The sequence below is a fragment of the Lates calcarifer genome, linkage group LG19 (genome assembly GCF_001640805.2).
Source record: "Lates calcarifer isolate ASB-BC8 linkage group LG19, TLL_Latcal_v3, whole genome shotgun sequence".
NCBI classification, from domain to species: domain Eukaryota; kingdom Metazoa; phylum Chordata; class Actinopteri; family Centropomidae; genus Lates; species Lates calcarifer.
In genome coordinates, this window is record NC_066851.1 from 10287240 (window position 1) to 10571833 (window position 284594).

The following is a 284594-nucleotide window of genomic DNA, read 5'->3' on the forward strand; positions in this document are numbered from 1 at the left end:
GTCACACAATACAACTGACCGAGCCTTTCATCCGTGTGGTCAGATGCTGGCTCAACACTAATGTGGTAAGGTCTGCTGAGGTGTGGCGTCATTTACGGAGGAAAATGAAGGGAAACATTTGTGCAAGTGGAGGGGCCAGGCTTTTATTTTGTACACTGAAGCTAGAATTTAATGGTCTAGTTTGTGTGACAGACCATAGGAGGACTGCAGTAGTGACTCTGCTACTGTCAAGGTTTGCGTTGAAAGCAGAGAGATTTTGTTTGCTTTTGATGACAGGCCGTGATTTGGATGTGGTGGTTTACTTTCCTTGTTCATGGTAGTGACAAGTGTCCGTTGGTCACTTTGTGTCACCCGCTCCGCTAACAGCCGTTACCCTCCGCCCTCCACCTCCCGCCCTCTCACCCTCACCCCATCCTCGGCCTTACCCCAAGCCTGGGAGCGGAATTCTGGGAACATTTTTCCATGTGAAATGCCGAGGTCCAGTCGAGGGGTGTGACGCCAGTGCATTGTTCCAGCGGCAAAAAAAGGAACCGCTTGTGATGAGGCCAATTCCTGTTGGTCCCAAAAAAACAGGCACTTTCTCACACCGACTTCCTTCCTCGTTGGACAGCACAAAACAATCCCAGACCAACCAGCAAAGTGAAAAAGAAAGAAAGAGAAGGAAAAAGAGCAGTAGGGAGAGGTGAGCTGGGGTCTGTGCAGGTTGTGCGTCTGTAGCTGGAAACTCACAGATTGTCTCTGCAATCTCCAGCATTCACCTGACTGTCCCTTTGAAAGGTGAAGGTCCTTTATCTGCAGGCACAGACCCCCTGCAAAAATGCTTACCATTATGCACTGTATGTTTTCCTAGTGACAAACAGCAAGCTGCCAGTCTTATCTTTACTGTCCTGTATGATCGTCATCACTTCAGTGAATCTCAGTGCACTCTGCTTTTTACTGTCCCTGAATGTTTGCTTTCAGCATGAGGAAAACATGAGCAGTTATTGTGGGTCGCCATCGTGCTATGAATTATACTTTTAGGAAAGCTCTTTGTGACAGACTGAGAAAACAGAAAAAGAATGAGGAAAGCAAAGTGAGGAGGGCAGCGAGGCTCAACTGATTGAGAGAGCAGGACTCAGGAAGCACCTGCCTGTGTGGAGGGCCGAGCATTTATCTGACCCCGCTCACATCAGGTGGTTTCCTTGTTTACGTTATCTCCCTGCAGCTCCCTGTGGCCCAGCCCCCTATTGGCTGCCCTGGGCCACTCCTTTTTCCACAGCATTCATTGATCTTAAGAGGGCTTGCCACTTCCCTGTTTCTCCTTTCCCACCATAGTGACTGTATAAGGCAGAAACTTACCCATCACCACCCTGGAAGCTCACTGGCAAACGGAGGGAATCAGTTTAATAAGCTTAAAAAAACTCAAAGCTCCATCTGACCTCTCACCTCTGTCCTCACAACACAAACATGGCAGCCTTGACGACCACCTTCCTTTTCCTCCTCGTGCCTATACTTGGGCTCAGTGAAAACAAGTAGGCTCATCAATTAGCCTGACTGATAACCTTGATCCTGCGGTCCCGCATGTCACCTGTATTGCTCAACCCTAACCCAGCTGGCAAGATTTAAACGCTGATTTGCCCTTGGGGGGCTGTCAGGGTCTTAAAATGTTTTCATGCACTGGTTTCTGGTAGTTCATTATTCCAGGAATCCTATTGAGACGGCGCTTTTCCTCTCACAGCGAAAACGCAGCAGCATTTTTAATAGTAAAGTTATTGAGTTGTACTGCTGCTGAATGTTTCCTTTTCCCCTGTTGATATAATTATAGTTAAATTGCTGCTTGGCATTCGTGGTAATGACTGCAGGTGGGCCAGGCACAGGTGCTGTCTGTAATTATAGTGCACATGAGATCCAGAAATGATTATCTTAGCTAAATACATATAATCAACCTCTGCAGATGCACATCTAAACTGTTTTATCAAATGTTTATTCTCTCCAGGAGGCAGAGCTGAGCACTGCTGTGTGTGCGCACACTGGAGACAGAGCCGGTGAAAATGGTGTGTTGCGTGAGCGTGGATACGAACACCAATATGGCAGTGGCTCCAGTCGTAGTTGCAGGGGTTGTACCATCGCTGCCCCATCATGTTGGTAGAGATCTATTTGTCCTGGCGACGCTTTATCTGGTCTAATGCTCAGCCAAGTGAATCATAGATGCTAGAACAATATCCATAATTTCATCTCAGTCAACTGACTTATGACTCAGAAAAACACTGTCTCCTAGAGCAGACTACAGTCTATAACATCCTCTTTGCAGAGCATTTTAATGAAGAAAGAACGATACGTACAGTTCAGATAGAAGTTGTGTGCAATAGTTGCACGTATTGCTCAGCCTTAAAGTGGTCACCCTAAAGCGACCCCCGCACCCCACCTCCTCCTCCTCCTCCTCCTCCTCCTCCTCCTTGTCTCTGCCTCAGCGGCCCTCTGCATGGCCTTTCAGCGGCTCTGCTTTTCCTTACTATCTTGTTATCTCAGCAAGTGTTTCCTGCGAGCACCTCGCTCTTCTCTGGGACATGTGGTAGAGCTTGCGCTGTGTTACGTCCATGGGGTATTGTTCTCCCACAGTTTGACCGTCGTAAATTAGCTGGAAACGATTTGTCAGACATGAGAAGTGGGGGGGTAGGGGTGGGGTGGGGGGGGCGCCAGGAAAGGGAAAAAAACAACAACAAAATCAGGGCTCTGATGTGGCCCCAGCACTGAACCATACACTGAACAGATAAGTTAAAGGTCTCTCTAATTGCTGCAATTCAAGCTATTAAGAAAAATATTATCCAGAGCGCTCAACTAACGGGTAACTGGAAGAAATTTTCTAATTTTACGCTTTACTCTAAATGCTTGAGGCTGTTTCAGTTCCATGGTATTTCCATATTTATCACTTTTTGTTAGAAGCTGATGCACAGTGAGAGGTTGTTATACAGTATGTATGGATCAACTATATGGGTTAAAGTGATACATTTACTTCACGCCAGGGGAGAAAATGGTATTTTCCCCTATAATACAAATGGAACCCCATACGTGTTTTGCTGTAATCCCCAGGAAATGGCACAATTAAGAAATGCACATATTTGTGAGCGCCATTTCCACGCTGAGTAAATGAAAAGTGTGTTTATTTGAAATTGTTGGACGAACCGCCCCTGTTTATTCCGCAGGCTGATTCCCAGTGAACATCAACATGACCCTCTTTAATGAGGGAATTCCTGAACATCAGAGGATGTCTCACGCACATCCTGGCCCTTAGTCAGCCCTCATGCTCTCACCTATATAGTCGAGGTCCCACAGTAGCGACCTATCGTAGGGAGAGGTGACACATCCTTCTACTCCTGAGGTCTCCCGGAAGGAGCACGTGGTCCTTCCATACGGGGAGCAACGGGCTGGTGGAGTGTCGACTCCTTATGAAATACCACCCCACCCACGTGTTACCACAATCAGCCTCATTTGGCTGCAGAAGAGAATTTTTGAACTCTGAAACTATGCCTTTCTATCAAATTCTTCCCTGTACCATCCCCTTGGGGAGTCCTACTGTCACAACCAATGTTCCCATGGATGGAAATGACCCCCGGGGATGCGGAGATTGACAGTGGGCAGAGAGGGACCAGGAATTAAAGGTCTCTGAAGAGTCAAGAGGCTTGTCAGAGGAGCAAAAATAAAAACATGCTGTAAAGAAGGCCCATAACATCAGTGTGGCCTTAGCTGTGACATGGGAACCCCCCCCCACCCCAAACTATGCCTGTAGTCATTCCCCCCTGGACAGTAGGGGCAGGTCACACATGAGGCCCCCGTTTGCAGCTGGGTAACTCCCAGCTACCTCATGCCAGGCAGAGCTATGCTGGGAACCAACTAAGTTAAGCACACAACCTTGAGATTAGCCACGCAGAACCTCACACGGCTTTTTGATTCAGAGCCAAGTAAGTAACCGTTTTGCAAAATTGCTTTGATAAGGAAATGTTGCAAAGGCGAGGGAAAAAGGGACCCTGGCAGTCATCGGGAGCATGAAAAATGACTGGGATTCAGTACGAAAACAACTTCCCCCTCTGTAAAATAACAGTATTCCTGCAAGTGTAGGGGAAATCAGAAGGAAGTTCCTCCTTTATAGGAGAGAGGATTGTTCTCCAGCTTTGATTGTTTATGCAAAGCTAAGCATGTTTGCTTTAAATTATGTCACAATGTATCACAGGAGTGCTTCCAGTTTTGCACAGGAACAAATACTGCATACCTCATTTGGAATGAGTGTGCATTTGTTTATCTCTGCATCTCTTGATTTCCTTATCAGCAAAGATTAACCCTTGGGGATTTGAAAAACACTACAAATTGAATCTCATCATCAGAACAATTGACATACTGTATTTTGGATCCAGTATATTTTGGCTCTTTTCTAATCTACTGTAGCTTTCACTGTTGGTTTTCTTGGCAGTGTGTTTTATTTGTAAAAACTTGAGTGAAGGTTGTCCTCGTTTGGCAACACATACTATTAAAACTTCATGTCCTCTGTTAAAGTCTCTCCCATGATCCCTGTCACTCTCTTCTGTCGAGCAAAAAATGCCATAAAAAATAACCTAAAAATTGTGATCTTGATCTGCAAGGCCCCATATTTATTCTCTGTGGTTTATCAAGATAGTTCAGACAAACGCAGCTCTTACTAGCTGCTATCAATTGCTTTAAAAAGCTGTAACCATGGCACCCAATACTCATGGCAAGATGACAGCATAAAAGCAGGTGAAAGCTTGGTGTGATGCAGGATAACACTGGAAGCCCAGCAAGCATCTGTCTGCTCCCTTTTCCCCTTTCGCTGCAGGTGTGTCAGTTGTAGAGACAAATGGATTCAAATGCAAAAGGACTGGTGGTTTGGCTCGGAGCTTTGGACGTCCAAAGTGTGTGAGGTGCAGGTTTTGTAAGCCTCAGATTTGGCCAGATGTCATAATAAGCACTGCAGATGCAAAATTTAGATAGGGGTAGATGAGGTAAGGTGGGTAATCAATATGAAAAAGTAAAACCAACAAAAGATTTTAAATGAACTTTTGTTCTGTTTGTAGTCACCCTGCCAATTAGACATTTTTTGTACATTTCATCTATTGTTTGTTCACAGATTAAAAGAATATTAAGACATTTTTTCGACAAATTTGCAAATGACATCAGTATAACTCATATAAGTATGGTGAATATGAAGCTAACGTCCATGTTAGCTTAACTTAGCACAAAGACTGATGCTGGCCTGATTGTCCAAAGGTTAACAAAAAATATACCTAACAGCACCTCTGAAGCTCACTAACTTAAATAACATGTTTATCTAGTTTGTCTAATTCATAAAAAATGACAGAGTACAGAGTCAACAGGCTACCACTTCCCAGTCTTTGTGCTAAACTAAGCTAACTGTCTCCTGGCAGTAGCTTTATACCATACAGGCATGATATCAGTAAGTCTTCTGATCTAACTCTCAGCAGGAATTGAAAAAATATATTTCTCTAAAGATCAGACTGATCTTTTTAATATTTCTTGCTATAGAGAGTCTGAATTCCAGTCTGCCTTGAAAGTAGCATTAGTGGTATTTCATTTCCAAAGCACAGACAGTAGTCATGGGAGAAAGAGATAAACATCAGAGCCACATTCAGGTTGGTTCCTGTTTGTCCTATGGGAGAGAGTGTCTCCTTATTCTATGCTGCTGCTGGTAAACCTATCAGGGCACAAAGGAGAATGGGACCCTCTGTAGACAATATGGCTCCTCTGCAGACAATAAGACTCTCCTCTGGACAGGGGACTGTGGGAATCCTAGTGGAAGACCCACCTTGCCTGCTGAGTGTGCTAAATTGAAGTTTATTCAAAGAGTGTTAAATGCAAACCTTTTTGAAGTGTTTCATTCATTTGATAAGAACATTATCTAAACCACGGGGCATTTCTCCTTATTGTTTAACATGAAAACACCAAAAAGTAAAAGACACTAAAGAGGAAAACAGCACTTTGAGACAATAAATGTTATGATGTCATGTTGCTGTGAAATCTTGCTGACAAGAAACTTACTGAAACTCTGGACTCCTGCTGTGGTTTTGTCTGTGACACAATTAAATTTGGAAATTGTGTCATTTCCCTTCCTAATCTACACCCATTTCCCTCCCATATGGGTGTCATCCCCCGGTGTAACTCATAGAATTGCAGGGGTTTGTCGCTGTCAGACATCACAATGCTCATTGTTCTAATGGCTGCCTCTGGTTGACAGCCTGAGAATAATGTATGAAAGACTGATATACAACTGATAATAGCAGTGAAATATGTACAGTATGTACTTTGTCCAAAATACAGTAAATGTGTGTGTCTAGGTCCCCATTCAGTTTATGCCTGTGTGTGTACGTTTGCTGTGTGTGTCGGACGGAGCAGGGGAAGAGCTTTTTCGGTATCATGTCATGTCACTGTGACCCGTCACTGCCGTGCTCCGGTTCCTTTTGGTTTCCCACAGCCCAGTCTCTCTACATTTGACACATCTACCTGTGACCAAGCCCCCACCTCCTCTTGCCCCTGACTCTGCAGATTAGAGTAAAAACCTGGAAACCATTTTGCTTCTCTTTTTCCTCTGGAGCCCTCATAATGACGGGAAAGTGCTCTGGCCCTGCTGCCACGGAGAGCAAAGGCACGGTGGTTGATGGGAAACTGTAAAGCCTCTGCAAAAATGTCTCCTTTTAGGGCTCTGTGAGCTCTGTTACACCCACACTCTGCAACCATAAATTTCAAAAGATGAAATAGCATGTGGCTCTTATCTTTATTTACACAATATAAAGTATTTTTCTACGTAAGGGAGAAAGAAAAAAAAAAAGACCTCTGGAGCCTAGAAAGCCTTTACTTCTCATGGGGAAGGTCAACTTTAATTTCATTGAAAAAAAGCAAAGTTTCACTGTCTTGTATGCCCATTGGTGAAGTGCCAGTTTTTGCAGGTTCATCTTATGCAGACATGCTAAAAGTCATTACAGTCAATCGGCGTTTAGAATATACAGGATAAAATTTTGCTTTGTCACTGTGTCTCTCATGACTCCATACTTAAAACAATCTCCAACAGTTTGAATTAGATGGCCTCTTTTGTCCATAAATGAGCTGTTTATTTGTTGTTGTACCCACTTGGCAAGGGCAATCACCATCCACTTTGACTGCGTGGGCACTAGTATAGCAATCACTGCAAGCTTATTGCTGATGAGGAGAGCGTGTGCTGCTTATCCAAGGATATAACCCTCTCTGTAATCAACCAATAGTCAATCATGTCCTGGAGGCAAAATCCAGCTCATTATCAGAGTGATTAGCGTGGAATGAGGTAATACATCACAGACTGAAAACAAAAGTTTTTTTTTCTGTACAACACATTTCAAGCTAGTATGTAGTAGGTTGTTTGTTGCATTTACTAATGATTTTTGATGTCCCTTAAAGACAGCTTACAGTTAGGGATCCAGCTGTGAATGAGTGAAGCTCACTGGTTAGAACAGAAGAGGAACACCCACGCACCGTTTCCTCTATAAATCACCAGGACACCCACTAGGACAAACATGGCTGCCAGGGAGATCCTCACGACTAAGAATCAACGCCTTCACAACCTGTGGGGTTTACAGCTGGTGTTACTGGTATTGTGTCAGCCTAACAGGTTCTCAGGGTCAAAGAGGGACCAGACAGCAGATAAGAGCTACAGCACACCTGCCTGAACAAATACACTATAATACACCCAATCACCTTATGGTTTTACTATCCTGTGATGGATGCTCACTGTAGTGATAAGATGCTCATTTCTGTTTCACTTCAACAAGCCCATCTGTCCTCACAGTATTTCCTACATGTGGTTCAAATACATTTGCACTGATTCAGTGTTATGTTTTTAACATTATTTGAAGGCATAGTTTTGGTAAATTCTAAAATAGTGAACAATGTGATATGGTGGGAGTAAAATATAGGCTCATCTGTCTCTGATACCTTCAGATGGTTGCAATAATTAGTTTCCCCTCTTCATCCTCATTATACTAGCAGCACCAAAACACTTTGCTGTCATTAGGGCTGAGCCATTGTCCGTCAGCAGTTAGCAACCATTTTGCCTTCCCCATTATAACACAAAGAGAGGGGAGGTAAAAACAGTTTACCCACAAATCTCCCTCTGTGTGCCCACTGGTTCACTCCACTTATTCAGGCAGGAAAGTAAAGACCATCTGCTCATTTTATAGAACTCCAGTGTCAAAAAAAAAAAAAAAACACTCACTAATGCATATTCACTTGTTCTGTTGCCACTGGCCAGCAGATTATTTGACCAAACACCCACTGAAACTCCCTCCAAAACACATCTCAAAGAGAGTCGAGGTCAGTGGAGCCACAGCTGTGGACAGAGGCCATTGCTTTCAGTGTGAGCGTGTGAGTCTCATCTCCTACTGGCTGAAGATGAATGAAATCAAACCAAAGGAAAAGCTGGACTGAGCACGAGCTGAGGCATTACAGCCGCAGTAGTAGCCACTGGTTAGGAAAAAGAAAAAAAAAAGGTGGGCAGCTGCTCTCTGGTCCTTCCACTGTCAGAAATAAAATGGCCAAAATATAAACACAGGTAAAGAGTCAGCATGTCACAACAGCTAAAATCAGTTTCTGAATTGTACATAATGGTAAATAACTCATTGTTTTGTCACTGTATGGTTATGATCAGCCTCTTAGACAGAGGTTAGATTCACGCTGCATTAAACATAGCTCTTTTACACCCACAACTTCTTTGGGCAGTTTCACACTTTGGCCTGTTTGATCGGCACACCATGTGGGGCCAAACAAACACACATTAATCTGCACTTTGTATGAATATTCAGATACAGCTGTCTGCGACACAGAGATAGCAGCTGGTGTGCTTGGGCCCCACAGATACACCAGTGCCATGCCTGGACAGAAGCCGCTGCATCTGGGCCAAGACGGGCCCAGACGGCCCTGGCAGGGCCCATCCAGACCCAGAATCTCCCCAAATCCCAGTAGCGACACCCTCTACTGCTCAGGGGTGGCCAAAGACCCAATAAGCATTTTTAGCAGCCTGCAGAAGACACTTGGTGACACTTTCAGTATGTCACTATTATGGTGATGAAATTGTTGGATACGTGGCGCTAGAAATGACAGGCTGACGTGTGTATTAATTTAAACACCTGCATTTTCACGGGCACGCTGTGTTAGATTCAAGGCAAATACAGATTTACTCCCTTATAACATAGAATTTCAGTGTTTGACAAAATACATATGGTTGCCATGGTGGTTTTCATATGACTGCAGTCAAAAGCAGGTGTTGAAACAGATGGCATTGCTTTGTATATCACATTTAATTTAGTGCTTTCGCTGAGCACTCCTGACAAAGCATTTTAAATTTAATTGAATTTCTCTTAAGGGAATCATACAGACATTCACTTTAGTTACTCAGCAGATGCACAGGACAGTGAATGTGACACCTGACTGTTCTGGAACCAGTCGCTGGTCAGCAAACATAATGGTCACATTTTTCATTAAGGCTAAATGTCATAACTGTCTTAGAGTGGCATTTACGTTTTCCCTGATGACATGAGTTTAATTTGCCCTTTTTAATTACCCAACTTAATCTCATACTAATCCAATGATATTGCCTTAACAAGTAACGCGAGTATGGCTGGTTGGAAGACAAAGCCTGCGATGGTGAAAGAGTTTGTGTGTTTGGTGGGCCCGGCGTTGCCACCTCCCTGACAGTCTGTTGGTTGGCCCTGACAACACAACGCTGCAGTGCCAGGCTGTCAGTGTGCCAGGCTCAGAGAGCAGCTGCCAGGCCAAACCAGCGGGCACTAATTCAGCCAGCCACAGGGAGCCCCCCATGCCCCCTTCTTCTTCCAGGCCCTCCCTGTGGCTACAACTACCCATCATCCATGCACACGCGCGCGCACACACACACACACACACACACACATCATCCATGCACACGCGCGCCACACACACACACACACACACACACACACACACACACACACACCTTACACAATGCAGGCTTTAATTATGACAAACTTGCCAAAACCTAATCTTCCATCTTTTTAATCAAAGACATTTGTAGCTGAGGGCGTTGCCAGTATTCAAATGACGAATTACCAGAAATTCTGGTAAATAAACACTTTTTTCCTTTGACCAACAGTGGCCTTTCTCAATCAAGCAAAGCCTGAAAATCTTTCAAAAGCCAGCGATGCAAGAAAATCTGGAGGCTGGTTTTTCTTTTTGATTCATTTCCGATTCTCTTGCAGAGCAGATTCTCATAAATGTGGCCAGAGGTATCATGTCGACAATGATTTTTAATCCCTGTGTATTTTACCAAAATTGAAAAGCAGAATTGTTGCTGAACATTACAAGCTCGATGGGGATCTTGGATCATTAATTTGCATGCTTGTCATTGACACATGTCCATGTTCACTGCACAAATCATTAACATCCCGCCCGTTTTTGTCATTATTTCCAGTCACTGAGCCCGGGGGACTGTGCGGCCGGGCCAGTCTCTCCGTGGTCGGTTAAGTGATGGCCAAAATGCTCAGAAGCGTTCAGCTGCTCTTCTGACGTGATGGAGAGTTTCTGTGGGTGATTCCTGCTGCGTCCTCAGCCTCCCCCCCCCCCCGAGCTGAGCCTGTGGTTGGGAGAACAAACTTCTCACTCCTTCCCAGACTAATGTAGCACAGCTGAACACTGACATTCCTAACACCATTTAAACACACTCTCATCTGCTCCCTCCCCTGTCACTCATCCTCTGTCTGAGTTGCTCTGTCCCAGCTGAAGGTTACAATATGGCTGATTCCTTTGGAGAGGCCCTTAAGGTCCCGATGCTCCACGCTGCCTGAGTAAACACGGCACAGCAGTTCATAAAGATGCATATTGTGTGCCTGCATCTGTGTATGCGTGTGCTCGAATGAATGTGGTTGCATATTGAGGGGTCTTCCTGCGCTGGGTTTCCTGACTGCAGGGATACATACATACCAATGGTAAGAGTGGCTGAAATATTGATGCTGTGTTTTGTTCTCATTTTCGCCGTACTTGAGAGGCCATCTGGATAGGTCAGCCTTTCTCACGTTAAGTATTCATCCTCCCGTTTGAATGTGACCACGGGAGAGGCAAAAGAGGGTCATTTTGTAATGTGAGAGAAAGAAAGAAGGGGGAGAAGTGGTGGTAGTGGTTTGGGTGGGCGGGTGGGGTGGGGGGGGTTGAGCAGGATTCAACAATAGCTTTTTCCCAACAGATGGAAGATTGGCTGCAGGGATATAGTTCAGTGTCATAGTAGAACCTGATATCTGATTATATTCCTCCCTCCCTAAGAATACAAAGGGATTACATGTGGTTACATGAATAATGAAAATGAGATTATTTTGTTGACATGCGTCTAATTTGTTGTGCCGCAGTCGTGAACTGCTGAATGCGGCCTATCAATCTGCCTCTTTGTGCCGCACTGCTCAGGTAAGTAAGACCAACAGATCATGTTTTTTCAACAAGCCAATCAAAGAAGTCGCTTCAGGCCAACTCTGCCACCTAAGGCTCGATTCAACTCCCATGTGAAATGACTGGTTGAAGAGTGTCTTGCGTGGTAGTGCTCAATCATGAGTATGAATTTAAAAAGCTCACAAACAATCCCATTACTGACGGTCCAGTGGTCCGAACTCTTCTGATCACCTTTTCCCTGCCTTCAGCGTTGTTAAAGAAATGCACCGTGATCTCAATGTGCACTTGGTCAGCAAATAATGAATCTTAATGATGTGCTTAGAAGTGCAAACCAGCTATGACAATTTGAACAAGGTGCCATTTAAAGGGAGTGCGTTTTTTCTTGGTAAATTATCCCTCCGTTCTTAATTATTAACGAAAGCCTATTAATTATGAACAAATCTGTAGCCTAACACTCATCTAGACGAGGAGGGGTTGCCTAGGAGCATCGGCCTGTTCTGAATACCTTGTTGCTTTGGTGTTGGTGGTAACTGGAGCTCCTGCAGTATGATAGTAATATGGTGGAAAGTAAATAAGGCGGTTGGGTAGACGGGAGGACACAATGCCTTTGTTTTGGGTGCTGTCACAGGGGCACCACAAGCTTAGGTAATCAATAATGAAGTCGAGCATATACCCATGTTGCTTTGTTGCTGACTGATACTATGTGGTGGAGCAAGAATACAGAAAAAACTTTTTGGTTTTGAGTAAAATATCTGCAGTTTTGTGTGTAGACAAAAACTGTCAATAGGAAAGCATGCGAAACATTTTAAAGTGCTAATCATTGTTTATGTGCAACCTATTTCCATTACACCTTGAGCAAACAGCAGGCCTCTTGGTTCCCACTGCTCAGTCAAAACAATGATCGGTCTTACGCGGCTGAACCTCCATTTTCGGATGCTAAATCAACACAGCTGGACATCCTAAAAGTTTGTGTTTATGTCTGTGCGCTACCTTTCCGACTTGGGTCTAAAAATAGGTTGGCAGCATCCTGCTGTGATGCTGAAGGTGCAGTCATCTTTCCCCTCTGAAGGACACAACACTGTCTGAAGTTTGGGATCAGGGGGTGGGGGGGTGGAAGGGGGGAGGTGGGAGGGAGGGGAGGGAAGGGGGGGAGGAAGTGGTGACTACCGTGTGACAAGCGCCCTGTTCCTTCCTCCCAGGCCTGAGAAACAGGAAGTGCTGCACATAAGGCATTATTGTGACGGAGAGGAAATGCAAGGTCCTCTAAAATAAGAGCCCCAACCTGGTTGTCAATGACAGGAGCCTGTCCTCCACAGCCCAACAGAGACCTGAACCCCCTGACATGTAACACCCCACTCCTCACACACACACAACCACAGCTTCACTGTTGAGTGATCCAGATATACAAAACAAGTCTCCACTCTGTGTCCTCACAGGACTATTACATGTAATGAACACCAAAGCAAAACAGGTCTAAAGTTTGCACTCTCTTACTGACACCAACTTTTGAGTTTGAGTGCAGCAAGATAACATGTAGTGAAATCAGCTTAAAGATGATATGTTAAACCTTTTGTTCCCTTCTGAAACCACCCACGTACAGATTGAGCAACAACAGCGTTTCAAAGGTTTAAAGGAAGCATATGGGTAGGATCCACCCTGCTTGTGTTTAGCAGAAGCTGAGGTGGAGCTGGTTGCTAAGAGAGATGCAAGGCTTTGTGCTGGGCTCCCTCCCAGTTAATTAAAATCCTACTTTATCTGTTTCATGCTTTCAATTAGAAAGCTCTGGAAAGGGCCCAAGCCTCTGCATGTAGATAACCATAGCAATAAGATGTGATTAATATAGGGAGGGGGCCCCCATTTGCGCTGCAGGTTGCAGCAATGCCCTGCTGTTGTGTTCATGCCTTGTTTTGATCCCAGGCACCAACCTCTGATGATACCAGGCAAAAAAAAAAAAGACTGAGCAGTGCCTCTCTGCAAAGTCTGCATGGCACCTCATGCAGCAAATTACATGGATAAGATCTGCTTTTGTGGGGACTTGACAGGTGCTGGCCACCTGTGATCCTATACATCTGAACTGCAGCAGAGAGTCAGTATCACTGTTCAGCTGGTGCCAGGTCTTAATGTTTTTTTTTGTTGTTAGCAGTAATCAAAAGAAGTGTCAGCTAGCAATGTTTTTGCTCAATTAACAGCAGATCCATCAATGCACGCTTCAGCTTTTCACAATCAATTAACTGCAACACAGAAGCCAAGCTGTATGGGTAATCAATCACGCTAAGCTTAGCACATTATGTTTTAATGGGCATGTGGTGCTGTTTTTGGTTGTAGTTTGTGTTCTACCAGCCAAAGCTATTATTTCTTGGCAGTTGGAAGCACTGTGACGTACTATCAGAACACATTCAGTATAATAAAAATCAATTATACACACTTCAAGTTTTGTTTCCTTATCTAAGAATATTGTATCAGTCATCTAGATTTTACTGTTAAAAGCACAGTCAATTACCACTTGATCAAAAACAAAAAAATATTAAGGTGAGAAAGATTTACAGGCAAAATGTTTATATAATACAAGTAAAGAGACAGACAGCAGTGTCTTTGTCACAAACAAAAATATATTTTGGGTTAACTGTCATGTAATATCTGAACAACAAAACCTTTTTCTCTTCTTTTTTCAAACAAATAATTTTCACAAACACCTTTTATCAAACAAACCTTTGCACAACACAGAATATTTACTGCCATCTACTGGTCACTCTAGGAAATCACAAAGTGATGACTGAAAACTGCCTCAGTGAAGATGACTGGGACTGGGGAGTCGGTGTAGAAAGGTCTGCTCTCAAGCCAGAAGTGTCCGAGGGCGGGTTAGCTGCACTGCTGACAGGTTGGGGTGTTGCTCTCTGGGACGGTGTGAGACTGGGGCACAAAGGAGTTTTCTCCATCCTGCCTGGGCTTTTCATGTCCCCAGCACTCTCTCTGGGGATCTGTCCCAGTGGTATCTGGAGAAGAACGCCTCTTCCTATGGCAGGTAAGGCAGACAGGGTTGACTGCTTGAGAAGCCTTCCTCTACCTATTGTGTCCATCAGTACCTGTGTGTGTCCTCTGCCTACACCTGCAGAAAGGGGGCCAACAGGAGGCATTGGTTTCCCAAAGTCTGGCACTGGTGGCTGTGACTGGAGCCTGAGATGGCAGGGTCGGGGGAGGCATGGACATCCACAGGAGAAACTCCGGCGACCTTTGGAGGGCTTGTAGGTAGTTGGTAAAAGGGAGTGTCCTGTTGTGCTGATGAAGGTGACTTCACAGTTGCAGGTCCAAAGGAGTCTGTCTGTGTCTGACTATCCTCTTCTCCTGCAGGTGAGGTCTGTGATGGAGACTTAGTTTTGGGGTTGAAGCGAGCCAGCAGACCCTGCTCTGTGACAGGGTAGTGGTTAGTAGCCCACTCCTGACGCTCCTGATGCATTTCTGGCAGCTGTCTCAGCTCTCTGGGTAACTCCAATACACTCTCCTGTGGATGTAAACAAGTAGACAGCAGGTTCACCTACTAACCTGGATGCTTCTGTATTACTGTATGATAAAAAATACAGATGAGTCTGGTCGTCAAGACACCATATAACAGTTGTTTTCAATAATGACTCACCAAAAATTTGTGTGCTTAAATGAGCTTTACCAAGGTTTTTTTTTTTTTTTTAAATCAAAAAACTTTTTGGTGGCCAACGTATTTTGCTGTTTTAATATGATGTCCTACCAGCTTTTAATGCTATTGTGCATGCAAGCACTCAAGTTCTGTGTGTACTGTAAACACATGGATCTTTATCTTCACTATTTTTTGCCATATGGTAATAATTCCAACCCAGGAAGAGAGAAAAATATCTATTTTCTATTTTTTTCTCTTTGCATAGACCAGTTTAATAGTCAACCAATCAGAAGCTGTTAGAGACAGAGATATTGTTTTTCTTTTACTTGATTGGTTATAGAGTGTGCATGGTGGCTAGCAAATGCAAAGATTCAAAATGGAACAAAGTATATAAATAAACTGCCCATTTGCCAATTACTCACCATGCTGACATGCTCCAACTCATCAGGTTGATAGTGGCTGCTGTTGAGGTATGAATCCACCAGGGCCATGTAGTCTGTCAACAGGGTATCCAGCAGCACCAGTCTGAGAGGCTGCAGGTGGATGACTGACAGAGCCATCACCTTCAGCAGGGTTACAGGACACGGACGCTTGTACCACACCTCCTCTTCCTCCTGTAAAAACACACACCTTGTGACCACAGCACAGACAGATACAACTATACTGAAAAAAAACCTTTACTGCTGTGCCATGGGGATGTCTACATAGGTGTAGGTGTGTGTGTGTGTGTGTGTGTGTGTACTGTGCCTTGGTGAGCTGTGACTTCATCTGAAGGGACAAGAGCTGGGAGGAAGGCACCTTCAGATGGAGACTCACCACCTCCTGGAGAGTGCTGACTCTGTTGGGAAGAAACCCACCTGTCTCTGAGTAGAAGCACATGACATCTGCCACCTTAAAGCATGCAGAAAAAACACAACAAAAAGTGAGACACAAGTGACAAGTCATGTTGGTTTCTGCAACTTGTAGGCTACTGTATATACACTATGTATTTACCTGTGTGTCAAAGACGTTGGTTAGCTTTACTCCAAACTGAGCAATCAGACATCCAGCTATGGCCCTGCAGTCATGTATCACCTGCAGCAAATGTAAAATCAACATAATGTTATAATAATAATCATCACTGTGACTGAACATGATTTGAACATTAACTGCTTACCTTTAATATGTGCTTATTCTCCAGGATCATGGAGAGACCATTCTTAAAGGCCCGGGATCCAAGTAACAGAATATCAAACAGGTATACCTTGTTTTTAGTGGCAATCTGGAAGGAAAGAGGGAAGACAAGAAGGTCAACAGGTTCAACAAAGCAGATGCAGTGCTTCTTCTGATGTAGGTGCGTGTTTCACACTTCTCACTTGCAGCCAGCAGAGCCTCCCATGCTTAAATACCTCAACTCCATCAGCTCCCACACCAATCACAGGCTGCTTCTTAATGTGCATCACCTAAAGCATGGCAACTCAGAATATTACAGAGTTTTTAAAAAGAACAGGTCTCAATACACTCATACCTTTTGCATTATTACTATATAATAAATTAGCAGCATTTAAAATATATGTCAAAAGCATTTAAGTTAAGTGTTATGCTAAAGGAAAAGAAACTTAAAATCAACTTACAGCAGGGCCAAACTTCTCATGAAACTCATCAATGACTACAAAGTCGATGTACTCCTCTTCATCTTCATCTTCATCTGCAAAAAGTTAGATCCTAGATGTACAAAAGGCTTTGGTAGAATCTGTTGGTCTTAATGTTAATGGAGCTTGAGGGAAATCCATGAATCAGAGGACAGAAAATGTCCTCTGATTCATTTTTTTTTTTTTTTAAATTAAACTCACCCATTGTGATTGTCTTCCTGTATGGCTGAAACTTTTCCACATTCAACTGATCTTCAAGTTTGTGGTCATTAACATTTCTGTGGAACATATTGCATGTTACAGTTTATGGCCGGTGTGTGATCACCAATAGTGACAAACTGTCTGTTGCTTACTTACCCACTGTCACAATTTGCTTCATTGGTAAATTCCACTGTTGATTTAATTACACAATAAATGCCTTGTCAGATATCAAAACTTTAATACTCTACTTAGTGTATCCCAGCCTATTACTTGTTCTGAGTGTACTCACCATTGAGAATCTCGTGCCCAAAGAACATTTTCGAGCCAGGAAATTTACAGCCATTACTGCCACTAACCACTGACACAACACAAAAATTAACGTTAGGGTTATATTCGCCAAGTCCAGTGAAATATTTGTGGTCTACAGGCAGCAAATGCCTTTTGAGAGAAGCAATTATCAACTCATCGACAGTGTTGTGCAAAAAGACTAACTAAACAAAAAGTACAAGGTGAACATTTCGCTAACCGTCCGCCAAAATCAACGTTTTGTTGGGATTTATACGCTGGACGACGCCGAGGTAAGATGAAGTCTTAAGGGTCAGTTTGATGCGTTTTCCCTTGAGGATATTCAGGAACTGCACGTCGTCCACAACCATTTTAATGTCGTTTCAACCTTATCAAGTCTGTTAACGCTTTTCTGTCAAGACTCAGTAACGACTAGCTGAGTTAGCAACTGAGCAGCTAGCTAGCTAGCTTAGCCACTTAGAGAGCAAGTTGCACTGTGAAGTTACGGATGATGCGTTCAAATATCCCTGTTATTTCTACTTTAAACTTCTCAGTTCCTGGTTAACACAACGAAAATAAGCCCAAATAAATTGCAATATCTAGTGCTATAATATACATTTATAGATGTTATGATATACTTTAAGCTATACAAACTATATATCAGCATGTAGTGATGATTTTTGAAAAGCTTTGAAAATGTAAGAAAAATTTCGATGCCCTCCGAAGAGACTGGCAGGTATGCGACTTGTCAGGCTTTAAAAAAGACGTTAGAAGGTAATTCTGCAACTGTCGTCAGATTTGTACTTTTAATGGGCTGTTATGAGGGCTGTGTGTTTCAAACTTTCTCCAGTAGGGGTGTGTTATTAAAAGCCAGGTCAGTTCAACAAATACACTAGCTTATGAAAATCAGGTCGTCAAGCTAAAAGTCAAGATATTGTCAAATTACTTGACAAATTTAAAAAAGGGGGTTAACAGACTGATTCAAACTTCTTTTTTTCTAAACAGAAGCTTACTCTCAGATTTGCTCCTGCTTTTCTCATTGTGGAGAGGTGGTGGTGGAACAACAACAGTAGCAGACAGAGCTTGTACAGTAAGTGCTGACTGACACATTAATTCAACATTTTAACACTGAAGCTACAATATATTTGTATAATATATAGCCACTATATTTCCAACGTGGTCAGTTGATGACTGAAAATATCCACCAGGGGGTGACCACAGCTCAAGTACTGAGCTGACTGCTGGTCCTTTAATTTTAATCCACATTTCAATGTGTGTTCATGCGACCATTTTTCAAAATGCCTGTGCATGTGAATGTCATGATGCCAGTGCACTGTGCTGGTCTGTGACAAGAAATCCTTCACTGCCATCTCTATGTAGACCCTGAGGGCATAAATCACCATGCTGCAGACTGCAGCAGTGACTGGCTGACTACTAATTGGCCATGCTGACATCTGATCACAGGGCTGATGTCTGAGCTGCTACCTGATCATCTTTAATTATCTGTATCCAGGTATGCAGAGGAAACACTGTTGATATTTTACCTTTGTAATGGAAATGTTTGTATACGAAGCAAATTCAAAATAATAATTTGAATACATAGTTTTCTTAAAATAACTGTAAAAAAATAATGAGAAGAACAGCAGTGATATATGTTATCCAAACATCTTAACTGTCTTCCAATATAATAAAAGCCCACACAGAGAGAAGGCTGACTCACAAAACAAATTAGACCCATAACTATTTTATCTTTTACACGTAAAGGTTTTAACCTCCAGAGAAAACATTTACATTTCTAACTTTGCATTGGATCATTCAGAAAACATGATCATCAAATGATGTAGAAATATAATCCAAATATTATTCAAATATATAATATCAGAAGCGCTTTTAGTAAAAACACATGTCCTTTGTCTGAGAGTTCACTTTTCAGTTTTCCTTATCAGGTTTTTATTTGTTGTTGGTTAAAGGTTGGGTGGAGACTCACAAAGAGGCAATAGTCCCAAGTACTGCAACACAAACCATAACAGTAATGTATCCTGTTTTACTCATTCTTTGAAAATACATGTAAAATGTGACCACTTTAATACATTTTTATTTAAGCAGTGTTACTGGCTTTAGTGAGGCGACAAAATAAAACATGAAATCAGATTTAAGTGCAGGTTTAGCCACATGGGGGCAGGCTTAAGGCATAGCTGGCTGGTCTGATAACAGCAGAGAAGGGTTCAGACAAGTTATCTTATCAGAAGTAGCCAGCTGCTAATACACAGGTTCTCATGTTTTTACTCTGCCTGTGGAAACACGCAAATTCAAACTAGGTGGGTGGGGGGCACAGGAAGGCACCTAATCAAAGGGAGGGTGCCCTGGGGTGCAGGAGGCCCAGAACTGTCTCAGATGTTATCGCAGACTGTACACACCTTTAAAAGCTTTTTTTTCTTTCCCTGGGGTGTGTATTTCTCTTCCTGAGCTTATGCTCAGGGGTTTCACATTTTCTATTTATGTTTGCAGGTGAGAATTTCTGGTAAAATCAGAAGGTGATCTTTGTAGGAGGGGAAAATATTCAACTGAAGAAGACAGGCACTCAATGTGAAAAAACATCCAAATGATTTTATTCAGCTGAGAGTACTATTTCAAAGCTGACTCTAGTGTGTGAGTGTCATTCATCACATTTAGTTCTGAAGTCCTGGTCATTGTGACTAATCCAATCACTGTGCTTTAAAGTCAGTGTTTTTCACGTCCAAATTCCCACTGTATTGTTTTTCACTGGCATGTGGTCCCCATTATACCAGACTACCTCATCACAGAGCTCAGACCTCCACCCGGATGAGTGTGATAAGACTCGGCAGACTTCTTACTGAGGTCAGGAAACATCTTCTCTGGACCACCTACAGCATGGTACAATAATGTTATCCCTTGTACAATATAAGCCATGTAATGGAACATAAAACCACTGTTATCTGTAGAGGAAGGTCCACCCTTTCCTGTTCTGCAGTCTGAACAAACAAAAAGTTTTTTTAGCAAACTACAAGAGGGATCACATCTCATAGATTTTCCAAATGTTATTTATATTAAGGATCCCTCAGAGACCTGGACCCTGGTTTTATGTGAATCTAATGAGATTTTTTTCTCTGAATATGATTTGATGTAGGTGTGGAGACTGAAATTACACTGAAACTGATCAAATTAGTAATCTCTATTACAGTTTCAAATGAATGAGATGATTGTAAAGTGTATTAACTGCTTCTCATTTTCTCGGATCCTCCCCCTCCAGAGAGACTTCGCCGACCAAACCGGTTCTTTGATTAAAGTTGTAAAGTATAAACCTGTAAGAACACGACTTTCGACGACTGGTGAAGCATAGAGCCCACTCTCTCCGAGTGTGTGAGTGTGTGTGTGAGTGGCAAGCCCGGCAGCAGCACGGCCGCCCACTCACAGACAAGCTGGGTGAATCTTAATTGTGTAATGTTCATTGACGAGTCAGCACAATGCTGCTGAGACCGCGGAGGCGCACCGAACCGAGCAGAGCGATGAAATGCTCCCGTCGAGGAGAACACAGATGGACAGCTTAGTACAACCGCTCGTAGCCCAGTACCTCGCCATGGGATGTCAATCAAAAGAAAACAGCCAAAACGAAAGTGTATCGTCGGAAGAGAAAGGAAAGGACGATGCGTAAGTCATAAAATCTTTTTTCATGTTTTTACCGAAAGAGTTTCAGGTGTGGTTTTTGGCGAGAATGTGCGTAGCCTACTTATTCTACGCTAATCTGATCATTTCAGTCGTCAGATTTTTTTTTTTTTTTAAATGACCGTATCTGGCTTTAAACGAACAGGTGTTTGCGCTTATCCAAGAATTTTACGCACAAAAGCGCAATAGGTTAACAGGCTGTTTAACCTCAGTTGCTGTTACTTTCTCACCTGCTGCACTTGAACTGCGTAATGCGTAAAGCAAATTCCTTCTTGTTTACTGGTCATTCAACAGTTTAAAGTGGATGTCCGCAATCAACTGGTATTTCCCTGAGTCAAAGGAAGGAAATGAGAACAATAAGTAGCAAATTCCCACGGGGAGGGTTTCTGAGATTCAAACAATAGCTGTAATTTTTTATGTTACTATTACACATATCATTTTATATGTGTATTAATCTGTGGGCTCTCAGCATTATGGTTTGACACACAAACCCACACACACTATACATCCTCAAGCGGAGAAACACACTTTCCTCACAGTGAGCCCCCCACCCCCCACCCCCCGTCCTGTCCCCTCCTCCTACCCCTCCTCACTCTGTCTTGTGTTACTGTTCCTCAAGTAGAGCGACTCCAAGATGTGGCTCCAGGGCTAGGCTTTCTCCTCCGGGCCGTCCTCACAGGTTCCACAAACAGGGCCCGGCCCATACTTACCACACTGGTAAATCGATGATGTCCCTGGGACACCTCACCAAGGGGGCGAGCTGGGAGGAGCTCATCCAGGCCTGCCTGCAGTCCTTCGGTAAGTCCACGCTGACCTTGCTTGGTGCCAGTGGTTGAGCTTGACAAGGTGGAGTACTGCTGTGAGGCGTACAGCAGGAACAGGGATGTTTGTACTCATGCAGTGTATTGCAGTCTTGCAACTCAGTGGATGTCTTGAGTCCTGTCCTTGAGTCTACCATTGAGAGAGAATAAGACTATAGGCCCAAACATTAAAAACAATGCTGTATGTGTGAAGTTATTCTGTTGTAGTTTCCCAACACTTTTCCTGGTATTTTGCTGCAAATCTCTAACAGGTTTGGGCAAGCCTCTAAACAAGAGAGGGTGTTGTTTTGCATTTGAAAGTAAAATGGATTCTATTAATATAGCTGCATGCGTTCTTGTTAAATGTAGATGTAGTTTTAGAATTTGAGGATGAAATCCCTCCTTATTGACTCTTGCCAGTGTCTGATATTGTGATTTTGCTTTGTGAAATTCTCAGGGGAAAAAGTCCTTGAGAAATTGTTTAAATGACTGCAATTGCAAGCTGCACTGTATTTGTCAATTACTGTATTAATATTAATACTTAACTGGATGCAAGATTAATAGAGGGTTTTTTAAATGGAGGGAAAAAGCACAGCAGTGATTGAGTAGGCTGTGGTTGGATCAATCAAGCAAAGATCATTGGCTTCATCAAGTTGTCTGGAGTGCTCTCAGAGTTATGGTGATTGCGTCTCTGAAGAGACAAGCTTTCAAATTGCCGTTGCCTGGTTACACAAATGGAGCAAGAGCAATGGAGAGGTGTTACAATGGGCTGCACATAAAATGACATCCCATAACTACATTTATCCGTAGAGAGGTAGAATAGAGCCAGTAATGACAGGCTGCCGCTCCTTTCAGATTCATGAAGGAAACAGGATTAGTCAGAAGAGTTGAGGAACTCCATGATACAGTATCATACAGTGCTGTGATCGCTGCCTTTAAAAGATTTCAGTGTCCCCACACAAAATATGAGATTCATACGCACATGCTTAAGATATTTTCTGACCAGCACAGTGTGTTGTTGTGGCTGGGGTTTTCCTTGAGCGGCTTCTCCTGATAAAATGGAGCTCAATCCTGCTCCTCCTGGCCCACATCACAGGCGAACCCCCTAAAGGTCTCCTGAGTCCTGCCACCTTTTTCAAATGTGAGAGTGCACGTAAGAGCTATTTGAAGGATTACCTGATGGCAGCTTCAAGCCCGGCTGAGCCGAAAGGTCAGCTCCCCGAACAGTGGTCCTCAGATGCTGACCAGCCTTTGAAATGCATAGCACTGTGAGGTGTGGATCAATAGCTGTTGACATCATCACTCTCTCTAGACAAAACTGTACCGGGGCTGCACTGCACGCTCTGATCGTATCAGTGTTGACCCTAATTCACGTATAGTTTGTATAGTTACATTTAATTTCTGTTGCCTTCACTGACACTTCCTGTCATGTTCCTTTTTTTTATTTTATATTGGGTATTATTTAATTATTAATGTTACAAAATTGGGTATTATAGTGGATGTTACTACTACTATAGCTTGGAGAGGTGGAAAGACATTTCAACTATTTAATCATTACTTTGATCTAACTCTTTGAACCATTTGATCTAACTCTTTGAACCATTTATCCATAGCATTAGCATTAGTTTAACTGTTTTCCATTGCTTGAAGCCATTTTGTTTGGTTTTCGCTGTTTATTCTTCACTTTTAGCTGTCTATTTCTCAAATAAGTTATCCATCTATTTTTTACCATTTATTATTTATCTATTACTTTAGCTGACTGTTTCAACTTCTTTGCTTGCTTCCTAATTCTTGCACCCCTCTTGGTAATGTTTGGTTCAGGTGTTATATATTTTTTTAATTAAATGACAATTTCTGTCTAATCAAATTAGTCCAGCGACTCCACAGTCCTGTGATGTATCCCAGAGAAGTGGGAAAGTACCTCTGACTGGGGAATGGTCGCTCTAAGTATGAAAACAAACAGTGCCATCCCTTAAGTTCCTGATTATTACAGAGAAATTTGCACAGCATATAGAGAGATAACCATCCATGCTGCATCTAACATGGATTCCTCTCACACAAAGGGACCATCCAGCCTGATATCCTCTGTCAAAACAAGGAAACATTCACGAGCTGCACCAAAACCTGCGTGCAGCTGATGAATGTCTAAGATAACCTTAAAACTAGGCCAGGCGCTGCATGCCCTCGGCGGTGTTTATCGCCAGACAGTATCGTGCAGTGCCAGTGTAGCAGGCTGCAGCTTCCCTAATTTTCCAGTCACTAACAGACAGTCCGGAGGGGATTTCCTCCTGCAATTAACCCTGTGTGGGGAGGATTGGTGGTTGGAAAGTTGTGAAAATAAAAGGATGGAGCAATTGTTTACCTGATGGGGAGTCGTGACTTCCTGTTGTGCATTTTGTGCGTTCTGACTTTGGCTGATTCACACCTGATTGTTAGGAGATTGTGAACTAAAACATGAGTGGAAATTGATCATTCAAGCACAGGCAGGCGTGTATTGCTTTATATAAATATGTCTAAGCTTTGCTGCTTTACCAGCCATGTCATTTTTAACACTAGATACTGTTTCACTTGTCTGTTTTACTGTCTTACTGACTGGACCGGTGAGGTCACTGGATTTAGCTGGTAGTGGCTGTATCTTACAAACAGAAACACACCCCATGCAGGATATGAGGGCTGGATTAGTCAGCAGCGGCTGGAGTGGTGAGTTGCTTACAGATAACAAAGATTAGAAAACATGTTGCCATGGTGTCTGAGGTATTTCCAAGGTGATATGGTTTGAAAGTGGGCCCTCAGACGCCTGATGTCCTTGATGGTGTCAAGATGCTGGTAAAGCTTAAAAGGATATTAGCCTGACAGTTCACAAAATTACATTTCCAGCACAATGATTTAATTCTCTACAGATTGTGGGAGGAAGATGCAAACAGCCTAAAATGTCTTTCCGTGGTATACAAGTAATATTTTCAAAGCTAGAATTAAACGGTCTTCCTCTTTTTGTCAACCACTAATTCACTGCATGTCAGTGGTTTAAAGTTTCACAGACGATAAGTGGCTTCACTTAAGTGGGCTGGAAAATGCATGTTCTGCAATTATAGGTCAGATCTGGATATGTGATGTTATGAAATGTTTTTTGCCTTTTTTTTTTAAAAGTGGTTGAAAAATAAAGTTTCGCCCTCTCTGTGGTTCTCAAGATGTCAGTTGTAGCATAAACAAGACAGACAAGAAAGATGAGGAAAGGTGGTCTGGTCACAATGAGAGGAAGTGAGATGTATGCAAGGGGGAAAGGAAGCGAGAAAGGTAGTGAGACAGCCAAGCCACAGAGGTTCACACAGTCAGAGGATACAGCACATATTCAGATACAGGGTCTGTGGATAGTATCATGTCATCGGTCGGTGTTTGGTTAACGTAAGTCTGTGTTCTCCATTGATGGAAAGATCTGTGTTACAAATTCCCCAGTTAACAATTGAGGTTTATATGTTTATGTCTTTCTTTACTCATCCTTATCTCAATGCAACATTTAATAAAATCAAATTAAATTTGTCATCAATGTTAAAATGACTCTCCTATCTGGAGCCAGTGAAACACTATATCCAGGGATACAGATTTATTTACAAAATGCAGTCTGTCCATCATAGATATTTAGCCCCAAAAAAATCAGCAAGTCAGTGTCTTGCACCTTTCTGGTGCCCAACCCATATGGACTTACAAGGCACTGAAGAATCACCATGATGGCTACATGACAAATAAATAAAAATAAAAATAAATCCATAAATTCAAACTGGGTACTAGTCTTTGTCTCAGCTGCCAAGCATCTTATGTGAATGTTTCTAAAGCAAAGGTTCCACCTTAAAATTTGATTTCACAACTAATTTTTCAATTAATCATCTATAAAATGTCCAGCAATTGTAATCACTATTTCCACACACAGTATATGTGTGTGTGTGTGTGTGTGTGTGTGTGTCTATGTCTATATATGAATCTGTCTCCCTATCTAGACCGATAAATAAATATAGACACAGTGCCTATCTATATATAAACACACATCAGCCATAACATTAAAACCTGTAACTGGTTTTAACGCTGTGACTGATTGGTGTGTATTTAAGTGTCTTGATGGTCACTATACTAACGATATTAACAGTAATAAAGACAAAATGTTTACTGATAAAGTGGAAAGTGGTGACTTTTGTGCATTTTTGTTTAAGAACGTGATTCTGAATTGTTGATGTATAATTTTTAGTTGATCAGTTGATCTGTTTATCAGCTAGGTGTTGCAGCTCTATAGTTCATGTACAGTAGCTCTGTCTTGTATGTGAAATTGTGCTCTTTTCATTCTTATCATTTAAATATGTCAAAATATTTAAATAACAGGAACTAAGCCAAACATATGTTGACACATGGACACGTTTTGCTGGAACTGTATGTTCCCAGAACAAGATGTCATGTCACATGTCAGATGCAAGATGTGACTTATTCTGCTTTGGTAAAACGTAGCCAGGGGAAACCCAGTGTCGCTGATGTAACTTTTATTTTAAGGGACTGACATGTTGTCTTGCACTCAATTGTGTACATTTTGTCTTACAGACTCGGACGGTTGTTTATGTGGGAGTGGCCACTTGCTGAACATCACCCTGACCATGCACCGTCTCCTCGTCTCCTCCAGTGATCTGCTGGACAAACTGGTCACTCTATATCCTTCAGCAGTCCATCATCATTGCAGCACAGCCACAGATGATTCAAACGGTGCACTGGCCAATTTTGAGCACCAAATGTATCATGGGATCAGATCACTGGCTCTCTGTGAGTGCTGCTTTCTTTTGGTTGTCAACAGCAACAGGCAATCAGGCTTGTACTTGGCTTACAATGCAGCCTGTAGCTGTCAGCGCAGAATCTGATAGGCAAGTAGCAGTTCGTGTTTACTCCTGCTGTCACTTTCTGTAGACCTTTTACATCTCTGTCATTTAACCATTTTTAGCTGCACTGTGTAAATTTCCTTCACTCCAGGACACTGTTTCCCATGCATTTAATAACAGTGTGTCTATTACCATTGTGTATTTGGTCTCTTTCAAAATGTTTGATTCAGTCTCTTTCATTTTCTCTTTTGAAAAAAAAGCATGTTTTTTTGTAGCATCTTGCGACTTGAGTGAAGGGCCTGAAATCTACGCTTTCATTCAGGAAACAGCAGTGGCGTCAGAAAGCCTCTCAGAGGGGCTTACTGGCCTCTGGTGAGCAGCCTTGGGGTTTCAGGTGTTAATTACTTCTGCCTCTTTCGCATACGAGTCCTCTTCAACTATATATAAACACAGACCCTCCATTGCTTAAAGAGGCCCCTCGCTCGCACAAACCCACGTCAGAGCCCACGACGCCCGAATAGCCCCTCTGCTATTTTTAACCCTCTTCGCTCTGAGCCGAAGACCCAAAAGGATACACATCAAATAAATTCAGTGTGTGGGTTAGGATCAGGGAAGAGACACAGGGGCCATTAACAGCCTTCATCACAGTCTGGCCTTGGGATTGCGTGGGCTGTTCTTCTGCTCCCATGACGCAATTAGCCTTTTTGTGTGCATCACTTCAAGCTGATTTCTGCCAATTGAGAGCCATAGTGTTAGTCTATTTATTACGGCAACTTCGTATAATAAGGAAATACTTTTGTGCGCACCGTATATATATTCACAGGCCGGTGTTTTTGTGGTCAGCATGTGCAAAACAGAAGACAGAGCAATCACAGCAATAAATTATGATCTTATGGGCAGATGACATTGATTAAAACACCTCTTGAGTCCTGTCACTAAACAATGCACATTAATCAACAGTTGCTCTACAGAATATGAGGCATTGATTGTGTGTTTTCTTTTTACATTTTGTTATTCACTTACACTTACTTACTTCTGTTTGCCAGAATGATTCATTCCGTGATGCTCATCAGAGTTTTGCTTCATGCAGTCGCCTCCTCCCACATTTCCAAATGTCACTTATGTTTGCCTTTTAGTTGAGTTGCTGTAGTTTTTTTATTAATGAGTTGTTGGTGGGAAAGACACTCTGCAGTCTAATCAGCCATATGCTCATTGTTTACTCATAACATACCTGTCATGAGCTGTGTCAAAGAGCAGCAGATTTACTGGTGAGATAGTTTCACCAAAAACAGTGTGGCCAAACCTGAAACACTACCATCTCTCGATGTGAATTCCATCTCTCAGACAACACAACCACACATTACTCGGGTTTATAATCATGATCTGGCAACATCATGTTCCTTAACCAGTGGCCTTACATTCAAAACAGCGCTGGACAATGAGCAGCCAACAGAGTGCCAGAGGATATGTTACCTCATCAGGTCAGTCTAAAACACTGACACATTGTCAGAGACTTAACATTAATTGTGCGTTTTGTATCAGTCACACTGTATCGTCTCTGACCTCCAGGCACTGGATCCAGGAATTCTGGATGATGTTCCGGTTGGACCGCAGCTTGTCAGACAGCCTGGACCAGTTCCGGGAGCTGATCAGAGAGCAGGGACAGGAGCGTCTTTGCTCATTCCTAGAGACCAAATGGATGTAAGTGTTAATCTCTGACCAGCTGGCAACTGAGACATTAGGGCCTGCACGACTCTCAGTTGTTTGTTCAGTCATGGAAAGTACTGAAGTCAGTCACGATCAAGAATACGGACTTTGAACTGTGAACAGCAAAACTTTGAGGCTGGTAAAATGGCTTCAAAGTAGATCAAGATCAAGATCGATTTTTTTTTTCCTTTGTCACATTGTTTGACATCACATATACGAGTGTCTCTTTGTTCAAGTGTTGCTTTTTGTCGCACTTGTATTCAGGGAAATATTCAGACTGGGGCTGCCGCTAACTATTATTTGTAGATTAATCTGCTCATTATTTTCTCGCTTAAGCGGCTGATCATTTGATCCACAAAATGTCAGAAAACTGAAAAGTGTATGTCACAACTTCAAAGGTGACATTTTAAATGTCTTGTTTTGTCTGACCAACAGCCCAAAAGATATTGAGTTTATATCACTGAAGGACTATAAAAAACAGCAAATATTCACATTTGAGGTGCTGAAAAAAGTCAAAACTGAAATGTTGACATTTTACTTAGTTTAGGTGAACTTTACTGACCTAATTAGCTGGAAACAATTTTCAAAATTTATACTAATAATTTTCTGTCCATCGATTAAGTGGCTAATTCAGTAATTGTACCATTTAAGGCTGCATCATTACATCAGATGGAAAATGTCATGTGTCTCATGCCTTATTTTCAGCTATATTTACATGCACAAGCATATTGATATCTTTGCATGCGTTTTTATTGACTAAAATTAAATATACTGTCTTGTGGTTTTTAGCAATGTCAGTCTGAGTATGTGCTGATATACAGAACAATGTCTAAAACTATCTATTATAGAAGTCATGCAGCCTTTGCTGAATGTAAATGGGGTTATGTTACACCGCCATGTTTTGTTCTAGAAATGAACGGGACTGGTCGTGGAAGGCCAGCCAGAAGATCAAAGCTAACAGCAGCAAAAAGAGGAAGGTCTCTCTTCTTTTTGATCACCTGGAGCCCATCGAGTTGGCCGAGCATCTCACCTACCTGGAGTTTAAATCTTTTTGCAGGATATCAGTGAGTATACACACTCATGTCAACTCATAAAAAGCATTCAGATACATGTCATTTATCTTTTGCACATTGATGATTTGTTTATTTGACATCTTTCTTTGTGAGGAAAAAAAAATTGGTATTTCCTCCCCACGGGAAATGCCTCGCAGTTTCCGTGCAGTGGCTCATGCTCCTCTCTCTGCTCTCTCTGCTCCAGTTTGTAGACTATCAGAATTACATTCGCAACTGCTGCATGAAGGACATCCCCGTGATGGAGCGTTCCATTGCCCTGTGTAATGGTATCTCCCAGTGGGTTCAGCTGATGGTGCTGAGCCGGCCGACTGCTCAGCTGAGAGCGGAGGTTTTCACCAAGTTTATCCACGTGGCACAGGTAGTAGTTAAATCAGCCCCTCATTATGACTATTACAATTTCTGTTCCTTGTTGAAAAAAAAAGAAGAAAAAAAAAAACAAGGAACCACATTCAACACATTTCCTCTTTGCTTGCATCTACGTGCGATTGTTCACACACCTTATCTAACTAATGACGGTCTATTGTCACACTCTACAGATGCTACATAATTGGCAGTTGCATAATGCATATTCACAGAGAGCTGGTAATGATTCTCAAGAGCTCTGCTGCAGGCTTTTAGCGTATCCAAAGATTTTACCAATAGAAAAATATTAACTAAATGCAAGCTAATGGAGTCATCAAGTGGAACACACTTACACACCGAGGAGTTTGTGGAAGTGGAAAAGAGAGAAATGACTCGCGAGTGTAGTCGCTGATCAGACCTTGCTTGTTAAAACCACTTCAATGTGAAGCTGCATTGCAGCCTGCAGAGAAGTGATGTGCTGGCCTCAGGGAGCCGTTAGGCAGGCTTGTACTCTGGAGGACCTTTTGCACTGTAACACTAATGCACCAGTCTGCTGCTGCTCACTGCTGTGAACCTCAAAACCCAGGGGTGTGGAAACGAATTTCACACCATAATGCTCCAGTGACAGCACAAATTAGAGAACTGAAAAGGGAGGGAAAAGCACTTCCAAAAAAGAGTGAGGTATCAGAGCGCAGTAAGAAAAGGCAACAATACAAGTGGCTTATGTAACGGCAGTGTTGTGAATTATATAACCAGGGCTACCTGGAACAAGTTTAATTGTGCGTGTTTATGAGTATGTGCGCGAATGGACTGATACATGTGCTTTTATGTGTGTGTCTGCCAGAGTCTACATCTTATGCACAACTACAACACACTAATGGCAGTGGTAGGAGGCCTTTGTCACAGCTCCATCTCCAGACTGAAAGACACCACCTCACATGTGCCTAGTGAGGTCACCAAGGTAAAGGACAACTGGACACATAAGATCCAGAATCCAGGATCAAAACATTCATAGATCATTCATTATAAAAAATTCTATCCACTCCCCAGGTACTGAACGAGATGACAGACCTGCTGTCCTCATGCAGAAACTACGACAACTATAGACAAGCTTACAACAGGTGTACAGGTTTTAAAATCCCTATCCTGGGCGTCCACCTCAAAGACCTGATTTCAGTCAATGAGGCCATGTCGGACTATGTGGAGGACAACAAGGTCAACGTCCAGAAGCTGCAGGCACTCTACACCCACATTAACGAGCTGATCCAGCTCCAGCAGATCCCACCCAGGCTGGACGCCAACAAGGACCTGGTTCATCTGTTGACGGTAGTGCACCCCTCAGTCAGAATTGTTATGTAGCTTCATGTGATTCACCGCATTGTATCGAACGCAAGCACAGATGCAAATGAGTGTGTTACAGCATGTGGATTGTCCGCGCTTGTGTGGGTGTGATGAGAGTCTATGATCTATGAGTGTGTGGGTGACGAACTGAGTGTGAATGAGAGTGAGTTGAGATTGCTGTATTGTTGTGTTATCTGTGTGCAGCGCTATAATCGCACTTGAACGACAGAATGCCCATGAAGAGATAATAGTTAGCCTGTGACCTAAATTTGCCCTCATCAAAACATGTTTCAAGGAGAAATCTAGAGATACAGAGAGCACTTTCTCTTTCTGTTTGCAAGCCATGTGATGACACGTGTTCTCTCTTTCCACACAGCTGTCCTTGGACCTTTACTACACTGAGGATGAGATCTATGAACTGTCTTATGCCAGGGAACCCAAGAACTGTAAAGCACCTGTGAGTGATAGAAGCAGAGACACTTTGAGTTAACAACTGTTTGTAACAGCTGGCTTTAAAGCAACAGTTTCATAGTTGGGGAAATATGTGTATTTGCTTTGTTGTTGTCAGTGAGATGAAAAGATTAACTCTTATGTCAGTATGGTAAATATGAAGCAAGAGTCAGCAGCCAGTTAATATTAGCTTAGCTTTAAGACTGTAACTAGCTAGCAGTCAAAATGATTTTTAAAAAGCCAAACAAGTGATAAAGGAGCAGTTTGACGTTTTGAAAAATACACTTATTCACTTTCTTGTTGAGAGTTAGATGAGGATGGATTTATACCACTCTCATCTCTGTAGCTACAGACAGCAACCAGTTAGCTTAGCTTAACGAGTGGATACAGGGGGGAAAGCTAACCTTTTAATACTCTAAAATTCTTTTTAAAAGAGTAAGCTACAACCAGCTGGTTAGCTTAGCTTAGCATAAAGACAGGAAAACAATGGAAACAGCAAGCCAAATAACAAACAACATTCACCTACCAGCACCTGCTCAGTGTGCCCAGCTCACTGTCTGTTGTTGTTACAATTGGAGAGAGCCAGGCTTGCTGTTTCCCTTTGTTTTCAAGTCTACAGACTAAGCTAAGCTACACTAACCAGCTGCTGGCTCCAGCTACATACTTACCATACAGACATGAGAGTAGTATCAATATTCTCATGTAACTCTCAGCAATAAAGCAAATAAGCATATTTCCCAAATAGTAAAAATGTATAAATGTCCTTCTAAGCATTGCTCAGCTTTTTAAAGCTAATTTTATTTGACTCCTAGATAGTTGACAGTGTTGCTTCTGGAGAGAACTGTGCATAGATTTAGTGTGATATAATTGCTCAGACAGTATTTTACATGTTAATGTTCCTGCTCAGGGTTGTTTTTTAACTGCTAATTAATTTTCTATCAGCCAGCCACCCCCTCTAGACCTCCAGTGGTTGTGGACTGGGCATCAGGAGTGGCACCCAAACCTGACCCCCGAACCATCAGTAAACATGTGCAGAGAATGGTGGATGTAAGTGCTTCCGCTTTAAAGTGTTGCCTCCACATGACTACTCAGGAAACCTGTTACATAACAATAATCATTTTAACTATTCTTCTGCATGCTGCCATTTTGACAGCCTGCTTTTGCAGCTGTTGTTCACTAACAGTTGAGCAACAATGGTTTTTGCCGCTTGTCTTTCACAGTCCGTGTTTAAGAACTACGATCACGACGAGAACGGCTTCATTTCTCAAGAGGACTTTGAGAAAATTGCTGCTAGCTTTCCTTTTTCCTTCTGTGTCATGGACAAAGAGAAGTGAGTGTTTGACAGGTCACGCACTCTCTCTGAGCTCATTTGTGACTTCAGAGGAGAGGAAGCAAAAGTGGTATTTGTAGTGATGAGTGTAGCAACAGGAAACATAAAATAGCTGCAGAGCTAACCATAACCCCCCCCACCAAATATCCTTGCTTTTTATTTCTCACGCATGCCCTGTGGTACATTACATTATGCTCAAAACAAAGAGACGAGCATGTGATTCCACAGTTAGACCTAAACATGAAAACCACCACAGTTAGAGTACCATGTTTTTACATTACACAATGGTAAAGGCACATATTTAGCAGATGAGTGGGTGCAGTCATAAATAAATCAGACCTGACATCACCAAACATTAAAATATGATCTGAGAGTGTCATGAAAATGTTTATTTCCTATAAATACTTTATCGTGTCCTCTATTACATTATACTGTATATGTGTTTGGGTTTCTCAGGGAAGGCCTTGTCAGCAGAGAGGAGATCACAGCCTATTTCATGCGGGCCAGTGTCATCTGTTCCAAACTGGGGCTCGGGTTTGTCCACAACTTCCAGGAGACCACTTACATGAAACCCACCTTCTGTGACAACTGCTCAGGATTTGTAAGTTAACACACATGAAGAAATACAGAAACCGGTTCACTGCCATATCACAGTCTGCAAATGCTCAAACAACATTTAATTTGAATTTTAGCCTTGCTATTGCTTGTGGATATACAATTATGTACACAGTGTTTTTTCTCTATATTCTTCTTCACAGTTGTGGGGCGTCATCAAGCAAGGCTACAGATGCAAAGGTAATTACTGCACTTCATGTTGTGCAACTTTGGCATACTATCTTTGGCCTACACTGAGGAGAGGTATACACAATGTCTTGTGGGGAGCAGGTGAAGTGAAGCTATCTTAGGAAGGTGTAGTGTGGTTTTCTGTGCTGCATATTGTGAGCTGAACCTTGCAACACATGAAAAAAAGAAAGACTCTGCAGTCAGAACCACAGGGTTTTTTTTTCTCCCCCTCCCCCGTCCTTCAAAAGATCTGAGAGTTATTTGTTTGCCTGACAGTAAGCATGCAAAGGTCTGAGAGTTGCATTTGCAGAACAGATAGTGTTCAAACAGAAGTCAGTAGAAGTCAACTTGTCAAAGTTAGACCAACGCCTGTTCCTGTTCTGACATGTTGTGCATTCTTCTGGCCCGCTCAGACTGTGGGATGAACTGCCACAAGCTGTGCAAGGACCAGGTGGCGTTTGAATGCAAGAAGAACACCAAAGTGGCCACTGATAGTCCGACACCAAGCTCCACACCTGTCACCATGGGCACCTCAGAGGGTGGGTTGAGGTGATGGGATTCACCCACTGCACAAACAGTCCCACTGATCCACACGCACTCAGTATTTTTGATCACAGTCACAAAAAATACTAAGTACACAGACCATAACGTGCATCTAATGTGGAAGAAATCACTAAAACTGCCATCTGGTGGTTGAGAATTGTCACACAAATGTGGATTAACTAAGAAATCTCGTTTCCTGTAATCACTGCCTGGCACACTGTACAGAAAAAAACAGCTAAAGTCAGAATTTACGTAGTTTCACGTTAGTTTGCAGCGGCTACAAGAAAACAACTCTAGAGTGCAGGGTCTACTGTCTGGGTGATTTCCCTCCAGCTGTTATTAGGAACTGTTTCACTTACAGTAATACTGAAGTACCCACCTGCTACAAGAAAGTTTCTATTTTCAGATCAGAGGCTCTTTCGATTTTACTTAAAAAGAATTGACACATCAAGGCACATTTTTCACTTTGGGGTTGCATTAACACAGCCATACTTCAGATGACTTTTTGTCATATGGTTTATTTGGCTTGTGTTTTAAAACAAAAGTGAGTCATTTTGTTTTGTGGTCATTGATTAGTTATAGTGAATTTTTCGAAGTCTAAGGTCGAATACATTATGATTAACAATCTGTGTTTTCCTTTGTCTCATTTGAGATAATTACTTATGATATCCCACTCTCCAGGTTTGGAAGAATGTCCTTTCCCCTACCCGCCAGATGACAGCAAAGACTGGAGCCCAGACTCCCCAGTCACCTCCCGTCTGAGGCCCCAGCGGGTCCATAGTGGCACCCAGACAGAGGGACCCCACTTATCCTCTGCAGCCCTGGAGGCTGGTCGCCTTCAGCCCTCTCTGTTAGTCCCAACGACACCCACCCTCACCTCGTGTCCCAGCCCGGTGCCCCAGAGAAAACAACGGCACTGCGCCAAGTGGGAAAACAGAGCTTCTGTTGTGCAAAAGCCTAAAGAACCCGAGGAGGAGAGCAAACCCTCCTATGAATCCCTGGAATCAGTGAGTGTTAGAACCAAGTTTCTATTTTTCCCTCTTAACTACTACGCAGCACTTGAATGCACCGCAGTTACGTCATACAAATCTTCTGTGTCTTTCCTAGGACAACCAGAGGCTGCAGAGAGCCAATGAGACACTACGTAGGAAGCTGAGGGAGACAGAGCGGGAGGTGGAAATACTAAAGACGCTGCTGAAGAGGCACGCTCTCCACCCCGTGGAGGAGGACTCCTCGTCCTAGACTTGTACATACAGTATACTGAGCCCTCTCCAGGGAGACTGCTGCTGCCCCCGTACGGCAGCATGCTTTAATCTGGATCCAATATTTAAATTATTGGTCATGAACAGTGCAAGTAATTTATCAGTATGATGAAACCCAGGCAACTTGGCATCACATGGTATAAAGTGGGATACAATGCACACAGCCAGTTGAGGTGTTTTGATGCTGTAATGGTACACAGCCAAACACATACCAGTATGACACCAATATGAGGTTAACGAAAGAAGCTACTGTACCCAGCGCAGTGAATACAGCTTATCAAATTGATATTAACATAAAAAACATCAACATTACTTCTCAGTATGAAGATGCTGAATAGGCTGTAGTGTTATATTTAAAGAAGTGAGCAGATGGAGCCTCTTTACTGTATTGTGCAGTTTAACAGAAGGATGAAAAACATTGCAATTAGCATTACTCACTTATTTTGGTGAACCCTTAGGAGCAGTTGCAGCTGGAATGAAGTCTGCTGTTTTAAAAAAACCACTGAATGAAGGAGTGCAGTATTTTAGAGAACAATCTAGTAGAACGTGTTTGATCAATTCTTGATCAATTAATGGCCTTAGATATTTATGTTAAACATAAAATGGAAGTCCAGGTGCTGCAGCAAAGTGTATGCAGCTTAATATTTTTCAGATACAGGAAGTTTGTGGCGTATGTTATCATTATTATTATTATTAGTAGTAATAAGAAAAGCCCACTGATTATAGCAGCAGAATGAAAGGTCAGATGTACTGAACTGTTGTCGCTCTGTATCATTGTCCCTCTTCATATCAATGCACAAGATGTCCTCAGTGCGTCTGTTACTATTTATTGTCTGAAACACTACACAGCTGATATAAAGAGTGAGATAAATGAACATTTTGTACAGATTGCTGGTACTTTCAGTGAATTATTTATGCTTGTGCGTGTCGGCATCATATTGATACTTGTTATTTTTTATCGTGCAGCCATGCCTTTTAATTATTGTGCAGTCCACTGTATCGGTGTTGTACTGTGACGTGGATGGTGTGATGTACTGTAAATACAAAGGTATACACAGTGCCATCGTAGTTATATCAAGGTTCACCCTCTCTCTCAGTATTGTTCTCTAATTGTTGTAATAAACTGTGTGCATTCTATATAAAATCACTGCCTGTGTTTACCCTACGTGACCACTGGAGGTCACTAAAGCCTCGTAATATTTCATCAGCCTCTTACTAATGATTATCGACTTTGAGTCTTCAGATTCCCAGGGGCTTGCTCTTTGAATGCTGTACTCTAATTAGCTATCTGTGTGTTTAACTGTAAGACTGTTTCTGTCAAATTAGAGGCACCAAAAACACCACAGTCAGATAACTTTCTCTATTACGTTGTGGTTATCTTTAATGAGATAACTTTTTAATGTTAAGTTTAAAAACTGTTTTTAAATTAAAAGATGAGAAGTTTCATAGGGGGAAAAACAAATATGAACCTGCAGCTAAGAGATAAATTTAAGCATCTGCTGCACATTTTGTTTTGTCAGTTTCTACAAAATGGATGGATGGATTTTTGAGACATAAACCTTTCAAGACAGGCTGTGTGTCACCCTGTTGTCTGGAGACTGTGCCAATCTGCCCTGTCCCTCGGGCTTTGCTGCTGGTAATGAGTCCAGTTCCACAGTTAATGTTGGCCTGTCGATAATGAGAGGGCAACTGTCTGCTGTCGGAGAAGCACGAATTCAAACCGACTATCCAGATTCCTTAGATTTCTTTGTGCAATCACCAGGTGATTTCACACTGCTATATTCTTGCTGCTGCGATTCAGTAGTACATTTCTACAGCGCTAACTCACCCTCGTATAAAGAGAGTTGTTTGACTCAAATATTATATATTGTGCCTCTTCATCTCTTCGCAGCCATAATCACTTGTTGCCTCGCTTCAGCTGGACAGTGAGCAGAGACCCTGCCAAAAAAGGGGGGATAGTCTCTGAGGCATAGCAGCAGCTCCCAAGCCCAGCCTTGGTGACAGCTAATTTACTTCTATTTGAATGTGACACCCAGCTGCAGGGGAGTAACACCCCAAGTCTACCAGGCTCTGTGCACACTAATGCTGAATAATTTCCAATATCATGGCTGGCTGAGAGAAAGTGACACAGGGAACATGTGTGTTAAACTCAAGAGATGATGCCCTTGCACAGATTGCCTTTTTCCCCAATCAAGACTGTAACACAAGCTTGAGTGGAGGGATGAATTTCCCTCGATGTGTTAAAGCAGTCATCATAAAGATAAATATATGAGACTAAAATCCATTTACAAACCCAATAGAGAATGTAAACATAATTAATTGTGGTGCATTTCACCCTGAAGGCGATTGCAAGACATATGTAGGTTAACTGATACAGGGCAGCCCTCCTTACATTGAAAGCAAAATATGACTCTTCAAAAGTCAGTCTAATTACAGCAGGCAGACAGAGATGATTTATCACCCCGACATCAGTGTACTTGGGGGAATTGGGCCATTGTGAGATACCCATAAGTTAACTAAATCTGCTAAAGTCTAATGAACACACTCCTAAAACTAATTAGGGAAAGATGTGGAACATCCCATTATGTCCACCCCATGAAAGCAGAGTGTGGAACACAGAGAACACAACGAGAACACAATACATTTAACACACACACCGGCCACACTCATTTCAGCAGAGGAGAGCCAGCACCAACCACGATGCCTGTAGGATACAGCGACGCCACAGCCGAACTCGGCTCCACTAATTCCCCTGATTATTAAACCGAGTTCATTAAGTTCTAATGATGGCCAAAGGACCCTTGTGGAGGAGCAGAGAGGGAGGGAGAGAGAAAAACTGTGGTGGAGGAGAGGAAGGAAAAGAGAGACACAGGGTTTTTTTGTGGGAAATTTTCTGGAGGTGGCTTGAAAATTGTGTGAAGCTGTGGTGAAATTTTTTAATTAACCTTGATGATAGCGGAGGAGGGTAACAAGAGAAGGGCTGCGCAGGAGTTTCGCCAAGAGAAACATCATCGTTCAGCTCTGTCCCTTTTTGGCCTTTAACAATCACGTAGTGATGTTTTTTTAGCTTCATAATACAGACTAAATCCACTTATCAGTTCCTGGTAAATGCAGAATAGAGAAAGAGGAGGCAAAGCCTGGAGCTCATGCAAGGGTAATGAATTAGTGGGCAACATTGTTGACTGTGCGAGTACCCACAAAGAAACATCAGTTTACATTTCGGGGTCTGAATTCCTCAGAATAAAGAATAAAGCTGTGTACGCACATAAAGCAATCTATGGGTGCAGAAATCCATATCCTGGAAGTATCCAATGATGTGGCTTCTCTTACTGGCATAACAGACAATGCAACCTCTCTTCCTGTGGTAATGGCTCCCAAATGGGTTCGGCACAAGCAGAATTTTTTGGCCGTAGATAAAGAAGCACGCACATGCATTTAAAAGCCAAAAACACATTCTTTATGTTGATTGTTTTATGCATGCTGTGTGTTTCTGTGGCTTGTAAGTCACAGTATCATCATGTCAGAGAGAAACAGCATATAGCATGCAGTTGCAGTTGCTGTTTTGTTAATGTGAGATTTATGTTAATACACAAATGACCGATGCAGCTGCCAAGAATGATTTATGATTGATTTCCATTCCCCGTTATTGCTCCATCAAGGTGAACTTTGTTGGAACGTGATGATGGAACAGAAAACCAGTTCTAAATGTTGCAGCTTCGCTGGAATACAAGTATGTGCTGCATGTTAGATCACATCTGAACTGAGCTGAAGAGCAGATTCTTAGAAGTCTTGTTTCATGTTTCATGTGGTGTTTTTAGTAGCCAAGAAGTTGTACATCATGAAGCTGCCAAATTACAGCATGACGTTTGATGTGAAGTGCTCACCCATGCCAAGAACTGAAGGCTATATTGTATCTAAAAGAACAAATACTGCAAGACTGACTGTGGACGAGGAAGATTTGTTGATGAAAAAAGGAATCAGGGTGGTGGAGGAAAAAAAAAAGAAAAAAATGAAGGGACGAGAGCTGAGAGAAGAGCGGATGGAGCAGTGCTGGAGCGCCTTCGACACTCACCAGAACCCTCTGAAACAACACATTGCCAAGATCAAGGAAAGTGAAGCAAAGCTTTGCTGCAGCAAGGGACAGATATTCAGAGAGAGGAGGAGGAAGTCGTAGGAGGAGAGTGAGTTTCCCCTCACTGAGAATTCCTTATGAAGGTGAGTAACACAGAGCAAATCAAGCGCTCGTCTGAGCTGGTCTGTATCTGAACCCTGTAAGCTCAGCATCTCCTCCTGTTTCCACTGAGCACTGGGACACAGTTAGACTCCCCCACCCGCCTAATGGGAACTACAGTCTGCAGCAACACAAAAATAGAATGTGCAGTAGAGATCACAGAAATCAGAAACTGACATGATATGACGTTGGGTTTTTTAACGTGTGCACTTGTTTTACTGGATCCATGATGAAGACTCAATATACTATAAAACACTCATTTTTTAAATATCACTTGAAATGTTTTTTAAATATGAAGTCAGTGGTGCTCAAAAGGCTAAGATCCATTGACTTGTAAGACATCGGTATTGAGCCGCAGCACCAGCCAGGCTAACCACACACATGAAGGCGTGTCTATGATGGCTGTGCATTATAATGACATTATGTACAAGCCTGTAAATGTTCTATTTCACTTACTGCCACATCATACAAAGCACGATAAAGCAGAGAACATTAACTTTAAATTAATTTCTTTTCTCATATCCTTCTTGTACTAGCAGAACTTTATTGTTTTCCTTGAGGCTAGACCTCTACAGCTGCTCCACCTCATTTGCAAACACCAGCCTGTAGACAGTATATTTGCACAGTGTATCTCCAAACAATCATAGTTTGCTCCAATATGTGCGCTCCAGCAGGAACAGATTCATTGCAGATTTCACAGAAGTAGACTGAAAATAAATACAGTGAGGGCAAATTTAATAACCGGAGCAATGTTTTTCACATTAATACACTGTGCAGTGTGATGGCACATTAAATGGATCATCTGCAATAACTGCTGCATGTCCAGTGAATGCTATAAAATGTGAAAATACACATTTGAACACTGTACTATTAGGGAAAGGATATTCACTGGCAGCAAGTTGCATATCATATTCAGTTATGTCTCCCTGATGGATTCATTCTCTAATTAGGCCTTAGTTTGGGGTGGGCCAATATTTCCAGGCTTTTGATTTTAACATTTCGACCCAGCGAGCCTCACTGCTTGTGATATTCACTTTGTGGTGTGTTAATGCTACAATCAAACTGAATAATGCTCAAATTTCAGAGAACACAGCTTTTGAAACACTATCACTGTGCTAGAGTTGAGATCATTTGTTAAATGGAGCTTCAGTTCTCCTCAGCAGTGCATCTGTGTATAATGATAAGTTGCTCACTGCAGCAAAAGCAGTGTGAGACTGTCCATTTCCTCACACCAGCAGGCCCACACCTCTCTACCATGGCTGGCTGAAATAGCCACAGGACTTTAATGAAGGCCAGCAGGCTGTTTAAGAGTCTGCTAGCTGCTGTTGGTTGACCACCCTTTGCTGCTTCTTCCAGTGACCCTTGATGTGAGGACATGTTCAGACATACAGCACTGTCTACCTAAAATGCCTGGAGGATACAGGGACATATGTACCTCGCACATCATAACGGCTTGAAACCATTGATATCACTTACTGCTCAGAGGCGATACATCACTTAAAGGTCAGAAGTAGAGACGGTTCCATCATTCCTTCCCCATGTCTACTCCATATTCTCTTTGAAGGTCACATCCCTGGGAGAAAAAGTGGAAAAGGAGAAGCTGAAACTATACAGTCACTGCATGTTGAAGGAAACAGACTGTAATCCAGCAGCATTTCTATCCTAAAACCAAGCTGGTTTTATTTTACTGCATGGACTTGGTACAGCAGATACAGCAAACAGAGTGACACTTGTTTACAGAAATTTCAAAGACCTAGTCAGTGATGTATTTAGTGGGTGCTAATTTGAACTGACAGTGTATCAGACAGTCTCCCAGTTAGGTACATGAGTGAAACATTCTGCTGTAAAACTCAGCATGTGGAACTACATTTAGGTAAAATCACTGATACCACTCTTATATCTTTCCCTTAAATATGAAGCTAAAGCTAGGCAGCTAGTTTAGCTTAGCATAAACACTAGAAACAGGAGAAACAGTTAGCCTGGCTCTGTTTAAGCTCTGTTCAGCACCTTGAAGGATCATTAATTAACATATCTTGTATGTTAATCCATACAAAATCTGGAGCTTAATTTTCTGAAATTTTGTGCCAAGTCACTGCTCCCGCTAATAGATAGTCATGCACATATTTTCCTGTTAAAGGATCTATTTGTAATTTTTTTTCTGCCACCAAGCATGGCTTCTTTCTGGGAGCTGGTGATAATGTTGGTCACTTGCCAAGAGCTACGGCCACCGTTGAAGAAAAACACTGTCATTGCTTTCCACTGTTAAATGGATGGTAAATGGACTGCACTTGACACTTTTCTAGTCATGTCAAGCACTCAAAGCACTTTACACTACTGGTCACATTCATCCATTCACACAGCATTTATTCTATGCGCAGAGCCACTTCATCTCTCGAGCAACAGCCACCCATGTTACTTTTGACCAGTAAAGGAATGAAGATTTATGCTAAACTTGTAATATTTCCTCTATGAAGAGTAAAAAGCCATTCATGCTAACATTGGCCATGAAGTGATAGCAAAACTTGCCAATAGCTCCTTTGACCCACAACATGTTATTTTACATTTCAGTAACCTATCTTCTAGACTTAGACTCTATGCCAGGCTGGCCGTATAAAAACCTTTACCTTTGGATAGAGCCAGGCTAGTTTTCAGTCTTAATGCTAAGCTAAGCTAACTGTCTCCTGGCTTTAGCTTTATATTCAATGTCCAGGAATTAGCGTGTTATCATTCCTCTCACCTTACAGAGCATGACAAGACAGTAAGTGTCCAAAAATGTTAAACTAATGCTTTAAGATTGATGCATTGTTTGATTATTTGCCAGGTTTAGCAAAAATAATAATTCCAAAAGACACAGGACATTTATCATTACTGCTCTGAGTCAGCAATACCACACTGCATGATTCCTATTTTATTTGTAGATTTACAATTATTATTTTTCATCCTAATCATCAAGGATCACCTTGCTGATCCCCTGAGTCAGCAGTGCGATGGGCGTAAGTTAATTTGGGTCAACTTGAGAGAAGTTAAACACATCACACACAACTCTCCACCATCTGTGAGCAGCCAACCCACGGGGAGCGGCCAACTGTTCAGATTAATGTGATCTGATGCCTTCGTCCCTGCAGGCATCCCTAGAGAATGACCATTAGCACTGTAGCCAGTTTCTTCACAACAGGATAATTGGAACTGAAAGATGGTCCTCTTTTGTTTTTTGATGTTTATTACAGGAGCAGATTTGATCAACAGACAAAACAGACGCAAACCTGCGCCACTAATCTGTCATTTATGTGAAGTTGCTACAGCGATTCGCTCACAAGGTCTAATCTTTTAGTCGACCCACAAGGCCCAGAAACAGGGCTGATTCCTGACCTTCCCTGTGCCTTGCTGACTGCACGAGAGGAAGAAGCCCGCAGATAATGCGAGTTGACAGCTCAGACCTGTGCAGCCAGCGCTCTTCATTTATACATCACATGGCCTGGGAACCTGTCTCCTGGCATGTCAGAAAACCTCAAACTCTGACGTCCCGGTGGAGTCAGTGAATGGTGCAATACACTGCACAAACTGGGGGACATACGCATGTTGACTCCAAAGTTGTGGGCATTTTGATGATATGCAGGTTCCCACAGCTGAGAACACACTTCTCCCCCACTTGTACATTCTCATCTACAGTACTATTTTTTTTGTTGTTGCCTGGTGAAATTTCACCAGAACAACACACTACAACAAGAACAACAACTACACAAGACTATATTTAGGATGTGTTACTTTGGACTTGAGCAGTGTTGCAATTACTTGCAAGAACTCCTTGCATATGAAATTATGAAATTGGAGTGGGAAGTGGACAGGGAGAGAGGAAACAACAGATATAATGAGCAATCTATACATCAATTGATGCTCACTTCAAATTAAATGCAGTGCATCATTAATCTTTGTCAATTTAGAACTTTATTTTCATACTGTTTCCAACCAATTATGACAATAAGTTATGTACCACCATTTGTTTTTGTGTTGCATTCGTTTGTACAATTACTTTTTGAGAGGGTTTATTATTTCTAAACATTATATCAGTCATATCTACTAAATGTGTTTGTTAAATTTGAACAGCAATCTAATACTTGATCCTGTCTTACTAAAGCAAATGACAAAATTGTCAGAAAAATCACACACTTCCGATGTAAATATGCCTCTTCCCTTCGTGACTGTCTTTATGATTTCCTGTTTCTTTCTTGCCAACACAACTTGGCAAGCAAGCCTGCAGATACAGGAACCTTTACATGGAAGTGTGCAATTTAGTAGCTTTAATTTTAATATTAGCACTTGCTTTCGTTCCGGTTTTATTGCCTCAAATCTGGACACAGTATGCACACACCATCTGTGCTGCATACTGTGTCTCTAGATATATGAAAATGTTAAGGTATTACTCTGGAACCATCCCTAGTGAATTAGCTGTACTAACCCAGATAACCTATACAGGTTCACCCTCTTTGCTGCCCCTCTTCCTCTATCTCATACCTGGTAGCCATGGTTACCTTAGGTGTCACTTTGTCAACCTATTTTAAGACACTATCATCCCTTATATAGGAAACCACACACACACTTTGTAGGAGGGAGAAGCTACTCTATTTATCCTCCTCATACTTTCAGTTGCGTAATGTTTAACTCGTGCTAATCTCTTTATAGTACATGCAGTGTAAATACAGGACATGTCATGTTGACAGAACAAGTCATTCAAAAAGACAGTTTGTGCAGAAAAATGAAGTGGAGGTTTAATCCCTGAGAACTAATTTTATCTCCTTATTTATATACTGTATTTTTAGCTGTAAATTTATGGATGCAATATCAGTCTGTTGGTCCAACAGTTTGATCCGACTGAAAATCTGGCAAAGACATTCTTCAAACACGAATCCTACAAAATTTGGTGACTCCTGGACTTTTGTTCTAGCGCAGCCATCAAGTTGACATACTGCACATAGTTTTAGCAAAATGAAAAATTTCATTTGTACCCAGTGAAATATCTTAACATCTACTGGGTGAATGAGCATGAAATGACATTCATGTCCCTCTCAAAATGAATTGTTATCACTTTAACAACGCTTAACTTTTTTCATAATTTTTCTGGTACCTCAGCTGTGTGTAGTGCTTCTAAAGCTAACATGCTAACACACTAAAATTGAGGGGTCAGCATGGTAAACATTATACCTGCTAAACTATAGCATGTTAGTATTGTCCCTAGGATCATGTTAGCATGCTGACATCATAGCTTAAGAACAGCCTCACAGAGCTGCTAGCATGGATATAGACCCTTATTTAATTCTTGAATAATATACCTTATAATGTATATGAAAACAGGATCTGATAAAAAAAAAACTATGCATAAATAACATGCATACATTTCTCCAAAGTAATGTTATTCTAAGCCCAAGCAGTCTCTTTTCAGTTTCAGTCCTTGAAATGAAGGGGAAGTCCTTGGGTTTTCCAGCTATCGATATAAACATCAGTATCTCATATTAGTTTTTTATTACTTGCTTGCAAAGTAGAAATCTGGATGGGACTTTCTCACAGACAGTTTGCAGTGCCATAATAAAATAGCATGTCCACCTCTGACTCAATGTCAAGTGGGAAATAGGTCATTATGAAATGAATGAGAGATTAAAAACGACCTGATTAAATCCCCATCCGAGCCATCACTCAACATAATGAGCACTTCAATAAAATATGGATATGCCAATAAAATATGTATACTTCCAGCAGTCCCTGGTGTTAAACTGACTTAACTTTAGTGTCCAGCATCTCATCATGAACCTTATAAATTTGTTAAGTGGGAACATAGGCCAATACAATGTGCATGCATTCATTCACATGCATGAATGTTCAGTTTATAATTCAGACAAAGAAGGGAGAAAAAAAAAACAAACTCAGCAACACCTCTTCTAGCTCTACCTCTTTAGCATGCTCTGATTGCTCCAATTGTGGTTGTGATGTTCTCATTACATCCAACAGATAGCCTCAGTTTCTCTCTTGATGACAAGAATAAACAACTGACTCACTGACAATGGCTGTGACAACTCTAAGCCATGAACTCAGGGAGAAAAAAAAAGACAAATACTGCATTTCAGATGTATTATGCATAATGAGGCATCTATTATTCAGCCTAACAAGGGAAAGCAATGTCAATTACAGTGCAGACATGTTGTCAAGTATACATAGTCAGATCCAGCTCATACAGACACGTTCAGTTATCTTATTCACAATGCTTGCATTTTTTCACAGTGTGTCATTTTTCAGTAACTGTGTTTGTGGCGTCATGGCTTTACATTAACCAAACAATTATGATGGTGAGTTAGAGAGCATGAGATTATCAATGAAATGAAATGAGAGAGAACATCATGTTGGTTTGAAAAATATCAGCTACATCCTATCCTGCTGCATTGCTTTTCAGAGGATCACTCTATTGCAGCAGACAGCTGTCTGGGAATAGATGACCAAACTAATATGGCAGAGCAGACCAGTCGTTTAAAGAGCCTTGGACCAGAGTGCTTCCAATGGATGAGCAGTTACAGAAATTCATCTTCCTTCATCTCAGATCCTGTTGATTACGCCTCTCCCTGGGGTTACACATGTGAGCATTGATTTTCTTAAAAGGCAGTCCAAGTCAACACATATCCTGTGGTGCAGTTGTGTGCTGCCATTGACACAGAAGCCATCACGCGGCAGAGCATCATAGATTTCTGGCGGGCTGTAATTATGTCCGGATTGGTCCTTTGCCGTGGAAACAAGATTCACATCTCTTGTGGGTCCATTACAGGCTTTTGAAAATGAGAGGCAGGATAGTACACACAAAACAAGTAGTCCTTCCTGACCTTTTGACACCCACAGGAATCCCAGAGTCTCTTGTATTGTTTATTAGTCACAGCATCAGCAGTCACACAGTGACAGTATGTGCTGAAAATAGCTTTTTAAATAAGGGCACGGACGGCAGCCTGCCAAGGCTCGGATAATAAACCCACCTGAAATTACAGCTCTGAGAAGAACATTAAAGAAAAACATTAGGGAACGTGTGGCTATTGATTCAAATCAGAGGAGGGGGAGCAGAGAGGAGTTTTACAGCGCATACATAATGCAAGCCTCATGAAATGAAATAATTAGTTTTACAGTTTTTGTTTCGCCAGAATACGGTTTTCAAACACATTACACCGAAGAGGATTATGCAATCTACTACAATCTGTACATCAGCATTTTAGTTTTATTGTTCACAGTGTACCAAATGATTTTGTGCACAAGAAACTGTAATATACTGATAAAGTATTTCTAGGACGGCCTTATTTCCACAGCTGCTGAATGCACAAAGGCATTAGACTTTAGTAAATAAACCCAGTCTTTATCACAGCTCACAAGTGCCAACACTGCAATAGGACTGGGCTAGCTAAAACTGCAGTTAAGACAAAGCATACTTAGCCTCAGCAGAAAATGTTCCCACTGTGTTTGAACTTTTCAAATTGCTTTAGAAAGGTTAAATGGTGTCTGGCAAAAAAAGGCCGCAGATTATAAACTTGTAGCAAACTTGTTAGCAAGCAACTGCCAATTTACACACAAAGTAGATACAGAGCAACATTAGCATTCAGTTGGAGTCATGTTTGTGTCCACCTGATGATTGTAACAGCAATATTCACTTCCGGCTCATCAGTTGCAAAATGCTCTTTTAGCAACTTGTCTTGTCTTGTCTTGCTTTTTAATGCTTGGTAGCCTACAATTGATTTTATAGCTTCTTTTTTTTTTTTTTTTTTTTTTTTTTTTTTTTTTTGCTGGAAGCTGCTCTCTTCTGTGAAACAAAATGACAAAGTGAAACAACACTATAAAGTTGCAGGCTGTAAAACCAAAACATTAGCTGAAAGTCATTAAAGCGCTCTGTAGTGCTCAGGAGAGTGACTGCCTTGCATTAAACATAATAATTTCACTCACTGTAATGATAAAAAATATTGATCATGGCTGCTTTAATAAATGGAGTGAAATATTTGTATAGTGGAGCACACGGGTGTACCCTGTAACAGTCTCTTGTTTGTGTGTGCGAGTCAGTGGTTTTGAGGTAGTGGATGGGGGGTGCAGTGACAGGTGCAGACACCAGGTAACTGACATGATACAAAGAGACAGGGCGATGAGTCACCCCCGGCCCTCGGCGAGCTCCCTTGCTTAACCCGCGGTGGGCTCCTAAAAGATTACCTATTTATAACCCTTCTGCATGCAGTCCCCACAACCACTGACAGACGGGTGAAATCTGGCTTCATCTGAGCTCTGTTTTTGCTCAGAAGCACACTGAAGACATAACGCTAAATCCTCTGCTGTTTAAGATACGGTATAACAGGTTTAATGGAAAATCTGCTAAGCTCTGGCATATGCAGGCTGACACATCAGGGACAGGAGCCCTGGCAAGGCTGGGAACTTAATTGTTAGTTCGTCTTATTGGACTGATGAGATGAGACTGTGTATAAAACCATGCAAGCCATACAGCCAACTGTCATGCCTGGCTGACTCATCTCCTGGTGTACCTGCAAACACACTCCACAGGATTAACAGCATGCTGTTCATTAGCACTAATAATCTTCCAAATAGTAATCCTCTAAAGTATTATTTCTTTAAAAAAAATCTTTAATCCCTTCTAAGAGGGACATGGTGTCAGTATCAAATCATAGGCTGTTTTCAGTTTCACACATCAATAATGCAAACAATGTACTCTGCCATTATATTTTTTTTCTTTCTTTCTCTCATTCTCTCTCTCTCTCTTTTTAAGCTAGGTCTTCTGGCACAGCATCACTACATTAGAGGGAATCCATCATATTAATGATCCCAAGGCCACTTCATTATTCACAGAGAAGCAGCTCAGCTGTCCAAATAAATTATCATTGGTGTTCCATTAATGGAAGTTTTCAAATCTCGCCACAGAGGATGCCATTAATCTGCACACAGCGTCTCTCTGGAGTGGAGGAGTCAGCTACTGTACCACTGCCAGCGATCTGTGAAGATGAGAAACTCCCCACTGTCCTCGTTCACTTTCCTTCCGTGGGAGGGAGTCCAATTATGATTGACGTTAACTACTGCAGCTCCAGACTGGATCTCTCCCAAGTTGCACACTTTGCATTTTTATTTTAAATCTGCCTCTAAATGGGATGTATGCTTACAGGTGAAGGGTAGAGCTACAATAGCGATACTTCTGTCTGAAACCGTGGATGACAAACCCCAACCTTTCCCCTCTCCCGACGGAGCGCTTTCAGCTAATTCGACACATATTGCATTTGTGTGTTAGATAATTGCGAAGCCAAAAGCCTCTGCCTGGTCCCTCGGGACTCCCCCGCACATCCATTCCCCCTGAACTGGTGCACACAGACGTGGGCCAAGTTCCAGACACATACTGTTAATATTCCGACTGAACATTTGTGGAAGGACCTTGAAAAGTCACCTACTGTGCAACTTTCTAACATTTTAATGAAATTGCTTCTCATAATGTTGGCATTCAATGATTATTATGTTTTTCATTATGACAAGGGTTAGGTAGGTTAGGGTTAGGGTTAGGGTTAGGGTTAGGGTTAGGGTTAGGACACTGTAGGAGTCAAACTGTATGAGGGCAATAAATTCATTTCCTTTAATGCCCTACACTGCCTGACTTTACTATCAGACCTTAACAAATACCTGAAGTTCTGTAGTGCACTTCCACAGAAATGAATTCTGTTGGAGCCCAATACCAGCACTTTATGGTAAACCAACCAAGCTTTATAACTACGCTTTTGTTGTGCTTGTCAGCTCAATTTGCTCCTTTGGAAGAAATAGCCACTGCCTGAAGGTGAACAGCTGGATCTGTTGTTTGTCTCTCTCCCACCTACCTACTATCTTATTCATCACCACTTTTCACTGACATACTCTCTCCCTGTCTCCATCTATAACAGGACATGATGCTGTCATCTGCTTCCTGGCCAGCTCATTGTACCCTGAGTCAGGTGGTGAGCGTGAGGCAGTGTTTGGCTGGGGCTTCCTGTTAGAGTGAGTTTTCAGTTTTGAGGCTTGCAGCGTGCCTCCAGGTCTGGAAGGAGCTCCAGCCAAAAAGAAATCTCTGTACGCCAAGCCACCTCCTGCTCCTACACCTGAATCTGATGCCTCAGGAGAGGGAGTGGGGGTGGGGGGGTGTTTGAATTCCTACTGTTTTCTGCAGCCTGACCTCTTTGGGCCAAATATATGAACTCCTCACACAGTACCTGATGTCTGTGATGAACACCAGCAGCAGAAAGTAGAAAGAATGGTTGACTCTTTTTGAAATGAAAAGAGTCAAACTGACAATCATCTGATTTAAGCTGCAAACAAATAAATATGCCTAAAGTAAGCTGCACAAGTGAGCTACTAAGTTCTCAAACAGATTTAATAGTGGATTTTCACTCTTTTTCATCGGCCCCATGAGTTGTTTCAGTGGTCAGAGGTGCTCTATCAGCACACGCTTTGTTCAAGTGTTTAATCAAACAGGAAATAATGCACACAACGGCCATGTGGGAAAAGCTGCTTAAATCCCTCGCCTTTTCTTCGCGAAAGCCGGCTAGGCCAGATCAAATTAAGTGGTTTGATACTTTCTCTGCCAATCGGATTAGGCTGATTAATTCCCAAAAGTGTTTAAATGATTAAAGCTGGTTAATGGGCCTTAGGAAAGTTCATGGTGTCAGAGTTGACTGCGATATCAAACGGGTTGGGGGGATGGAGGGGGGAAAGAAAGCCAATGAGAGAGGTAACTGTAAAAGCATTTTCTGCTTCAAGTGTTGCTCGTCGTCCATCAGGAGTCCATGAGCACCTGCACATTCAGCTTTAATAGCCTTTTTTGTTTCTTGAAATCGCAAGACTCTGAGGAGAAAATGCTTGACGAATAGTACATCTGCTATGTAGTGACACGGCGCCTAAATATAGAGTAGAAAATGGAGCAGAAGAAAAGGGCACAGTGAGGACCATAAATATTCACAGTCCATCTAGAGAAGGCTGGCAAAAGCGTGGTCCAAGGAGAAATCTTCTCTTTTCATAAACTATGCTTAACATGGCAGAGTTGAGCTGTGCCGCCTTTGCATCAGATTTTTAGATTTGGACGTTCCTGTGCCATTTTGACACAGATCTTCATTAGAAAATGCTACTCTCAATTCCTGCTATGGGGGACGATGGAGGGACAGAGACAGAGAGAGAAAGAAAGAGGAATAATGGATAAACGGTTACAGGTTCTGCCCCCACCCCGTCCTCTAATATACTCGTCTCCTGAGGGAGTGGTATCCATCACGGAGACGGCGGGGGCTGTTATGCCACGTCGACTCGTGCATGAGAACACAAGGTGACTCTGGAAGAGACACAGCTCGTGTGTGCCCGGTCTTATAAATGCAGCCCCATGTTTCTCCCATAAAGTGTCCATCAGCACCTTAATGCATCTCCCAGTGAAAGTGACAGAGCCTGGGCTTGCACATTATTAACTCCAGACATTTTTATGAGCCTGTGGAACAGAGTGCTCCTTCTGAATAAGATATGTTTCCAGTGTTCAGTGGCTGTATATCAGTCTTTTAGTTTTTTGGCACAGCATTACAACCTCTGACAGGCTGATGTTTTGAGTGTGTTTTTGCATGAGTCTAAACCGCAGACTGTGTCTCTGTAAATATTGTAGTTATGTCATAATTATTCCCCAGTGGGATCAAAATAAATTAGGTTTAATTTTGCAGTGTGGAATCTATTATGTCACCCATTTGCTTGCATGGGGAAGACATCTATATTAATGTTATGTAAACAGTGTTTACAATGATAAATTGTGGCTTGGAATCATAAGCAGCTTAGTGGAGTGGGGTTAAAGGCACATCCAAATTGGCAGGCTCATGATAAATGCATGGGATTTGTCTAAAATATTAATCAAATATAAATGTGCAATGAATTTAATAGTGGCTTATTCCTGTGCTATATTTGGAACCAGCATGCACACTGCAGGCTCATAGAAATTAAAGGTAAAGTGGCACAATTTCAGAAACAAACAACAAGAGCTGGAATTATATGAGGAAGGGGAATTCTGAAATGTATACAGCAGAAGGAGAGCTTGATAAAAAATAAAAAAAAAATTATGTGTGTGTGTTGTGTGTTTTCTACAAGTAGTGGGCGTTTCTCAGTGGGGAAGAATAACACTCAAACAGCTTAAATTGTGGAAGTAATAAGCAGTACAATTAAGTATTCAGGACACAAATCTTGTGAATCTGCAAAGTGGGAAAACTGGCTCATGTGATTTAAAGCTTATTTCAGTGGCTATCTCGAGATGTCCCAGAAAAGGACTCTCTGTTTACGCAACGAGGTAAAATAGCACCGTTAGGGATGTGCCAACACATGAGACAAAAGTGGGCTGGAGGAAGACGCCCAGGCAAAAGGAGAGCGCAGAGTTTTTTGGAAATGTCAAATTCGTGGTGGGTGATAGAGTTTGCAGCGCGCCTCACGCAGCCAATCAGTTGGCTGGAGTCCGCTCAGCCTCTGTTTTGGAGCCTGAGCTCAGTGTGATACTGTGCGTAAAATCTTACCTGTCAGACGCGGCAGCAACAACAGCAGCAGCGGCGGCGGCGGTGCCACAGCAGGGAGAGGAAGAGCAAGAGAAAGAGAGAGAGAGAGAGAGAGAGAGAGAGAGAGCTCAGCGAGCAAAGTCCATCCTCACACACGCGGAATTAACTACCTTTTAAACGGATACCATATGTTGTGCTACGGTGGCAGTTTTCTCACAAAACTGATAGTGTGAAGTGGAAAGGTTGGGTCCGTACGTCTCCATCGACTCAGTTGCGCCGAGGAACGATGCTGAACAAACCTGCGGGAGGATTTTCTGACTCAGGTAAGATGATTTTCGGATATGCTTTGCTGCTAGTGTCTAAAATATTCTCAGGCTATTATTCCAGGATAGATATGAGCTCTCACTGTGATGCAAACAAGTGAAAGAAGAGAAATAATTATCTCATTAACAGGTAAATATAATTTGTAAATGAAGTATTTGCAATTTTATGCGAGATTTAAAAAAGGGGTGATGTCATTAAAATAATGAAATTGTGTACTTTTGTTTGAATCTGTGTGTTTGTGTGTGTGTGTGTGTGTGTGTGTGTGTAAGAGAGAGCTGGGGGGGGAGGATGAGATATACATTAATAAACTGTAGTAAACTGAAAAAAGCAGAGGGAGAAAGGGCAGGTGGGGAGACAGAGGCTGCTGCTCAGGATCATTAATAATTGTGGAGTCTATGCATACACTCACATGTGCTAAGTGCACACCTTCTCATGTCAGATGAATTATTTGTGGGAATGGGATTGTGGTTTTTGTTGTCTAATGTACTGTGTAATGGAATTCCCTGTTATCTGGTGAGTGGCTGCAGCCTCAGAAGCATGTGTGAGGATGGAGGATGGAGACCGCCGGACTCGGCGGTGGTGAAGATAGTGAGCCTGAGGCTTGTGCGTGTGGGCACGGATTCGCAGCCACTCACTGGCCCACATTATTCATGGTTCTCCACAGCGAACAGCTCTGAAATCTGCTGTTGCTGCGGGAGCTTTTGTTCTCGCGGGGTCGCGGGGGCCAAAGGTCTCCTGTACGCCTGCATGTCTTCGCAGAGGGTCAGGGAATCATTGCATATGCAAGACAAGACAATGCAAAGCAGCAGAATACTCTGCAATAAATATCAGATTCCTCAGGGTTTCTATTTTTATGTTTTTGTTGAAACTGTCAGAGGCATTGAACCAAATCTTGAGGCTATGGTTTGTAATGCACTCGCTGGCATTACATTTTATGCAGTTCCAGTTATTTTTCCTGGCCCCTGTACGTCTGTATTTCATTCTTTGCAACTCAATCACCTTTCAGACCTTATAAATCAAGCTCTGCCACACTTCTTTTTTTCTAATCTGTGGAAAATCACTAAATTGTCTTGTGTATTTCCACCCCGTGGCTCATTTCTCACTACAGCACTTTGAACAAAAAAGCATGAAATGACTCTGACTTGATCTGTTACTTTGTACTAATTCCAAACTATTACACAGCTGCTTCAGAGGCTTCTATCTTATTTCATCATTAGACATGGGATGAAAGATTAATTTGATGGATGAGGACTTATCAGGGCCAAGAGACACTGACCGTTGGTGCCGGAAGGCAAATCTGGTCACAAATCTGCCGGACCTGAGTGACTCCCTCTTTTAACAGTGTTACTGCACTTCTTTTACATAAACCACCACTGTTATAACTGACCCTGCACTTCATTTGTTTCACTCTCCAGTCACATTTCAAAATACTGAGGAGGGGGTCAAGGAGGCCAGTCCACAGACTAGTCAAAGTACATCAGTATGCACCGTGAAAAACAGCAGCTCCCCTCCCTGGTTTTCACTACAGGCAGGTGTGACAAGTGGAAGATATTTCTCCCCAACATGTTTATATAAATCTGTGGGTGTGAGATGCAACAGTTGAACGTACAGCAGATGGTGGTTTTATGGCCCAGACTGGTGAGAGCTTGTGAGGGGAATGCTGATTGCCAGACAAGATTTTCTGCTCTGAATTCATGTGCAAGAGAGCATATTATTACTAAAAAAAACTCATGTTGGATCAGGCTGGGTGGCTACATTGCACCTAGATTTAATCTATTTACTCAAGTTTGTGCCATCATTTAACTCGACTGTTGTCTCTCTCTTCTAAATGTTCTATTACCCTGTTCTCAACATGTTTTTCCAGCTGCCAGACTGCCAAATCTTTCTTGGACTCCATCCTCTGATCCACTAGACTTCTGAACCTTCCACCACCATGGAGAGCCTCAGCGAGCTCCAGAACCCCCTGCTGGACAAAACCAGCAGACACGTGGTCCATGGCGACTACCAGGGCTACCAGTGCGACTACCCGAGCCAGCCTTACCACCAGGACAGCCTCATTGGCTACTACTACACGGGGACTAGCGGCAAGCACAAGACTCAGCAGTTCCTGGACGCAACGTCCCTGCATCTAGCGGTGGAGGCCTTTTACAGGCCCAACTTCATCCTGTACAAAGACGACGTGAGCCTCCACAGCAAGGACTCCAAGAGTGAGAGCTTTGAGACCACTTTCACGGAGAGCAAGGACACTGTGTTGGACGGGGTGTCGGCAGAAAACACCTCAGATGGTGTGCAAGGAGAGAAGGATGTGAAGATCCAGACGGTGTCGTATGAGGTGGAGGATGAGCAGGGTCCTGAGTATGAGGTCAGAGGTCACGCAAAGAGTGAATGAGTCTTCTGCAGAGCTTTAGTGGTATCTTATTGTGGAGATTTGGTTGCCAGGTCTTTTTTCAGTTAAAGTCTAGTTATATTCTATAAGTATGCAGAAGTAGAGATAGTTATACTTTAAGTTCCTCACTGCTGCTACAATCTACAAGGGTATAATTACTGTAACTATACACCCTGAAGAGATAATTGATACCATTTGACAGAATAATTAGGATATTGAGTTGCTATATGAAATTAAAGGTGTTTTAACACTTACTCGTAACTGTCAAGGCCATCTTCATGCAGAAAGTGAGTCATGCCGTGTACACTATAGTGATGCCTATTATTTCATTTACTGTTCAAATAGACTGCCACTGTGATTCATTCCCATCTCTAACACTGTTCTCTAAATGGTCAATTTGCTGGAGTCTTTCAAATCCAGTGCAGAGTAATTGTACGCTTTTGTTTTATAATTACATTCGAAGAAAATGACACATCTGATTTGATCTATCTAGGCTATTGTTCTTTTACAACTATAACTACTTTTTCCAAAGAAAACCGTGACAGTGAAAAAAGAAAAAGAAAAAAAGAGCAAAGTCTTTTCAGAAGTGGTAAAAATCTAATTTCAACCAGGGACGCATGCGAGACACCCAGGGCTCTGAGCTGGCAGAGGAAGAAGTATAGCACTCTAACTGGGCTGATGATCGCGCCAGCACTTGTCACTCGAAGGCCTGGCAGATAGATAGAGACACGACTGCGACTGCCATTAATGCCATAAGTAATGCTGTGCTTTGAGGGTATTAAGCCGGGACTCTGCTAATGCATGGCTGTTGGAGCAGGTGAGCCTGGAGCTAAAGTTATTCCACGTCGATTCAAAGGAGCGAAATGAATCTGATGAACAGCGCTTAGATGAAAGTTGGGTCTCCAGCTGGGAATATGAGACTTTTTACTTGGCACCTGCGTTTCGTTTCTTTTCCCTTCCCTTCCTCTCTCTCTCTCTCTCTCTGTGTGTGTGTGTGTGTGTGTCCATACGTGTGTCTCAGTGCCAAGATTCATGTCCTTTTGTTCTAAAAACATGCACGTTCAGGATTAATTTAGGAGCAGACATTACTCCAAGACTTGGGGTAGAGCATGTGCCAGATGTGTGTTGATGCATAGCAGCTTTCTACGGCAGCAAATCAAACATTTAGAGGACTTTCACAGCTATGGGGACTAAAAATAAGAGGGAGCGACCAGAGCAGGGGAAGGCTTCATATGCTCCCTAACCTTCCAGGATGTAGTCTGTGGCAGGTTGAGTCTAGTATTTACACAGTTTCCCATTACAGTTGCACCAACCTTTTTTCAGCTGATTTTTAGCTAGTTTTTGTCAGCAGATGTGTGACATCTGTGTGACAGAGGAAACATAAATTGCAGGTAACAATATAACAAGAGCATGAGGATGGTGTCCTTGCCACTAACAGGGTGCAGGGGTCTCTGTGTGCCCTGCTGTGGAGTTGACTGTCCCTCCCCCCTCCAGACTCTAACGAGAGAGCTGTGACAAGGTTGTTAAAAGCACTGTGCCTTGGCGGAGTCACATCAGTTATACCGGCATCTGGGAGTGTGTCCCCAGCCGGTCGGAGTCGGTGTCAGGCAGGCTGTCAGTAGGACTGAATGCACCAGTCACTCAGGGCTGTTATCAGGTCTTGCTACAAAGATAAAAGGAGATTACTGCTGTTTGTGCCCACCAGTTTATTCATGTGATGTCAGATTACGTGGTTATGACCAGCTGCTGTTTTGATGGATCACACCCAGCTGTCCAGGTGGACACTGTTCATAAAGCAGATAACAGGAAGCCTCATAATCTTTTCTTGGCAAAGTTAGCTGTTTGAAAACAGTTTGGATAGTATAGCACTGCCATTCTCCACTTCCCTCTTACATCAAAATAAGATTTCTACTCCCAATATAGCTCAGGATAATTACATTAGACCCTGTGGTTTGGTAAACACAGATCAGATTAGAAGCTAAAAGAGAAAATTGTGCACAATATGCTTTAAAAATGAGGTTGTCAATGCACAAGCATAGTTCCTTTCTTATTTGCCCGCCTCCCTGACGGTTCTTTAATTACCTCTAAAATGGTTGGTTCAGTTCCTGCCTTACATATCGATTTCTATTTTGTGCCTTCCTTTTCCCCACTTTGATTGATCCCTGCAGGCGGCAAGACTAACAAATGAAACCTGCTCCTTATGAGAGCTATTTATTTAGACAAACATCCACTCTGTCTCTGGGACAGCTGAGAGAAGCGAGGCCACGTCCTCTGAAAGGTCAGCCGTGCAGTCACATCGCTATCCTCGCTGCAGGCACGATGTGCCAATGTAGTCTGAGTGGCATTCGAATGTATCATTCATTAGCCCGCTCAGCCCCTGTGGCCCTGAGTTTGAGTATCGAGGCACAATATTGGGAGCCTGTTGAACAGTCAGTGTCTCACAAGACGCCAAGGCGCATTGAGGAGAAATGGTTTAAGGTCTCTCATGCTGTAGAGGCAATTTAGCACATAAATGACACTGTCTTCTTGCTGTTTCCCCTGTCACCTCGCAATGATGGAACAATCTGTTAATCCTGTGTTATCTGTCAGGCCGTTCATGGGTGTTGACAGAGGCACCAAATCCTCTCTGCCTGGCTGAGCACATCCTGTCCTGGGTGGTTGTGGAACAAGGGCGGATACAGTGGCCTGGGGGTGAGGGGGGTACACGAGTTGTCAAGCAGCACCGCTGCCGACATGTCCAAAGTACACCTGACTATCTACACAAGTCAGCCTTACTCCTAATTTTTTTAGGTGTCAGTCTCAGGATCACTGCTCTCACCTATATGTCCCTTTTTTTTTTTTTTATAACAAAGTATACGTTGTCTCGCTGCATTTCCACTGTGTAAAATATACACTAAATAGCATCATCCATCCCTCTTCTGACATTTAATTATTCTTCATCAACCCACTGTCTTCCAGAGTGACAGCTCCAGCGACAGCGAGAGCGAGGACAACTTCATTGTGCTGCCCCCTCGGGACTACCTGGGCCTAGCCATCTTCTCCATGCTCTGCTGCTTCTGGCCCTTGGGCATCGTTGCCTTTTACTATTCTCACAAGGTAAAGGCCCAGAGACCTCAAGCCTGTCATTAACTCTGATTACTCTGCATTCTATTTAAGGTCAGTGAGCACAAGTGCTCAGACAAGTGCTACGGCAGCCCATTTTCCACAGTGTGACCCTCCTTGCAGTTGTTTCAGATGATCGACTACGTAAATGTAGTGGGTTCAGCCCACTTGTCAGTCTCCTGTATTCACTTTAGGAAACCATTAACATTGAGGTTTTGGTGTGCGATATGTTCTATATGAGCAGTGTGCTGCTGTTACATGATTTTAAGTTGATGGAGCCATAGCTGAAATCTCAACTTTTAATTATAGCAGCCTCTTAGAGCTTTGTCTAATGTCAGTCATCTTCCAGTCTGAAAAAATTAGGCTCACGCCCTGCAACCTCAAACAAAGCACAGCATATCTGAGTGGTTTTTACAACATCTTCCACAATAATTGCAGGCACAATTATACCGGAACAAAAAATAATGTGTCAGAAGAATAAATAAAGGCCAGGCTCATTTTTTGATAGGAAACCAAAACACCCAAACAACACATTTATCACTGTCAGAGGCATAATGACCTAATTGCCATGGTAACTAATGGCTCCCTGAGAGCATTTCTTGTTTTCTCTCTTTTAACTGTGGCTTAACACCTACTCATACACTCGGTGCTGATGAGTAACACGCCGGCTCATTTCACTCTCTGCTTTGTTTTGTCAGACTGGCAAGGCCATCGCTAAGGGAGACTTCTCCAGAGCAGGAATGAGCTCCAGAAGAGCCCTATTCCTGGCCGCTCTTTCCATTACCATTGGAACGGGGATGTATGTGGGGGTGGTTGTGGCTCTCATAGCCTACCTGTCCAAGCCTGGACATGTATAACACTGGGACCAGCTTGCTTGAGGGGAGATAGCAAGAAAGAGGAGGCAAGATAGGAGGAGGGGAAAAAGACGAGGTCGGACAGATTTCTTCGCCTCTCCTGAAGGCGTGTGCCTGTGCTGCTGCTGCTGGCTGTCTGTGAAAAGAAGAAGCTATATGAAGAGAAGAGACTAAACCAGAGAGAGAAAAGATGTGTGGATGGAGTATTACTTGGACTGCATATTGATCCGGACTGAATCTTTATTTCTGGGATGCAACACTCCCACCAAGGTATTCTACCACCATTGCAAGAAGAAGAAAAGACAGTGCTGAGAAAGACAACTACTCCTCCTGTACTTATATTAGAAAGAAACTGAGCTAACTACCTACCTTTTATCACATTAGTCGTTTTCAACGTTTTTATTTTGCCTTTACAGTAGATGTGTTCTCTGCCAATATTATTACATATTGTGTACTGTCCACTTTGTAAATGAATTTCTTGGAACATAAGTAGGCCAGTGGGTTTATATGTTTGTTTATTCAAGGAATGTACTGGAAATTGATCCAGACAGTAAACAGAGGGAAGTGGACCCTTAATATGAAGAGAACAAAGATGATTATCAGACTGTACACAAAGCTGCTGAGCAGTGGTCAAGAGGGTTAGTTGTGCTCATTGTGTACTGTAAATTTAGTCAATAAATACATTTGGCATGAATAATGAAATATCCTGAGCCATGTCTCATCCTCTTATTCATTGTGTCAAAGATGGTCTTAAAGCAGGGATTCCCAACCAGAGGTATATTTACCTCAGGGTGGAGTTCTGTAGTTACAAGGGTGTATGGGGAAAGCTCATCTAATAAAGTCAATTAAACTCAGCTAAACACCTAGAAATTAAGATTTGAAGAAAATATGAGACAAATTGTTGCCTATTAACCAGAGTCAGTTGTAAAACACAACTGAGAATGCATAAAAACCTGTTAGCAAGTTGAGAGAGTTAGCTAACAGGAATGGAGCTGAAGTTGAAATAGTTAGCTTAAAGTAAGGAATACACACCTGAAATAGTTAATATATTGTATTAATAATATTTAGTTAATATTAGCTAAATGTATACAGTTGCAATATTTAGCTAATGTAATTAACAATTGTAGTAAGCTAAAAGTAATGTATAAGCTAATAGTGCTAAATAACATTCAGGTTACATAGTAACTGATGGCTGGAGTTGATGAGGGAAAACTGAGCTCAGCTGAAAAGAGTCTGTCAGCTGTCAGAGTAACGTTACATCAGACAACAAAGGTTAAGAATCACTGTACAAGAAATAGATTGTGTGGTTAGAGAAGCCTGTCAGCGTATTGTCGACCACAGAGAGTTATATTGACTATTCGCTATTGCAGGCACAAGCCTCTGCTGTAACTGGCATGGCTCTTCACTGTCTTTTGGCATCAGTCACTGTCTAGCCTTGAGGTGACTTTAGCTGCCAGAGTGCTGTGAGTGTCAGGAACAATGCCTGCTCTCTGAAGTCAAGATGTCAGAACAAAATGAGAGCAGCGCTTTATTCCTCTCCAGGACTTGAACGGACCATCATGCACGTCCTGTTCTCTTGCCCCACCTGTCATCCAATCAGATCATTAGCCTCAAAGTAGCTTTAGCCTAGTATGATAAACCACTTCAGGTTCAACTTTGCAGATAGTATTGATGACATACTGAGCTCAAGAAGCTTTCACTACACCTATATACCTTATCATTCATTGCATAAGGATAAACAGAGCAGATGGCAAGGTAAGCAAGTCTCACAGAAAAGCTCCCAGAGCCTGACTTCCCCTAAATTTGTCTGTTTTCTCTTTTGTAGCTTCTCCTCCAAAGCAAGTCTCTAATGCATGAAATGTGGTTCGATGGGGGAGACGGGGGCGAAAGTGCCGCTCTCATCAATGGGAGCTGTATGGGGTGCTGAAGTGGGCTCACTCTGCGAGCGAGTGCAGCGCTGCATGTGTTTTCTCTCCCTCAATAGCTAGGAAGCTTCACCCACGCCTGCTCGCACACTCACTCACAGCATCCATAGCTAGCTCAGACCACCAGAAGCAAACCGATTTTATTAGTCATCCACCCCCATGTGAATAAAAACTTTCCAAGAGGCAGCAGCAGGTTGAATCTGAACTTCTGCAAATATTCATTACATGTTTGAATGCAATTTTATGGTCTGTATCACTGTATACAGCTTAGGTTTTGTTCTGAAAGGGTCATCACATTGTGCTTCTAAATATAATCCTCTTATCTAAAATTAACCAAAAGTCTGTTTTTGTCAAGTTTGACAAAGTCATACTTCAGATGTCACATCTTGCAAATGACAAAAAAAAGAAGAAGAAAATGAATGGGTCTCACACACAGAACCACAGTGAGAAACACATTTTCTAGAGGGAAAAACAATGATGAATGGCCAAAAACAAAATGGGTAAGGACCCGAAAGGGAGTGGAAAGACAAAAAGATATTAGAGCAGAGTGCTACATAAATAAGGATGATGCTCTTGACTGTTCATGCGACTGAAAGGCATTTTCAGATTCTTATCATAGCTTTGATGAAACACCTGTCAACAATCTCTGCACATGGACAACAGACGCATAAACAATATCTTCAGCTTGTGCCATGCCTCAGCAAAAGAGGATTTATCTGGAGCGGTTGCAACAATTACAGAAAAACAAACAAACAAACAAACAAAAACTGTGGATATAGATGTTGTATCGGACGGCTTTCAAAGAATTTCTCCAGTGAAAAAGATAAATCAAGTGTTATACTCAAATGTAAGATTCGGCTGAAACATTTTCAACTCACCACCCAAAACCACAATGGGAAGACATGAATGAAGAGTGTGGAAATTGTGTCCTTAAATTTCAAGCAGTTGGGGAAATAGCGGTTATTTTGTAAAAGTGGGAAAACCTCTTGGTGCTGTATTGTGTGACAGATGTTAAATCAAAACCTGCATAGTTCATTTGGCAGATTACAGACACTTGCATGCAGTTTGAAGTTCCATCCAGACATCATTTTCCATTCAAGCACATAAATTCAATTTATATTTGATTATTCTGGGGACACTTTCTAGGTCAACAACAGCAGCACCAGTGACGTCTGTTGCAACGGATGGAACTAAATTCATGTCTGTCTATCCTTTGAGATTACAGCAGTTCCTATGCAGAAATTAATAGCGGTGACCATATACTAGCATTAACTCAGGATTTCAACACAGCAGGAGTTTCAGACACCGGCATTCTTGCACACTGAGGCCAGAAATTTGAAGCTTTTTTTGTTGCAGAGCGTTGACTTGATTATACATTCCCATTATTTCATGAACTGGACTCCTCAAGCTAGGCTAGGCCCCAGCTTCCCATGACCCTGCACATGATAGGTAGCTTCAGAAAACGCCTGGATATATTAATGTCATAAATTGTTAATAGAAGGGCAAATGCAATGCAGCAGCTAAACATCAGAACAATTGAAAAACCTATTTTTCCTCTTCTGGTACAGCAGATGAATTAACACTGAAGATGATAATGTATGAAATGGAATCTGAACACTCCTACAAGATTTAAGTCTGTGTCTCAGAAATCTGTGACTACATGGCTTTTGTAAAATGGAAAAAATCTATCATAATCCTTTATCAGAAGGGCATGAGAGAGTTCTTCTTTTTTGGTTCCTATCATTCTACTGCAAGGACCTCTCTCTACTTGAGATATATTTTGGCAGGTAACAGAACAAAGGGATGAACCGTCTACTGTGTATCTCAAAGAGAGACATAGTGTCCTTACTTATTTTTTTTTTTAAAAAGAAAACTTCACTTTTTCTTCCAAGTCAATCTTAAAACAACTGTCAGTTTCCAATTTGAACATTGAAACAGTTTGTGCTCGCTGTAATCACTCCCCCTTTTCATTAAAGGAGAACTCTGCCAATTTTACACATCAAAGTCTGTTTACAGGTCTCTGGGAGTCCTTCTGCATATGTGAACAAAGTTGTATAAAGCCTTTTTTGGTTCCAGATGGAGCAGCATGGAAGCTGATAAATTACCTCAAGTGATGTTGAGTCAGTGTCAGTTGGGTTTGAAGACTATTAATTTGAAAATGACAAAAATCTGGGGGTGTGGAGTTAGAAAGAGGTGAGCTTACCAGACCTCCATAGCCCACTCCTTCTTATTTCTTACTCCTTGTACTATTTCACAGCTGTAGTTACTAGCTAAATTTAAACCAGTAGTTTCCAGTCTTTTGGTTTATGATTCATTACCAAAAACAGTGTTTGGCTGGGATTTCTGGTCAAATTTCAGATGTCTGTGACTTGTCACCCAGAACTGATTTTCATTTACTATTTAAGGCCTTCTGCATTTTTTTCCCCAATTAATCACATCATGACCCCACAGAGTATGGTCTAGACCTGCTCTATATGTACAGTGCCTCGAGATAACTTCTGTTGTGAATTGGCGCTATATAAACAAAACTGACTTGACTTGATTTAAAATAATGTGACACTCACATGGTCTGTTTATGCAGAATGAATACTTTTACTCTTAATGCTTTGAGTACATTTAGCTGATAATACCTCAGTACTTTCACTGAAGCAGGATTTTAAATGCAGGACTTTCACTTGTAATGGAGTATTTTTACATTGCTGTATAGCTAAAGGATAAAGCTATAGAAAAGGATCTGACTACTTCTGCCACCACTGTTTAGCTTTGGCAGGACAAATCTGTATTCCCAACAGGTTCTCCATGGCACTTTTCAGTGTGCATCAGGAAATGAGGACATCCCTACAGCAACTTTTAGCACAACAGATGTCAGCGTCCATTTCTGTAAACCCATCTCTCTCTCTCTCTCTCTCTCTCTTCCTTTCAAAGCACACTTTCACATCAGAGTTAAGCTCATCTTTGAAGCATTTCACACATACATGCTTATCTGCCCTCACACCTTTGTCGCACGGCAACATGCCTCTCTCTGTGGCTCCAGCATTTGCCAGCGCGCACTCTGGACTGATAAGAACCTCACAGCCTCATCTTCTGGCTTCACTTATCACTCTTGAGCAACAAGGGAGCACTGTCTATCTGTTCATGTTTCCCTTCTCTTGATAAAGCGCAGACTGGACGCTTTGCTCCTCTTTTGCTCTGAGCGTTTCTCAAAACTGGTGTCTCGTGCCAACACAAGCATCTAATACGGCTCTAGGATAAAACTTAGACTGCGTAGATGGGAGATGTGATGGTTTTTAATTGCAACCTGAGTGCCTGACACTTCACAGGGAAGGGGTGATGTCATTGTCTGAGACAAGAAATATGAAGCAGGAAGTAATAAAGGCAGGTAGGACGATATTAAAGTAAACAGAGACTAACACAGTTTATGTCTGCCTGGATGATGGGAGTTGGCATCTGAAATTGCCCACAGATGGCCTGCTGAAAATACCCAGCACTGAAGGCTGGAGGGCGGCTGCAGTGGACGGCTGCTGGTGCAGTGCCACACAAATCTTTGCTGGAAATGCAGTCAAGTCCAGCTTCAAGAGATAGCTGATATCTATTACTAGACTAGGTGGCAGTGACGGAGAGGAGTCTTGGTCTATAGGGCTGAGCTGTGGCAGAAAAGGTTATCCAGGAACACAGAACTCCCATCCCACTCCCATTGGTCTAACCCTATAATCCTGCATAATGCATAATATTCAAAAAGCCTAGAGAAAGAAATAAAAATTATGCACGTTTTTTTCAGACTAATATTAAGACAAATGATGGTTCATGCCACTGTTGCTATACTAAAGAAAATGCCAACAGGTCAGCAGGTGAGGAAATAAGCTGCTTTTTGATTTATGTTATTCACTTTCCTCGTTCCTTCATCTGCTGCAGTCAGACTTTAATCTATCATAATGAAAAACTAAAGTAATATTCAATAGGCCACAGAAATCAACAGCAGACTTCAATCAGCAGCCTAATGAAAACACTTGTGAGGCTAAATTAGCAATATTATTACACAAATAAAGCAATAATATACCACACAACCTCAGAATACTGACACACAGAGGTGATGATGATTCTTGTCCAGTGAAGTGTGAGAGAGTGAGCTGGTGTGATCAACCCAGAGAGCCTCTGGAAAAATGAACCCCCCCCCCCCCGCCAGGACAGATCATTTAGCTGCAGTATCAATCCCATCTCCATTAACTCACAGCAGACAGCCTCATCACCAAGAGCACCACAAGAGTGACAAGAGGTGACAAATATTGATCAAGATATCAGATCTTGTCGGCTCAAAAGCTTGTAACATAAGCCTCTTTTTTCAGCCTGACAGATATGAATCAATGTTAAAGATTTATATGATGTTTCGGCACCAGGATTTTCATATATTGACAGTGTGATTATGAACTTGTAATTTAATTCAGATGTATAGGGTGGTTTACAAAAGGTCTGATCTGGAATGAAGTTCAAGGCTGCCACCATGTGGCTTAAATAATGCATTGTTGCTCAGGTGGTAAGGTGGGGTACTCAAAGAGATATACATCAATGTTTTTGGGAGAAAACACATTTCTTGATTACCAGGAATAAAAGAAGTAAGAAATCTAATGTTCTATTAAAAAGGGGGAAAAAAATGACAGATTAAGCAACTGCACATTCAGGGACAAATGCATGTATATTTATATAGTATGTGTATAGAAATATATGTATATATGTATGTAAATAAGCACCTTGTGTATAAACATGCTTTATGTTTGTGTGTGCACTGTATGCAAATGCAAAGAATCATAAATACACATGCACACACACACACACACACACACACATATCGTAGTACAACAACTCACATGCATATGCACTATAGGGATTCCTCAGCACAGATACTGTATACTGTACAACTAACATACTGTTGGTGCAGGTATGCTTATGCATATATATGTATATGAATTATACAGCAAACAGCAAATACACATGCACTGCAGACACTATTTGGCCTATATGCAAGTTTAAAATTTGCAGCAGGTTGAAGCATTTGGGTTCAATTCACTCATTTGTGGGTGTAAACTGGTTTGGACAGATTATACTGCAGTCATTTATTATGTTTATGCAGTAACTTCTAAAAATATATATATATATAACTGAGAGCCTACCATCATCCTCTCTACTTTGATTTTTCTTTTCTTTTCTTTCTTTCTTTTTTTTTGCACATATATATTTCATTGAATATATTGAAGGATTCTGCTTCAACAACAGCCAGCTATTGATGACTGAGATAGCCTCAGGCTTTAGTTGTACTGATGACTCTGTGCAGCAGAGGGCAGAGCAGCACCACATTTCAACCTCAACTCAGCAGGCTACCAGAGCCAAGAGCCTTCCCAAAATGATCAGCATGCACTTAATCTCACCAATGAAATCATACTGCTCACAGCCCCATCAAAAAGAAATTGAATGTTAATATTGCATTAGTTGAAATCTTTCCATAAACCTCCCTCTGATCTCACTTTGCATGGATTGAGATGATCTTATGATGGTCTTCAACAAGCAGACTGTCCATCATAAGGGATCCTGTGAATTACCTCCTCATATCCAATGTAAACAGCTTGATCTTCAGCAAATCTGATCTATCACAACCTTCTATTCCACTCTCAGAGGATTAAATAGCTTTGCACTTTAGAGAAATAATCCTCACTCTGTATATGTCTTGGCCTCAATAACTGAACTGGACCGAGGGTCTGGTCTGTGGAGGTGCAGGGCTTGGTCTATTGCAAATCATTTTACTCACTCAGCCTCAAATGGTTATTGGGCTCTATGGGAAATGTCCTCTCCGAGGAGGATGAGGGAAATTACATTTCATGTGATGTTTAGTGCCAGCTTTAAAGTGGGATCCTAATTCTCTTGAAATTTAAGACTAACCAAAATGTTCTAACTTCTGTAAATTTAAAAATACTTTTGGAAATACTGCTGCCTGCAAATCATCCTTTACAAGTCATCAATTTGAAGTTTTTATAAGGTCATGGTGTAGTTGAGGGCCCAAAAAAAGATTCAGATTCCAATCAGGTTGGCCTTAAAGGTCTTACCCAGGTATGAGATAAATCAACAGTAAACAACAGCCATGTTAGCAGCTCTGTAAGGCTGAACTTAGGCACAGCTGTGCTTTGAGCTAAGTGCTAACATCAGTGTGTTAACATGCTCACAATGACAGAGGTGAAATGCTGGTGTTAAGCAAGTATAATGTTCACCATTTTATTTCTGTGTTAGCATGATAACATTTGTAAATTAGCACTGGACATAAAGAACAGCAGAGGCTATTGGGCCACAAACCTATTGGATAATTTTAAAAAATAGACCTGATAACGGTCCAAGATGAAACTGACGGGGTTGTCAAAATTATTACAGTCCATTCTGAGGGGAGTGTGTACCAATAGTTGTTGAACCATTTCACTAAAAATGCTTCATGGTGATGCCAGAGGAGGAGTCAAGGAACCATCAAAGTCAGCTGGCTTAGTTAACTTCATTCAGTTAAACAGAACAAAAATATTGTGGAAACCCATACAGTAATCATCCTTGAAGCCAAATTGCTTGCATGGCTGAAAACTGGGGATCACTTGGAGATATCTCTATCATCTGGTGACTTACAAAGTGGATATTGAATAAGTTGTTGAGCTGCAGAATGGTGAAAAAGAAGAAGAACAAGATTAGCCTTGCCAGGCTCAAGACACAGTGTGCTGACACTTTATAAACTGAAATCTACCTGAAGCGAGATATCGAATCCCTGTCTGCTCTGGAGACTATTGAGTAACTGATTCTATGTTCTTATCTCAAAATAAAACCACAAAAGTGTATTTTTGAAGATGCCTGTTTTGTAAAGTGTTGTAGTGTTGCAGCATGAGCTCCACACCACAGAGTTATGTTTCACAAGCACACCACTCTTTATCTCAGATACTATTCAAGTTGTGAAGCCTCTTGTTAGAGCTACATGTCAAAATTCACAAATCAGGGTAATTCCCAGGTTTAGTGCATCAACATTTATTTCCCTGACACACTCCAGTCTATTTGCTAGCCACCATCAACTGTTGTGTGTATGCTTATCTCTGTCAACAATGTAATTAGCAACCTTTTCTCCATTCAGTGACATTATGGTTTCAATCTGAGAGTCATTCAGTGTGGAGACATGCAGCAGCATACTGATAATCACTGTCCCCTGCCCTTTGAAATTGCTGTCTGCTTAATTGGAATAGATCTCAGTTGTTGGACTCATTAGGAAGGCCCATTAGCTAACTGAGGATGAGGTGTGAAAATGTTATATGGATTACAGCTAATGCGAACACGTAGACCTGTTGTAAGGCAGAGTTCAAGTGGCCTGATACAAAGTTTTATGAACAGCCTGGGGGGAAAAGAAGATTGCCAACAAATAAAGCTGTTAGACTTTGGCTAAGTATTTAGATAAGAGGATGAAACAGCTTGAGTGTCGGCTGGTAATAGCATCTATTAAAGTGATTTGAAATCAGGCTGAGGTCATCCTGCTCGGGGGAGGGGGGTGGGGAGGTTGGGAACCGCTCTCACCCCCCCCACCCCGGCCCAAAGGCACCGGTCCCCTAGTTTAATCTGAAATTGAAGGCTCTCAACTGCGACGGATTATAGGGACTAACCCAAGCATGCAGCCGGGGGACTGTCTCCTAATGAGCCCGGGCCAGCCGAGCATCAAGTGACAACAAGTAGCTGCTCCGACAACAAGGCCAACTTCACGCCGGTTAAGAGTTACAGTAACGCTCTGACAATGAAATCATTTGTTACCAGGTTTGCAAAGGAAAGCTAGAATAAACAGACACCGGAAAGCCACATTTAATAAAAGGCTATTTCTATTTTTATGCTTTGTATCTTGAGTTATACACATTTAGAAATAAAAACACAAACATTTTTTTAAGACTACAAGAAAACAAATTTAAAATTGTGCCTTAGTGAGAGAGATTAATATATCAATTATATACAGAGAGATATAGGACAACATTTACTTTCTTCCTCGTAAAAGAGTACTGTCGGTGGGATGGTTCTTTTTTCAGATGTCACCATTTTCTAACTGTACAAGCAAATTTAAAATGAATGTTGAGAATGAAATGTAGACCTTCAGGCACTGACTGCTCACTGGTCATTGGTAGTCCTAATTGACATATTATAAATGTTATACTGGATAAAATTTGACTCATTTGGCTCTATATATACACCAATATTAACACTTTACTCCCACTCAGTCCAGTCTTCTCTACTACGCATAAACAACAACAACTGTAAGTCAACTGTAAGCTTGGAAGTAAATCAGAAAAAAAGTGCATTTGCATCTGCTGTGCAACAGATGAGTTTACTTTTCAAAGAAGTCCAGATGCAGGTCAGTTAAAGAGAAGTCAGCGAAGGATGAGAAAACCCGCAGGACGGCACGATATGTCGGGATAAGTCTGTATACATGCTGAGAGCAGCCAGGCCACTGCATTCACTCAGGGAGAATAAGAGTCCTCACTCAGTCTCTATGGACTCTTCTCTTCCTCTGCCGGGCTCAGCGGATCGCTGGCTCTCTCCTCGGCCGCCTGTCTCTCCTGTTTGCCCTCCTGCAGTCTGTCATGAGAAACTGTCCCCAGCACTTTGGCACTGTGCTCCTGTGCCTTGGCCCTGAGTGCAGCAATGCTGTTCTCTCTCAGTTCTTCTTTAGAAATGGCGGGCTTGCCTTCCGACCTCTTCTCCTCCGCCTCAGCGTCTTCTGCCCTCTGAGAGCTGGGCTGCTGGGGCGCATCGCACTTTCCTGTGGGTGGGGGAGCGGCTGCCTCCATGGACTTTTTGTGCATCCCTGCAAAGAGTTGCGGGTATTCAGATTTAGAATTGCGTCTGTTGATTGGTAAGCCATCTTGGACTGAAAATAGCAAGCAAAAATAGTTCTGGTTTAGAATATAATGTCTGAATGGACAAGGGCAATGCATGGCCATGGTAGAAGATGAAAATCTTTTATGTAACACACTATATTCTCAGTTTATGAAGGTTCTGAACTCTGTCAATTTCCCACAAGTGGGATAAATAAAGTCTATCTTATCTCTTATCTTAAGGGTCATGCTCAGCAAATGAGAGCATCACATGTACATGTAAAAAATACAAATAAACATAGAAGAGAATGTTTTTGGGTGATGGATGATAAGCTTGATTCAAAATGCAAAAACAGAAGAGTTGAAAACAAAAATGAGAGAATGATGCTAAAAATGTGTGGATGAAAAGTAAGACAACAGCCTCACCGAGCAGCCAGGGGGCGCAGGACTCCATGATGCCATCCTTGGCGGACTTAAGGATGGACTCCGGCAGAGGGATTGAATGCCTCACCATGGCTCCATACAGCCCGTACTCAGCCATCACTGTGCTGCGGCCCCAGCATTTCTCCCTCTTCCTCCACTTAGCTCTGCGGTTCTGAAACCACACCTGTGACAGGACAACAAATCACTCAGTTATTAGGTAGCAGCACCATCACCTTCACAATTAACATAACATAACAATTAGGTCATTATCTACTCTCGCTAAAGAACTTATAGAGGCAGAGCTGCAGCTTCCAGTGAGGGAAATATGTGGATGTAAACACTGGATCATTGGAATCAAACACTGTCAATCAGCGCACTTTTTAAAAATGCGTTCTTTAATGATCACCCTATTTTTATCAGTAGTTCTGGACATGGCTGTGATGAAACTAAATGACACTGGTGACCTTTAACCTGTGATGGCAGAGACTAGATGATGAGTGGATTCTCAGTGATTTAGGAAACTGGAGAGATACATCTTTCTGAGTTCAGAGAAGTTTTGCCAAATATAACAGAGTGGATAATATGTAAATTCTAGGATTTTTTCTTTTAAGGGTTCATTCATTTTAAATTGGTACCCTAAAGAAGGTCTGGCTTCATTATAATGACTAATGCTACACTCAAGAGCTATAAACTATCAATAATTGTGTTAATCAATTTGGCTGGGTGTTTGTTTCCCCTCTATTTAGTAAAGCTGCATTTATAAATGTTGATAATCCAGTAATAAATGCCTGGTATTTTGTTATGGTAAATGGTCCAGCTCTTCTGTGGTGATGGTATGGGCCATTTAGTCAACAAGATTTTTCTCACAGCTCAAAAACTGTACTTATTAATGGCTTAGAACTCAACTGTAAATCTTTAGTTTATGATTCGTTAAACACGACTTTTGCCAGTAGTTGCTAACCCTTTACTAAAGTGGTAGTTATTTTAAAGCTGACCTCTCTGGGAATCAAAGTGTTATTCAAGGTAACTTAAGATAACAGTTGCTTCGTTTTTTTCTGATCCAGTCCATTGATTTCCTGTAACAGGTGTGAATGATCTCTGCCTCCTGTCAGAGCTCATCTCCTAGCTACCTGTGCTGGCATTATAGATGGTTTGACACACCAAGACACACACACACACACTGCTTGGCCACAGCCAGCAGCTTCCTTGAGGCCCTGCAGGCTATCTGTCAGCTCAGAGAGAGGCCAAATTGATTGTATAGCACAACACAGGACTGTTAAACACTCTACTTAGGCCCCTCTGATGGCTCTATGAGGGGGTGGGGTGGCTGGGGCAGAGAGAAGATGCAAGTGAGGGGACAGATATTAAATTGAAAACGACCAACCCCATTTTCAAGCTTTTTTTCACGGGTAATTCTGATGATAACCCTTATTTCATACAAGATACTTTTTTTTATTTTTTTAAATGAGAAATTGCTTCTCTGTCCCTCAAAAGAAGCCAGTGTGGAAGCTGCGAGGAGGAGCGACCCTGGGGCACGCCGAGGCTGATTGAAAAATAAGTTAATTTCAGGCCCAATCGATGGTGGGCAGGCGGGCAAATATCACGGGAAATTAAACTACCGGGACTCGGGGGAGCAGCGCTATTGACCCGTGCTAATAAATTCAATGTAGTTATTTCATTTGAACTCCCTGCGTCTCTGCAGCAGCAGCAGCAGCAGCAGCAGCAGCAACAGCCAGCCTCCCGAGCTCGTCTGATTTAACTAATTACACTCAATGAGAAAATTGGGTGTTAATTTTATTTAGGATAGGAGCAGGCTCCGGGCTTATTTATTTATTTCCTTTTATTATTTATTCGCGGCTGTTACTGTTGCAGAGCCCGTAATGAGAATGAGATTAAAAGGCACCCCGGCAGATGGATGGTCCAGGTCACACTGCAATCTTCTTCCGCCTTGATAGCTTGATTAGGTCGTTAGTGGGCTTCTTCCCCGAGAACAAATTGTTTCACATCCAACTACTGCGCCTGATGAGAGATTATCTGTCCTGGCGAGGGTGCTGGAGGAGAGCAGTCTTTGTTCAGACAGGAGGGGAGCAGCACTGATCGATTTGCCGGGGCTGCACTTTTAGCCCATCTCCCTCTTTTTGAACATTACAGAGCAGCATGAGAGGCAGCTGGCGGCCTCCACTCAAATATTACAGCACATTATTAGCACTGATGGAGAAGTGAAGGATGAGGGGACTGCATCTGCCCTTACAGGTGAATATCCATAAGGCCAACAATTAGAATATTCACATAAATTAATTAGGGTCACAATCTAAGAAAAATATGAATTCTGCTGCTTATTACAAGAATAGTCTGACACTTATGATGTATGTTTTGCAGTGTGCACTCAGTCTAAAAAATCTAATCTTTTTTAGCAATATATGCTGTAACTTTATCTTATAAGCGCCCTTTTGTCTTTTATTAGCCAGGCATTTTTAACACATATTTTGGCTGAGAGCATCTCAAAGAGAATACCGATCAAACGGTGCTTTTTAATTTTTTTTACAACAATTTTTACGAGCAATTTTAATATTTTTTTAATTCATATTGTGGCCCAAAATAAAGCAAAAATGCACAGAATATCTCATTTCTTTAAAATGTAGCATTTGTGTGGGGAAATTTTTTTTCTACTAAAAGTCGTTTTAACACCTCGGTGAATATGTGTAAGACATTTAAAATACAGCTTAATTTATGGTTAAACTGGACCATAAAGGCTATATCTAATTAATAGATTATTATTGGGGGGGGGGGGGGGGGGGGGGGGCTTTAGATTGAATAATACAGATTCATTATTATCATAAAAACACAGGAGGCTGAAGGGGACAGTTACCTGTATTCTGTCTTCAGGTAGCTCTGTTTTCATGGCCAGCATCTCTCGGGCATAAACATCCGGGTAGTGCGCTTCATTAAAGGCCTTTTCCAGCTCCTCCAGCTGATATGAGGTGAATATGGTCCTGTGGAAGCGGGTTGTTATTTTAAAATGTGTGGACAAGTTGAACAAAATGTATTTCTGCAGAAATCATTGTTTGTGCTCTGTCACTTAAAGTGAAAAAAAAAAAACACAACCAGGAATAAAAACCGCTAATGTTCAAATGACAAAATAAACGGGCTTAAATAATCTGTGAATTTGATGAAATTAGGTCAATAAATTCGTTTGTTCTGGTGTAACGAATAAAGCAAAGCACACCAGACAAAGCCTAACATTTCAGACGACCTATTTAACTCTACGATGACAATAATGCAGTAATCTATGGCTGATTTGTAGTTTATTATATATATATATATATATATATATATATATATATATATATATATATATATATATATATATCAGTCACTGGACTTGTTTATTACCTGTATCTATAACACAAAAAACACAACAATTACCACATCATTTTGCTGCCCTGTAAAAGATTATTCATTAAATTTTACGAAAAGAAACCTGTCCTATACGAATTTCCCTGAATTTCCCATTTCTAAAATGAATATTAGCCTAATAACCAGAAATATTCACTAACCGGTGACGTCTTTTCTTGCGTTTCTTGCTCTGACTTACAGATGACTTTGAGAGTTTTCGTTCATTTGAAGATAAATCCTCGGAGTCTGGATCAAAAAAAGGAGAAAGTACAGAAGATAATGAAGCTAACAGAGTATTTTCAAATTGCCATGATAAAATGTAAACTGCTGACACTGACAAAACACTCCTGTTTTTATTAGATAATTATATTTTAAATATTTCATTTAAAATAACACAGCAGGCTAATAATAATAATAATAATAATAATAATAATAATAATAATAATGATAATAATAATGTAAAAATGAGGAAATGCACGCACTAGCTCAGGTTGGAAATCTATGAAAAATACAACAATTCTATTGCAGTGAGTGTAATATTTATTATCAGTAACAGTGAGGCTGACCTGAGCTGGCAGACTGGCTGGTGTCCAGATGGCCTGCGGACCTGCTGTGGGGCTGCAGGTGAACGTCCTGTGCGTCCGACAACACCGTCTCCAAAAATGCTGGTTGGCTGTAAAACGACGGAATTCCACCAGGGCCGATTAATCCCATCCCGACACCCACACCCACTCCCACGCCAGCGTGGCCCAGCACGGACCTGGCGGCGATCAGGTGAGCCCCGGCCGGCAGCGAGCCCAGCGGGTTCCTCGGGGCCGCGGCGGACGGCTCCTTATTGAGCCCCAGTATCTCCTGGATGCCAAAGCCGGTGCACCTGGGCGGCGGATGGGTCGCGCCGTTCTTCGGCTGGAGGCTGTTACTCCCCCCGTTCGCGCCCAGAGAGGTTTTCTCCGATAAATTTAAACTTTCCGACAGCACGGCGCCTTGTTTCCCCGTCATGGTGTCTCCGATGCTACTTGAAAGGCCTATTTTTTTATTGTAGCGTCTCACACGATGGTCCCCAGTGCATGATCCTCTGTGTAACACACAAGAGTCCCTTAGAAAATGGTCCTTTTATCCAACAGGTCCATCCCAACAAGAGGCAGGACCCAGCAGCCAATCAGCTGCAAGGATTCAGGATTCCTGTGGATCATGGATGCATTATACGCCCTCTCGGATACATATCTGCATTTTCCTGAGGACTATATGGATAAACGAGGAAGGGATTTAGGCTACAGAAAGAAAGGGAGGAACGAAATGAAATGTCTTCAAGGCTGCAGGAGGAAAGGCGCGATGCTGAGAATGAAAACTACATTACCAAATGGAACCTGTATCCTACATATTTATACAGATATTCAGTTAAAATTCAGTTAAAATAAAACTACAGTATTGAACCCATAGACAAACACATTGCCTACTGCTTATAAACTGACTGCAGATATATCACTGCTCATATCATTTTTCGTTCAGATGTCAGGCCTAATTAAACCGTCTGTTTCACACCTCTTATTTACCTTTGAAATGCGGCAGGTTTCGATTTCGAAATTACCTCAATCTCCCAGAATAAATCAGTATGTATTACCACTCGCTGAGTAGTTCACACACAGAGGCAGCTATGATCTCTCTGCCCAGAACCACTGGCTCACACGAACGGATAATTGATCTCCAGATGCTATGGGAAACTCATCACACGCAAATCAAAGGCCCTCCCCAAAAAACACACGACAGCTGGACGATATGGAGCCACTGTGCTGCACGGTCCTGTGCGGAGATAATCCCACAGCAGCAGCAGCAGCAGCAGCAGCAGCGCACTACAGAACAGATTAAATCACAGAGACGTTTTCTACGAGGAAACTGGAAATATGGCCAAACAATTAACTTTAAAAAATCTATTGATTTTTTTAAAAGTTTTTTTATATAACAATATTAATACTTCTAGCCTACTAATAATGGTGCTGATAATATTAATGCAACGTGCACTAAGCAGTATGTTGGTTAATAGCTAATCATGACTGGTTCAGGATCATCATATAGACTACATTAGGATACATTAACATTAGTTCAATTATGGCAGAAATCTGAAAAATCTTAATGTCAGGAAGCTGATGAAACATGCTGGTTTACTAATATTTAGAAAATACTTAGTGGCATTTTTGTATTTGCATTTTTAATTTGTGTCTATTTTTAGATGCCTTTTTTTAATTAGTGGAAGAAAAAAACAGAAACAGGTTATTATTTTGGGTCTGATTATTTTAATAACCCTATTTATTTTATGAATAAAGATGCAGACCAAAGCCATACATCCCTTGTGGTGTTTCATGATCAGTCAGATAATGAGAGAGTTGAAGGTTAAAAAACAGAATAATTTCATTAATCATAAAGTTGATTTTAAATAATAAAAAATAAAATAATGTAAAAAAAAATGTCGTTTTGGAATGGCTTTGTTTGGAAATCACAAGAAACAAAATTAGGACTGGCCCGTTTTGTGCATATGGGGTTGAGTGTATTGTAGAGCTTCCAGTTGATTTACTTTGCACTATGCATAGATATCATCAAAGTGATAACACAGTAATCATGCAATAAGGCAATGAAGGAAACTAACAATAAACACATGTGTATTATGTCAGTAACAGAGCAAAACCAGAACAATGCTGGAGAACTGGGCCACTCAACTCCAGAGGACATGACACAACAACATGGCTAAAGTATCTTAAACCTATATGAACTGTGAGACTTAATGCGAGCAGAAGTGCAGGGTCTCGAAGGATCTGCCTCGCAGAGTCATATTTTATATCAAACAGTGTGAAATGAGCTGCTGATTAAGAAGGAGAAAAATATTGCTGCTGCAATTAGTGGTTGGCCAGTTGAAACTAATTAGGGCCTATTTAGTGGAAATTCTATTAATGAAGAAATCAATGTTATCAGGATATGCTAATGACACATCAGCCTGTTGGGATCCAGTCATTTATTAACATGGAAGGGTGTGAGTCAGGATGACCCGTCAATTACAGGCAAGTCACTGCCTCCTCTCACTCCATCATCACTCCTGCTGCAATCCATACAGCCTCTTTTTTTTGTTTGTTGACAGTGCCACACTTTCTCCTCTCTGTATGGTTTTTAATAATCCATTTCCTATGAAAATGGCTGCACGCTGATTTACATGCAGAAGAGATGCTGCCTAATAAGGCTCTAGATTAAGGGGAAGATTTAGTTCAGTCATTCGTGTAGATTGGGTTGCCCATCAAAGACATGCAGGATCTGACGGCTGCAGATTAAAAAGCAAACAGCTGTTGGAAATTTTTTGTTTATCCCCCCTCCACCACCACCAACCCCCCAACCCTCCAAACCCTACACCCATCTCCTGCTTCGCTTCTCCTGTTACTTGCCGTGGAATCTTTAGGGCTCGGTGCAAAAATTAGGAACAAAGTGTCCTCAAACCTTTTGTGAAACGCACAGATGTGAACGAGCAGTGACAAACTTATTCAGTGTGTAACCTTCCAGTCTTGCAGCAGGTCAAACACTGATAAACAGCTGAAAGAAAAAACCGCCCACTGTAATGAATATCACATCCTGCTGATGTGACTGGTAAAGCTTGAAATGCATTTGTGATAATGAATAAGCAGACAACTTATTTGTTTGCAGGAAGGTCACAGCAGAACTGGAAACATAGCTGAATGCATTAACTGACCCCAAGCAGACATGTTTATACCACACATGAACTTCTGTTCATCTGACAGTGGTGCGTTCACTGTTTCTAAGGATTAAATAGTGTAAAACTACTCAACTGTCTTCAGAGACAAACAGACTAATAAGCTATTTTGCCCTTCTAAATTAACGTTAGAAACCTCTTATCGGTGTGATTGAGTCTCTGTGGCGCTGAATCAAGCTGAATCTTCCAGTGTTGAAAAGGAGGTGCAGGAAACTTGATGACAGCACACATGTAGAGCCGAGTCAGGGGAAAAACTAAAGCACAGCCAGAGCCTCTGCTTTCCCAAAGCACTTGCAAGGCGTGATGTGATGCCATGTAAATGCCCCCCCCCCCCCCCAGAAGCTCTACCACAAACCCCTTCCCTGCCTGTCTCCCCCCCTACAGAAAGAGTTTGCAAGCCCATGCAGCTTTCTCATGGCTCCTCTACAATGGCATATTTGGAAGCTGCCCGTCGGCATTGCTTAATTAGGCGAGGAGTTGATTAATTTGTACTAATTGACAGCTAATTTAAGGACTTGGGGCACATCGGATTGACGTTTGTAGGGGCACAGAGGCTATGTGAGGTCAAAGCAACACACTGTGGATGGATGGATGGATGGATGGGTGGGTGGAGGGATGGAGAAGCTGTGATATTCTCTCTCTCCATATGGAGGACTATAGCTGTGCAGGGACTGACCCGTTTCTTGAAGAGGCTGCTCGGCCAGAGGGAGTGTGGGCTGCCTGCAGGCGACAGGCAGCCACCATGTGCGTGCACCATATTGAGGATGTCAGGTCGCATACCACGTTAACGCTCAGCAGACTGATCAATGTTCATCAGTCAGCATCAACAAGTGTCTGCATGCAACTGGTCCTCATGACAGCAGGGTCACCTCCAGTCTATTTAATGCATACAAGAACTGAAACTCTAAAGCATTTCATAATGAATTTACCTGCAGCTACACAATGGGCCTGGGCAGCAAATTCTCCATACTCCAATACCACTTTCTGATAAGGAAACCCAAGGAATGTAACAAGTGTAATGTAACATAGTTACAAATACAGAATTAATTATGCTATTTATGTAATATTAATCCACCCAACAATTACATTAATACACTTGACCAACTATGACAGTAAAATCCAAGCTACGTGTGTATCTATGATAATCATACAATAAGTTATAGCCCTAACATATAATACAGTAACACTCACAGGAAAGGCCATTTTCAGCATAATGAGCACTTTAACTTCACTTCAAGTATATTTTGCAGATAACAGTGATTTCCTTTTAACATTTTCAAAGCAGGATTTGACTTGTAATTTAAACCTTTACATTATGATCTGAGTATCTCTAATGGTTTTATACACTGGGGTTGGTCTGTACTAATAAGCCATTAATGACGTCTTTTTCTTTTAAATATAAATCCATAACTCTGCTGTATGTAAGTTACCTCTACATAGCCATACAAGACATGCGTGACAATTTATAAATATTTTAACACAGGTGCCTTATTTTACAGTTGTACTTTCCATTGTATGAAGATTTTAATACGCCTGTTTTAAGTGATTCATTTGCAAAAGTATGCATACAAGCGTTCAAGACTCCCCACATTCCCCCCTCCCTGTCCCAGGATACTCCAGCAGCACACACACAGGCAGTCGCTGTATCTGAAGGCTGGAGACTTGTGTAAATAATCCATATTTTTTCGGAGGGGTGAACCAGGGTCCGTGCAAGAGGCAGGGGGTGAAACCACTGAGGCAATGGCGGCCTCTGTCCGTGTGAATCGGAAAAGACGCGTTAGAGGCTTATTAGCGGCCTGGGGAGAAGTGTAACTTGTTGGGAGTGAGCGGCCAGAGCCTCAGCGACATCTCCAGCCGAGAACAGTCCGAGGCATTGTCTTACCTAATTATGGCGGATGGACTTCTTTTTGTTTCCCATTCGGCATGCCTGTCTGATTCTCTTTTTGCCCGGCCGCTAGCCCCGACAAGGACTGAAGTGTGCTAATTAGAAAAGAAATGGTCCTAGTAATTATGTCAACTCTCGTTAACGGCGATGACAATGAGCAATATTATTTTTACGCAATGTTTTGTGTAGGGGACCCTGCTTCCAATGCTCATTAAATGGAAAACATGACCCGGTAGCCGGGAAAGCACTCTCACGTCGGAGCTCTTTACATGTCCACAGCCGGAGAGGTGCTGCACTTTGTGGAGTGACAGAGGCATGAAGTTATGGCCCTAATTAAAAGTCTCTAAAAACTGTTGCATCACCAAAGTTAGCTGCTTTGGCTGCAAACTTAATCACTTCCAAGGGGTCTTTATAAATGAGAAGCAATCATCTTTTCATTTTAAAAGTTTATTATACAACCTCACAAACTGCAAAAAAATGTAAATCATGTTTAAAATAGAAATAAGAATAAATAAAGAACATTTAATCAAGGTAGGTCTACAAGCTACAGAGATATTCTGTGAAAAGTAATAAATCATTTTAAGTTTCCATAAAAGGAAAGGCGTCTATCTAGAGGACAAGAGGTGAGCTGAGGAGTTTGGGGAGAATACCTCAGCTGTGTGAGAGAGCATTTCTGCTCCACTTTACTGTTTGAATGTAAAGTCTTTGTTGTCAAGGACTGAACATATTCAGAGTATATATTGCTAAACGCATAGACCAGATTCAGCTTGAAATCCCACATCTCCCGTTACTTGAAAAAACAAACAAACAAGCAAAAAAGATTTGTCACTTCTTGGGTCTTTCCAAGATGTTCAGGAATTTCCCCCTGGTCATTTCCCTCGCTGGAAAAAAAACAAGAACACACAACATCACATATTCAAGATATATCCCTCTGCACAGCACAGGTTAAGAGACCGGTTTTAATCATTGTTATGCTTGTAAGAGACCAAGATTCCAGTCTGCTTTATCGCCTTCTAGATATCTTTGATAAGTTGGTAAAACCAGAACAAAGCTGTCACTCTCACACAACATTTGCCTGCAGCTCTAACCACTTCAGAACTGTTGTTTAGTTATGCAAAGCATGTATTTAATATCTGCAGGATCACGCTGGGAGGTAATTTATACAAACATCTGTTCATTCAGGACATGGAAAACAACATAAAATGGAGACGTCGCTACCAAAGGCTCTTGTGATTTGCTTGATTGCTGTCTCAATGTGGCGATGCACAAGTGCTCAGACCTACACGTGCATGAAAGTGTGTTGGTGTATAAGCACTTCTCCAAGATGAGAGAGAATAGAAGCAAAATGTCTCTATTAGAAGAGGTCATAGGTACACATTTTTGCTTTGTTTTAAAAGGGACACAAGTCTAAAGGATTGGGAATCACTTCAGATAATACACTTGAAACAACTGTCCTCAGAGCTGTTTTGTTTCTTCCTTTTTTCTTTGATTTTGCAAGTACTACTCAACTTTACTCATTTTCACACACACACTATAGAACTGCAATGACATCTGTGATGCCAATAAAGCAAACAAAACAGTGAGGTTATTCCTCGTTGTCAAGATGTCTGGGTGGGATCCAGTCAACTAGGTTTTGCACAAGTGTGTCATCTCTGTGCCACAGATGATCCTGACACAGAATCGTCCCTGCTGAAGGCCCTTTGTGAGACAGGTCTTCTCACTGGGAGGGCAATCACTGCTGAGGCTTTTCTGTCTAAGACAAACCGTTGTGTCACTATGGAGACGGCAGGGACTTCTCCTGCAGCATCGTCACACACCCCGGAGAAGCACCATCCAGGTACAGTAATTACTCTTTGTTACAGATAAGAAGAGGATCAGGCTCTCGGCTCCACTACGTTTTTTATGAGCTGCAAAGCTGGAATCACCTGGGCGACTTTATGTGGCTTCTAACTAACCTTGTACATCACACAAATATAAGACTACAGAGCAGCCGAGTGAGGACTGATTGCAAATGGGTATTAAACAGAAAGTCATCCACCTTCACAATGCCTGTAAGAAGAATGTGATCAGGATCTCAACTGGCTGCTGTCTGCCTGAGTGCTGGTTGAGGGGGGGGGGCCTCCCCTGCCCACGGCGGCTAATGAAAAAGCTGGGGCAGTTAGTAATTTAGGTGAGTCGCACACTGTGGAATGATAATGGTGTATCTGGGCGTGGGGGCCACGTCACCTTGAGGTGTCCGTCATTAGGTTAAAGATGATGCTAATTGGAATGGGATGGATTCATTTTGCACTTTGCTGTCTCTTCAAATCACCCTAAACAAAGTCATCAGGGGACCCCTGGATGCATAGGGTGCTTCAGATTAAAATGAAGCCATCAAAATTAGGTGAGGAAAAGTAATTACACTGAGATGACCCTAAAACCGCAAGTACACTGATGTCAGTCTATTATTAAAAGCAGTTCTACTAGGAATAGTAAAGGGTTGCAGTTAATATTTTAGATTTTTAAGGTGTCATGCTTCTCTATCTCTTGTTATCTTTTTCTCCATCTCTTGATGAGCCCAAACTGTAAAACAGATCAAGGATGGCTGAGCCACTCCTCCTGAGACCCCTCACCCCACTGAGCGTCTCATTAATTACGGCTCAGTTCAGCCTCGTGCTACTCAGATAGAAAGTCGAAGCATTGATATCATCATATTAAAGACCCCATTAAACATAAATCAGCTCTCAATTTATAATATGCTGCTCTCTTTTTATAAAAAAGGAAATATGGGGAAACGTGATGTGATTGGCAGGGTGAGGGTGGGCCAACAAACATAAGTCAAACTTAAGCAAGTTATTACAACATCTATGTGTATAAGTCATAGAACATAGTGAGATTACTTAAAGATCTGAAATAGTCATAGTCACAAACATTTTGACTTGTCAAGCAAGAAAAGTGTGTGTTACTAATAACATTGTTTTTATCTGTATTTTCAAATTGGGCATTAAAATACCAGAATGGAAATGCTAGCAAGTAATAAACAAAAAAGTCCAGAGGTTGGTGTAAAGTTGGTGTATCATATGTGACTTGTGATTGTGATGAGGAGACTGTAACTTTCCTCAAATTGATACACAAAACAAATATAAATGCCATATATCTACCACATTTTCCACCATGTTTTTGTTTGTTTGAAGTTTGACTGGTGCTCTTTCAATTACATCATCTCATTGCACCCCCTACTTCTGCAATGTTTTATTGGTACCTGGCTAGAGAATTACTGTCATCCCCTATTCATCATAAGGTGCCCAACTCTTAATATCTACAAAAGGGTGGTGGACAGAAACAGCATTCATTCACATTTTCATTTGCTGATTATCTGGAAATTTGTGTAAAATTTGTGCTTCATTTGGATGGAAGGATGGTTGGTTAATGAGATAGTGATCCAGCATGAAATACCAGGACCCTGACACTGGAACTGAGCTGTTATTAATTTACCTGAGACAAGTCAAAATGTTTTGTGAAAAAGGTCTATGCTAACAGCAGTAAACATGTTAAAAATGAATTCTCAAAGAAATGTCTTGGAAAAGCTGTGACAATAAATGGATGATTTCAACTTTGCTGCACTAACTTGTTCAGTACTTAAGAATGTTTTTTTCCCACAAGCGATTGCATATTTTTGTAAGACAAACATAAACAGGTGAGGTTAGACAGCCGCAAAAGCACATGCCTACACACTTGAGCGCACACACTCACACAAACACACACAGGCTTTGTCATACAACAGGGGAGATCAATACTGATTAGGGGGACTTAGAGATTTATTTAGTTGATTAGAAAGGTCAATTACTAATTTTGCACTAAGTTAATCAGCATCTTGTTACGGCTGCCATCCATACTAAATGACACCTTATGGATTGTGCGGGCCATTTCCTTGCCCTGTTGATTTGTTGCTATCTAATTATCATGTAGCCCTAACTGGTCTGAGATCCTATTATAGTCTAACATGGTACTTTAGTAAGCACAGCCACGTTATACTGTATAATATTTTCACTTAAAGTTGATCATCATTTTCATCCATACACACACAATATACAAACAAACAGAGCTTAGCCAGGTTATGATTAGCCTGAGGGCTTATAGCATGTTGGCTGAGAGGCCACCATGGAGCAGATAACAGAGGAGCCTGCTAGAAGCTTCTGGCTCCTTTAACTCCAGCTCCCACATCAGGTCAGTAATCCTCTGGATGTACATGGCAACAATGGAGATTCATTTTTATATGAAGAAAACTACGCCCTAAAGCCTGAAGCTATTTAAAATTGTACTTTTTTTTACATTTTACTCTTAAACAACAATAGGTAATGTTTACACTATAAGACAATTCTGTGGTTTGTTTCAGCAATTTTCTGCTCTACTCTGGCAAATTATTTTAATTTGGTAAATCCCAGGTGGCTGGAATGTAAATGCAAAGGAAACGCTATGGTGTAACATCTTACTTTCCCCTCGTTTACGGTGAGTGAGCTGGGTGTCACTGTCACAGCCCACTCCCAGCCCCCACCACAACTCCCCTGTGTATAAAATGAGAGTAATCATCACTCTGCTCTCCCCCCCCCGCCCGCCTCTCTAGATGGCACGCTCCCGGGTGAGCCGCCGGACCCCTGTTAGCTCTGAAGACAGATGACCACCTGGGTTAACTGGAGTCCTGGACCCTGGCCGTGACTGCCCCAATTCACTTTCATTAAGAGTTAAGAGGACTTATCTGACCCTCACTGCCCATCTCTGAGTGCTGCTCAGCTATTACGGCCTGTAAGCTTTATTTAATGGATTTAACATCCACTTTCACTGCCCTCCTCCCCGGGGACAAGGGAGACACAGAGGAGATGACACACACAAACACACGAGAAAAGAAACATGAGGCGCACACATTCAGCCTATGCAGCCCCCTCCCCGCCCTACACACCCCAAACACCCCCGCCTTGCAACACATACACCTGACGCTCATGTTTGTGTTCAAAATTCAATTACCCACTTATTGATACTTCACAGGGATATTTAAGATGCAGACACGAGCTGTGATTTCCCAGGGGAGCCACTGGTTCCTCTTTATGTCCCAGCCGAGTGGGCCCACCCCTCCTCTCCTCCTCCTCCCCCTCCCCTTCCTCCTTCTCCAATGCATTTTCGCCTGGCTGACACACACACACACATACACACTTGCACACCAAAACAAACACATCTGCACCTCCCAACCCCTGCCCCAGCCTATGCCTGTTCAAGAGGTGTCCTTATTAATAGGCAATCAGTCAAAAATCATTCATTAAAAAGCCTAAAAGGTTTTACACCCGCACTATGATTAGCTGGGAAAGAAAATCCAATGAATTCCTAATGCCTTTATGGAAATGAGGTGTCATTTCCGATCTGCTCAGGGAGGCAGCAGGCAGGCAGAACTAAGGAGCGGTGTTTGAGTGTGTGTGTGTGTGTTAAGCTCTGCCTCCCTCTTCTTTCACACAGCTCCGACACTGATCCTGCTTAAGATACGGACAGGCTCTATCAGATACAGCTGCAACCTGCTACACCGAGGAAGGAGTCAACCATGGAACACGACATTATGTAACAGCACACCCTGTAATTTAAAATATAACTGTGAGGGAGCCACTTTGAAAGAACTGACCACACAAGGTCCAAGGTTACTGAGATGATAAAGACTGAGCTTCTAAACTGAACCATTCTTGATTATTGTTTCATTTTCATTACAGTGAAGGAGCCACCTTCAAGGAAACACACTACAGCACTGCCATTCATCGCAGATACGAGCCCACAGAGACACAGGGGGAGAGGTGAAAAGACGAGCACAGTGGAGTAGTAGAGGTGAGGAGGAGGAGGAAGGGTGGTAACAGCGGTGGTGGGGAGGCATCCCCTGTTCCTCATTCAGCTGCTGTCAGCTAAGGCACTTCATAACCGCCCGCCCCGCGGTCAGCCCGCCCTGATGGATTGATGGAGGCACATTAGCACCGGTGGGGCCCAGTGAATGCAATCATATTCAGCAGCAACGCGCTCCTAATAGGCCGAAGATTGATCCTGAGGGTGAGGAGGAGGTGGTGGCGGTGAATGCAGGGCCCATTAGGAGCTGTCAGGGCAGGGTGACCTTCAGCCTCACCTTCACGCGGGAGGATGCAACAGGGGTCAGCCCGGGTCTACACCCGGTGGCATGACAGCAGAGAAGAGGTGCTCTGTGGTGTTACACAGGTGACAACAGGTGGTCCTACACCCAGAATACACTGAGTGAGGCTGTTTCACCTACATTTAAAAGTATTTATCGTTGTAATATGGTGATATTGCCTAAAGTAAAGGTCGTCTTTTTCTTGGCTTACAAAGTGAGACATTTTCTTGAATGTGTTTGATATTTTATATCTGGGCAAGAAGAACAATGAAAATTCTTATGTTAGTCCGTGAGACGGATGAGATTTCACAACCATTAGGGATGCTTGTGAGTCAATCTTTTGTAAACTGCAAACTGGACATACATTAACAATGACACTAAACACACAACTTGAGGAAAATCTAAGTTAACAGGCAGAGTCTAAAGTAAAACCCTTTGCTTATTAACAGCACGTACTAGCAAGACAAGTGTTAAATGGTCGCCAGTAGCCTTGAGCACACAAGTGTGATAGAGCACCATCACCACCTCCAGCAGCCATGTTACCAGCCGTCTCAATAGCCGAGGCCCTCCGGCGCATCCCAAAGGAACACTCAGCTTTCAATTACCTCCAATAACAGCACTTATCAGAGTCCTCAGCTTCCCCCAGAGACTCGGGGCTTGATGCCGGCGCTCAGCAGCCCACGACAGGGGCATTCATCACTGGGCGGAGTAACAGCTGGGGCCTGAGGAAGAGGCACGCGTCAAGCCCCTGTGGGACTAGACGAGCCAGCATCACGCAACCATTATTGGGGGTGGGGGGGGGGTGGGCACATGCTCCCTTCATATCTATGTTAATATTTATGTACAAACATGAGTGTGCAGCAGTATGTGCACAATCTGCAAGAAAAAGCAGAAAGCAGCACTAGTACTGCTTAGGTGTATTCTAACCATAGGGGAATGTCTGGTTCAGGTCCCCTTTCTCACCGCAGTCGGGTGGGTGAGTTTTCACAGCTTGATTGTGCTCTGCCCATTAACCAGCTCCCTCTTTAATGGTCCACATGTTGAAGGGGGAGGGGCAGTAAATCCTGTCCTCCTGCCCTCGCTCTGCCGCGACTCTGCGGTATCTCGTTTATGGGTAGCGAAGAGTGCACAAACATGATGAAAAAGTAGCCGAGATTTACAAGGCCTCCCCTGACAGCCAGGAAAAGGAGAAAATTAAACCAGAGAGCATTAAACAGGCACCCATTACAGGGCTGCTCCGACACCAATAATAACCATCATTGTGTCCCGTCATTCCGGGGTACATGACATGATTGCAAAGCCTGCAGTCCTGCACCCATGACAGCTAACATCTTTATACCAGCCAGATTACATGCTTCTCTGGGTTCAAAGAAGTCTGGGAGATTAGACACTTTCTCAACAAAATTAATTTGTGACTTGTGATCTATGCAAATACATCACATGGTATACAATCTATAGTTGCTTCCTGTTGCCTGCTAATATGCATTTACTCTTTTCAAGGCTTTCTTGACTCATGCAGTTTGCTCATTTATATATTTGTGCATTTTAGCATCACAAGAAATCTTAAACATTTCACTCAAACTCCCCTGCCTAAAATCTTATGATCTCTCAAGATAAAAAAAAAGTTTCTACTTATAAATCTCTCAAATTTTCAAAGCCCCTCCAGATTTTGTTTATCATCATTTGATTCATAAGTACAGACTGTCTTTATGGACTTTTACAAAGCAGTGCACTCATTACAAGCCAAAAGAACAACATCTCTGCTGCTCTTTCTCCACATCAGGTCACTTTACTCTTATGCGCAGACATGTTGATTGAATTTAACTGATTTATCCTCTGTGTATGTTTATTTATATATCTGATCCCAGTAAAAGGGCAGCTATACCACAATTTGTCAATGCTTGTGTGCTGTTTCACCAGAAAAATAAATACCCATTTTTCTCTTAGGAAAATATGAGCACTTATCTACATCTCTTTAATCCACACTCAACAGGGATTATGACAATGGAGGTAGTGGGGAATGGATTAAAAACTAGATTTTGCATCCATCAAATGCTTGAGCACTTGTTGTATGGGCTCTTGTGAGCATGCCCTTGTTTCTTACCTCTTTCCAATTTAACAAGATTGACCCTAATCCTTTATTTGAAGACCTCAAAGTCAACTTATTTATATTATTTGCCAAGGACAGAGAGCTGATTCTAAATTGTTTAAAGTATGTTTTCTATATTATTTTTTCTGTCTGTGGATACGAACATAAAAGCCTGTGGGAAGTCAACCTGTTTACATTTTGAATGTGAAAGGATGTTGTGAAATCCACCAGTTAGATACAGACAGGCTTTGAGCACCATCTAGTGGTAACATGTGATTAACTAACATTTTAATATCAAGGCACCTTCAGGTTGGATCATCCCCATGCCTTTTATTCTAATATTGTCTTTACTGTTGCTTGCTCTGTTGTGTTGCTCATGCACTTACACTCCTCCAAGCCCAGCTGGTAAGCGAGGTTCTGAAGTCCTTTGACCTTCTCCATCAGGTTGGCTGTGGTCAGACTCCCCAGCTCTACAGAAGGATAATGAAAGCTCTTAGCTCCTGTAACTAGTTTTAGCAAAATGTTATCCCATTTGATGGGATTATTACTTTAATGCTGTTTCTGCCCACACTCACTACAATCATCCTGTTTAACACCAAGTGTTGCAGGTACACTGTAAATATTTCAAAAATAACAATATCTCTGTTTATACATGTACATACCTTTCAGCATTTCAATGTCCTCACTTTCTAGTTCAGCCATCCACTTGGGAGGTGAATTAGTGATGGGCTATAATGTAAAGCACAACAAAGATTTACACAACAGGCTTATATAGTACACTATGTAAAGTTTATTTAATTATCTAGTTTGTAAATCAAAGCAAGCCATGGTGAATCTGACTCACATTTTTACAAGATGCAGCAAACTCTGCGACTCCTGGCACTGTGTGAGAGATTACAGGATAATTCAGATTAAAACAACATTAAACACAATTCTATCATGACTAATGACACAAGAGCAGAGAGAATGTAAACTTACACTGTTCTGGCCACAGGTCTGGCGATGCTCTGTCCAACTTCTCAAAACTCAGCAGAGAAGACTCAAAGTCGTCACCTATCACGACACAATTTTTTAAACATTTACTATGGAAAATGTGTAAATGATAAATAATGATCACAATGTGAACACAGATGAACGTTTCTTGCTGGTTTTGGTGGACTTAGAAGTACTGAGTAAATTTTTTGTTGCATGTACACTTCTGAACAACAAAAGTGGAGGAGGTAGGATGAAAATGTTAAAAAAAAAAAAAACTCACTTCTACAGTTAAACCAGTCGACTTTTAAGTACTGACGTACATGAGCCACAATTACTACTTGTTTCCTATTTAAGTTTATCAAATAACAAATAACAGTTAAATAACATTTGAAAAAGGCTTCATTTTTTGATGTCGGTTTGCTGCAGAGATTGTTTTTATTTCTTCTACTTACTTAAAAAATAAATAAATAAATATGTAATTTGCCACACTTGCTCTTTCCAGCCTCTTTGAAGTAAGGATCTGATATTTTTCTTTGTCAAACATGATAGTAGCTGAATATCTTTGGGATTGTTAATCAGACAAGACCTGAGAAAAAGGAATTACTCAAGAAAATATTTATAGGTTAACAGACAATGAAAATGATCATTAGTTGCAGCCCTTGTCATGTGGTGGCACATTAACATGCATATACAAAACATATAGAAAATGTGTGTTAAATTGGCTGACATAACAGAGGACAAAAATAAATAAATAGAAAGCTATACATTCGGAGACATAGTTTAGAAATTCTACATTTAAAATATGTCCTCATATATTTTGTAATAATGCAATTTGGTTTGTGACCTGGTTAGACAACTGTAGCTTATCTAGCGTGTGTACATCCAATGCATAAATGTGATTATATGTTTATTATGGAGGGCATGGTTAAAGATGAAATTGTACTGAATTACAGTACATTACATAAGGGGTTTTTCTAATTTTATATCCTCTCTACTCATATACATTAGGAGGCAGAATATTAGAAACAACCCTGGAATAATGCAGCAAACACGACCTTAACATTTAAACACCTTAGAGCTGAAGCAATTAGCAGATTAACTGAGTAGTAGATTGACAGAAAAATATATCAGCAAGTAATAATTTCAGTAGTTTTTCAAGCAAAAAAGTGAAAAATTCAACATTGTCTGGTTCCTGCTTCTGAAATGACTGAATATCTTTGAGTTTTGGACTGTTTCCTCAAACAAATCAAGACATTTTGAGACATCACCCTAGATTATGCAAAGTTGTAACTGGCATCGTTTCCACGATCTCTTTGACATTTCATATAACAAATAATTAATCAAAAAATCAATCGGCAGATTAACCGATATTGAGACTGAAATAAACACCTTTGTGGCAGTGTCTAAAGACCTGCACTACTGTGTATAGGCATCATAAAAAAACACGGTATAGCACAACAGCTGTATTAGGCTTTAGACTGTACATGTTTGCCTTTAGACGTGAGAACAGGGTATGTACAGTACACTGTATGCAGGCTTTACTGTAAAAATGTTCAAAAGTCAGTGAAAATAACATTGTGTTCGAAACGAAGCGTGAAAAATCGACAGCAACCGTGAGTAAAATCCATAAATAATCACGACGTAGTGATTAGTAGTGAAACAAAACACGGTAACTGTTAGCCACGATATAAACAGAGGTGATTTAGCCTCTCTGTATTGCAGTAGCTGTGTATGTTTTGGGTGAAGCTGTACGTTAGGTTCAGGCTCTGTGTCTGCTGTGCTTCCCTTTAGCCAAGGAAGGAAAAACATCACCAAACAGTAAAAATACAGCGCTAACATGTGTGTCCCGTTGTCTCGGGATGTTAGTGTAAGACACCGTATGAGTAGTTTACGGTTTAGTGCCCTTAATAATGTCAAATTTACAATTTATACACGGCGTAGCAGAGTAAGGAATTAGAATTTACCTCCATTTGGAGACGCCATCTTCAAAATAAACACGTGACGAGCGACAACCAATAATAGCAGCCGTACTCTGAGTTGACGTGTACCGGTGTATTTCACAAACACGCCACCAGACGGACAACTGGGTTATTGCAATTACAGCATCACGGTGACAGAGAGGTAAAACGGTGTTATATACGTAACGTATTAGACATTTTTGTGAGGTTATTTTAAGGTACCATTCAAGTTATTTCCAGGATCCAAACTCTTGAAAAAATTTCATATTTTTTAATCATTTCTAATTTTTCATGGTTTTATTAGCACATTTCTATTTGTTTTTAATTTTGTGGCAAATTTTGTATGACTGTCTTACTCTGTTTATGAAGAGATGTTTCTCATCTCAATAAGGCTCTCCTGGTTCCTCACGGGTTAATTATAAAATGATAACAATAAAGTATACCTCATGCAAGTGTACAGAAAATAGCAGTTTTGAACTTAAACTGTGGTCCAAGATAATTCTTTGTCAGTAGTAGTAGACATGCTCTGTAGCTTGACATGAAGCTATGTGGGTAACTGGTGACAATGTAGACCAAAGTGAATATAACTTGTTATGGAGGGTTGTGTTGAGTGTGTTGGTTCACCCAAGACTTGTCTGCATGCTCACATTCACACAAATTAATTTTGAGACGATGTACTTTTATTCCGCAGGACAGGTCAAAGTCTGTATTTCATTCACAGTGGTTGCTAAGTAGATGTGGAAACAAGTAGAACAGAATTTTAAGAAAAAGTAAAATTTTTTGACAAAATTATTTTAGGTTGAACCATTGATAATATTAACATAAGTAAGCACAGACTACAAGAATATTATAGTTTATTGATCACACTGAAATGTACACAACACTGAGTCAGTAATAGTCTTATGCTGTCAAAATAGGAGCCAGTGCTGGACAGCACTATTGGCTGAATACAAAAATAACGGACACTACAATCAAGACAAACAAAAATACATTCTCTGATAACCTTTATCTGTGTAACAAAAGATTTTTTTTTAAAACTGACGAGTATGGAGATGCAACATTTAAACCTCACTAGTTCCTTTCAGGCACTTTAGCTTATTATTGTGACACATACAGTCCAGTCTACACTAAGTTCAGGATGTAATATGTGTTGTGAGTTAAGGCAGTTTGGTGATTATTATGTGTCTAGATCTTTGTTCTCAAATACTTTAGAAGACTGGCTCTCATATTGCACTAATTCAAGTCTGTCTTGTCAGGCTTTCTTTATATTACAACACTTGGAAATTCTGAAACAGAAATACTTGGACAGGTAGTATACTGTAGTGTGTACAGTCAGAGTCAGTACCTTATGAAAATTATCTCTGTGTAAACACTCTATGACCATAAGTCTGTGAAACATGATTACTGTAAGTCCCTCATATTCAAACAGTTGTTATACATCATATCATTGGTGTCATCTTCATGGAAAGCTGACTAGAACTCCCAGGAGTCCATCCACTTGAGGCCAGCCATGGCGCTGCCCGGCTCATGTGCCAGAGGACCCGTCATGCCATAGGAGAGTGGATGAAACAGGTAGAAACTATCAGACAGGGAGTGGATTACAGTGATTAACACAAAGTAAAGGATGTGTTTTTAATCTTGAAAATATGTTATGAGGTAATCTAAAATCACAACAATAACGTCTTAGTGTGAGTCCCTCAGCCACTTTTCAGAGTCATTTTAAACATTCAGTGACTGTACGCTCAACTGACCACATCACAACAGACAAGGAGAAGCTACAACAAGGAGACAGTTAGTTTATCTTAGCATAAACACTGGAAATGGAAAGAAACAGAAGTGAAAGTTAAGTGAAACAGGCTAGCTGTTTCCCTCTGCTTCCAGTCTTAACAGCTAAGCTAACTGCCTGCTGGCTGTAGCTTCAAATTGACTCGTATCAGTCCTTTATCCAAATGCCAGCAAGGAAGCAAATAATTTGTCAAGCAAAGCCAATAATAGTTTGTCAAACTACTGCTTCATTATTATGGACTCTGCATATTCATGTCAATCCACAGCAGATAGAAGCATGTGCATGAATGTGTTTTGGGGCTTTTCAAAGGCCTTTTGGGAGAATCAGTGGAAAATGGGTTTAAAAATACCATATAATCACAAAAACCTAATTAAATGTGACAAATATTACATACTGATGATATACTTTTTATGACAGTTTAAGAATGAACTACAATAAAAAAAAAATCCTTCACATTATTGACTAACCTGTAAAGAACAGTAAACAGAAATGCCATCTGCCCGACTCTCTGCAGCCAATCAGAGTAAGGTGGGCGGAGCAGCAAGTCAGCGCTTTTTAATAGGATGTCTAGTGTAATTCCTGTGAGAAGGAAACAGAATACGTTAACCAGAACCTGATGACTACCATGACTGCTTTGTTTACATCAAAACCTCAAACCCCAGCAGACAAAATCTGTTTACATTTTGGCAAACCTGCACCATTAGAATTAGCAGTCCCCATACAATTCTTGTGCAATGTACTCACAGGTGTGCAGACAACTATCTAAAAACTAAATGGAAGTTCTAGGAGCTAACTTTTTTCCTATGATTTATGTTTGCTAATAGTGGACAAAGGAGATGATGATATCCTGGGAAAGTTAAAGTCACACTGAATCTAAAAATATGTGAATCAGCTTTTTGTGTTTGGATTTGACTTTGACTCAGAGAATAACTATTTTTGACAAAAATAAAAAAAATATCTCTGCATCCCTCCTCAACTCTATGTAATGGAATGGAAAAGTAGGCAAAATGTAGTGGGATTTGATACCTGTTAGCATGGTGTTGAAGAGCATGGCAGGGAAGTAGTGGTGATAGTAGAGGACACGGCCCATAGTATAGAAAGGTACATAGTGAAGCAGCCAGCCGAGGAGAAGGAGCCCTCCTCCTCTCATAAGCACACAAGCGTGCTCTGAAACACAGAGTTAAATCATTTACTCACCTTTTTACTACTGCTGCAACCATGAGCTATAAGACTGAAATGTGCCACTATCAATAATTATACCCATTCTTTTTGGGCCCAACGAGAAACCTCTTTGGAGTGCTACAGATGCCACTGCCACCATGATGAGATACAGTCCCAAAGTGGCCAGGTTCATCCACCAGATCACCTGAAAAAGAGAATTTAAATCAAAAGGGTTTTAATGTGCACTGGTCAGACAACAGCAAAGGGAAAATGAGACAAGCTTAAGACTTACAGGGTTCCCCAGAAGGTAAACACGATACTCTGTCTCATTCACTCCTGAAAACCTCAATCCCTTCACAGAAATAAACCAAGAACATTTGTGGTTAAAAACAGGTATGCTTTAAATTTGAAATACGCAGAAATAAACTTTCAGTGCACCTGGTAGTTGATGGGCCAGTGCCAGGGTTTTGAGTTCATCTCATTGTCTTTGGGTTTCAAGCCACTGTTACCCTAAAAAGATACACTTTTTCATTCCAGCAAATAATTTCTGATAAAACACATTCCTTCAGCACAGATGGATTTTCTCAGTGTTTCTTACTCTGATCATAATGATGTGGGATTCCAGTAAGATCTCCAGAAAATGGGGCTTCAGCACAGACAGACTAATGTTGGGCACTGCCAGAACATACAAAAGGAAAATTATCATGCTCGTTAGTGTCTGACGTTTGAAGTGATCTTGAAATGATTGAGGAATATATAGAAAAATGTAGAAGCACAAGTAATGAGTGTATTATACATCTGGGATTGATATGATCTTCAATGTTCCATTGAGAGCTTGGAGTTTCCTTCAAGTATGGACTACATGTCACCTCCACCTGTTCCCAGCCCCTGAAAGGAAACAAAAATTGTAGTACACTTTAACTCCACACACACACACACACACACACACACACACACACACACACACACACAAAGACAAAGGATCCTAAATAGAGGAGGAGGTGAAGTCAGAGCAGAGAAGACTAGTTTTACCACTTTGGAAGAGTCTTCCCAGAGGAGTAAAGCACACAACCGGTGGCTCGGTGCAGAAAGCGGACTTTACTGCGCAGCACCTTCACCAGGTCACCTTTCCGACCTCCACACACCTCCACCTGCCACAAGTCGTTAGTGTCCCCTGTGCCATTCTAAGAGCACAACAAAGATACAGTGATGTGTTAAGCTCACACAAAGATATAATAAACAGTTTGGCATCTTCATATGGGAGTGAAAGGTAACTTCAACTTATTAATTGTGTAACGCGTCCTGAGTTAGCTGCTTTAGATAAAGTGGGCTGTACTCACAGTGCCATAACCTGTAACCTGGAAGTGTTTCTTGGTCAGAGGGGCCTCGTGGAGGTGACTGTGTAGGTTACGAGTTGTCCTGAAAGGATCAGAAAAAGTTAACTTTACAAAACACAGTGGAAGGTTTAAATGAGATCTGATCATTTAAATTAGCTGGGACTAAGTAATGCATCTCGTTGGTGTTACACGCACTCTTTGTGCTCCAATCGAATGATGTCACCATGACGAACCAGGTCAGGGGTTCCAGATTGAGCTAAATACAGGTAAACAATAGAGTATAACAATAAGCTGCTCATACATGACATCCTCATGACATAAATGAATGTTACTGGTATCTCTAAACAGTAAATCAACCTCCTCACATGTATTATTATCCTGTCTGTGAACGAGCCACAAATTGTTGTAATCCTTATGGAGATAGGCGGTCACCTGTAAGGAAAAACAAAATAAAACTGTTTATTTATGATCACAGGTATTTAACATATATAGTTATGTTTGTGAATGTTTCACAGTTGAACCTGTAGCCTGACCTGCTGCTGCCTTGCTCCTACTCCCTCTGGGTATAAGTGCCAATGAGAGTGCAAATAGCCCCCAGCAATACGGAGATTTTTCACAGTAATGGTAGAGCCATATGCCAGGTCTGCATCATCAGAACAACAAAATATCACATAATTAAAACACACAAAATAATTACAGTCAATGGAAAAAGCTTTTTAAAACATCAGTAAAAGTTCTGAAATTATGGAACTGAGCATAAAAGGGAACAGTAAGCCTCAATAGTAAAACCCTGATATGTTCCACTGTGAGGCAAACTCCTTAGCCCATCTGGCTGTCATCAACACTAAAAGAATGCCTACGTTTCTCTTTGACCTCCTTTTCCATTTTCTTATTGGTGTTTTAGTAAACACAGCTGCAGCTTCATGTGGTTTTATTCACATGTGTTTGGGACTCACACTCAGGCATGGATGCATTGTGTAGGTTGTTCCCGATTAGACGAGACTGAAAGGCAGAACTGAAGAAACCATCTCCCGGTCCACTGGTGAGAAAGAATAATCACGATGACCCGAATAACGCAGTAGATGTCATGTGGTATTCTGTGAGCTGAGCAGTGATCACACTTTGTAACATAAGACTCACCTTTTGTTCAGCACAACAAAGTGGATGGCAAATATTGTAACATAGATGAAGAGTGGAAGCAGAATGAGGCCAACAACCCGAGCCAGAAAGTGCTTTGCAATGTCCACCTGGAGCCAGAAAATAAAGTCAGAGGAGCGGCCAAACTTTAAGCATTACTGATCAATGGTGACAGTTACCAGAACTGTTCAAAATGTGCTGCTGTTTACCAGTGAGAGGCTAAGATCACCCAGAAGTCTCCAGAGGTCCCAGACTGTGTTCAGTCCGACTAGGACGATGACAAACAGACCCACAAACTTCACCCCCAGAGCACCAGCAAGGTTTACACCGATCAGTACCAGCCACAGCCACCAGGGGGCAGTAAAAGGCCTGAAAACAACAGCCAGCAGGGAACAGTCGTGTATTTACAAGTATGTTAGCATGGTGCTGAAGAGCAAGCAAGATTTGTTCTTATCGGAAAATACTGGTGCTGCTTCAGCACTGTAATTACAATTGTATCATATTATCATAATTCCAAAGCAAGATCTTATATCTGTTTATACCTACAAAAATCAGCAGTTTCAATAAATAACAATGTGAAATTTGAAATACTCAAGTTATGAAGTGAGTGTGTAGCATTTTTACCTGAAAATTAGTTGCGAAATTATAAGAACAGTTTATAAGAACAGTCATCCACTTGTTTACGATTGACCAGCTACTAGTTTCAGCTCTACACTGCACAGGACAAGATAGAGGACCTAAAATTACCTGTGTCTCTGCTGGTTGAACTTGACCATGCTCAGCACTGCTGCCATGATGAAGAACATGAGTATAGGGTCTAACAGGATGTACTGGGAAATGGAGATACAGCCGGTGTCTGCCAGGAGGGTGAAATGAAGCACAAGACAAGACACTTTTGATACTGTCAGCAAAAAAAAAAAAACAGATAAAATAAAATGAAGACAGTGAGTTATTTCTCTACTCCTACACTGTGTACATGCAGGTTTCATCCATAGCTACGTGCTGTTTCTTATTTTAGAAACACAAAGAAAATGGAAGGTGCAGTTAGTCAGTGTATTGCAACTTTAACATGCACCTGAGTTGTGTGACCCTTTGAAACAGTTAGATGATAACTCACCAAATATGAGCAGAGAGGCAGTGATGAGAGCAGCAGTGTGAGACTGAGACAACTCCAGCACTATGAGGTAGGCAAAGATTGGGAGAAAGGAGCCCAACACTGCACAGAACTGTAGAGCAAAGCAGCAGGGAAGACACATCAACACCCATGATATATGATGACTTTTTAAAACTGTGAAAAGACTGTATGGGTGTATGTGAAAAGTGGCATACCCCTCTCATCCCCCAGTAGTTGTGGTGTTCATATTTATCTCCTGGCTTTATAAAAGGAAAGGTACCATCATAGCCGGTTATGTAACCTGCAAGACCTATCAGCATCTAGGGAAGAGTAGAAGGAGATTAACAACAGAGTGACTTTTTTCTACATGAAAGGGATCATCTGTCGTCTCACTTTTCCAAGAGGAGGATGGACGTCAAAAAAGAAGGTCCTGTTGATGTAGTAGCTTCCCATCTTTCCAAAGTGCGTCTCATCCCAGCTGAAACACCAGAAAAGAGTCTTCATGTAAGAACAAGGGCACAGATGCTCAAAATCATGTGCATATGTTTACAGAAGACTTGAACTCACCACACATGAGGGGGCTCTGTTATCTTGTAGAGGCGTGTAGAGAAAGACAGCCCCACCACCAACATCAGCAGCACTCTGCTTGGGGGCTCGTTCGTACCTAAGCTTCCTCTGACAGAAAACTGAGCAGATGTCCCATTCGAGGACTGGGTGTCATCTTCTGACGACTGTCCACCGGTTCGACTGTTTTTGTCCTTTGACACAGCAGTGGATGGGGTTTGAAAGGTCTTTTCTGAGAGGGGAAATGTTTTCCTGTTTCGTAGTGTTGAAGTGTCCCCTGTTTTGTTCCATTGTGTAATACATTCTTCTTTTGCCATGAGGAAATAAAACTTGTACTAAAATGACCAGACCCCCTTCCAAGCCAGGTAAGTCCAATATTTTGGTTATACTACCAAATCATTTACTAATAGCTAGTTAATGAGACATGTAAATGATGTATAACTGAACTATCAGGGAATAATAGCTACATTTGGCGTAAATATTTATTAGATTTAATACTAGAACACCGGGTGTCACCTCTCAGTATTGTAGTGTCTAAAAAGGCGAAGCTGACACCTTTCCTGCTCAACAAATTACCAGACATAATATCAGTTACATTGTCGCCGAGCTATTAGGACATTTTCTTCAATAACATACCTATACTAGCTCGCTACTTTCTAACCAAATATCCGGCTCCAAAAAATACTGAGAAGCAAAGCGTCGACCTTTCTCTATCGCCTCAAAATACCGTTTTACCATTCAAAAATTTACATTAGCAACAGAAGCTGGAGCACGGTACGTTGCAGCTCGAGTCCACGACAACATGGGGAGCGCGGGGGTTTCTGGGAGGTGTATTCGACTGTATTATTTATGTGGACGCAGCATTGCAGAGCAAACACAATTTCCCAGAATCCTTTTGGAATAGCTCCTCGTCCCGGATAGCCAATGGGGAAAAAAGCTATGGAAAAACGTCTGGAAAAAGATTGCACAGTTCTATTTGGCCACTAGAGGGGGATATGGTATAACAAATTATTATTATTATCCTTTTCTTTCTTTCTTTCTTTCTTTTCAGGGCAATGTGAGATTTTGTTAATACAACGTATATTTCCGGTCCCCACTCCTGATTTATTTATATTCGGGAGAATAGCCTGTATATAGAAAGTCTGCGGCTCATAATAAAATACAGCCCACTGTAAGTAAAATTTCAAAGTCTTTCCATTCTCTGCTTCTTAAATACATCTCAGAGGGATATAGAGATATTATAGGAATATTGTACTCTTTATTCCACTACATTTATTTGGCAAATAGGATAGGATGCTCCTTTCTTTTAACTATCAAATAATATACAATTTAAGTTAAAAAAATAAAAAAATAAAAAAAACTCCACCTTGACCAGGTGCAGCATTAAAATGTAAATGCTTTGTACCAAAACAGACACTTAATTACTTTGATAACACTAGTATTTACTATTGTAAAACCCAGATTGTTTTACAAAATAAATACTTATTTTGATATTTTGAGTAGTTTTACAGTTGGCGATAACTATGTGTACATTGTGGTTTTACTACTTTTTGAATAGAGGATCTGAATATTTTTTCCACCACTGCCGAACACACACCACTGACTCCATCACAGTGACACACCAATGTGACAGCGAACCATGTGGTGTACATATCTGCACTAAACTGTTCAGAATGCAAGGTGTGTCAGGTGCAATTTCTTGAAGTAAATCACCAGAGAAAGATATTTTTGATGTTTTTATTTTGATGACTGATAGTGATTACAGTCAAGAGGTAAACAAAATGAATGAGCATGATATTGCCAATGACCACAGCTTTACAACAGGACATTTATTGTGAGTTATTTGTGGTTTTGAAAGGCTTTAAATATTCTAACTTTGTCCTAAATGTTAGAAATGTTCTGGTCCGGTTCTGGTGATGATTTAAACAGCACAGTAAATATCAGTGGACATTGAGTGGAAGCATTTGTTCAACTGTAAGTTTGCAGATTATGAATGCAGGTTAAGGGCATAAGTCATCAACTTTAGTCAGTCTCCAAAGTTAGAATTCAACTTTTATGTTGCTGCTGAGCTTCCTTGAGAGAAGTTCACTCCTTTAGATGAATAATGCCATAATTAAACCTGAATATAAAAGACAAAAAGTTATGACAGGGAATTCAGAAACCAAATGAGTGAGTTGATACTGTCTATGATACATTCATGACAAAAAAAATCTGACAGACTAAAAGAAATAATGTTCACAATTACTAATATTTAGCCATAAAGTTGTGATGCACATAAGCTGGTGCTTGCATTTCAAAAGCATTGTCTTTGTAATGAAGTTGAAGAGACTCAAAACGTCTGTGATTAGAACAGTGCTGCCACTTCCAAAAAATATATTTCATTGTCTGCTCCACAGGGCAGGGTATACACACAGTTCCTCTGGTACAGTGTCAGCCACTCTCCTCATACATAAAAAGATATGCTTTAAAAAAAACATTTTTACAGACATGTATAAATCTACAAAGCTATAATGCCAGATTCTTACACTTTATGTTTTATGCCAAACAAAATATTGGTTGTGCTATAATGCATTAAGAGAATATGTAACAAAAATAATACATAGTACTAGATCTGTACAAAATAAACCAAACCTCTCCAACGAAGCCTTTGTCTTTACATGCATTCAGAGATGCACACATGGGAATGGTCTGGTGTGAGATATGGGATCCAATTGTGTTGCAGTTGAAGGAGAAATCCTTTTCCCTGTGTGACACTGGTGCATAAAACCAATCTTTACAGTTTAAGCAGTGAGATTTGTGGATAATTTCAACTAACGTACCTTCTTGTATTTTTAGAAGTTAGGCTATAACGTAGTAACTTGTCATGGAGCATGTTTTTTTTTGTTTTGTTTTTTTTTTTTTTTTTTTTACACAAGTATAAAACAAGTTAATACTGTTAAAAAGAAAAGAAAAATCAGGATCAGCAACCGAGTCCATCTTCTCCTACTTCATTGCTTGTATTAAGTTTTGGGAAAATGGTGTTAAACAGAGGAAGGCAGGTTATACCTATTGCACCTTTTTCAAAACATTATATAGATCATCATATACATCTATAGTCTTTCCATGTCCATGTGAAGGCTGAAGCTTTTAATGTGAAAAGTTTGGCTGTGCTTGACTTCCCAGTTCTTCGTCCAGAGATTCTTCAACTTCAGCTCGGAGTTAATCTTGAAGTACAGAGAGGCAGCTGTGGGTTCTTTCTTTGAATTTGTCAACGTTGGTGTCCATTTAGTCCAAGGCTAATTAACAATGACTGAGAGAGACAATACTGGTATGAGGTTTGACAGTGATGCACAAGCTGTTTTATGAGTGGCTGATTTCTTCTGACATTCTTTCTTTTACAAAAGACAATTGTTATCTCCCCACACTGTCTCTGAATCAATTGGTGAGACAAATAGAACAAGAGGAACTGAGTACGCCCTCTGGAATAGGTTGCTTTCTTAGTTTGCTGAGGCCAGTCATGTAGATGAAATAAATAACACAACAAAAAAAGAAGTGACAGAGAAAATAATGTGGAAAATATATCTGTATATCAAATTGCCTGGGGTTACTGAATAAAAAAATATCAGTCCACAAAATCCCTTTAAGGCAAATGGATATCTGGTGAATACTAAATCCCATGTCATACATTCACTGCACTGTATTCTTGGTCCTCTTGAATGTGTTTGAGGGGGGATATGACTGTGTTTTGTGCTGAATGCAAGTGTGTGCTTTTGTGTGTGTGTTTGTATGCAGGGAAACGAGTTTGGACGTTTCAGCGTTACTGTTGGAGGTTTAGTGCCAGGCCCTTGGGGGGAAAAAGGGCAGAAGGGGGAGTGTAAGGTGTAAGGTGATCTTCTTAAGGGAGCAGGAGAAGCCAGCGCTCCAACAGTCACTGTCTCAGTCTTCCGTCTCCCTGAGCCCAGACGCCGGGATCGTTGGGATGCACTTGTGCGGTTGGGCGGAGGCCACAAAGCCCGGCAAACAGGTGCACTTGTAGGATCCCTCTGTGTTGGTGCACTGCCCGTTCTGACACAAGGGCACCTTGTCGCTGATGTCCTCACACTCATTTATGTCTGCAGAGGAAGAGGAGACATGAGCAGTTAGTCACCAGGGAGATTTCACAGCTGGAACAGCTGCCTTCACCACATCTGCTGCTGAGTGGCCTTATGGGTATGAGAGGTGGGACACTGGAACGCTAAAATAATTCAGACTGATAATTTGATTCTAACTGTTCCTCTTTCTTCCTCTCTTTCTTTCTTGGCCTTAAAAACAGTAGTTGACAGAACAATCTAATCTCAAGTAACTTCCTGTCATATCCCATGACCTTCATAAACAGCTGTTTGAAATTGGTTGGTCAGAGCAAGACATTTGATTTGAGCAAACATGGATAAAGAAAATAATCGGCAGATTAATCAACAATGAAAACAATCATTAGTTGCACCCCTATACAATCCCATGACAACTGGGCAAACTCCATGTGCTGATAAAGATCATGGGATGCAATCAAAAGCCTGAGAGCGGCCACTAAATGGACCTTGAGATGAGCCTGTTGAAAATGTTATACAATCTTGTGAGCAATAAACAAGAATGTTTTAATTAGTTCCACAAAGAGTTGGAGGTACACAGTGGTCAAATGTTGCATAATATCTCATCTTGTATATCTTTAATCAAACATGCCGTCATGTTGCGTGTCGACTAGATGGGATGTGAACTTTACTTCCCAGCCATCTTGAGCGCTGAACTGTTCGGAATGATGGTAAAATTAACAATGCATTGGATTATGTTTCATTTTGGCCTTGGAGAGATTTTTCTTTCCTCCTCTCTCAGCATGGGAGGTCTGATTGTCATTTCACAGCAGTCAATCTCAAATGACCCTTCTTCTGTTTATGTCATGTTCTGCTGTGGAAATGCTAGTGGTGATATTTATAAAAAGAGGCATGGCATGAGTTGCGCAGCTCCCACATGTTTCCACAGTGTCAGAATTCGAGCGCCTTGCCTTGGGAAAAAACGGGCTGGCCTTGGAGCTGATAAGCTTGTACGCAGACAAAATATTTTAAACACAGCGTTTCATTACAACAAGACAGTCTCACTTTCTCACAAAACAAACAAAATACACTTAAAAGATATAATATCCCATGTAATACACTGAGTGGCTAAGATTCAAGGCCTCCTTACTCTTGGCAGTGTGTGACTAGGGAATTTCAGACCAAAGGGTAACACACACAATGGTTTTGAGGAGTACACCGCTTTCATTAGTTTCCCATAAAACATAACTTAATGCAAGGTTGTTAAATTCAAAGCTTTTCCTTGAGCTTGATGATATACTGCATGAAGCGTTACCTCACTGAAATTAATCCAAGACCTGGCTCCAAAAGCCTTAAACCTGAAGGGAGAGTTCACTGCGCTTTGATTTCAAGATTCGACACCGCTTTTTGAAACGAGATTAAATGAAGTGATTGATTCTCTATTGATTCTAGGAAGTCCCTGAACATTTTTTTTTTCCACTTGGAGCACACAGTCTATGTGTGGGTGGTCTGCTGAGAAAGATGCCAAAGATGCTTGAGGGAGAGGACCCACCTATACAAGCCATCTTGTCGAGGTCAAGTTCGTAACCGTCGAAGCAGTCGCAGGTGTATCCTTCTCGCACGCGGACACAGCGGCCGTTTTCGCACCCGTTCAGGATTCCGCATTCCTCTGCTTGGAGACCCTCGAAGCCGTTGTAGCGCTCTGCTTGGACACAGAAATGCAGGTAAAACATGGTTATTTTAAAGAAAGAACCTTGTTCAATTATTTGCTACAATCTACGAGGAGGTCAGAGGTCGTGTTGGAGATGAAAAACTTTACTTCACTGTGTCCTTGCAAACGAATGATACTTATACCCACCGGCATAAGAATCCACTGGTTGTGGCTGGTGTTCCGGTTGTCGTGGGATGGGGACACGCATAGATGGCTGCTGAACGTTGTAGTCATTGTCATTGAAAAGAGGAACGCTTTCAGGAATGTCATATGGTCCTGCAGGGTTGCCATAACTGTCCCAGTACGGAGGAACAAAAGGTTCTGCAGGATCCTCTGGCCCCTCAATACCGTACTCGTATCCCTGCCGCTCCCGCAGACTGTCTGCACCTCCTCTCCGAGGCAGGTTGCACATGACTGCATAGTCATCTGAATACAACAGCACACAGGGAGGAGTTATGTTTTGGATATTAACAGTGATGTGTTAGTATAAAGACAGTTATCAAACAGAGAGAGCAAGGTCTTATCCTGCTCCTCACCAGAGTCTCTCCTGGGACAGAAGGCACACTGTCCGCTCCAGGCAATGCCGTACAGGCAGCAGCACTCAGTGTATGTGGTTCTGCGTCCCTGGAGAGGCTCCGCACACATGTTGTCCCCCTCCAGACGCTGCCAGCAAATATCCATGTGCACACTGTGATCAGGCTCTAGAGTTTCTGGGAGACAGAATGATTGGGGATTAAGAAAGCGACTGTGAAAACAGTGAATGCATCCAACCTGTCCATTACAATCACCCACTGCGATGAAAACTGCTCACGTGCAGCTGTAAGGACCCACCCTGTTGTACTGTTCACTCTGCCTCCTCAGAGGGAACACCTCACCTCACAGCTAAAGATTATTTTCATTATTTATTAATCTGCAGGTTATTTTCTCGCTCAATTTGTCGATTGTTTGATCAAAAATAGCAAAACGAATATTGATTACAAATTTCCAGAGCACTAATTCTATTTGAATGGCTCAGTTTGTCTGAACCCAAATTCAAAGATACTGAATTTCCAATGACGCATATCTGAGAGAGGCAGCAAATCGTCACATTTGAGAAGCTAAAACCAAAGAATTTTAGTTATTTTTACTTGAAAAACTCATGAAAATGATTTAAATAACTACATTATCAAAACAGATTAATTTTGGGTTTATCAACTATAATGTATTGATTAATAATCAAGTTATCATTTCACCCCTACAGGCAACTGAGAATTCTACTATTGTCAAACTCTACTCTTTTAACATCCAGAAAGAACCAAATATCACGAATATGTGCGTGTCTTTGTATGAGTGTGTCACACCTTCTGTGTTGTTGAGGCCAACGCAGCGCCGCCGTGTGCTGTCCAAGACTAACGGAGGACTGCAGAAACAGTTGAACGACCCGGCCGTGTTCACACATGCTCCATTCTCACAGTTTCCAAATTCACACTCATCGTAATCTAAAAACACATATACAAGGAGAGACACACAGGCATTACTCATCAGTAATAACTCATTGCATTCTAACGCATTAGTATAATTACTCAAACTAAACCATAAATTGAACTAAAAGATTAGGATGTTACAATCCATTTTTGATTGTATGCATCAGATTTTGGTGGACTGATGCAGCACAGTTTAGCTGTAATTGTTATATGGATGCTTTCAAATATTAAAAATATTATTTAAAAATATTATTATATATTATTATAATAATATATATAAATCAATGTAATTTCTTACCCACACACTCAAGCCGGATGTTATCATAGTAGAAGCCAGAGCGACAGTAACAGGTGTAGGTAGAAAAGAGATTTGAACACTGTCCATTCTTACAAATGTCTGATCCAAACATCTCACACTCATTTGCATCTGAGGAGGAGACAGAAAGATTCACACCTCGGTTATTATGTAAGTGGTGAGATGGAAACCAACAACTCTGTTTCTAAAAACACTGGCACCCTGCCTCAAATGTCACTCACTCCTCCTGTAAAGAAGAGTGTGTCAGGACACACTACGATTACAGTAATTAGTCAGGTATGCAGGTATCCCATTAAGCCTTGGCGAGCTGTACAGGCAGCCTTGTAAATATGGTGAGGGATTATGTCGGTCTATCTGGGTTTAAAAGTTGCTGCAGGTAGAAATGAAACAGAGGCTGACAGTGGACCTTTCTGTGCCAATGTAAAGTTTGTGTGAAGGGAAGCTGTAAAAGAGATTAAAAAGAGATGAAAGAGAGTGTACCTATGTAAGGGCGCTGTTCTCCCAGAGTCCTTGTAGAGGAAACAGGCAGGGGTAATAATCCACTGCCATGAGGGCACAACTGGTTATAATCATCTGGAAAAAACCAAGAAATGGCTTCGTTAGTGAAATGCAGATGGACTTTTAAAAAAAAGTCATGAAGTGTCAGAATCGATCATCAGCCTCCTGTTGTACCTCTTCCTGGGACAGGACAGGCGTGGATCTCGCAGTTGTCCCCCCAGCCGGCCCCCACCGTGCAGCAGCACTCCTGCTTGGTGGTATTGCGGGACAAAACGTTGTCGCAGAAGTTGGCGTCATTTAAGTTGTAGTAACACTCCTTCCTCTCCTCGTCTGAGGGAGCAGATGGACGGATTTCAGCAGGAAGTTTCAGAACAGAAGCTGCAGTAGATGGACAAGGAAAGTAAGGAGGGAGAGAGGTCAGAAGGTCTGAAGTCATGGTTAGGTACAGTAAAAAGCAAATGTGGAGGTGGCAGGGATTTGGTAGTTCAGGAGGGCAAATGCTCACTGATAGAAACGCTTGAACTTAAATTGCCCTGTTGAGGTGGGATTATCCAATGTGTAAATTTACAGTAGGTCTTTTAACTTTCAGTAGCACATCATGGCATAGCAAAAGCGTCATGTGTCCCTGTGCTCTTCATGCATCAGAGTGCGTCCACATGCCTCCAGCAGGTAGTGTATTACCCTCGGCCTGCCACTGCTGAGCCTGCTCATTTGTCCAAAGGCATGGGCTCAGGCATTTCACCCTTAATCTGCCGGCTTAGCCAAATGGAAACACTGGCATGTGAGTCAACACACCATTCACTCTCACATGATTGATTAACACACGTCAAAAGCAAACAGCGGAATGTGGCAAAAAGGTACACAAAGGCATAGCTGGGGTTTAGTGCCCAGGCAGAAGAAAAAACATCCCCGCTGAGGGCGCGCCGCTTAATAATGTAAATACGCCCAATTCGTGTACACATACGCCTATCACGCTGGAGATATGATGGGATTTCCATGACTCAAAAAGCTTGTGCTGTCATTCTGAAATTGCAATACATTGCATATCTGTAACCTCTGCACTTAAGATCATTTTAGCATGGAAGAAAGCAATGTGTCTTTAGTGTTAATTGCCAATAGCTAAATCTTATCCTTGTTTGTCTTGGTGGGGAAATGGGTTTACGGTAACTAGGGCCTTAGGGCATTTGCTTGGCTCCACTGGAGGAGTTACTTCATCATTTGTCCGAGGGATTAGGCTAACACAAATTTTTGTACCCACCCAACCATAACCCCAGCCTATAAAACAAATGGAAACAGCCAGGTCAAAAGATACTCTAAGAGACGTGGAGTAAGTTATGTCCACCTCGTCACCCTTGCTGTTTTGATAATGAGAGACGGCTCATTAAATCAGGGAAAACTCCGTCTCCCAACGATGGGATGGAGAATTAAGTCCTGTGAGTCACTGTGAGCGCTCGTCCTGCTCTATTACCCAGGGAGCGGCACTGGCTGGTGATGGGATCAAATTCCTCATTGTCGTTGGGGCAGATGCACAGGAAGCTGCCATCAACGTTCTCACACAGGGCCTCCCCGCACAGCGCCAAGCTCATCTCGCACTCGTTCACGTCTGCGAAAGACAGGACAGGAGGTCAGTAAAGGATCAGGCACGTACGCACCGGAGTGCGCTCGGCATGGTCATGGCACGGTCATGCAAAAGCACAGGGATGAAATAACCATCTTTATCCTGACTGAAAGAGTATCAAGTGACATATAGATATATACACATCTTTATTAAGTACTGCACACTCTAAAACTGTGTAATCAATAATTTTCTAGAATGAGGAAACATTTTCCTAATGGATGCCCAATAAATATAGAATGCTGAAAGTTTTTCAGCAAATTTGCTAAATACAGTAAAAATCTTTTACACAAAAAGTCTGGTGATATTCCATATTTTTGTTACTACCAACATATCCCATAAAAAGAACACAACCAACAATATGTTGGTATGATTCCCAATACTTTTTGCTCCTGGAAATCTTTAGAAATGGGTTTAGTTTTCAGTGTAATTTCATAAAACATCCTGGCACTTTAGTTTTTACTAAACATTACTCAAACAGGAATAAAAAGTGCTTTTGTTTGAGACTATTTTCAGCTGCAGATTAACACACATTTGTTGATCTTGTGAGTATTTATGGCAGCAGGACTGTGTGTGGGATTGACTCAACACTGAAGTAACTTCTGTGCCCATGTACATCAGAATGAAACAAGGTTGTGACTCACTAATGTGTTTTTAATAGTTTTTTGAGCAACAATGGTGTTCTGTTGGATAGAGGAATAAGCTATATAGGGCTTTGGCTACACAGACAATACTTGTTACTAGGATCAGTTCTTTGCTGGTTTTGGTATTTCCATGGACAATGTTTTCATTGTTCACAATAAGAAACTAGAAAATATCACCAGACTCATCCCTTTGCTTCCCGCTCATGAATATGTATTGGAGAGAAGTCACACACCAACACATCTGCTCATATCTCCGGGTGGGTTGGTGTAGCCTTGGTCACACTGGCAGCGGAAGGAGCCATCTGTGTTCTCGCAGTAGCCGTGGTTCCCACAGATGGTTTCATTGACGCACTCATCAATATCTGCAAGGCCAGAGCACACGGAGAGGTGAGCGCAACGTTAATATTTACAGTGTCAGTCGGCACAATCGATTTTCAAACCGCCTCGGTAAACACGGCACCGCTTATCCAAAATAAACATCACTACCATTTCAGGCCTTACAATAACAACAGAAATCACTTCCATCATAACATCTTGGACACAGTGTGCAGATGGGACAATTCATTGAAGGGGTTTTCAAACTGTGGTGTTTGTCAATTTATTCAGGGGAAGTCTCTGCATCAGCACAGTGTATGTGACTGTACTGTGGATCTGGGAAAGCTGCAAGGAAATGTTTTTTTTTTTTTTTTGGTTGTGTTAATGGAGTGAGAAGTGACACTTAGGTCACTGGGATGTTGGCAAAATGTTAAAGAGATGGAGGAGTTTACAGCACACAGCCAGCGCTCAGCAATCACCCAGACACTTTACAAGCAGTTGGAGAAAGATGGCTGAGAGTTCAGAGTTGTTGTGAAGAGGTTTTTGGCAGTGTTCTGGCAGGAACTGCTTTCCATTGTAATCAATGAATCTGTTTAGACCCATTCAATGTGTTTGACATCAGCTGTAGATGTCCTTAAAAATTAAAAAGGTCCCATGAAAAGATTCTGAGCATACTGTAATACTTGAATTTAAGCCCAAAATGGTAGCTAGTAATCAAATCTGGCAGGAGACAGCCCGTAGTAGCTCCTTCTCTGCATGGCAATAAATCATAAAGCAAGTTTAATGAAACCAGTGGAGGGACACTGCTGCTGTATATGTCAGTGTATGTGGAGAGGGAGAGACATGGATATTGAGACTGTTAACACTGGACCATGTAACGGCACTGCTGATTCCACTCACTGTTTAAAGGCAACATTTGTTAGCAATTTCTGACATACACGTTTTAGTATTTCTTGGCGTCTCGAGTGCGGCAGGAGAGGCCAAAGACTGATACTGCTGGAGGGCAAGTCTGATTATAATTGTTTAAAAAACAATCAGAGACTTTAATGATCATATTTTAGTCACGTGAATTTGTCCTCTGGTCAGTTGTGACTTGCCACTGGTCAGTGTCAACACAACAGTTTCTTGACGAGTTACCAAGTGTGGCGACATAACTGATATTTTTATTTAGTTTTTCTGTTCCACTGGACTGTATATCTGAGTGAGCGTTTACTCGTTCTACAGGATAAACAGACCAGATCTGTTCCAGTCTTGTTGTGGTCTAGCATCTTTTGAAGATAAATTTATGAGGAATTTGTTCAACAGCTTATGTTTGAAACTGTATCTTGTTCTTTTCAGTTTAGAAATGAAAAAAACAAAACAAAAAAACAACTCTTCAACCAGGAATGTAGTCAAAGTAAGTCTGTGTTTGTATATTTTCCTGCAAGTCATTAAGTTGAGAATATTATGACAGACAGGCCTATCATTTGATATGAACTGCACTGATGAAATTAGAGGACACACCACTGCGTCTGTTTTATCATAAGCACGATTTGATTTTTTGTTGACTTTTTAGTTTCATAACAACCCTCCATGATCATTCCATTCAAAGTTTCCATGACTAATAGTAACTCCACTGGAGTGATTTCAAGTTTTAGAAAAACAGGAAGACCCATTTCAAATATGGAAAGAATTCTGACAATAAAATCACAACAGCTTGAATATTTGAGTTACGTTTTAGATATCACTTTCACTGAATAGCCTCATACTTGTACATCTTATGCTGCATACATCTGCTCATTTAAGACAACAAACACAATTCCAGTGGCACCTCAGATGTTTAAAACAAACTGAATGCACTGTCACTCACATGTTGCCTAAACCGGTTTTATTTTGCTTCTGAGGCCTCATAAAGGTTGTATCCATTTGAAGAAAAGGAAGGAAGAGGGCCAGAGAAACCACATCCCATTTGATTTGAACAGAGCACTTGGCCAGAGCCCCGTCTTCCCCTCCAACACAGACAAACTGCTTTCTCAGGCTTGCTGGGGGACTAGTCCTCTGTCAGTGTTCCTGTCCTGACTTGGCCACTTCTCTAACATGCCTCTGGGGTCAGAGACAGGGGCTCCCACAAGCTAATAAAACTACAGAGACCAAATTGTCTTTGTCATTTTGTTAAAACCTTTCACAGGAAATGCTGAAAAGGACCAAAATTGCTAGAATAGACTTGTGGGCTCAAATGGCTGCAAAATGATAGAGGGGGAATGGATGGACACATACTGAAAAACGCCAACCCATCAGATTTGCATTTTGCAGCAGAGGAGAGAGATGCTGAAACAGTGCGAAGCCTTTTGGATGCTGTAATATGTTGCGTGTAAGTGAGAAGAATATATTTTCGAGAAGAATATTCCCAAAGCTCTTTTGAGAATATTCTCAGAGTAAGGTGAAGGGTATTGGATATCACAGTTTGAGGAACATTTCCTCAAGTGTGAAGCACTTAAGTGGAGTTAGGAATGTTGGAATGACAGCGGCCGCCAGCTGGGAGGTCTGGGAGGAAGGCGATGAAAGCTCTCTGCTAATATATGAAATAATCAGCGTCTGCAGGCAGCTTTTCATTCATGTGTAACATGGAACAAAATCTGTTGCAAACCACATGTTGTGATGAGACGCAATCAAAGTATCATCCCGGGGAGGAATGAGAGCATCGAGACCAAAACAATTTTAATGGCCTTTGTTTTTTCTGTGCATCTGACTCTGGTAGTGTTTGAGTGGCAGCATTACTTGACCAGCCATTTAGATCTGTCATCCAAGAAAGCAGGAGGAGAGTCAGCTTGCTCATCACAGCACTAATGGTTTGTGGGAAAATATGAATAATGCTAAAATGAGATAACTCCACTGAGAGCGGGTCTCACACCAGCAGGAACATGGGATCGCCTTTCTTAGTCTTTCCATGCAATAATGAGTTACATTAGGACACACACGGTGCTGTAAATTGCCTGCGGGGAAGAAGTGAGGCAGGGAGGAGGGTGAGAAGTTCAGCTGAGATGGGTTGGAGGTGAAGTTAGGGGGCGACCTGGGGGCCCAATAGGCACCTATCTAAATGGTCTGACCCAAGAGGACCTGCTTCACTGGATCAGGTGATGCAGTGATTTGGGGGTAGAAGGAGCAGGGGTGGTAAGTGTGGGTCTCTGTGCCACGTGTTAATCTGGAGCACATGGTGGCAGGCGCAACAGGAATATAGAAATCGATGACTGTTGGCTCACCCTCCACAGCCCACACTTCTCCTCCATATTCTCTGGGCAACCCTTCATGTGATTGGACCCATATGCAGAGGTTATTTCACACGCGACTGGACAAAGATGAGGTGAGGTGTTTGTTTTCAGCGAAGCATGGCAACGCTGCCTTATCTGACATTACATCTACAACCTGCCTTGGGGTTAACTACAATCGAGGTCAACCTGTCATGCGTGTGCTTCCAAGAAAAAAACATCATCTCACGTCTGCGCGACAGCATGAGCAATCACACACACATGGTAAAGTCTTTAGACTTCTATAGGTTTACAGGGGTGGGAGGTTGGCAAGAGTGTGACCGCAGACAATTTCCGCCCTTGGGCAAGTCTTATTAAAGAGAAGGCATAGCCTGAGGGAATTTATGAGCATGATGGTGAATTAAAGCTAAAAACAATGACCTGGGAATACACACATCTCCACATACACACATGCGTTATGCGTAGTGTACAGTATCATTGGCGGGGCTGAGTGCAGCCCTCATAGCACAGTTGCGGCTGACGCGCTGCTGCGGAAAAAACCCTGTTTTTCCCTTTTGTATCATGGCCTCTAAATCTAAATGAGTCCTGTGAGCGGAGCCAAAGACAACCGCTGCCCCTTCGAAGGCCGGTGAGTAAAAATAAAACAACGCCCCTCACAGAAACTGCAAATTACAGCGTCTGGCCTCTTCTTAAATATTTGATGATTTTTACAAGCAGACAAAAATGCCCCAGAGTAATTGAGCTCCCTCCCTGGACTTTTATTGGGGTGACGGCAGCATCTCCCACAACTTCCCATCGTGAGGTGAAACAAGCCACTATTGTGTGTAGTGTTGGGCTTCTGAGCATCAAGAGGGCTTGGTTCTCAAACCGAGGCTGTGAGTCAATGTTGAGCTGTGCGAGTGTTTGTTGTGGGGTCTAGTGAAAACACCAACAGCTGGCGTCACAACATAGCAACAGGGGGAAAGATGGTTAGACGTGGTCATAACTGGGCAACTGTACAGATAAGTTCAACTGGGAGTTTTGTGACACCATATGGGTCAATGTGAGGCGCTTTCAATCAGGTCCGACCTACAGATTCCTTCAGGCTCCACAGGATATGTCAGATATGATAATGTGTAGCATTTAACAAGTCAGTGAAAATCTTTGACCCTTAGTACAGTTACTGGGGATGTATATTGAAATCACACACCAAAGTGCCCTACACTGATTTGAACCTATACAAGCTGCTTAGCAGTGTTGTTACTCTGAAGGAGTGGAGGTGAGCAGCTGGTTTCAATCTGCCCTTATCTCACTGCACTCTTCAGCTGGTGCCAGACAGACAACATCATAAAGTGCAGCGAGGGGGCAGCTGCACAAAGCCAGGGGGATCAGGGTGATGGGATTGGGGGGGGGGTCTGATCTGTCACTGATCAGCGACTGCAGCAGTATATTCTCCCCTGATCTCCATCTGTTGATAGTCCAATAAAAACTCAGGGTTATGAGGATATGTGAAGCCGCACCACACTCCCGAGTGCATCTCCACGACCGTTGCAGTCCCTGCTTCTTTTTCTCTAACACAAACACGCGAGCAAGGATGCAAAAAAAAAAAAAGAAAAAAGAGATTAACCACATGCGCACACACACTCGCGCTCACATACACAGACAATCAACCACAAACACCCACAGCTTCCAACATCAGTCCAACACATCATTCCATTCTGATGCTCTCAGACTGCTTTCCCCCCCTTCGCCTGTCACTCTCCGATGACTGTTTGGATCCTGTCTTAATATGAGGAAAATATTTGGCCTTTTGTTTTTGTCTCTCATAGTCCTCATAAACCCAACTTGTTGTTTTATGGTGCTATGAGAGCAACAAAGACAAGCAGTACAGCACTAGAAAATAAAGAGAGATAAACTGACATCGTTGTGCAACAAACCACATTAATATCTCGAGCCCAAGGTGTCTAACTCTGCCAGTAAACACATCGTAAGGCTCCATGTATTCTGGAGGTCATGGAGATGTGTCTGTTGTTGTTGGGCCAGTTGTGGGTCCAGATGTAGAGTAAGCACAAACAAAACCAGCCAACCAGGGTGACTGGCCTCCTCCACAAGGGGTACAAAGAGGTAAGGGACCACATAAACTGGCCTGACAATCCTATCCCCTCTCAAAAGGAGAACAGCGGCGATCAGGTTCCACCTTGCATCTCTGCCAGAGGCGCTCCATTAGCTCTGTTGTCAGGAGGATGAGACTATTATCTGCCTGCTCGCCTCACACACTGCCTCCAGTGACAATGCACTCCTCTTTCTAAAGTGCCCCAATTTCAGGGGCCACTTCTCCTCGTCTCCCCCGTGGTCTCTTATGCAGTAGGACCTCGAGCTTTTGATTCACATCGGCCTCTTTGTGTCTGTGCCAAACAGATATCATTATCTATGCACAGGGGGGAGCCCTGAAGAGAATGTAGAGTGGTGGGTTGATTTGAGGCCACTCTCTACTCTCTATCTGTAACTACAGCCCAGATGGTAAATGGATTGAATTAGGGAGCATGTATGGTACAAGAATAGGTAGGCTCATTTTTTTGCCTCAGCCTGAAGACAGCCAGGCTCCAAATTTCCCTGTTTTTTTAAGATAATTGTGTGTGCTAGTCTTTTAACTATATGTGGTTTGACCACTCACCACAGTCTGTGGTGTCTTCTCCCTCGAGACCGGGCTGGCAGCCCATGAAGCACCGGTAGGAGCCGATGGTGTTCTCGCAGCGCCAGGTACCACACACTGAGCTGCCAAACTCCTTGCACTCATCCTGGTCTGTGTAAAGAGAGAGAGAGAGCGAGAGAGACAGATGTTGGTTAGTGACTGACAAACAGAGGCACAAACGCAACCACATGTGCAATCAGACACTAACACGGACGCATGCACCCCCGCACACACAGCGTAATTCCCTCCCCTGCTCCTCTGCTTCCAGTGTAATGGCCGTACAGCAGGAGTCGGCCAGGGGGCCTGTGGTGTAGCTGTCCTCAGTAAACGCAGCAGGCAACAGGAGTGGCCAAGAACAATATTATCACAGCAACCAAAGAACTTGTGAAGGAGCTAAAGGGAGACGTTCCAGAGGGAGAAACACCTCCTGCTCACAATGGGGTCATTCATACTTCCCTCGGGGGAGAGGGAGTTCAGGGCTCCAGCCACGTAATCCAGGCACCCCTCTGTCCTGAAACCATGGAGGGAAACCTCTTAAGCCAGGCTTGGACACTTTGACTGGAGCCCAGTCCCAACTGGCTATAGATAATCAATCATAGCCAACTGTTCTATACCAGGTACGCGTAAGCCTAAATGTAGCGTGACGATCAAACAGCTAATGCTGACATGTTGGTTTACTCAGAGAGAAGAAATGTCAGGGCAGAGTTTGGGGTCAGTAACCACCGTGACATACGCAACAGGACATCACAACGGAGTATCACTTATGTCTTACCTTCACAGTCAGCCATGTCAGCATTGAACTTGAAACCAGCCTCACACAAGCACAAGAAAGAGCCGTCAGTGTTGAGACACTGGCCCCGAATGCACACGTTGTCCCTGCTGCATTCATCCACGTCTATGGAAGAGAGAAGGGGAAAAGAAAGGCAGACAAATTAGGGGAGATAATTGGAGACAGGGTGGGTCGAGATTTGTTACATATTGATTATCACTAAATATCCCCATATATCCTCTGTTAAATCCACAGGGAACGCCGCTCCTTTTCATAAGTTTCACAAAAAGAATGTGTAATCAGGCGCTTGTCTGAACACAAGATGCATTGGCCATTTGGAGCACTTAATGGTATACTGGCAAACAGGAAACACGAGGGAAGAAAAAAAAAAACTCAGCTTTTCAGGCTGAGAACATTTCCCTCAGACTCGTAAAAATTAATAATGAATGCTACATGCCTGATTAGCTGTAGATTGGTGGATAATTGCAGCATTACAACATAACTTGTAAGGTACTTGGTCTTGGGGTAAAAGGTGGGCGGGGGGGGGGGTTCATCAGAGCCTGTCTTCCTTTTCCAACCTTTGATAATCAGATGAAACTTTCAGAGATGACAAGGTAAATACCCATTTGCAAAGATAGGGAGAAAAAGAAACAATACCCCAGACTATAAGTAAACACATAAATATGCTGTGACTGGATAGTTTTGGAATTAATTCAAGGACTTCAAAAGCCTGTACTGAAAGGCACAGCAAGACTATGGCACAACCTGATGATTTGGATTAAGTTTAGATGTGTTTCAGTCTGCTGTCAGTCCTTTATTACGTATGTTCTGTTTTTGCTGAAAGACTGGCCAGGTCAAGGCCAAGCATCATTTTGGCCTCACCTGACTAAATCCGTCTTTCATTCCCATAAACTCACGTACCCTCATCCTTCCTTCGCCTCCCCCTGCAGGCTCATGTCAGAGGGATCTGGCTTTCATTGTGTCAGTACTGTACACACAATGGCAGACTGCGAGAAAATATACGACAACTGCTGATTTATAGGATAATTAGAGGCCGGTATTTGTTGTGGCAGACAGCCAAAGTACCTGATGCACGCTGGGCAGTTTGCTCAGAGTCTGCGGACGGTATCCAAGGCCAAGGCCTCAGTGGAAGAATGTCCCTGTGCAAGGAGTGACCCAATTCCTCTTAGTCACCCTCACCCATTACAGGACCATGCCAGCGTCTTACAGGGCTTACTGGACCCTGAGATCCGACCCTACCTGCATCATATCATGAGAGGATATTTCACTGCCAGACATCCTGCTGTTTACTTAACTTCACCTCTTACTCACTAAGACCCACCAGAAACAACACTGATCCAATTCTGACATCCCAGCCAAAGTTATTTCATGTATTTTGACAGCAAATGCTCCAGTTTGTTGAAAAGAAAAGTCTTCCTTAGCCGATGATCGGGCTACATTTTATTTTCTCCCCCATCGCTGTGACCAGAGGGTCACTGGGTGCGGCTGGAATAACATCAAACTGATGTCCGAGCTGAGAGCGAGTGAGCTGAGACAGTTGATGAGGCCATGGCCCATTACACAGAGAGGCTAGCCTGAGCACCCATGCCAGGGGTCCCAGGGCTGGCCTGAGCACCCAGGGCAGCGTGGTGAGGACACTGTCTGTCAGCCTGCCTGCACTGAATGAAGGAACTTGTGCGAGCCAACAAGGTTACTGTAAAATGACTTGAGCAATATGTGCTAAAAAACCATTATTACATTATTACCAACTTTCTCCAATTTTGACTCTGCCTCACCCAATTACACAAAGCCCATAAAAACATCTGAAAAAAAGATTTCCCATTGCTATTACTGTTCATGCTGCAGCGTGTTACTGTACCTTGGCAGCCAGGCCTTCCATCAATGGGGATATATCCTTTAGGACAGATGCAGGTGTAGGAGCCCTCTGTGTTCATACACTCTCCTTCTCCGCAGATCCCCACAACAGTTAAACACTCGTTGATATCTGTCACACATGAGCACAAACATACACACACAGCTATGTCAAGATGCCAACATGAGGTAAGCCACAAGACAACGGTTAACCACTAATGTTATATTTTATGTGTCAGATGATCCACAGGGCATATGTGTGTGTATATGTGTGTGTATATACCTCTGCAGGACGTCCCATCCACCAGCTCCAGACCAGTGGGGCAGGAGCAGCTATAGGAACCGACAGTGTTGGTGCACTGGCCTCTGTGACACAGGCCGGTGTCCTCACATTCGTTCACATCTGTATTGACACATAACGCAGACGTCATCGGCATGACACATTCACACCAGCTGTAAATCACCGGGTCTCAAATTTTTGCCCAAGTTTTGTCATATGGATGAAGAGCTTCCAGACCACAGTGAACATGTCAGAAAAGTCATGCATCATCTACATCAGAAAGTAATGACTTATTCTTAATATAGTGTGCTGGAACGGATGACTGTGAAAGTGATTGCGCAGCCCTTGTAAAATTTCAGTGACTGCAGTGAAACCACCCACTGCGCCGTACCTTCACATGAGAGCCCGTCGGGTGCCACGGTGAAGCCGGGGTCACAGGCCATGCAGGAGAAGGAGCCCTCTGTGTTGGTGCAAACACCCGTGGGGCACACACCTGGGGTCTGGCACTCATCGATGTCTGAGAGGCAGAAGAAGAAGAAAAGGTTAGATATAGGTTATCACATTAAGCAAAGGGACCTCTAAAGAGTCCACTTTTTGCTAATTCACTCTCTTATCTGTTAAAGATTATTAATGGCTATGTGTGGCTCAGCCTAACATACAGTAAGCAAAGCCCTCTTTATTAGATCGCACTGACAGTGTTTTATTAAAAAGGGTGGAAAGATAAGTATGCAGGATGGTCACTGAATCCAAAACAGCAAGCTATTACAGGTGGCGTATAATTACTGTATCTACAAACAGTCACTGGCTCGCTGTTATGTGATCATTGGACATTCCTCCAGCCGGTACAGATTGTATTTCTTGACGGAGAAAATAGTGTGGGCCATTGTTAAGTGATTGAGAAGGCTCCGTTTTCGCCTTTGGGTGAACAGAGCGAGTTCAACAGGGCGAGCTCGCTGGACTACGTGGAAGGCAGGGGAGTGGTTGACTTCATTTCAAATTAAGCCCTTAATATTTTCCATGGCATCAGAGACATCCATTAAAATCCTATCAGAGGCCGACTTGGACGCCTGCTTGTTTTGTAGAACTTTTTCCCAGCGCAAAGACACATATCAGTGGGGGATCTTCCTCTCGGGCTAGATCCACACACTTCCATTCAAAAACACACCACAGTATATATGACTAACCAAGACCGCGTTTGAATCCATTTAAATAATCATTCCTTTTCTGCTTCCCATGAAGTCATGACAGATCTAACCTCCCCAGATTCGTCAAAGCAGCCGTTTCACTGCATTGATCTCATAAATCATGTCATGACAAATTACTGAGTACTGTAAAGATTTTCTGTAATCATGCTCTAGGTCCAATGCAGTCCTCTTTTACTGTGCTCTACTGTAACTGTGGCCCAATTTTCACTACGGTGACAGCTTTGACTATCCTAAGCAGATAGGTTAATATAGATGTAGTCGTACCCTCGCAGCTATGACCGTCCTCAGTCAGTTGCAGGCCGTCTCCGCAGCTCCTGCAGGTGTAAGATCCTGGAGTGTTCAGGCACAGCTGGCCTGGGCACACGTTAGCCACTAAGCACTCATCCACATCTGGACACAAATACACAGACACATCATAGCACAGATTATCATCTCTGGCTTCAAATAAATAAAGCCCGCCAGTTGTAATCAGTTAGATCGGTAATCACTGGAACTAGGAATTACAAATGTCAACACCTCTATCTTTTTAGCTGAGCTTTCTGCAGGACATTTGCCTGACATCATCTTGTTCTATTTGAGGGCTGGTGTCTCATTGTGTTGAGCAAGGATTAAATGAGCGGTGCCAGAGGCGGAGGGGTCCGGGATCCAGCTATGATGTGATGTCTAGAAGGAGTATTTTGGGATTTTGAGCACAGATGAAGGGGCTTTTGGTCCAAGCTGTCACACCTGATGCTGTTTACATACAACCTGAACCAGCTGGGGAACATGCTCAACGGAGCTGGCGCATTTCACCCTTAACCACGACTTTGTTGAGTATGAAGGCATGGTCTGGCACGTCTGAATAGAAGAGGAGGCTGCACGCACCTGCGCCCAAGTATACAAACATAACAAAGCGCATTCCTGCACAAACACAGCCAAAAAAAAAAAAAAAAAAAGCCTCACCATCGCACTGTTGTCCATCCATAGAGACTCTGAACCCGGGCTGACAGACGATACACGTGAACGAACCCTCCGTGTTTGTACAAGTTCCCTGGGGGCATGTAGTGGGCAGCGCACACTCATCGATATCTGGCATGAAACAGCACACACACTGTTAGACATTCTCTGCAGGACTGGGATGAATCTACAGCCAAGAAACAAGATCCAAATTTATGATGAAAGGAAAGAACCACTTTCACAACCAGTGTTAGTTCTACGAGCCTGAACTTAAGATACATGCAGTGCTGTGAGGAGGTCCATTAAGATGAGCGGTGTTGAATGAACCAACCTTCACAGAGCTCCCCGTCATATGATACTCTGTACCCTGTAGGGCAGTTCTCACAGGTGTAAGAGCCTTCCGAGTTGAGACAGATCCCGTTGGCACAGGTAGACAGGGACTGGCACTCGTCAATATCTGAGTGAAACGTGTGCACACCAGCAGAGAAATACTTAGACATCACTATAACACTAAATAATATGTGGTGGGAATTCAGTCGCACAGCAAAGGAGTTTTAATGGTGAGTCGACAAACTGCCCAGATGTGTTGAGTAAGTCTTTCAATAGTCATTACAGCACAAGTGATTTATACTGAATGAGCTGGAGGCTAGATTTACCTTCACACCTCCTCCGGTCTTGAGACACTCTGTAGCCATTCTTACACCTGGTGCAGGTGTAGGATCCCTCTGTGTTGGCACACACCCCATGTTGACACACGTCACCCTGGGCACACTCATCCACATCTGAAAACAAAGCGACCAAATTCACCACAAATGAGCAGAAAAATCATCACTATCCACCAATGTTTGTCCAAAACTGCAGTTTAGTGTTAATTATTACACAGCAGATTTCATACCTTCACATCTCAGTCCATCAACAGATGGTCCAAACCCAGGCTTGCAGTTCTGGCAAGTGTAGGAACCTGCTGTGTTGATGCAAATTCCCGCGGGGCACACATTACCAGTTGCGCACTCATTGACATCTAACAAAAAGAAATAATTTGCAGACATTATGCTGCTGTCGAGAGAGTGCCACAAGCAGAGGAGAATGCAGTGATGAGTTACACCCAACAGCTCTAGATAATCCTTTGCAGACCTTCACAAGCTTTGCTGTCGGAGGTGACTTGGTAACCATGGTTACAGGTGCATTTGTGGGTGCCGTCCAGATTGACGCAGCGGCCGTGGAGACAGACTGCCGGGAGCAGACACTCATCCACATCTGGAGGGGAGATACAGAGGGGTAAAAAAAGGGGGCATCAGTGAAATCAAGACAACTGCTAACTCTTTGTAGCCTTTTTATAAACCTTCAATGGTGCCGCAAGGCTTCTGTAGTAGCACTGTGGAGAACTACTTACAGAGCTACTACTTCGATATGGAACGTTAATAATGTTTGACTAGCCCTCTGACAGACAGTTACCTTGGCAAACGTTGTCCGCTGAGAGTTTGTAGCCTTGGAAACAGTTGCACCTATAGGAGCCCTCAGTGTTGACACACCTACCACTACCACACACGGTTTGGTTCAAGCACTCGTTTACATCTGAGGACAGAGAGGATCAGAACAGGACACGTAGTTACACAGTGTGATTAAAGACAATAGATTTCAAGGACTATTTCTTTGGGATGAAGTAGTTCCAATGGAAAATGGAATTTTTAAATGCCTTAACAAACTTTACCTCCATTGTGTCTGGGTTAAGGAAGAGAACCCAAACAGATACATCCAAAGGACTATTTGCATGGTAAGTAGGTACCACTGAGGGTAAATAATATTTTTTGTAATTTGAGTGACCTAAACTTTCAAGATAAAATACAAGCTTTATGAAAACAGCCTTTGCAGCAGGAAACATTTATAAATACAGACCTGCATACAAACTAAAGGCTACATAAGCACAGTACCACAGTAAAGGGGGAAACAATCACAGCTTAATTAGTGTACAAAATGAGTGCAAAGCAGCAGCCATTAAATTACATCAGTGCACAGACCATTCATGAAGACCTTTTACTATTTGCAGCAGTAGCTGTCTTTTCCACTTCACGAGTCAGAACAGTTGACCCAGGAATTATATTTGTGGAAAACCTCATGCAGAAATAATGTTTTATAGTGGAATTTACCAAGTGTTAACAATGGCAAGTATTTCAGTTTTCATGGAGGCACAGAGACAGAAGTCAACAGAAGTCTGATTACATGAGTGTAAGAGACAAAAAAGGAGACATTAAAAGAGGAAGGGGGGGGGGGGACTATTTGTCTACAAAGGAGGTGGAGAGAGGACATTACCGAGATGTGATTGAGGTTCTGAAACAGAGAGCTTGCACAGTGAAAACACAGCGCAAGAGTCACAGACTGGATTTTGTTTGCCCAGCTGTGGGCACTGCCAGACGTCTGTCAGTGTGGCCCAATGCTTTGTTTCTGCAATCATCCGGCTTCTCTCAAGCTTCCACGATAAGCCCTGACAAGGGAACGGAGCTGTTTTCTCTATCACACCAGCAATTAGGCTTATCCATGATTCGGCCAATTGGGCCCAAACTACTGAGCTACCGTCAATTGACTGAAGCAAATACTGGAAACCCAGCGCTCATGTTGCTTGTTTTATGTGACTCCCACAGCGCCATACGTATACTGTGTGGGACTGTTAGCGCTGCATGGGTGGATGTTGGGAGTAAAAATATTTACCTCCAGCGTTATCCCTCATTTACAGAGTTCCTCTAAGTTACTATTTATACACCACAGATTTACAAGGAATGAATAGTACTAATGAACTAACAAAAAGAAAGTAGGTGAAGTGGTGTTTTCTTTGGAGGCAAGGAACTCACGAGATGTTAAACAAGGGCATCAGTCGTCAGAGAAATTGATTATAAAGAGCTCCAAAGTACTAGTAAAGTTCATTTTCATATTTTCCATCCTCATTTGGTCTTAAAGCTTTTCACATTTCTGGAATCCTCACTCCAGGAGCTTAGGTTTCCAAACAAATTAGGGGCGCAAGGTCTTAAAGAGGGGATGTGGTAAGTAACACCAGTCAGGCTGTTATGTAACATGGACACTGTCAGGCTGTGAGCTGCTAGCGCGTTAGCTTAAAAGAAACATGCAGCAAATTTAGTTTGTGTATTCAAATCTAATAATCTGCAGTAAGAGTTTTACAGTGGACAACGACAACACTATGGGTGAGTGAGAGAATTTATTTGCATGTCGAGACCTCTTCTCCGTGGGAAAACTGACCCTCTGACCTCCTCATACATCTCCCGTCCTCTCACCTAGCTCTGCAGCGGTAATGAAGCCTCGCTGGCCTCCGCCGGCCCCGACAGTGCAGTGGCCAGAGCTCTCCAACAATAATACGCTGTTTGTTCAAGGCTGTGGCCAAGAGAAAATATTTGGACTCTCCCAAATTGAAGTATTATAAACAATCTTTTTACGGGGGCCGGTGATATCGAAAGATCAGCAATAACAGGGGGAATGTGTTTAAACAATATTGGGGATATGCGGAGGCTGCTGGGTGGAGGAGCTGATATATCATACGTGGAAACACTGAATGGAGAGAGAGGGTGGAGGGTTGTGCTCGGCCCACGCAATGTAGCCATCATCGTTGTGGTTACGGGCTGTCATGTGGGCCCAGTAGTTGTTCACACTGGACATAAAACATCCAATATAAAGTCTTTGGAGACATAAAATACAATTTATTTTATATAATGTTGAGCAGTTGGAGTGTCCCTTTGAACCTTTGAGCAAAAAGCTTAGCTCAACTCAGTGAAATGAATTCAACTGTTTCTGTTAGGTGAACTGTACTGCATCATAGGCTGTCAACAGGTCTTTAACGGCACGGCTTGTTGCCATGCCGCCTTGGGTTTTTTTTTTTTTTTTTTTTTGGTGATGCCAACCGGGAGCAGCCGTTTCATCTACGTAAATGTTACCTAATACAGGAAGCTTTTACAGCATAAGAGGGAAACCCAGCTTATTTCCATGCAGTGGTCGGAAAAACCCTAAGGAGTTTGGGTAGCGGCGGTGGTGGTGCTGTGACGGGAGTGTGGGGTTGCCTTACCCACACATCTCTCACTGACAGGCCTGAAGCCCGGGCCGCAGCCCTGGCACTGGAAGGAGCCGAGAGTGTTGACGCAGAAACCTTCGGGACAGGAGCTGGGATCTCTGCACTCGTCTACATCTGTTCGGGGGGTTGGGACATGAAAATAATCATTTGAATGAGTTGTTTTAAAACAATGTGCACATGCATGGAAGGAAGAGGGTGGAAGGTCACAAATGCTAATATACACAAACACAAAATCTCTCAGTCACGAACTGAGCTAGACTTTCTCATAGTTTTCCTCCTGGCTTTGACCAAAGGAAAATACATGTGTTTTGTTACACAGTAATTCATGGCTGAACACAAAAAGGTCTGGATTGTGCTGTTATATGAATCTGACTGTGTGCGTAGGTGTTTGTGTGTGCGCGCATGTCACCTTCACACAGGCCTCTCCAAGACTCGGCGTAGCCAGTGTTGCATTCACAGGTGTAAGATCCCTCTGTGTTGACGCAATTCCCATTCTGGCACTTGTTGGGCATGGTGCACTCATTAATGTCTGCCAGTTTGAATGAAAACCAAGGAGAGCAGAAAAGAAAGTGACTATTGTGTTCCACAGCATTAATTAGGGCAGGATGCTTTCTAAATGAACAGCGCTGACAGACAAGAACTTGCTAACAGCAGCCTGTGGTGGCTTTCATCCACTGGAAACATTATATCTCTTGCTGTCACTTGTCACTGTGTCTCACCTTGACAGAACTTCCTGTTCTGGGTGATCACCTGGCTGTAGCCACTGTAGCACTGACAGGTGTAGGAGCCGTAGCTGTTCACGCAGCGGCCCCTCCCTTCACAGGGGTCCTCGTCACACTCGTTTACATCTATGAGGGGGGACAGAGAAAGGATGTAAAGACGGAGAAGGAGAGTATAAGAGGTCGAATGCGACATGACATTGCAGTTCCTTTTCACCAGCAGAGACTGTACACTTTCCAAGACCTGACTCTGGAGCTCCTCTACTATACAGGCATTCCTCAGTGATGGGCCTGAGCCCAGCCGAGTGGAGCAGAGGCTCCGGCCAAGGCCTTCACTGTGAGGTAAGGGATCACAGCACCGTGGCAGCTCTTTGGATGGCCTGTACGCTGTTGTCAGGCATCACGGAACAGGTCAACATAAACAAACGGATCCCTTTCATTTTGGCTCGCTTCGTTTCTCAAGGCTTCTGTGCCGTGTAATGTTTGGTGTTGAAGACTTGCTTGCACTGAGATGATGATAGACAGAGCCGCTGGGGCCTCGGGTGTCAGCATGTGTGTGTCTGTGTGTGCCCCTCCTTCTCTTCGAGTGTCCCACCGTTACCCCTGTCTTACTCCATCTCCCTCTTTCCCCTCTCTGTCTCTATCCAGTTGTTGCTCACCAATGCAGTTGGTCTGCAGCGCGCTGAGCTTGAATCCCGGCTCACACTGGCAGGTGTAGCCAGTCTGCACAGGAATACATTTCCCACGACCACATATGGCGGGGGTGGTGGCACACTTGTCAATCCCTAAAAGAAAAGCCACAGAGATGTGCACAGTCATTACTCAGAAAGCAGACAAGAATATTTTTGACCCGAGCTTACACAACATTACAGACACTGTAAAAAATAAAAAGTGCATTCCAGTAACACATGTTGTTCTCCATGGGAACCCATCTTGCTGTTTTATAGGTGGGGTCTTGGATGAGAGGACAGGTTTTACAGCACTGTAGTGTTCTAACAGGTGGTATGGAGCGCTTACAAAAGGGTCGATGAGAAACAGGTCATGCACAGTAGAGCCTGACATTAGTGTTGTTCTTGCCTTTTTCCGTCCAAATGGACTGTGGTAAAACAAAGACACTGAACTGGGGCCCTGTGTATGACTAAGGAGGAAAAAACTAACTACAGTATGTCTTTTTCTATAGGATTAACGTATATTCTCCTCACTTCTTTAACTGCCCTGTCGCTCTTCAGCTCACTCTCTCTATCACCCAAACACACTTTCACTCTGTCTTTCCTTCTTCCTGCGTTTGTCATAAACCTGGCCTCTGTCCACTCAGGATAGCTCCCCCTTCCAAGAGGCACACTCTTTCTTGGTTTCTCGCCCTCTCAACCTCTGTGCAGCGCAGCATCTTCAAGCCAACTTGGCTTTGAGAAAAGGGGTCAAATAAAAGCATAATACAAGTTCTCCCCAGCTTAAACTTTGGGTCAGGCTGCAAAAATGCCTCATGAGATATGCCGCTGTCTGCCAGCAGTTGACAGAGAGCGTAAAAAATGAAGAGATCAGCTTCATGCTGTTTTTGTGCACCGTTGTCCTACAGCTCCGTACCCACCTGGTGATTTTAGATTTGTGTATCCAGTGTTTCAAAAAAGCCTCAGTGTTTAATACATGTATTCTAATGCATGTTTTACCTGTGACTGAGACCGTTTGGGTCGTGTCCTTTGGATCTGGTCCCTGGTCGATGATGGAGGAGTCTGGAGTCTCTGTGAAGGGGGATTGAGGGAGTGGGTGAGTGCGAATACAAAGAACCACTAAGGCTGTCTCACAGAGTAAATTATCATTCTCCACAGCCATTATGATACACTGCTTGTTTTCCCAACCACTACTGCCTTAGCTGTCGCTCACTAGGCGGCTGTATAAAAATGATCTACTCTTTTTCTCCAGGCTAAAAACAGTACAATGACCAAAATAAATCAAGTAGACTCATTGAATGTAGGCAACCTTCAGACTTTAATGTCAATGTTTTCACTGGCATGAGGGCAGAGCAGACAAGGACTGAGACTGCCACTGCTGTGCAGGAGTGAGCAATTTATAGAAATCACATAGCATGTCTGTGCCTGACAGATACTACTATAAGGCCATTGAGGTTAGAGACACTAAATAAAACCACACCTGTGATCTGTGTGACTAAAGCCAAGAAAAAAATACCTGGGTATTTCAGTGGTGAGTCAGTCACAACAGCTGGCTATAAAAAAAAAAAGGAAGAAAGAAAACATTACGTGTCAAAAAAAAAAAAAGGATTTTGGTTACATTTTTCATTATTCATATTCATATAGTATGTCTTGTCATCGTATTTAGTGCTAATTAGATGTGTGTATCTAACAAAATGTGGTCTGAATAAGTTATATAATCATAACAAACCCTCCAGCTGAGATAGCTAGAGCATATCGTTCTAAGATAAACATTTCAAAAGCGTGTGCCAGGCGGCTGACAGGGAGGGAGAACTTACCGGGCTCAGAATTTCCACATCTGCCACCAGACAGAAAGAAGAGGAAAAGTCTATCAGTAGCAAAAACTGACATTCTGTTCACATTAACAAGCACTACAAACGACACACACCAAGAAACCCATGTTCTCTTTGAGCACTTGACTTGCAGCTTTGGAGGTCTTTAATTCTAATAAAACAAAGCTTACCTCACATTTATCCTTTAAGCCCGACAGAGGAAATGTATCATAAAAGCAGCGCAGACTACCGGTCAAGGAAAAATGCAAAGAGAGATGTGGAAATAGATATCTCTGATAATGAAGACAAAAATCCCTAATATTTACAAAATTGTCTCCTTGTATAAATCAAAATGTCACAGCTTTGCCAGTAAAGTATCTCACAAGCATTACATCAGGAAGATACATTTACAGAAAATCCAGCAGATTTAGGTGTATGGTCACTGTGGATTACTTGTGTGCATTGCTGTGATGCTTACAGGGGTTTCATTTTGATGGATGGTGAACAGGAGTACTCCTCTGACTATGTTCGACGTTGGGATCAAGCATTTATTTGTGGAGCTCAAAACATCCTGTTGATGTTTGGATTCTTACAAAAGAAGCTAATCCATTTACATCCTGTGGAAAAAAAAATTCCTATTGTGCAATTGCTCAGCTGCCCTGCATTGTTTATGCCACGAGTTGTGGTAAAAATATTCGAGTGGTTAAGTGAATACCATGTTTGGATAACTCTGAAGCCTAAGTGCATAATATGTACAGAACATTCAGCAGCAGCAACTATTCATCTCTTTACCATTCAGAGTAAACATTTACCAACTTAAAAGTCAACTTGGCAGAGCTTTCATGTACCAAGCATTTCAGTCTCACCTTCCGGCTGTTTAGGTGTCTCTCTGGCTGGCTGAGAGGGATAGAGAGGCTGCTGCGGAGTCAGAGGGTACCGGGGCGCTTGTGGTGTCTCAGGGAGCTCAAAGTATTGGGGCACTTGTGGCGTCTGCGGGTAGGTGGGGAATTGCGGCTCGCTGGGTGTCAGCAGCTCAGGGTGGGAGGATGGAGGCTGAGGATAAGTGGGACTCTGCTCCTCCCATGACACTCCTGTGCTCTGCAGCTCTTCTTCCTCCAGTTGCCTGAGAGAAATCTGCACGTCAGAGCGTGAGTATGTATACCCATGTCCGGCCGGGCATATCTCCTTGAAATGGTCTGTGGGGTGGGAAACACATCAGCAAAACAATGAGCCATAGAAAACATTGCCTCTGTGTCGTGCTCTCGGGCTCCTGTGGCTAACATAAAACGCTGCCAGAGTGTAATTGTGGCTCATATTTCCAGTCTGATGTTCACAGCAATACCATAAGCCATCCGTGTAATACTGTTATGTTGAGCATGCTGTGCTTTACTGTGTGCTGTGAATGAGGGGGGTCGGGTTTCGGCGAATTGCTGCAGAACTAGCGAGCTGGCAAGTCAGTAGCAGCTGTCACAGAGGGCTACCAGGGAGGGGATTTGGAGAGATTGGGGGATATCTGCAAACAAACAGACACGGCCATGCCAGTGGGGGAAGTAGAGGATCATGTAATACTAACTGACCTTTGAACTCTTTGGAGTAGAGGCGTGTGAGTGAGAAGCTAATGGAGGATTGGCTGGTTACTTAAAAGGAGGGAGACTGCACCTCTTTGTGTCCGAGCCCAACAAACCTCAGCAATGGTGAATCCATTACAAGTGAGAAGCACTGTGTCCCCTACCTGACCTGAAACCAGCAACCCTACGCCAAAAGAGTCTGGAATAGAGATACGAGTAATGACAGATATGTGGTCGCTGTAAATGCTTGTGTAAATGCAGGAAACGTGGATATGATAAGCTACTGAATGATGAATTTAAAGTGGAGGAGGGAAATGGGGCACTATATGATCAGGAGCCACATCAGAGAAGTAAATATGGAATGAAAGTTAGTAGGCTCCTGTTACTGAGTCACAAGACATGGGCCTGGCTGCTCTGTTCAGAACACAGCTCTAACAGCTTGTCAGGCTGCACAAAAAGCCAGCGTCCGAAATAATCAGAGGCTGTGTGTCTGTGTGCTGTGTCAGTGCTGGCTGAGCAGCACCAAGGAGGTCTGTGTCTGTGATATCTGATCCATGACAATCCCTATGAATCACTGGCCAGTACAGACACTCCATAAAACCAGCCTGTTTCTCTCAGAGACTTTGAAGATTAGATCAGTATGAAAAAAAAAAGAAAAAAGATGACAACTACTTCCCATGTTTCACTTGGCCAAGCTATTTATTTCTGCTGTGAAGCTTTGCTGGTCTATTAGTGGGGTTTCTCTCTGGAGGTTGGAGTGATAACACAAGACTGACTCCCACTATTATGTAGCCTCCAAAATATGAAAACTGTTATGTTTTTGGTCCTTTTCCACTCCAAACACATTTGGTTATTTTGAACTGCTTTACACGCCTGGCAGAGAGCAAAAATGGTGACTGAGTGGTAAATATTATTTGCCTGTGCTTTCCACCACCATTGCTAGCCCTTGCGGAAGATTACATATGACATCTTATATCTGCAAAAGTGTTTAACGCAGTTAAATAGTTTTTCAGCAAGTATAGTAAAAACCAGATACGGACGGTTAAGTTTGCAGATGGATGAAAAGCTAAGTCTCTGGGAGGAATTGGGATACATGCAGGAGCAGTAGGGGGGTGGCTTTTGACTGTACCTGATCCTGGCAAAGGGCAGCGGTCACACCCAGCACCCCAGGCCTTGCCCACTCTGCTGCAGCAGCAGATCTGCTTGGTGATGTGTTGAGCGAGCGGCAGGGAGCATGTGCCAGCTGACACCGATCGGTAGCATAACGCCCTCTGGTCTGACACAGCCTTGTCCGCTGAGGAGAGATTCAATACCATCATGTCAACCAATAGAATACATAAGAACACAGTCACAACTTTAGGTAATGAGTTGTAATGGGCAGTACTTACAGACACAGTGACTCCTGGCAGCATCTAACATGAAGCCCGGTTTACATGTGCACCTGTAGCTTCCCTTGGTGTTGAGACATTCAGCATTCTTACAGAGCCCAGGCAACAGGCACTCATTGATGTCTGAGAAATATGCAATACGTCAGTCATGCAGTATCTAGTGCATTCTGATTATGGAAATATCATGAAGTCATATTTTTCCCCTGACAAAGATGTTTTTGAACTCACACTGAACCCCCTCAACCAAACTTGGTACAAGTATCAATATCAGATTTACTGCTCTGGATTTCACATTGAGTACACAGAACATTCATTCTCGCGGACCAGCAGCAATGATGTAAAGGCTTTCAAAAACATTTACACCTTGAGAGGTTACAAATTATATTGCAATAGATCATGTAGTCAAAACCACCAGCTGCTGGGAGGTGATGAAAAATGGAACCTTTTGGGTTACGCTGTTGGATGAAAGCAAGGAGGAGTGATGGCATGGAGGAAACATGCACTATAAATCTGAACACTGTAGACCAGAAGACATTCAAACCCATGTATCCTTCTGACTGCAAGATATTACAAGCTGACAAGGCTGTGGTAACGTTGACGTTGAAATCTGGGCAGTCACGCAGACACAGAGGAAATCGCAGGATGTTTTAGATTATCATCTTCCTCAGCATCTTTCCATTACAGAGTCCAACAAGGTCACAGCATCCTCAGCTTACGTTCAATGAGTGAAAGTTTTCCCCTTTGTCTGACCTGAGCTGGAGCGATACAGTGGTCAGCGGAGTTTGCTTATTGCTCCCACAGCTCTTGAGTCACTAAGCCAAATGGAGGCAAGCTAGCCAGTTAATGTGCCAGCCAGGAGCATAGGGGGACATATTTCAGGCGCTTAGTCATGCGATCACACTGGGACCAGGCAAAGTTTGTTGTTCTACCGTGTTAAACAAAGAGTACATCATTAGGTCTTTTCCCATTGCTTTGACGACTGGAACTCGACAGCCTGCCACCACAGATTTTCCCAATTCTAATTAATCTGCTCTTGTTTTGTTGTTTTGCTTCCTGCTGGAAAAAGTGAGCTTATAAGGGATTGAGGCTGATAAATTCTGTGGACTGAAGCAAATCCAGGGAATGCCTCAATGTCCCCTTTGTGGTGCAGTTGTTTCTTCTTTTCTATCTCTGTTTCCCTTTGTTTTTCCATTTCTCTTTGCTCTTTTCTATCTCTCTAAGGAGGGACTTGCTCTAAAAACTAAAAGCCGGCCTTATGATGACAAAGCCTCCAGCCTCCTTAAACGTTAGGAGAATGTAAACAAGCCGGCGTCTCTGTTAGCAAAAGAGACCCGTTTGGATGAGTAAGGATGAGGCGTGTACTGTGAAGACGATGAAGCAGACCGCAGATGTCATGCCTGTCTCTGCTCGCACTATAAAGACTGGAACAACAATATTATGTGGTTTCGTTTAAGCAGCATGCTATCTGGTCAGAGTTCAGGTCAGTGTTGGGCTCAGCCTTCATCACATGGGGTCCTTAATCCATGGTTCGGTTGAGTCCCAGATTAGTGCTATTGTTACAGTCTGCTGGTGGGTTGATTGGGATTGAACCTGACTTCCATGACAACCTGTCATGACCAGCACTAATCTCAACATCTATTTTGAATTCATGCTTGGTTGCTCTCACTGACAAATAGTCCTGGTGGTAAAAACTCACAAGTGTCCGTCAACAGCTGTTATCATGACTGTCTTTATTGTTTAATGACACATATTGATGACTGCAATTCTTCCAAATAGTTCCCTAATTCTGGCTTAAGTGTCAACCAGTCTGCTGCGACCTTACCTGACCTTGCCCGCTCTTAACTTCTGGAAAAATCAAGACTCACATAAACACCTGCAGAATTATTTATGGAGACTGTAAAGGAAATTGGCAACATTACTCTCTTTATTATGTATTGGCTGTTATGGCCAAAGGGAGCACCTTATGACTACTTTGGAAGTCTCAAACCAGACATAACTTGCAGGGCCAAAATTCATCCATTTAGAGACTGCGAATGCACATTCTCAAAACACAGCCAAAGCAGCCATTACTGGGAATTTTCACAGGCAAATTCCTGCCTTATAAACCTGATATATCTGGGTCTTACCCTGTTGACCCAGGCGATATTCAGTGTGATAAATATCAAATGTCACTGTTTTAAATTTGTTTGTAACTTTTAAGTTCATCCAAAATGTCAAAAGAGTTGCTCCCGGCACCAGTTTACCACCCACAACAGAGACCGCTCATGCAACTATGTGGGCCTTTCATCTAACAAGCACAGTAACAAATGGCCAATTCAGCTGACCTAGTTTCTGGGAAGCAGCTTCTGAAGATAAGAAATCATCTCTGAAGTCAGAGTGTGGCACATGGCTCCGATGGGCCATCTTATCGCATCGTAGTGGGGGACGTCACCGACCGCAAAGGTTAGTGTACAAAGCCAGAGCAGTAAATTGTGCCTATTACTGTGCACGAGACAAGCTCTGCTCTGTTCCATTAAAATATGCTGCAAACAGCTCAGAAAAAGAGCCCCAGTTTGGCAAGCTGGACACAACCCCGATAATAACGACAAAATCCAAGAAAAAGCAGGTTTTTGCCTCCTTGGCAGTTGCTGCAAGACCTGAAATTAGAAATAATTCTTGGGAACGGCGCAGCAGCCGAATGGGACAGAGACTTAAAAGCACTCCAGTAAATATTGTGGGTAACTGTCAGCTTTGCTTTTTTGGAACTCAAGAAACGAGCAACTGAAAGGGAGGAACATCTTGAAACAATCATAAAGGAAAGGCATGAATAATAGAAAGATAAATTTCCACATTTGTTGGCTAGTTGACACGCTATTGGAAAATAAGTATGTCCTTGTCCACAGGTCTTTGTTTTATTAAAATATGTTTCCCAGCTCAATCATTACCTGAAAACATTAATAGGCCAATAGCACAGATAAGAAAACATGTTGAACTTGTTGAACCAGTGGATGAGGCCTGTTGTTGATGTAGTCAAAGCTGTCCATTGGAGCATTATGTTGTTACACCCCATGGGCTTCAATAAGCATTGCCCTTTGGATTATGACACAATTAATCAAGTCACTGACAGAGCTGAAGTAGGCTGTCAGAAAAGCTGCATTTTGTTTTTCAAAGTGTCAGCATCAGTTGCCTTGTTCACAGATCAACCAGAGCATTTTTTCCTGTGTCTCTGAGCCAAGGTTTATTTGCTCATGTTGACTAATTCTGATGCTGTATACTAACACCACCAGCGGATACAAATGGTTCAAATTCTCTAGAGGACTGATTTCACACTGTGGGTGGTTATTGCTTCTTGAACCATCAGCCATCTGACAAATGGCCACCTCTGGGATGCTGCAGTGAAAGAAAAGACACGGTGCATGTTGAGGGACGACCTGAGTTTATTTTCACAGGCGGATGGATGGGTGAGCTGGTCGTCATACAGGTTTTTCTTCTGCTGGCACGTTTGGGAAGGCTGAGCAATAAACAGGTCTGCAACTAAAGCTCTCTCAAAAACACTCAGAGAGCCACATTTACCATAATCGCAGCCTACCGTACCATTCTCCACTTAAAACCCCTCAGACCAATTAAAACAGCAGCCCCAGGCGCTTATTGGCTGCTGAACTCTGACCCCGGACCAAGGCTAAGTGTAGTCTTGACCTGGTTCCCATAGGGGCCAGACATACAGCAAGGGATACTTTTATAGACATCCTCAGGGGTCCATGTATGCATGGCAACACATGGGCAGTAAGTTTTTATCGCATCCATGCCATTATATTTAATACAAGCTATGTTTTTGTTATGGGTAAACTACCTATTAAAATATGCAGTGGGATAAATCATATAATAATAGTGAAAAAATTCTGAGCTACACAGTCATTTTTCAACATGTTTTACTTCTTACCTTGACAGTGTGTGAGATTCATCCTTTTAAAACCTTTGGAACATTCCACTTGTCCATTTGCAATCACTGCATATGCTGCAAAGAGAAAGAGAAAGCACAGCTTTAGAGAAGCAAAAATGATCTTACAGTGCCGTCGCCTCCCTGTCACAAAGCATTGCATTCATCGCAGAGAGAGGAGCAGCCCAGCTTTAGGAGGGGACCATACTGTATAACTTACAGATGTGAGCATCTTGGCAAGGGGAGAAATGAGGGGACCCACAGCTGGGCCTCGGGGGACTCCAGAGTGAGTGTATGGAAATGGATCCCCATCAACCACATTTATAAGACAGCACTGCCATCCAGCAGAATGTAACGATAACACTCGACGTCATTTATAATCATATTACCTATAACTCTCCTCAACCCCCAGGGACAGATGAAGGAAGTGCTTATATCATAAATATGTTGAGGAAGCCTACGTGACAGCCCTGACCTTTATCATCAACCACAGTGCAAATCTACTTAAACAAGAGCCTAATGCTTTTACTGTGCACACAAGAATGACAATTATGTATGCTCGCAGGAAAGTGAAAAAACGTCTTTTTGCTTGTTTTGCCAAAGCAATAAAAGTCATATGTTGTGTGCTTCAGGTGTGTGTACATTAGAGGGTCACAGGCGTTCTGCAGTAAATAACACAGTGTGTCTGTTAATGTCCCAGTGCGACCATACTGTCAGTGACAAGAAGCCTGAAAACATCATGTCATTACTCATTCGACACCCAGTCAAGCCCCAGCATGCTCCATTAAATGTAGAGAGGGGTCAGTGTGACTATCATGTGGCAAAGAGAAAGTCTCTATTTGTGTTTGAGTGTGTGTGTGTGTGTGTGTGTGTGTGTGTGTGTGTGTCAGAGAGAAAGAGCTAGCGTGTGCAAGGATCTATATGTTTCTTAACAAGAGACAGGGTGATTATTAGTAGCAGATCTTTCCATGACATAAACTGAGATGAAGACCTTTGCTTCATATCACATTGAAAGGAGAAGATCCAACTTCTGATTTTGGAAGGGAAAATGTGTGTTTGGGTGAGGAGACCTCTAAAAATAATGACACGCGTATTAGTGTGATGGAACGCATTCTCACTGTTATAGTCAAATTCAATTACAGTCATGAATCACACAGCTTAAAGCCATGATGGTGGAACCTCTCGCTGCGTGTTGCCTCCCAGTCATGATAGCCCGGATTCTGTTTTGCACTTCTAGCACATAAACACACTGGAAAAAAGTAATTTCTGCCAAGATTTAAAAAAACAAGTATTTGGTGGATTTTGCACAACAGTTTACTATGTCTGAGCTTAAGCGGGCTTTTCAAATTTATGAACACGAATAGGAAATATGAAACAGGACTTGATTTTTTAAAATATACATAATGGCAGAATTGGCCGTGCTCGCATTCATTTTTACTTGCATCATCATGAAATGAGAGCAAACACAGAGAGAAATCGTGATATCCAACGTTTCCCACTCATAGAAAACAGGAACAAATGACAGTGATGACAATCTCTGGATTTACACCCTGGCCAGAAAAAATACGATTTTACCAAAGTACAGCACTGCTTTGAACTTGCTGCCACAGCGATGAAGGGTTGAAAACAGAGGTGACGCACGCACGAAACTACGGTCGCAGCCTTGCCAGCAAAGAAAACACATCTCCTTCCCTGGCAGAGTGTTCTGGGAAAGGGAGAAAAGTCACACTGTGTTTGTGACCAAAACTCCACAGTGCTGACTGAGGGGGTCTGATGGCTGATGGCTAAATGGCTATCCGGATGACATCTCTATAACCCATCTGTCATCTTCAGGCACCTACGCCACCCAGCAGAAGGCAATAACAAACACATACATCGAACCCTCAAATGTTTCAGAAACTTAGTCATTCATTTTCAAAGTTAGACACTGGAAAGAATTATGTACTGTATGGTTTGAGGTTCCAACCCAGTGACCAGAAAAAAAAAGACTTCATCAGCATTCAGTATGAGATACCAACACAATAATCCTGTAAATATACTGTATGCCGTCAATCCAAAACCCAGCAATCAGTCATGAGTTTGTGTCATTTTCCCAGGAGTGACTGGAATGTGTGCCACATGGAGGTTTTCTGGGAACGAGGTCCTTGGAAGCTGAGTTATGTTTTGGTCCTGCTGTGACCCAGTGGACCAGGCAGGGTCAGTGTACCTGAGGGTTGACAGAGCAGAAATGGGTCAGCATGAAAGGGGGCAACGGGCAAAAAGGGGGGAACTGTGTCAAAGCGACGCCCCTGTTCCCGTCTGCCCACCTCTTCATCTTTCCTCCGCACCCCTCATAATCCCCCACCAAAGTATTCTGAGTAATGAGCTGTTGTGGTAGGGCGGTGGGCACTCCCTCCTGCAGTGATGGGATCAGGGAAAGTCTGGCCTGAGTGACAGCAGGGCGCACATGCAGAGGGGAGCCCAGTGGGGGAGGTTCAGGAGTCTCAATAAAGCTTATTAGGAGGGAGGAGAGGACCTCTGCAGTCAGTAAGAACTTCAACATGAATCTGGGAGACTCTGCTTGTCTTAAAACATCTTGAGAGAGAAGACTGAGATGTTGCAAAAGTCTTGAAGAAGTTGGCATGTTCCCACATATACCAGACGCATTTACAGGATATGTTCATAAACTTTATTTGCACATAGGATCTAATTTGGCAGATTGTATTCAACATTTCCTTGTGTGTTTCCTGGATTTAAAAAATGCTTGCTATCAGAGTTGGGTTCAGTAGATCTTTACTGTTCCCTAGGGCAATTTGTTTGCAGTAAAGTTTAAAAACCAGCTGCTGAAACTCAGCATACAGAGCTTGACAGCAGCTCTCCTAAATACTGGTTGCCTTCTCTAGAGTGCATTTATCATAAGATACAGAGAGTCTTGGCTGTTTGATTAATGAATTCATTTTGTAATTTTGGAGCAAGCCTTCATAAATCACTGAAGTTGAGTCTTGCGTCTGAATCCTAGACTACCGTACCAGAACATCAGAACCACGAACATGGTTGCTAAGATGCCAAGCACCAGTACTAACAGTCGGTGACAACTTGGCCATGTGAGTTTCAATATTATACAAAAAGCTAAGAAATTACGGCATCCTCAGTGGATTTAATGATGTGCCCGTTCTCATGCTTGTTTCTACAGTCATTTGTGTAGAAAACAGTACCACAGGCAGTGGCTTGCAAGAGTGAGCTCAAGCTGCGCATCATTAGTGTCACCCTTGGTTACAAAGACTGCAGACCCAGAATGGTCTGTATCCACTGAGGGTACAGACAAAAACTTTCAATTGTTGTCTATCCATTTAGCCCTGTTCAACAAAAGACTTTGTCACCCCTCACTAATTTATTGTCCGTCTCCATTCAATTGTGTTGTGCATTCCACTGGCAACTGTTCAGTAATATTTGCTCAAATTCCCTTAATTCAATTTCCTTGGAGCTTCTTGATTGGCGGTGCTGTCCTAAATCAAATCTGAATAAATCCCATGGTTCTCTTTAAAACATGAAAGTAAAACTTGCTCCACGGAGGGCACCGCTGCAGGCATTCAAATGAAAGCACAGCTTATGCAAAATGAGAGAGAAAGTAAAGAGAGAGGAAGGCAGGAGGCTGAGAACAGAGAGAGTTTATAGTCAAATGGGTTCCTCAGCTGTACAGAAATCTTTAATTGCTAATTCTGTACAATCACTCCATGGACCACCCGGCCCGGAGGCTGTTCTTCTAAGACGATTGAGAAGTCTGGTCCATCAATCACAGGGCTCAGTGCCCTTCACCAACTTCCCCTGGGATCTGCCTGGGAGGCAACCTCAGTGTTGGGCTTCTCTCCTTGCTGGAAAACCTGAGAACGCGTGGGAGACAGGAGACAGGAGGGATGGATGCCATCCACAGGACGGGAACAGGAGACAGTCTTCCTTTCCATTCCATTGGGGGCCACTCTATAGGAAAACAACCAACACCAAAGCCAAGTCCTCTTCAGGATCCTTTCCAGCAATTTACTTTCTGACATGCCGCCACGGGACAAACTGGTGCCGCCGAGAGAAAACCAGGAGCAAACAGAGCTCTTTAATCACCATGGAGGGTTTCAGGTCTTTTCAGTCTCTATAATGGCAAAGCCATCTCTTCTTGGCCTTTGAGCTAATGCTTGATTGGAGCAAACAGTTTAAAGGGAAGTCATTTGCTTTCAAAACAGAATGTCTCCTTGGCACACGCCACATTTGCCATTCTGGTACGGTCCATATCGCATGCCCTGTAAATAATGTATCCCTGCTTGTAAAGCAAAGGCTAATCAGTTAGGACACATGGGACTAATATCAACATCCTCCTCCTGATACAGACACAAAACCAAACTACAAGCTACGAGATATTTGCTCAATCGTTAACAGTCTTAGCTGCATATCTGTGTCAGATTGCTTCAACACGACCATCCCACTGCACATGTGCATCAACAGCAAAAAGGCTTTGATGAAGAGATTATTTCATTTTTCTGCAACATTAAAACTTTACTGGAAACATGCTTTTCATTGTTTCTATTCACGAAAGTATGCATTTTACATCTCTGTTTGTAGTTTGACAATTTTGCTTAACGCCCTTCTCCAAGATGCTGATGGCAGAGAAACCCGCATCAAACACACATTTAAAACAGACCCACATTCCTCTATAATCTGCAAATTCACTGTGGAATATTAACCACCTGGGCTGGTTCCAAAAGAAGGCATGCCACGGTACATTCCCAATAAAAATGTGCTTAACTTAGCTTGTATCCAATTAAGAAATGCAACACAAATTTCATATCCATCTGCCTCCAACTGGGATTTATTTCTCCTAGTGGTTAGGTCTGCTCAGCCCTGATTAGCAACGCTGCTGCCCAGCTAATAGATTCCATCATTCTAGTTGTGAAGGGATAACACTAAGTCAACATCAATGAATCAAATGCTGTCAGGGAGATGTGACGTCTCTATCTAATCACCATGAGAAGCTGCTGTGGAGCTGTTCCAATGCATCTGTTCTTTCGCGGCCTGTTTCTAAAGCAAAGTCACTGCATCTCTGGTTTTTGTTGGTCATTAACAAGTGTTCATGTTTGATCAGTGCTAATAAAAAGCAATAAGCGCAGGCTTTGGCCCCTCGATGGATGTCAGATTAAATGTCTGGGGAATAGATGGGAGATTTGGGAAGGATGAGTTCATGTGGGAAGATCTGGAAGTCGTGGAGCTCTGTGGGCCCCCCCTCCTGCTTTGCCTCATCTGCCTTTATTGATCTAAACCTCATGAAGAACAGTGTCCTCGTCATGGAGAGACACAGAGAGGGCGTTGGGTTGGGGGGGGGGGGGGGGCAGGCAGATAACAAACTCCTACAGACAGAGGTGGAATAGAGGGCGAGGCTAAGACTCCATGAGGGCACTGACATCATGATAACCTCGATGACCCGGGGAGGTAGAGTGAAGAGGAAGCCAAGGCTCCTGTGGGTGTGGTGGTTACTTTAGGCCCTGGGGACGTTTAATCTGGCTCCCTGGGAAGCCTCCCAGCATCGCAGACGGGGAGAGTCACAGAGAGGGAAGCTGCCCAGCACTGACAGATGGGGAGACAAACGGCTTGTGGAATTCCATTAGCCGTGAAAAGCACAGTGAGGGAGGGGCTGCCAGCACAATTGCACAGAATCATGCCAACACTACAGCATGGGTCAGACTCAGGCCACAGCAAATGGCCTTCAGTTGGCTTAGAGAACCACTGATTACTTTTCTGATAGATATGTATCCTTAAGTCATCCCCAAATTGCACAAACAACCCCATCATAGCTCTTTGCTTTTTGCTTTTTAAGGACAAAATTCCTCTCAGTATGCAGTGGGTTCAGTTTCTGCCGTGTGCTTCTTACGCGACTTGTGCAACAAACCCGCCTCCCAACCTATTCCCAATCTCCCTTGGCTCAGCAAGTCACTGGTTAGCCCTCATACTTGAGGACAGTTTTGACCACCTCCACATCAGTCTCAATCAGAAATTACAAGCTGTTTGGACTAGAATGAAATTCAAACAAAGTGCAGGGCAGGATTTTTTTTTTTTCACTCTTCCTCCTAATCATAAGAACCAGAGGGACGGAGTTGACTCCAGCCTGTTCTGGTTGATCTGGATCTCATTACAGGCCAGGAATCCTCAGCATGTGACTTTTAAAAGGCACTGGCTCCTAAAGGCTTCGGCTCCCACTGAGATGGGACACACTGGCATTCGTGCCTCCATAACATCAGCCCTCCTTTGCAAACACACACACACCACACACACACACACACACACACACACTATATACACTCATAATCTCCTCTCTTGATGCCACAACAGTGACATAAAGTCCTTCGTGTGTAATAATAATTAATGCTACTTAACGTTGTCAACTGCTCTGACATGCACATACATTCACAGAGTTCACATAGGGAAGCAGCCAGACTCCAACATCCACAATATATTATGAGTCTATATCACTAGATTGAGTGAGGCTGATGCAAATATACTGACAGTAATGTGAAGGCTAGCTGGGCCTGGAATGATGTAGATATCTGAAGCAGATCCAGGAAGCAAAGACTTACAAAGAATCCTGTCTGCAATAGAACCTCATTAAACTGTGGTCATATTGGCATCCTCTGTAAATCTAATTAAAAAAAATGAAGTAGCAATGTTTGCTCTCAGTCAACAGTGCATTTTGTAACCAGCTATAAACTGACCAGTGGTAGCGTTACACCCCTAAATACAAACCGGCCTTTCATGACATCATTATCACATACTCAACGAGAGGCACAGGAGACTCTTTTAAGGCTATATGACTTTTCTCCACGCCGCGAGCCGACAGCTGACCCATTCAGCATCATTTTTCAGGGGCTGTTGTCTCCAGGTTGCACATCATTCCTGTCAAACACGTCAGAAAGCGTACGTCTAGGCCAGTGAGGGAGGAATGCAGCTGAAGACCGAGCCAAGTGTCTAAACTGAGAACAATAACACTCTGGAGGAATTCAAAGCATTTCTCTTATTAAAGCTCCCTCTAAGACTTCTGGGACATACTGTAGTATATGACTTCATTTTGACTTCATTTTTCCTGTCTTTCAATTCCCTCTATCCTTTCTTCCCTGCCTGCGTGTGACCTCGGACCCAGGCCTACAGTGTGCTGCCCCCCAAAACAACCACAAAAATGAGTGAACGAGGTATTCGCTCTGTTTCTCCAGCAAACTTCAAAGGAGGGAACAGAGGAAAACATCTGGGAGCCAAAAGAGATCATGCCGGAGACTTAGGAAGAGCGGGAATCGGGCATGCTGAGGGAGATAGAGAGTGGGAGAGAAAAGAATGGATCGGCATCTATGATAGATGGAGGAGACAGAGAGTGATGATGTCTGCTTCTGATTAAGGTCCAGTCAGACATTAAACAGGGTATGAGGACTTTGATGGCCGGTTTGACATCTGCCGGCATGGCTGTAATATGATTAAGGGTGCTGGGAAATATCTTAAAGCAAAGTGTCCCCATGTGCCACCGCACTGTAGCTGCTTCCCGTGAGGCTTTAACAGCAAGACCTGGGCTATAACCGTGCCCTCCAAGAGCTATCAGGCTGAGCAAGAGTCTCCATCTACAGTGAAGGGTGTCACCACCCACCCTGCCTGCCGGCGTTCAACCACCCTGCTGCTGTTTCTCAAACCTACCGCAGCTCTGGTCGGCGTGTTCATTTCCTCACTCTTTCAAGGCCACGCTGGCTCACTCTGCCCACAGGGTGGGTGGCACTGCTGCCAGACTCTCATCTTCATGCTAAATGTGTTTTCATTTGCTTTCCGGGTTTTGGTTTTATAGAAGCGCAAACAGCTTCATTTTTACAACTGGGTAAAAATGGGCAAGTCACGCAGCCTCCTCGCAGGAGTTTAGGAATCCAAGGAAGACTGCTATGTGCTAATCATGATCAGTCAACAGTATTGTTTAGGCCTGTGATAAATGCTGTAAAAATCCACAGAGCATAAACAACTGCTGCTGAGGAATATAACAGGGATCACTGACTAAACACCTTTATATACGGCACTGTTAATGTAGAGCCCAGCTGTGTCTGGCTGTTTCGAACAAATGTGAATAACAGCACCAAGATCATCACCAAGAGATCAACATACCAATAGCACAACAGAAAGTAATACCAACAGAATTAGACCAGATTAGAAATAGATTAGATTTAAGTATGTAATGGAACAGAGCAGAATGAGAAAAATAGCTCAGATCTGATGGCTATAGTCAGTAAAGCTTACCTGGTTTGGTTGGACACTTTTGGCACTTGTTTAGACCCCAGGAGGCGCCCACGCTTCCACAGCAATCATCCTGTTTGGTTAGGCCTGGCAGAGGCTTGCCACACTACAACAACACACATCTGTGTTAAATCTAAGAAACGAGTTTTGAGAATGAGTGTTACATGTTTGTGCGCTGCACGCTCATTTGTGTGCAAATGCGTGTGCGTAAGGGGCAAGGGCCAAATCCGTACATGTAAGTCTGTTCGTGTCAGAGTGTGTGTGTTCACCTATCTGTGAGGACAGAGTGAACCAGACACATCTGAGACTGGTTACTTGGAGGAGGACATAAACAGTGAGCCTCAAGAACAACTATGAACCTCCTGGCATGCCTCATTAAGGCATTTGGCTAATTGTGAGGAGAGATTCCTATCAGGCCTTACTTATTGAATTTTTGGCCAATAGAGATTTTTGAAACTAAGGAGGCAACAGAGAGGACATTCTTCTGCAGAACACCAAACTGGCATACTGGCAAGAGAAGAGGGAAAACTGCAAGCTCAAGCTTTTGTACACTGCTTTTCTAGGGCACTTCTGTTGGGGCTCTGAAAAATTGCTGTGACTGGAAGGTTTAATTTCAAGCTCTCCCTCTATGAAACCAAAGTAGAGAAAATAGGAGCTGCACTTCAGGACAAACAAACTTGTTCAAAGGAATAATGCTGGCAAAAACAACTCTACTGCAGATCATTTTTGTTGTTGCAACTGAAAACCTAAAGGGTAAGGGTCAAACATAATGCCTTATCACAGCCAAGCAAACAGATGCTGTATTAAGTGTGTTAAGCCTTAGATTAGCCAAGCTCACGCACTGCTACTTAAGTCCTTCCCATTTCTTCTTCCCTTCCATACATTATTTTGTACAGGGAATCTGCGGTACATACCATACATGTTACCGTAAAGACCATGAAAAGTCTTGCTATTTGAGCCACAAAGAGAAGGACCACGTGGGCTGGATTTTAAGCTTAACCTCTGTCCTCTGAACGCATCCTAACTCATAACATGCCTTTGTTGGGGAACTGGTGGAACATGAGATGACCAGCGTGGTCAGAGCTCATAAATCCTGAACATTACATAAATCATTCCCACAGGCCCACTTCCTGTTTGAGACAGAGAAGGTGAGGGGATGTGGACATGATGATACCTGCGGTAAAACAGCACTCTCTCCCCCTGGTTTCAACGCCCACGTTGGATCAGAACACGCCAGGTGGCTTAGATCAGCTAGTGATGACAGTGTACATAGTGTAATGCGCTTTAACGACTTAACACGATACCTGTCCGTCGACTGTTTCCTGAAAGCATCTTCCCACGTGTCCGTTCTGACGGTTGTGCGGTCTGGCGTGGCCATTCCCGTTCCCATTGGTGTGTGAGTGCCTGCTGCTGTGCTCACTGGTGGATTCGTGTCCATTCCCAGGCTGGGAGCGCTGCTGGACAGAGTGAGCCCCGTCTGTGGTGGCTGGTCTCTGCCCAGGCTGGACACGAGCTACTTGGTGGATCTGGACCTCGGCCTCCGGAGGGTGTTGTATGTGGACATTCACCAAGGATGGGTGGAGAGACACTGGACAAGGAGAGACACAGAGTTTACACAGTATAGCAGATAGTTTATAGTTTCAAATTTTGAATAATGTGAGCGGAAGCATCCTCAGCCAAGGGATAAAAGTTGTATATACATCCTGCAGTTTGCGAGCTATCAGCTAACATGCTGCACAAACTTATTCAACACACACTTAGCTTGCTTCATCACCAAAATTATGAGATCTAAATGGGGAATTCCCAGCAGTGAAGACACTATTAAGATACTACACAACAACAACAACACAAAGAGTTTTGGATTCTCTGGTTTAAATCAAATCATCCTAAAGACCAAAAACAGATTTGTTGAGGAGCTGAGAAGATGTTGCAATGTGGAGAATAAGCTCTATTGTCCCATTGACAGAGGGGAAGCATCTATCTTCAGGGAGTGCCAGGGTTTTTTCCCAGAATCCTGACCCACACTCATGAATCATAATCTCGCAGACAGACGTCAGGGAGAGTCCAAGGATAGAAATAGACCTTATCAAGAGTCCTGGACGTGAAGCTGTCTCCGAGCATACATAAAGTATGCAGACAGTGAGGCTCATGTCTTTGTGGTGACATGTCATTGCAGACATTGGACTGATGTCATTTAATCATGATTATTCATGTCATTTTGCTTGAAATGGAGGAAAGAAGATTTCTGATTCTGCTTACTGTTAGACAGAGCAAGATGCTGAGCAAGACTCGAGGAGGATATATATTAAAGAAAATGATACCAGGAGAGATGGACAGCAGGCAAATCTTTCTCTTTTATATTCCTTCTTATAACTTCATGATGTTGCCCTGCTCTGTTTCTAATATTCACTTCTGTTTGATAAAAGCAGCATTGTGCGAACAATATGAGGACTTCCACTGAGTCATTCATTACTTGTTCTGCTCAAAATAGAGCCTGACCTCCACAGCTGGCCCACAAAGGCAGAGTGCTACAAGGTAAACAGATTTTTTTAATTTTATTTTTTTAAATCAGGGAGTACGCCCGTGTGCATTTAATAAAAGGAAGAGAAGTGGAGCAACTGGAATAAAAATAAAGGTCTAGTCACATCAACATTTAAAGGAGTGAAATTTTGTGGCGAAATCAGGGAGTAAATCTTTTCTGTTGCGTTTAACTGACTGATAGTGAGCTGTCTTGACAGTTCTGACAGTGCTGTGTTGCACCATCCACTGTTTAACCGTCCTCTGTGAGAACATAAGCTACTCCACAAACGAGAAATGGTTTGGAGCAACGGAGGTCAACATGAGATGAGTTTGCTGGCAGTTGGCAACCTGGTCACGGCACTGAATGATTACCTTGCTGATTGGAAAGAGGCAGCGTGTACATGGAATGGGAGGGAGGTTTCGGTCTCTGGTGGTTTGCATCTCTGTGGCTGTGAGGAGTTGGTCTGGCGGGAACAGGGGCAGGCAGGTGGCAAAACTTCCCCGTTGAGTTTGACGGACACCAGCATAGGTCCCTCCCGATGCAACGGCCTCCATTAAGGCAGGGGATCTGACAGAAGACTGCATGGAGGAACAGAAAGAAGAACGGAGAAAGAGAGGGATGGGTGTGACGGGAGTAAAGAGAAAAGGATGAAGAGACTGTTACAAGCGAGAGATTCGTTAGAGAACACAACACCGCACATTTAATTGCACAGATTTATGCATCCTCAAGACAAGGACCCATTAATAAGAAACAGAAGGAGTAGTTCTAATAGGAAGGGCATGTGCTGAGGCTTCATGAGGACGAGGTTTGTTTGCAAACGGTTAGCGATGGTCATGATGTTCTCTACTCTGGCACTGCCAGACACCTCATCCCACATGACGTTAACAAAGTTTCAACTTTGTCCTGAGGGCAGAGCCGTGGCACTGCTCCTTCTGCTGTACCTCCTTCACTGGGATGTTTTGCCTCACATCAGTAATTACATACTCCTGTGCAGGGTGATGAATGATGATTCATCCTGTAATAATTTGCAGAAAATAACAAGTGCATGCATATTTCTATGGAACACTTACTTGGCTGGTAGTAGGAATAGAAAGGAGAAATTACCAAAATATCAAACTTTGTACAGAATTTCAAAGGAGGGCAACTGGCTCTTAACCATGTCAGTAAACTGAATCCCAAAACGTGCTTTGTCTACACTTTGATTTATAGTTTGCAATTCACCGTGGAGAGAAAAAAAGAGGAAAGGTCAGAACTGGCCAGATGGTGTTTGACAGTACTGCTCTCACAGCCTTTTCATTGGCCTTATCTTTTGGCATCAAGGATGGGTGTGCCAGTCCAGCACCCTACATACCTGGACCTGCTCCCATCTACAGATTCACTCTGACCTGACCTCTCCTAACTCAAAACATCAAAGAGTATCAAAAGAAAAAAAAAATCCATCCAACCGTGACGAATAAGAAAGAAAGAACCTTTCTGGTGCACAAAGGATGAAAAAGTGAAGCGCTGCGCTTTTTTGGGCTGAGGCTCAGCAATACCACACACCACAAGTATGACGACTGTTTAACAAGACAGTTGGAAATACAAATGGCCCACATACTATGAGATGAAAGGGGACGATGGTGATGGAAACATGCTGCGAGCTGCATCCTCTCTGTCTCATTTAGACAGAGAGTACACTAACTCGGGTGCAAACAGGGAACAGACGGACGCTGGACAGTCTCGCTGGCATGTAGAGAATGAGCTCCCTGTCACATAGCATTAACAACAGTGAGACTGGAGGAGGAAGAGAGGGAGGGATGGAATAAGAACATAAGAGTAACAGATAGGGAATGAAAGGGATTAGGAGAGAAGAGTAGATTGAAAACAGAAAATAGACGAAGATCGGGCGGAGAAAGAGGCAATAAAGATGTGGAAAGGCAGACAGGGAGACTGAAAGGGATCCGGCGTTGGTGTCCAGACACACAGGAAGGCCTCCTGTGATTAGACATGCTGGCTAAATTATCAGCTCAAGGAGGCTATTAAATCCTCTCAATGTGGGATGCAGGTCTGCACTGGTCTGTGTTGGCCAGTCCCACCCCAGCAAGGGGCAGGAACTATTCTTAGACAACAACCTGCTGTCGACTCTGCACGCCACACTCCCTGTCTGCCTATCTGTCTGTCTATTTAACAACCTCTAACAACCAAACACACACACACACACACACACACACACACACACACACACACACACACACACTTCTCACTCAATAAACAGACTTCTATCCAATCTAATATCAGGCTTTAAAGTAAGTGCTGCACACAGGGTGCGTATCAAGGGAGCCTGTTATAATTACCCAGCCAGATTTTACTGCGCCGTGTAAGGAACATAACAACGGCATGAGATAACTGTTTGCTGTCCACTTGACATTCCTCGACGAACACGCACACCCAAGCAACAACAGGATGCAAGCCTAAATGGAAAGCAATCTCTTTTTAATTCACTCTTTAACACATGCCTTTACATAATGAAGGGAGATTTCTACTAGTCTAGAATAAAAATGGGGCATAAAAACAAACCGCTGCTCAGGAAGAAGTGGAGGTGCCAGGAATGTAATCTTGCAGAGGGCCTCTGCCAGGATGCTGAAGTGTTTGGAATATCTACACCACGTTCCAAAACCCCATTAATGGGCACATAAATCTGCAACATCAAGCTGTTTATATATTCATAAGTCAGCTAGGTCCTCCCCATAGAGCCACTTTCACTTTAGGTGAAGGTTGGTTGCGTGTTTGACTTTGTATTTATGTGAGTAGTGACTCGTATGTCTGTGTGTGGTATGTTCACCCTTCACCTTTAATCCACAAGCAGTAATTAGTCTGAGCCTCGGCTGTACCCTTACAACTGATGAGAAAACTAGGAAACATGCAAGGGTACGACCCTCCCCTTGGCATTGACCGCCCCCTCCCTTCCCATGGACACTCCTGTGTGAATTTGGAGCAAAGCCCCCCGGATAAATGGCAGGTTTAATGTAATCCCTATAAAATCCTGTTCATGCTGCTACTCTTTCTCTCTTTCTGCCTCTCTCTCTCTCCTCTTTCATTTTGTTGCTTCTCTCCCAGGGAGCACGTTAAATGGTTAACGGCGGGGCCAGCCGCGAGGTGTAAACCGCAAAGAGATGGGGCTAAGTGTTGGGAGCGTGGGACCACCACATGTGTGTGTGTGTGCGCAAGGGGAGATTAGTCCCCTTTTACAGAGCCTGCTTTTTAATCTGCTCTACCCCAGTCTCTCTTGCTTTCCCTGTCTCTCTTTCTTTTTGACAGTGAGAGTTTTTAGCGTAGCTCTCAGCTTTAATCTCCACCACTCTGCCTCCACTCTGAGCTTGGTATTCAGAACAGACAGCATGCCACCGGGAACCCATTTTGTCAAGCTCACCCCATAAAAAAAAAAAAAGGAATGAGAAGCTAGGATGGAGACACAGGGAAAGTGTGTGAGAATCAGAGAGTAGGCAAGAGAGACTGTGAGATGGAGGAAAAGAGAAATGGAGGGACAAGAAGCAGCAGACGAGAAAGATCAGAGTTAATGACAATCAGAAGGCCTGGAGTCTGCACTCACAGAGTCTGAAGCCCTGGTTCTTTGGCTGCTGCTGCTGCTGCTGCGAGGTCTCGCTGTAGACCGTGGTGATGTCTCCCTTCTCACAGCTGTTGTAGCAACGCCCGCCGCTGCACACCCTGCGGCACAGCATAGGCGTGAAGACGATCTTGATGCGGTCCAGGCTGGATGTGAGGTTGGCCCCTGGAAAACACACACACACCTGGTTGAGAAGGAGCAGCAGCAGAGACAGGCTGGAGACGAGCTGCATCCTTCCTGCGTCAGCCTCACTGTGACACACTCCCAGTCTGGGCGAAGGGAGGTTTATAAGTGTGTGAGGGTGTGTGCTGACGGCTGGCCAGTGGCACGCTGCAGCTGAACCAGCGATGTGCCACAGGCCAGCAAATGGGAGAGAGAATACTATTAGGCATTGGGCTTGCATCCAAGCCCTTTATCTTTGGGAGAAGGTGTTTTGGATGTGTGTATGTGTGAAGGAGACAAAGAGAGCGTGAGTGCAAGTGAACATTGTGTAATGGTGGGAAACAGTTCAACAGCCGTTGCCCTGGTACAGTGCTAAAAAACAAGAGAAGCTTGAACAGCAGACAGCTGCGTACGCTGGATAGTGGATCAGTGGATGATGAAGTAGTGAAAGGAAAATAAAAACTGGGGAAATAATAGTTTTTCTTCTTGTTGTGGGTAGAGGCGCCAGTGTTCAGTGCCTGTCATGTCAGAGAGGTGACACTGCAGATTCCCAAAGATATCAAAGCATGTAACTGTGCAAACACACACAAACTAACACACTGCTCATAGTCTTCTATGTGTGTTGACCAGCATCACACACACACACACACACACAGAGAGTCACACACTGCATGCAGCTTTGATATCAAACGTCTGTCAGTTTGGTGTGATGCAGACCACAGAAGGCGTGGCGTGGGCGGACAGTGGGAGAGGGGAACTGCAGCCTGGGATGCTGCCAGTTTTTTTCCTTGTGGCTAATGTTCCATTTGGTGATGACACCACAGGATGTGCATGTATGTATCTTAGTCTCTGTGAACTGAGCCAGAACAGGATTGTGTTTGCTTTGACGTGGCTAAGGACAGTGGAAATGTTAAGTGTGCGTGTTTTAAAAAGTTCTACGACATCAGTTTCACCATGTGGAATAGATACGCTTGATTTTTTGGCCTTACCTGCTGGTAACAGTGCATTGTTGAACTGTCCGTAAAGCTGGCTGTCGCCGTTGGGCCTGTGAGCGTTAAAGGAGTGAATGCCACTTTGTCCATTTCTGTGTCCATGCCAGTTCCTATGCTCGCCGCTGAGGCCGTTAGTGTAGCCATTGCCACCGGGTAGGGCGTTGGAGGTGATGGGCCCAGAGGATGATGGATAACGTTTCACGGTGCGGGAGGTCCCTGTCTGCTGAGGGGAGGAGTCAGGGGGTCCCCGTCTCACTTGGGTCCTGTCAATCACATCATCACAAGCCCATAAACACATGACCTCACGCAAAAGCTAATGTCCCAGCACATACATACACTCGCAAAGATACTCTCATCAGCAACGTATGTGCATCACCGTGAAATCCATTTAAGTGTGGTCAGTGTGTGCAACAGAAAATAATATCCCTGAGAGACAAACATGCTGTCTTAGGTCATAGCTTTGCTTAATTGATTTTATAGATAAGACACAACAATTTGGAAATAATTTTGTTTTAATTAAATTAATAATACCATATCATTCTTTAAGCACACAAGGTTTCTCAACTAACATCTGCTGTAAGTCAGACAGCCATGACCCTCACTAATTAATGAAAGATTCTGTTTGACATTAAAGATATTTTGCAATACAAGATTTTTCATCACTGATTAACAAAAAATAAAGTATCAGGCAACCAAAGGGAATAAGACTCACAGGTCCTCGTTTTTGCGTGAGTGTGTGCGTCTGTGTGTGGCTGGTCTGTTTGCCTCAGAGAAAAGTGTGTGATTAAACACATTAGATCTTTCCATCAGGACTACAAAACCTCTCCATCACCCATTGTATCTGCTTGACTAGATTATGAACAACATCCTGAGGGTTGCACCAGGTTGGAGGAAGTATTAAAACTAGGGTCGAAGAACAAAGCTCGACCAGGGCTGCAAGGGGCACGTTTTTTTTTTGGTTTTTTTTACCAGCGAGCATTTGCTTTGGGTCAATTACTGAGCCTGTGTTGTGCGACCTGGAAGCTGAGCTCATGTGAGCGACCTGGGGGAGGCGCGTGCCTCTCAGACAGACAGGCAGACGGGCCCACCTTGGCTCTGGGGGTCTAGGAAAGCTCAGGGAGTGCTGGGATTCAGCCCTACAAAAAAACATCTGGATCCCACTGATCTGCCTTGACAGACAGTCAGCAGAGCAAGACAAAGATGAACCACGTCGGGTGGATCAGAGAAACAGTTCTACAAAACACACCTGTGGGCCTGTGATGTAATTGAGGCTGTAATCAAATCCCAAATGAGGATATAAACCATGAATTAACATTTATTACATGTGGTTTTTAGCCACACACCATGTATTTATACACTGAATCAGCTCTGCCGACCCACAGACACACAACGATAATCAGGCAAATAAACACACCTGTGCATGCTACTCAAAAATGCATACATGTATACACAAAAACACACACGCCCTGTACCAGCTGTGCTAGATGTAGAGCAAGCCTATGCATGTCTCTTTATTCACAGAGTAGAAGCCACATTCCTGCTGCCAAGGGGAACAGGACACTAAATGAGAAGGGGAACAGGGAGACGAATGTTTGATAATGGTCTCTCACGTCATCTTTTAAGGCAGCACCTATAGCTGACAGCTGCTGACCCAAATCCCCAATCTCCAGGGCGGGTCCAGAGGATAGGATGTGTCACAGGGAAACAAGAGGCGCCTGTGTCAAGGTGGTAAGGACAGACAGGAGGTGCCTAGCCCAACTACACCATCCACTCCAAACTATGATTGGGTTTTTCCATCACTAACAGTGACACCTGGCCTGCAAGCATCCTGCCTTGATTCCCTGGCTTAGCCAGATGTTGCTCTCCCTGTCTGTCTCACTTTCAGCGGCAAAGGGACTTCCTCCCAGCATGAGCTCAGCGCTGCCCTCTCTGCCTGGAGATCAGGGGCTAGGGGGTGGTGGGGGGCAAGGGCAAGCACAACTCACTCTGCACGTTTGATGTCATCATTAGGAACTTCAAGGCCCTTGAGATCCAAGGGGGAACCATTCCCCCCACCTTGTTCTGGGTGACTTGAAAGCAATTTTGAAGACCTCTGCCAAGATTACATGGAACATGGTTTGAACAGACAGACGGAAAAAATGTTTTGGGTATCAAATTATGGCCATACAGTTTTAATTAAATCACTGATGGGGCTGATAAGAGAGCTGCTGAATGAGCATATGGTACAAGCACAGACATGAGGCAAAGAAAAATGATCAGAAAAATACATTTAATTTACAAAGTTTGTCTTTTATGATGTAGTTCACTGCTAATTGAAAACCTATTTATTTAAAAGTTGTAAAATAAGCAGTCCTTGGTATTACAGTAGTTATGATCATAAGACTCTGCAGCTTTCCTCAGCTCTACATACCAAATTTCAAAATTACACCTTGAAGCACTTCTAAAGCTGTCTAATCACTAATCTATATACAAACCAAACTATGTAAATGTCAATTTTTGGCTCTAGCTATCTGCTGACAAACAACAGTTTAATCCCCCCAGCATTTCTGTGCTACTTCTAGGCTTCTCTAGAAACTGGTTGTAGCAACTTCACTGTAACAAGAAGTCTCTGGGAAGTCAGGAAGTACAATTTTTGAAACTTTGGAGCAAGCCAGGCCAGCTGTTTCTCCCCCAGTTTCCAGTATTTATGCTAAGCTAAGCTAATTGCTGCCTGGCTCTAGCTCCATAGCCTGCTTAACACAGAAACATTATGTTAGTGTCAATCTTAAGTTTGAACTCTTGGAAGTAAAGTGAATAAGCATATTTCTAAAAATGTTGAACAGTTCATCTAATTAAATACATTAACAATGGCCAGAGAAAACGCACTATGGGCACACAAGATGTTGAAATCACAAGGCCAGATCATGTCTAATTATTCAGACACTGATTACATAAGGGAGATTCACTTGCATACAGCGTGAGGCTCGACTGGGTTCAGTACATGACATGTATTATTTTGTGTTCACAACATGTGCTCAATAATTATATTCAAAGAGAAACAATTCTTATGCGCTGATAAATCTCAGTCCAACCACTTGATCAAAGCATCAGTTTATATTTGATAGCAAAGGAGGCCTCCAAATAAGACATAAAGCCATTGGCACTGTCCTACCCTCACTCATCATTATTCATTTCACATGTATGGAGAGCAGAGCTTAACCTCATCACATTTGAGGAAATTACAAATCAAAGTGATGGCCAAGAATCTACACTGTGCATGAAACTTCCAGTGCGTTGCAAAAGTATCACTTGGCACTCGGTTGCTACGTATCTTTTGAACTCATCGCAGTATTACAACATGTGAATATTAGTTCTCATGGAGGCATGACAGGCAGCATGAATGGCAGTTCCAGCCGCGCCTCTTGACCCAGATGAGTTGGAGAGGAGGCAGTGTTGGAGCGCAAACAGCACACAGTCAAGTGCTGTGAAAACACAAGCCAGGACCAAGAACTGGAGGACAGTCAAAAAGGCTACAAACCCTCTGATCTCCCAGCTTCTGCTGATGCTGTACATAAACCATGTTGTTAATAGAACCCGATGAGTTACACTGCCAAGCAAAACGCTAGGTGCGCTTTGAAGTTTTGATGAGAGTGCGTTGGGGAAGGGGGTGTTAGGTGGAGAAATTCTGTTAGGTGGCTTTTTTTTTTAAGTGCCAGGAAACCCCCAGAGCGGGGCACTTGGAAAACACCACTTCCCATCATCCTGGCAGTGACTGTGTTGTTTCTGTAAGTTGCCCACTGGGAAACAGGAGCCTCTTGGATGGACGGAGAAATTCTGGATTTATCTGATGATCCTGCTCACCCCAGGGCTGTGCTTACACACACACACACACACATGCACTGACCCAGATCCTCTAGAACTGTTTACATCTTAAACCATCTCCATAGCCCACTCAGCATGACGAGGCCAGAACAGTGTTTATGTAAAGCACTACACAGTAACGTATGGTCCACAGCTGATTCATTCACTAACAGTTCAGTCTCCGAGGTGCTTTCACTCTCTTTTGTCTCTATAAATATCCATATGAAATAAAGCATTTTTTTCAGCTAATGTATTTCAGACAGAGGACCTAGTTTTTCTGGGCTGAGGGTGCCAAGTAGGTTGGAAGGAGGGTCAGGATTGTGATATTAAATGGTTTTTCATGGGCCCTCTCAGCACTTAAAACTCAGCACAAGTCTACCTTGGCAAGGCTCATTTTTCATTTTGATTTGTTTGAGAATACCAAACTCCGAACCCACATCTAATGGCTTGGATTGTTGGCTTATGGCAGCTAATGCAGAAAATAGACTGATATGAAGAGCTTGTCTGGTTGCTGGATGGAGCCATTTGGCTTTGAACAGACTGTCTAAACAAGACAGTCTGACAGCAGGCAGAGGTGTCTGGCATGAGCATCCCAGTCTGGGTCACACCGCACAACTCGATAGCTCCCAGCTTTGCCACTTTGTCCAGTCACAGTTCTCTTTATGTTGGACTGGGCATGATCTCCGGAGTGACGAGTGGCAAACCTCTGGAACCATCAGTAGGTTTGCGACCAGTCAACACAAGAGTCGCTCTATCCTGCTAAAGAAAATCAAGTAATTATTCTTTTTATTTAAACAAAATGTTTAATGGTTCCATTTACCTCTTTCCAACACGGAGCGTCAGCCAAAAACCCTTATTACATAAGAACTGCACATAATTAGGGCAATTTGAAAGCTTCTTGGTAAATGGGAAACTAAATGATGGTCATCAAAGACCAAGTGTAAATCAAAGTTTACACACATTCATCTCATTCAGAGAAAGCGTTAAAGACTATTGTTCATTTCAAAGCTCACCCCTCAGATATGCAGATCATCAGTCTAACTGGAAGGAACAGCAGAAATGTTAAAAATTGTGCAAACAGCAGCTCAAACAATGAAAACTTTGTACAGCTCAACCACTGCAAACACTGCTGGCAACAAAGGAAGAGAAGATTTATGAGTGTATTTGGGACATGCACTTTTGCAGTCAGAGAAGGAGCAACAAGAGCAAAGCACCGTGTGAGGGGTACAAACAGTTTTTGGATACAACAAAGCTCACTGGCCCTATTCCAAAGCTTTTAAGTGTTCCCTACCAAGTGGCAAAGCAACAGTTACGAGATTTAGACTCAGACGGTTTGTGATGAAACAAATAAACCATGCAGCCTAATGAGTTTGCTCAGAGGAGGCACTGTTAAACTGGGAAACACCTCAAAATGGACAGAGATCGTGTATCTTCCTGCTCTAGATTTTAAATTTGAGAATGTCAAGAGAGCGATGTTTTTCTGCTAAAGGCTTTGCAACAGATGGTGCTCCACATTTCACAGACTAAAGCTTGCAGACGAGGAAGGAGAGTGCAGACTGTTGAAACTAGTCCCAGGAGGTGTTATTCAAGAACATTAGCAAAGACATACACACTTGACTCTTGTTCATGTTTTGCTATTCAAAGCCCAATAGTGTTATGAATCTCTGTGACGTCCAAAACATTAACTACGATGTAGCTAAGAAAAGGAAAACATTCCAGATTATACAGATACTATCATAGGTTGGCTAGGATCCCTGCTCCAAGTATGACTTGTTTGCTTCAGAATTTGCTTCAGCAAAAAAAGTCAGCTTTTATATCTGATATTTGATAAGAAATGAATTACTAATTGGACATTTTAGGTCTTTTTTTTTTTTTAACTTGAGGTGTTTGATCTAGCTTTCAGGACTCACAGGCAAAGCAGGGAAAATTTGAATTCAGAATTGGGTCTGTCTTAACAACCTTGATGTATTTTAGGAGGTGAAAGACGTCTGTGCGGGTTGAGAAAGAATTAATCCTTTCTTAGCCACCCAGTTAGTGCACCAAGCCATCTGTACCACCAGTGGTCAAACCCCACTGTGGTCAAACATCTCATTCCTAAGACTTTATGCAGAACGCCCTCATCCATTCATCATTCACCACCAAGGTCCCTGTGTGTTTCTTTCAATAAAATCCTGAGGTTTGATCCTTAGCATGCACCAATAAATATAATATCCAACCCCATTTTCTCTATATTGTTGTTGTGTGCTCCTCGTAGCAACAAAGTCATGCAATGGCTTAGTGGTAAAGTTTGTGTTCATTGGAAATTCAAAAATAACTCAACACTAGCGTCTGTCACATTAAAGTCTCACCCTAAATTACAGCTTTTAGTGGATGTTTAATCTTTGGTAATAAATGTTTTAACCTCCAGAGTTTTAGCTTTTATCACAGTTTGTTTTGCACGATAATCATGAAGCTTGCATGTCAGCTTCGCATAACACAGTTAAAACTGCAAAGCTCTTGATTGCTGAACATGATTTTACAGGAATAGTTTGATATTTGTATAGATTATTATTATTATTATTATTATTAGATTATTTGTTTTCTTAGCGAGAGTTAGCCGAGAAGAATGATACCATTCACATTTATTTACAGTGAATAAGTAAATATGAAGTTAAAGTCAGTTAGCTTAGCTTAGCATAAAGACTGGGAACAGGGAGAAACAGGCTAGCCTGGCTAGCAGCACCTCTATAGCTCACTAACTATCTGACACATTAAATCGATGCTTATTTAATCAGTACAAGAGTGAAAATGTTGTAATCTTACATGTCAGACTATTTCTCAGCCGGGACTGATAACTTTCTGGAGTCCCTGCTGGTTATTTGGCAAGAAATATTCAAGCACATAACTGCTTTTTTACACTATGTTTTTGTTGCAGATTAAACAAACAAGATATAATGTGCACATTAGTAAGCTTCAGAGCTAGTATATGAGCTGTTTCCCCCATTTTACTCTGTGCTAAGCTCTGCTAACCAACTGCTGCCTGGTGCTATCACTCCCCTCATCTAACTCCTGGCGAGAAAGCATATAGGCATATTTCCCAAAGATGTTGAACTATTCCTTTTAAGCTTGCTTTATACTATACCACTGGTTAGATTTCAGAGGAAAAAAAATCAATGTGCCAAACAGTAGAGCACTCAATTTACGTAGAAGTGTAGAACCTAAATTATGATTACACATGAGAGAGAGGATAATAGCAGAAAAAATTACTGTAAGGCTGGCAATCGAACACCACCAGAAAAGCAGCAGTGAATGGGTGAAATGAAAAAATGTGTCTAGGCAAAGCAACAACAAACGACAGATTTTACTCTTGGAAAAATGAATAATGAAGGTGTATTGCCAGAATAGTCAGCATACAGGGGAAAAAAACAGAATGATGAAATTTTGACTGAATGCTCCTTGGAAATTTAATTTAATGTTGCCAGTAGTGCCAGTAGTCCAATATATGTCCCATGCTATAAACAGGGAATAACAGGAAAACACCTAGTCACAGAAACATGTGCAGCGTTTTAACGATAAGCTCCTTTCTCCTGAAACAAGTTCTTCATACGTGGCTGCGCAAGGCCAAACATCAGTGAGCAATTAAGGCCCAGTCTTTCTTTGATAAAATCTCTAGTCATTATGACTTGGATAATTGTGGGCCCTGGCAGAATATTTCCCCTTGTGAAAATCTGGGTGTGTCTGAGGGCTTATCGCACCAGCCACGGAGGCTGGATTAAATCATGTTCTCTCTGTCTGGACGGCCTTCCAGGAATCCCGCTAGTAGCAGCCAGGGCCTGGGTGAAATGAATTACAATGGGGTTGGATTGATTCAGAAAGCCTTTTTTTTCTCCCCCAGGGGACGAGGCTTATATTAGTGCAACAACTGGGGCTAGCGCACAATGGAAAGCAGAGAAGTTTCTTGAGAAATTTATTTAGCAAAAGACTGTTATTTGGATCAGCAAAAGTGCTACACAGACAAATGAAGAGATGAAGTTCCACTTAATTTTATAGGTATTACTTCCCCCACTGCCAGCATGAAAATAGATTTTCTGTGAATTTGACCTCATTGAGGTTTTCAGACACTACATGATCAAAACATATGACTACTGCTTGTCTATTCAATCACAGGCCAAAAACTGTGAAATAACCAGTTCCCCTTTTTATCTCCAGGGGGGCAGCAGCAGTGGCAACCTGTCTGTTTTCACCTCAGCATTTTTAAAGTGAGGTTTTCAAGCCATAAGAAATCCAGAAGGGCCTGATTGTGGATGGAAGCGAAGCAGTGTGGTTGCTGTGGTTCAGGGGCCAGAATCAAAATGCCTGGAGACATGGGGAGCTGAGAGGTCATTCAATACTCTCCAGTTTATTGTAGTTGCTCTGATCATTCACTTAGTAAAATGCCGCAAGACAGGTCAGCAGGAAGAGCCATTACAAAGTGCTGACTGAGACTATGCCTACACTGGTCAGTGTCATATGTCAGACTGCTTTGACTATAAGCCAAAGAGGGTTTCCAATAAGAGAGGTGATTGAGGGAATTTTTGAACAGACCTGTAACATTGGTTTGAGGAACAATAAAAACTTTAGCAGAGGCTCACAGAGAACACAGGGGGGGGGGGGATGCAGACAGAGAGGCCAACATAAAGTGGAGTTTTGATGTCTGGATATAAAAGAAAAAAAATGGGAATTTGAGTACGCTAAGTGTATGTTTGCCCCCTTTTAGACGTCTGCTCCGCAGCTTGGCCCCACAGGAACCCTACATCCTGACATCTGAATGGATTAACTGGTCCCATGCACAGCCATACTGCTAATTCATGCTTTCAACACCGAGCCCCATATCTGGGAGATGAGCCTGATTGATGCTGTCTCCATCTGCCTCAGCTCCGGAGCTGGAGGCTGGAGTGCATTCTGGGATAGGCACCCCCTCTTCCTATAACTGCTGTACAGTATTTGTCCCTCCGACAGCTGCATCTGCACAGGCTCGCTTGATGAGAAGGATTTGGCTGCGGACGCCGGGCCCGCTGGCACTGCAGCACAGAGAGTGTGTTTCGGATGGGGCTTCGGGAGAGTTGCGATGGAGAGAGAGAAAGACATATCTGTCCCACGCTGAGCGCTGAGTTCTCTATGGTCCTTTGTTCCCTCTGGCCTAGCAGGAAGCCAAACACTCATGGGACTCGTTTGGCTGTGTGTTTGTAGAAAGAAACACACCAACTCTTCCTGGCCTGGCCTGTCCAATATTATGTTTAGCTTTCTCACATTTGAAAATCTACAGTACATTTAGACACACACTTTAACAACATTTGCTGAATCAATCTTTGTCAATTTCTCCCGTCATGTTTCGTCTTCTCGCCCCTCCATGTGGAGAGTTCACCTGAGGACACGGTGGCCTCCACAGCTGACTCTGCACTCTGCCATGTTGACATTACAGCAGCAGAGGTACATAATGCCCCCTCCAACATCACAAAACCATGGCAGAGGATGTCCAGCCATGCTCCGGAAAGCCCTATCCCATTCATATCACAAGTGAAAATGCTCATCAGGGACCAGGGTCGGGGCAAAGGTCAAGTTTGTAGCACCAGCACAGCACAAAACAAACACGGCTGCGATGCACAAGCAGAAAGCCAGTTAACCTGACCCTCGTTCAAGTTCGTTCCCAGGCTACCCACGCAGCGATACAAATCACAGCTCTGGACACGTGGTCGTATGCCTGGTTTAGAACAGAGAGAAAGCCCTATTCATGTGAGATCAACACATACAACCTGTGGGAATTACCCTGCACTTTACCCCACAGCTCTAGTTTAGCTCCCCATTCGCAGGCCTCCTCTGTTTTGGCAGCAGACAAAAAGGGAGACATGAAGATGATTCTGTACACGTCCTCTTTTGAGTAGCAAAACAGACTGCCAGGTGGTACAGTAGGAAAACTTTCCCAGGCTGAATGTTTAGATATATATTTTAGTTTTAAGAACGCCCATATCTGATCAAAGTCAAAGGCATCAAGAGTATTATGAGATGGAAAGCTACTGTGGGATTTGGGCTACTCTTTTAATTTATTATCCTCTCAACTGAGTTATGAGAATCTTGTTGAGTGAATTTCCACTCCCGCCTTTCAACATTCATGATCATATTTTATTCAAGCTCTGCATTGCTGTTGCGCCTGATACCCCAAATTCTTCAACGATCGTTACAACTAAGAACGCCGTAGATGATGGTAAAACAACATTTGGATACAGGTGCTGAGGTCACCTCGAGGATTTTGACAGAGACTCCCGTCGGCGCTGGCGGTGTGGTTTGTCTGGAGTGGGAGTGAAAGCAAGCAGTGATCCATGATTAACATGGAGAACTCCCACTATGACCACAGTTTCCTCTGAGAAACAGCTGTGTGGCTATGTGCAAAGCCTTGAGTCAACAAGCCGCATAACCGCCAGTCCTATTAGTCACCAGGCAAGCGGTGGGGCTGATATAAGCATAACAGTTAATGCAGAGAAAGCCCTATGTATCACCCACTTGAGGGTCTTTTGCTCATGTTACTGGGTGTTTTTATTTTTCTTCAACATCTCTGTATTTACAGGGTGTGACCAAATTTGTAATCATCCCAAATGATTACAAATTTGTAATCATCCCAAATTACAAATGTAAAATTGTACAGAGCAGTTATTTTCAGTAATGGGCCAAAGAAACCGATGCATTGAAATTAAGTTTGAAACATTTTAAATAATGAACCAGTGGTGATTAATAAGGATACACTGATTCCAGCAACGATTCGGATATCTGCCAGTTCCAACTACCTTACTGCAAGTAAACTTTTTAAAAATACACTGTCCCACCCATGGGATCCTTTGACCTTTGTAGCACCACTTTAGGTGTATTTTGGTCAAGACTCAATCTTCACACAGCGTTAATAAATTATCCATTGTTTCAAAGCTCTTTGTTCCTGATTTTATCTTCGTAAATCATTTTAGGATCCACACATCACTGCAACAGCTGTTGACACAGAACTGGTTCAGACATGTCCTGTGGCTCTTAAGTGTTTTCCCCACAGAAGGTGCTATTACAGGCCTTATATTCTCCTTTTATGCCAACAACAAACAAACAAAGAAACAAAATCCTACATTTCTACCATGTTTGGGTCTCTGTAACTTTTCAACTTAGGATCTAGGATTTTGACTTGACTTGACTGGGTTAAAGAACAGTAACCTTTTTATTTTGGAAACATTTTTTAAGGCTTGTTAAAAAAGGGTGGGGAGGTATCTGGTAACAGGTTAACACAAGGCCAGGGATTACTGCAGCACTTAAACCTCAGCTGGCGGCCCACTGTGAGTGAATGAATGTAAATGCCAGTAGAAACACTGAGACTAAACAATGCCTGTTCCATGATGCACTGATAGAGGAGTTCAGTTCATCGTTTAGTCATCGGATGTACTGTTTGTTTAAAGTCTAGTTCAAAGACAATGATAACTTGAACTGTATGCAGTATCACTGTACAGCTTTGTTATCCAGGTGGGTGCTGCCAGCTGTCCTGGCTCTGATTATGTAACAGAGACCAGAGAGAGATGACCTTTGGTGGGATGACCTGCACACTGCGCGCACATCCTGCTCTGCCCTGCTTTGTTTCCTGCAGAGGACTGATGTAAGAGAATGGCAGGGGTGTGACGTTGATACGAGGGACTCATAGGAGCTAGTGAATATGTCCTCTATGTGTTATCACAGTTCCAGCTCAGCCAGGAGTGTTCACCACTGGCCCTGACCTTCACACTAGGCACTGACGGACCAGCTGTGATTTACAGGATCTTGTGCTGACAGGGACGAGGCGACGGGCCTTTCACTGCTGCTGAGTACAGCGCTCACAGGAAACGCTGGGTTACAGTGAAACACGTTTGTTCCACAGCACAGGTCAGAGGAGGAAGTAGTTATTTATTTGCCAGCTGCATATAGGATAAACCTATTTTAAATTTTACAGATTTAGTCCCAGAGAACAGGCAGCTGGGACTTTTGGGACACCGTTGAAAGGGTCAGAGGAAAGGTGGAAGACTGGAGACAGGAATACCAGAAGAGGGAGTAGGGTATGGAGTTTTGTTCACATGTCTCACAATTTACACTGAACAGGAGGCTCCTCATATGTTTTGTCCATCCAAGATTTTTACCCAAAGCTGTCACTGATAAATGTGCTGGACTCATTCACTAGGACTATTCACGAAACAGTTTAATCTTTAAAATAACATTTCACAGTGGAGGTGTGCCTGGACAGGGCTGACAACATGTCTGTAATAATTAGATTTGACAGAGAGAATTTCCAGCTTAAACAAGCTAGACTATTGAATGGACACATTTGTTACTATAGATATGACCAATAGAGTTAGAGCAAAGATCATAAAGGTGTCTTCAGAGCATATGCAGTGAATTGGGCACAAATGCTAATTTGCCCAGGCTGGTGCCAGCTGAGGCAAAGATGCATCTTTGCAAGCAGAGAATGTTTCAACTTAAGTGAAATTTTCACATGCACACACACTTAACCACACACACTATACATGTGCATGGTTGGTAAGTGCATTCCAGTATGTTCATTGTTTGATTTATACTGGCTCAGTTTTTGGAAACAGCAAAACGAAAATAATACAGCTGGTAGTCTAGGCCTATACAGCTGATATACAATGTATTCAGTTTAATTTAAGTTCTGAGAGAAACTTGTTTCATGTTTTGGAGGGGATACATCTATTATAAAAAATACATGGTTATTTGTCAGCTTTTTGAGACAACCCCAAACTCAAAGTTTTCTTGCTAAAGTCTCTTACTCAGTGAGCTAAGCCCCTCATGTCTACCCCATAATTTGAAAACTGATTATGTTGGAAGCTAGCTTATTACTAACATCTGTACAGTTTGGAGCGAATAAACATAAAACAGTTCAATCAGTCAAATTTGCGCTAAAGATCCAAGCACATTTAGCTTTGCATTCAGTCTGAAAAAAAGGTTTGTTTTGAGGAAATTGCACATTGAGACTCTGAGGGAAACTCCTAGCTTAGCTGCTAACTGGACAGGATATCTCCAGAGCATGGAAATGTTTGACTCTGATGACCATGTCCATTTTAGAAGCATGATTTCCACATTTTGGTAAGGCACTTTATACCCTAAAATTCCAAAATCCTTTGGTAGGCTATTGGATAAGTGCAAATAAAATACAAAGGAAGTCTGCAATAAATTGATGCATGCAAATGTTGCTCAAGTCAGTAATTTCCGTAATTTAAAACACCTACTGTTAAAGTCATGCCAAAGAAAACACAGCTACTTCAATCAAGTGTTTAATGATTCTTTTGCTGGTAACCATGGAGAGCAGCAGGAAAATGTTGAAATCCTGGTTATATTGAGTGAATAAAGACCACTTACTCTCTACAAGAGTAACCAGACTGCACAAGTTTAGTTGCTCAATACCTAATCAAAAGAGTCTGTGTCTGGCCACACGATTTTAAGTGCTGGCCTGCTGAAAATTAAGTTAAGCATCATCTTCACTGAGATGTTGACAAACCTCTTAAAATCAACCACAGACACTACGTTCCCTGTTTGTCGCCTGCTGACGTGCGTGCAGTGAGGTTTCATAACTGTGAACCAGAGCTGACCGGACAGTGAGGAGTGAAGCCAAGCAGCAGGTATGGACAGCAAAAAGCTGAACTGATTCTAGACTTTAATCTGGACGGCCACTTTCCCCAGTTCAGCTGAACAAATTGCTTTCTCTGATTGATGCGTTCTCTTATTATCATTCCTTTTGTTCTGTCCCTCCTTGTCTGTCTCATTCCTTCTCAAACTATTTCTTGTTCTTGGCGCCGCTTGACAGGCTGGGTCAGTATCAGGGTGCTTCTGACATAACAAGCTAAGCCCGCTCCAAGAAAGACATATATAGTATCTCACACCTTCTCTAGTAGGAAAAAATGAAAGGGGACTGGCTGGATGCCTGCATGTACGGGAATGGCCTTTGCTCCCTCAAGCAGGGGGCAAGACGAGCACGATCTATCTGAGCCTAAGCGTCTGTCCTCCCCACTACTCTCCTTACTACTTAATTGAGCCTTGGCACTGGCCTTGTCTCTCTATCTGACTCTCACTCTCTGTGACCTCACATTGCTCGTGCTTTCCTGGCTTTGGAAACAGTGGAACCTCAGCCTGATATATGAAACCAAGACTTGCATCCACCACTTCTCCAGGGGGAACACTGTTCCACCCCTAAAAGATCATTCTGGGCCGAGAGAATGCAGAACATTTGCAGTAGATCACGAGGGCTGAGCTTTAAATGTGCATTACACAAGCACTCAAATAGCTTCCTGGAAGTACCAATGAAAGAGAAGTCAAGTATTCAAATAATTCTTTGACAAATGTATAAAGTGAAGACATTTTACAATTTTTGGCAGAAGCTTTTATTCTATCCTGAAAATTGCAGGAAAATCTGTCAGTTACAACAACTAGTAATTGGATTAGTCTGAGCTGCGTGCTTGGAAATCTTGGAAAATATCTCATCTTGAACTTAACAGCACCTCTTACGAGCAGTTAGTCAGCTCGGTTAGTCAGCTTCAGTAGAAACATGACGATGAAAACAGTCATAGTAGGAGCATTTGTGACTCAGGAACACTGTCTGCTTCCTGCAGTGTTGAACCTGCAGCCTCGTCTCTTTCTATTTGTCCCAGATCTGTGACTCAGGACGCAAAAATGTACTGTGAGTCAAGAACAAAGAAAACATATGCATAGCAACTGTGCACTCTACAGAGGTCTTGTATTGATCAGAAAACTTACTATGACTCCAAGATAATCGTTTTGGGAAGGAGGATGTATAAAAAACTCTTTTATGAACCATCTGCCAAAACATTTAGTTGAGTTTCACTGAGCTACCACAAACATGTGGATGGCTCAGCCAGCGTAATTCCATAACACCAACAAAAGCACAAAATGACACAAGACCCTCACAATTAGCAAGAGGAGCACCATAAATGTCAGATGTAATTGAGAATGTTTAAGTGGTTTGGTGGAGAGAAATTACCCAGATGACAAACTGGCTAAAAAGTGAATGATGACCTCAGTGCCCAAACAAATTATGGCACTTCAACCGACTGTGAGCGGATTAGAAAAGCACTGGGCCTGAGTCCAAAGTGGAGCACAATTTGACAAGATAAGTCTGAACCTGTAAGCAATAACCATCCATCAAAATATTCCCGGAAACAATTACTCCCTTTCAACATCCTTGATCAAGAATATGGTTCTAGCCATGGCAAAGTGATTAATCAAACCAAAAAGTTATTTCCAACAAGATTGGAACTAAAACAGTCAGACATTCAAGCCAAGAAACTATTAGGCCTGTCTGATTAGCAGTCTTTAGAGAATTTGCTGAATGCACTGAAAGAGGCCTTAGTCTGAGCAATTATTAGCTGGATACATTATAGTCACAGTTATTCCAATAAATCAAAGAACAAACTCAAACAGTCAAAGCCTAAAGAAAATATAATCTCACCGCTCCATTTTCATAGTAAATAGCATGGGTTAATACTTCTGTCTGGTAAATCATGTTATATTTTCCTATATTTTACAGATTTACCTTAATACATTTTCAAGCATGGCGGTAAATGGCAGCAAAAGCTTACTTGCTTTACTTAGAATTTGTTTAATTTAAAGTGTATTAAAGATTTAACATATGAACCCAGTCATCTGGTTTGATTTACTGCAATGATAAACACAACCAGTGTTGCATAATGAGCTACTGTTTGTTCAAGAGCCTTTAAATAATATCTAATAGCGCAGTGTGTCAATTTGTTTTCTGTGGGCCTGCTGGTGTGACAGTAATGGTGGCTAAAACAAATATCTCTCTGTATTAATACATGTTCACCACATTAAAAAAATAATTTTCATATGCTCTGGAAAAGCATCGCTATAAAAATAAGAATGAGCCTCCGTGTGAAAGTCAAGTCAAAACCACAAATGGTTTGCAGACAGTTATGAAACAAGAAGAATACATCTTTTGAATAAAATGAGTGAACTTAGTTTCCCATTAGTGACCTGGCTAACAAGCTCGCTAACGGAGAGTTAACACTAGCATTTGTTAACTGACAAGCTAGCTAATTCTGGCTTTTAATTCCTCGTTAATATCTCTTTACTGAACAAATATTATTAATAAAGGGTTAACTCTCAAATAAAGTACAATCATTAAGACAAAATACCAGGGGGGATTCAATGGCACAGTATGGAGAAAATAAAAAGAAGCTCAAAGAGCTATTGTGACTGACCAGTGGTAGTCAGTCAGAACTTGCTAGTGTTTTAGCAATTAGCTTGCCAACTACATTAGTTCAGCAACCACCCCTACAAGTAGCCCCTTTCTGGTATGGGCAGGCAATAGGATAGAGCTGATGGAAGACGTTTCTATTAAAATGTTTTGTTTTGTTTTGTTTTTTTTTTTTACCCAATTTTACCCATCCTTATAAGGCAAGACTGTGAGGCTCTTTCTGGCTATAATAAGAGGAGGCAGGGGAGCACAGCTGCGTCACTTACACAGTGTGGACAGGCTGTCTGGTGGTCGCAGGTCGTGGGGTCTGGACCTTGGTGGTATCGCTGGCCTGCCTTTCTGAGGGCCTTCTCCGCGGTTGGTCTCTCTGGAAGGGGTTGGTGCCGGGTTGAACACGCCTCAGGCCACCTCCGTCGCGGATGTACACCTGCTCGGGGGCCACCTCCTCACAGCGGGGCCCCTGGAAGCCTGAGCGACACACACAGGTATGTGGCCGACTGCAGGAGCCGCGGTTCTGGCAGGGGGGCTGGCAGTCAGCTGAAGAGAGAACACAGATGGAGATCAGGTTTTCAGCAGGTCATGTTAGAGCATGTGCCCCCCCTTGTATGAGGGAGCAGTAGCAAGAATGGCTTTCCCTGATCTCAACACGGGGGCTCACTTTAAATTGATTCAATCAAGGGGCCATTAGTTTCACTTCTCAGCCTTTTTGGTCCTTTTCATTCAGCGGAGAGCCTGGAGGGGCTGTCATGTTCAATTTCTCTTGAGTCTTTAACTGCCCTGTTTAGTCTAAATGTATATGATCACTTACATTAAATACTTATCCAATTTCTCGCTGATGTAAAGCCTATACTACAGGTTCATGGCTCAGTTTTGTGCCGCCAGCATTTCTATACGGAACCATTTCCTAAAAAATACCTTTCGTCACTGATCTAGAATTCAGTGTGTGCTTTCACTGTAACACGGCAGCTTAAAAGGTCATAAAAATAGGAGGTCATAAAAAAATGAGCGAATGGGAAAAACTGGTTTCTGAGGGCCAACTGAAAATAGCTGACACTTCATCAAAGAAAATGCCCGTGGAGCTGTATCTTTTATTTGAAAAACAAACTGAATCTGAAGGGGCTTACTGTACTCAAAAGATGAATGTGTGCATAATATTTATCAATAGTCTGCAAATACACAGCGCTGAGGTCATTTCATGGTCATGGAAAAATAATCTGTGTCACTCTACCAGGCCACCCCACACCCTCCCATCACACTCCAGATACTTGAAGCGCTGAAAGACCTGTGGCACGCAATTTAAAGTAAACAAGCTCTCGATCTTGTGACACAAATGTATGTAGTAGACGGCACTTGAGGATTTATACCATTGTCCTCAAACAGTAAATCAGGCCACTGGTCTGTGGTGGCTAAAGCAAACAGCGGCACTCTGTCAACAGGGCTATGGAATGCTATTGACACAGATGCTGTGGACACTGACAGATCACAGGCAGGAACGCTGCCACGGCTCTTGGCAGCGAGGAGCACTGGCAGTCGAAAAGGGCCCCACTGGGTGCGAACAGCGGCTCTACCTGCTGCACGCTTCCTGTTATTGCGATACTGCTCAAGACTACGGGGTCACTTAATGTTCCTTTAAGTCTTGAGCGAAAGCACAGCGGACCCCAGAAAATGAAGCTGCCTGAGGACAAGAGCTCAAAACTGAAGCTAAAGACGGAAACATGACAGCTCTTTGTAACAACTGCAGCGTCAAGATTTTTATTTCCATAGACATATTCCCACGCAGAGAGCCAAATTAAGCCCCTTTTGGTTTCCTTAGATCATGATGCATGTTAATTGACAGACCGCTGCATCACACATCATCAGCCTGTGGTACGATCAGAAAAACTAACAAATTGAGGATTAAATATCAGACAATCACCACTCTCTTCTGCTTTATGGTGAAACAAATTTTATTTAGACCAACTAATTCACTCAAGCATTTTGTTTTAACTACTCTGAGGAAAATGTAGACCCTTCTTTTTTTGATGAAGCATACACATTTGGAGAAATGTGGTTGTGGATTTGTATAACTTGGTACGTGATCCGAATTTTCCATCATGGGATAAAATAGGAATTGCCTGAGCTCTGTTTGGCAAGGAGTTAAATACATCATCTAACTAAAGGACGGGCTGGCTGGGTGCCATCGCCTCGTCCAGAGTCTGTTTAACCTCAAGTTTGGGGATAAAGCAGTGGATCAAATGGGCCACGGATTCCAGTGACATTATGCTGCAGGGGGAGAACTTGGTAATGTGTGAAACTGCATTCCTCAAATAAACCGTCTGAATTGAAATGAGAAACAGCACTGGGCAGAAAAATAACCCAATAAATGGGGGTTCATGGCTGGCTTGCGATGGGATATGTGTTCAATCGGGTGACGTGCGACCCGTTTTTAGCCGCTTGGGCGCAGAACTGACACCAGACAAACATGTCGCCCGCGCTGTCAATAGAGTGGACAGGTCAGTGACTCTGGGCCTGACATGCACCCCACATGAAGCCTCTTGCGTGGCTGTGGAGTACAGTGTCTGTGTGTTGTCTCTGGGCCCTGCCTCTGGGCTGTTGAGCACATTGTCGCAGTAATTGCTGTCGTGCAGATTTGTCTTGCACATCATTAAAACTAATTGCCTCGCATTCCACCCATTTCACAAATATGTGCAGCAATTATTACTTTGCGAGAATAATAATAAAATGAGAATCCGTCGGAAATAAAAGAGGAGAAATGGCAAACATTCCTGGCATTGCCACTTCAGCCTTAATTATGCCTGAGACAGACTGGCCAAGTTTTGGGAGATTGTGTCCAGATCCAGTCATCTGAAAAGAGGAGACTATTAGACTGTTGTTGGCAGCTCTGAACCCTCAAAACAAACATGCTGATCCAGACGAATCAGTAATAAAACACATTATTAATATGGAAGCAGCATTCTCTCCGGGCTTAGCTAAAATATCCTCAACTTCATATTTAAGTGAGTGGGATGTCTTCAAATCCTCTCAAACCTCTCGAGAACATTTAAGGAGGTCTTTACTGCCTGAGTAACATCTCTATGGTAAATGCAAATATCCCAATCTGCAAAATGTACTCACTCTGGTTTGAGGAAGCACAATAATATAAGATATCTTGGTTGGTGCTTAGGCGATCACACAGGAATTCTATACCTATATTAAAAGCAACCCGGGGGTCTTTATTGAGGAAAGAATTGTAACATAATTTCTCTAGTGGGTTACTGTTACCTGTTATAAGATTAGGTTTGCAAGTGCGTGTATATCCGATGAAAATTGCCATTCTTTCCCCCCTCCACTGGACTCTCTCATTTCCAACTTAGCACTCGTTTCCAGTCCATTACAATCCACCAGAGATTCAGCCTTTCCCTCTCTCTGACTCAAAGTAATACAACCCATCAAATCTTTATAGACCTTTCACTCAGCGAAGGGCAATTTGAAACCAATATCTGAGATAACTCAAACATGTCGAGAAATCTCCTCACTTTACATAGGTCAACAGCTCTACCAGAGGAAACCTGACGTTTCTGAAAATAATATTGATATTGAAAGCATAATCGCAATAATCTTAGGAAGGACTCCCTAGAGGCTGAGCGCCATTATGAGATTTAGAGGCTGGGAGCTGCTCCGGAGATTACGATTTAGTAGAATATGACAAAAGGCCTGACTGAAGGCTCTTTCAAAGCCTGAAAAAAGAGACAGGAAGCAAGGAAATAAGAAGGCTAGGTAAAATGGCATTAGAAATTATGGTTGGAGCAACTTACCTCTGATTGGCTTGATTTCGGAGTGACCATCTCTGACTGTATTCTAAAAGAGGGTAACAGTTTTAATACTGTAGGGAGAATGTGTGTGTGTGTGTTTGCATGCATGTGGATGCAATGCTTGAGAAAAGGCTAAAAGCCTTGAATATGCAGTTTAAAATAGATTCTAGAAATTGCTGAAACTTTGCACAAAACTGCACAATCACAGACAATAGTAAAACTCAATATGGAGTCTGGGAAACCTCCTGTGATGACAGCAGGAGCCTCTCTGTAGGAGTCACCACAGAACCTAACAGATCTCATGAAATGGGTCAAGTGTTTGAGATTGTGGGAGGCAGCAGGGAGAGACAAGCTTAAAAATTTGCCTCTCATCCAGACTCACTATCCACTGAAGAAGTAAGAATTGGTCTATTGAGCAGTTAATACAATTGCCTCTCAATGCTAATCATTTCAAGTGAATGTTAATCTCTTTACAACATGTGATTTCCACATGGTTGCCAGAGCAAGTGCTATCATTTCAGGCTTGCCAAACACTAACTTAGCTGTCTACAGCCATAGCATGCTGTTACTGTAACTCTGCATGCTTTCATTAAAAGTTCAGAATCAAACTTCTCTATTGTTCTAATCAGAAGCAGAAGGGAGGGAGCCTGACACTGTTTGACTGATCCTTTATTTTCTCTTTGTGGTAAATCTTACAAGGGTAATATTTCACCAAATGAAGGTGCCTGTGTCATAGATGCACATTTTTCAATCACAGTGTGGGTTTTTCGGTCCAATACAGTAGTTGGGAGCTTTTATTCTCCTAACCCACCTCAGCTCTGTGGGGGGATTTTGTTAACCTACATCTGACCCATGACACTGTGTACATTACTTTTAACCACGCTATATCATGCCTCCACCGCACCCCTCAAACTCCCACATTCAGCTTCTAATGAGCCACATGCTGGGGAGCTCTGTGGAGGATATCTGGATCTGGGGGTGTGCGCTCGCAACTTGTAAAGCTGACTCTGTGAGACGTGGTGTTCACCAAAAACCCACAAACCCCATCCTCCTGAGGGATCACATCCCAACAACTTCCATATGGTCTTTAAGCAGGAGGGTGCTATGATATATGGTTGGCTACGGGCTGCCCTAATAAGACTGTGGCCTCAGTGAGCGCGTGTGTGACTGAAGGAGAGGGGTGCTCCTTGTTAATGTTGCTCTGTAAGTCAATAAAGTCTCGCTTTTTTGGGGAGGGCTTTCTGCTGAGAGAGCATGTGTGCATCATGACGCCACTAAAAAAAAAAGAGAAGCAAGCAAGTGCTGTTGAGGAATGCTTTTCAGCTTTACAAGGCCAGGTTTGTGCTACTTCTCTCTTCATCACTTCCGTATTAGGAACAGCTCATGAACAATGACGTACAAATAAACAAAAAAAGAAAGTCTACAGGAAGATGTCTGGGTCCAGACACTGAGTAGTACCTCATTTCACCACACTTTAGTCTATGGTAGCAATTAGAAAAACATGTGGCACGGGAGGCCAAAACAAGACCCAACTGCAACCTACAAACAGACACACCAGCTGGAGTGGAGAAAGCTGCACTCCTGGTTTGGGGAGACAAACTGAGAGCGAGCTGTCCAGCGTCTGTGTTAATGATGGGTTTTGGGACGATGGGGTGTGTATTGATTACAGGATCTGTCTAATGGGCCATAACTCTCTACAGGGCTGCCAAGGGAGAGTTATGCCCCTGAACTGCGAACTGCGCAACCCCCACAGATCTACACACATACACACACATGCACGACATAATAAAGCGGAGGAGGGCTCTGTGGCTGTCTGTGTTGCAGTAATTTCAACCCCGGCTCAGTGACGTGACTAGAAACACCAACATCTTAAAAACCTCCTCCTGTTCTTGTAAAATAGAGGGCGCTGCTCAGGAGGCTTGGTTCTCATCTGTTTTTTTTTTTTTGTTTTTTTTTCAACATTTGGGAAAATGAAGTTTCTTTCTTCTTTGTTTTTTGTATTTGGAATACCTCAATGCCGCAGTATAATTACTAATGTAAGGAGATATTACTCTCGCTCATCATAACATTAATTTTCATCAAGAAGCTGAAGCTAAGCTCTCAGCTTTGCTGCTGCCTAGAATATGTTGTAGATTAAAAACTGTGCACAGGATACTGACTCATTATACCTACAGTAACTCTGCTTAAAAACGACATTTAGCAGGAAAGTCCTGGCGACTCAGTGGATCATGGTGCCCAGTGTCTCATGTGCTTGGCTCTGACACATGACCTCAAGCTCCATGTACTATCCCATGAAGTGTATGTGCCATATGCCATAAGGTGCAGTTCAAACACTGGTTATGCACAATAAATCTCTTCAATAAATCGCTTGTGTAGATTTTGTGTGTTTTTGTCTGAATACAGAGAACAAATTTATAAGATTTGAATATTCTGCTGTGTGTCACAAATAGGAAACCAAGCCCACATGTATCTCTTAGGGTGAAGATGGTGAACCTGGGTTTTTGGTGCTGTTTTAGAGGTCAGAAACACTCACACATGTATGTCCTTGATACTTTACCAGCTGCCTCACACATGTTGAGACAAAAGTAGAGCATCAAACGTGTTTCATGCTCAAGATCAGGTTCAAATCTAAGGAGTAACTCTGATAAATAACTTGACAAATAATGTAAAACGGTTGTTTTTGTCCTGCTAGTATCACATTATTTCATTAATTAATTCGCATGAAACCCACATTGCGATGGCGTTGACATCCATGAAAATCTCATTTCCTCTTTTGGACTTTAAATGAGCTCTCGCTAAATCCAATCAACCAATGTTATGGGCGTAGAATGAGGTAACCATAAAAATGTTGAACAGCTGAGCCTTTAACATGACTTACATGGCTCTCAATGTGTTCACGCTACAGGGCTTTAAACTTGTTCAAACTGCACTGAGGACATGATGGAATAAGAGAAACATGCTACATTTTATATTTTTTTGTTTAGACAGAGAGGAAGAGTTGTGATGGCAGAGGTAAGCAAGACAGTAGAGAAAGAGTTTCTGCTTGAGGAGTTATTTTAGGGTTGGGATGGGGCCCTGAGCGGCACAGCAGGCCAAAGAAAGCTGGAAGGCAATCAAAAAGAAACTCCTCTCTACCGCGTTTCACTCTGTCAATCACCAACTGCTTAAGAGACTGAAAACAACTTTATTCCTCCACGTGAATGATGCACCTTTCATCTGCACTCTGTAAGACAGCAACGGGTTTAAATCAAGGGCCATCTGTGTGCTCTTTTTTTTGTGGGGGGTTGTGCTCTCAGTTTTGGATATACTTGCAGCATGTTGCCATATGTAGCACATGCTTTTGCCAAAACACTGTGATGTATAGTCTGGTGAAATGGATTCCACTGCAGGATCTATAAGCTGGCGCTTTGGGGAGCACTATGAGCTCAAGTAAAACGTAAAGCCAGTTCCTGTCTGTGCTGCAGGGAGTCTTTCGCCCGTCTTTCCCTGAGCTGAAGTATTCTTTATTGTCCTATACATTCACTCTGTGTGTGGTAAAACATGCCATTAATCCAATTACTAGAACAGCCATGTCAACTAGAGAAGCCAGGGCAACACGACATAACTCAGACGCACAGTGACCCTGCCAGAGGTACGCCAACACCTAGCGCTCCTTTTTAGCCATGCTAGCAGGAATTTTTGTCCACCACTTTGGTCTAGAATGAAATATCTCTACAACTATTGAATAACTTGCTATGAAATGTTCTACAGACATTTGTGGTCCGCAGGGGATGAATGCTTAAGGCATTTTCGCTAGCAGTATCGTGAGGGTGGCATTTCTGATTTTTAGTTACATAACTATTGGAGGTATTTCCATGTAATTTGGTACACACTTTTATGTTCCCCTCAGGATGAACAGTAATAACTTAGGTGATCCCTTAACTTTTCCTCTATTGCCACCATCTGGTCAAAATTTCAATTTGCCAAATACTTTGGATTATGAGCAAATACCTAACTAATGACATCCCACCCAGCCTCAGCTGGACTTTCTGTTTGGTACCAGATAGGAAATATTACCATGCTAACATGCTAAACTGAGATGGTGAACATAGTTTAAACATAATACCTGTTAATCATCAGCATGTTTACAGCACTGTGTGCATGCTCAGCAGTGCTATGTAAGCAGTAAGTACAGCCTTACAGAGTTAATAGAATGGCTACAAACTCTTAATCTTGTTTTAAGACTAGCAGGTATACACAACTCCCACTTTACCTAAGAGCTCATTTAGCTCAGGCTTAACAGTGTGTTTCCTACCTGGTAACCTATCCAAGACTCCATTCACAGCCAGGTTTGAGTGAAAGCCACATTCAAGAGTGCAAAGATAAGAGTGAAGCCTCTGACAGCAGATACAAAAGAGAGGAGATTTACATCTATTCTCCTGTAGCCACAGGCTTTAAAAGTTCCTACTATAATGTTTTTCTTTTTCCAGGAAATGATGTAAACCAAAACTTCAAAACAGTAATTCTACACCGATACAAGCCATCTAATTGCGGGTTAGTGTATTTATCATAAAACACACCAGCAATTCAAGCTTTCATCCTAATTCCACAGCTAAGTAACTTACTATTTTGTCAACTGATTTCTGTGGCCATTCCCAGTACACACTACAGTCATGGTACAAATTTATACTAACTAATATGCTGTTTTCTCTTTCTGGCAATTACGGTTTACGCAGGTGTACAAACATTCCCACAGCTTGCTATTACTGCCATATTTTATGAATGATGTGCTGTTGATGTGTTGGTGAAGCATTGTTTTAAATTGGTGTAAGAAATTGGACAACAACCTGGCCATCTGCAGTACATTTAATCAGTTTTTGCATCAAGACGGTGTTGACAGTTACAGTGATGCAGCTGACAGACAGTCTTGTCTTTTAACACAGGCAAGACTGCTGCTGGGCCGGGGTCTGGGCGAGGCCACAATATGGCCTCTCCCTCTGCTCTTCATCTAAGCAACAATACTTTTGATGAACAGATGTGAATCTCAGCACAGTGGGGGAATATGTATAAAAGTGCTGACCCAGAAACAAGATGCTCCATTCATCTCAACGGGAGCTTCGATCCTGCTCGCAAGTAAACAGGAACACAGCCAAGCTCACACCTGGCCTCACTTTACCAGCCAACCACAACACACACACATCTTTGATTCTTGGCCACTATTAATAAAATCGGCATTGGTTATTTAAAACCTCAGTCCGTAAAAAAAAACAAAAAAAAAAACATATGAAGTTTTACCTCTAATTAGAGTGGTTAACTTAACCAGAATAGATATAAACAACGCAGCAGTGGAAATGCAGCGTCCTTAACAGATCAAAGCTTTCTATCGCACAACACTGGCTATTTTTTGCACAAGGAATTTGCTTTAATACACAAACAGGTCTGCGAACCATCCATCCTCAAGTCGAAAACAGAGGCAGTCAGCACCAAACCTGCCAGGACCATGGGCTGGACCGAGTCTTCAGAGAGTCTCCAACCCAGCAGACCCAGGGAGACCCAGACGCAGACCTTTTTATAAACACATTTCTAAAGACATGTAGGCGCACTCCCTGGACAACTAGTGATCCAATTCCTGTCATATATTTGCTCTGAGCTCAACTCAATCGAACAAGGAGGTATTGTTAGGAAGCCATAACTCTAGACACCCAATCCAGCCTCGCGGGTGAAGCCTGCAGCTGACACTTTTAATATTAGACATTACTTCAATCCCTTCAGTGAGAATTTCCTAGACACAGCTCAGCCACGATATGTTTTTACTTATTCTCCCGGCCGACAGGTTTGTTCCTTTTCTTTCCCCCACTGTGAACATGTTTTCTCATGCTGCCATCTCCTAATAAAGCAGCCAGGGTCTCTCAGACGGGGGACAGAATAAAGATAGCCTGAGCCTGTTTTCTTCCATGGAGGTCTTCTACGTGGGGGCTTCCAGTCCCAGCTCAAGTCTGGGGCCTTTGTGTTGGCACCTTGCCTGCCGCGGGGCTTCACTCAGCTGATGATAGCATAGCCTCCAGTCAGACCTGGGTGAGGGCCAAGCCGTAAGAGGGTCCAGATGGTTGGACAGACCCCTGGCCTGTTCAGATTCACTGCCTTGTTTAACATAGCCATGTTAGACTGGACCTGTTACTTTCTGGCAGATTATAAGTATTTACTCTTTTAATTTGGGTAACTGCAGCCCCATGTTAGATGTAATTTACACCTTGGTAACTGTGCCTTTAGCTGGGACTTGAGAAAAAAAATGAAAGGAGTCTTTGCACTGGGCAGGAGGGAAGGAGATCTAATTAGGAGGCTGCTGGGGCCAGTCAGCTTGTTGTGTAATCGACTGGCTGAAATGTGTGTGAACTGTGTGTGCGTGTGTGTGTGTGAGGAAGATAATTAGCAGAGAAGAAACAGAGAAAACAGTAAACAAGTAAAAGAAGTATCTATCTATCTAACTAGCTAGCTAGATAGTCCCTGTGTTAGTTAAGAAATGCCACTTGCAATGTGGATTTAACTTCACTTGTAAAATTTAAAGATAACTTTTTCTCCAATTCCAACCTGTTATTTCAGTCTGCAACAAACAATAGTGGTCATAAACATGAAATTGACACATGACATGCAATGAGTAAAACTGGTGTAGCCAATTCTATCTTAAGCTCAGCCTCTTTATCAAGAACTGGTCTAAAATAGACAAAACTTTGCTGCGACAGTCTATACATGCAAGTAAAAGACGAAAACATCACCGTAATGATGAAAAGTGACAATTTTAGCCCGTCTCTGTCAGTATTGCTTTTAAAGAAGTGGCCAATTATTCATTCGCAGCCACTGTCTTCCACTCCACTTTTAATTATCTGGCTGTTAGGATATCCAATACTGCTGTGGTCAAATAAAAGATGCAGCAGTTCCACCCATAATTAAAGGTCTTGTGTCAAAAAGAGAGCCAAGTGCTAAGTGCTTGTAATTTCCATGCGATGATCTTACATGAAAAGAGAAGGCAAGCACCACATGATGAACATGACCATGGGGGCAATAACACCCTAGGAAAACTTTCATAGACCAATTCCACTTGACAGGATAGTCATTAGTAGTCATTTACTGTGTTATTTTTCAGTCTGTGTGCATAAGACTGTCCTGTAAAGCCTCTCTGTCTCCAAAATTTTCTAGCTAAGAAAGTTCTAATTTACTGTACATAATGCTTGTCAGCGTGCCATTTCAAGATGTGTGACCTTGGTTGCCAGGCAATGAAATTGGTGTGTTTAGTAGCTAAATGAAAATGTATTCATGTAATTTATGTTTATTGAATGATTGAGATTTTTCCTTACGTTTTATGCAGCGATTGGTTCCCGGTGCCAAAGCCCAGCCAGAGCAGCACTGCTGACCTCCACAGACATTTGGCCTGAACAAAGGAAGACATGTACACAAAAAAAACATTGTGAAACAAGACACTGACAGCACTGTCTCAAGCACAGGTTAACATATAGAGCCTCTTTACATCCCATAGAGTGAATGTGGAAGGCCTCAGATCTTAGCATGACAAACACATCTGACTGCAAAGAGTGTCATGGTTTCAGATCATCCTGATGTGGCCGGCCTATTAATATGAACACCTATGAGATTATTATGCTGATAATTGCATTTTATTTGATTAAAAATTTTCAGGGCAAGTTACGAAACTCTATCTGAGCGTGGACCCACAAGTCCTTCATTCTGTTAAGCGAGAGTCCAGAGTGAAAACAAATGCAGAGTTATCTGAGCCTTGGAGGGATTAGACACACGGAACATGAAAAGCACCCTGCATCTTCTATAAATCACTGAGCAAATGAGAGATGACAAGTTTTAAACAGTTATAACTGGATTCTTTGCACTCTTTAATCCTCACTTGCAGCGCAGGCCAATTTCTGCAGCAAGATACAGTAGATGAAAAGGCACTAGACCGCAAGAGCAACTTCAGGGCAACAGTCAACGCGCTGGCATGGCTCTGCGCCTCGTCATCTTTTCACAAGATATTACAGTAAGTGGATGTCTGACTCATGGTGATTTGAGAAGATAACGGGCACTGACTCGTTGACCTCAGTCGGATTGCGCTCATTAGATACTGCGAGCATTACTGAGGCGTCACGGGGATAACATGCAGTCGTTTGAGCCCTCTGGCAGGCTTAGCTTTTGCCATAAATCAAACACATCATGCCAGGCCCGTGCCAAAGACATCACTCATCACATTCAAATTCCATCATGGGATATACATATGTCTGTAATGGAGAACTTTATACAACATAATTAGGATCATGCCCCAGGTTAAAATATAGATAACACCTTGTTCACACCTTGTTATATTTTTATTTAAACCTCGGCACGGCGAGGTGGAGTATTATTTCACCACTGAGCTATCTTGATCAGTCAAATGTCTTGACAGGTGCACTGAAAACAGAAGGGGGAGTCGCAGTGAGTCAACCCGAATCTAAAGGAGAGTTAAGTGAACCCAGCGCTGCCAGTGCCGCGGGGTACAGTAAATGAGTAAGCTGAGTGGGAATTCCAAGAGGAAATGTGTCACGAGAAGCACTTTCCCTAACAAGCAGCAGATGATCCAAGTGAAAGCTAATGAATCAAAGCGTTAAAATTGCCACGCAGGCTACCATAAGGTAATGTTCCCGGAGATTTATGTAATGCTACCTTTATGCTCCCTCAGAACTCAAAGAGCCCTATTCATTTAACACTGAAATGTGTTTTTTTGGCAGTGTCGAGCAAGGCGTTCGCCCCGCGCTGCAATAAAGCATGTTGGGTCCAATACCACAGGCAGCTATTTTCTTTAAGCGCTTGCTTTAAATAGACTGCACCTCAATTCAACCATGCATCGCTGCAGCTGTCTGAGTGACGGATGTGTTCAGAAATGTTGTTTTTAATGTGTGATAATTCAACTGTCTGCTGGTGGTGCATGGTGTAACACATTTATTCCATTGGCAGAGTCAGTAAAAAGCAGATACAAGTACTGGTCAAGATCCCTGTCCATCACTTCTCTTGGGTGTTAAGTAGTGAGTGTTACAGTGTTTTAGGGTCCTGCACCACAGAGCCATCCTTAAGGACGAAGAGTATCAGTTGCAAGCAGGTGGGTGAAGGAGTCGGCTCTGGGCCATTTGTCACTTTCCTCCTGGTTTTTACCATGTTTTAGGTGAGTACACATTATATGTATCCCTACAGATGGCAAACCAATTGGTTGAATCCTCCTATTGCTTGTAAAGCGCCCCCTATAAATTGGCCATATAAATAATCCATTTCCCAAAGGCAAGAGGCCCTGTTATGACACACAAAAGAGATATTTCATTTACATTTCACTGTCTGCAGCCCAAGGTGAACCATTCAAATCCCCCTCTGATTATTCTGTAAACACTCTCCCCTCCTGTGTGTATCATGCTTTGTCCCTATGGAACAAACAGGGCTGGATGAACGAGGGTTCATTTAACAAAAAGAAAAGAGCTCTAATAAGGAAACAACCCACCGTCCTGTTTGGAGTTTCAACAGAGACAAAAAAAGAAACTGGGATTTGCGGCATTGAGAGAGGGCCATCGGAGAAACAGGTGTTTCTGATCACCAAGCAAATTTGCAAATGCTCACCAGCCAATGCTCCGGTTGAGCCACTACAATACATGGCCACGGGCAACAGCACAAAACTGGGGCACACACATTGAAGCAGTCTGCAGCCACTCTCCCACTACGATTTTAAATATACTGTAATGTGTGGTAATGGGAGGAAATGGTGATAATGCAACATTGCATGAGTCTCAAAACAGTTCAAATACAGTTCACTCATTCATATACACATTTGCTGTTCATTACTAGCATCCACTATCAGCCCAGCAATCAGTACTGAGTTTAACCTCAGCTATTATTCCATGTCCTGCCATGACCTTGATGACAAAATGCATACATCACATACGTAGAGGGAGTACAGCCTGTACTGGATGACAGTTCCATGCACTATATCCAACCAGCTTTGTGTTGATATGGAGCAACATATAGCTGTTTTCAGTGGGTTGTTAAGTTACATCATCACTTGGTTTGCCTTACAGGAAGAAGGATTCTGCCTAAGTGGGCCACCCCTGCTTTACAGTAAAACACACTGACTGATGTACAGTAAAATAGGTCACACAAATTCCTTCAAAAGTACTGCTCTTACAGTCAGTTTGCATGGCTTGAACAGCTTGATAAAGCAAAGTGAAACAGTTTTATATTCAACTGTAGAAGACTTGGCTGTCAACTCTTACCCAACAAGTCTCCTTGTGTTGGCAGAGCTGGCCTTGCTGCTCTGCCTGCGGTTCACTCTGACTCTGTGCTGCTGGCTGGCTGCTTGTCTGGCGGTGCGCTGCGCACCATCCCGCGGCGCAGAGACTTGGTCTTCCCTGGAGACGCCCGCGGCATGAGTCGGTACTGCCCTGGATACGTGCCTGCCATCCACCTGGGATGACGCACCCCTGGGCAGGCGGGCCGGAGTCCTAGACTGGTCGGACCCGGGAGAAGTTTCACCGGACGGTTTGGAGGATGCACCGTCCTCTGCTCCCTTTGGCAAGTGACCTTGACTCCTCACCCGGGACAGCTGCTGGTCCCAGACCGCCCGGTCTGCCCCTGCACTCTCTTTCCTCCCACCTGTTGTGTCCTTGTGACCGTTGCCAACTCGCATGAGTGCAACAGTCAAAACCAATAAAACAGCAAATCCTGCACGGTCCATTTTGGGCATGCAGAGTTTTGAAACTACCGCGTAAAAGCGCAGATCGAGTTACAGTTTATCGAGAGCCACTAAAATAGGAGCAAATTGAAAAAATCCGCGATTAGGCTACAAGAGTTCAGCAAGACGGCATCCTCTCCCAAGAATGAAAAAAGCCTGGATACCTCTTCATAATGCCCAGGTAAGACTTAAACGGGATGTCTTCAGGTCAACAAATCAGCTCCCAACTACAGTCCAAAAGTGAGAAACTCTATAAGCTTTTCTCCTTCCAGCGCTGAAAAAAAAAGATGTTATTTTAAGCAAACATTATTCCATCTGTTTTAGTTTATGTTAAACAAGAAAAGAGGCGTAAAGAGAGAGAGAGCAGCGCGTCGGCTCCAGGGCTGCTGAGGCTGTACTCCTACTCCAAGTGAGAGAGTTTGAATCGTGCTCCCATGAATATCACCACCTCCTTGGATCTGAAGTCACCGGGAATTTTTGTAGGGATTGCATGCGCTTTGCAAGAAAGAAACTCCCCCTTGTCGACTGTATTGTTGCTTCCACTCACTGCACCGCTCGGTCCATGTGCCCACACGCACTTTCTCTGCCAAGTTACATCATGTTACTGTGTGTCTTTTTTTCGGATTCCTTTGAGCAGGGCTATTGAAGTTATCAAGACTGAAGCTGCATCAATCACTACCGTCAACTTAAATTAAAATTGACAGGCTACTACAATATCATAAAACGTTAGAAAACATTTCCAGATGTTTTTCTTGAAGACTTAAGTCAGTGCTGCCTCTTTTATGATGATTTGAATTTATTTTTTTGAATTTATTGAATGTAGGTTGTTTCATCTTATCACAGTGCCACAGAACGGTTGTGAAGCACTTAGGGTTTCATTTTCAGTGCTGCAGTTCAACCTACAGATAACAGCATATAAACGGTGCATTCAGGCCATTTGTAGGCTTACAGACTCTCTTTGATCTAGTAGTAAAAGGTATGAGAAGCTCACAGTTCAAATTCAAACTGAAACCTTGGAAAACTGGTCAGGTTATGTAACAAATCCCATTCATCTCCCCCTCTCATCCATGCTGCATCATCACTTTCCCTCTCACTGTCTGGAAACAACACATTACTCTTTTCCCCTGAGATCTTAAACAACCCAAAGAGAGGTAGCTCCCTCCTCTCATTCAACCCACAAAGATGCACGCCCGTCTCTCTCTCTCTCTCTTTCATGAGTGGTCCCCAAGCATCATCACCACTCACAGGACTGCCATCCAAAACACACAGTAGCTGAGAGGAAGACTAGTAGTCTCTGCCCAGTCTCCTTCTCACCACAGCTGAGATATACAAACCTCTGAGAAGTGAAGTTTCACAAGGAAAACTTAAAAAATTAAAAAGGTTACTCTATGAGCGCTTTAAGAGACAGAGTGTCCGTCCACCAGACTCCTGCCCTTCTCTTTTCTGTTGGCTGCTGCGAGCAAACATAAGTGGAGACTTGGACTGAGAACCACAGCTGATTACAGCTCATCTCCCAACCCATGAGAAATCTAATTAGAGAAGGAGGCTGCATTTGTCTTATGACTGTCCAACAGTCTCTCCCCACCCCCAAGGCATGCTGCCTGCTGGGTGTTGATGGCGCCTCTGTAACCGATTGTGGCCAGTTGACCCCTGACATCCTCGAGGGTGACCAGGGCGTGCGCAGACAGATCCATGAGGTGCTATCAGCTCAGCGACCTGCGTGAGTGAGCAGCTGGCTGCAGCTCAAGTATTGCTGCTCTATAGCCTCAATCAGTGTCTTAATCTGTTTCTGTATCATGTTATAAACTTGTTTGTGACTAGAGCAGCGGTTGCCAACTATTTTTTGGCAGGTATACCATTACAGCCCTGTCAGATGAACTGTTATTTAATACAGCTAATTACATTAAAGTGAATATTCTTGCAATAATATTCTCACACAACTTTGTCAGTGTGGTCAAATTTGTATTGTACAATTGGAGTGGAAGAAGCTGGGCAACAACTAACATGTATCCATAGCTTCGACTGTCTACACTCAGCTGTCAGTTACACCCAGCTAAAACGAATGTAGTCTATTTGGGTTCAGTTTTTGTTGCAGTGATAGAGGTGTTGATTCATCTCTACAGTCATTTTGGAAGATGCACTTTGTGCTGTTGTTAAATTGTATTGCGTTATGCTCACAGGTGTTTTCTATTATTTTGTCATTTATATCAATAACAGGAACACACACACACGCAACACAAGTCAACAGCACCACAAAATGAAGCCTCCAAAATAATCATGAACACCTCGATAATAAAAACTGAACATTGTGACCTTCACGAGGGAGGGCCTGTGATACTAAACTGTATTAGTTTTATTAGCTGTGTGGGTATAAACTGGGAACTGAGTGTCCAGATATCAATTACTTTTAGGTATTCAGCCATTTATGAATTACCTTTAGCATGACTAATTCACATGTTTTATTACCCATTACTTTTGGTGAACTATTCAAATTGTTTGTCCATTAACTCAAGCTAACTATTTCAACTGTTAACCCATAATTTAGCTATCTATTTCTTTCAGCTAACTGTTTCTGCTGTTTTAGCTAATGGTTTAGAACTCCCTGTTTCCTTAATGTTATCTAGTTTTCACACACTAAAGCACAATATGTGGTTCGTGTTCAGCTGTTACAGCTTGTAACAAAGTACTAGGGATTCCATTATGTTACAGAGAGGAGGAGGACTAGTTTTTGGGTGATTGGTACAGAGAATCATAAGTTAAATAAATATGGGCACACATGTGTGGTGATTCTTTATTGAATGAAGTATACATTTGAAACAACAGTTTAGAGGGACAGACTGTGGAGGATGACTGGGGGAAGCAGAGGGGGACTGGCCATCCTGCCTGTGTAGACACAAACCCACAGTCAGTCACGTTCACAGACTGGTGGTGTTTTGTGAACCTGAATCTAATCTTTCTGTAGGTTATACAGAAAGAGTGGCTCAGGTATATTATTTGAATGCTCAGCTAGTTAGATAATGGCAGTACTCACCTCTTCCTGGTTGTTTCCTCAGCAGGGCAAAAGGGTGAAGCAGGTCCAATCACCTGCTTAAGAGCTCCTGGAGCAAACCATTATAATGAGAGGGGGGAAGCAGAGATAGAGCTAAGACTATTCTGTGTGATGAAGTAGAGCAGATGTGTAACTGGATTATTTATAGGGATCTGTGTTAACCTAAATATTTATTCTTTGTATTGTATTTCTTTTGGTGTTGGTTTTGTCTAAGTATTTTGGGCTGCATAGGATCCTAGTCAAACCAAAGTGGGCTCTTCCAACCAATCACTGGTATTAGGGAGAGCATAAAAGGCAGCTTTCAGTTCTCAAGAAATGCTGCAGCCAGAGCTTGAAATTTTACCCCAGTCTCATGCCTCTGTGTCAGAAACCTAAAGCCACTGACACAGCTGACTTAATGAGTGGATATAGTTTTAAAACCAACTTTTAATTTCTACTTTTTCTTAATAAGTTGATTTACTCAGCAGTCTTTCACCCTGTGGCAACTGCAGAGGTACCCTCTGGGTGCACAGTACTGCTGGTATGGAATCATTGAAGGTCTGTGGAGCAGCCATAGAGCAGCTATGCATGTTATGAAAGTGGGCCTTAACGTGGCCCAATTTGATACAATTTGCAGCATCTGGAGGAACTCTAGAATAAATACCAGGAGGATGTCTCTGGCTATGACCGACGCTTCAACACAAAGAGTCCTTTGAAAACTCTGGCATGACAACCAAGCCACTCCTATCATCTTTCAAATGCAGAGCAGAAATATAACTGCATTACACTGCACAGTTTCTTACAAAGCACAGGGTCATAGTAACAATAACATCCAAGTCTTGTAATTACACTGACACAAACAGCTTTTGTGTGTGTGTGTGTGTGTGTTTGATAAAGAAACCTCAAGGTGGATTTGATTTTGTACCCAGACTACTTAGTGCTTTTCTTCACTTTCTAGATGGTTTTCAGTGTATAACTGTTGAGCAAAATGTTTTTAAGCTACTGAGCACACACTTGATGCCTTCTAATGAATTCTATCATGGGAACAAACTCTACATGTTAACCTGTCAGCATGAATGTCTCAAGAGAGATACATTTGCATCCGTTTAGTTGAGAGCAACTGCGTCGTCACCGCTGAGCGAGTGAGGGGTCAGGGTTCAAGTGTACCCATTAGAAAGCCAAACAGTATCATTGCACCCAGAATGTAGGGCTCTCATTATGAGCAAGTATCAACAGTGTATTCTTAGCCTTGCCTCCAGAATTTTAAGTGATCCATGTGAATCGGTCTCTGTGATGACTTTCAATGGAGCACACCAACAAGGAACGTCAATCTCCTCGTTAGCTACCTTTTGCCGTTTCTATCAAAGTCCTCGACTCTCCGTCCTCTTTGCCCAGCAGCTAACATAATACTGACATTGTTCAGACTGGGCAGCAGCGAGGACCTGGGGGAAAACGTGGAAAAAGGAGGTTCGTTTGGCAGAGAACCACTTTGTAAAAGCTGAAATTATGTGCTTTATTAATGTAGTTTTGTTTCATTGAACATGACAGCTTTTCCTTGGAAGGAATATTATAGAAGACCTCCATCAGATTGAGCAGCATACATAAAACAGGCATTCACGCAACAAGAGGAAACAGTTGAAGATAGAGCAGGATAAATGTAATGTGCTTAGGCCAAGGACTACAGGGTCTTTCCCAGCTGTATGAATGAAGTGCTGTCAGCTGGGTAATAGAAGTAGGTCACATGGGCGTTATTTAAGACAAGCACTTCCACTTCGCCTTTCATGATATTCATACTTGGTTTTTCTTTATGGGTGTTGCGAGCACTGCCTTGAAATAAAACTGTGAATTGTATCGTTCACGTGTGTGTGTGTGTGTGTGTGTGTGTGTGTGTGTGTGTGTGTGTGTTTGTGTGTTTCAAAGTCATACTATACATGCAGGCCTTGCACGGCATTGTTATACACTGCTGGAGACAAAGGGAAAATCCATCAGCTTCATCTGCGCTTTCAAATAGTGGAATGCTCCAGAAACATGATAAAGTTAGACAGACCATAGCACCATTGGCGATGTTTCTGACGCATGTCATAGCACTGGCAATACGTCCGCCCTGCATTACTTCACGGGTGAATGATCTGCTCATTCATTTATGGGTGTGAGTTGTTAAGTTAACAAAGGCCTTAAGCTGCCCAGGATGTCAGTGCTAAAAGAAATCGACAAGAAAACTGTAACAAAGATTAGATTAAGTACTTCCATTTTACAAATTACCCTCTGCCCCCCCCTAAAAAAGCTTCACCAGAGAACAAGCAGTTTTGGCTTTGGTACAGAAATCACACACTATATCACAGGCAGTGATGTAGATAGACTCTAAACTTAGCTGTAGAACAACTAACCAGGTGCCAACTACATCAAATGAAGTCAAGCCTGGTGTCAGAGGTCATCCTGGAGAAACAAAGAGGGCTAAATTCATCTTCCTGTATTTGAGGTTTGTCAATTTACTGTATGAGTCAGTGATATTATCAGCGTGGGTCTGTGAGGTTTAAGACCTGGAGAGGTTTAACAGATAGTTTTCTGCCTGACTTGATGGAAGCTAAATGTTTTATGGGCAGATCTCAGAAGCCTCCTTGTCTTGCTCTTGATGTTCAGGGTTAGCCAGCAGGGGCTCACAGAACAGATTTGTGTGTTTTCTGCTGGTGTAATAAACAGTTAGTGGACAGGGGCAAGGCAACCACTGTAATGCCATAGGGGCACATGAACCCCTATGGAGCCAGTGCCCTGAATAGTTCTGCTCCTTGAATATTTGAATAGACTCTGGTTCCTGAGATAGGAATTTAAAAAAGAAATACAGACAGAAAGGCAGATGTTACCCTCCTTCTTCCATCTAGGGGCTAAATATGCGAAAAGTAAAACAGCTCTCTCACTGGTTTAGTTTTATCAGGGTCAGTTAACTGACTGAACCATCTCTGCTATTTGGAATGTGATCCAGGAAGCTGCATTGCATAATGACCAAAATATCTGATCACAACTGTTCATTTTTCTCTCTCATTTAACCAAAAGCAAGAGATTCTTGTGGATTTAATATAATTTACAGTTCTAGTTTATCACATAAATGTTGTTTTATCGATGGCAGCCTTGGTGGGCCGTTGAAATACGCGCTAGCTAACATTTTGAACTCTGGCCAATTAGAAAATCTACTGCTCAATTCTGTAAATACTCCCTAAATCCTCTGCTATAGCCTTGAATTTTGTGGTGTAGTCCTTCTGTCTCTTGAAGTTTGATTTAAAAGTGTCTCTGATGATGAACAATGCACAGAGTGATGTCATGCTACTGCATGATAAATGCCACTGGAGCAGAGTCAAAGGGTGGATCATGCTGGCAGCCAATTAGGTCGCATAAGAACTTGCCATAACTTTCCGGAAAAATATACATTTTCCTTCTAGTCATTAGCCAGATGTAGCCTTAAACATTCAGATTCACATGAAATCAATCACAGCATAAATCAATACTGGCAGTAATGTCTAAATAAGAGTGGGATTGAGACTGTACCCTCTGTGACATGCATTCTTGTACATTCTGAGTATTTAGGCGTCATATTTTCTTTGGCTCTTAGCAGAATTCACTAAAGAAAAAGCAGAGGGAGGAGTTAATGTGTGTGATAGATCATCCTGGCTTTTCACCCGCAGCTTTCTTCCTCCTTCTCCCCATTTCTCTCTCCCCTCCCTTTCAATTTTCCTGGCCCCTCAACCTCGATTCAGTGTGCCTCTCCAGCCGCTGGCCCAGGCCCCACGGGCTCTCCTTCCCTCTGGTCCTCCTGGCTGTGACCTGGCCACAAGGCCTGCTGGACTGGCTCAGCCACTATTTGTCCTGAAGGGGTGATAGATGGCCGTGCGCCTCGCAGCTCCAGTCCCCTGTTCACGTTGTTTCATGGCGTCTCCACCGCCCGACCATGGAAAATCAAGGTCAAGCATTTTCCACATTAGCAGCTTTACCAGGAGGATAGAAATGGATATCTGCTGCAATTACCATACATCCCCCCCTCCACCCCACCCACCACAGGAGGGAAAAAAATGCTCCACACACTTATCTCCCAAAAGTACAAACTGATGGCTCTATTCAACACACTTTCATAAAAGACAACATGAATGATGCAGAGGCAATATTAGATGGGATATTTTAGAAATTGGGGCAAAGGTGAGACAGGAACCTGTGCGTTCATGCCAACTGTCTGGGATCAAACTGCCAGTGACTTTCCAGTAGTTAACCATCTAAATCCGGTGTGTGCAATATTCAGACATGCAACTAGTGCAGTAAAGAGTGAGGAGTGAAGCCTCTCTGGTGTTATACTGTAAAATGAACTCATAGATTTTCAAGTTAAGGGACTACTTTTGGATACCTAACTTTAACGAGCGTCGTGCAGATCTTATAAAAGAGGTTTTATTTTTAAAGCAGGACCTGTAAAAATACTGTTCGCACTTGTGCAGGACGCATTATATTTTACTCACTTAACTCCTTTAATTGCCTCCAGAGGGTCACTCCTTTTTCAACACAGTTATCAACAAAACAGCCCCTAATGTGAAATGATAAAAAATGTACATTTGCCTTCAAATCTTGGTACATTTACAACACTGTAAGCTGTAACTGACTCTTGTGGAAGCTTTAAAACCTCTTGTTTTGCTACAGGACCCACAAAATTATTTTAGGGTTTACAGAACAAACAAGTGTGGGTACAGAAACTGTTACTGTCTAACACTGAAGAACACCCAAAGCCACCCACTCAACAGCCTGACCGCACGCACAATAAAGGAAAGAATGACCAAATTGTCAGTTGTTTTGATATTAGACTGCAGCCTGTTGAGTAACACAGGTTAAGGTCTGTTTACCTTTACTGCTGGGAATGGATGATGCATAAACCCCATTCAGTGGCTGACTCACTGATGACACGTGCCTTCCAGCCTCCGACACAACAGCACAACAATTTGGTATGTTGTGTGGTTCGGGGGCCAAACTAATTGCCAGCAGTGTTTTCAAGCTGTGTTTTCCCCCCCATATGTAGCTTTCATGTAATGTTCATGCAATGCTTGATGGCTGCTGGTCGGGCCTCATGCTTGGCTAGCTGCGAGCAGAGAATCATGTGCTCTCTTCAGCAACAGTTAGGTGAATGAAAAATCTTCTTCACTGCTCCCAATTAACAGTGAAGGTCGAGCGCCAGAAAGTTATGATGCGATTTAACCCCCCGCATGAGGTCAATTTGACCTGAATAGCTTCCTATTAAGCATGATAAATTTGTTATTTTTCAATCCATTAAACCTTTTCCCCATAGCCCATTTAGTCAGAGCAAACCATTGGCCTGCCATAACCTACGTCCTGTTTACCACCAGTGAGCTTCAAGGAAAAAAAAGGGGGATGACACAAGAATTAGCCGAGATGACTTCAAAGTGTTTTCAGCTACAGGCTTTCGCTAATTGTCAGTCACTAGCATTGGGTGGGAATCCCTCCAGCACGGGGGGTCAACAGGGTAACATCAGCGTGTAACAAAGACTAAACTTCAGTCCGGCCGGTGCAACAGCCATCAATGAGACCTTGTTATGGTCCATGGGATCCATGGGACGGGACTGAGGGGAAGAATAGGGGGGTGAGGTTCAGGGAGGAAGCGTCTCTGACTGCGCTGACCTGTCTTAAGAGAGCCCCCCGGGCAGACAGACACCAAGGCCTCTGACAGATGTTTGGGAAAACTGCCCCATTCATCATGGCACTTTTGTGGAATCTCTTTGAACTGCCTTCTAATTTTGTGCCGAACTTGCCAGAACCAGAGAAGCTCAAAGTAGATAAATAGCTAGATACCTAGATAGCTAGCTAGCTAGACAGACAGACAGACAGACAGACAGATAGATAGATAGATAGATAGATTGCTTGCTTGCTTATAACGGCATTTCCATGTCTGTTAAGTAGGCCTTAGTTCCTGGATGTCTTCCGTCACTGCCCAGCTCGTAAATCACACCCCTGAGGGAGCTATTGGGCTACACGTGTTATTGTGCAACACTGTCTACAAACCCACATCACACTCAGCTTCCTCCAATGTTCTCATGCACATACACACACACACACACACAAACATAAATTGGCCTGTCCACAATGGAGTGTGAAGTCATGGCATGGCTGCAGGGTCTCCATCAGCCCATGTGGAACTGCCTTTTCCTCCCAATCTCCCATGCCGTAGCAATGGGGTTTAAATCACCCAAAGGCAAAGATGACAACGACAAAACTATAAACAAAAAACAGTTACCAAGCCAATAAAACTGCTCTCCCCATCAGCTTGCAAAAATTAATTTCCGAAAAAATGAAAAACTGGTGGAGCAGCCCACAGAAATTTATTCCATGGACTGTCTTTTGTTAACATTCCAGTTCACTGTAATGTAAAAGTATTCATATGACTCTACCCAAGCCTGCCGGTACAGCTGAGTTTTATACCCGAGCACTCCGTAGGGAGCAGGAAGAGAGGCCCCGTGTGTCCAGAGCCCCGTCTCCTGAGCAGCACTAAGCACTCAGCAGGCTTCAAGGGCGAATGTTCATTAGGGAGCCAAGTTTTAATAAGCCCGCAGACAGACATGCTGCTACACAGCCTCAAGTGCCAGAAGAGGTGAGTTGACTTATCCTGCTGATCCTCATGACTTTACATGGCATCATGAGCAACGTATCTACGGTATGTACATGACCCAGCGTTCACCCACTGCACACCATTTCCCATCAGGTCAGGGAGTTTAGCAGAGTATGTGACACTAATGGAAGTGGAGTTGGATAGATGCAAGTGAATTGAGACTGATGGGCCAGGCAGTGTTTATTTCAACCTTTATTTATCAAGTGAGCGTTAACTGGTCATGTGCAGTCAGTGCCTCACATTCACTCTAGCTTTGTGCAGTTACAGCCTGGGTTAGGGTGGAGTGCCTTGCCCGAGGGCATGTAAGAGAGTGAAAGGTGTGTGTAATTCACTTGCCTTTAATTATTTCCCAGCAGGTCATGGGGTGTAAATCAGCAACTAGCTGGTACTCACTGCCACCAAGTTCTTATATTTTCCCATCTGTGGAGGAAGAAGTAGTATTCAGATCTGTTACTGAAGTACAAATAGCAAAACTGCGATTTAAAAATACTCCACTACAAGTAGAAGTTTAGCTTAAGTGTAAAGACAGGAAGCAGTTGGAAACAGCTAGCCTGGCTCTGTCTGATTATAACAAAATCCACCCACCAGCACTGCTAACACACACCAATTAGCATATTATATTTTGTTTATTTACTCCTTACAAAGACCAAAGTGTGAAAATGAGAAGCTGTTGGTTTTATGAGTGTGGCTGGGAGGGTTAGGACCTCTCAGAGCAGGGCTCGCGTCTTCTCACCGTTTCCAGACTTAATGCTAAGCTAAGCTAAGATAACCGGCTGTAGCTTCATTTTTAATGTTAAAAAAAAAAAAAAAAAGTCAATTTCATGTGCAAATCTGCAAAGTACAACTAGTGGCTATAAATGTCAAATAAATGTAGCTAAGCAACAAGCACAGTATCGTAAATGTAATGGCCGTATAAGTATTGTAAAATGGAAATACTCAAGAGAAGTTCAGCACTTGAGTAAATGTACTTAATTACAACCCACTGCTGTCTCTCATAGTCATACCAGATCTGCAACTGTATCATATCTATCAACCCCCTACAAAAACAGCCTCTTTATTTAAACAAATTATGCTCCATAATCCAAAGATAAGAGCAGGGTTTCCACAGTGGGAGCTTTGATTTGTTTTCTGTGACAAATGTTAAGATGCAAGACACCAGCAATATATAATGTAATGAAACAGAAAAACACAAGAGCATATCAAGGCTGTACTTTATCACTCTGTCATTATGGAGCGAATTGAGTATGATAACTGATCCACTGTTATTTCTGCAATGTCAAAGGGCCCTCCATGCAGAATGAGTACCCAGCCTCCTTTCTTCATGGATAATCTTGGCATGGCCTAGACTAATGTTTATCTAAGGAAGAGGTAAATTACTAAATGAATAAAAACAGGATGACAGCTGAGTAGAAAAATACACAATGATAGACATGACAATTATCGAGAGCTGTTAACAAAACGATAAGGTCATAAAATTGTCCTTCAACTGTTTCTACTTAACTGTGCTGGCCCCCAAGATAAGATAACCCAGAGGAATCAATCACAGGGCTTGTATATTAAGGCTTGCATGACAGACTTTGATATAAGTCCATTCTGCATGGGATGTTTAGATAGATTTCAAAGCAAAATTTGGATTAAATTCTTGTACATTTTGTTCTGCACCAGGTTTTGTGTTTGGAGATTGGCAAAGGCTGCAAGGGATTTCATAATGGGCAAATGGAGAATGGAATGGAAGGGTGTAGTTGTGTTCACAAACAGCCCAGTCTGTTTGTTGTTTGTAGATCGATCCAAAATATTTAAAGCCTCCCTCTGAAAATAAACAGATCCTGTGGCACTCTAACAAAACAACAAAGACAGATGTAGTCTGTGATATTACCCGCAAAAGGCCTGGCTAATATTAGAGGCTGTGATGGTCGAATTCATATTAGTCCTCCTACTGTTTCCCACCACCTTATTGTTTTCATCTCACCAGTTGATAGTATGTGATGGGAAGTTTGGTAATCGCTGGCTGTGATTGCTTGCAGAGGGATCAACCATCTGTCCACCATTTAGCATAAAGAATGATTCCATGTTTGCAGCGAGTAGTCGGATCTACTTATTAGATCACTGCGTCATCCCTTATGATGATGGATAGTGTCGCGTAGGGTCACCCTTTTATTGGTGAATTGATCAAAAAATTTACTCAGTGTGTGTCTGAGTCCAAGCCACATCTGGAGGCAACCTGGGGGCCGTTAATCACAAACCTAAACAGAAAATAGCTCAATCTCCTTGTCGCAAACACCCAGGAACCTCCTTTAGTTGCATAACAGCCTTTATTATGTCATTTTTGTACTTAGCAAAAGACAGAAAATGAACAGTTTTCATATGTATATATTTATGTGGTAATAAATACAGGGTGTCTGTGAATTGTGACTGAAAACTTAAGTGTTACACTGTATTTACTTGGACATTTATTTCCATGCAAAAGCCTCTTTGGAGGAGTCTTTCTGGGCAAATTCTTTGCTGATGTAATGTTTACTTTGCCACAAAAATCTTGCTGTTGCATTCTCTAACGTCTGTAACAAGATCACAGATTTATTCAGTGGATGGAAAATATCTCAACCGCAGTCCACGGACAATGTTGGATATCTGTCGAAATTTGTACGTCCTTGTGGAGCCGTTGGCCTGGTTATGCAGAGGGCTTTGAAACAATGACGGCGGTCTGGAATGGACGGCTTCAGAAGTTGGGGGATTCCATCAGGTCTGTGAAATATGTTGACTAATTGGCAGGAGTGATGCTGGGAAAGAAACAAAGGGCGCACGGGGGTGAGGGGAGGGAGGCTGGGAAATGCAACATCTTGACAGCCAATCTGATTGATTACAATGACAGTGTAATGGCAGAAGATGCTGTGAATATTGAGTGGTTTTTATTCTGTGTGTGTGTGTGTGCGTTCACAAGGGTTTCACAGCCTGGACAGTGTCACCGGTGGGCCTTGTTCCCTGTTCTCCAGCTTTGTCCAAACGAAACAAACAAATCAGAAGCACGTCAGTGTGCCTCCCCTCTATCACCCCAGAGCAGGAATATGTATTTTCTTTGACTGACCTCATGCAGGCATTTCACAGCGAAAATATATTTCATTTTGGAGTCTGTTGCATTCTCTTCTGTCCATGCTACTTTGATGTGTCTGTTGAAAAATGTAAAGTATAGATGCATCCTTTGCATTGTGAGCATCATATGACTCTTTGAGTTGCTGCTTGAGAAGACCCCAAGAAAACACTAATGACTCTTTCCACTGAAATAACTGAAAGTGAGTGAGTCATATTTGTCATCATAAACAAATGCATGAAGTAGTCATGTGTTCAGAAGATAAGAAGGAACAGGAGGTCTTTAAACCCACATGCTTTAAAGATACTGTTAAAAAACAGATTTATTTACATAGCTCACACCCAGAGCAAAGCAAACACTCTCTGCCATGTCCGTGGCCTCTCTCATGTCCTCACTTGTCTCTGGTCTTTTAATGTCCTCCCCAGAGTGTCCTGGATGGTATCCTCATCATCCCATTGGGTGGCTGACACCCTCAAACAGGAAAGGACTCCTGCCATGACCCACAATGCTAACAGAGGAAGCAGAGAGGAGCCTGGAGTGAGTTACATCATATCCTCTCTGGGTTGAGTTGGACCTGAAACCTGATAATAACTTTATGAGAAGGACGGGCAGTATCCCTTTAACTGGAGACCAGATTTGTGAAAAAACATCATGTTGTGTGACTTATTCCTCATGACTACATACGCTGAATCTATCGTTTACATGCAGCAGTGACTGTCAAGACGAGTCATGTGAATCTGCTATTCATGAGAACATAGCTGAAATGAAATCAGGCTGAAAACATGCAGTCTTCAGTTTTCAAAGGGTTTAGACGGCAGGCTGCCATTATCTAAACTAGGAGCCGGGCACGTTTTGGAAGCAACAGCTGATAGGATGCAGTCAATCTTTCTGTCAGTCCGAACAGAGCCTCACCCTGTTCCCCTCTCTCACCGGGGTGGTCCCTACCGTGCCGACCATCTCTGTTTGGGATGACTTGGCTGACATCGCCACAGCCGACAGGAACACGCTTCCCCTCAATCAGCAGTTTCCAGCAGGTGTGCCGTACCTCTCTTTTCTTTCATCCACATCTCTAACTCACTGGCTCCTGGCAGTTCCCCTTGAGTGATTTTAACAGTATGTAGTGTGGCGTGCGGTGCCCTAGCCCTAGAGTCTCACACACTGGCATCCCTAAGCCAAGCAAAACGTGTGCAATTGCAAAATCCTTGTTTGGCTTACTTTTAACATCCTGTCTTTGATGCTTCTGTCAAACTGTTTTTCTCTTGACAGATCTGATTTAACAGCGCAAAGAAGGTGAAGGTGATATGTGACTCTGGACTGTAAACACACTGTAATTTGGCCATTGCTGATGTGTACACAAAAAAGGGATGGCACATGTGCTGGCCATATGTGGCTACTATTGTTGTGGTTGTGCGGTTGTGGTCAGTGAAACCCATTTAAAACCTCATCCTCGGACTGGAGAAAGTATGAATGAAAAAAGTCCCCTGCGAGCTGACAAACTCTATGATGAGTTTTAGCTCAGAGGATGACTAAAAGCTGTAGAACTTCCACATTGTTGCGGTTTGGCCCAAACCACAGACCAACACAGCGTTTCATTCACAAATACTGAGCCTTAGGTGGTGTAGTGTGGTGCTCGATACATTAAGGGTTTCTGCCTTTGATGATACAGGTCGTCATTTCCCCTTCAAAGTGCATGATATTTGCTTAATAATTAACTATTTACTGTGCATCAACACAGGGACCAGGACAGTACCAAGTCCGTGTAAATGTATGGCCAAATATGACCTCCCTGTTGAGCAGGATTTGCTTGGAGACATGATCTGGCCTGGTGAGGCGTTACAGTGCTCAGGATCAAACCAGTGGCCTGGAGCTCTTTACTGGCTTGCAGTGGCTGCGGTTGGAAAGAAGACCAATGCCAGGCTCATTACTGGTCAATGCCAACCAGATTTTGGCACATTTCAAGACCCTCAGGGTGGCAAGCATCCCATCAAGTCTTGCTTATTTTTCTCCTCTGTATGACTGTGGGAGTCAAGATTAATGACAGTGATTTTGATGCTGACCTTGTGACCCTAAGCCAAAACTATCCAGCTTTTCACCACATTGGAAGAATGTGTTGCAAGCCACCCTGTTTGCCTCCATGGTTCAGGAACTGTATGAAGCGTTTTACATGCATGTACAGTTAAAGGGACAATTTGACATGGTGAGGTTTATGAGCAGACAAAACAAGACTGAGAGTCTGCACCTATGCTAGCAAAACCTCATGCTTGCACTAAAGTAAAAGTCATGAAAACACTTAAGTGATTAAGCTTCATCCTCTGGGAACCATGAATGGGTGTTTTTTATCTAGCAGATGTTGAGACATTTCAGAGGATGAGTGAAAGTTTTGACCTGCTGGTGGCAGCACAGGAGAAGTCACAGGATTAACAAAGTAATCAAAATTCATCCTCTTGGCACCATGAATGTGTGTGTTTTTTTTTATCCAACAGCTGTCAGGACATTTCTCTAAAAAACAAAACTGTCAACTTCATTGTGTTGCTAGAAGAAAAGTCAGGGATTTACCAAAGTCAGTGGGATTCATCCTCTGAGACAGATGAATGTCTATACAAATTTTTTTTAACAATCTATGAGATCACTGTTGAGATATTTCAGTCTGGACCAAAAACATCCACCAACCAACAGACCTGACATTGCCCTTCCTATAGAGTCATTGCTCTAACATGGATCAAAGAAACACATCTTGTTTGCATTGACCATTTGCTGCACTTACATACATGTAGAGACAGATGTCAGGATGAATATCACTTCACAGTCCTCTCATATGTGCTATGGTGATGACCAAACTGACAATAAGGGTGGAGCAGCACAGGGGCGTTTTTCAAACAGTTGGAGGGTCACATTAGAAGCCCTGTCTTTGCAGAGGAAATGTAAGGACTGAAATGTTTCCCGACACGCTGAATATAATACAGCTGCACATCCCAGCAGGACAACTAACCCCATGAATCAATAGCCTCTCTCCAAAATCATATATAACATAGACAGCCATCAGCTGGGGGACGCTTAATCTCCACACCAACAGTTTTTCAAGCCCGCGTGTGGCTGTAAGCTTCAGCTATACACATGGACATTTCTGTCACTTTCAAAAACAAAACGTGCTGGCGGTCCGGTCTCTGCAACAGGAACCTCTTTTAATAAGGCCTTTTCATGTACGTGTGGCCGCTCATACACATCGTTCATTGTGGACTTGCTGCATCCCAGCTTGGGTGTTGAGAGCCAGGTCTCAGCACTTAAATCACAAAGGATTGATAGGAGCAACAGAGAATCTGTGAAATATCATGAGATGGGGGGAAAAATCTCTTTAATCAGCAGCAGTATCCCATCCATACATTCCTTTGCTGCATTTAGTTGCCAAACCATTGTCATCACTTTGATGCAAATTTCTCACAGCCGTTTTCCCCATAATCCTCAACAAAGTCAATTGCAGAACCACACTGTCACCAGTCATAAAACGAGCCAGTTAAAACCTTGATAAGGCAACTGCAGATGACACAGTTGAGGCAGAAATTCCCTCCAAAATGCCAAACAGTCAAAGTCATTTTAGTGGCCAACCATCGTGGAAGGAGGGAGAGAACCCTTCTTCCATACTCTACTGCTCCTTCTGGAGGAGAACTTTGCATGCTTACACAGAGACCTGACAGTAACATGAAGTCAGTGCACTAAACTTCCTGGGGAGAACCTCAGCCCAGGCCTGCTGCTGCTGCAGCGATGCTCTCCTGTCCTTCAACAACCCTGATTAAGATTGGCCTCTAAATCGGCCCAGTCATCACAGATGATGAATACCTGCAGCCAATCCAGTTGGCAGGTAATCAGTGGCGTCCAATCAGGTAATGAGGACCTGCATGTTGAAATAGGAAGCAGACAACCCCACGGCTGTGTAGCAGGAAGGAGGGAGAGCGGTCATGTTCTAAAGATACTTAAGGCGTGCCACATTTGTGTTTTCGGTCCTGTGAAGATCATTGTCTGTGGACAATTATCTTTGATCAGAGAAACTGATGGACATCTCCTCAGAGGCAGGGTGTCTGACTCAGAGATGGGAAATGAGGCACTGCATTTTCGATCATGTAAATTCTTTGGTTGAGGAGAACCACCCATAAACTGACTCCCCCAGGAACTTGGCAACCCTAAACCCCAAAAAACCAAGCTGCAGTCAGGTCTGGAGATGTTTATGGAATAGTACATGGAAAATTTGTCAGAGAAACATGTTTTCCCAGGGAATTAGTATCATCAGATGAATTTACAAAAATGCACAGTATTGTTGCTGAGCGATCTCCCACAGGTTCTCTTGGGAAGGAGAACCATTCCAACATGGTACATTACTCTTAGTGAGAGCCAGAGGATGACTTTCTGATTTGTGGTCCCTCTTTAGCAAGCATTCCTGGGGGAAATTTGAGAGAGACCATTATGCAAATCCGCAGGTGCATGCCAAGACCAAATAACTGGACTCCTGCCTCCAAGTACTTCAAGATGCCTTTCTGCCTGCTCCTGATAGTGTTCAGACCACAGTGTGAGGAGACACGCCAGGAACATGTGGGTGTAGTGTGGAGGGCCATGGGGCCTGCATGTCCACAGCCTTCAAACAACGCAATTAAAAATGATTTTTTACTCTTAAGAGTCCATTATCAGACAGTCTCACCGAGGAAGCAAACATTCAGTCGTGCAAGAGAGTGCTCCTATCACATCTTGCTCTGATATGGCTGTCAAGTTATGCCACCATCTTTCATATGGTGAAAGGAAAAGGAGCCCTTGTTTTCCATTTCACTTTCAGCAGTTAAGTATTATCACATTCCACACACTCAAAAGATTGATTTCATTAAGCCCTCAGCTGACGTGAAACCAGCAGGTTTGAATGAACTTTGTTTATTTTCATGTGTTTCATGAGGTATGTGTTGTATGTGTGTGGGGAAATGAGAAATGTCTGTAATGGAGGGGATTCAATCTGGCCTGCTCTCCGTGTTGAAGACTTTAAGTGTGGAGGGGTCAGCTGAAGACAGGAAAGCCCCTCATCATTTGCTGCCGCTGTCCCGTCTCGAGGGAGGAACAGCAGAAGAGGCATATGACCTCTGCTTGTGGCACATGTAGAGCCACTGCCCCCTTGTGTCTAAAACATGAACTCTGCTGACGGATGACAGTTGCTGATGTATTATATGTATTCATATGGTTATAAACCACAGTCTAATGGACTGCAAGGAAATAAAGATGTGTAAATAAAATTAAGAACTGATCAGAAATCATTTGAGATTTTCAGTTTAGCCCTCTGCCCTGTGGAGTAAAATGCTGTCAACAACTTACAACTTACTGCACTGTAGGGAACTGATCTGTACTAGAGATTGAAGTATTACATCCTCTTCAGTTTTTAACCTCAAGCAAAGACAATAACAATGTCCTAATCTACATTACTATGGGTACACCCATGGGCTCTTCTCCAGGTACTTAACTATTTTCAGACACAAGTTTAAGAACTACTTGGTAAGGTCAGCACCACAAGTCATCTCCAAGTGCAAAATTCATCTTTGGAAGGGTTTGTAATCATTTTGATGCATGTTGCCTAAACACAATCCAACCACGATGCACAAAAAGTGAGATATGGTGATAAGAATTTAGCCCATCATTTTTTTATTCCCATTAACAAAGGACCTGCAGTGCAGTGAATCTCAAACATTCGCCAGCAGAGGCTTGCCATTAAAAAAAAAAAAAAGTATCCCAGCTTCAAAGTCATAGGCAAATATTTCACAATATCTACATTGCTAAAAGTCACACTCAGACAAACTAACCCAGAAACCATCCAAACATAAAACAGAGTAGTAGATGCTCATGAAAAGCAAAACATTAAACAAGAACATAAAACTACGGGACAGCCCCTCCTTCATATTTGTTTATAATGGTCATGCCATCTAATGGGACATCAGCTAACACTTGTAATGCTTAAACTACTTTTACTTGAGATAAATGTGATATCAGCCATTGGTACTGGTGCTGAAAAACACCCTTAATCAAACATTTCATAAGCACTTAGAACATTTTCACTCTTCTCCTCAGCACATCAGGTCAACATTGCACAACCCAAACACACACAAATCCACAAACCCTCTGACAAAGCTCTTAACACTGTAAAAGGCCAACTATAGCACAAGCAAAATGCTCATCCAATTGCGCTGTATTGGCTCTGTGGAGTCAACATAGTTCATTCCAACCCGCAGCAACTGACACCTGCAGTGGAAATGTGACATCTTTGCCGTTCCACAAATTAAATCTCTTAGTGGCCCAAGTCAAACTTTTACTGCCAACTCTGAGAATAAATGTGAGGAATGGAACTGGATTCTGAGTGCTCTGTGTGGAAACACGAACATATTCAAATCAGAATGCTATTGAGAGGAATTATATGCTAATATTTTCTTTTTGCTTCTGAGTCTAAACATGAATTCTCCTAAATGCTCTACAAACATTCTGACTGGCAGCACACACTATCACAAAATGGCTAATGAACATGTAAACTCTGGAACAGCAAAGGAACTGCTACACAATATGAACAGAAAAAGACCAAGAAAACAATTCTGTTGGCTCAGGATATAGACTAACACTAACAGCATTAAAAATAAATAGTTTTACAATAATATATTCCCCAAAGATATAATGCTTTAGTTTACTGAGGATGTGGGATCATATGGCTAAAGGTTGTACAGTCAAGAGTTGGAAAGGAGGCAACTATGAACAAACTGTATGTGTATGCTTTGCCATACATGTGCATGAACACGTATAGACCTGTGTCAGAGGATGCATAGGTGGCAGAGGAGATTTTGAGGTAAACCCATAAAAGGCTGTGAAAGAGAAAGTAAAAAGCATACAGCATATATAACAAAATCTTTGTTATATATGGGCTCTCCCCAACATCCAACCAACACTCACACCCACAGTGACCCCTGTGGAGGATAGAAATGTCATACAAATGTCATAACTACTACCTATTACTGTAGACTATGCATTTCTCACCTACGCACCTCTCTGGATACAATCAGAGGCAAAGGGTATGAATAAGGCAGGTTATAAAACATAACAAAAAACATTTTACCGCTCCAGACAAACAGAGTTTTAACAGTATGGGTCAACACAAATAATTTTTCCGAGACACAATAAGTTAAAAACATGTATAAACAATAGAAATTACTTGGCTTCTTTTAAAACCCATTCATTTCTAACTGAAAAAAAGCTTATAGAAATTATATAAACTCTCAACCCATCAAAACGTGCAACAGTAAAGAAATCCCTTCTCCTTGAACGTCAAACAATAAAGTTGATGAAAAGGTGTGAATACACACTAGTATGTACAAGTATTGAAATAAAAGAGTGATATTAGATATTTACATACAAACATCAGTCCCTGATCGATTAAGGCCAAAGTGCTGTAGATGCACACGTCACCCACATCACGTGTAGGCTCATGTTGCACTTAAGTGTTCCTCAGTTTGCAAATAGCAAAAGAAGCGATTATACAGTAAATACTCAAGGCCTTTGCTCTAGCATCATGTGTCTTTCAAACATATAAAACTTTTCGCTTTAAGAAATAAAATTAGCCCAAACCTCACCCTTTTCCAGCAGTATGTGGTTTCCTTTTTTTGTTTTTTTTTTGTGTTCTTTTTACAAAACGGGATATTTTATTATACATACAGTAGCAAGTTCATATGATCAAGTCCTGATTCCAGTTCAGCCTTCCGCGACTTCCTGTAATGCCCTCTCACACCCTGAGAGAGTATTTATAGGGAGTCTGATTCTTTGCCCAAGAAGCCCACCTGTTAAATGCAAATGGATGCAGGGAACTGGTGCACCAGTGAGTGAGTGGTGCTGGTCTCCTCTTGTATGAGTGGAACCACAGTGCCAGTGATGGAGGAGTCAGAGCATGCCGAAGCCTTCGCTGCCCTCACTAATGGCCAGCTTCAGCATCTTGTGCAGCTCCTCGTAGGAGTCGTAGGTTGGGAGGCACAGCTGGTTAAAACTAGATACAGAAAAGGGCCATAAACAGTCAGCTATTGTCTAAATTTTGATGAAGTGTTCGATATTTTTATTTGTTTAAAAAAATCAAAAAAAAACTTTTAAAAAATAAAGTAACTTGCTGAGCTCTCATGATATGTTTGTACACCTTTTCTAAGGATCTACATCATCAGTAAATGGGCTTGGGACTGAGTGTTACAGACAAGGCTGTGAAGTCAAGAAGTGAGATAAGAGACAGGCTGTTTGGTTTGGTCATTTCATGGTAGAAACATGCAGATATCCTTTAAGTATATCCACCTGTGCTTTTCTACTCACCAGGTGTGTGCAGTGGGCAAGGTGCTGTGTGTCGGGGCGGCGATGATCTGGAAGGAGGGGCACAGAGTGTTGAATCCCCCGGGGGGAAGCTGAGAGGAACCCGTGGTGAACTGCAGCAGACGAGCCAGCTCCTCCTGGGTGAAGCTGGACACCACGGCCCAGAACCACTTCATCACCTGTGGAGACAGGGAAAAAAATCAACACATTTTCATCAGTGCTCCGCTGTTAGGAGAAAAGGAAGACAGAGAATTTCCATGACATACTTTCTCTCTGAAGTGCCACGATCCTCCGACAATCACAGCATGGGCCTTGAAGTCCTGCACGTTTATATCACCGGTGCCACACATCAACAGCTGAAGAGATTATAAAGGAAAAAATATATAAATACCCAGTGGTGTTGTAAAAGATCAACAGGATTTTATTATAAACATCACACATACCTCCAACTCATTCTCATCAAATATGGCTAGCAGGTTTTCTGGAACAAGTTCGTTCAAACCTGCAATTGATCAGGAAATTACACTAATTATGCACACATTACCGGAGACTTCAAATTAGAGGACTTGGCATTAAAAAAATGTCAGACTGCAGCTGTGCTAATTCCCTTACCTTTCAGGAAGTGTTCCACCTCATCTCTCACCTGGCTGGCCAGCCTGTACTGGGCCAGCAGGTTGAGATAATGCATCTTGTTTTCATTGGTAACAGCGATCTGAGCTCCCCCTGAAATCAGCTCCACCACCTGCACGAGAACATGTGGAAATATAAAACAGTAAAACAACAAAAGACATAAACCAGATGAAAATTCTGTAATTGAGTGGCTCTCCAAATAAAAAAAAAGGCAAGTAAATGTAAGAGGCAGACAGAATTAGAGTATGTGAGAGTTCAGAAACTTTCCTGAACGTGTGTGTTTGGCTGTCACACACTTGTCAGCCGCGTTATAAATATTTAATCAATTTAAAAGTTAAAAAAAACAGTAACATGTGTATCTAATTAAAAGGAGGAGGTTGAACTCAGGTTTCAGCACAGGGAGTTACACAGCCAGTTATTGTGTGGAATTTTATAACGGAGCAACAAAGTTTAAAACGTTTTAAAAACTTAATGTAAACTCACCACTCCCCCTCTTTAAGAAAAACAAGATGTCTGCCAAACAAGCAATATGGTTTCTTTTGTTTGGTTTATTGCTCCTATCTCCTGTGAAATTACATCAGGGATAAAAGGGGAGGTTCCTTTCCAAAAGCGTTGCCTCACCTTCTCCAGCTGTCCTGACTTGCTGTACTTCTCCTCGGCAAACACCAGGTCCATTTCACTCACGTCATTGTTTAGGATGAAGCACACTTTAGTTTTGTAGAACTCCTGGTCGTCAGTCTCAAAGTACTGAGAGTGGAGTGGAAAATAAAACGAGAACACAGGAGAATGACGTTTTTTAAATAAACACGACATTTCATCTTCTCAGTGGAAGGATAAAAAGATGATTGGCTCAGCTTTAGTTCTCAGCTTTGAAATCTTAGGAAGTTGGATAAACAGCAAAACATGCTGGCTAGTTCTCCATGAAATAAGTAAGGCCAAGAAACAAATCAGGTTTCCTGGCTTTGCGAGTAATGTTAAAGTGATGAGACAGACCAGCTGACACCAGAAGGTAAACAACGAAAACATGACCTTCCAACTTCCGAGGAACGAGCCTTTTTCTGTGGGAATGTATTGTGTTCCATACCTTATAGTTCATCCTGAGGCCGATGATCTGGGCCAAGAAGGAGCGTGTGAAGCGAGCTCGGACCAGCTGTTTATAGGCTCCACCCAGGGCGGACTCGTACAGGCACTTCCCTACGACGCGGCCTGCGAACTCATACATCTTTAGACGCAGGTGGGGCGGCCTGTCAGCATTTGGATGCACCTGCAAAATACATATTCATTTGCTTATTTTGCATGTAGTTTAAAGGGGGGAAGCCAATGGACAATTGTCCACGTCAAAGCAAGTCCACTTAAGTGCTTGTTTTGAACAATGGCAGGCTCAGACTGTCATTATAAGTGTCAACAACATTATGGAAAGGATTCCTACAGAGACAGACCTTTTTACTTGAAAGTAAGATCATATCATTTTTGATTAACCAGAAACATCACAATAGATCACTACCAGTCTCAATTGAAAAACAGTAATTCTACCGAGCAAAACATAGGAGTTGCTGGAACACTGCTGTCCCATCAGTGAGTTTGTGTGGGACTTGTGCTTGTGCTAAGGATCTGAATACTTCTTCCACCACTGAAAGTGATATGATAGCAGGACCAATCGAGGCAGTGGTATTCCAGCAACTCCTGTGTTCTCCTCGGTAAAACTACTGTTTTTGTTAATCAAGTCTCTTAGCAATATATAGCGATAGAGACAAAGGAGCAAAGGAGACAAAGCATCCTTAAGTTATTTCAAGGGCAGAGGGGGTTAAAAAGACTAACTTACTAGTCCCTGGTTGTTGTCGCTGAAGCGGGTGAACAGCTGGTTGGAGGTGTCAAAGAGGGTCTTGCAAATCAGCTCAAACCACTCCCTGCGAGGCCCTCCCCAGTCCAGAGCTGCAGAAAAATGTCAGAACTTTCAGCAGTGTGGTCCCCTTAATGAATTACTGTCTAACTGATCAGGATATAATCTTAGGACCTTTTTGGTTTTAAGTCATTGCTGCAACATTAAAAATGTATAGCACTCTCAATACTGAACTCATACAGTTAACACACACTGAGATGTTTTGTTTACCTTCCTCGTCCTGAAACACAACCTCAAAGTTCTTACTCCAGTCTGACACAGAGAAGTTCCTTGTAGCCTTCAGTGACTGTGAAGCGCAAGAAGGACATATGAATGTAAGTCAGAATGATCACAACAATCATATGACCCACAGGATTGTTATGATTACATGCCCATTTCAGTCATGCACATATTATGAAACTGCTTCATAATACAGTAAAAGCAGCACTCACTGAGTCTAGAATGGAGTGTCGAGTGATTTTTAGGCAGGTCTTGGTGCGAGGTCTCTTGGAGTGAATGTGTCTGAGTTCACGCTGGAAGAAGTTCACCTTGTCTTGGAACGTTTCCGAGCCACCTGCGGACAACGCCATCAAATTACTGCTACAGTGTTCAACAAAGACAGTATTCATTAAGTGCAGCTCCGGGCAAAATTAATCGCATTAGACTGAAACAAACCAATGTTCTTGTGCAGGAAGCGAATGAAAGTGGCAGCCATGATGTTCCTGTCCTTGCAGCTGAGCTCCACAGGAGGCTGTATCCCATCATCCACCACTAGAGTTAGGTACTTGTGAACTGGATCAGGGCCATAATAAGTAAACTGAAAAGAGAGCAGAAGATTAAGGTGAGCTCAAACGAAAGAGGCCTGTCCTCTGGCGTTTTTCTGACATCCATCTTGCGTACCTTTGTTCCTGGACATACTCGAAAGGTGAAAAGGCGCCACGGAATAATTTTCAGGTAGAACTCCTTCACGGATAGTTGCTGTTTGACATAAAAGTCCAAGTCAACCTCATCTTACATACATATTTCTCATTTTCTTACCAATATATCCAAAAGTTGAAGAAGAAAACTCATCAATGCTAACCATTAAACACTGGCCCACTGACCTTTGGCGATATGTAACAGTAGACCTTTTTTGGTTTCTTGACCTTCTCAGGTTGTCCCTCCACAGGAGAGTCGTGCTCATCCTCCTCTTCTCCCATAGAGGGCCTCCGCTGGGGAGCCAGCAAAGAGGAGGCTGGTAACTGCCAAGAGGAACTGCTGTAGTTCCCACTGCTGTAAAGGTATGCCTCAAAGTAGATACTTATGCCTGGAGTGGACACATTCTTCTCCACACAGGCTTTCTCATTCTCTGTAATATGCAATGAGAATATGAGTATTAGGCTTTGAAAACACAGGATAAATCTGCTGAATAAAAAAAATCCACCCTCTATCTATTAAATACATTAAATGCATTTCTGCTTAATTCTTCTATACTTTTCTTCAGCATGTAAAGGCTGCTCACCACTGAGAACAATAATGTCAAATTCCCCGTTGCTGAGCGGCTGGTCCTTGTAGGAGATGCGGGCCCTGAAACAGCCTGTTCTCCTCAGGGTCAGTCTCAGCAGAACCTGGCATTGCTGCTTGTTGAGTGAAACTGACTTACTGTAGTACTCCTCCAGACTGTCATCATCCACCGTGCCCAGCTGGAAGAACAGGAAAACTAAAATGAATCCCAGCTCAGACTTTCAGGAATTACTGGTAAGAACCTGTTCCGCTGTAAAGCTAGTGACCGTGCAATTGGGAACAGGAGGGCGAAGAAATTAAATACTGGCTTTTATTTTTACGGTTATAATCAAGAAATAAATCTTGAAATTACAGCATAATGGACGATAGAAATGGGGTTTTGCTCCCTTACAGAGTGCACATGGACGCTGTAGTTGGCTTCATCTGTGAGAGATGTGGAGTTACTGGTGGGGTTTCCATACTCGTCCCTGGGCTCAATCTGCAAAGTGTGCTGCTGGCCATTTATTAGCACCAGGGTGGAAAAATGGTAGGCTATCTTGGTTTTGGATGGGACAACTGTACCTGAGGTGAATAAAAGAACAGAAAAATAGTCAATCAGCAATACAAACTTGTCAAATCAACAGCTGTACAAACTTAAATACAGGCTGGCTCTTCATACCTGGCTGGAATATCTTGTAATATGGACTGTAAGCCACATTGAGGCCGCCCAGCTTGACAGCAACCTCATAGCGTCCGGCCTTGCGCACTGTGAAGGCCACTTTGACTACATTGGACTCTGGTTCTTGCAGAACCTCCTGCGTAACAGGGATGTCCAGAGCCAATTCAATGTGGGTGATGTTGACCCTCAGTCCCACAGGTCGATGGGCTGGGAAAGGCTGGCCATTCTTATAGAACAGCTGAGTAGACAGACACACAAAGGGAGTATAATTCAATACAGAGGACACACAAGTCAATTTTACATTTCTGAACATAGATTTCCTGACAAATACCACTGCTGTGTGCAGAAGCAACTTTTAAGAAAGTCAATTACACTAGAAACAAAAGGCACAGAACATCCTTAGGAATCTATTATCACCTGGACTCTGAAGCTCATAGTCTGCCCCACTTCCTGCGGCTCCTTCCAGTCCCATGACACCTTGCAGGAACGTGGGTCCAGGTAGTTCCCCCGGACATAGTCGTAGATGCTGCGGTCACCGCGTCGCCCTGGATCCTCATTCTGCAGGAAGCTGACAACCCTCGCTGCAAGCTCACAGAGGAACTTGATGGTAAAGACAAACGCTATGATGGAAACAGTAATTCCACCTGCCACAAGAAGGGAATAAGAGCAAGAGACAACTGTTTGGAACATGTCTGTGCAATAAATGCAAACAATTTATATGGTTTTGATAAATAATAATTGGATTCATTTGTTAGTTAATCAAATATTTAAGCAGAGCAAAGATTAAAATTTGACAAAGCTTTCTGAGACCACAATAATACAATAAATCTTCAGGCTATAAAATAATAAAAAACAATTTATAAAACCGATGGTAGCATGTCACGTTTGAAGTATGTGCTTGAGGGAAGAGTAAGAGTGAGTCATGTAGCAGCAATATCAGGACCGGCCATATCAACCCAACCTTAACAGCTAACACTGGACTCACCAATCACGTAAAACATGAGGTCCCTTATCAAGAAGCACAGTGCCACAGTACAGCCAAATATGAGAGCTCCCGCTGAAAAGACAATTGGATATTACAGCAATGAATAATTAAAATGAAGACAACACACACTTCCTGCTCTGGGCCTGCAGGGTAATTCTGATGGTTGTACTTTCTTTTCTTTTTAAGACATTGTTTTATGTCTGCATAACCGCAGAATCTCTATATTTGTCATGTTTTCCCGTAAAAAGAAGCTAAATTAAATGCCAATGAAATGGTGTGATATAAGTAGCCATTTTTAATGGAAGGTGAACACCACGCCCTGTGTGGAATACTGTTTTAGCAAAGGTTACACAGCTTATATTTATCCTGAAATGGAGAAACTACTGTGCTTTTTACGAGTGAGAAAAGGACAGAAAAACAAACAGATGCTGAGTTGTACAAATAGATGATGCAACACTTAACTTCTTCCATTACAACACTTTTGAGTTACATTAAAATGATCTATGACTACAAAATGATTTTTGTTGTAACAACATTTTTGAAAACACTTAGCAACACTTAGCAACAGTATGTTTGTCTAATATCTCTAAATGGCTCTTGATACTCTGCAGCTGTGGCAAGCAACACCAAACTAAAACCATTCTGAGGCAGAAAATGATCAGAGTCTTACCAATTGACCACTTCTCATTCAGACGCCTCTCAGCAAGGCTGTGTACCAGCCGGATCTCGTAGTCCTGGTCCCGACTCCCCCTGGAGGTCTGGAGGATCTTGATGCCCGTGGACAACTTTATGTAGTCTTCGTAGTAGTAGCCCCAGGCAGCTAGAGACAGCTGCAGTTGACTGTCAAACTGAGACAGATCATCGAGATTCATACAACCCAAGGTCTTCAATCTGCAGTGGAAAACAAAAGTGAAAGTATATGAAATAAATAACAGACAGGAATCATGGCACTGCTTACAGTAACACAACCTTTAGAACTACAACCCTAGCATTACTGCTCAGTGTTACTCGAAGTCTATTGAGCAAGACTGCTGACTTAACTGCACACAGCAGGCTGTCCCTCACACTAAACAAACACTAGCTTTTGTGAAAGTCTGTATGAGAGTAACCTTGATCTTATCAGCTAAACTCTTTAGAGAGATGGTGTGGCATGTTGCATCTGGTCCTACCAAAAGATTAAAGCCACAAAGCTTTATTACAGGGAAAGGTCAGCAGAGGAAAATGCTTAGTAGATAAATGGTTGCAACCATTAAAACTAACACATAATCTCCTATTGTAAAATTACTATTGCAACACTATGTCTTTGCCTGTTAAGAATGGGGATGTGTTTGTGCTGCAATTACAGGATGATCATCATTGCTAAAATGACAGTAGCACAAAATGTTCTCATGATGTAATAATGTTAATGCTGAAATATCACAAAATTAACACACATTTTAGTGACTCAGAAAGTGTCACACAGTGAAGTTATTTTTCTTTCATTTTAAAACACATTTCAATTCTTAATGTTAATCTTAATGTCAGATATTGTTACACAGTATCTGACATTGCTTTCTCTGTCTTGTACCATGCAAGTATGAATTTACTAGCATTCATATGCTGTGTCCAGATTTGTGGCTGATTATGTACCTGGTGATTAATTATGGTAATAATGATGGCAATCTACACAAAAACATAACTGTTTTTTCATTTTTCTTGAAGAATATTATTATATCTTTCCATCATCCAGTCTTTACTTACACTGTTTCTCTAAGAAGTAATGAGATGCTTATGAGTCTGCAACATAAACTTCCCCATTTACTGTGTATTTTTTTGCCTGCAAATTAATGCAAAGACCATCTTTGGTTGCTACACAGTTAGTCTGTGAATTGAAACTGTGCCACAATTATGTAAGTAACATAGGTATGAAGTTCACTGAATCAAAATCAGCAACGTAGGCAGCGACAGCGTGACAGTAATGACCTTCAGAAATGTGACACTGTGTTCCTTTAGAAATGTCAGATCATTTTCCTTGACCACATTATACTATTTGTTGGAGAAACACAACTGACCTTTAGAAACATTACAATTAGACTTTTCTCACATGTGGGCAAGACAAACAGACAATGTTATGATGAAGCAATAAACTACTTATCACAGCTGGGTCTGACTGCATCAATAGAGAGCATCCAGCACACACGCACATATACACAAACATCTGCATTGCTGCAGGGTCTCACAGTAACAGCCTCTAAAGAATACTTTTTACTGCAGTGACCCTCTGAAACACTGCAGCCTCCACAGTTCAGTGTCAGCAAACTCAGCTAACCACAAATGGAGAGGCTGCCCTCAAGTGGACGTAAATAAACACAGCCTCTGTTAACTAGCATAAAACATGACCATAACCACCTAACTAATTCAAGACAATGAAAACACACAAAAAAACTATGCTGGGAAAAATCTACATTTATGACATGCCAACAAGCAATTGCTTCTGAAAAAGGAAGGCTGCTCACGACTGTTTGCCAGATTGGTGTAAATGCTTAAGTTAAGACCTTTCATTGCTTACGTATGGTAATAATGCTCCAGGTTCTGGGAGCAAAGCCACTCCTGGAAGGCAAAGTCTCGGAGCAGCTGGATGTGGGCCTCTGCAATTTCCCTCCAGCGCTGCTGTTCCTTCACCACCTCTTCCAGGCGACTCAGTACACTCAGACTCAGTTCCTCCAGTGTCTGTACATCTGGATGACACATGAGCAGCACATAAAAATTCCCAAGCAAAAGCAGCCAGCAAATCAGCATCAGTAATGCCACAGTAGAGGCTTAAATACTCATTAAAGTCTATTATAATGAGTTTTTAAGCCTGTGCTGATTGTCAGTACATGCCACTTGCATCTCATAAGCCTGAATATTTAGTGTTTAAAACCAAAAAAAATGACCAGGGTCAAAGCAAGAAGCAATACAATCTTGTTATATTAAACATAGCTCAAATGAAGTTAAACACAGAACTTCTCCTAGTATTTTGCTGGATAAGTTCATGGTAAGAGAAACTATTCTAACCGGAGACTTTAATTTTCAGGAAAAATAACCTGTCTTGCAGAGGTCTCCTTGGGCATATTACTGAGGCTACATCTGCTTACTTAACCCTGGATAAGATCATCAACCAAACTTCTGTTCTAATCTCAAAGAACATGTGGTAATCTCATATGAAACAATAGTAACCTACTGACCTTCGAAATAAGTGCTTGTATTGAGAGAGGCTATGTCCTTGGAGCCATTCCTCAATTTGACTTTCTTTTCCTTTCTTCCAGTGCACCTCCCAGAAGAAGATCCACAACACTGAGCAGAAGAGGAAGGTCAGGAAGAAGCGGCGGTCCATCAGACCATCTTTCAGCCTTCACTGAGACCCCTCTGTGCTCATTGGAAAAGTGCAACGCACCAGGGAGTTAGTCAAGTCTCCTACAGTGGAAGATAAAACTACTGAGGCTCAAAACTGTTGGTCCAAAAAACAAAATAAACAACAAAAGGCTTTCAAGAGTTGGATTCCAATGAGGTACAGTGTTTAAATGGGTAGAACATGTTAAGCCCAGGAGCTTCAACTGTAAACTGCTCGGCCAAGAAAGCATTAATATTTAAGTGTCACCCTGGAGTGTTGGCTGATGGGAGAATAACATCACATGTAATCCATAACACTGAAATATGCATGAAAAACTAAAGAATGGTCATAACACTATCACCAAGCTCTGTTTATCTATCAGAGTCAAAGCAACCAGGTCAGTTAGAGGGTAATTAGACTGTTAATCTCATTCACCGACAAATCCAGATGATGGTGATGGTAGTGAGGATGATGAGCTGTCTAGACGTGCTTGCTCAGGTGTCAAAACGTTCCCAAATGTCATCCGCTGTCACTGACTTAAACAACCAGATAGCTACATAAACTTTTCAAACTGTTTTAGTTAGGTTCACCGGGGGGTTGCTTGAATGATGTTTCAATATTTTAAAGAAATGTAATATCACACATTCCCCTTCGTCTATTGACACCTGGAGCGCAAGCTAGGCGCTAATGCTAACATCTGTTAGCAAGACAAACGGCTACAGTATCATTATTTGACTGGCGAACGATGCTAGCACCTAGCTAACTTAGCCAACAATGTCGGCGTAATTTCAGAAAGCTCGTCGCCAAGCCGTGGCGGTTATCAAGATGCACGTCACAATACACCCGCGAGACACCGCTCGCAGTAGCATAACTAAACAAAGCAAAACTGTAAATCTAAAAATGTCCTTAATCTATGCGTTTAAACACTGCATCTACCTTCGTCTGGTGGACATTAGCGTAGCAGCCGGAAAATGCGCAGAAAGAGTGTCGCTTTTTGATTGCGTCACCACTGATCGCTCGATACACGAGGGGTAGGGGAACAAGTTTATTTCAGCTAATGAGATCTGCTTCTCAAATTAAACCATGGTAAGTAACCTGTAACTTTGTGACAGCAACTCCACGGCTGCTTTGATAGCTTGTGTCCCCTTTAAGCATAATATTTTGTACATTATTAACAAGGCGTGAACGGTTTTTAACAGGCAAGCCACTGTGCTAAGTTAGCTAGCCTAGCCTAATGTTGAGTAAGCTATGTCTACATACAGTGCTAGCTATAGTGAATATTCGTGTAAATATATTATTCCAAAAAGCTGCGACCATGAGTGTAGCCTGAGTTTTAGTGTAACCTTAGAGCCTGTGACAGCATTGTGTTGTTGTGTTGCTCCCCTAACCATCCACTAACACATTCACAGTGATTTCCTCGCCCGCTTCCAAGCAATATAAACTGTTAAGTTTTGATTTATGTTCTAAGCAGTTCTGTGTGTGTGTTCTATGTAGGGGAAGCAGAAAACAAAGAAGTTTGCTGCAATGAAGCGAATGATCAATCTGAAAGATCATAGAATGTGAGTCCTGTTTTGTTCTCTGTTGAGCCAAAGTTACCCCTGGTTTAACCATCTCCTCCATCACTTGAAGTTTAATAATCTAACTGACACATTCAATCTAGCAGAACAAAATAATTACAGGTGAAATGTGGACTATTCAAGACTTATAAGTCCTTGTTTGTTTTGTAGAAAAGAGAAAGATCGAGCCAAAGCAAAAGAGAAAAAGAAGAAAGATCCCTCAGAGCTTAAGGAGAGAGAAGTGTAAGTTTTGAACACAAAATGGATGATAAATTGGTTGACTGCTCATTCGCAACTTAATTTCCTTTAACTCTTTGTGCAGGCCAAAGTACCCATCATGCCTGTTCTTCCAGTACAATACTCAGCTTGGTCCACCGTACCACATTCTGGTTGACACCAATTTCATCAACTTCTCCATCAAGGCCAAACTGGACATTGTTCAGTCTATGATGGACTGTCTCTATGCCAAATGTAAGTATAATTGTCTAGTGGAAAATATGAATGATGATGATGATTATCTTATTATAATGACTCAGCATGTTATAGTCTAATGAAGACATAGTAATTATTTTTTTCTGCAATCTTATCCTATCCAGGTATCCCATATATCACAGACTGTGTAATGGCTGAGATTGAAAAACTTGGAATGAAGTACAGAGTTGCACTCAGGTACAAGATACTTATAAGATAGCACTGGGGACACAAACCAATTGAAATCATTCATAAATAATATTTACTATAACAATTTGTTTTTTTGTTTCTTTTTTTTTTTTTTTTTTTACAGGATAGCCAAAGATCCAAGGTTTGAGCGCCTGCCGTGCACACACAAGGGGACATATGCCGATGACTGTTTAGTCCAAAGGGTAACACAGGTAATATATTTTTCTGTACTGTTTTCTGTTCTGTTTTCTGTTGGCACACAACGTGGAAAACAATGCATCTACATAAGGTGGATTATAGTTGCATTTCTAGTTGGAGATCGCTGATACACATTAGACTAACTGTCAAATTGGTTACATTGTCCCTCATGTTAGGAAGAAACAAAGTGCTGCCACTGAAGGTCCATTTAGGAAAAACAAGTCCACAGACTAAAAGTAAAAAGAGCAAAATATATGTAGCCCAACTGTAAATTACTTGACTAGAATGTAGAATTAGCAACACATTAGCCTCATACATCTAGTATGACGGTTAGCTTGGTTCAAGGTAAACTGATCGCAGAACCTAATTCACAATCTAATAAAAGAGTATTGCGGTTAACGCTGGTGGAAGTGTGCAGAATACTCACTAAACAGCTGGTGGCAGAGCTGTCATCCTATCATTATAGTGTGTTAACAAATGTTACATAATGTTGTTTAGTTTTGGTACTGAAGGGCAGATATAACTTACATAAAAATATTTCCACAGCACAAGTGTTACATCCTGGCTACTGTGGACAGAGATCTAAAGAGAAGAGTTAGGAAGATCCCTGGAGTACCCATCATGTACATCTCAAACCACAGGTATACCACAAATAAATATTTGCTTTTTGTTTGTGCGCCTTTTTTTGCACAACTTGTGAAACTTTGTTCTGGAGTCAGCTTGATCAAAAACACATCCTTTTTTTCTGTATTTTTAAATGCAGGTATAACATTGAACGGATGCCTGATGACTACGGTGCTCCAAGATTTTAATATTACAGCTGAGCTGGACCTGTAAATGGACCGATGTTTCCCTTGTTTTCCTCTTATGTATATTAAAGAATATTGTTAGATTTTGAAGTTTGATTTATTGGAGGATGATGTTGTGTGTGTTTGATGTAACTGAAAATTACTTAAGGTGTTGTTTTTCTTATATAATATTTTGTTTCTGGAATAAACGAGTTGTTGCAATGCATGTCCTGTTCAGTCTTCAGTTTTTTTTCAACAGCCCCAAGTGTGTAAAGGTCTGTATTCTCTACATGAGCAGAGATGGTTATTTATTATGAGAAAAATACCACACTAAAGCAATTTTAGGTAAATATTTTACATTGTTATGTAGCTTTTTAAGATTCTGTCTTCTTAATTATCCTGTTTGGAGGTCCTTAATGTAACTAAAGTGGAAATGTGTTTTATTACTTGTTTAATTCCCTACAATGCTAATTGATTAGTCATTAGTCTAGTTGAACCAGAGAATTTTGTTATTTAAACTTACAATACAATATTTTGGCATTTCCATGTAAATAAACTTGTCTTTTTGTTACATATAGTTTTCATTCGAATGTTTTTAATAATTTCCTTTCTTGACCCTCACACTACTGCACGATAAACTACAGGCCCGGCTGAGTAAATTGAAAACATAAGCCCAGAATGATGCGTACCGGTAATAACCCAAAAAAACAAACAAACACTTGAACATGTCAGTTTGACACCTCGCGAGCAGCACCTGAATGCAGCATTTGTCACGGCTGAGATCATCCGCTAAGTACGGAGCATGCGCAGTACGCGGATGCCTGGGAGTGTCTGAGCGGCTCGTTGGACGTGAACCCAACCCGCAGTAACTGAAGCCGAGAAGAGCATCTGCATGAACAATGAACCGGCTGACTGGGAAGGAAATAATGTGGTGAAGCGGACATGAACTGGACGTTTATCAAGAGTGTCGTGTCGGGATTGTACAAGAGCAGGGATTTGCTGGACATCTGTGGTGTGAATGACCTCTAACGGTACAGGGAATTTGTAATTTCTAGTACTTTGTTGTCTGCAGAGTCAATCCTCTTAAAGACTGATAGTGTTATATTGGCGGGCTTGTGTTCGCTTGTTGATGAACATTCACAGTACCGTCAGTATAACTGGCTGCATATCTAAAGGTTGAATGTCTTAATCTGAACATCTTTATCAGTAGCTGATTATTTGATGGCCTGTGGTCTATTAAATTTTTTACCAAAGTGCTAAATAGTTGCTGCAAAGTCAGTTCTTAATTCAGTGTTTTTTAGTCCACTAATTAAATCATTGCTTCTTATTCACCTGCTTCAACCACAGAGGTGTGTTTTAATTCACACCTTTACATTTAGGACACTACTGCATTGACTCACAGAGATACTGGTGGCAGACAAAGCTGCTGGATGTCATGAGTTGGCCATCTGTTGTGGGAACCTACTTAAACCTGCAAGCAGATTAATAACCAGTGAAAGGGTCCGAGGCATCAGTCAGGACATTTCTGTGCCAGGACTTCCCCGTGGAGCAGGAGGAGATGCTGAGGGCCACCGTGGGCTTGGTGGAGGAGAGGGATGAGGAGCAGGAGGACGAGGGCGAAGAAGAGTTGAGGGACGGAGGGGTGCCTTTCTATGTGAACAGGGGAGGCCTCCCGGTGGATGAGGAGACTTGGGAGAGGATGTGGCGCCATGTGGCTCGAATCCACCCCAACGGCGAAGCTTTGGCAAAGGAGATCCGGGGTGCCACTGACCTGCCCAAGGTAAAGTGTTGAACATGTGAAGCTGATAATACTGACTTGCCAGTACTCTGCTCTTCACTTTAACCATGTGGAACTTAGTGGAGAAACAATTTACACCCATGTGTTATGGGAAAATTTTGAGTTACAGTGTTACTCTCACATAACTGACAGAAACACAGACAGCCATGTGCCTCTAAAACCACTATGAATAATCCTCTATAAATGATTATTTTTGCCGATTTTTTTTTTTTTTCAGTGTAATAGAACACAGTGGTCGCATTGTGCAGATTTCCCTGCACAGTCCATTTGCCAGCTATGGCTGTTAAGACACAGAGGAATGATACCTTTCATTCATTTCTCAAGAGAGTGATTTAAGAGGAATTAAGATACTTACACCATTAGTTATACTGACTCCAGAAGAGCATAGAGGTCAAACAAGACTACATTCTCCAGCTGCAGCTGTGAATATTAGGATTGTATGATGGCAATGCAGTTGTTTGGCTCCTCTGTCCCACAGATTCCAGTACCGAGTGTGCCTACATACCAACCTACCACCACTATCCCACAGCGCCTGGAAGCCATACAGAAATACATCAGGGAATTGCAGTATCCTTTGGCTGCTTCGAACCAAAACAATAATTATAGTGGATTTTAAATATTTTGCTCATATGTCACTTATAAGATATGTTTTACTCACTGATCTGACTCAAATTGATGTCAGAGTGTATAGCACTAGGAAAAAAAGAAGTGTAACACTTACAGACTTTTTGTTAAACCCACTGACTCACTGTTTTAGCACACTTTGACAGATATGGGCCAAACAGGAGAAAGTAGGCCACTGTAGATACTATATTCTATATTAAGCAAAAGCTTGATTTCCAGTCAGAGCAGACATTCATCCATAATTAACCAACAACCTATGAATATCACAAAGCACTTCATGTGGTTGTCTCTCCTCCTCACTGAATGCAGCAAAGTGCTCTCCCCAGGCAGCTTCACGACACTCTGCTATAGAATGACCTTAACTATATCCTACAGGTACAATCACACGGGAACACAGTTTTTTGAAATCAAGAAGAGCCGTCCTCTCACTGCGTAAGCCAACTTTTTTTTTTTTTTTTTTAAAAACATCAGTTTTAGACTCATGGAGCTTTACGGTCACACATGATTTCTTAGGGGTTTACCCAGCACATGCGTGTGGATCAGCTGTATCTCTGGTTTACCTCAGGGCTTTGCGAGTAGGAGCTAACATCACTCAATGGGGGCCTGGAGTGCACATTTCCTGACCTCACTTTATTAGATTTAGTAGCGCAGATTTAATTTCCCTGGCTCATGGAAAATGTTTTTGTTTGGCTGCATGAAATCAATAACAGTGTGTTCATGTCACTGGTTTACTGCAGTCACTGGTGTATCAGTCTCTTAATCCAGAGTTACATGCACTTGTTTGATTTTTCTGCACAGGTTGATGGACATTGCTAAGGAGATGACACGGGAGGCTCTGCCAATCAAATGTCTGGAGGCGGTGATCTTGGGGATGTATCTTTACAGCAATAGATCATGTTGCATGACGCTTTAGATGCCATGATGTCTTCAGATTGTGTTGTGTTTTAATGCTATAACTATGGCCGTGTGATTCTCCACATGGAAGCAGAAGGCTAACAGCAGGCTTGACAAAAGGAGCCAAATCTGTATTGATTAGACAGGATTTTTCCTGTTCATCCGTCCATTTCCTTGACCCACCTTCATTCAGTTACCTCACCAACAACATGCCGGGTGTGGAGCGCTTCCCCCTCAGCTTTAAGTCTCAGTTCTCAGGGAACCACTTCCACCACATCGTGCTGGGAGTTCACAGTGGGGGACGTTTCGGCGCGCTGGGCATGAGCCGGAGGGAGGACCTCATGTTCAAGCCCCTGGAGTTCCGCACGCTGATGGACTTGGTGCAGGAGTTCAACGGGGCCTACAGGGGCTACTGGCACACCCTCCACAAGGTCAAGATCGGCCAGTACGTGTCCCACGACCCTCACAGCGTGGAGCAGATAGAGTGGAAGCACTCCATACTGGACCTGGACAAGCTGACCAAGGAGGAGCTGCGGAAGGAACTGGAGAGACACACTCGAGACATGAGGCTGAAGGTACGGCTCAGTGGGGAAATGAGCAGGGAAAATCAGAGAAGACAGTTGAATAGTGGAGTTGGCAGCACAGAAGCAGACAGCAAATGTGGGAAAATTGCAATCTAAACATAAAGCAAATGTTTTTTCTCAAGTTTACATTTCTTTCTGATGTCTCACTTTGCAGCTGACACTAGTACAATTTGATCCCACACAGGACTAAAGACAATGACAAGAAATATAATTTGTCCTCAGCAGATGGACTGCCCTCCCTGACTGCTTATTAGGTTTCCTCTGACATGCTGCACACTGACACTGAGCTGACCTGCTATTTGACGAGCGATTTCTCTCAAACGATGCTCTTTCATCACCTCTCATGCTAACATAATGAAGGCGGCCTTGATGCTGAGCTCTGTGTATAGTATAATAAAACTAATGTGATGGCTTGACTCTGCTCTGCTGTGCTTCATGCATGGCCAGCTCAATCCATCAATAGCTGATCTTTTACACTGAGTGCTCTGCACAATCTCATTAAAGACGAGGGCAGATTTCATCCACCGACACTCACGCGGTACAGCGAGGACGTAAGCATAACTTGCCCATGTGGTGTTTTAAAGTGATTGGAATTTTTTCTGTTTCGCAGATAGGAAAGCCTGCGCCTCCCTCTCCCACCAAAGACAGGAGAAACAGCATGGGTTCACCCCACAGAGGGCCGAGCAGTCCCATCCGCAGGATCAGCCGCGTTGAGAGACGGTATGATTTATCATGTGCTCTGGATAATTTAGTTCTTCACTAAAAATACAGGCACTTTAACCATTTGTCGTCACTGGAAACTACTTGGACTGCAGATGTCTCATGATCTAAGGCGAAGCAGAAGTAGTTTCTGTATTAGTCACAGTTTCCTTCTTGTTTGAATAAAACTTATTGTCTTGTCTCACACTGGTGTTTGTTTTGTTGCAGTCCCTCCGGAGAGAAGAAGGTCTTGGAACAAAAACCATCCGCAGACATGAACGGATACCAGATTCGAGTCTGAAGAAAGACTTTTTTGGTTTGCTTGTGAAACTTAAGGTACCACACAATTGTCTCATGAGGCCATTGATTTACTCTAAGGCTTAATTCTTTGTCCACATTGGCCTGTTCACGGGATGCAGCGTTGAATGGGTCACCAGCAACTTTTCCTCCCAAAAACAAATGCCTCATTCTGCTTTCTGATGTCTGTGTTGTTAGAGGCTTTTTTTCTTGGAGCAGTTACTGTGCTTAGTAATTGGTGCTGGCAATGCTCCCAAATGATTAAAAAAGGGTCAAAAGTGCAGTAATTTGTAAACATTTTTAAATAAGTTTTGCGTACACGATGTGAAATATGTCGCTTCCCTGAAGCCGGGCAAAACTACCACTCAGTGTAAATGTGCTACTAGACATATCATAGGTTTTGTGGTGTTGTTACGTTCAACAAAAGCTCTTAAGGCTTGTCTGCAATCTGTATTGGCGTACTGTAAGTGTGCAAATACATGTAATGTAATTTTAACTCCACTTAGGCTCTGCTGGGCAGCAAGTGCTTGTGTAGTGACTAGTTTGTAAACCACTACCCCTCGTGCCTTGTACGACAACTCAAAGAGAAGAAAAACACTTTTTTATATCCAATCCATTACTGTCATTTTCTCACTAAACACAAAGCAGTGTCATCTCTGCTCTTCCAAATTACTCTGAAGTAAACTGTGTGACAGTTAAATAACCAGATGCTAGCATGTTTAGCATGGTATTTACCTTAAAGATATGTTGACTGAATATGGGATTGAATACATTGTATACCTAAGTATATCTCAGTGTAAGACGGCTGTTTGCTGAATATAAAATCTTTCAGTGAACCAAGACAGTTATTAAGGTGACTCATGGTAATGCAGCTGACTGACCTCATCTGCATATAATGTAGATGTAAATTATTAAGTCAGTGTATATGTACTGTATAACTGCTTTTATTCATATATATATATATATATATATTATATATATATATATATATATATATATATATATGTGTGTGTGTGTGTGTGTACACATTGTTTCTAACTATTATTTGTAGCAACTTGATCAAATATGTCACTTGCCTTAAGTGGTATCCAAGCAACTGACTTCCATTTAAGCAAAGGTGTAAGGACGTTTGTTTACAGCACTTTTATCTGCATTTTGTAATTTTTTTTATCTGAAATGGTCATTTTATACTTCTTTCAGTGTTCACTAGCAGACCACTAAATATTTACCACGCACTGTTCTGAATATGTTGCCACAGCCAACATTTTTACGTGTACACTCGATGTCGTCCATTTTCATTTCAATATTCTCTAACACAGTCGTTTTGTACCAAAAAAACTGTTGATTTACAGGATCACAATAAAGTGTCACCAAAATCGTGGCAACTCAGTTTTGTATTATGTATTTAATTGCCTTGCCCCTTTTTCAAACAGCCTACATCCCAATAAATCCACAAATGAAGTGGTTAGCTATTATTAGTTGTTTGGGTGTCAGGCAGGGAGTGGCGCCAGTTTTCTATCAACCAATAGTTCAAACTGAGCACAGGGTGTCCTCAGCTTTTGGCACCATGGCAGATGATGACGAGAGTGGACTGAAGAGATCTCCAAACACTACCCCTGCTGGGTTTATACAAAGGAAACTCAACGCCAACAACTCTATAAAAGGGAAGCATAACCCTCAGTCACACTAAGTGGGACACTTTCAACATGTTTTATATCCCAGAATATTGCTCAGGCTAGCATTTCCAATGGAAAACCTACACTGACCAAAGTAAGATGGATATTGTGAAACATTATTATTCCATTCTTCATATTGTCTTGGTGTTGCCAGTGCTTTCTGAGCTTAGATAAATAATTGTGGTAGTATGCTGGCAGCGTGTGTGTTTTGTTCTCATGATGAGGAATCCTGCTGTTTAATGGATCCCCGAGTCCACCCCACAGCACAGCAATCAGCTAATAAGGTTTAATGGCTGCTGCATTCAATGAAAACCAGTCAGCGAGGAACCACTTTCATGCACAGGTCGACAAAGTACCTTTGAGAGAGCTAGGGCGGCATGTAAGGTAAAATACTGTCGTGTATTACTGTGAAATCACGTGAGAGAGTGGTGAGATATGTGCAAGCAAGCTGCTTAAAACAAGGGATTTGTTAATATTGTGGGAGTCAGTGCTGAAGTTCTTGATAAATTATGAGGAGATAAAAGTCTTGAAAAATATAAACAAATCACTTTGCTCCCTCCCTGTGGATTCCAGATGTCAAACACTTTGTCCACCAGTATTTGTAAGATATGGAAACAGAAGGCATAATGACCTATTTGGAAAGAAAACCCACTGACCTATTTTGTTTACTTGCATGCCTCAGGGGTGAGTAAAGACACACACAATCTGGTTTTGCCATGTGTTAAAGAGTTCAAGTCATGGACGATTGTATTATGACAAATATATTTACATAGCTCACACTGACAAGAGTGAGTGAGAAGAGAGCGAAAGTGAAGACATTCTTCTGACGGGACACAGACGTTCTATAGCCCACACATAACACAAAGCTCCCTCACTGCGCCCCGTCATGCATGAGCACTCAACTATCTACATGAATTATTCATTCATGCATCAACCAGACACACACAAGCAAACATCTTCACCATAACAAACTGAGTGCCTCAGTGAAGTGGGATGGGAAGGACAGAGCCAACATTCAGGTCACAATCTTAAGCACAGGATACACAGGGAGTCTGACACCAACCTGAAGATTTAAAGCTAAGTGGATGCATTTAACCCTGCTGCATCATAAATCCACAAAGGAACTTTAAATTCTTATTTCAAGCCTTGAGGCACATGTGTTATTTTGCTATGATCAAAAATCATGAAGCAGTCGCAAATTAGTGGAAAACATTTATTCAATATTTCTGCCATCTGAAAAAATAGAACTGGCTCGTAATCAGAGAAATCTAATTCTCATTTCAACCTGAGGTTTAAAATAAATTAAAATGTGACAGAGCACTTATCAACAAAATGAACAGGTCAGTGTATTATCACACCAAAAAGAAAGCAATCACTGCCTTCATTTTTAAAAATGAACAATTACATCACCGCAAATAAGATTTGTCATATCTCACTCATGGCTCATCATTTATCTGATGAAAACCATGTGGAAAGAGACTGAATTTTGGCACTCATTATTTTTCCTGGCCCTTTTGAACAAAAAATATTAACTTCAATTCGCTTCGAAAACTATGATCCACTGTTGCCAGGACTGAACCACAAGTATGGTATTTGTACTAATAAAAACAAAAACCAAATGTGTGTGGAGCAAAACCTGAATCGTTTGAACGGAAATATGCTTATCCTGTGACGTCCATCCTGCTGAGGTCACCCGCAGTCTTTCCTATCATGCAGCGTTCAGGTCCAGCTGGAATTTGGCCACGAGACTGAGATGGTCAGACGGGAATACGTGATTGGGTAGGCCTTTCATCGACCACAAGACATCCTCTGATAGGAGGGAGAGACTACCGATCAACTTCAGACCCTCGCTCGCAAAGCTGCCACCAGCTACGGAGAAGAAAACAAAAAACAACCCGAGTTATTTAAAGAAGCAAATGATTCATCCAGAGTTTCATGTCAGGTGTTCATACCTTTTGGATCAGAGGTTGAGATGCGTCTCGGGGAGTAGAAGATGTAGTCGACAGTGGCTCCCACTTCAGAGTGCAGGGTTGTGACTTCTGAGGCACCAGAACCTGGGAGAATATGTTTGTAGACCGACTCCAGGTCTAACTGATGACTGATAGTGTGTCTGAAACTGTGACACAAAATGTACAAGTAATATCACATGGTATCAAAGCGGTAAGAAGCAGTGACAGCTGCCCCATCAAATGACATTATGACAAAAAAACTGCAGGGAAACTGACCTTTTATCATAAAGCTGATTTCCCCTTGAAGCATCTGTGCACAATAAGAAGACACACATTTAAAACATTACAGTATGGAAATCAGTCTTTTTCATTGGTGGAACTAGTATAAGCATATGTTGCTGTGTCAGTATTGTACAAGTGTACCTGGTGTGTTGTCAGTCACGCCCGGGATCAGCATCAGGTCCGCAGGACGGACACATGCAGCTGGACAATAGCGCAGCTGCAGCATAAACTCATGGCTGTACTGACATTTCCCCACACAGAGAGGAACTGAAACATATAAGACCTGAATTCACTCCTTGGGTAAAGATCACAAAAATAACAGTGTGTACAAATCACAGTGTGACTTTAAACACTGACCTGATTTCTGACTCTGGCTCTCGAGTGCGTCCTCGACAGAGGCGTACTGGCAGTTGTCATTGATTCCCAGACAGCTGGGCCACAGGGGAGCAAACAGTCTGTGACAGTGGGTTCTGTAGGACAGGTCCTCTTGACCTGATATCTTTAGGACATGGTGAATATATACATGAATACAGAGGTAACTGCTGTAAGCATCATGACAGAAAACATGAAATAAAGAGCCTAATAAAGCTATTAAACACAAGTTCTTTGTAGTGTTTCAGTCTCACCATCCATGCTGGCAGACCCTGGTAGTAGAGCTCCCCGGTGGTGATCAGCTGATACAGGGGCATGTGTGGGACTGAATTAAAGTCTCCGCACATCACAACGTTACAGTGTTCACCTTTGGCCTTACAGGACTTGACTGTGCTGTCGATCTCTGCCAGCATTATGGCTAACTGAGCCAGCTTCACGTCACCCCTCCTGGGGTTGAAGAGCAGGTGGGTGTTGGCCACACAGAGGAGCGGGCCCTTCGCCTTGGCTTCAGACCCCTGGGTGACCACTGGCTGAAGCAGCAAAACAATGCCCACGTTGTGCCGGTCCAGCAGCTCCGTGTCAGGCCTGAAGAACTCCAACGGGGTGACTGATACCTCTGAGAAGCAAGTGCTTCGATAACAAGTTGCGCAGCCATCTGTCTTGGTTCCTGTACGCCGCTTGTACACACAAGTGTAACCTAGAGCAACAACATGAAAACAAAATTTGTTATATCTTTATCACAATATCCCCCAACATGATTGTACCACTGTTTTCTTTCAGACAACCTACCCATCTGACAAAGGACTGGATACAGGCATTCATGGTAGTGGTTCTCCTGAACCTCTTGGAGACACAGAATCTAGAGGAGAGGACACACACAAGTCATAAGCGGTAGCTAAATTAATCTGAAGACAAAAAAAATCCATTTCACTCACATCTGGTGCCCATTTCAGTATTTCCTCTAGGAGCAGGCTGCACCGGTAGTTCCAGTCCAGCACCTCCAGGGGACAGTGCATGTACAGGTCCTGGTTTGCCTCCAGTAAATCCTGAGCAAGGATGTTGTAGGACATGACAGTGAAGTCCATCGACGCCTTTGCGAATGGAAAGGGTATGAGGGCAGGCTCTGCTGCAGCGGCATTCTCATCCATCTCCTCCCATACTCTCCACATTACTGGGTGAAAGACAAGCACATATATACAGGTCTGTGCAAATGAACAGCTGGATGTTAAACTACTCACATGACAAATGTCACTACAATGGAAATATTACAATAGGGAAAAAATTCTGACATTCACCTTCAAAGGGAACTGTCGGCTCTAATGTAGGGTAATAGCTCAGGGCAGGAAACTGCCACAGTGGGCACTGCACTTCTTCAGACAAGCCAGGTCCTGCAGGGAAGTGCCAGCCAGTTTGTGTATCATGCTGCTCGTTGAAGTTAAGGTGGGTTTGAGTGTTAGAGAGAAGAGAAGCAAATACCAGATCAGAACTGCTTGCTCCACCATGCATTTCATCAGCAACGGGACCTACATATTCATCCCAGCACTCAGTTACTTTATCAACAGTTTCAAATGAAGGCACAGGCTCTTCCACACTTGATATCTGTATTTGTTTCTGCACTGAACAGGAAGCTTCTTGTATGCTGTCCTCAGCTGGAGTTACTGACTCTGCCATGGTGTGTATCTGTACTTGCTGCTGAACTGGACAGGCAGTTTCTTGTGTGCTGTCATCTGTCTGCAGGCACTTTAACTGTGCCCCAAGTGCTTGTACTGGACTGGTATCCTCAGTTGGAGAAATAATTGCATCCTCTGTGTTTTGCTCCCTAAGCAGCACCACGTGGATATCCTCTTGTGGGGGAACTTTCACTTTGTGTTGTTGCATCTCACTCATTATCTTTACAGCTTTATTTTTAGTTTCTTCACGCAGGACAGCCACAAGCTGTTCTTTGTCCGTGTGGGTTCTTGGATCATCTTTTTCTGGGCTTTGCTCTTTCATCCTTTCTTTCGTTTCTCCTTTGGTCCCACTGCTTGGGCTGAGCCACTGGTCCAGCAGGGTTGTCTGAGACTGGGTGAACCTCCTGGTTGTGACAGCACCACCATCCCATACTGCTGTGCCATTAACCACTGCAGGAGAAAGACCCTTCTTTGGGGGCTCTGTAAAACAACATTAGCGTAAGAAAACAGCGATGCATTTATATTAAGCTTTAAACAGTGACAAGACAGACCGTTTAAAATGCCACGTATCGGTCTAACTTAACACAAAGTACAGCAGCATAACACTCCCGCGTGGTGACGTTCCGACGTCACAGGGGGGCGTCAAAAGCTCAAAAACAGGTGCAAACACGTTGCCATAAGCTAAAGTTAGCTAAACTGCAATAACACGACACGTCCTGTGCCCCCGTTTTCACCCAGGATTAACTATTAGCGTTAGCTCACACTAAGTAACCACAAGAAACTTCACACGTCATATCGACCCTGCAATAAAAATGTAACTCTACAACTTAACAAAGACACCGTCAACAAAATGTCAAGACAAACTGCTCAGTCAGCAACGAACTAAACTTAACGTTAGCAACTGTTAGCTCCTCGCAGCTGCTCGGGGAAAACCCTCACATCCGATGCAGACACTTTAAAACACGCACACTTTTGTAAACGTGCTGTAAGATTTACCTGAGTCTCGACCGGTGAGGTACCGTGACAGTGGGTAGAGTGCATAAAACAACAGGGTGCCAATCATGTTTCTCGACTGAAATCAGCGCATGCGCGTTGTGAGGTTGTTAAAATGAAAGGTTATGGGGCACAAGTCAAATGTCAGTGGTGTAGTTTCTCAATGGGTGTGCTTGGTCTGAATATGTGCTAATGTGGCTTTAAAAAACACAGCATTCTACAGCATAACATCACATGTCCAATTATCACATATCACCAATTAAACAATATTTTACTACAATAATACAATACAATACAATACAATACAATAAAACTATATCATTTCACATACTGTGCCATGATATTCTTATAGTATGTTTTGCTTCTAGTTACTAAAAACAGAATACTGTAACCACATTGCAGCATAAATTGTTAATGTCACTACACATGACACGCTACCTGAGGGGTAGAATTACTTGATAGCCAGCACAGACCTATTTCAGTTTCACAGCAGTAGTCCACACAGAGCAACCAGGAACAAATGGACAAATAAACCAAAGATTGTGTTCTTTTTGTGTCTAGGAAATGGTTTCAAACAGGTCATAAACTCTGGCAGACTGCAATGTCTTCACTATCTTTCGAATCTCTCTGTTTAAAAGATGATGATTGTCCATCCCCAACTCAACCCCAAGGTGAGGAGGATGAGTTTGACACAGACTTGGAGTCAGGTAAGTACTCTAAATTTATTCTTGGACTAAACTGTGGTGTTCTTGGCAAAATACTGCTCTTAGTGTAAAGCTGGAAAGTCTTACAGACAGGACAGATGCTGTAAATTCAATATAGTTTGGTAAAAACAAAACAATGCAAAAAAATGGCTTCTTTGAAGTGATGCTTTAAAATATATGCTCACTATTCTATGTATAGGCAAGGGCCTGTATAGTGATACTCATGCTGTATGGGGTTACGTGTTTCCAGAAAAAGAGGAGAGCAACAAATCAGCTTCTATAGCTGAAGTGTACCTGCAGGCCTGCAAGCTAGTGGGTGTGGTGCCAGTCTCCTACTTTATACGAAACCTTGACTCCACAACCATGAACCTCACCCACCATGGGCTGGGACCTTTGGGATGCAAGGCACTTGCTATTGCTTTGGTGGTAAGTTTAGAATGCAAGTGTGTTTTTGAGTGTGACTTTATGAAGTAGAGAATTTCTAATAAAGTCTTTGTATTTAGACTGATATGCACATCAACACTCTGGAACTGGCAGACAATCACGTTCAAGCTGAAGGAGCCAAATACCTTGTGGAGATGTTGAGGGCTAATTTCACCATTCAGCATCTGGTATGTAGGATTGTAAACCCACCACTAGAGGGCACAAGTGCTTTTCAGGTGGTATTCCAAACTATGGAATCAGCATCTATTTTACTTTCAGGATCTGTCCAACAACCATCTGCAGTCTGCAGGAGCAGAATACGTGGCTAAAATGTTGCTGGACAACATTTCATTGAAATCGTTGAAACTTTCAGGTAACGTGCACATCAACACTATTTAACTGTACTGATATTAGATGGGAACAACACCATGAACTCAGTTCCAAGTACCCACCCACAGCTCACTGCACCTTTCAGGGTTGGAGGTTGAAAAAAGATTTCTCACACAATCTGTAAATTTTTCAACAGTGATAAGATTATTACTATTGTACATACAAACATATAATATTTTCTCAACAGGAAATGGATTCACTGATGATGATGCTAAATATTTTGCAGATTCCCTCTCAGTAAGTTACTGAAGAAAACATTAACCAAACTCCAGGTAGTTCATGTGTTTGTTTTACAATCAATACAAACATATTGATAATATTTTTTACATTTAGAGCAATTCCAGAATTAAGGAATTTGACCTGAGCCATAATGAGTTTTGCAGAAAAGGAGGGGAACATTTGGGACAACTGCTGGGTATGGTAAAATTCACCAATCATAATGTCTTTACAGATGTGATCCAGTGCACCACTTTACTTTAACAGTGTGATGCCATATCAAGAAAATGACCACAGTAGTAGATACAAGATCTGTATATTTTTCTCTGACTTTACCATCCATTTCTACAGCAAATAATGAAGGTCTGGAGGTACTGGACCTTAGCTGGAATCATCTCAGAATGAAAGGGGCTGTAGCTTTTTGTGCAGGACTCAAGGTATGGCTCAAAGAAATTCATTTGATCCCTGACCCGGTATTTAACATTTGATGAAATGTACTGTACATTTTCCATATTTAGGTGAATACAATGCTAAGACACCTTGACTTATCATGGAATGGTTTTGGGAATGAGGGCGCCCTGGCCATGGGAGAGGCCCTAAAATTCAACAACACTCTGGTGCACCTCAACCTCAGCAACAACCGCCTCACCAACGAGGGTGTCGGCATGCTGTGCAGAGGTCTTGAGTTCAATGACACACTCCGAGTCCTACTGGTGGGTGGACAAAGTTGTATTAAACCAACTCACATCATCAGTATGACTGCGGATACATTGTAAGATGATGCTTTATTCTTGTACTCCTGTAGCTGGCATATAACTCCATAACAGTAGAGGGAGCATTGGCCTTGGTTAATGTGGTGAAGAACACACCTAAAACTGCCTTGGAGGAGATAAACATGTGTGTGAGTGACTGGTGTGGCGCTGTCCTGCATCCTGATCTGAATATCCTGTCATGTGATTTGATCACAATTCAAACAAATCATATTATCTGTTAACAGCTGAGTTTTGTATTCATATTAATCAAGACGAGATTGCATTGTTTCTTTTTTTTCACCTTTTTACCAAGCAGAATGTGCTGGTAAATGAGAACTTTGTGCATCTGCTGGAGGTGACATGTCAGGAGCATCCTGGACTGGATGTACAGTATGGTGGGGTGGGAGGCTTCATCGCTAAGAAGCCACCAAAACGTGTCGATCCAATGAAAGTCATCCAGGTCTGTTAAGTCACCTAATGAGAATTAGTAAGCCTAAACATCTGAAATGAATGGTTACATTCCATCATTTTATATTAAAATGTAATGACATATTCATGTGTAATGTGTAATGAGTGTTTTACTCACACAATGTAGTTTGTCATATAACTGTAGTTGGCTGCATCTCCATCTTTGTTTGGTTCTGTATGTATTTAATAATTGTCAAAACATGTTCTGAATCTTTCAAAAGGATTATCTGGATCAACGCAAGTTGCGCCTGTGGGATTTCTTTCGGAACATTGACAAAGATGGTACCATGCGAGTCCCTGTCGCTGACTTCAGGAAGGCGGTGCAGGTTTCCAAATAAATGTTGATTAACTGAACCGTGTAGAGTCAGTGACATTTGCAGAAAGAACCACACTCATGGATTTCAGTGACAGAACACCATGGCTTTGCCCTCTGAGGTCATCCATGACGAGGCCTCTTCCAGTCCTGTCCTGCACAGCTGTTTCCTGATGCTGATCTTGACTGACATAAAGCACATAGAAAATCAATGAAGTCATACATTAAAGGACTTGTAATTCACTGATGCATTGCATGAAAAAGTAGATGAATAAATGACTCTTTGACTTTTTCTTTTTGTTGTGTAAAACCATGATAGCAATCAAGCATTCCTTTGGATCGATACCAGATTGAGGAGCTGATTCAGAGACTTGATCGTGACAGGACAGGAATGGTTGACTACAGGTAAGCACATCTCCTGCTGCTTGATTGTACTCTCAGATGGGACCTCTGAATTGCATCACAGAATGGACCTGCCCTGTTTAAGTTTTATTGCTGGAAAACATTGAGTAACAACCTTGCTGTGAATATTTAGAGTTGTCTGTTTTATCAGTGTTTCGGCGATAGTAGAGTTGAGCAAAGTGTGTTTTAGTTATCAGTTGGGAATTTGTCCAGATCTTCGCTTTGATTGACGCCTATAAAAATGATGTAAATTAGTTTGGTTTGACAAAGCAAATGTTGTCTGATGTTTCTGCGCAGGGGGTTGGCAGATACAAGGAAACAGATGATGAGAGATCACCGGCGCCAGCTGAGGAAGGTTGAGTCCCGTCAGAAAAAAGAGAAGCAGAAGAGTGACCGCATCCTCAAGACCTTCCAGAGCGCTGTGGAGGCGGTCACACCTCGCAGCTCCATGGTCATATCTCCAGGAGCTGCCAAAGAGGACTCGAGTGGCCCGCAGCAGTTTTCTGCCACCCCTCTCAGCTCGTGGCACCACATCGTCATGTCCAACAGCAGTCGCTATTCCGTCACCAACCTGAGCAGCGAGCACGTGCACCTGCCCATTCTGGGAGGCACCCCGTCGTACCGCGCAACCAGTTCCCTGGCAATGCGCTCCTTCTCCCAGCCCAACCTGCTGGATGACTCCCCACGCTCTGCCCCAGGAAAGTCCATCTCGGCTCAGGGTGTGCGCTCTGATCCAGAGATGGGCCACAGCAAGCTAAGCTCCGCTGCTAACCACCTGACCAGGTCCAGGCCTGCTCTCAACGCCAAGCAGCCAGAAGTTAAAGCCAAAACCAAGAAAATGAAGAAGAAGAAAACTAAGAAACATGTGGAGAAGGGCTCAAAGAAGCCTACTCACACTATCAAGTGACAGTCAAACTCTGTGTGATGCTATGAAATGTTATGATTGTTTTTGCCTGTCATCACTGGCTTATTTATTACTCACAATTATTAAATAAAGATAGATAGATTTTCATTATTTGTCTTGTTTCCAGTCTCTAAAGTTGGCAAATGCGCACAGTATATTCAGCATATCTTATTTTATTTCATTCAGTTTCATACTGGTATGAGATGAAACATTGGAGGAAACAAAACATCTCATAACACATGGGAACTCTGACAGACGGTATAGACACCACCCACCAATGATTCTTCCAAATCTGATGCACGCCCATGGATCATTTCTAACAAACATCCAGTATTTAATATCTGTTTACTGAAGATAACATCAAGTGTAATAACATGACACGGGTCTTGGCTGACAATGCTGTGAACCAGGACAGGTGCAACATCTTACAAGATATTGACATAGATACTGGCTATAAAACCCCTGAAGATTCAGCTGTCTCGATCATAAGCATTCTGACTGCACCAGAATGATCAGCACTCTGTACTTCTTTGCGCTGCTGAGCTCTGCGATGGCCTGGGGGGTATGTGTGGCATGACTTAGATCAAATGATTCATCTGTATTCTTTGAGGTTCTACTCACATTAGAGGGAAGCTGATCCACTGTGTGTTGACCCCTTTTTTCCAGCATGTAGGCCTGTGGAAAGAGCGGAGTGCGAGGAATGAGACAGAGGATGGAAGTGGGGACAGATGTGCCTGTGATGCCTTCCTGCCCGGTTCAACTTTTCCTTTAAGAGACCTGGTGGTGGTGGAGCAGACAGCTGTGGAGATCTACCACAAACTGGAGCTGGAGTTGGGCAAGGTGCTCTGACATATTGAAAGCATTTGCAATAAATGATGACATATTTTAGACAAACACACAAAAAAGCAGTGAAGTGTTTTTTCCTGATTTGATTTCAGCTGGAAAACTATGAGACCAAGCTGACAGAATATTCAGAAAAAATAATAAAGTTGACGGTGGAGGTTGAAAAAATTGAGAAGAACCCCGATGCCTACAATGAAGCTGACAAGGACGAGATTAAGGTGAAGATTAAGCAAGTGGAAGCTCTGGCTAAAGAGCTGCAGCTCTCCATCAGAAGCTCCACCACTATCTTCAGGTCACTGCGCGTGCAGGTACAGTAAGTCCTGAGGATGGCGGTCAGTGCATCACCAGACATCACACTGACAAACCATTCATTATCTTTCAGGTTACAGCCATGGAAGAGACCTTGACGAGGCTGGAGAAGACCTACGACAAGAATGTGGTTCTGGCGACCCGTCGAGAATACATCAAGGTGCAGATGCAGCTAGAAGAGTGCGAGAGACGCCACCAGGAGCTCTTCAACCCAAACATTGGTGAGCTCATTCACACTACTACACACATCTAAATATAAGCCCTCTTTGGACTTATTTCATTCATTTTCCTCTCTCTCTCTCTCTGTGTGTGTGTGTGTGTGTGTGTGTGTGTGTGTGTGCCTGCAGGGTCCTGTGCACACACTGGTATCATCAAGGTTGGCAAGCCCGTTGTGAGTCACCTGAATGCCCATCTAAATGCTGGCTATAAATTTGGAGGCTGGGGGAGAGATTCAAAGCCTGTTCCCGATAGAGAGTCTATGTATTGGTATTCTGGCTATACTAGCAGCTCCATTGTTGACATTAGGTTCTATACTAACTACAACAGTCTCATTTTGAGAAATCACTTCCAGCATCACAATTTACACAGCGGGTGGTATGGTACAGGGAACAATTTCATCATCCGTGACAATACCCTGTACTATCAGATCAACAGTCCCTTTGGGTTGGCTAAACTGAATTTCACTACCATGAGATATGAGTCCAGGGTGATTGCAAAGGCTAGCACCAGATTCTCTTATGCTAACTCTCCCAATCAAAACTTTGACTTTGCTGCAGACGAGACAGGCCTGTGGGTGACCTATGCTACAGCGGAGTCCAGTGGTCGGATGGTCATTGCTAAGATAAATGAGCCTTCTTTTGGGGTTGAGGAGGAATGGCAGACTAGTGTCTTCAAACCAGGGGTGAATAACGCCTTCATGGTGTGTGGCGTTCTGTATGCAGTCAGGACAGTAGATATCCAAACTGATGAAATCTTTTACAAGTACGACACCAGAACCAGACAGGAGAGCTACATCAGTGTTCCCTTTGTGAGATTCCAGGAAAAGTATTCCAACCTGGACTACAATCCCACTGACCAGAAGCTCTACATGTACAATGATGGCTACTATGTAAATTATCACCTGTGGTTTAACCACACAACTAAAGCCACTGTGGCGCCACCATATCGCCGGACCTAAATCATTATTTGTGATTTCCTTAGTTTAACATCTTAAAAATCAGACAATGATTGTATCATTCACCTTTCCTCTTGTAGTTCATGTAGTGCATCATATATCCTTCTTCTTGAATGCTAATAAATGAATAAATGACCTCAAGCATTACAAATGTGTCAGGTGTGTCCTTGCTTATGAATAGAGTGTGATATTTGCTGATTGCAGGAAATTACAGTATTATTACTATCTTAAAATAGTAATAATATTCAGATTTATAATGAAATAATCAACTTTAAAGCCCCATTTTTATTAATTAAATATCACTTCCATAAAGATCCATACAAAAGGAGGGATTTATTTTCTACTGTTAGATGACCATTTTTAGGCATATACAGTAAATGACAAGTAAATATATTCAGGCTTGACCCAAAATGCCAGATTGAAAGATCAATAAATCAAACTATCTTGAGTTTTGCTCTCTCAGTGCTTTTTAGTTTTTCTAACAAACCACAGACTCATTATAAGTCTGCAGCCACAGTGATGACTTCCCCAATTGACTAGCTTAATGTAGTGACACAATAAATAGCATTTGTTTTACAGTACAGCTGTGTAATCAGCCTTTTTCACAGAAGACATTCTGACATGTCACACAAGAGAAAAAAATAATTTAAGAATTAAAAGATGGCTGAATTCCATTTGGGTGTTTTAGTTTCAGGGTTCTGGTATTATGAGTGCTAGCTCTCTGTCACACTGTCATGACTCACTGGGCCTTTGAATAGAACAGTCACAGTCAGTGTTCTTAGTAATACCTGTGCTTTTCCCACTGTGACAAGTCAAAATTTTCTGCAGTGAAAAAAGCCTGATTTTGACCAATAAAAAAACTATATACCAAAGTGCAAAAATTATAAAATTCAAATCAAAAGTTCTACATCGTCATGTTCATAAATGTCAAGCTCTTCTCTTTCTCTATTTGATTTAATTATTATAATTTATTCCTTCATCTGGGCTGCTTGAAGTGAAGATGTGGGTGTGCATGGTGATCTTCTCTGATTTGACTCAGCATTTAATTCAGGAGTTGTTCTCTTGTGGCACAATATTTCCTTCTATGCACCATGCTGTTAAAAGCACCACCCAAGTCACATGTATAAGATTATGCAATAAACCATGTGGATGAAGAAGCAATACAAAAAAGCTGTTTGATTACTTAATTCAAAATGTAGTGAGAACTGACTTCTGAGGTATTGACTATAAAACAAGCACGATCTATTAAGTATGGTTAAATATTAATAAATCTGCTTTATTTGAATTAAATCAAATTAAATTACACTCTTGAGCCAGTGCAATACATATCTATCTGTGTCTACCTGTGAATATGTTGACTTCTTTCTACTCCTATATAACACATGCAGCACTCAGCTAACAGGCCATAAACATAACAAATAGTTGCTGGAGTTCACTACACATGGCATTTTCTCATCCACACCCTTATTATTATTATTATTACTGAGGGCAAACAAGGAACATGACCATTACAGGTTCCTTGTGAAAGAACATATGCGCTCGTGTGGAGCTCAGACAATAACAATGGGAGGAGATAAGGTGCCGGTGATGATCTGATAAGAGCTCCCTTTAAAAGTCCTCTGACTGAGGCTCAGAGGAGACACTTGAGAGGTGAACTGAGACACGATGCTACCAGTTCTACTCCTGCTAGTACCAGCCCTCAGTCCTGCTCTGGCCTGGATTGTAAGTGACTCTTACCTTTCTTAACTGAATAATTCAAATGTATTGTTCATTTATTACAATCAACTTTACTTATGTTATTTATTTAATTTTATTTTTTGGAATATTCAGCCAGTGGATGATTGGGAATCTGGCAATGTGACTACATCAGTGGGTGAGTCAGGTCAGTGTGTTTGTCACGTGTATGTTGCTGACACCACCTTCCCTGCTAACCGGGTTCAGCACATGCAACAAGTCAGCAAGGATCTGATCCTGGAAGTGGAAATCCAAATTAACAAGGTGCAGTAGGCCTTACCGGCAGAACAATGACTGAAAACATATGTTGTGGTAAAACATCACAACAGTGACGTATGTTGTCTTTCAGATGGTGAGCTATGAGGGTAAACTGGAGGTCTATTTGAGAGACCTGAAGGACCTGACGGTTAGAGTGGCTGTGCTGGAGAGCAGTCCTGATCAGTACATCAAACTGGAGTTTGAGCTGCTCAGGATTGAGCTCAGAGAGTTTGAGTCTCTGGTGTCGCAGCTCAAAGTCTCCCTCAACGCCTCCTCACCACTGTTCAACAGTCTGTATACAGAGGTGAAATAGCCATTTTTTAACCTAGTAGCAAAAAATGTGGCTTTCTTCACAGTTAGAATATTAGATTTTGGTTCCATTAATGTGTTTATTTCCAGATCCGCAACATGACACTCATCGTGAACCAACTGGAGACTTATGACAAGAGCAACCTGGAGGTGATCCGCTTGGAGTTTGCTAAGCTACAGAAGAAGCTTGGAGGACTGCCAGAGGCAGCATGATTTTATCAAGCCAGATATTGGTGAGTCAGCTAGTCAGAAGATGGTGGATAACAGTTTACACTGCCGGTCATTTTCAACATTTTTCTTTCTTTTTCAGGCAACTGCAATCACACAGGAATCTTGAGCATCGGCAAACCAACGGTGGTCCAGCTAAATGCTCATTTGAACTCAGGCTACCAATATGGGGGCTGGGGAAAAGACTCCAAACCTGTTCGAGGCTTTGAGTCAATGTACATCTATGGTGCATACACCAGTCCCTCAGTGTATGACTTCTATCTGTACTCTGACTATGAAAAGCTAATTCTGAGGTCTGCATTCAAACGCCATGACATACCAAATGGGTGGATAGGTGCCGGCAACAATTTCATTGTTCACAGAAATGCCATCTATTACCAGATCAACACACCTTTCAGTATGGCCAAGCTGAATCTGACCACTTCCACATACAACTACAGAGTGATCCCAGCCGCTAGTCAAAGGTTCTCATACAGTTACTCAGACAATCAGAACATGGACTTTGCAGCTGATGAAAATGGCTTGTGGGTAATGTACGCCTCAGGGGAGAGCGGGGGTAAAATTGTCCTTGCAAAGATAGATGAGAAATCTTTTGGCATTGCGGAGGAGTGGAACACCGGTGTGTTCAAACAACTGGCTGGCAATGCTTTCATGGCCTGTGGAGTGATGTACGCCACCAGGGCATTAGATGTGAACACAGAGGAGATCTATTATGCATTCGACACCAAGACCGGGAAGGAGAAGGACCTCAACATTCCCTTCCAGAAGTTCCAGGAGAAATACACCAACCTGGACTACAACCCCACTGATCAGAAGCTCTACATGTACAATGATGGCTACTATGTGTCCTATAGTGTGAGGTTTAATAAAAAATGATTCCTCCTCTTTGTGATCTACAGTATTGTGATTGATACAATTGATCTGCATTTATTCTTTGTCACTGGAGCTCTATAAAGCCTATGTAGTGTCATCCTCTGAATAAAATCAAACTGAAGCATTCAAATGATCTGACTGGCCTCCACTTTTTATGCATATGAATAGTACAATTACAAAATTAAGTGGCAATGACCAGGATCCAAGCAGATTGGGATCAATTGGACAATTGTTTCTGATGTAATTGTCAATAAAATGTGGTTTTCATGAATGCAAGCTAAAACTAGAATGCATTATTTTCTTAAGTTTCCTACCTTTTGATTCTTAATTCATATCTATATATATATATATATATATCATATGTTTCGTACTCATCCATCTACAAAGTTTTAGGATGTTTTACAACATCAAAGTCTATTCAAAAACTAACAAAGCGTGATCAATAATCAAAATAATCAAGGCTGTTTTGTACCTGGCAGGTAGCATGTTGTTTCTGTCTGTTGCTTTCCTAAATATAGATGTATGCAAAGTCCCTTGATTGTCTTTAAAGATCACGAGATCTATCTAGAGACATCTTGGTGTTCGGCTTAATATTGTTGAAAAAGATACAGAAAGCTTGTAGCTCTGCCTCTGACCCACACCAGAACAAACAGGCAGACACATTATTAATGTACCATCCTCACCAGATAATGTGTTATGATTTGGTTTTGTTCTTTCTTTTGGACCTAGATGCAGACTTAGGACACAGAGAAGGAAGGTTAAGAGTTTTGACTGAATAAATGAAGAAGGGATGGGAGACTGGTGATGCCGAGGCTGGGGATGGTGGAGACTGCTGTCGGCACAAGTGAGGGACAAGGCAGGGGAATGAAGGGATCCACTGGAGACAACACAATAGGTGAAACATCAGACTAGCGGTTGCAGGCTCCAGCAAACAACGGGAGCACAGGAGACACAAGAATCAGCTAGATTAACAGGAAAAATGCTGGAGGTGCTCTTAAAAAGATTGAGAGCGGCTGAGAAAGTGATATCACCCATACGAAGAAACAATCTGGTGGAGAATGGAAGGAGAGCCAGGGTCCAGACCAGACACTGATAAACAAGTGGTGGATAAAAAAGGGAAGACAGGGAAGGAGACAAAAAACAAGAAACAGTAGGAGAAGAGATGAGGTTCACAGATCTATTCCCATAATTTCATCCCAGAATGTTCTTCCCATTTACCTGGGTATAGACCTGCACAAGAAAGACTATAGCAGGCTTTCCTAGCACACCCCTTTGTCTGTTTAAATACTTTGGCCTGAAAAATGAACATGCCAAAGTCTGTTCTGTCAGTGACAATAAGAAATAACTGGGTGGCATTTCAGATTCTGGCTGAGCACTTAATAAGAGTGCTGCTAGGCCCTGTTTGTGGTCTATGGTTGTGTACACTGACTCAGCATTAGTAGTGGTTAGAGAAGTCTCTATGTTTTCCAGTTGCTTGATCTTGCTGAACACATCACCTGTTAGCACACTTTGAACCAGAAAGGGCAAAAAGTGGATTTTGGTGTAAACTGTGGTCTAAGGTTAAGAGAGGCAGACTAACCTGGGCCAGCGGAGCTTGTAGGTGCTGTGGGATTTTACTTGTGCCGTGCCGTAAGGTGTAGATTCCTGTGGGTGTGAAACAGGTCAGTTTTAATATCAAAAATGTTAGATGAGATGTGTTAAAATAAAGAATGCGATTGAAAGAAAGAAAGGTAGATAAATAGATAGATCATGAAAGATAATACTTTTGAGACGTGATGGGGAAGAAAGAAACCAGGAACCCACCTATACTTGAAGCAGAACCGGATACAGGTGGCGATTAACATCTCTGGCAAACCCCTGTCTGAGGAGAGCATCCAGGTACTCTCCAAATGATTATCTTTTACCCCTACCCAGTCTGAAAAGGAATTTGATCCACCTTTTGTCCCTTGGTTCAAAGTGCTACATTAAATACATTTGCAAAAAAGTGAATTTTGATACTGAGAACTATTGAGAACTATTGAGAAACACTGTAACCCTCCTGTGAACCTTCCAGTCATCATGAAAGCAGATAGAGGGGGCAGGATGCCTTTTGGATCGACAAATTACAGGATACTAAAAGCCCAGGCTAAATGAGGCCTTTTCTAAACATTTATTACCAACAGCATGGTTGGCATTATTTTCGCTTATGTGTATGTGTGTGTCATCATGGCAAAATGTGGTCCTGGAGACACCAACTGTAGCAGGAACTCCTACAGTTTTCACTACTTTGAAAGGTGTTTATATGTCTGTGGACAGGTTTTGTCACCATGATAGCATCACTACAATGTAATATACTTCACAGATGTGTAGTTAAGATCTAAACGAAGGACGGGATTGACGATGAGCGTGGGTCCAATCCATGAGTACAGAATTTTGAGTGATTTTACAGAAAAACTGAGACAGAGAGGAAAAATGCTCATCTGCTTTTCCACACATTAACACGAGCAGCATGATTCAAGAACAGGTTCCTTTGTTTCCTATTCAATTTCAGTTTTTCTCCAGGGTGAAATGAAAGTTTAGGATTAATACTGAACCAATTACCCTATAGCCCCAGCTAATCAAAACATAGACTGACTGGAAACAGAAATCAAATATCACTAGTGAACATTGCTGGTACTTTCCTCTTTTGTTGCTGAGTTGAAATATATTAATTTAAGAAAATGTCATATTTTTAAACCATTCTGTTGTATTGTGCTCAAAGTAACCATCAGGAGCTTCATGTCGTCTCAGGCCACAGTGGTCCCTTTGTTATATTAACTGATTCTGAAGCACTTTCCTTCATATTGAACGCACAATATTCTCACTACCTACATATTTTCTTAATTAAATAAGTGAGATTTTTTCAGGTTAAGGTTCAGCTGTACAGAGAACAATTATTATTTTCATGCTGAAGTTCTTTCAATGTCTAGATAAACTGAAAGGAAATAATCCAATCAGGTAATTTTGTGTTACAGTATATACTTGCTATCATCAGAGAATAAACAAGCAGATAGACTATGGATTAGTAACCCATAAGGACTTTAAGAGTAATTTATGTAAAATAATGCAAATAATTGCTCAAATAGATGAGAAAACATTTGGTATTGAGGACAAGTGGACCACTTGTGTGTTCAAACCTCTAGCGGGGAACACTTTTATGATGTGCTGAGTTATGTAAGCCACCAAGCTGGGAGATCTGAACACAGACAAAATACTACTCTTATGACACTGAGACCAGGGAGGAGAAACACAGGAGTATTCCCCCTCAGAAATCCCAGGAGATTTTCATCAACCTCTACATATACAACAATGGCTACTATGTGTTCTGTGCTGTGAGGTTTAACAAACAATGAATCGTCTTGTTCTTGATCTGCTGTATTGTGATTGATGAAAACGACCTTCGCACATTTTAACATTTCTGTTGTCTATGGGATGCATGGGGGCTACACTTTCTGTTTTCTTTTATTTCCAACATTTGAAAATGGGTATAAAGTGAAAATCTCCCCAGCCCCTATCCCCTACCCCCTGTCTGTTTTTTGGATGATGTTGCAGCATCTGATACATCTGATCTTTCCCCCTCCTCCTCTTCTACCCCCCTGCTCCATACTGGAGCTTCCTCCCCCGTCTGTAAGCCGGCCCTCCCTTGGGGTGGGGACGACTCTCCTTTGTGCTGTGGTTGGAGCCTGGCTCCATCTGGTACTTAGCACCAAGACCCAGCAGATTATGGATTCTGGGCAGGGTGAGTCCTCCCATTCACAGTGGATGGGAGACATTAAGGAAATCCAGTAATGCATAATCATTTCACACTGACCAATTTTCTTATGGGACTTGTAAACAGTCAACACTCAGGTCAGAACACAGACCATTTTAGAAGTTAAAGTCAGGGTTGAAAATGGCCTTCAGTCAGTGCACACAAAAACAACACTGTCTCTTTAAATCTGCCAGCATCTGTCAGGATGAGAGGGGGGAAGTGAGCGCCTTGTGTGAAATGGTACCCTGAAGTGACATCATGCTCGGCCAATCGGCAGCCTCGCCTGAGCTTCTCTCCTCCTCTCCTGCTCTTGGGATGAGCGTGTTGAGCCTGCTGAAGACATGGGCTACTGGCTGCTGCTGATGCTGATGCTGGCTGCTGGGGCGGAGGGTCCAGGGCATGGTCGCCTCACATCAGGTACAGTGTGTGTATATCTGTGCCTGCATCCTGTCCTATTTTCTGCATTTATTTAGTACGGTGGATTGCTTATTCATTTGCTATAGAAGTGCATGTGGAGGAGATGATGGATGACAATGGAGGAGACTGAAGATAGCTTTGTGCGTTTCATAACAGTCCTTAGATGATGTCGCCTCCATGACTGTAACCAGGATGGGGTGTGTATGTGTGTGATGTTTCATTCTGTAGGTAAAATAAGGGGAAAGGAACATTGTATTTTATATTAACGGGAGATTTTGTTACAGCATTAGCCTTCACTGCCCTGACTGGTAATACATTTGTTTCATGTGACAAAGAATAATTGCATAATAATAACGATTTAAAGATTCTTGTTAGCAAAGAATTCATTGGCCCCTTGAAAATGATTTGTGTGTGTGGGTTGATGTCTAAGACCACATCAGAGAGTCCACAGCCTGCCATACACAAACACATGGTTTTTACTAGCATATATTATTTGACTAATACAGTAAGAGTGGGGTCCCAACACCTCCTCTGGTGTGATCTTTAGGTTTTAATCATCCCGTGTAGATAAATGTCTATGTAATCAACCTCAGACACGTGACGTGCCTCTGCCTCTGCTTCTTTCCATTTATCAGAAATAGTAGGCGCAAGCTTGTACTCACTTCCTGTGCTGGTCTGGAGGCTAACTCTTTCTTTCCACTGGCTCAGATGATCATGCTCTGCCACAAAGACCTAAGCTGTGGAGTCACTGGGTGCACACGCACACAGAGCCCAGTGACAACAGACAGAAATGCATCCTGTTGTTGATAAGACCAGGGAGCAAAGGTGAGTCCCAAGAGAAATGGTCTTTAAATGCTCTTTGAGCAGAAGTATGGTTCACTTAGAAGAGCTTAAGATTCAGTTTCTTTCCTAATTAAGAAAACAGAAACAGTAACTCAGCTATCTGCCAGCTAAATCAGCAGTACCTTTTTTTATGCTGTGCTCAGGCCCAACTGGACCTTGACGGGTCCAAAACAAAGACAGCAATGGCAAAGAGAGATTACCTGGTGGAGGCAGCCAAGCAGATCCGCATGGCACTGGACAGCGAGGTCAATGAGGACTATGAGGCAGCTTTCAGTTACTATAAGAATGGGGTGGACTTACTGCTGAATGGGGTTCAATGTAAGTCGGCATTTGATTTGTTATTTACATAAGTTTTAATGGTTATGTGTGACAGCGAATGGGGAATTTGAGGAGGCGTGTTTGCGCAAGACATGTGATGGGAACATGTGGACGGGAATAAAAACAGGAAGTCATAAACTAAAGGATAAACACTGATTTTTTTGCTGGCCAGACATTTTTCCCCACCCTGTCAATAGTCAGCTAGCTGTGTGTTATTGTTCCTTATCCTAGATCAAAAGTCAGGACAAAGTCTTGTCTGTTAGAGTATTAGTCTTTCTTTTACTGGCGTCTGATAGAGTATAACTGTCTCACAGTGGACCCTAACAAAGATCGCCGGGAAGCTGTGAAGAGGAAGACAACCCAGTATCTGAAGAGAGCTGAAGAAATCTTCATAACACATCTGCAGGATAACCTAGGGAAGGGAAGCTCTCATTTAGGGGTAAGACAGCCAGTCATCCTGAGCAATCATTTACAAGTGTCACTCATTTGCTCTGAATAATTTAATCGGGGTTAAGGCATTTTTTTAGTGTATTCCACATAAGTCCACATAATGTTGAATAAGATGCAGCATTTCTAGCTTTCACTCTTTTGAAGAACACAAAAAAGCACATCTTGCTATCACTTCTTGCATTAGATGAAAGGTTTAGTGCCTGTCTATCACACATTGAGCCTTATTCATTTAACAAAATGCTGTTCTTGGTTGCAGTGTTCTTGCTAATATCCTCTGTGGCTTTCATCACCAGGGTTACAGCAGTCTGAGATTCCGTCCAATCAGACACTTGAGTTCACCCGTGGAGGATCTAGAGATGTGTAAGGTTGTCGGAGTGACTGATAAGGTAAGACTGACTGACTTTTTAGGTGATCAATGTTAATCATGAAAGCTGTTCTTGGTGAAATATACTGTAATTTATCTGAGTTCCAACGGTAGCCTAAGATGTTATTTTTTATTCCAAAGGTCATGATTGTCCAAAGTATGGTCAATAAGGAAACATTTGTTGTAAAGGTGAGTGTTCAGTCTTCCTCTGTCGGCACCACACAGGAGAAAATTAGAAGTCCAGGCTACAAAATGATTGGAGATTGCACTGTATTGTAATACATTTAATTAAACACAGCTCCACTGTACAATATATATCCACTCATGGTGGTTTTGAGGGTTGTGTCATCTGGCAGCAAAGCAGTCTTTTTGAATTCTGTGGCAGACCAGTCGATGGGAGCTCTCTCCATCCTGTCTCCCTGAGTATCATCAAGCATTGATCTGCCTAAGAGCTCTCACCCTTTTAGCCAGTGCAACGGCACCTCAAATTTCAGCCACCAGAGAGACATGGTAACAGAAAGACACTAATCTCTAAAGGGAGCAATCCAAGCAGCAGTGAATCATGTAAAAAAAATAAAACCGTGTCCATAGTAATATACTTTTTTCCTACATTACTGCACATATTTTCCCCTTCAAAAAAAGTAGATATTTCCCTTTCTGATAAGATTGATTGTTTTTGCAGAGTCTGGTCAAGTCAAGCTGGGAGAGCAGGGACCAGCCAACCATCATTCCTCAGGGGGTGCCATACATGGTTAAGTTGCTAAGGTATTATGTCAGTGAAGATGCTGTGTACCTGCACCTTGAGCATGTCAAAGGTGAGCTGTTAACACCTGCTGAGAAAATACTGGATGGCCTTTGAGGTCTTTTTTTCATGATGAGCATTTGTATGTACAGCTATGCTCATTGTAGCATTAGCGATAATGGAATGCCTTACTTGTCCTATTCCTGATCTTCTCTTTACTATCCTAGGTGGGAGGCTCTTCTCCAAGCTGCACAAGCTGAGGAGTGAGAAGGCCAAAGAACACCCAGAATGCTTCACATCTGGCCAGCACAGCATCAAGCTGAAGACCAGCTACACCTCTCCCACAATCAGCATGGACTACCAGCACAGCAACAGAGGAGGCACATCGGTGATTCCCGAGAAATTAAATGACGAGAGCCCAGATACGGATTTCCCCACTTCATGGGATGAGACCCAGCAGCGTCTGGAGAGCTGCGGGACTCACTCCTACATCGAGGAGACAGGTTGTCTGCAGAACACACGCTCTGCAGCATCATTTTACACCAAGCTTGACCGACTGAGTCTGCATTCCGGCCCGCCGAGGACACAGGTCAACACCCGCATCCATCCACCAGCTCCTAGTTTGTGTTTGCACTCCAGTGAATCTCAGGAAAAGCCTGCTCTTCCTCTCTCTTGTGCCCGTGTCAGTCAAGCTCTTGACGTCATGTCCGAACTCCAGAAAAAGAAACCTGGAATGGGACTGATAGAGTGCAGCTCAGAGTTCGAAGTGGCTTGGAAAGCTGCGGATCCAGCACACAACTGTGAGAAAATAAACCCCTATGCAGTGACTGACGGTGATTTACACAGCACACTAGGACAAACTGCACCTCATACAATTCAGACCTCATTTATAAAAGCAGGAGCGCCAAACAGTGAAAATAATGGTTTGAGTTCCTCCCCTGCCATTCTGCATCTTCCCCTCCATTGCCAAACCCAGATCCGTGGCAGGGCATCATGGGATATCAATGGCTCTAACCAAGGATCTGTTTTATGTGGTAACTCTGCAGACATAGTTACAGACTCAAAGCATGACAGAAGCAGTCCCACCACAGAGGAGAGGAATGGTATGGTAGTCATCAGGAGCACAGACAGAGCAGTATTTTCTGACCACATAGACACAAAAATCACCTCAGAAAGCTCCTGGCCTTCTTCCACTTCACTCTACCACAGCACTGCAGGAAAACAGGGGACACTGTCAGGGGTCCCCCTTTCTCTTTCAGGGGTGAAATACAAAGGGGAAACATGCTCCAGTGAGGCAAGAGAGGGAGTAGAGGAAGCCTACGAATTGCTGAGTCCTAGAGAGAAGGTGGCACCTGCAAAAGTAGGATCATTTATGAGCTGGTTCTCCTCTGGCCCCCCTGGAGCCCCACCCCACAGGAGAGGAGAGGACAAGGATGCTTTCGTTAAACCAGAGGAATCAGAGGGGCAGGGAGACGATCAGATCATCGAGGTGGATGGCTGGTGCCACCTGCCTCGGTTCCCCGTCAAGTCCTCCGCACCTGCAGGTAAGGCCACGCAGACCTGCTGGGGGCTTCCCGAGGCAGAGGTGCGCGTCTGGGGGGCACAGATCCTGTTGGCCCTGGAGAGTCTGCATCAGCAAGGCATCCTGTGTCGGGATCTCAACCCTAGAAATGTTCTGCTCACCAGCAATGGTGAGTCTGTCAAATATCTATAAAAGACTGCACGAGGAAAAGTGTGATACTTTTGATTTTAATCAAACGCAATGTTTTCACAGGAAAGGTGTGTTTGACATTTTTCGGCCAGTGGAGCGAGGTTCAGTCAGAGATTAGCTCCAAAGCTATGGAACAGATGTACTGTGCTCCAGGTAAAACATGCATCATGTGTATCACTGCCAGCTCACATCAGTGGTTGTTTCTTGGTGTAACCTGCCACCTAGTGGCAAGATGCAGTTAATCCACTTTATTCCAAATAAGAGGTCAAGTACTGCAAACTGTGTGGCCATACAAACTGTACTAACAGACATTTTCAAGAAATATGAATGAATACAATTAAACTCTGTTTTTTTGTTTGTTGACAGAAATTGGTGGGGTGTCCAGGATTACAGAGGCTTGTGACTGGTGGAGTCTTGGGGCCTTGTTGTTTGAGCTTCTAACAGGAATGGTAAGCAAAAAGCACTATGGGCATGGTCAGTCTTATGAAGCAAACGTCTGGTTCATGGTTCATGGTTTCTCACACCATCTGTTCACTGTGCCTCCAGCCGCTGTGGCAGCTTCACCCAGCAGGAATCCACTCTCACACCCAACTGCTCATCCCTGACCACCTGAGCGCTGCAGCTGCATCTCTGCTCACTGAGGTTAGTTTTAAGGCCCCAAACAACCACAAGGCTTTTCTTCTTAGTATTATGTTCAATTAAATTATACTGCAGACACACACACACACACTGAATGATTTAATGTTACCTTACAGCATCTCCACTCTCCATTATGCTGCTCCACAGTTGCTTCAGTTCGATGCTGGCTATCGCCTGGGTTCTGGAGGTGGAGGTGTGAGTGACATCAAGTGCCATCCCTTCTTCAGCAGTATCTCATGGAAAGCTCTGAGCTGCTAGCAGGTGTGGTTGAAGCACCTTTGATCGCTCTGTACTCCACTGGAAGGGAAGATGAATGCTTTCCAAGCAGAGTCCAAGCATCCTCGCGTGGCCAAATCGGATGCAGCACCAGATTCTGCTTTCCTTTCGCACTTTGTGCTTTCCAAAGAAAAATGACAAAATAAAAACAGAAACATGAGCAAATCTGGTTTAACGATGTCCCTTACAAAACATTAAACAAATGGATTTATCATTCTGAGTCCTGACATGTGAAGTTAGGTATCCCTGATGCAATTTTGATAGTTAGGGTTTTATAGCAATTTATATCCAATCATTAGCACCCTGCATGAAAACTGACTCCACTTACCCCTAAATTCTAATTACAGAGTTTTTGGACTGTCTGCCATTAAGTATTGTATCAAACACTGAAAAACAAGAATATTAGGCAATAAATGGTTACCTCTTCTTTGTATATCTCTGACATTTTATTTACCGTTAAAGAGTTAAGCGATACAAACCTCACACCTAAACATACCAGGTCATTCAGAATCATGGGCAGCCGGCACTCTCCCATACTGTCAAAATTTAAGCACAGAAAAATTCAAAGACACAGACAAAATCTACAGTCGAGTGATGCAGCTTTTATTGTTTAAAACTTTCTTTTTCTTAAATAGTCTTTCTTACACAGCATAAAGAGATTCTTCCTCATTTTTGTGAAACAGATGGCATAAATTCTCAAGAGGATTTCTTTACTTTGGACATTTCAGAACATAGTGTTGCTTGGTTTCTAGCCCAACATGTAGTCATTGTTCTTCTCTCAACCAAAATAATGAAATGATACTATGCAGTTTTATCTATATTTGCCATTCATTTCACAATAAGGTGAAATTTGTTTTTTTAGTTGTGTGTAGAAAATGACATATGGCGCACATGAGTTATAGAATATCCTTTTTTGATCTAAAGACCAGCACCATGGAAGTCCCAGACCCTGAAACTTCTCCACAACAGCCCAAACCCATTAAAAACTGTCAGCCTTACAAATGTCCATTGCACAACCCAACTGTTCCCCAAAAATTATTTTTTCCTAGTTAACCAATACAACAATACATCAACTGCAGTTACGGTAATGTTCATCAGGTGAGTACAGCCACTGTTTGTGTAGGGTAGTTTGTTTGTTTGGGCCTGGAGTTTATGAGGGTTCACATGTCAAGGAGCAGCACCCTGGGGTCCTCCACCACCGACTTGATCTTGCGCAGGAAGGTGACAGCCTCTCTTCCATCAATCAGACGATGATCGTACGTCAGGGCAACATACATCATGGGACGGATCTCCACCTAAACAAGGGAAAAAATCACTGAGACCAAATATCTTATACACCAAATGGCTGCTGAAGAAGACCGTGAAGGTATAATTGACAACAATAAAACACAAATCCTAACATGATTGATTTGATATATATCTACTGTGCAGCTGAAACAATGAGTGAGTTACTCAATTGCCAGGAAATTAATCAGCAATTGCTTTGATTTTTTTTTGGCATTTTACAAGAAAAATGCTTAACATTCACTTATTCCTGCTTTTCCGTCACTGTAATAAATTATTATTAGAAAATCTAACTAGCAGATGAATAAATCATGAAACCATAGTTTCATACAACTGCTGTATTTGCATCAATGTGAGAGTACACACTGACCAGCCAGAACAACAACAACCAGTTACCAGTTTTAATGTTGTGGTGAGATGGTATATATACACACCATTCAGCCACAACATTAAAACTGGGAACTGGCTCTAATGTTGTGGCTATCTGATGTTTAGTTGACACCGATCAGTGAGAAAATTACAAGCCAAGCATAAGACCACTCCTTAATGTGTTAAGCTTGATTCGTAATGACATCTTTGCTTCTGCAGCTATCGCAAGTCAGAATATATTTCTTGAAAAAAACTTAAGTAGGAACAGAATTTTTAGCGAGGTAATAACGCGTCAATCAAAACGTGAGGACTGCTGGCTGTCACTGGGTGTGGCATTATAAATGATATTGGAGTTAGTGGCATGTGAGATTAGAAATACTCACACCAGTGAAAATTTGACTTTAACTGTCAACAGTCATATCAAACCAAACCAAGCCCATTTTTCTAATCTTTGTGAAGCATAAAGTAATCAAATCACTACTGTTACTGTCAAAAAATATAATTTAACAACTCATTCTCATTCATTCTTAAATCTACTGAAGCTATTATTTAATTCATATCACATATGTAACTATTCTAGTCCTAGCTACATTGTTGTGTTTTTGTACACCACTATGTACTTGCAAGTTTAACACTGAGGAAACAAACCTTGCCACCGACTGCAACAGGCCTGTCAAAGATTCCATGCATGCCTAAAATAGCAGACTGTGGCGGGTTGATGATAGGTGTGCCAAACATGGACCCAAACACGCCACCATTACTGATGGTGAAGGTTCCTCCATCCATGTCCTCAACAGCCAGCTCGTTCTTACGGGCCTACAAACACACACCAATAATTACTACGAATCACATACTGAGGAAATCATAAGAACATCTGGCAAAAAGTGAATCAAAAAAAAAAAATTTCAAACAAATATTACAAACTAAGAATGTTTAATAACCCCTGATAAAAATATTACCTTTTCTCCCAACAAATTGATGGCTTTCTCAATGTCTGCAAAGTTCATTCCCTCTACGTTTCGGATTACAGGAACCACCAGACCCTGAGAGAGACGTCACATGACTGAATTTTCTGCTCTTCACATTAGAGACAAGTGGGCTATCAAGCACTTACACTCAGTGTTACAAAATAATCCACTTGTCTTACCTTTGGCGTAGCCACAGCCACACTGATGTCGACATAGTCTCTGTACACAATCTCTTTGGTTGTGTCATCAATTACTGAAAACACAAAAAGAGCATATAATACTGTGTGCAGAAAAAATACCTACATAAAATTGTTAATGATCACTTCATTTGCCACCAAGATCAATTTCCTTTTCTCACATATCATTTCTGGGACATGCAAGTAAAAAGGAAGATGAAACCAACAGACTATTTTAGATTTTTAAAAGCCAGCAATACAGACCACCCCTGCTTCATTGTGGTCTATCTAAATAGGTCAGGGTGGTCTAAGAGCAGTAAATAAGTTAGTGTTGGTTTTGAGGTTTGTCAGTGAAAGATACCGAAACTTAAATCTTTTTCTTCACCTTACATACTTGCAGTGACTTGATGCCAAACGTGCAAAGACACAGTCAAACGGATACCGCAACATGAGGTCTTTTAGTCAGTACCTGCATTGACAGCAGGCTGGTCAGCCAGAGCATAGGCAGCAGCCTTCACAAATGCAGACATGAAGCCCAACTTGATGTTATGTTTTTTCAGGAAGGCATCTTTGTAACTCTTCCTCATCTCTGAGATGTTACTGCAGGGAAATAGAGAGAAAAATGTACAGATCAATTAACAAATTGATATTAAGGCAACAGGCAAGTTTGAAGCCTGTAAGACACTGGATGTGACACCAGTTATGAAAATAAAGGAGCAAATTCTAAGAGAGGAGAAAAAAAATCAGTGGGTCTTAAACACTGGCAAAATTGGGGATCTGAACACACATCCATGCAAAACATAGAAGGTATAATGGTTCTTACGGAGTTATTCAACAGTGACTCTTTGTTGTCGTTTTATTTAAAATTAACTTTAGATTGTTTGCAAAAGCTGTGGCTCTGGATCACTGACATTCTATAGGCCAATAATGTGTGCTGCATGGAGCTGATGGGAACCTGTTTTCTAGGAGTAACTGGAATCCTTTTTAATGTTCTTGACAGTTTACAAGCAGTGCACAATCCATAGCTCTTGCTAATGAGGTATATAAAGCTCTAAGTAATACTAAAATCATTACCACAATATACCAATACTCTTTGTAAAACTGTAACCATGTTAAGAAAAATACATATCACAAATCTGACAGAATCATGTATGCTTTTTGATGGCTATAAAACAATGCTGTTACAGATCATGGCGAATTAAAGCTATTGAAATTGGCCTGCTAATCGTTTCACTATTGCTCATTTTTCTCTTGTATCTCTCTTTTTAATTGTTTGTTTTCCTGTCTCTAACCCTGTTGAAGCTCTAGGGTTTCTCCGCTAACATAATTAGCCCCTCCCAAGACACAGACTCTCCGAGAAAGGAGAGAAGAAGCGATAAAAATCTTCACTTTCTAGAGCCTGTAAATCTTATTGGGCTGTCATAAAAGCCCATATCGGTTCAGGCAGCTCTTCCACTCAGAGCGCAGGTCTCTGTGGGCCCCTGCAGATGCTCTGGCCTCCTGCTCTGACCAGCTCCTTCGGCTCCAGATGAGCCCTAGCCTGGGAAGTCTTCCTCCAGACCGTCAATGTCAATCCAATTAGGATACATAGAAAACCCTGAATAGCCGAAAGCTGACACCACACATTTGCGGGGAAAAGAAATCCTCAAAGTGTCCTCTTCAGCACAGGGGCCAAGTGCAGACAATAACATTTCCTTGTAAATTAATAAAACCTGTTTTAACAATTCTTATCTTCGTTTTAGATGGCATTACGACCAAATATTTACATTCCAGTGTTTAAGAGGATATCAGGTTTCAAAAAGCTTTTCCTATTGGGCAGATTCCAATCTATAACCATTTGTGCTAGTGGTGTTTTGGCTTTTAACACAGATAAACATACAGTATGTACACAGTACATGTACTGTGCTGGTACTGCATGAGAATGCATACAACCAAATGTGCCTATAAGTATTACAACAGATTTGGTCTCCTATACTCAAAAAAGTCTGAGGGCTAAATAATGTAGGTCAACTAATTGAGAATTTCCTACCTCATGTCGACCTCATTAAATGTAGTCAACATAGCACAGGTGTTTTGGGCTTCCTTCAGTCTCTGGGCAATTCTTAGTCTCATGCGGTTCATCTTAACCTAAATCATAATAACACAATTTATAGAAATATCAGTCTCAGTAAAAAGTTCTCTTACTCTACTCCACTCTTACTCTACTAGACCATTAAACAAATAAAAAAGTCAGGACCCTAAACATAATATTCCACTTTACCCTGCTCTCTGTCCTGGCTCCTTTAGCCCCTCCCTCTGCTTGGGCCACTGGTGCAGCTGGAGCAGCAGTGGGCTTGATGGCTGAAACTACAAAAAAGACATAAAGAAGCAGTTAGTATCTCTAGACGAACCGCTGAAGGCCACCGTCTACAGCCAAACAATGACTAATCATATAAGCTCGAGGTCAACAGCACAGATGTCAAGCAAAACAGTTCTCACATGACACGGCCCGTCTGTCTGATGACAACTAACCTGGTTTGGTGTCCATAGCATGTGCTGGCACAGGTGGCACAGGGGGCATAGTGGTGGGAATGGGGCCCACAGCTGAGGGGGGAGGAGGGGGAGGTGGGGCGGCAGAAGGTGGCAGGAGGGGCTGCAGCAGCCGGGGCCTCAGCTTTTGGAGCTTCTGCAGCTTTGGGAGCACCGGCTAAACACACAGAGGTGAATGGTTATAACAATACAGGTTTGAAACTATCACCTAAATGACACTATTTCATGTTGATATTATCATATTTCAGTAAAGTATGACAGACCTCCTTTTCTAAGCTTAAAAAGAGGAGTTCCCCCTTCGACTTTGCCTCCATCAGGGACCAAAAGCTCCTCAATCACACCAGCAGCAGGAGAGGGAACCTGCACTGATGTCTAACGGCAGGGAAAAGAAGGGATAGTCAAAATAAGTACAAGCTTAAAACAAAAAGGTAAAAAGTTTCAGGATTTTCTGAATACCATACATGTGATTTGACTGGTGCAAAACTAGCCAATGCATGCATTTATTTAAGTGTAAACAAAATTTCCATTACAAGTTCAGTGTTTTAGTTACAGTTTTAGGGGCAATTATTGAAAAAGTAAGGAGTACACAACTTTGGGGATAAGGTAACATGCTCTAATTCTCTCATTCATGTTATGCGACCTACTGTGAGTGCTTTCACTTTTAATAGGCAAAGCCCAGCGATTACCTACAATTACAAACAGAGTTTTTATGGCATTAATTAGAAATTTACCTTATCTGTCTCAATTTCGCACACCACCTCATCCTCTGAGACAGTGTCTCCTACAGCTGTAAGGAAAAAAAATTGTTATAGCATCTCAGTACAATTTGACTAGCTTCTGTTGACTATAGTTGTGTTGTGACCATCATCTGCATGAGTAACAGCTAATGTTTGTTTGTCAATAAATGGATTTACCTTTCTCCCACCTTACATCCCCTTCTGTGACAGATTCTGCAAATGCAGGGGTCTTGACTGTGACGACTTCATCTCCTACAGAACAAAGACAAGACAAAGGAATGTTTTTCTTTCCTCCACACATCAGTGGTTGTGCCTAATATTCAGAGTAGAAAAAAGCACAGAGTAAAAAAAGTAAAGGGCATGCAGGGTAAAACATACTGTAGGCTACAGACGTCCTGAAGTACTGGATTTGGAAGATGCTGGACCGGGGATCAGATTTTCTGAAGAAAACAGAAAAATCAAGATCAGACAAGATATTTTCTAAAGATTCATGCTTGTTACACAACATATTAGTGGCTTTACATTAAACGTTAGTGTGAAATGACACATACTATTTGTGACAAACCATTTAAATTGGAGACAATTGCTGAATGACGGACAAGAACAGCTGATAATTACTGACATTTGGGTGGCAAGGTTATGACATTTTGTGAACCAGGGAGTGAACCGAGAATTGAAAAGACTGTAAATAAAAAACATTCATTGAAAAAGTGCTTTTATGTATGTACTTACACACTGTTGTTAAAAGTGATAGAATGGCTAGCTGATAAAGCTGTTGGAGGAAGAACAAGAGACGCATGTAATTAACTTCTTGCAGCAGCTTAATCCAGAAGCAAAGATTGGGATTTCATGCTTAAACAGAAAGCGTACACACCTGCAGTGGCCCGGCGAGCTAACACATTATTCCCCTGTGAAAAGATACAGTCAAGCATTACATAGTATCAACAACTTTATTTAATGTGTATGTGTGACAATCATGTCATGTCAAGAGACATCAAGATAAGTAACAAGGCTAATGGAGATAATAATTGACAGATGAGATTGAGCATAAGCAGCAGTGGAGTCAGCAACAGGAGTAGTAGTCAGTGCAGTCGGTCAAAGGTCACCTCTAGGCACCAGACATGACCTTTGACGTAATCAATAAAATTATCTAACAAACAGGTGGCTTGTGTAGTTTTAGCAACTAAACAACGAAATGCATAATATACATCATATATTTGTGCTATTAATTTGAATTAAAACTACATGATCTACTTCTGATCTCACTGACGATTTGACATTAAGTAAGACTTTGCTTACATCTGGCTTATCCGACTTAGCATAATATATAACTACAGAGAGCTCTACTCCCAAGTGAAAAAAAACAAACTTAATACTTCCATTAAGCTAAACGGGTGTGGTTTTCTCTCAAGAACCACAATATGACCTCAGCATGACAGCTAAAAGCAGCGAGCTAACCTGCCCATACATTTAGCTCAGTATGGTTAGCGTGTTCTTGCTAGCTACCAAAGTATTACTGAATATGTTTGTGTTAACTTAAATGATTATGTGCTGAAGGTCTTTCTGCTTAGGTCAAACACCTTGAACATTAGGGTAGAAACGTGAGACCAACCCAACACAGTGGGCATTGCTTTTAACTTTAATACAGACTGCAGCAAAGACTTGTGAAAGAAAGTGTCATACTGTCCTTGGCTTGCAATGTTACGGCCTGTCCGCGGCCTACAGCAGCGAGCCGGCTAATGCTAATGCTAGCTCTGACAGAACCGAACCTTCACCCGCAGCCGCAGACAACGAGGTGTCCGAGAGCGTTTTATCTGCTTGTTGCCTACCTGGCGGATGGCAGAGAGGGAACGGCCAAAATTCCTGGTGAGACACCGGGAATGGGATAACATGGTGGCTGTGTGACAGCACCCTGTCAGCGGAAGAGAGACTCTCCGGTCACACCGACAAGCTAGGCACGCGCAAGTATCGAGGAAGTAGTGTGGGATAAACCAAGTGCTCTGGGTGGAGGGGGTGGGGGGTTTTCACTGTGTTCCCCTCTGACCCCTCTGGATTACTGTCACCACTGGTTAGTGAGAATCTTAAAATAAAGTGGAAGTAGGGTGCACCTGCACAGATAGCTTACAGGTAACAACATAAACACATGGACACATGTAACCATATGAAAAAACAGAATAGAGATCACAGCAGATAAGATAACACATACATGTCACATAACGGAATAGAATAGAATAGAGATAAGTTAAAATAATGACTACAAGTTTATCTATGAAAACAAAAAAGAAGAAGTAAATGTATAAAGGTACCAATGAATAGAACAAATAGAATAGAAAAGGTCAACATTAATTTCAACTTACTAAACTAATCTTTGTGTAGAATTAACTTCAATCACTCTGTAAAGAGTTGGCTACAGAGAGTAAGGTTTTTTTATTCCATGTTTTTTGTTTTTGTTCGTTTTATCACACACACACACACACATACACATATATATATATATATAATATATATATATATATATATATATACGGCCTGAATTCAACTTTATTTATTGTTTTCAGTCCTTTCTTGTTTGTGTTTATGCATGTTTTGTGTCTGTGTGACTACTGAGGAACCAGTTGCATCTTGGGAGCAAGTAAAGACACAGATTAACAGGGTTGTTTGTTTACTGTATAGGGGAACTGAGTTGTTGTTTCCCGGTTGTGGATTACTAGTAGTCCAGAATTAGTGAGTTATGAATATTGATACATCCACATTATTTCTCGTAATGCAGTTAGTGGGCTTGGAATCCATCCATTCTGAAACCACTGTGGGTAAGTGTTGGTGCTAGCATCTTACAAATACTTTCCCTCTCATAATACGAGGGCGATGAGCCCATGACCATCTCTCTGCCTTCACATGGCCACGCCCCAGCTCAGTTTGATACATCGACTTTCCTGCACTCACACCGTCCAACTCACAGTGTGCGCAGGCCATCCGCTCGGCAGCACGTCCCAGCGCAACAGGTAAGGTCCCATCACTGCCGCTTTACTCTTCTGCCTCTGTGCGCCGTGGTTACACTGCAGCCCCGGAGGAGAAGTGTGACAAAGTGCATGTCTGCAGATCATTGCGTTTCAAAACTCATCTCTTCAGTTTTAGTGGTTTTTCATGAGAGAGATTTGCACTCGTGGGTGTTTTTGACGCTCTCACGCATGCTTTAACACTACGGCTGACAACTCTGTATCACGTTAGGTGAGTTTTTAATCGAGTTATTTCTATTTATTGGCTGTTCAGAGACTGTTTTAGGTTTTATCACTCAAAAAGCATCTGGTTTGTTTATTGGGATTGTGTACAGCTTTTCTTTTTGAAGGGTAAACAGTCTGTGCTTTTACTCAAATAGCAAAGGTACAGACTGAAATAAATTTGATCTGTAAATTTTATATTTTTCCTCAGGGAGGGGACATCAGCTAATTCACCACTTATCAACATAGCATGTGTACAGACCGTTAAACTGCAGGAAATGTAAAATAACTCCCACTGTCAAGAAATTACAGGAGATTTAAATGATCCTAAACTTTGCTTAGTGAGATAAGTAAGTATACTTGTTTTAGCATGCTCCTGTAGCAGTTTAGTCTTTCTGTGCTCATTTATATTACAAGTAGAAAATAGAAACGTGGAGTTTCTTAAGTTGTGTAAATTACTGATACATAATCCATCATCTAATGTAGAAATATAAAGTGGACTCTTCTTCTGAAGTTCATTTATTCCACTTGTAAGTACAGATATACTTTTAATTAAATGAATTAATTGTGTGTTAGAAGCAAAAAAATATTTTAAAATACACACTTAAAGGAAAGGAATCCAGTGACCGCAGAGTCAAGTGATTGAGATTTCGTTCTTGATTATTCCTCAAGATGAAAACCATGAAATATAAACGTGTGATATTTTCTCTTGTAAATAATGTATACACACGGAGCCGTTTCTTGTGCATGGACTATGGCTTTCATGAGCTGTAATGTACTTTTCATGGGTATATCAGAGTTGTTCCTTTTTATCCTTTTGTGTTACCCATTATTACAACCCCAAGATGAAACGATTGGAAAGAATGCATTCTATTATTGCTTAAGATCAAGGATTTAAAAAAAAAAAGAGAGAACTGAAGATCTTGAAAATAATGCATATTTCTTGATCTACATTTGTGAAAGGAACACCACATTTACTTATTAATATAGTAATTTTAAATTAAACTCACAGGTCTTATTTCAAGTTTTATAATAAAATAACTAAATTACCTGTGAAGGTTGTATCTGTTAGATGAATGTGATCATTTTATAAATCAATATAGTTTATCTTTGTTCTCTACCCAAAGCATAAGAAGAGATTACAAGCTTTTGTCATAGTTGTTTATTTGAATGCCTCTGTTCAACAACAGGCAATTACACAAAAAACAGTCAGATGACTTTAAATTGTAAAAGACACAATATAGGAATTTAAAAAATAAAGGGCTATAGACCTATACATTTGCATATATTCTTTAAAATGTGTCTTTTTTGTTGTTTTTAATCTTAATTGTGTTAAATTTGTCTCTCTTTACAGATTCTTGCATTTCACTTTACTCAGATTCATCATCGTGTGCAGCCGAAGCCCTAGTGAGCATGAACCTCAGTCTTCCTGACCAGAACATGCACAGCTCTAATGAAGGCTGCATAGAGGACGACAAATCTGATGTCATGTTGCCTTGCTTCCGCAGAAACATGTATGACGAGCCTCTGGCCTCGTACTCCAGCGGATCCATCATCTCTCAGCTCCTTCGCAAGACAATCCAGAGCAAGAGGGCACTAGATGAAAGCCATTTCTACCTTTCCAGCTCAACCGCTGCTGACTCAGGCCAGGAAGACCAGAGCAGCGTCTCCTCAAAGGACAGCACGGTGGAGGCTGGCTCGCCCAGCGGTCACGTCTCCATGGGAACCAGTCCGGACGGAGAGCATCCCGTGACCGACCACCTGCAGGCCAAGAGGGCCAGAGTGGAGAACATTATCAGGGTCATGGCCGGCTCTCCCAACAGCAAGCAGCACGGAGACAGTGAGAGGTCTGACACAGAAGCCAGAGACACCAGGGAGGCCAGGGAAGCATACAGGGAGAACAAGCGTAAACAGAGGTTGCCTCAGCATCAGGAGCACAGCGTTGGAGGGCCAGCGAGCAGGAGACCTGGAAGCAGCAATAGTGAGAAGTGTAACGCCAAGGATGAGGAGTGTCACAAGTTGAAAGAGCAGCTCCACAGCATGCAGAGGCTGCTGCGTCAGCTCCAGGAGAAGTTCCTTCAAGTTTACAACCAGGACGATCCTGAACACGACGACAGAGACGAGACAGAAATCACTGCTGAGCATGACAGCATGGCAGAAAGTGCAGAGTCACGCTACATAAGCACTGAAGATGACTTTGAGAGGAAGAACAGCAGGGTGACTGCAGAGTGTAAGGACCGGATGAAAGTAGTTGATTATCTGGTGCACCACAGAGAGAGTCAGAACCTACAGGAAATCCTGAAGCAGGAGCTCTCCCGGGCTGTTAATGAATGCGTAGACAGGGTGTTTAAGAAGGTGCCGTCAGCGGGGCTGGACCTGTCTCCTCAGCCATGCATGTGCTCATCTCCAGAGATGCAGATGAGTGTGGGTGCAGACAGGAAGAGCCAGCAGGCCAGCTCCACCCAGGAGCAGCCCCAGTCTGAGGAGGCTGCAGTCAAACCCCACTCTCTGGAGTACTATGAAAGCTCCGAGGCTCAGAGCCCGCAGGACCAGACAGAGGCGCTGTCGCTGGTGGTCCGCAAGCCGGCAGTGACCCCCCTGAGCTCAGTCACCCCAACAGTGAAGAGGCCCTATCCTGTGCACCAGACACCATTTCAGTTCAATTACAGCACCCCTCTGCACGACAGCCAGATCCTAGAGCATCTTCTCAAGTATGGGCCCCATTCCAACTTTGGGGGTCTGCCCTGCATGCCTCCATCAATGGACAGGACCTCGCCGGACTCGGTGGACCTCCCCTGGGACACCATCGCCATGAGGTCCAAGGTGACGTCCGGCCACCTCGGCCACCACCCTCGCCCCTCTGCCCTGGGGGCGGTGGCGGTCGACAATCTGTGCCTCCCTCACGTCAAGATTGAGTGTGGTGAACTGCAGAGCATGGCTGAACGAAACCCCTACATGTCCCTCAACATATCCTTTCACTGAAATCAAACAGGTTGAGCCAAAGTCTTGATGTAAAAATAACCAATATATTGCCATTTTGTGACTAAAATTAAGAACCATCTTGTTTATTATTCTTGTTAAAGCTTAAGATAAACTCAGACTTCCACGTGTGTAGACTGATGGTGCAGTGATGCAAAAATCCTGCAACTTTACCATTAAAAATATAAAATAGCTTATAATGAAAAACTACATTTTATTTCATTTAACGACATCAGCATCTACAAACTCACAAAATCTGATGTCAAAACGTCGCATTTTAAAACACAGTGTGCTTGATGGTATCTTATATATACTGTATTTACCTTTTATTTTATACAAACACCCTTTATTTCAGCGCTTCCATCTGAACAATGGCTGGTTGAGGTTCATTGCAGCATGGGCAGTTCCAGTAACAAACTTCAAGGAGAATTTTTTCTTTGATCTTGCTAACCCCATAGAAAATTATAGCGTCTTCTTTAATCTGAGCAGAGTAATGACTTTAAGTCTAGAAAAAGACAAATAAAAAGGAATACAAGGCTTTGATAAGAATTGCCAGGAACAAAAGCCAATTTTTCAAAGGCAGAGAAAGCATCGGTTTCTGTTTCAGGAAGCGTCGTTTTTTCTGACTTGAAAAGGTGCAGGATCTATTTCTCCATCATCAGAGTGATAGGGGTGCATCTAAAAGGTCACATCTGAGTGCTGGTGGAAAACACAAGTGCCTCCCAACCATAACACTTGAGCTCTTGTCTTGAGCATTTGTTGTTGGATACCTTTGTCAGAATGTACATGATTAAAATAGAGTGCAAGATAGTAGTATTGCCTGAAAGGAACTCAAAGAAAATCACTCACAGAATAAGTTGTTCTATTCAGGGAAAAATTTGGCCATTGTTTGGATTTTTTAAAATTATTTTTGGGATGACGTCCACAATCAATATAATTGGAAAAATATCTACATGTTATCATTCTTTCAAGAACATTGATATAAATAATTTCTTCACTCATCTCTCATTATAAAGTGAACAATCCTAAAAAAAAAACATACATCCTAAAATCGAGGTCAGTTTTGTTGATCTTCTTGTCGCGAGGCATTAGAGAAGAATATTATGTGGTGCCTCTCAGGATTTGCTTTATCTTTACAGTGCAAAGAGCGCTGCTTCTCTTTGAACAATACCACATAAATCTTTCATTCCAACTTCCTTATTTCAAAGGTAGGGTTCCCTAATAAATGTATGGTGTGGTGACCTGATAAGGAAATATTATGACCTAAGGCGTGGTGGTGGACTACAGAGGAAATGCTCTGAGCATCTTCATTGCCATGGGGGGAAAACTTGAGAAGCATTTATTAATATCTGCAATAGAGGAAATATGATATATGTCGCAATATATGTTGAACAAGTGAATGGATTGTTTATTTACACCATTTAAATTATTTTAAATATACCACATAACCCAAGGAACTATATAAAATATATACTATCTGTAACCTTTGTACTTTTTTATTACTGAATTTCTCATTTTTGCTGAATTTTTAGGAAAAAAATATATACAGCAACATATGTCGTCTTTAATTCAGTGTAATTATATCAGGAAATCAGCTCCTTTTTTCCCAAACATTTCAAAACAAGCTGTCTTAACTGCCAGGCATGAAGTGCTTCGCTCTCTAATTAAAAATCCCTAATCTAATTCGTAATTCTGTTTTGCCAATAAGCACATGTTAGGGTCATTATTGACTCCCTGGTTAATGCCGAGCTGTTCTTTAGCGAAAATTCAATTTAGCTGAAGATTGAGGCAACACAATACTCTGTGTCTACTATCACTTTGCGCAGGACTGCATGCTGTGTGATATATTTAATTGTCAGGGTTTTTTTTTTGTTTTTTTTGCCTTAACCTAAATGTGAACATCCAGGAGGGTCTCACCCCGAACCATCTGAAGAAGGCAAAGCTCATGTTCTTCTACACCCGCTACCCCAGCTCCAACGTGCTGAAAACTTTCTTCCCTGATGTCAAGGTAAAAAAAAATTGCTTATCAAAAAAATGTCACTTTTTCGTTTAACATGTGAAACAATGAGAAGAATTGCTTGTCCTGCCTTTAACTCCCCGGTATCTACTTGTCAGTGTGTGTTTGGGACAGAAAAATCAGCAGTGTGTCGGAGGAGAGAAACAAAAACGCAGAGGGTTTAAACAACAAAGCCACTGAGCTGCTAGTATGTCCTGGGGGCAGAGGGAGATACAGGGGCATTCTCTCTTTAAAAAAGCCACTCCAGTCAGCAAATGGAGTGACAAAGGACTCTGTAGGAAAGGCATTGCTATTGAGTGTCAACAGAGAGTTGGTATTAGAGACTTGTGCGGCAGCAACCAGGCGGCGGTGAGCTGGCCCTAAACACAACATCCTGTGTGTTTTGGCCTTGGTCTCATGCCTCCTCTTCTGTCTCCTCTTTTTGTCTTCTCTGTTCTCTCCTTATCTGCCCCCTGTTGTTAGCTCTTCTGATTCATCCTATTTATCTCTTCTTTATTCTTTTTTACCGTCCTATTTTTTTGTAGCACAAGCTCCCACTCATATCAGCTCTCCTGCCTCCCCTTCCAATTTTCTCCAAACACCTCTTGACTTTCTCTCCCTCTCTCTTCTCCTCTCCTGTCTCCTGGAACTCTGAGCCGGTTTGTGGGGGCCCCTGCCTCTCAATCTGCCCTGACCCCCAGGGGTCAGGGGGGAGGATGCTGTTGCTGCAGCCCTGCGAACGTCTCCTCCTTGCTTACAATCCTGTGGTGGGAAGTGGCACTGGACAAAAGAGCACCTAATCCTAGTGTCTGATTCCATCCTATCAGCCCGAGTCAATGAGAGGGAAGCTTCCTTCTGTCCTTATGCTGCCGCTTTCTCACCCACCACACCAGAGAGAAGAAGCGTCTTTGATGCCTGCCCAGCCCTTAGGCATTTTTTTCTGTCTTTCTGGATGATGAGATAGAATAACAAGACTAATGTCAAGACTGAGTTTAGAAACACAGAGCCCTGACAGATGTTTTTTCACTCCGGACATCGGTGGGAAAAGATCAGAGCAATTAATGTCGTGTGGAGCGACAGACCATTAGGTGGCATTTTGCCCTACAGGTACTAAATGCAGATTTTTAGTCAATTACAGAAAGGGTTTCTAATACCAAAGCATCAGAAAGCCATTTAATTTTTAATTGAATAACATGAGGATAATAATATTTTTTAATATTTTTGTAATTCCTTGTTGAAGTCTCGTATTGAATTCTGAAATTGCATGTTGCAGTTTTTATTAGCCTTCTTCACTGGGATGTCAAAGGTCAGAAGCTAACCATTCATTGAACTGCTGAAGGAAACTTCAGCTGCACAGATGCTTGTCAGTGCTTGTCGTGGCACAGTCACTTCAACTCATGAATGGTATAAAGTTGAGCACTATTTTCTCTCCATTTTCAGTTCAACCGCTGCATCACCTCTCAGCTCATCAAGTGGTTCAGCAACTTCAGGGAGTTCTACTACATCCAGATGGAAAAGTTTGCCCGCCAGGCTATCGTCGACGGCATCAGAGAAGTCAAAGACATTACAGTTAGCAGGGACTCAGAGCTGTTCCGGGCACTGAACATGCACTACAACAAAGCCAACGACTTCCATGTAAGTGTCACTCATTAGTCATTCCTCCTTTTATGTTGCACCTTGTATTGTTTGATCGTTCTAGATGATTTTTTTGTCTATGAGGTTTTGTTAAAGGCGGAACACCTGGCTTACTGCACTGCAACAGATAAACAAGGTTTACTTAAACTAGAAGAACATCTGCTCTACTTCCCATCCCTGATCCATGTGGTATTCCACTTGGAATAATTTTTTTAAAGGTCACACTCTGCATCTTATGGAAAATTTTATAGCAAATGTAGAACATTTTGGGAAATACGCTCCGATTGATACCACACTCATATCTGAGAGTTTAGTGTGAAGCTACAATCAGCAGACAGTTAGCTTAGCACAAAGACTGGAAACAAGGGGAAACAGCTAGCCTGCAAAAACTGTGTAAAAGTTTAAATTTGCAGTTTTATGGCAGTTATGTGCCAGACTATCTCTTAGCTCTGAGCAGTTACCAGACAACCAGCGGAAGCCAAGAAATAGTCAGACATCTAACTTCCTGTGAATGTCTTGGCTGACGTTTTCCTCCTGTTTCCATTCCTTATGCTAAGCTAAGCTAACTGACTGCCAGCTATAGCCTGATATTTAACAGACACAGGAGTGGTATTGACCTTCATATTTAGCTCTCTGCCAGGGAGCAAATAAGCTTAATGTCAAACAATTCATTGGAAACACTGGAGCTGACACATTCATCAGTTACTAACCTGCTAAAGTATGTCAGAGCTCCTGTCAGCATACGCTGCGGTCACGTATGTCCATGTGCTGACCTGTGAGTCACACTGCACCTGTGGCTGGCCAGCCTTTACAGCCATTATCTAAACTCCAGAGTGATGCTTTATCAAACTGTGGGAAGAGGAAGCCGCAAAATCCCACTAAAACAACTCAGGATTAGAGGACCAGTACGCCTGAGCGAGACTGAGATTGCTACTGATGCGGAATGCTGAGAAAGACGCTGTGGATTCCGAGGGAGAAGGCTGTTTGGTGGGAAAGGGACGAGACCGTTTTCTTTACCTTGGGACCAAGACATTCCTTTCCCAGGGATGCTTTTGTGTCAGGAGATGAGGGGAAAGAAAAATAACTTATGCCAACAACTGTTGTGCTAACTGGCCAGTGGATGGGAAACAAGGGCTGCAGGGCGGTTTTCTCCCAGCATCCCTTGCATCTATTCATTCACTGATGCGTTTTTATGGGTCCTGCTGTCATTATGGGCCAAATCCCAGATTCTTGCCTCAACTATAACCACACCAAACCCTCACTCAACCACAATTATCTCTAAGTTTATACCTAAACTTAAGATCCTACACCTGAATATAAGCATTTTAGTGCTGTTTTTTTTTTTTTTTTTTTTTTTTTTTGCCATATTCCCGGTGGGATCCATAATGATGCTTTGTTGACTTGCTTTGACAATGCTGGGAAGAATCCCTGGGAAGAAACACTCACATGTAGTTTAGGTTCAAGAAAACAAGACTAGCTAATCAAAGAGGCCTCTAATTGAAAGTTAATGATTGCAGCATTGCATTTATTGTATGTGTGCAGAGAACAAAGAGATGAGCTCCCTTTCATCAGTTTGAGTGTTTGAAGAATTGTGCTACAGGTCTTCATTTCATATATTTTTGACTTTGAGGAAGCTGAAGATAGAGGGCTTCAGTATGTTTGTAACACAGCAGTACATCAAGTGATTTTTCTTCTAATAGAATAAGGTTCTAACTAGATTGACTCTCTGCATTTCCCCTCTTCTCCAGGTTCCCGACAGATTCCTGGAGGTTGCCGAAATCACCTTGCACGAGTTCTACAATGCCATCTCTGCAACCAAAGATTCAGACCCGTCTTGGAAAAAGGCCATATACAAGGTGATCTGTAAACTGGACAGCGATGTCCCAGAAGAGTTCAAAACATCTTCCTATTTATAGGTACGAGTGGAGAAATGTACAGGTGAAGGAATTGGTGAATTTTCTGAAGTTAGTCCCTTGACAATATTTCATCATTTCTTGTAGTGCATTTTAGTGAAGTGAAATGTAGATGTTGACTGAATAATTATTTTGTAAATCTTTCCAAACACAAGGAAAGAAAGAAAAAAACGCACAGACCATTTTAAAAGTTAAGAATTTACAGTCTGAAATATTGTGTTCTGCTCTATCAAAAAACAACTACTGATTAATATTAATGCTCTTGTGGTTTATTCTATTGTTTAGTATTTTCTCTTATATAATCTGCCTCAACACATTTAGAGAGTTACTGAGTTTGTTGGTGTGTAAAAATGTTTACAAAGATGTAATCATTTATAGTGTAGCCTTATGTAGTTGAACTGGGAGAGTTCTTTTTTTTGGAAATTATTGTCAGTATTAATTAGCTTTCTAATGCTATTTCTTTTCGTAGCTGTGTGTGTTGTGTAAATGTAAACGCTGCTGTTGTACATTGTGTAATGTCCTATAAATTTGTTGTAAACTATTAGCTTGACAGAAGGTGCATGTGAAAATAATGCAAGTGACTGTCATCAGTTTTATTATGTATAAAGGTCATGTAAAGAACAATCATTTTCAAATATTTCAGTTGCAAACATTGTACTGGATGATTATTGAAATTAAAGATGCACTAAATTATAATATATAACAAGTGTGTTGTGGTTTTCTTTGGCAACAGTTATTATAAGGCAACTCAGGTAACCACTTTATTCCTGGTTGTAAATGTTTAACTCTCCCGTGAAAACATTGCGTCCCAGTGCTGAGCCCCTAAGGTGCCTCTAATCCATGTCCAGCAGCCAGCTGTTAAATGTCCCCCAAACTATGCTGTCCTCATTGTTCACCGAAGCCAATTCAAGTCAACTTTCTAAGGCCCGCATTCATTGTGTGGCTGTTGCGGATGCGGACAACTGCCATGTCTTAAAAACAGCCACAATGCATTCCCTCCTAATGACTAATGCCCGAGGTGACCTCATATTGCAATTGTGCCACCAAAGCAAAATTCCACAAACCCGTTGACTCTTTCTTCCAGGCACCCACTCAGACAGCACTGATCGCTAACACACACACACACATACAGAAGTCTGGTGATGTCAGAAAAAAAAAAATCACACATTAGATGCTTTTGATGCCTTGGGCTTAGTATAAACCAGACAATCAAAGCAGTGAATTAAATGTGATAAATCAAATCCACTGTCAGTTGCATATTTCACTGTATATAACCATAGTAAATCATCAAAATATTCATCACATTGTCAGTACTATAATTGTATATTTACAGGTGATTTTATGCCTGAAATATTGAGAAAAAGCTGCAATGTGCCTTTAAAATAAAGACTGATTTGAACACACCACGAACAATAGTGTGGACAACTTTTATAAAAGTACACGGTTTCTTGTCACCGTGTGAGATGGCACTGTCAGTGCCCAAAACCAAACATTTAATTGGAAAACCTGTTAGGCACCCAAGCACCAATTACATCAGAAATGATAACATTAAGGAAATTAAAACATTAGCTGGATTGGTTGATGACAAAGACTGGAGACAATAAACCTCACTAATCTTTTAATAGACATTTCTTTTCAATTAGATCTGTCTTCTTCAGTAAATTGATTTATATTCTCAACTCAATTAAAATGCCTCTGGTTGAACCAAAGTGCTTTGCTCAAATTAATTTGTTGTGACATTTTCTGAACAAGACTTGGTAACCTCTGATATAATGAAAGAAAACAAAGAAAATACCTTCAGTTGTTTAACTGCCTCTGGCTGACAAGGCTTCAACTTAAACAGTGCGATATGAAATTATGTTCTGCATTGGAGAGTCTCAGATAAAACAAAGCATGCTTTCTAATGAAGATGAAATGAAAGTGAAAAGCAACAGGACGTGATAAAATTAAAACAAAAAAAAAAAAAACAGTTTGATCAGATGCTCTGTGTTTTACATTTAACTGCACAGAAATATATTTTTACTGATGGAGCTGTTGTTTTGTCTCGCACAGAAGGAGACAAATAAAGAGAATTTACATTAGAGCCAGTCTCTTTTAGTTCCTGGTGATGGACGAACCTGATCACAGAGAAGAGTAACAGCATCATCTAGTGAATCTCTGATGTAACACACACAGCTCAGCTCACCTCAGAATCAACTGATTCATGTCTAACAGCACCAGAATGATATTCTTTATTGTACGCAATGTGTGTAAATATTTTTTTTTTTTTTTTTACATTTTAGCCAATCAGTAGCCGTATACTAAAATTAAATCTACACTATAAATCGGTGTTTTAACAATTAAATATGCAGCATCAGATTATGTTGTGTACAAAAACCTCCACATAGGGGTGCACTCATCACTGTATAATCAACTGCTGTTTAGGGATTCTTCAAAACGGCTCAGTTTTCCCTCACAGCAAAGACTCCAGGGAAGTGGACACTGTGAAATCTCGTCAGCATCATGTTTTATACATTTGTGAGTTAGGAAAGCATGGCTGATTGTGCACAGTCAGTGTGTGTGGTACAATATTAATGAAAAAAAAAATTGAGCCGATGTCTCCTTAGCGGGGTCCTGGAAAGACAAAGGCAGGATCAAACACCCCTGAGCTGGAGACAAAAGGAGCTGTGGGACCAGGGGCACTGGGATAGTCTCTCAGTTTAATCTCCTGCTCGTAGATTTCAGCAGGGCTTACTCGGGGAGGGCGCTGGGAGCAAAAGGGAGTGCAACTTGAGAATGGAGGCTGCTGACTTTAGGCTGCCCTTCAGACAACCACTTCTTGGTGTAGTTTGGTGTGATCACCAGTAAATCTTTATTAATTTTAATTGGAGCCCCCATTTAAAAGAGCAATTAAAGCGGATTAATCGAGCCCATCCCGTATAATGTCTTCTGTTAATTAGTTTGTCAGCACTGTTTTAATATCGCTTAATGACTTCATATTTCAGGGATGACATTAAAGGGATGCTGAAGGAAAAGAAATGGCCTTATCACAATGCGCTGCTTTAATGGGAGATGTCCCCCGCCAGCGGGCAAGGTCAGGCCTGGGGCCGCTAGGGAGGAAGAGGCTTCAGGGTGGCACTGAGGCAGCCACCTCCAGGGATACGCTGCCTCACACTCACTGCCACACAGTCAGTGTTATACATACAAGCTCTCATTCACTAATACACAGATCAATGAAGAAAAGGGATAAATGGAGAGCTGTTGGTTAGATTCTGTGATATCCCAGTCAGAAATTGATGTATCAGTATGCGGTTATTTCTCGATACCACGTACATACAGTATTTAACTTTTACATAGACTTTACAGAGTCTGCATTAAAGAGAGACATGGAAGAAAAGATGATGATGTAACTCAAAAGTTTCAGGTCGAACTACCAGAATGTTCCATCCACACAGACTGCATTGCAGAGAACCACCAGGATGCTGCACCATTCAATCATAAGAGCTCTTATCTTCACACCTACACCGAGTGTATGTAACTACAGAACTACCAAAGAACAAGCCAAGGGTGCCATAATATTTTGGGATTTGCATTTTTTAATATTGTACAATTGTGGGTCATTTAACATTCAGCTTCACACTCAGTGGCATTACCATCAGAGATTGTTGACTTTCCACAATTTCATTGTACTTAACTGTACAGTGACAATAAAGCCTATTCTATTCTATTCCCAACATCATATGTGTGTGAACTGGTTTTCTGGCATGTATGAAGGCAAGGAATCAACTGTCTGTGTCAAAGTCAAATATACAGGTTTCTTGTTCTTACATATGTCCTCTTTAATTTATTGTCTATTTTAAAGTTTAATATTCATCTGCAATGTATAAAACTGTCTTCGTTTCACTACATGCATGTAGGTCTATATAATTTCACTTAGTTTGTATATACTGCATATTTTACATTAGTGTTGTTTTAGAAGTCTTTTTTTTTAATCCTTAAATATTTAATAAAAGCACTGACAAACTAAAAATACTGTACACAAAGTTCAGCTCTTTTTTAAAACAGAGATTTAATGTGCTGTAACAGTACCTTACATGGTGCCTGTACATTAGCCTGTGATGCTCCGCTCACAGTGACACTGAGCCAAAGGTGGCCAGGCAGCAAGAAGTTGATAAAAACCAACAGCACATCCTCCTTATTGCAGCCCTGGCTGGCGCGCATCCCTGCTAATTTGAGTGTGCCCTCGCACCTCCACTCTCCTCAGCAGATTCATAAATCTCATTCCCATTATCCCGCTAATTAGCCGGGATTACAGGAGCATGTAATGCCCCCGCTTCCCAATAGATTGATTGGAGGACGGTCTCTTTGTTTTGAAATCACTTCCTGATTGATGTACAGAGCCCTAGTTTGCAATTGTAATGGCCCAGATGTTAACAATCAAATGTGTTTCCGCTCCAGGAAGTAACAGTCTGTCATGGAAGAGGAGCCAGCCGAGCGTGTAACGACACATCACAGGAGTGTGGGGAAGGAGGGACTGCAGAGGAGGGGGTGGGGGGGTGGGGTTAGGTACAGGAGCCCTGGCTTGAATTGCTGCTGAGAGAGGGCATAATGTCCATGCCCACGCTCCCAATCAACTAAGCTCTGTGTTTGTGGAGGACTCTGCAGTAGACAACTGGCTGTATCGGCCTCGCTGATGCTTCATTATGGATATCATTTTATTAAATTGTTTGAATATGGCCCCCTAATTCTTTTCTTTTTCTTCACATCGGTCATTGTAATTAAAGATATCCATGCTAAAAGGCTCAGATAAACTGGTTTTAGGCTAGGAAAAAAAAAAAAACACAGAGCCCTTTTCCAAAACTTCATCAGCACATCAGTATGTGTTATCAGTGCCAGCTTCCAGTGCCCCTCTCTCTGAAAGCAATCCACTTTACATACAGTAGAGGGCACTATTGTCTAACCAAACCAACTCCTTTCCTTTCCTCCTCATTCCTTTTTTTCTTACCCTTCACCAATAAATCACTTTCCCGGATAGTTAATGGATATAGAAGCAGATCATGAGTGAGCTATCTGTGGGGCGATAATTTAAGTGAAGATCCCCACAATGATTGTAGTGAAAGGTTATTTATTTCAACAATAATGCAGGACACAAAGGGGGGAATCTGGGCAAGATTACCAGCTAGGGTACGCTAGAATGCTCATCTCCAATGGAGCAGCGTGTAAATTGGGTTCACTTTCCCCAATGAAAATACAGACTGCAGTTTATTTCAACTTTATGCACATGGAAGGCTGTGCTTTCCTCTCAAGGGTGGTTGGGGACTTAGAGATGGCTGTGCATATGAAGGGAGGGTGGGTTTAGACCTTGAAAAATGCCCCTTTTGTCCCTGAGTCTCTGGAAGGCTGAACTATTGAGGTATAGTCCCCCATCCACCAGATTCCCACTCTCCTCTAATTAAAAAGCATGATGACAATAAGGAAATGGTCTAAAGCATGTTAGCCTGAATAATGGACAGAGTAAGCACAGGCTTCTAAATGGGACTGAGGTAAACTCTTTGTATCTGTCCTTGTGTGCTTGTCTATAAGCGTGTGTTTGCATGCATGCACGTGTGTTGTGTACACAGCGATGCTGGGGCACTATTGATTGACTGTGTTGGTGGAGGACCGCAGGGCACAGAAGCCAGCTCGGCACAGACACTCCAGTTCTCAACTCATGCAGAAAAATGCATGATTAAGGCCCAACTGACATGTCTAAAAAGTCCTGGAGAGAGAGAAGAGGAAATAGCTCCATATGCTGCCCCATGTGGTCACAGCATCCTGAAAAGTATGGCACAGCTCACTGTCTGGTTCTGCATCACTTCCAATAGCCTCTAATCATCAGGGTCTACAAACAACGCCGCTGGTAAACACATGCCACAGTGTAGGAACTTAAGGCGTATTATACAGCGTACGTTGCTCAGCACACTTGGGTATACAATGTATACTTTTACATGTCTGTCATGCTCCATGCTTTCAACTACGCTGTCAGCCAAGATATGCATCGGACATGGATCCAGTGCTGTGTGAGATATAACCATTGGGTAAAGGATTGGAGCCCTTGAGCTGCATGATAAGCACTGTCACAGAGACATAACATATGTATCTATGCTATGCTTTGCTTAACGCTCCAGCAGGCTTTGGTTGACTTTACCGGGGGTGGCAGGTGAATTCCCCTGCTCAGTGCCAACGCTCAGGAGTGAGAGGATCAAAGCAGAAGTGTCTGAAGTAGTGTAGCGAAAGAATAGCCAAGAGAGGTAAAGTGAAGGGGTGCCTTCAGGATTCTAGGGTTTGGACTCTCCAGGCGGGGTGGGTGGGTGAGGATCTCTATCCCCAGATGGGCCTTCTGATCATCAGACTGCTTCCTCAGGGTGATGGAAGCTAAGCAGCCATCTCAGTGCAGATGGGTGGATCACAGGTCAAATCGTCCCAGACAAATGACTGGGGACATTTGGGTGGCTAGTCCCAGAGGGACAGCACGGGACAAGAGGGAACCTGCCTGAGACTGGCAGCTGCAGTGCTCCCTCTTGGCCTAACACACCCGAGGGTGTACCTGCTGCTCAGCTTGTGCCCCAGTGGCATGTGACAAATGGTGACATGCTTCTGCTCCCCTGCTTTGTTAGATCGGTGGCCCTGATTGAAAGCAAAGCAGCAGGCATCTCTCAGATCCATATGTCTGCAGAGAGACAGAGAGAGAAGGAACAAGAGAAGGGGCAGACTCATCTGCAGCTTTAGTGAACACTCAGACAAATGAAAATAAAGTGATATCATTCCAGCGCATAAACGTATGCAATTTTCTGCAATAATGGGGTGGTGGAGATGAGCATATGCACTGCCATCATTTTATTTACATATGGATGAGTCCATTTTTGTTTTTATGCACACCAGTCTCTTCATTAAAATGTGCAGCTCAAGTCATTCAAAGAAGGATCATATTTCATGGAGGAATAAGGAGAGTTCCAAAGGATTTTGAAGAAATAAAACAAGAAAGAAGACAACTGAGCCAGGCCTTCCACTGAAGTTCCAGCAGCCTTTATTAAAAGTGCGGCATGATTGATAACCTGTCAGTCATCGGAATAATCACGACCAATCCCGTCTCTCGCAGCCAGCTCTGCTTCCCGCCCTCATCCTTTATGCCCCTATCACCCCCAACACATCCACTTGCCATTGAGAACCTGTAATTGAATGAGTTTTTGTCATTATTGTGATTAATCATATTAATTTGAACTAATTAAGAGATGGTTCAAAGTTATGACAATTAGATTAATGAAATTAGTTTTAACTTTTTCCCCCAACCTAATAAAGAAGGGAAAATCAGACCAGGACTGTTATGAAACAGTTGGCAATCTGGATTTTGGGACTAATTGAATGTCTGATTTTATTAATGATGAAATTTATAAAAGTCCTTGAGGGGGAAATTAACGCAGATTCAGCTGCTAAGAGTGGAAAATTAATTAAAATTCCTGGAGATATTCCTGTCATTAAAAGGCACAGGCCCTGTTAACCCTGGTCCTACTGTGACTGGCTAGTGTGTACACACAGAGGGGCTCTCCACAGTGGCTGGAAGGAGATATATGGGGTTTTTAGGGATGACAAATAAGCTTTAAGAAACCCTCCCTTTACTGGGTTTATTAGTGGTTCAGTACGGGAACTCTTTGTGTTCGTTCAGCCTTTTTTTTTTTTTTTTTTTAAACACTGGATTCAAATTCAGAATACAATACAAGATTTTTGTGATCATTTTTGAGCTCTGCCTGGCCAGGCCTGTAATATAGAGTCACTACAGCCCATTATCATATCATATCAGTAGGTTTTCTGATCTGGTACTTGATGGTTGTTTCTTGCTCCAGGCTTAAGACCAAAGGGGACTAGTCTTTAGCACTTATCTCCTTTACTCTCAAGGTCCAGAGACACCATGGACACCTTTAAATAGATAAAGACCTTCCTGTTTAAATTAGCTTTTGCTAAGTCGTATGCATTTTTGCCATGCTAATGACATGGCACTAGCCTATTTCCAACTGAAAACCTTACATTTACATTCCACTGAGGATAAATATTACTGACTCTAGTGATCCTTTAACTTTTCCTTCAGCATCATTATCATGTCAAAATTTTCCAATACTTTGGTTTGTATCTGCAAAACAAATTACTTTCAGATCAGCCTCAGCTGTACTTTGTGTTTAGTGCTAATTAGCAAACGTTAGCATGCTAACATTCTAATTTAAGCTAGTGAGAATGGAAAACATTAAACCTGCTTAACAACAGCATGTTAGCATCAATACATAACATCAGTATTTAGCTTAAATCACTGCTGTACCGCAGCATCAGACTCATTACTCTGCTTTGTAAACTTAAATTGTGCATTTGTGGATTTTATCTGTTTGTCTGTTGCTTATGTCCTTTAACGTGAAGCACTTTGTGACATGTGCTATAGTGCTATTTAATTACACTTAACTTACTCTCTTCTGCCATTTGCTTCAAAATCTCATTCATTCATGATGCAAACTACAGTTTCGAGTTACTTTAAGGGCTCACACTACAGCGTCTGCAGGTAGAAGCAACTTGTGTTTTGGTAAGTTACCGCATCAACTAGCCATGGAGCATTAAGACAAGACTTCTTGAAAGAGAGTTTGAAATGCTATTCAGGACATTGGATAGAGATAACCTGGTTCCTTTTTTGAGTTGTAACAGACCCAAAAGTATTTTTGTCATATCCTGATATTTGTTAGGAAGAGATGATACTTAACTTTTGTTGTGCAACCATCAAATAAAAAACTTAATTTCCATGTGAGTCAAACTGCAGTGTTTTGGGCCCATTCCAAGCAATCCCCATCCTGTTGCTTGGCCAGTGCCCGTGATTGACACCCAGGTCAACCCCTGCCACTCCGGGTGCAGTGGGGGTCTGACACTTGTGTTGCATGGGCTCTGCGCGCTCCTTCAGCTCTGCATATTCACCAGCCTGTCTCCCTCTCTGCAGGCCAATTCATAATTAACAGCTGTTGGCTTGTCAAGAGTGGCCCTGGCCGTGGCACAGACACATATATTTATATTCACTGTGAAGACCCCCTTGCCATGGATGGATTTCAGAGGCCATGAACCCATCCTCTTTCCCTGAATGATGGACACTCACCTGAAAGCTCAAATACATACTCAGTCAACCTGCTCTCGCCATCTCACCACCTTCCCTCTCTCTCCCTCTCTCCCACTCTCTCTTGGCGTCTAGCTCATTCAGTTTCTCTCCCTCTCTCTTTTTCTCTCCTCTCAGCTCAGCACCTTCTGCCACCATGTCAGGAACTTTTGCATTAAGTCCAGTCCGTCTGGACTGCGAGGAGGCAGTATGAAAATGAAGTGTGGCCGTGCCTAGCCCTTTGCTATGTGTGTTTGTCATGCCTGTTTAGCTGAAGTTGAAATGTAAATATAGACCGCGGGAGATCTCGGCTGCGATAGGCTGCTTGAAATTCTAATAAACAAGTAGCTGTCCACCTGTAATAAATGATACCCATAAAAAGGGGTGATTCCTTGAGCAGATAAAGATGAAAAGTAATTGTTTGTGCTCACACAAAATTAATCAGATCAAAACAGGGGCAATCATTTTAAAGAGACACCAGACCCATAAAAAAGGCAAAGCTGTGATAAAGTATTGGCTATCAGGCATGCAGTCTGGAGGTTAGCATTACAATAATATGGAGGTTCCAGTATTCATGTGGCTGGAGATAGGATTATTGCATATATTCAAAGAGGGGGAAATGTTTATAGTACATACGTATACAGGCAGAGGTTCACAAAGACATTCAAGGTACAAGGTCATAAGCAATGGAGAGTTTCACTGCAGGAGGAATATTATAATTTCCTCAAACTGATGCCAATAAAATGAAAGATTATTACAAATGTTTAACACTTTACAAGAATAATATTTAAATCCTTGTAAAGAGTGATTATAAATGACAATCCAATATTTACAATTAATGCTCCAGATAAAAAATGATCAGTGGAGTACTGGAACGATCTTAATAATTCATATAAATACTTATTTATTGAGTCAATTACTATATTAATAATTTAAAAATGAATAATTGCAAGGACATCTTTGTTCAACACTGTATCTGATGGCCTTTGTCTATCACAATTTTCACATTTGTACAAAAAAGAAGCCTAATTTGAATGAGTTGCGTGTCTTGTTTGCTTTGCCACGGCCACCATCTCTTGTATTGAAATTAACACACTTACGGGTGCCAGCCAGGGGTGTTCCCCTTACGTCCAGATGCCATAGTGATCAACACACACAGCTCGTGCCATCCGGTCTGAGGGCCCAGATATGATAGACCACCTGGAAAGAGGAGAGGCAACGCAAACACGGTTATTTTCACAGCTTTGATATGCTAAACACACAAAACCCACACCAGCACAAGGGCCAATTTCTGTTGCTCGGTGTTTAGCGATACACATGGTGAGGGCATAGAGGAGCTCTGTTCAGCTCTTATGCACTGGCTGTGGTCCTATGCAATGTGTTTACCAGAGCAGTGGAGAGAGACCCCGATGCACACAAACAACAGTGGAGCTCAGTGCCCGCTAGCCACCCTGGAGAGCGTCCATACTCTATTTCTAGCATAAGGATTTTTCACTGTGTACAATAATGTCTATTTGCATACTTTCATTTTCTGCTATTCTTTTTGTCTTTTTCCAGGCCAAGTGTGATAACTTAAACCTCTTTCTTATGTTCTTGGAGTGTTTGATAAATAGTAAAAGATCAGTGCTGGAGTATCATTCCAGAAGCAGCTTTTGAGCTCAGATGAACCTCAAAATGAACAGTTCGCTAAAACAGTTCTCACCTGTCAGCTGACTATGACTCGTTTTTCTATTTGAGTGCAAAGCTGCCAAACTAAAAGTACAATGAACTCTGAGGGTGTCAAATAGAAGAGATCAACAAGTCTTCCATTTAGCAGCTGTCCAAATTGAGTGGGTGATGAGGCTAAGGCTTCTCTGGAGGGTAGTGTATGCTTTGGCAAGTGTCTCATCTAGTTACAAGCAAAAGATTGCATTTGAAAGTGAGAGAGGGAGCCAGCACCCGAAGGCAGCACTTGTGTGAAACTCTTCACACCGACCAAATTCCCTGCTCTCTTTATTCTTGTCTGGCAGGTTGTAATGGAGTTAATTGTACAATAAAAGCTATTCTCTAAATCATTTCCTCTCTGTCCATACAAGATTGATCACGGAACCAATCCTTTCTACTGCTGTAATTTTCATATTTAATGAGCGTGACTCCAAAACTATTACACTAATTAGTCAAATCTCACATATCGGTAATGATGCTCGCAGTAATTAATATTGTATTTAATTAAAAAATGACCCATTTCAATGGCTTGCATGCAGGCGTTGCTGGTTGCCTTGCCTGCGGGTAGGAGGGGATGTTGGGGGGGGTACGAGGGGGGAGGATGGGGGTTGGGCTGTTGGACAGCACGGTGGAGATGGATAGAGAGCTAGAAGAGATGGGGAGAAGTGGGTGGGGGTAGACAGGTGTAGGTGCCGTGAGTGGCTCCCTCTCTAGCTGTGCCACTGCAGATTTCCAGTTTCCTGCAGCATATGTCTGCGGGGTTAGCATGTGCTCAAAACCCCCTCTTTCCTTCACTGGAGGCAGCCAGCCTGTGTGATTTATGTGGGGCCCCTGTTCCACTGTGCATACACTGGAAAATCTCCAGTTTACACAAGAATTGCCTGAAAAATGAGATCTGTGACTACATTCTTTTCATTAGTGGCTTACGCTAGCGTGGAGCCTGGGAGCCTCTGAGCTCCTAATGATGCGCACGCAGGCCCGTAGCCTCCCAGCTGCTCTCAGGCTCTCATTACCTACAACATTCATGTCACAAACACTCTTATTTAATTTCCACAACAATTAAAAAGGAAAACAGTTGCTAAACTTGTGCTGCTCGAGGCAGCTGAGTGTTGTGTGTTCAGTGGCTGAAAACAAAATGTTTGTGCAACAAACACACACTCCACAACACACATTTTGATGTTCAGCTATAAAGAGGAGCTATAAACAACGGCTATATTTTGATATTGTATTCTATGCCATATACAGCCAAAGAGCTCCCAGATAGGAAATGGCATTAGGATGGATATACAACAATGAAATTTTATTACCAGGGGACCCAGTTCACAAATGCACACTTAGAAAACAAAACCCATGCCTGTCTATCTGTGTAGTGAAAGATATTCTCTGCATGCGGTCTGTTCAGCCGCTCTCCCACAAACAACATTCAATCTCTCTTATAGCATAAGAACATGCAAAGACCGTGGCCGACCCCCCCTCCCTCCCCCTCCTCCACCTCTGAGCCCTCCTCCTCCTCTCCACCTCTCCAGCCATCAGTAACAAACAATGATGCTCTCGTCCCAGGCAGCAGTTCAGTTCTCTTATCTAAATAAGATTTAGCCTTCATTTAAACGGGGCCTCCATCAGTTTGGAGAGATGGCAGAGGAATAGTCAGCAGGATAGAAGACCTAGGGCACCTCATTTTATCTTTATTTATGTCTCTCTGCCTCGCTCTTTTCCCAGCAGCAGGACTGGGTGTGCACATGCCACCGCCGAGACGCACTCAACAATGTAATTGGGGTGATGAAAAATTATCGTGATTGGGGGCATTGCCTCTCCCCCCCCCACCACCACCACCACCACTCCTCGCCGCCACCCTGTGCTCCCCTGCCCACACCCGCTCCTCCCAATACCCTCTCCTCCCACCATGCCTCCCCCACCCGCCCCCGACCAGTAATAACATCTCCGGGCCCATCTGTCACCATCTAATGTGACAAAGTTTTTATCGCATGTATTAAGGCGGCCAGATTAAAAAGTAAATACGGCAATCTCACCAGGCCCCTGCGCTGGCAGGTTATGGCGCATTTCACGGTGGCCTGAGCACCTCATCAGTGTTCCGCCGCCTGTGCCCCTGGCAGGGAAACAAACAGGCCCCCAGGGAGCAGAGCCTGGGGGGGGGTGGAGGTAGAAAGGGACCGTGGTGGGGTTGTGAGTGGGTTGCGGTTGGCTGCAGGGGGAAAAGAAGGGGGTGGGAGGTGCTCAGCGAGCAAAGGGGATTGGGGTTAAGGAGATGTTAACGGATACCATTAATGTTATATGTCTTCTTCCCCAAGAGGTAGAAGGGAGCCTATATTGCCCCTTTGTTCCCTCCACATTTTCTGCTCTTGCTCTCCGTGGGTTAAGAGTGTGGAAGAAACTGGGAAACTGCACGGAAGGAGAAGAGGTCGAGGGCCATCATACCGAAGTGGATGTGGTACCATAGCCTTCTGAGCAAGGATTTCACATGAGCTAAACAACAAAAGCACTGAATTGGATGTCGATTCTCCTAAACTTCATGCCCTCACCAGGCGACTCATCCGTGATATGACCATACCCTCAGCCGTCCCTGCATCTCTCTGCATCCATGGTCAGTGGCTCGCTTCTAAAGTAGGGTGTTTTCCATCTGGCCCATCCATCCCAGCTCTGCACTCAGGAGGAAACACAGTGTGGCTCTCAGCACCGTGGCTGGCAGATGGGGAACTGAATGCAGTGTGCCTGTCAGATTAGCTCCTGTAATGGCTCATTTGGGCTCCTATGAGGAGATATTAGCACATGTGTTCCATACGTCTGTGCTGAGCTCCATTACACTACCAGGAGAATCCTTCATAAACACAAAACGCACACTTCAGGAGCCATCTTAACAAGGGAGACCAAGTGGAACAAGGTAGTGAGAGTTTCCTGGAAATTTAACATCAGAGTACAAGATCTCGAAGACTCTGGACGGCAATTCAAAGCATGAAAAGTGCTGTTTATTTGTGTCCCACACACTCTTAGGTGTGTTGATAATGAAGTGGCCAAGGCCGCTTTGAATAAAGCCTTAATGAATCTTAGCAGCAGCAGGCTTGGCAGAGCAGCCGACAGAACAGGGTGTGGAGATTGTCAGCCGAGCACCTGGGATAGCTGGGCTGCGTGCTGGGTTGCATGGCTGACAGGCTGGCTGCTGACAGCTTTGTGACAGGTCAGTGTCTGTGCCGGAGCGCTATCTGTAGCCTCCTCCAGAGGGAGAGCCAGCGAACATGTGTAGCTGTCTCTCTGCCTGTCATTAGGGGCTGCTTAGCGAGAGGGCCCCAACGCGGCACTCCAGTTCACAATTAACTTTGCGGGGCGCCGGGTGTGACAGACAGTGGATAGTGCGGGATGGTGTCGGGCCAACAGCGAGGACAGGGCGGCCGCTGTGCTGCTCCCGTCCGCAACAGATGCTAGTTCAGATGCCCGGGACCTCTGTGTCACTGACCAGTCTCATTGCCACCACACTCCACAGACCTGAGATGGCACTTGGACAAAGACCAGGAAATTCAATGGCAGCAAATACTCCATGCACATATCTCACTCTGCATAATGTAACGGAATGGATCACTGACAGGCCAGTATGCTGTGTAGAACTGTATCTACAGTACAGTACAGTTTAATCAGCTGCATACATGCTGCAGGTTGACAAAGTAAAATTCCATGTGGCGCTCTCATGCGACATCTTGTTTTCCATCTGCTGACACTGCAAGTCTGAACAAAACGCAGCTGCATGCATTGTCACGGCCCTAGATGGACACACTGTCCTGCACTGAGGCCTTCTCTGTCATGTATCAGCAGTTCAGTGCACTTGTGTTTGTGTATGTGTGCGAGAGAGGGAGAGAGGGTGCGTTTGCATTTGTACGGTGCGAGCGTGATGTGCTGACAGGCTGCTGATGTCTGCCAGCCAGGCCACACTGCAGATGGAGGACACCCATGGTGCTGAAAAGGCCAGGGCCAAACACTTAGGAGTCAATTCACCAGAAAGGAGCCCACCAAGAAAGGTCAAGTGGACACATTACTGCATTCAGTGAGGAAGACATGGGCTTTATAGGGCGGAAGAAATCAATTCATAATCTCCTAACTGAAGGTTTTTCTGTGTGCGTGCGTGTGGACCAGTATCTGCTACATCTCTTTCTAGATGTGTGTATCAGGATGCTATATTATTGAATGACCTATCGTGTATCTAGTCTTAACTCACACAAACACACATTTCAGTCACAATGCTCACCTTATCCAACTCCTGAGTGTTGCACTGAGAATCTAAATAGCACAGTTGAGTTACTTGACTCACAGGCATTGACTATGATAGCACAGGAGTGGAAAGAAACAATCTCAGAGCCTTTTAAAGGCTGGAGAAAGATATTTTACACACAGCAATACAACACACTCAGGTACACAGCACAGAGGGGGAATATCTAATAAAGCCTTAACAGATTCAGTTGAGTTTTTTTTTTTTTCAGCACCTCAGTATTTCTGCCAAGTGGCCATCTATCATTGATTCCTGTAGCCATTGTGATCAGATATGTGAATGACCTCTCATTAAGTCAAATGCAGCAGATTAATCAGGGCCAATGGGTCCTGTTCGGGAGCAGGATGGGAGAAGGGGGAGAGACGTAATGACTGGGGTATGAAATGAGATTGAGAGGAGGAGGAAAGGAACGTAAAGACAGAGGAAGAGAAATGGATCATCCCTCTGAGGCAGGGAAAGGCGAGAGGGGAGCTGTGAATGAGTATGCAAACTGGGCGACGGATGTAGCTCCAACACTTACTGAATTTCTCTGTTCATCCAGTTTTAAATGATTGCCTGGGCATACAGTATCATAGGGAACATATTACCTTCTTAGTATTTATTAATTTCACAAAGAGGCGCTTTGTTTGCAACCACAAAAACAGAACATATAATGTAGGTGTACCACTTTGTAAAAAGAGAGTCAAATATAAAAAGAGAGAGAAAATCGTCAGATTTGATATGAATAACTGAATGAAAAAGATAAGAGTATTTTATATAAATTCTGCATATTAAGTATGAAATGTTTAAGACAACAAGAAAAAAGGAATTCATTAATTTGTACTCCCTGTAGGAAACATCCTGAACAACCTTGCTATCATATTTATGTTTATTCCGATACATTTTCTTTGTTTTCCATGTTTTCTTAGTCTTGTCCATTTAGCACAACATTTAAATAGATTGAAATAATTCATTTTGGTTGGACATGCTCTTCATGAAGTGGAAATACTATTGCATTTTTGGCAGTTGTGTCCCCCTGTACAGACAGCAGCACTACGTTCTTGATGTTTGGAATACACATGATGTCAAGATGCTACAGACACATATATTATCCGTCAATTATACAGATCAACAAGAAACTTAATGCTGGAGTGATGGAGGCAGCTGACACTTGATTTGATTTGAAAACAAAAATACAATGTAGAAAAAATTGAGTGTCAGCTGACTCAGCAATGAGAAGATTCTTTCTTTGTAAACAATATCTGAGAGCAGTTTGAAAACAGTTTTCATTATATTCACACATTTGACAGATGTGAAACTGAAATCATGTCTGATTAGTCTTTAAATATGTTTCAACTGACCCAAAATCTATATCCTCTGCTCATACTATGTGTCCCCTATGCTGCAAACTGGTTGCAAATCCACCAGTCACTTTTAGACAAACATAGATTATTTTATCCTCAGTCACTATTTTAGTAAGAAAAGTTCCTTGTGATGACTCATAACTCAACATTAAATATGATAATATATCATATACATTCATAACCTATAATATGCCTTAGTCTGACTTCAGTGATTATTTAAAAGAAGCAAACATGAGTGTTGTGAAGATCCCACACTGAAAATAATGTGGGATCCAGGCATAGACTGTATATAAAAAGGGTGTTCAAGGGCACAAATAAGTATGTCAAGTTGCTTTCAGAACAATAACGTTATAATATCTATTATATCACAATAGAGTGGTGAAGGGATGACACATTACCCATGGGATTTTTTTCCATTGGGATTTGGATTATAGCAGAAAATAAGATGCAGAAAAGTTTATGATCTCGGTAGCAACCATATTTTGAAGACATAAATCTCGTAATTTCAGACGTATTCCGTGTCGTAGAATAAATCTGATAATGTCTTGAGCTCGTGTTAACCACAGACCTCATTTCAGACATCTAACCAAAAACTCCCTCAAAAAACCCGTTCACTTTGGGATGACGGAACCGGAAGTGCTAAAATGCTAAGTTGCTAGCAGGTGTTAGGACTCGTACCACGCAGTTAGATACTGTACAAATAACGTGCTCCATCTGTCTGCCTGCTGACTTCTGATATTTCCTTTGGTCCTCTGTGTGTGTGTGTGTGTGTGTGTGTGTGTGTGTGTGTGTGTGTGTGTACGTGGTCACCTGAGATTGCCTTCGTCCAGAGTTGTGTGGATATTGACGGGCGGACAAGGTCGAGAGCCAGCGGCCCGTCTACTTTCTCGTGCATGGCAATTAACATTGAAGCAGTGGGAGGGAGGGAGGGGCCTGATTTCACTAGCCAGTCAAAGTGCCAATCAACTCTGATTGGCTCTCCTTCCGCTGCTGGTGGGGGCGGGTGGGGGGATGAGGTGGTTGAAGGGTACCTACGCTGATGGCTGGGTGGGGAAGGGGGTGTTAAGGCTTTTCGCGCTACTCCCACTTCTTAGCGTCTTTGTTTAGCAAAATGGTATTCCTGATTTAATTAACACTTCAATTAGATGTGATTGCATAAACACTCGGCTAATAACAGGAGAAACCCGCTTGTAAGCGGTGCAACATTTGAAGGAGTTTTTCTCATTATGGCAATGAGAGCAATCTTGTTACACAAATGATAATTAGGTGTCATTAGCACATACAAACTGGGTTAATTAGGGAGCAGGAGCACAAACACTTGAGATGGACTGATCAAAGTTTCAGTCCAACATTGTTAAGAGTAAATCCAGCTAAGGGCTGGGCTACAGAATTATCACTCATATCAGCTATAGAGCCGGACCAAAAACAAAATATGAATACACAGAGAACCATCCATTATGGAATGTATTTTATCATACTCTCAGACTCCCCCTTATCGTCCCAAGTTCTTTCCTCTTTATTCATGGAATATTCTTGTGGTAATCTGTAGCTGCTCAGAGCATCCCCCCACTGCTACAGCAAGATGGTAGACTCACACCTGAACTTTGATACTCTTTAGAATAATTGCATATCAGCATACAGCATCACCATGGTGCACACCAAACAAGCTCTTATGCATGGCAAAAACCCCACTGTTTGCATAGGCCCATTTATTATGAGTGATAGCGCTGCCTTCACTGACATTTCGTAAACTGGAAGCGCCTAATCTTGTTTGGGCTTGATACTTATTAAAATACCAGAATAGTCAGGCAGCCCCGATGTCCAAAGCAGCGCTGGCCATGTCCTGATAGGCGTCGCGTTTTTTGGTAACAAATATAAATACATTTGTCTTGTGGCGGGGGCCGGGCTGGGTGCGTCTGTGTCCGACGCGCTGTCCGAGGTGAGAGGAGCCCTGTGGCTGCCTGCCTCAGTCACATGATTTATGATCTGAAAGCAGCGAGTAAGGAAGACATAGCTGAATATGAAAAAGTTCAATGATGGCCGGCCGGAGAAGAAGAGAGGGTCCTGCCTTTCCAGCCCCAGTAACCTTCCACAGCTGGCTCGAACAGCAGGCCAGAGGAAATGCTGTCAATATCACATGAAGACGATCAGATGTGTGCTTCTGTGCAATACAGGCGGGTGGAGGGGGGGCTGTGATGGTGGTGTGGAGGTTAGCAGCTGAAGACAGGTGGGGGTAGTGTTGCTGAAATAATTGAATTCTACAATGGCTGGCAGATATCTGAATGTGACTTTGTGCAGCTCCAATCCTTTATCCCTTCCCAGTTCGAGTATTGACAGCTAAAAACAACAGCCATTATCTGTTAATTACATTAACATTTTATCAGCGGTGGGTTGCTGGGGATGCATGTCCCGCAGCTGGAAGATAGCTGTCAGTCAGCAGCATGACCATGGAGGCGGACTGGAGAGGGGGCTGGAGGAGCAGGCCCTGGAGATGCAGCCCTGCAGGAAAAAAGGGCCTTCTCTCCGAGCTGCCCTACTGCCCTCGCACCTCTGCCCCCTCCAGGCCTAACAGGGAGGGGGGCTGACAGGGGCTCGGCACCACCTCCTCAGTTGTCCTGTCCACAGAAGACAGGCCAAGATAACCGCTGACACCTGCCAAGCTATCCAACCCCGGGGCCAGAGACTCACCGATTCAAACAAACTAGTCAGGACAATGGACTTGAGACACATGCAGACGTGTGATCAATACCACACTGCAGCTCTCAGTGAGAACTAAAGGTGGAGCTGTTGGCTCTGCAGCTTTCTGTTACAACTGTACTTGTACTGGGCGATTCTCGAGCTCTCTATCTGTGTGTATCAGTGGATGTTGCTCTGTGGCTCTGCTGGCCCTGCAGCTCTTTTCTCATTACAGCTCTCATATGTTTTATTTATGCTGTCTGTAGAGTGTCCAGTTCTGCCTGGGCACTGGCACGGCTGGCAGTGCCAAACAGAGGACAATAAGAGCGGGTGCCAGCTAACGCCTGCACGACTTAGCAGTGGACATGATGTGATGGCCTCAGTCAGGGAGCGGAGAGATGGTTTCGGCTCTGCCCATGGGTCTTTGGGGTGATCCACAGAGCTCAATCGCATTACCCCCCCAGCTAGCGGGGGCTCCCGCCATGGGGACTTGGCCCTGCCCCTCCTTGCTCCGGGCTCTGTTTATTGATTGGAAGCTGACTTATAACTTAATATTTCATCTGCTTATTTCCCCCACTGAGGCTGCTTCCTGTCAGAGGGGCGACGGGGGGATCAATGGGAACCTTGTCTGAGCAGGGGAAGGTCCCGGCAGGGGTCGGCCACTGATTGACAGGAGCCCTGCACTCAGCTGGCAGCAGGACAGCTCACGGTCAATGAGAAAAGCCATGTCACTCCGGCCATATTGGGTCTCCTCACAATTAACAGCGTTACCTTGTTTTTACACGGGGGCAGTGCTGCAGTGCCCAGTCACGGAAGGGTTAAGGACCAGCAGCTGGGCTGAATACACACAAACACATATACCGTACACCAAACCATACACAAAAAATGCTAAGAACCACTGCTGACAAAGAGAGAGTAAGAAAGAAAGAGATATCAAGTGTAGTAATCAAAATGAAAAATGGGTCTCCGGCTACTTTAAACAAGAGCTAATTTATCACCAGAAAGTACGGATAAGTAGCCGAGTTGTTGCCGTTCAGTAAGTACCCGTTCTGCACCAAATTATTCCACCCCTGCCTGCATGCAACCATAAATCATACACTTCCACACATCTTTTCCTATTAGCAGCCGTGCTAGGCATGGGCGCGTGCTCAGCTACCAAACACAGACTAATAGGCTACAACTTTTAATTTTGAGAATGCAACTCCCCCTTCGTCGCTCCCCTCCTCCAATCCCTCATTTTCTAGTCAAACCCCCTCACCTCCCACCCCCAGCCTTCCCCCCGCTGCCGCTCCTCACAGCACAATATTCGCATTATCACATACAAGAGCATTACACAATCATGTTTATCACCTGGTGTCAGCCATTCAAGAGCCTTATTGTAAAGGCTGTCCTCCCCCTTACTCCTCGTTTTGTGTGGTGTGACTGGGGGGCTTCACGTTACAGACAGGAGCGCAACCCACCACTATAGATAGAGCTGATCTCTCAGCTGTGGACACAGGGGAAACACCTGCTAACACTGTGCTCCAAGGAAGTAGACTAGACCCATCAACAGAGAGGACTGATACTGCTGGAACTAATGGTATAAGATGTACTGTAAAAAAGGAACAAACTTCAATGGAGTGGCTGCATTTGAAACAATTTTTATGGAAAAAACCCTTCTCTTTCCAGATATGTTTGTTAAGTAATGAACAGATTTACTTTTTGTTTTGAGGATCATTAGGTATTAAGAAACAGTTTAACATTTTAGGAAATACATTTAGTTTCTTTACATGAGGTTTACAAGATCAATACCAATCTCATATCTGTCCTTTAAATATGAAGCTACCTTTAGCTTAAGTTTAGCTTAGCTTAGCACAAAGACTTGAAACAGGAGGACACAGTACACATGGCTCTTTTCAGTGGCCCACCAGCACTTCTACAGATCAAAAACTGACATAGCTTGTTTGTTCTTGCTGTACAAAACACAAACTGAAGTGTAAAAACAAAGCAGCAAATTGACATTTCTTGCAGAGTAACATGTTAATTATTGAGTTTTAGAGGTGTTTAGACATAACCAGGCTAGCTGTTTCCCCCTATTTCCAGTCTTTAGACTGAGCTAAGCTAACAGGCTACTGGCTCCGTCTACATATTTAATAAAACAACTGTAAAAGTGGTATTGATCTTCTCATCTATTGCTCTGTCAGAAAGTGAATAAGCGTATTTTCCGAAATGTTGAATTATTCCTTTAAACAACCATGAGGAAATGATCAAACAAGCTTTCTCCCTGAATACATACATTATATGAAATGCTTCACACCCCCACTCAAAAACCCTCTCTTCACTGGAATAACAACAGCAAAACAATGGCCAGTGCAATAAATTCATCACACAGACTCGTGAGTTAGACTGGGAAGTCCCAGGGAAGACAGCAACGCCAGCCCCAGTCAAATGCTAAGGGGACGTTATACGTGATGGATGGAGTCTTTGACTTCCAGTAGAAGTGGCATGATGGCCTGGCATCTCTCTGAAGTGCTCCGCTCGCATTGTGACCAAATCCTGTTATGTCCCTGTTTCATTGTGGTGACAGCATGAGGAATGCTTGGTTTTGTTCTCCCCACTGTTGCTATCCATCATCTGTGGAGAAAGAGAAAGAGAGCGCAGTGGCACTTTGCTTTCCACCCCCCCGCGCGCGCGCGCACACACACACACACACACACACACACACACACACACACACACACATGCACACACCTTTTCCCAGCACACTCCTCTCTCTTGCTCTCTGTTGAGACATCCTGTCTTTGCCACAGTGCACCCACCCGGGCCCCCTCCTTTTTGTCTACACGTGTGTTGTTAAATTATCCCTCCTGTTTTTCACATACTCCACACTCCATTCCAGTGGAGCTCTGTTTATGGGGCACGTGAAAGGACAGAAGAGGAGGTATGTGCTGCAGCTCTATTCAGAAACACTTAGCTCGTAAAAGACAGCCTCCCTTTCCCCAATCAATCCACTACTTAAAGGCGGATGTAATTTGAGCTCAGTCAATGTGCTTGGTGTTGAAAGCATCCTGCCTGGTTTTCCTAACCTGGAAAAAAAGCCACTAATGTCCAAGCATCTAATTAAAGCTTGAGTCTCACTTGATCACATTCTGGAGCGGTCAATGGGTGGATGGTGGTGGTGGTGGTGGTGGGGTGTAATAGTTTAATTATCACCCCCACCCCCCTTCCAACGTGGTTAAAGCTAATATTTAATTAGAAAATAAACAGAAAACGGAGGCCTTGGTATGCAATCATGATCAATGAAGCAGAGCGAGGACCTATATCGTAATAAGGGGGGAAACTCCCAGTTTATATTGCCACATAAAAGAATCATAATTAGTCAAACGTAATTAGCAGAACATTACAGAATTACCAGGCTGCACAGCAATGCCTTTCATGCTTGTGTGAAGAGAAAGCAAGGAGACGACTAATCAATGGGCCTATCTTTCTACTGATATGGGTAGTGTTTACATACTGCAAAC

At 42.5% G+C, this 284594-nt stretch overlaps 17 protein-coding genes across 32 annotated transcripts; 9 read left to right on the forward strand and 8 right to left on the reverse strand.

Moving 5' to 3' along the window:
* Nucleotides 1–14457: 14457 nt before the first annotated feature.
* exd1 (exonuclease 3'-5' domain containing 1) lies at nucleotides 14458–17736 on the reverse strand. Its single transcript, XM_018690198.2, has 11 exons — nucleotides 17429–17736; nucleotides 17192–17260; nucleotides 17059–17092; nucleotides 16903–16979; nucleotides 16684–16757; nucleotides 16426–16512; nucleotides 16227–16331; nucleotides 16064–16144; nucleotides 15818–15961; nucleotides 15493–15684; nucleotides 14458–14941 (listed from the first exon to the last, which is right to left on the reverse strand). The coding sequence occupies exons 1-11, from the start codon at nucleotides 17556–17558 to the stop codon at nucleotides 14543–14545; spliced, it is 1392 nt and encodes a 463-aa protein (XP_018545714.1). The 5' UTR covers nucleotides 17559–17736; the 3' UTR covers nucleotides 14458–14542.
* Nucleotides 17278–36239, forward strand: LOC108892564 (RAS guanyl-releasing protein 1). 8 transcript variants are annotated; one of them, XM_051077962.1, is made up of 23 exons: nucleotides 17280–17480; nucleotides 18193–18277; nucleotides 18568–18700; nucleotides 19158–19216; nucleotides 19696–19836; nucleotides 19977–20082; nucleotides 20459–20856; nucleotides 21491–21669; nucleotides 26253–26358; nucleotides 27940–28002; nucleotides 28091–28222; nucleotides 29139–29292; nucleotides 29486–29659; nucleotides 30488–30604; nucleotides 30694–30969; nucleotides 31361–31441; nucleotides 32377–32481; nucleotides 32655–32764; nucleotides 33221–33365; nucleotides 33523–33559; nucleotides 33961–34086; nucleotides 34772–35097; nucleotides 35198–36239. In XM_051077962.1, exons 7-23 carry the CDS (start codon nucleotides 20720–20722, stop codon nucleotides 35330–35332), a joined length of 2403 nt encoding a protein of 800 aa, XP_050933919.1. In that variant the 5' UTR covers nucleotides 17280–17480; nucleotides 18193–18277; nucleotides 18568–18700; nucleotides 19158–19216; nucleotides 19696–19836; nucleotides 19977–20082; nucleotides 20459–20719; the 3' UTR covers nucleotides 35333–36239. The 8 variants fall into 8 exon arrangements, with proteins under 8 accessions (XP_050933923.1, XP_050933919.1, XP_050933921.1 ...); XM_051077964.1 differs by having other exon boundaries at nucleotides 19977–20046; XM_051077960.1 differs by having other exon boundaries at nucleotides 19977–20856.
* A 3870-nt stretch (nucleotides 36240–40109) lies between these two features.
* lin52 (lin-52 DREAM MuvB core complex component) lies at nucleotides 40110–90267 on the reverse strand. 2 transcript variants are annotated; one of them, XR_007815167.1, is made up of 7 exons: nucleotides 90185–90267; nucleotides 88224–88298; nucleotides 88090–88127; nucleotides 87908–87974; nucleotides 87632–87715; nucleotides 41060–41156; nucleotides 40110–40290 (listed from the first exon to the last, which is right to left on the reverse strand). XR_007815167.1 is itself a non-coding variant. In XM_018690240.2 (6 exons), exons 1-6 carry the CDS (start codon nucleotides 90201–90203, stop codon nucleotides 79849–79851), a joined length of 339 nt encoding a protein of 112 aa, XP_018545756.1. In that variant the 5' UTR covers nucleotides 90204–90267; the 3' UTR covers nucleotides 79455–79848. The 2 variants fall into 2 exon arrangements, 1 of the variants encoding a protein (XP_018545756.1); XM_018690240.2 differs by lacking the exons at nucleotides 40110–40290; nucleotides 41060–41156 and adding an exon at nucleotides 79455–79904.
* On the forward strand, nucleotides 51834–59495 carry LOC108892412 (synapse differentiation-inducing gene protein 1-like). 2 transcript variants are annotated; one of them, XM_018689936.2, is made up of 4 exons: nucleotides 51834–52442; nucleotides 54308–54805; nucleotides 57788–57925; nucleotides 58630–59495. In XM_018689936.2, the coding sequence occupies exons 2-4, from the start codon at nucleotides 54377–54379 to the stop codon at nucleotides 58786–58788; spliced, it is 726 nt and encodes a 241-aa protein (XP_018545452.1). In that variant the 5' UTR covers nucleotides 51834–52442; nucleotides 54308–54376; the 3' UTR covers nucleotides 58789–59495. The 2 variants fall into 2 exon arrangements, with proteins under 2 accessions (XP_018545452.1, XP_018545454.1); XM_018689938.2 differs by lacking the exon at nucleotides 51834–52442 and adding an exon at nucleotides 52478–52572.
* On the reverse strand, nucleotides 68558–74784 carry vsx2 (visual system homeobox 2). Of its 2 annotated transcripts, none has more exons than XM_018689963.1 (5): nucleotides 73957–74784; nucleotides 73552–73636; nucleotides 72864–72987; nucleotides 69998–70178; nucleotides 68558–69561 (listed from the first exon to the last, which is right to left on the reverse strand). In XM_018689963.1, exons 1-5 carry the CDS (start codon nucleotides 74387–74389, stop codon nucleotides 69245–69247), a joined length of 1140 nt encoding a protein of 379 aa, XP_018545479.1. In that variant the 5' UTR covers nucleotides 74390–74784; the 3' UTR covers nucleotides 68558–69244. The 2 variants fall into 2 exon arrangements, with proteins under 2 accessions (XP_018545479.1, XP_018545477.1); XM_018689961.1 differs by having other exon boundaries at nucleotides 68558–69624.
* A 748-nt stretch (nucleotides 90268–91015) lies between the features above and the next one.
* Nucleotides 91016–98088, reverse strand: pomt2 (protein-O-mannosyltransferase 2). Its single transcript, XM_018690241.1, has 21 exons — nucleotides 97281–98088; nucleotides 97107–97191; nucleotides 96929–97033; nucleotides 96717–96825; nucleotides 96347–96455; nucleotides 95809–95968; nucleotides 95603–95709; nucleotides 95419–95501; nucleotides 94996–95105; nucleotides 94828–94894; nucleotides 94658–94718; nucleotides 94466–94544; nucleotides 94158–94309; nucleotides 93922–94013; nucleotides 93724–93800; nucleotides 93564–93635; nucleotides 93418–93477; nucleotides 93225–93330; nucleotides 92991–93131; nucleotides 92432–92543; nucleotides 91016–91757 (listed from the first exon to the last, which is right to left on the reverse strand). Exons 1-21 carry the CDS (start codon nucleotides 97592–97594, stop codon nucleotides 91652–91654), a joined length of 2307 nt encoding a protein of 768 aa, XP_018545757.1. The 5' UTR covers nucleotides 97595–98088; the 3' UTR covers nucleotides 91016–91651.
* Nucleotides 98089–99000: 912 nt separating this feature from the next.
* Nucleotides 99001–179742, reverse strand: LOC108892547 (latent-transforming growth factor beta-binding protein 2). Of its 3 annotated transcripts, XM_018690165.2 has the most exons (41): nucleotides 178714–179739; nucleotides 175777–175850; nucleotides 164921–165191; nucleotides 148553–148818; nucleotides 147387–147566; nucleotides 144169–144375; nucleotides 142581–142864; nucleotides 141280–141382; nucleotides 133006–133080; nucleotides 129087–129209; nucleotides 128828–128992; nucleotides 126997–127326; nucleotides 126137–126156; nucleotides 125836–125872; nucleotides 125319–125390; nucleotides 124311–124436; nucleotides 123652–123780; nucleotides 123342–123461; nucleotides 122927–123046; nucleotides 120316–120435; nucleotides 119995–120117; nucleotides 119756–119881; nucleotides 119517–119642; nucleotides 119192–119317; nucleotides 118867–118992; nucleotides 118189–118314; nucleotides 117111–117236; nucleotides 116723–116842; nucleotides 116447–116572; nucleotides 114571–114693; nucleotides 113781–113909; nucleotides 107801–107929; nucleotides 106777–106911; nucleotides 105483–105686; nucleotides 105291–105383; nucleotides 104793–104921; nucleotides 104372–104509; nucleotides 103568–103741; nucleotides 103179–103457; nucleotides 102873–103022; nucleotides 99001–101368 (listed from the first exon to the last, which is right to left on the reverse strand). In XM_018690165.2, the coding sequence occupies exons 1-41, from the start codon at nucleotides 179181–179183 to the stop codon at nucleotides 101193–101195; spliced, it is 6276 nt and encodes a 2091-aa protein (XP_018545681.1). In that variant the 5' UTR covers nucleotides 179184–179739; the 3' UTR covers nucleotides 99001–101192. The 3 variants fall into 3 exon arrangements, with proteins under 3 accessions (XP_018545681.1, XP_018545683.1, XP_050934114.1); XM_018690167.2 differs by lacking the exon at nucleotides 118189–118314 and having other exon boundaries at nucleotides 178714–179742; XM_051078157.1 differs by lacking the exons at nucleotides 122927–123046; nucleotides 123342–123461; nucleotides 123652–123780 and having other exon boundaries at nucleotides 178714–179741.
* Nucleotides 179743–197577: 17835 nt separating this feature from the next.
* On the reverse strand, nucleotides 197578–208694 carry arel1 (apoptosis resistant E3 ubiquitin protein ligase 1). The gene is made up of 20 exons (XM_018690066.2): nucleotides 208486–208694; nucleotides 206608–206828; nucleotides 205938–206009; nucleotides 205370–205596; nucleotides 204953–205190; nucleotides 204686–204855; nucleotides 204293–204473; nucleotides 203895–204139; nucleotides 203692–203769; nucleotides 203467–203608; nucleotides 203244–203365; nucleotides 203023–203098; nucleotides 202735–202844; nucleotides 201997–202176; nucleotides 201534–201659; nucleotides 200895–201024; nucleotides 200726–200784; nucleotides 200549–200638; nucleotides 200286–200461; nucleotides 197578–199974 (listed from the first exon to the last, which is right to left on the reverse strand). The coding sequence occupies exons 1-20, from the start codon at nucleotides 208665–208667 to the stop codon at nucleotides 199872–199874; spliced, it is 2928 nt and encodes a 975-aa protein (XP_018545582.2). The 5' UTR covers nucleotides 208668–208694; the 3' UTR covers nucleotides 197578–199871.
* Nucleotides 208695–210260: 1566 nt separating this feature from the next.
* fcf1 (FCF1 rRNA-processing protein) lies at nucleotides 210261–212717 on the forward strand. Its single transcript, XM_018690068.2, has 8 exons — nucleotides 210261–210375; nucleotides 210784–210848; nucleotides 211017–211088; nucleotides 211168–211316; nucleotides 211442–211514; nucleotides 211630–211717; nucleotides 212250–212344; nucleotides 212467–212717. The coding sequence occupies exons 1-8, from the start codon at nucleotides 210373–210375 to the stop codon at nucleotides 212513–212515; spliced, it is 594 nt and encodes a 197-aa protein (XP_018545584.1). The 5' UTR covers nucleotides 210261–210372; the 3' UTR covers nucleotides 212516–212717.
* Nucleotides 212718–213293: 576 nt separating this feature from the next.
* On the forward strand, nucleotides 213294–218776 carry vash1 (vasohibin 1). 4 transcript variants are annotated; one of them, XM_018690073.2, is made up of 8 exons: nucleotides 213295–213522; nucleotides 213871–214271; nucleotides 214768–214856; nucleotides 215289–215345; nucleotides 215712–215786; nucleotides 216001–216382; nucleotides 217002–217111; nucleotides 217319–218776. In XM_018690073.2, exons 2-8 carry the CDS (start codon nucleotides 214050–214052, stop codon nucleotides 217389–217391), a joined length of 1008 nt encoding a protein of 335 aa, XP_018545589.1. In that variant the 5' UTR covers nucleotides 213295–213522; nucleotides 213871–214049; the 3' UTR covers nucleotides 217392–218776. The 4 variants fall into 4 exon arrangements, with proteins under 4 accessions (XP_050934116.1, XP_018545589.1, XP_018545590.1 ...); XM_018690074.2 differs by having other exon boundaries at nucleotides 213894–214271; XM_018690072.2 differs by having other exon boundaries at nucleotides 213295–214271.
* A 1486-nt stretch (nucleotides 218777–220262) lies between these two features.
* Nucleotides 220263–224454, reverse strand: angel1 (angel homolog 1 (Drosophila)). Its single transcript, XM_018690069.2, has 10 exons — nucleotides 224333–224454; nucleotides 222962–223816; nucleotides 222602–222837; nucleotides 222456–222525; nucleotides 221921–222363; nucleotides 221652–221793; nucleotides 221436–221561; nucleotides 221289–221322; nucleotides 221016–221179; nucleotides 220263–220932 (listed from the first exon to the last, which is right to left on the reverse strand). The coding sequence occupies exons 1-10, from the start codon at nucleotides 224397–224399 to the stop codon at nucleotides 220772–220774; spliced, it is 2298 nt and encodes a 765-aa protein (XP_018545585.1). The 5' UTR covers nucleotides 224400–224454; the 3' UTR covers nucleotides 220263–220771.
* A 375-nt stretch (nucleotides 224455–224829) lies between these two features.
* LOC108892494 (leucine-rich repeat-containing protein 74A) lies at nucleotides 224830–229006 on the forward strand. The gene is made up of 13 exons (XM_018690070.1): nucleotides 224830–225036; nucleotides 225284–225459; nucleotides 225537–225644; nucleotides 225736–225829; nucleotides 226034–226083; nucleotides 226180–226261; nucleotides 226414–226499; nucleotides 226581–226775; nucleotides 226868–226963; nucleotides 227131–227274; nucleotides 227504–227608; nucleotides 227915–228000; nucleotides 228295–229006. Exons 1-13 carry the CDS (start codon nucleotides 224931–224933, stop codon nucleotides 228902–228904), a joined length of 1938 nt encoding a protein of 645 aa, XP_018545586.1. The 5' UTR covers nucleotides 224830–224930; the 3' UTR covers nucleotides 228905–229006.
* Nucleotides 229007–229354: 348 nt separating this feature from the next.
* olfm4.1 (olfactomedin 4, tandem duplicate 1) lies at nucleotides 229355–231365 on the forward strand. The gene is made up of 5 exons (XM_018690071.1): nucleotides 229355–229463; nucleotides 229568–229741; nucleotides 229840–230052; nucleotides 230127–230274; nucleotides 230401–231365. Exons 1-5 carry the CDS (start codon nucleotides 229410–229412, stop codon nucleotides 231228–231230), a joined length of 1419 nt encoding a protein of 472 aa, XP_018545587.1. The 5' UTR covers nucleotides 229355–229409; the 3' UTR covers nucleotides 231231–231365.
* A 1480-nt stretch (nucleotides 231366–232845) lies between these two features.
* On the forward strand, nucleotides 232846–234759 carry olfm4.2 (olfactomedin 4, tandem duplicate 2). Its single transcript, XM_018690076.2, is given in 6 exon segments — nucleotides 232846–232949; nucleotides 233058–233225; nucleotides 233311–233523; nucleotides 233619–233714; nucleotides 233716–233761; nucleotides 233839–234759. Coding segments are annotated over 6 exon segments (1374 nt in total). The 5' UTR covers nucleotides 232846–232892; the 3' UTR covers nucleotides 234633–234759.
* A 3992-nt stretch (nucleotides 234760–238751) lies between these two features.
* On the forward strand, nucleotides 238752–244323 carry rps6kl1 (ribosomal protein S6 kinase-like 1). The gene is made up of 12 exons (XM_018690077.2): nucleotides 238752–238815; nucleotides 239524–239640; nucleotides 239802–239976; nucleotides 240291–240415; nucleotides 240720–240812; nucleotides 240932–240979; nucleotides 241473–241605; nucleotides 241760–243223; nucleotides 243307–243396; nucleotides 243610–243692; nucleotides 243790–243885; nucleotides 244030–244323. Exons 3-12 carry the CDS (start codon nucleotides 239841–239843, stop codon nucleotides 244138–244140), a joined length of 2379 nt encoding a protein of 792 aa, XP_018545593.1. The 5' UTR covers nucleotides 238752–238815; nucleotides 239524–239640; nucleotides 239802–239840; the 3' UTR covers nucleotides 244141–244323.
* A 417-nt stretch (nucleotides 244324–244740) lies between these two features.
* dlst (dihydrolipoamide S-succinyltransferase) lies at nucleotides 244741–252214 on the reverse strand. The gene is given in 16 exon segments (XM_018690078.2): nucleotides 244741–245453; nucleotides 246460–246627; nucleotides 246771–246854; nucleotides 246959–247032; nucleotides 247425–247555; nucleotides 248985–249082; nucleotides 249216–249301; nucleotides 249467–249576; nucleotides 249578–249641; nucleotides 249748–249856; nucleotides 250216–250271; nucleotides 250399–250473; nucleotides 250600–250661; nucleotides 250954–250993; nucleotides 251096–251129; nucleotides 252051–252214. Coding segments are annotated over 16 exon segments (1389 nt in total). The 5' UTR covers nucleotides 252114–252214; the 3' UTR covers nucleotides 244741–245318.
* Nucleotides 252215–253191: 977 nt separating this feature from the next.
* On the forward strand, nucleotides 253192–262652 carry prox2 (prospero homeobox 2). Its single transcript, XM_018689967.2, has 5 exons — nucleotides 253192–253223; nucleotides 254794–256406; nucleotides 258319–258426; nucleotides 259855–260049; nucleotides 261798–262652. The coding sequence occupies exons 2-5, from the start codon at nucleotides 254853–254855 to the stop codon at nucleotides 261963–261965; spliced, it is 2025 nt and encodes a 674-aa protein (XP_018545483.1). The 5' UTR covers nucleotides 253192–253223; nucleotides 254794–254852; the 3' UTR covers nucleotides 261966–262652.
* Nucleotides 262653–284594: the final 21942 nt, after the last annotated feature.

What these genes read in the sequence shown, in the direction of transcription:
- exd1 (XM_018690198.2), bottom strand. Translation starts at nt 17,558, where the DNA reads ATGGTTGTGGACGACGTGCAGTTCCTGAATATCCTCAAGGGAAAACGC. An exon ending in TGGGCACGAGATTCTCAATG is followed by an intron (nt 17,093 to 17,191) that starts GTGAGTACACTC and finishes TTAAATCAACAG; the next exon opens with TGGAATTTACCAATGAAGCA. An exon ending in AGAATAAGCACATATTAAAG is followed by an intron (nt 16,145 to 16,226) that starts GTAAGCAGTTAA and finishes CATTTGCTGCAG; the next exon opens with GTGATACATGACTGCAGGGC.
- lin52 (XM_018690240.2), bottom strand. An exon ending in AGACCTGTGGCCAGAACAGT is followed by an intron (nt 88,128 to 88,223) that starts GTAAGTTTACAT and finishes TCTCTCACACAG; the next exon opens with TGCCAGGAGTCGCAGAGTTT. An exon ending in GGACATTGAAATGCTGAAAG is followed by an intron (nt 87,716 to 87,907) that starts GTATGTACATGT and finishes ATCCTTCTGTAG; the next exon opens with AGCTGGGGAGTCTGACCACA.
- vsx2 (XM_018689961.1), bottom strand. Translation starts at nt 74,389, where the DNA reads ATGACGGGGAAACAAGGCGCCGTGCTGTCGGAAAGTTTAAATTTATCG. An exon ending in CAGCCAGTCTGCCAGCTCAG is followed by an intron (nt 73,637 to 73,956) that starts GTCAGCCTCACT and finishes TTTTTGATCCAG; the next exon opens with ACTCCGAGGATTTATCTTCA. An exon ending in TACCTGAAGACAGAATACAG is followed by an intron (nt 70,179 to 72,863) that starts GTAACTGTCCCC and finishes GTCCTGTCACAG; the next exon opens with GTGTGGTTTCAGAACCGCAG.
- vash1 (XM_018690072.2), top strand. Translation starts at nt 214,050, where the DNA reads ATGCTGAGGGCCACCGTGGGCTTGGTGGAGGAGAGGGATGAGGAGCAG. An exon ending in GTGCCACTGACCTGCCCAAG is followed by an intron (nt 214,272 to 214,767) that starts GTAAAGTGTTGA and finishes TCTGTCCCACAG; the next exon opens with ATTCCAGTACCGAGTGTGCC. An exon ending in CTCGAGACATGAGGCTGAAG is followed by an intron (nt 216,383 to 217,001) that starts GTACGGCTCAGT and finishes TCTGTTTCGCAG; the next exon opens with ATAGGAAAGCCTGCGCCTCC.
- LOC108892547 (XM_018690165.2), bottom strand. Translation starts at nt 179,183, where the DNA reads ATGCCCAAAATGGACCGTGCAGGATTTGCTGTTTTATTGGTTTTGACT. An exon ending in TGTCAGTGAGAGATGTGTGG is followed by an intron (nt 120,436 to 122,926) that starts GTAAGGCAACCC and finishes CTCTGTCCTCAG; the next exon opens with ATGTAAACGAGTGCTTGAAC. An exon ending in TGGCCTCAACAACACAGAAG is followed by an intron (nt 103,742 to 104,371) that starts GTGTGACACACT and finishes TCTGTCTCCCAG; the next exon opens with AAACTCTAGAGCCTGATCAC.
- LOC108892564 (XM_051077960.1), top strand. Translation starts at nt 20,720, where the DNA reads ATGCTCCCGTCGAGGAGAACACAGATGGACAGCTTAGTACAACCGCTC. An exon ending in AGTTTATCCACGTGGCACAG is followed by an intron (nt 29,660 to 30,487) that starts GTAGTAGTTAAA and finishes TGTGTCTGCCAG; the next exon opens with AGTCTACATCTTATGCACAA. An exon ending in GCAAGGCTACAGATGCAAAG is followed by an intron (nt 33,560 to 33,960) that starts GTAATTACTGCA and finishes TGGCCCGCTCAG; the next exon opens with ACTGTGGGATGAACTGCCAC.
- fcf1 (XM_018690068.2), top strand. An exon ending in TAGTCCAAAGGGTAACACAG is followed by an intron (nt 211,718 to 212,249) that starts GTAATATATTTT and finishes ATATTTCCACAG; the next exon opens with CACAAGTGTTACATCCTGGC. An exon ending in ATGTACATCTCAAACCACAG is followed by an intron (nt 212,345 to 212,466) that starts GTATACCACAAA and finishes TTTTAAATGCAG; the next exon opens with GTATAACATTGAACGGATGC.
- angel1 (XM_018690069.2), bottom strand. Translation starts at nt 224,399, where the DNA reads ATGATTGGCACCCTGTTGTTTTATGCACTCTACCCACTGTCACGGTAC. An exon ending in TCCAGTCCTTTGTCAGATGG is followed by an intron (nt 222,364 to 222,455) that starts GTAGGTTGTCTG and finishes TTGTTGCTCTAG; the next exon opens with GTTACACTTGTGTGTACAAG. An exon ending in GAGCCAGAGTCAGAAATCAG is followed by an intron (nt 221,562 to 221,651) that starts GTCAGTGTTTAA and finishes TATATGTTTCAG; the next exon opens with TTCCTCTCTGTGTGGGGAAA.
- prox2 (XM_018689967.2), top strand. Translation starts at nt 254,853, where the DNA reads ATGAACCTCAGTCTTCCTGACCAGAACATGCACAGCTCTAATGAAGGC. An exon ending in ACCCCTACATGTCCCTCAAC is followed by an intron (nt 256,407 to 258,318) that starts ATATCCTTTCAC and finishes CTAAATGTGAAC; the next exon opens with ATCCAGGAGGGTCTCACCCC. An exon ending in ACAAAGCCAACGACTTCCAT is followed by an intron (nt 260,050 to 261,797) that starts GTAAGTGTCACT and finishes CCTCTTCTCCAG; the next exon opens with GTTCCCGACAGATTCCTGGA.
- LOC108892412 (XM_018689936.2), top strand. Translation starts at nt 54,377, where the DNA reads ATGGAGAGCCTCAGCGAGCTCCAGAACCCCCTGCTGGACAAAACCAGC. An exon ending in AGCAGGGTCCTGAGTATGAG is followed by an intron (nt 54,806 to 57,787) that starts GTCAGAGGTCAC and finishes ACTGTCTTCCAG; the next exon opens with AGTGACAGCTCCAGCGACAG. An exon ending in CCTTTTACTATTCTCACAAG is followed by an intron (nt 57,926 to 58,629) that starts GTAAAGGCCCAG and finishes TTGTTTTGTCAG; the next exon opens with ACTGGCAAGGCCATCGCTAA.
- rps6kl1 (XM_018690077.2), top strand. Translation starts at nt 239,841, where the DNA reads ATGGCAAAGAGAGATTACCTGGTGGAGGCAGCCAAGCAGATCCGCATG. An exon ending in AGGGAAGCTCTCATTTAGGG is followed by an intron (nt 240,416 to 240,719) that starts GTAAGACAGCCA and finishes TTTCATCACCAG; the next exon opens with GGTTACAGCAGTCTGAGATT. An exon ending in ACAGATGTACTGTGCTCCAG is followed by an intron (nt 243,397 to 243,609) that starts GTAAAACATGCA and finishes GTTTGTTGACAG; the next exon opens with AAATTGGTGGGGTGTCCAGG.
- arel1 (XM_018690066.2), bottom strand. Translation starts at nt 208,667, where the DNA reads ATGTGTCATCCAGATGTACAGACACTGGAGGAACTGAGTCTGAGTGTA. An exon ending in ACAGCGTCCATGTGCACTCT is followed by an intron (nt 204,474 to 204,685) that starts GTAAGGGAGCAA and finishes CTGTTCTTCCAG; the next exon opens with CTGGGCACGGTGGATGATGA. An exon ending in GACACTCCATTCTAGACTCA is followed by an intron (nt 203,099 to 203,243) that starts GTGAGTGCTGCT and finishes TGCGCTTCACAG; the next exon opens with TCACTGAAGGCTACAAGGAA.
- LOC108892494 (XM_018690070.1), top strand. Translation starts at nt 224,931, where the DNA reads ATGTCTTCACTATCTTTCGAATCTCTCTGTTTAAAAGATGATGATTGT. An exon ending in CTTTTTGTGCAGGACTCAAG is followed by an intron (nt 226,500 to 226,580) that starts GTATGGCTCAAA and finishes TTCCATATTTAG; the next exon opens with GTGAATACAATGCTAAGACA. An exon ending in ATCCAATGAAAGTCATCCAG is followed by an intron (nt 227,275 to 227,503) that starts GTCTGTTAAGTC and finishes ATCTTTCAAAAG; the next exon opens with GATTATCTGGATCAACGCAA.
- pomt2 (XM_018690241.1), bottom strand. Translation starts at nt 97,594, where the DNA reads ATGGCAAAAGAAGAATGTATTACACAATGGAACAAAACAGGGGACACT. An exon ending in ACTACTGGGGGATGAGAGGG is followed by an intron (nt 96,826 to 96,928) that starts GTATGCCACTTT and finishes TTTGCTCTACAG; the next exon opens with TTCTGTGCAGTGTTGGGCTC. An exon ending in AGATCATATCAATCCCAGAT is followed by an intron (nt 93,801 to 93,921) that starts GTATAATACACT and finishes ATGTTCTGGCAG; the next exon opens with TGCCCAACATTAGTCTGTCT.
- olfm4.1 (XM_018690071.1), top strand. Translation starts at nt 229,410, where the DNA reads ATGATCAGCACTCTGTACTTCTTTGCGCTGCTGAGCTCTGCGATGGCC. An exon ending in GCTCTGCGATGGCCTGGGGG is followed by an intron (nt 229,464 to 229,567) that starts GTATGTGTGGCA and finishes CCTTTTTTCCAG; the next exon opens with CATGTAGGCCTGTGGAAAGA. An exon ending in GCTCTTCAACCCAAACATTG is followed by an intron (nt 230,275 to 230,400) that starts GTGAGCTCATTC and finishes GTGTGCCTGCAG; the next exon opens with GGTCCTGTGCACACACTGGT.